This window comes from Budorcas taxicolor, chromosome 12 (genome assembly GCF_023091745.1).
Source record: "Budorcas taxicolor isolate Tak-1 chromosome 12, Takin1.1, whole genome shotgun sequence".
Taxonomy (NCBI): Eukaryota; Metazoa; Chordata; class Mammalia; order Artiodactyla; family Bovidae; genus Budorcas; species Budorcas taxicolor.
Window position 1 is genome coordinate 18,240,182 of NC_068921.1, and position 288,358 is coordinate 18,528,539.

Genomic DNA, 288,358 nt, shown 5'->3' on the forward strand with positions numbered 1-288,358 from the left:
CATATTCAAAGGAAAATTTTATCCACCCCACCCACCTCCACACACACAAAAATAAGCTAGCCAGCCCTTCCATATTCTCATGTCAACTCTTTTCTCAGTTGCTCAAACTAAAAATGTGTCTTCATCCTTGATACCTCTCTTTTTCAGAAACCTCACACCTAATCAAGGAGCAAATCTGGTGTGCTCTATCCTCAAAATACAGACTGTCAGGAAGCCAGCCCCTTCTCACTCTCCCTACTGCTAACATGTAGTCAAAGCCACTGTCAGCTCTTGCTTGGATCAGTGAAACAGCCTCCTAACCAGTCTTGCTGCTTTTGTCTGTGGTCCCTAGAGCCTAGTCCAAATAGGGCAGCTAGAGTGGTCCTTCCCCAGTCTCAGTTACGTCAGTCACCGCAATCCATTTTCATTCAGAGTAAAAGTCAAAGTTTTCACATGTTCTGCAAGGCCGTAAGTAATCCCCTGACCTCCCCTTCACTGGCTTTCTCTCCCCTTTCTCGCTCCTCTCCAGTCACGTGGCTGCCTCCCCTTTCTTTAAACTACCTAGAGCAATCCTGCCTCAGAACTTCAACACTTGCTCTTTCTGGGCCAGGAATTCCACTCTTCCTACCTCCAGCCCCTACATACCGCCCAAGGCTCACTGCCTTACTTTACCCATGTCTCTACTCCGCGCCACTTCATTGGATAGGTCTGGTCTGAGCACCTTTTCTAAAGTGACTCCCACCTCCACCCTCAACACCAGCAATGTCAATTTGTACTGTGTTCTTAGCCCAACCCAGGCCAGCCCACGAAGACTGCTTCAAGTTGAAAGAAGGGCAAACGTGATGACAAGAACTTGACTCAACGCTCTTAAAACAGCTAATAAATAATGTAAAGAAGAAATAAGAAAGTGACTGGGGGGACTTGGTGGTCCAGTGACTAAGACTCTGAGCTCCCAGTGCAGGGAGACTGGGTCAGGGACTAAATCCCACATGCCACAGCTAAGAGCTGGAGCAGCCAAATAAAAATAAATATTAAAAAGGAAAATTTATGTTTTAAAGTGGCTGGGAACACTGTCTACAGCCTCCCCTGTTTTCTCGTGGAAGCTCCTCTGGGATTCGGTGATCCCCTCAGTCCACCTGGAGTGAAATGTCCACTAGAGTCGAGAAGCACAGAACTGTGGGCTTTGCCTTCCTGCCTCCCCTCACCCCCTGGCCTCCAGCAGCTGGAAACCACCTGTCTTATCATTCTGCTGCACAGTGAGACCAATCATCGGGGCCTTGTGCGTGGGTGACTGTGGCTTTGATAATCTCCTTTTATCTCTGCCTGCACTCCACAGGGTCTGAGAGTTTTCTGGTCTGTCTTCTTAGAAGCCATGAATTACCATAATGCCTTACTTTCTTCATGATTCTTATTATCACCCGACCTATTATATCTTTATTTTTTTGCATATTTGTTGCTTGTTTCCCCAAGTAAAATGTTAAGTTCCCTGACAACAGAGACTCGACTCGTTTCGTTCATGCTATATCTCCTCCCCAGTACTTAGAATGGCAGCTGGCACATAGTAAATAATAAAGATTTACTGAATTAATTCTGTTCAATGCATTTAACATCATTCTGTGTAGTCTCTCCCCAAAATTGGTATCATTGTAAGGACTTTAGCCGCTGTTAATGTCAAACCAAACCAAACCTCTCTTTTGGCTTTTTTCTTTCCTTTGAGTTTCAGAATGTCATTTAGGGGTTGGAATGGGCTTCCTTGGCGGTTCAGACGGTAAAGAATCTGCCTGCAATGCAGGATATCCAGGTTTGATTCCTGGGTCCTGGAGAAGGGCATGGCAACCCACTCCAGTATTCTTGCCTGGGGAATCCCATGGACGGAGGAGCCTGGCAGGCTACAGTCCGTGGGGTCGAAAAGAGTCGGACGTGACTGACCGACTAACACTTTCTTTTCATGACCATGGGAATGCAAGCTACATACACCTCAGACTTGGCACTGGTTTTGTTGCCATGTTAGGACAGTGAGCTGGATACTGTGTCTTCAGTAGGCAGAGTATAAGAAAATTTATTTTCTTATTTAATGTCTAAAGTTCAAATTGCCTCTAATCTAGGGATCGCTTGAATGTAATAAGGCTGAATCACATTGGAGAATAAAAGGCTGAAGTTCAGTCCAATTGACCAGTAAAAGGCCTCTTGGAAACAACATTCTGAGAAAGGTCCTGCTTATTCAACACCAAATATTCTGGGGTCTGAATGAGTGTGAGTGGTATGGAGACTCAAAACAAACCGTAACTGCTCATCGATTCATTCCAACAGATAATTTTATCAAGGGTCTAGTATAACAGAGACTTCCTTCAAATATGTAATCCTACTTGTGATCTATTTTTTTACGTCAACATTGCCTCTATAGTAAACTATTTTCTGCTAGATGACCCAGAAAATCCAAATCCCTGGTGGAAAATAAGTACATTCATGAGCACTTTCGTGTGCAGATTACAGCACTAAGCTCTGACCTAAAGGAGTCTGCAATTTCTGTCTGCCTGGAGGTAGTGGTTGAAAGAAGCACGATAAGCTTCCCTCTCCCTAAAAGTCTCATTGTTTCCAGCAGAAGAAAAGATGTTGACTAATAAAGCTGTTTTATAGATCACCTCTTTTTGTATTTCGGAAACAGCTAAACTTTGTTTTGCAGATTTTGATAGGATCTATGAGAGTGACCAGAGAAGGCAATGGCACCCCACTCCAGTATTCTTGCTTGGAAAATCCCATGGATGGAAGAGCCTGGTGGGCTGCAGTCCGTGGGATCGAGAAGTCAGACACGACTGAGCACCTTCACTTTCACTTTTCACTCTCATGCACTGGAGAAGGAAATGGCAACCCACTCCGGTATTCTTGCCTGGAGAATCCCAGGGACAGAAGAGCCTGGTGGGCTGCCATCTCTGGGGTTGCACAGAGTTGGACACGACTGAAGCGACTTAGTGGCAGCGGCAGCAGCATGAGAGTGATACAGCCTTGACGTCCTCCTTTTCCTATTCGGAACCAGTCTGTTGTTCCATGTCCAGTTCTAACTGTTGCTTCCTGACCTGCATACAGATTTCTCAAGAGGCAGGTCAGGTGGTCTGGTATTCCCATCTCTTTCAGAATTTTCCACAGTTGATTGTGATCCACATAGTCAAAGGCTTTGGCACAGTCAATAAAGCAGAAATAGATGGTTTCAGATATGAAAAGGAGTACGTCAAGGCTGTATATTGTCACCCTGCTTATTTAACTTCTATGCAGAGTACATCATGAGAAACACTGGGCTGGAAGAAGCACAAGCTGGAATCCAGATTGCCAGGAGAAATATCAATAACCTCAGATATGCAGATGACACCACCCTTATGGCAGAAAGTGAAGAGGAACTGAAAAGCCTCTTGATGAAAGTGAAAGAGGAGAGTGAAAAAGTTGGCTTAAAGCGCAACATTCAGAAAACGAAGATATTGGCATCCGGTCCCATCACTTCATGGGAAATAGATGGGGAAACAGTGGAAACAGTGTCAGACTTTATTTTTTTGGGTTCCAAAATCCCTGCCAATGGTGACTGCAGCCATGAAATTAAAAGACGCTTACTCCTTGGAAGGAAAGTTATGACCAACCTAGATAGCATATTCAAAAGCAGAGACATTACTTTGCCGACTAAGGTCCGTCTAGTCAAGGCTATGGTTTTTCCTGTGGTCATGTATGGATGTGAGAGTTGGACTGTGAAGAAGGCTGAACGCCGAAGAATTGAGGCTTTTGAACTGTGGTGTTGGAGAAGACTCTTGAGAGTCCCTTGGACTGCAAGGAGATCCAACCAGTCCATTCTGAAGGAGATCAGCCCTGGGATTTTTTTCGAAGGACTGATGCTCAAGCTGAAACTCCAGTACTCTGGCCACGTCATGCAAAGAGTTAACTCATTGGAAAAGACTCTGATGCTGGGAGGGATTGGGGGCAGGAGGAAAAGGGGACAACCGAGGATGAAATGGCTGTATGGCATCACCGACTCAATGGACGTGAGTCTGAGTGAACTCCGGGAGTTGGTGATGGACAGGGAGGCCTGGCGTGCTGCGATTCATGGGGTTGCAAAGAGTTGGACATGACTGAGCGACTAAACTGAACTGAACTGATGAGAGTGATATAATATCACTTTGATAGTGTATCAGCTCAGTTTGGAGCCAAGGGTGGATCTTGTGGCTGGGAGGGTAGTGAATCTTCTATACCTGCCTCATCTTCCCCAGATACTCAGAGACCGTGGCTTTTGTAAGAAAAGGGCATGCCACACCAAATTCTGATCAGAAATAATAAATATGGAAAACAGAGTAATCGGCTTTTTAAGAAGCCATGTACATATAAAAACTGAAAGTGCAAAGTCAAATATTTATGTGGTTTCTGTGAAGGACTTTGCTAAATTAAACAAGTCTGGAATAGATTAACTCTAGGCAGAGGGGTCTGGCCAAGAATTAAGAGTGCTGGCTCTATTTGGTCACAGAGACACACAAACAAGGCATTGCAGGTAGAGAGAATTTAAACCAGGGCAGAAAAATCACAGGGTGAAAGAGTTCAGACCAGAAAAACCCTAAACAACAAAACATATAATTAAACAAACAAAAACCCACGGGGAAAACACAAGCTAATTGGTATAAACTTCCTTGTTTCAAAGTTGATGACTGTCAATGCAATTCACTTAGAAAGATGAGCCTGAGACCAGGTATGACTTGTTGACAAAGAATCAATCTTTAGAAAATGGAAGGTCCTTTTCTCTGTAACTCATACCTTTACCCAGAAGTCACAGGCTTCCTGGAATGACTTAAAAATCTAAGATCTCTTGGAAATGACTTTGAAACTCAGTTTTCAATATTATTGACCCAGCCAGCCCTTCTTAGACATACAGATTGTATGGCCACATCTATGTGACTGGAACAGAAGACCAAGCAGAGAGAACAGCAAGGAATGAGCAGGAACAGAAGAGACATTTTGCTGTTGACCATTACTTTTTTGTCTTTTAAATATCACATCTTTGACTGTTTTTTGGCTGTGCTGGGTCTTAGTTGCAGCACGCAGGATCTTTAATTTTCATTGAGGCATGCCGGATCTTCAGTTGTAGCATGTGGGATCTAGTGCCGTGACCAGGGATTGAACCCGGACCCCCTACGTTGGGAATTTGGAGTCTTGGCCACTGGACCACCAGGGAAGTCTTCATCTTTGACTTTTAGTTATGGAAAATTTCTAATACAGATACAAAGATAGAAACAAAAGTATAATAAATTCTCATGAGCTTATCACTGAGCTTTTAGTTCAGTTCAGTTGCTCAGTCGTGTCAGACTCTTTGCGACCCCATGAATCACAGCACGCCAGGCCTCTCTGTCTCCATCACCAACTCCTGGAGTTCACCCAAACTCATGTGCATCGAGTCAGGGATGCCATCCGGCCATGTCATCCTATGTCGTCCCCTTCTCCTCCTGCCCCCAATCCCTCCCAGCATCAGGGTCTTTTCCATTGAGTCAACTCTTCGCATGAGGTAGCCAAAGTATTGGAGTTTCAGCCTCAGCATCAGTCCTTCCAATGAACACCCAGGACTGGTCTCCTTTAGGATAGACTTGTTGGATCTCCTTGCAGTCCAAGGGACTTGAAAGAGTCTTCTCCAACACCACCTGTTAGCAATATTTTCTTTATTATTTCGTATATCCCTCCCTTGTTTTACTTTTATTTCTGTTGGCATATTTTAGTAACTCTCAAACAAGTATCATTTCACCCATCAAATACTATCTTTTTCTCTTTTTAGCAAAAATCACAAGACTGTTATCCTCATCCTCAACAAAATTAATATTATTTTTTAATCAACTAATGTATATCTAAATCTATGTTCAGATTTATTCAACTGGCTTTTGATAGTTGGTTTGTTTGAACTGGGATTTAAGCAAGGTCCATACTTTGCATTTAATTGGTATATCCTTTTTAACATTTTTTGATTGGAGGATAATTGCTTTACAATGTTGTGCTGGTTTCTGCTGTGTGATAACTGTTATGTCTTTTACATCTCTTTTAATATATGATTTCATCTTCCCTTCTCCACCCTCCTAACATTCATTGACTGAAAAGTTGGGTCAAGTGTCCTCTGGTATTTCTTAAATTTTGGACTTTTCTGATTGCATTTCCATGAAATCATTTATAATTCTCCTGTGTCTCTTGTATTTTTTGTAAACTGAGTTAGATTTGGATGAGGAATTAAATTCAGGTTACTTATTTTGGCAAGAGCATTTCATTGGCTGTGCTGTAATCTTCCTATAACATCATGTCAATAGGAAGTGATGATCAGCTTGATTGATGGGTTCAGGTAGATTTTTACTTAAAATCTTGTTTTATTTAAAATTCTTTATTTAAAATAAAATTCTATTTTAAAATTCTTAATTATGATATGATACATTCCCTGTGGAACAATTAGAAAATACAGATGGCAATAAATACAAAAATAAAAAGTAAGTGCATTCCCACAGTCTAAAGAAGACTACCATTTACATTTGGCATATGTCTTTCTAGGTTTTTACTGTTTTGATTGATCAATCTTGAAGGTTTTTCCCTTCTTTCCCTATTAGTCTTATGCTGCCTTTTAAAATATCATCCAATAAATTCTTCAGTTAACAAATATTTTGGGGTACCTATTATTATTATTGTGAATGATACTAGAAAGAAGAAAGGAAGGCAGGAAGAGTGTAGTCTGAGCACCTGCTATGTAGCAGTGCTTTTACATTAATTTTTTATTGAAGGATAATTGCTTTACAGAATTTTGTTGTTTTGTGTCAAACCTCAACATGAATCAGCCATAGGTATACATATATCCCCTCCCTTTTGAACCTCCCTCCCATCTTCGCCCCATCCCATCCCTCTAGATTGATACAGAGCCCCTATTTGAGTTTCCTGAGCCATACAGCAAATTCCTGTTGGCTATCTAATTTACATATGGTAATATAAGTTTCCATGTTACTCTTTCCATACATCTCACCATCTCCTCCCCTCTCCCCATGTCCATAGGTCTGTTCTCTATGTCTGTTTCTCCATTGCTGCCCTGTAAATAAATTCTTCAGTAGCATTTTTCTAGATTCCATATATAGGCATTAGAATTTGATATTTATCCTCCTCTTTCTGATTCACTTCACTCTGTATAATAGGTATTAGGTTCATCCACCTCATCAGAACTGACTCTAATATGTTCCTTTTTATGGCTGAGTAATATTCCATTGTGTATAGGTACCACAGCTTCTTTCGGAGAAGGAAATGGCAACCCACTCCAGTACTCTTGCCTGGAAAATTCCACGGACGGAGGAGGCTGGTAGGCTACAGTCCATGGGGTCACAAAGAGTCGGACACGACTGAGCGACTTCAATTCACTAACTTCACTCACTTCATACTTTCTCACTGGAGAAGGAAATGGCAACCCACTCCAGTATTCTTGCCTGGAGAATCCTATGGACAGAGGAGCCTGGAGGGCCATGGTCCATGGGGTCGCAGAGAGTCGGACACAACTGGAGTGACTAAGTAAGCACCACAGCTTCTTTTTCCATTCATCTGTTGATGGGCATATAAGTTGCTTCCATGTTCTAGGTATTGTTAATAGTGCTGCAGTGAACAATGGGATACATGTGTCTTTTTCAGTTTTGGTTTCCTCAGGGTATATGCCTAGGAGTAGGATTGCTGGGTCATATGGTGGTTTTATTCCTAGTTTTTTTTAAGGAATCTCCATACCATCTTCCATGGTGGCTGTATCAATTTACATTCCCACCAACAGTGCAAGAGTGTTCCCTTTTCTCCACACCCTCTCCAGCATTTATTGTTTGTAGACTTTTTATGATGGCCATTCTGGCTGGTGTGAGGTGATATCTCATTGTAGTTTTGATGTGCATTTCTCTAATAATGAGCAATGTTGAGAATCTTTTCATGTTTTTGTTAGTCATCTGTAAGTCTTCTTTGGAGAAATGTCTGTTTAGGTCTTTTCCCCACTTTTTGATTGGGTTGTCTGTTTTTCTGACATTGAGTTGTATGAGCTGCTTGTATATTTTGGAAATTAATCCTTTGTCAGTTGTTTCATTTGCCATTATTTTCTCCCATTCTGAGGGTGGTCTTTTCACCTTACTTATAGTTTCCTTTGCTGTGCAAAAGCTTTTAAGTTGAATCAGGTCCCTCTTGTTTACTTTTGTTTTCATTTCCATTATTTTAGGAGGTGGGTCATAGAGGATCTTGCTTTGATTTATGTCATCGAGTGTTCTGCCTCTGTTTTCCTCCAAGATTTTTATAATTTCTGGTCTTAGATTTAGGTCTTTAATCCATTTTGAGTTTATCTTTGTGCATGGTGTTAGGAAGTGTTCTAATTTCATTCTTTTACATGTAGCTGTCCAGTTTTCCCAGCCTCTTTTATTGAAGAGGCTGTCTTTGCCTCATTGTGTATTCTTGCCTCCTTTGTCAAATATAAGGTACCCATAGGTGCATGGGTTTATGGACTTTCTATCTTGTTCCACTGGTCTATATTTCTGTTTTTGTGCCAGTACCATACTGTCCTGATGACTGTAGCTTTGTAGTATAATCTGAAGTCAGAAAGGTTGACTCCTCCAGCTCCATTCTTCTTTCTCAAGATTGCTTTGGCTATCTGGGGTCTTTTGTATTTCCTTATGAATTGTGAAATTTTTTGTTCTAGTTCTGTGAAAAATGCCATTGGTAATTTGATAGGAATCGCATTGAATCTGTAGATTACATTTGGTAGTATAGTCATTTTCACAATATTGATTCTTCCTACCCAGGAACATGGAATATCCCTCCATCTGTTTATGTCATCTTTGATTTCTTTCATTAGTGTCTTATAATTTTCTGTGTACAGTTCTTTTGTCTCCTTAGGTAAGTTTATTCTGAGATATTTGATTCTTTTTGTTGCAATGGTGAATAGGATTGATTCCTTAATTTTTCTGATTTTTTATCGTTAGTATATAGAAATGCAAGTGATTTCTGTGTATTGATTTTGTATCCTGAAACTTGGCTGAATTCACTGATTAGCTCTAGTAATTTTCTGATACTATCTTTAGGGTTTTCTATGTACGGTATCATGTCATCTGTAAACAGTGAGAGATTTACTTCTTCTTTTCCGATCTGGATTTCTTTTATTTCCTTTTCTTTTCTGATTGTTGTAGCTAGGACTTCCAGAACTATGTTGAATAATACTGGTGAAGGTGGGCACCCTTGTCTTGTTCCTGATGTTAGAAGGAATGCTTTCAGTTTTTCACCATTGAGAATAATGTTTGCTGTAGGCTTATTATATATGGTCTTTACTATGTTCAGGTAGGTTCCTTCTATGCCCATTTTTTGAAGAGTTTTAATCATAAATGGGTGCTGAATTTTGTCAAAGGCTTTTTCTGCATCTATTGAGATGATCATATGGTTTTTATCTTTCAATTTATTAATATGGTGTATCACATTGATTTATTTGCATATACTAAACAGTCCTTGCATTCCTGGAATAAACCCAACTTGATCATGGTGTATGAGCTTTTTGATGCATTGCTGAATTCTGTTCAAGAAAATTTCATTGAGGATTTGTGCATCTATGTTCATCAGTGATACTGGCCTGTGGTTTTCTTTTTCTGTGTTGTCTTTGTTGGTTTTGGTATCAGGATGATGGTGGCCTCCTAGAATGAGTTTGGAGGTATTCCGTCCTCTGCAATTTTTTGAAAGAGTTTTAGAAGGATAGGCATTAACTCTTCTCTAAATGTTTGCTAGAATTCTCCTGTGAAGTCATCTGGTCCTGGGCTTTTGTTTTTGGGAGTTTTTTTTATCATAGCTTCAATTTCAGTGCTTGTAATTGGGTTATTCATAATTTCTATTTCTTCCTCGTTCAGTCTTGAAAGATTGAACTTTTCTAAGAATCTGTCCAATTCTTCCAGGGTATCCATCCTATTGCCATATGGTTGTTCGTAATAGTCTCTAATAATCCTTTATATTTCTGCATTGTCTGTTCTAACCTCTCCTTTTTTATTTCTAGTTTTGCTGATTTCATTCTTCTCTCTTTCTTTCCTGATGAGTCTGGACAAAGGTTTGTCAATTTTGTTTATCTTGTCAAAGAACCAACTTTTAGTCTTATTAATCTTTACTATTGTTTCTTTCATTTCTTTTTCATTTAATTCTTCTCAGATCTTTATGATTTCTTTCCTTCTATGAGTTTTGGGGTTCAATTTGGGGGTTTTTCTTTTTCCAGTTGTTTTAGGTGTAAAGCTGTGTTGACTATTCGATGTTTTTCTTCTTTCTTGAGGTAGGATTGTATTGCTATAAGCTTCCCTCTTAGGACTGCTTTTTCTGCATACCATAGGTTTTTTTTTGTTGTTGTTATTGTTGTTGTTTTGAGTTGTGTTCTCAATGTCATTTGTTTCTGAAATTTTTTGATTTCCCTTTTGATTTCTTCAGTAACCTGTTGGTTATTTAGAAACATGTTGTTTAATCTCCATGTGTTTGTGATTCTTACAGCTTTTTTCTTGTAATTGACATCTAGTCTCATAGTGTTGTGGTTGGAGAAGATGCTTGATATGATTTCAATTTTCTTAAATTTACTGAGGTTTGATCTGTGACCCAAGATATGGTCTATCCTGGAGAATGTTTCCTGTGCGTTTGAGAAGATGTATTCTTCTGCATTTGGATGGAATGCCCTGAAGAAAACAATGAGATCCATCTCATCTAATGTATCATTTAAGACTTGTGTTTTCTTATTAATTTTCTGTTTTGATGATCTGTCCATTGGTGTGAGTGGGGTGTTAAAGTCTCCTACTATTATTGTGTTACTCTCAATTTCTCCTTTTATGTGTAAGTGTTTGTCTTATGTATTGAGGTGCTCCTGTGTTGGGTGCATAGATATTTACAATTGTTATGTCTTTCTCTTGGATTGATCCCTTGATCATTATGTAGGGTCCTTCGTTATCTCTTGTAATCTTCTTTATTTTAAGGTCTATTTTGTCTGATCTGAGGGTTGCTACTCCAGCTTTCTTTTGTTTCCCATTTGCATGGAATATGTTTTTCTTGTAGACAGCATATATATGGGTCTTGTTTTTGTACCCATTCAGCCAGTCTGTGTCTTTTGGTTGGAGCATTTAATCCACTTACATTTAAAGTAATTATTGATATATCTGTTCCTATTGCCATTTTTTTAATGGTTTGGGGTTGATTATGTAGATCTTTTTTCTTTTGTATTTCTTGACTATATAAGTCCTTTTAATATTTGTTGTAAAGCTGGTTTGTGGTACTGAATTCTCTTAACTTTTGCTTGTCTGAAAAGCTTTTTATTTCTCCATCAATTTTGAATGAGATCCCTGCTGGGTACTGTAACTTTGGTTGTAGATTTTTCCCATGCAGTACTTTAAATATATCCTGTCATTCCCTTCTGGCCTGCTGAGTTTCTGCTGAAAGATCAGCTGTTAAGCATATGGGGTTTCCCTCATATGCTACTTGTTGCTTCTCCCTTGCTGCTTTTAATTTTCTTTCTTTGTGTTTAGTCTTTGTTAGTTTGATTAGTATGTGTCTTGGCATGTTTCTCCTTGGGTTTATCCTGTATGGGACTCTTTGCACCTCTTGGACTTGATTGACTATTTCCTTTTTCATGTTGGCCAAATTTTCAACTATAATCTCTTCAAAAATTTTCTCATATGCTTTCTTTCTCTCTTCTTCTTCTGAGACCCCAATAATTTGAATGTTGGTGCACCTGATTTTGTCCCAGTGGTCTCTGAGACTATCTTCAGTTCTTTTCATTCTTTTTACTTTATTCTGCTCTTCAGAAGTTATTTACACCATTTTATCTTCCAGCTCACTGATTCATTCTTCTGCTTCAGATATTCTGTTATTGATTCCTTCTAGAGTATTTTTAATTTCAGTAATTGTGTTGTCTCTGTATGTTTATTCTTTAATTCTTATAGGTCTTTGTTAATTGATTCTTGCATTTTCTCCATTCTGTTTTCAAGGCTTTTGATCATCTTTAGTATCATTATTCTGAATTCTTTTTCAGACATTTTCCCTATTTCCTCTTCATTTATTTGGACTTCTCTGTTTCTAGTTTGTTCCTTCCTTTGTGTAGTATTTCTCTGCCTTTATTTATTTATTTTTTAACTTATGTTTGAGGTCTCCTTTTCCCAGGCTTCAAGGTTGAATTCTTTCTTCCTTTTGGCTCTTGCCCTCCTAAGATTGGTCCAGTGGTTTGTGTAAACTTCCTATAGGGTGAGATTTGTGCTGAGTTTTTGTTTGTTTGTTTTTCCTCTGATGGACATGATTGAGTGCTAATCCTGTCTGCTGGTGATTTGGTTTGTACTTTTGTTTTGTTTGTTGTTTAGATGACACGTCCTGCATGGGGTACTACTGGTGGTTGGGTGATGCCAGGTGTTGTATTACAGTGGTTTCCTTTGTGTGAGTTCTCACTATGTGATACTCCCTAGGATTAGTTCTATGGTAGTCTAGGGTCTTGGAATCAGTGCTCCCACTCCAAAGGCTCGGGGCTTGATCTCTGGTCACGAACGAGGATTCCACAAGTGGTTTATCATGACATTCAGGTCAGTTCAGTTCAGTTGCTCAGTCGTGTCAGACTCTGCGACACCATGAACCACAGCACGCAAGGCCTCCCTGTCCATCACCAACTCCCAGAGTCCACCCAAGTCGGTGATGCCATCCAACCTTCTCATTCTCTGTCATCCCCTTCTCCTTCCCTCAATCTTTCCCAGCATCAGGGTCTTTTCCAATGAGTCAGCTCTTTGCATCAGGTGGCCAAAGTATTGGAGTTTTATCTTCAATATCAGTCCTTCCAATGAACACCCAGGACTGATCTCCTTTAGGATGGACTGGTTGGATCTCCTTGCAGTCCAAGGGACTCTCAAGAGTCTTCTCCAACACCACAGTTCAAAAGCATCAATTCTTCAGCACTCAGCCTTCTTTTTAGTCCAGCTCTCACATCCATACATGACTACTGGAAAAAGCATAGCCTTCATTAGATGGACCTTTGTTGGCAAAGTATGTCTCTGCTTTTGAATATGCTGTCTAGGTTGGTCATCGGAAAAGGTAATGGCACCCCACTCCAGTACTCTAGCCTGGAAAATCCAATGGATGGAGGAGCCTGGTGGGCTGTGGTCCATGGGGTCGCTAAGAGTTGGACACGACTGTGCAACTTCACTTTCACTTTTCACTTTCATGCATTGGAGAAGGAAATGGCAACCCACTCCAGTGTTCTTGCCTGGAGAATCCCAGGGACAGGGGAGCCTGGTGGGCTGCTGTCTATGGGGTCACACAGAGTTGGACAGGACTTAAGCGACTTAGCAGCAGCAGCAGCTCCAGCAGGTTGGTCATAACTTTCCTTCCAAGGAGCAAGCGTCTTTTAATTTCATGGCTGCAATCACCATCTGCAGTGATTTTGGACCCCTCAAAAATAAAGTCAGCCACTGTGTCCACTGTTTCCCCATCTATTTCCCATGGAGTGATGGGACCAGATGCCATGATCTTTGTTTTCTGAATGTTGAGCTTTAAGCCAACTTTTTCACTTTCCTCTTTCACTTTCATTAAGAGGCTCTTTAGTTCTTCTTCACTTTCTGCCATTAGGGTGGTGTCATCTGCATATCTGAGGTTATTGATATTTCTCCTGGCAATCTTGATTCCAGCTTGTGCTTCCTCCAGCCCAGCGTTTCTCATGATGTACTCTGCATATACGTTAAATAAGCAGGGTGACAATATACAGCCTTGACGTACTCCTTTTCCTATTTGGAACCAGTCTGTTGTTCCATGTCCAGTTCTAACTGTTGCTTCCTGACCTGCAAACAGATTTCTCAAGAGGCAGATCAGGTGGTCTGGTATTCCCATCTCTTTCAGAATTTCCCACAGTTTATTGCGATCCACATAGTCAAAGGCTTTGGCATAGTCAGTAAAGCAGAAATAGATGTTTTTCTGGAACTCTCTTGCTTTTTTAATGATCCAGCAGATGTTGGCAATTTGATCTCTGGTTCCTCTGCCTTTTCCCAAACTAGCTTGAACATCTGGAAGTTCACGGTTCATGTATTGCTGAAGCCTGGCTTGGCATTACGTGAGATTAAAACAATAAAAATGAGAAGCCAAAGATGAGCCTCAGACAAATGGCAGTTACAAAATCAGGCAAATAATAATTAAAATAATGGAACATACACTACATATACATATGTAATGTATATGCTTATACACTCATGAGCAAAGTAAAAACAGTGCAACAAAATAAAGTACAGTAGATTGACTCGGCCAACAAAGTAAATCAAAAATTATATTTACCAGTTATGAGCAAAACTAAAGCACAAAGTGGAAAACAAAACTAAAGCAAGGTGCCAAGTGGAGAATAAAGCAATGAAAACAAAACTAATAAATATGTTGAGAGGAAAGGAAAGAAAGAATAGATACGCAAAGTTTAACAGAGGTAGATGAAGAAGATTGACATACATTAAAGATTAACTGCAAGGGGAAAATAACAATAGGAAAGGCAAGCAAGGGAATAAACGTAGAAAAAATATACTAGGTTTAAAAAATTTAAAAATTAAAATTATCAAAAAGAGAAAAAAAAAAAAGATGGAAGAAGAAAGAAAAAGGGAGAAAAAAGGAAAACGCCACAGAACTGCAAAAGCCCAACGTAGAGGCAGAGGTCTATAGCAACAATAAAAAGTGTGACTGAATATACACATAGACATATACACTCATAAGCAAAATCAAAACAGTCCAACAAAAATAAAGTAGTATAGATTGATCAGGCAAACAAAGGAAACCAAAAATTATATCTACCAGGACAAAACTAACTAAGCACAAACTGGAAAACAAAACTAAAGCAAAGTGCCAAGTGGGGAATAAAGCAATGAAAATAAAACTGACAAATATGTTGAGAGGAAAGGAAAGAAAGAATATATATGCAAAGTTACATAGAGGTAGAAAAAGAAGATTTATATATATATATTAGATTAACTGCAAGGGGAAAAGAACAGTAGGAAAAGCAAACAAAGGGATAAATGTAGAAAAAATAATAATAGGTTTAAAAAATTAAAAATTAAAACTAAAGAAAAGAAAGAAAAAAACAACTCCACAGAACTGCAAAAGCTCAACGTAGAGCCAGAGGTTTATAACGACAATAAAAAATGTGACTGAAATAAAAAAGCTCAAAAGCTTAATTAGATTTCATAGACCCAATAACATCAACAACTACAACAGAGGGAGTAAAAAAGGAAAAAAATCCAAAAGAATCTACAGAACAAGTCAAAACAAGAATAATAAACGTTTTTCTTGAGTCACTGCTGTGAGATTCTCTCTCACTGGGAGTCACAGTCCACCTCCCTTCCCTAGGTTGCCCTCCAACACTGCGCTCAAATCTGGACCTTCTGTGGGGGGCAGCTCAGAATCTCATCTGTTCCTACTCCTATGTGTTCTTGCCTCCAATGTCCACAGCTATCAGAAGTAGCGCATTTTCTTTTGTGGGAGCTCTCAATGAAATTTTATATATTCTATAGATACAGAGTTGCCTAGTTGATTGTGTGGATTTAATCTGCAGCTTATACAGCTGGTGGGAAGGTTTTGGGTCTTCTTCCTTAGCCACACTGCCCCTGGGTTTCAATTGTGGTTTTATTTCCACCTCTGTGCATGGGTCGTCCCCTGGGGTCTGCTACTGAGGCTGCCCTGGAGGACTTGGGTTTGCCCCTGTGAGTACCAGGTGTGGAGGTGGTGCAGCTGCTGTCGCAGGGGTTCTGGCAGCACCAGATACTCAGGGGAGTTGGTGGCCAGAGCAGCAGAAGAAGGTGCTCTAGAAGGGTATGGCAACCCGTATTGGCCAATACGCTTCAGTATTCTTGCCTGGAGAACCCCTCCCTGACAGAGAAGCCTGGCAGGCCACAGTCTACAGGGTTGCAAAGAGTCAGACACTACTGAAGCAACCCTGTGTGCATAGATCCAAGACTGTTTTTGCCTGTGGCAGCTGTGCCCCAGTGAGAATTGAGCATGAAGGTGGCGCAGCTGCTTGACTTGCAGGGACCTTAGTGGGCCAAGTGTGCAAGGACACGGACTGCCTCCGCCGCAGGAGTTATGGCCCTATCAGAGTCTTTTTTTCAAGCCTCTTGTAGCTGGCAATCAGAAGGCTTCTTTCCTCGGTCTTTTTCTGTAGCTCCACCTGTTCAGGCACTTAGAGGGCTCCGTTGCCTGGGGTCCTTCTCTGTTGTTCCGCAAGTTCAGGGGTCCTACTCCGTAGTTCAGCGCATCAGGCATTTGATGGGCCAGCCTCTGTTGATCAGCTGCTGATGCTGGCCTGTGTGGAGAGAGGCTATGGTGATGGCTCCACCCCTTACGCGTGACTCAGCAGTATCGCCTTGCTTCCATGGCTGCACAGCTTTCCTCCACAGGCATTTCCCACCACAGTCTCCTCCCTCACTTCCTTTCGATCCGTTTCTCCACAGTCAACAGCAGCCCTCACCCTGGGATGGCTCCACAATCCCCAAACTCTGCGTCCCTGTCCGGGGTAGGTATGGCTGCGGCAAGGACTGCCTGATTCTCATTCTATTTAGGCTGCCACAGATCAGCTGTTTCACTCAGCCTTAAATGTTTCTCCTCTGACCCAAGTGATTGCCGCAATGTGGGGATCAGACCTCTGCTTCAGTTCCCTGACCCACTAAGAGCAGGTACAGTCCTATTAACACTCCTATTTTCCCCCCTAGTTCCTTCGTGCTACCGAGTTTTGCGTGGTTCAATATATTCTTTTCCTCTGGTCAGGCACTCCTGTCCGCTCTCAGCTGGTGTTCTCTACATTATTTTTTACTTATTGTCACAATGACCTTGTGAACAGAGGTATTAATGTTATACTCCCACTTAACAAAAGAGGAGATTGACACTCAGGCTTCCTGGAGTCTTTTAACTCTGAGCCCAGACTCTTGAAGTCTTCTGATTCAAATTCAAAGTCCAAACATTCATTTCCTTCCTGAATTTTGTGATACTGATATCAAACAGGGCCATTCTATCTAGTCAGTTAAATATGTACTTAATGGGCACAATAAAATGTAATCATTGCTTAACATGTTTGAGAGATTTTATCTGATCTTTAGTAAGGCAAAGCCATTTAGGCATACAGAAACAAAGTGCAGAAAGTTTTCCATTTCTCAGAGGTTAAAAAAAAGTTTTACATGTTTTCTGTGTTCTTCATCTTTATTATTTCTCTCTTTTCTTGAGCCTCCCTGGTGGCTCAGATGGTAGAGTCTGCCTGCAATGCTGGAGATCTGGGTTTGATCCCTGGGTTGGGAAGCTCTTTTGGAGGAGGAAATGGCAACCCACTCCAGTATTCTTGCCTGAAGAATCCCATGGACAGAAGAGCCTGGCGAGCCCCAGTCCATGGGGTCGCAAAGAGTTGGACACGACTGAGTAATACTCATCTTTTCTCGTGGTAGTGATAGTTAAGAGTCTTTAACTTAAAGTAGATGAAAAGAATGGAAAAGTGGATAAAAATCTATGATGGGGGAGACTGGGTTTGGGGTCATCTATAAATCTTGTTATATATATATAACCTGTTGCATGGTTTAATTCAAAGCACAGAATTTTAGAACTGGATGGTATTTTAAAGCTCATCTTCTGGAACATTCTTAATATATAACAAAGAGGCCAAAGCCCCAGTGGGTTCAGTGACTTTCCTCGGGTCACTCTGTTACAGGGAAGAAGTGACTCCTTGTTGAATCTGTTTCTTTTACTTTAACCTTTGCTTCTCCTTGCTTTTGTTTACTAAAAGGATATTGTCCATACATAAAGGCCTGCCTCAGGGAACCCTGCTTCTCTACCTGAATGTGAAACCAAAATGCCTTTGTTCAGGACCCTGTCCACTTCTAGACGGCTACAGGAAGAACAAAATTAACACATCCCCTCCCCAAGACTAGCCATTCCAGGAGATATTTGTAAGATTAATGCCCCTTTCTACTTTACCTCCTCACCTCTCCCCCTCTCTGTTCTAGGAAGGATCCTGGCATTCAGACCCTGATAAGATGGTTATTTTGAGACCATTAGTCCTCTATCTTCTCAATCAGCTAGCTTTCTGAATAAATTCATATTCTGTGCCTCAGCACCTTGTCTCTTGGATGTTGTTGGCCTGTGTGGGGCAAATAGAGCAAGCTTGTACTTGGCAAACAATCTCAACTGCTTTGATATCAAGTCATGATTTGAACTCAGATCTTTGACAGTGATCAAGACCATACCCAAGAAAAAGAAATGCAAAAAGGCAAAATGGTTGATCACCATTATGTGAGTTTAACCCATTTTGAAAAATTTTCCCTCTGTGAACTGAAGGAAATGCTTGAACAATCTTTTCATTACACTTAGGGTGGGCACTGGTTTTACCGGATTCTGAAGTGTCCTACAGTTGCAAAAACATGTGCCAAGAATGGCTTCCTACTATTGTGTAAGCTGAGGACCAGGATACAAAGAAGGACTTCAGACAGGGAGAGAAAACGTGTTTAAATAAGGCTATGATTATATATTTTTTCTAGTTTCTTTAATCTTCTGCAAGAAAAGTTTAAATAAATGTGCCTTTTATAGCGATTTTAATTCCCAAATAAAAGTAGAAGAATATGTTTGTAATATTATGTATCATATTCTAGAAATACTGAAATATAGAAAAATATAAAAATATAAAACTCACTAGGGAAAATTGAAGTGAAAATATTTTATTATGCTATACTTTAACATGCAAACATGGAAGTTAAATATAAATGGCAGGAAATAACTAATTGTTCACTCAATAACAAGCTCTTGGGACAATGGTTTGAAGCAGCTAGATGATGTGTTTCATATCCAGTTTCCTACCGTTTTGTATAAACATTGCCTCCCTGTTTCCTTCAGGGATAAATTTAACCTAAAAATCAGTCTCGGCGTCTCCAGTGCTGTCCTGTTTGCAGGGCAATCATCAGTCCACAGGTTTTTGACACTGTGGCTCACATGATACCGTCAGCTGACAGACGTGCATCACTTACCCATTTTCTAATAATATTTCTGGACTGTGAACAGGGACTGATGGTGCCATGCGGTATATAGCTATTTATTCTGGCTTCTAAGCAGTTGGAATGTGGGGAACTATTTAGTTCCACAGCATTAGACAGAAGGGAACAGATTTGCTAGATGAGGTGGAAAACAAGCCTGTCATTGTAGGCAGAGAATAAATTGGCATAAATGTAGTATCCTTCTGATATGTATATCCAGTAGTAAAGAATAATATCAACTACCACCAACATTCAACTCAAAGAAGTATTTTTAAAAAATACATAATGGGGGAGAAGGAACACTGACATACCTATCAACTAACTTCAACAATTATCGACTCTTAGCTGATCTGTTTTGTCCCCAGCTATTCCCTTGCCTTCACTATATTAAAGCATATTCCAGACATCAAATTATTTTATCCATAAATATGTTAGCATCTATCTCTACAAGACAGGAACTCTTTTTTTAAAAAAGCAACCATAATACTATATCTCATCTAAAAATTGGATAATAAAAATTCATTAAAGATACAGTTACTATTGAAATTTTTTTCTTTTTTGGCTGCACAGCTTGTGAGATCTTTTTCATTTTTTTTTTTTTTCATTATGCTTGTGAGATCTTAGTTCCTCCACCAGGGATGGAACCTGGGACCGCAGCAGTGAAAGAGCTGAGTGCTAACCATTGGACAACCAGGGAATCCCTCCTTCTTTGTTTTAAGTTCATACGTATGGAACAGAATCCAAGTAAGGTCCATACATTTCAGTTGGCTGTTTCTTAAACATTTTTAAAATTAAAATTAAAAACATTTTAATTGTGGTAAAACACACGAAACATAAAATTTCCCATCTTAACCATTTTTAAATGTGCAGTTCTGTAGTATTAAGTGTATTCACCTTGTTATACAACCATCATCACCATCCATCTCCAAACGCTTTTCATCTTGCATAACTGAAGCTCTGCATTCATTACACCGGCACTCCCCACTGCCCTATTCCCTCGGCAACCACCATTCTACTTCCGGTCTCTGTGAATTCGACTACTCTAGGTATCTCAAATAAGTGCAATCATACAACATTTGTCTTTTTGATTGCACTTAACATAATGGTCTCAAGGTTCATCCGTGTTGTGGTATGTAGCAGACTTTCATTCCTTTTCAAGGCTCAGTACCATTCTATTGTATGTATATACCGCATTTCATCCATCTGTTCATCTGTTGATGAACTGTAGGGTTGCTTCCACCTCTTTGCTATTGTGAATAATGCTTCCATGAACACGGGTGGGCAGATATCCAGACCTTGCTTTAAATTCTTTTGGCTATATACCCAGAAGAAGAATTATTGGATCTTATGGTAATTCTACTTCTTTTTCTTTTCAGGGACCACCATACCATTTTCCTTAGGGGCCGCACCATTTTACATTCCAGCAATAATGCACAAGGGTTCCAAGTTCTCTACATCTTTGCCAACTCTTGTTATTTTCTGATTTTCATTTTTTTTTAACCGTAGTCATCCTAATGGGCATGAAATTGTAACCCATTGTGGTTTTGATCGATACTTCCATAATGACTAATTGTAAACATCCTTTCATTTGCTTGTTGGCCTTTTGTACATCTTCTTTGAAGAAATATCTATTCAAGTCCTCTGTCCAGTTTTAAAATGTTTGTTTTTTGTGGTTAAGTTGTAGGAGTTCTTTATATATTCTGAATATTAATCCCTTGTCAGATACATGATTTGCAAATATTTCCTCCATTGCATAGGTTAAATTTTCAATTTAATTGTGTCTTTTGATGGCTTCCCTGGTGGCTCAGCTAAAGAATCCACCTACAATGCAGGAGACCTGAGTTCAATCCCTGGGTTGGGAAGATCCCTTGGAGAAGGGAAAGGCTACCCACTTCAGGATTCTGGCCTGGAGAATTCCATGGACTTTGCAAGTCGACACGACTGAGTGACTTTCACTTTTCACTTTGATGTTGTAGAAGTTTAAAATGTTGATGTATTCCAATTTACTTTCACTTTTGTTGCCTGTGCTTTTGGTATCATATCCAAAAAACCATTGCCAAATTCAAGGTCATGAAGCTTTCCCCCTATGTTTTCCTTTATGAGTTTTTTATAGTTTAAGCTCTTACATTTAGGTCTTTGACCCATTTTTAGTTAATTTTTGTATTTGGTGTAAAGTAAGAGTCTTAAAACTCTTTTAATCCATAGATCCTTCACTTTCATCTTTTTCTATCCTTTGCCTATCGCTTTCATTTCCCCTCCTGCAATTTATTTGTTGAAGAAACTGAGTTGTTTGTCCCACAGGCTGGGTTTTGTTGCTAGCACCCTTGTAGTTTCATTTAACAAGTTTCCCTGTTTCTCTTCACTGCATTTCCCTTAAGTTGGTAGCGACTCTAAAGATGTGATTTGATTCTGGTTTCTTTTTTTTTTTTTTTAGCAAGAATACTTCACAGATGATATAAACACATCAGGAGACACATATTATCTGGTGTCTTTTCTGATGTGATGGTAGTCACCACTGAACAATAATTAACAGGATCTATTCATTCAAAAAGGGCTTCCCTGATAGCTCAGTTGGTAAAGAATCCCCCTGAGTCAGGAAGATCCCCTGGAGAAGGGGAAAGGCTAACCACTCCAGTATTCTGGCCTGGAGAAGACTGTACAGTTCACGGGGGTGCAAAGAGTCAGACACGACTGAGCAACTTTCACTTTCACTCATTCATAAAGGTTACCCCAAAAGTGATATTTTAACTCTCTCACTCCCTTTTCTTATCTATCGGAAAAATTCTGTTTAGAGAAACTTATCATCATCAACTAATTAACTACCTTAGAGTTCATATAAGAAGTGGGATAAATATTTGATTCTTTGCCTTAATTTAACAATTTTCAAAATGACTTACTTCCTTAGTAACCTCAATGGTGAAAAATGTGTTTTCTTTTTTGTTTTACTGTAAGCACGTCATGAAAATGAAAGTGAAAATGTTAGTCGCTCAGTTATGTCCAACTCTTTGCGACCCCATGGACTGTAGCCCGCCAGACTCCTCTGTCCATGGAATTCTCCAGGCAAGAATACTGGAGTGGGTTGCCATTTCTTCCTTCAGGGAATCTTCCCAACCCAGGGACTGAATCTGGGTTTCCTGCATTGCAGATGGATTCCTTACCTTCTGAGGCACCAGGGAAGTCCAAGGACATCATGAATTCAATGGGAAAATGTGGTTGATGTATCTCAATTCATTTTAGTTATTAATTTTATTTGCGCTCAAGTTGTCACATATTTTCAGTGGGAGACTTCTCAATTTGACTCTTGATTCCTTTTGAAATCGTCTTTGATAGCTTTCTTGCATTCTGGAATGATAAGCTATTCCAGGCTTTTATTAATATTTTCTTCTCCAGATCAAGAATTGGCCAGTTTCTAAGGATCTCTAATTCCTTTTACTGAGAAATTTGGAGATGAAAATTTGGGGTACAAAACATGCTTATTGCTACTGAATTGGGCATTATTTCTAGCTTGTGGGGTCTGAGTCCCTCAAACCCATGGAGTCTTAAACACTGGACCACCAGGGAGATCCTTCAAAGTATTTTCTAGTTTTTCTTGTGATTTCCTCTTTTACTGGTAATATAGGAGTACACTGTTAATTTTCACATAATTTTTAGTATCCCAAATTTCTTTCCATATTGATATCTATTTTCATTCCACTGTGGTTAGAAAACATACTTTGTGTGATTTCAATCATTTTAATTTTACTGAGTTTGTATTATGGCCTAGCAGATGTCTGTTCTGAAGAACGTTCCATGTGTACTTAAGAAGAATGTATTTTCTGTTTTTGTTGGGTAGAGTTGATCTATAGGTGCGTTAGGACTAGTTGGTTTACAAAGTCCGTCAAGTCTTCTATTTTCATGCTGACCTTCAATCTAGTTGTTTTATCCATATTGAAAGGGGATATTAAATTCTCCAACTACTTATTGTTGAATTGACTATTTCTCCCTTCCATTCTGTCAGGTTTTGCTTCATGCATTTTGGGGCTCTGTTGTTAAGAAGCATACATGTTTAAAATGATTACATCTTCCTAATATATTAACACTTTAATTATCATAAAACTCTTTATCAATAGCAAATAATTTTAAAGTTTCTTTTGCCTGATATTAATATAGCTGCTCCAGCTTTCTTATGCTTATTTACATGATATATCTTTTTCAATACTTTTACTTTCAACTTCTTTGTATCTTGAATCAGAAGTGCCTTGTAAATAGTATATAGTTGAATCTTGATTTGTGGTCACATCTGCTCAGAGTGAAGTTCTTTATACTGAACTGGAGAGGGGCAAAGAGGGGAGTGGGTTGTGACACAAGTACCATAGATTCTGACTGTTCTTACTGAGGTTTAGTAGATTTTCTTGAGTAAACATTTCATTTGCTGTATGATTTTAGGACAATTTACAGAGATTTTAAATGTTTTTCTTTAATATATATATAATTTTTTTTACCATTTAGGGTTGTTTCACTAGAGAGTAGGTCTGTAGAACTCCTCACCCTGACATTCAGATCATCTCCTTATTTAAGTTCTGATTGTAAAAGATTTCAAACATATGAAAAGGAAAGAAAACACTATAATAAACCTTCATAAATTAAATATTCATTTTAAACAATTATGAAACATGTAATCATGTCTTATCTTTTTCTCCTTCTTCCTATAGATTATTTTGAAGCAAATCTTTAGTATCATATAATTTCTTCTATAAACACTGCTTTTTGAAGTTAGTTAGTCTCTTCCCCCGACTCTCTCCCTCTCTCCTCTCTCTCTCTCTCACACACACATACCCTTCTCTCCCTCCCTGCTCTGCAGTCCCATCTCTGTCACATATCAAATATCCTTACGTTTGGATTATTTCTGGGCTCTCTATTCTGTTTCATTTGTCCTTTTATTCATTCCTGTGCCAACACCACACTGTTATAGTTATTTTAACTTTGTAATCTTTAACACCTAGCAGATGGTGATTGCAGCCATGAAATTAAAAGACACTTACTCCTTGGAAGGAAAGTTATGACCAACCTAGATAGCATATTCAAAAGCAGAGACATTACTTTGCCAACAAAGGTCCGTCTAGTCAAGGCTATGGTTTTTCCAGTGGTCATGTATGGATGTGAGAGTTGGACTGTGAAGAAAGCTGAGCACTGAAGAATTGATGCTTTTGAACTGTGGTGTTGGAGAAGACTCTTGAGAGTCCCTTGGACTGCAAGGAAATCCAACCAGTCCATCCTAAAGGAGATCAGTCCTGGGTGTTCATTGGAAGGACTGATGGTGAAGCTGAAACTCCAATACTTTGGCCACCTCATGAGAAGAGTTGATTCATTGGAAAAACCCCTGATGCTGGGAGGGATTGAGGGCAGGAGGAGAAGGGGATGACAGAGGATGAGTTGGCTGGATGGCATCACCGACTTGATGGACATGAATTTGGGTGAACTCTGGGAGTTGGTGATGGACAGGGAGGACTGACGTGCTGTGATTCATGGGGTCACAAAGAGTCGGACACGACTGCATGACTGAGCTGAACTGAACTGAACCAAGCACCTAGTAAATCAAGTCTTTCCACCATTGCCTTCTTCAAAAATATCTGAACAAGTCTTGGCCCTTTTCATTTCCATATAAAACTTTTTTAAATTTAAATTTATTTATTTTAATTGGAGGCTAATTACTTTACAATATTGTATTGGTTTTGCCATACATCAACATGAATCCACCACGGTTGTACACATGTTCCCCATCCTGAACCGCCCTCCCACCTCCCTCCCCGTACCATCCCTCTGGGTCATTCCATTGCACCAGCCCCAAGCATCCTGTATCCAGCATCGAACCTGGACTGGTGATTCATTCTTATATATTATACATGTTTCAATACCATTCTCCCAAGTCATCCCACCCTCTCCCTCGCCCTCTCCCACAGAGTCCAAAAGACTGTTCTATACATCTGTGTCTCTTTTGCTGTCTCGCATACAGGGTCATCATTACCATCTTTCTAAATTCCATATATATGTGTTAGTATACTGTATTGGTGTTTTTCTTTCTGGCTTACTTCACTCTGTATAATAGGCTCCGGTTTCATCCACTTCATTAGAACTGATTCAAATGTATTCTTTTTAATGGCTGAGTAATACTCCATTGTGTATATGTACCACAGCTTTCTTATCCATCCATCTGCTGATGGACATGTTGCTTCCATGTCCTGGCTATTATAAACAGTGCTGTGATGAACACTGGGGTACACGTGTCTCTTTCAATTCTGGTTTCCTCGGTGTGTATGCCCAGCAGTGGGATTGCTGGGTCATAAGGCAGTTCTATTTCCAGTTTTTTAAGGAATCTCCACACTGTTCTCCATAGTGGCTGAACTAGTTTGCATTCCCACCAAAGTGTAAGAGGGTTCCCTTTTCTCCACACCCTCTCCAGCATTTATTGCTTGTAGACTTTTGGATCGCTGCCATTCTGACTGGCGTGAAATGGTACCTCATTGTGGTTTTGATTTGCATTTCTCTGATAATGAGTAATGTTGAGCATCTTTTCATGTGTTTGTTAGCCATCTGTATGTCTTCTTTGGAGAAATGTCTGTTTAGTTCTTTGGCCTATTTTTTTGATTGGGTTGTTTATTTTTCTGGAATTGAGCTGTAGGAGTTGCTTGTATATTTAATTTTATAAACAGCTTGTCATATTGCTTTGAAGATTTAGGAAAAATTTGGCTAACTTTTATCAAATTCAAAAACAATAGCATGTATGCTATTATTTTAATACTGCTAAGATTATTCTAAATAACAGATGTGTAATATAAAAATTAAACACATAAATATAGACTTAATAAATGTCCATTACTATATATAGTACATATATATGCTATTTGTTAGACAGTCACTGAAATCAGAATGCACATAGCTGCAAGTCAATCTATGCTCTTTGTGGAAGGGAAAATTGAAAGGTGCTTTATCTCCCTCTAGCCTCTAATTAAAAATCTGCAGGCTAGACATTTGCCACAAAAAGCAATTAGAATCTTAAAATTTAGCATTGACTTATGGGATAGCTGAGGGCTTCCCAGGTGGTGCTAGTGGTAAAGAACCTGCGTGCCAATGCAGAAGATGTAAGATCCACGGGTTCAATCAGGGAATGGCAACCCACTCCAGTATCCTTGCCTGCAGAATCCCGTGGACAGAGGAGCCTAGCAGCTATAGTCCGTAGGGTGGCAAAGTCCCACATGACTGAAGCGACTTAGCATGTATGCATGCAGGGGATAGCTGAATGAAGGGCCATATAAATACATAAATATAGAAGCTGATTCAAATGTGGTATGCATGAAGGGGTACTAAAGAACCTTGAAGGAGCCCAGAGAAGGATAGTGGAAATAAGAGTTCATTGCCTTATCTATTCCATCCCCTTTTCTTTGTTTTAAATCTGATTGAGTCCCCAGTAACAAGTGAGATGTTCAGTTCAGTTCAGTTCAGTGGCTCAGTCGTGTCCGACTCTTTGTGACCCCATGGACTGCAGCACACCAGGCTTCCCTGCCCATCACCAACTTCCGGAATTTACCCAAACTCATTCCATTGAGTTGGTGATGCCATCCAGCCATTTCATCCTCTGTTGTTCCCTCTCCTCCTGCCTTCAATCTTTCCCAGCATCAGGGTCTTTTCAAATGAGTCAACTCTTCACATCAGGTGGCCAAAGTATTGGAGTTCAGCTTCAACATCAGTCCTTCCAATGAATATTCAGGACTGATTTCCTTAAAATGGACTCCTTGGATCTCCTTGCAGTCCAAGGGACTCTCAAGAGTCTTCTCCAACAACACAGTTCAAAAGCATCAATTCCTCAGCACTTAGCTTTCTTTATAGTCCAACTCTCAAATCCATACATGACTACTGGAAAAGGCATAGCTTTGACTAGACAGACCTTTATCAGCAAAATGTCTCTTGTTTTTAATATGTGGCCTAGGTTGGTCATAGCTTTTCTTCCAAGGAGCAAGCGTCTTTTAATTTCATGGCTGTAGTCACCATCTGCAGTGATTTTGGAGCCCCCAAAAATAAAGTCTCTCACTGTTTCCACTATTTCCCCATCTCTTTGCTATCAAGTGATGGGACTAGATGTCATGATCTTAGTTTTCTGAATGTTGAGCTTTAAGCCAACTTCTTCACTCTCCTCTTTCACTTTCATCAAGAGGCTCTTTAGTTCTTCGCTTTCTGCCATAGGGTGGTGTCATCTGCATATCTGAGGTTATTGATATTTATCCTGGCAATCTTGATTCCAGCTTGTGCTTCTTCCAGCCCAGCATTTCACATGATGTACTCTGCATATAAGTTAAATAAGAAGGGTGACAATATACAGCCTTGATGTATTCCTTTCCTGGTTTTGGAACCTGTCTGTTGTTCCATGTCCAATTCTAACTGTCGCTTCCTGACCTGCGTACACATTTCTCTGGAGGCAGGTCAGGTGGTCTGGTATTCCCATTTCTTGAAGAATTTTCCACAGTCTGTTGTGATCCACACAGTCAAAGGCTTTGGCGTAGTCAATAAAGCAGAAGTAGATGTTTTTCTGGAACTCTGTTTCTGCTTCAGTGATCCAACAGATGTTGGCAATTTGATCTCTGGTTCCTCTGCCTTTTCTAAATCCATCTTGAACATCAGGAAGTTCATGGTTCACGTATTGCTGAAGCCTGGCTTGGAGAATTTTGAGCATTACTCTGCTAGTGTGTGAGATGAGTGCAATTGTGCAGTAATTTGAACATTCTTTGGCATTGTCTTTCTTTGGGATTGGAATGAAAACTGACCTTTTCCAGTCCTGTGGCCACTGCTGACTTTTCCAAATTTGCTGGCATATTGAGTGCAGCACTTTCATAGCATCATCTTTTAGGATTTGAAATAACTCAACTGGAATTCCATCACCTCCACTAACTTTGTTCCTAGTGATGCTTCCTAAGGCCCACTTGACTTTGCATTCCAGCTTTCATTCCAATCCCAAAGAAAGGCAATGCCAAAAAATGTTCAAACTACCACACAATTGCACTCCTCTCACATGCTAGCAAAGTAATACTAGTGTGTAGGATATTAGAAAGGTTTTGATCTCTTGTCTAGATTTTGAGTTTTATCTAAATACCCACTAAAAGGATCTGTTCTATTTTTAAAATTTTTACTTACTTATTATTTATTTGGCTGGGTCAGGTCTTAGTTGCACCATGCGGGATTTTTTGCTGAGGATCTTCTGGACTCCTTAGGTGTGGAGTGCAGGCTCCAGAGCTGCAGGTTCTACTGTTAGGCTTAGTTGCTCCACAGCATGTAGGATCTTATTTCTCCAATCAGGGATGAAACTGTGTCCTCACATTGCCAGCAGGAGTCTAAACCACTGGACCACCAGGGAGGCCCTGATATGTTTTATTTTTCAAAATGCCTACTGTTAAAGTGCTTAATTCGGTTGAACTTGGAATGACTGGAAAATTGGAATAGCTCTGTGTTGATTATTGACCTTTGCCCAGAGCGTTCCGCAGTACTTATCTCCTCTGCTTCTTGGACAATAGAGTGAACTTGCTACTTGCCTCTGTCTGTGATACTTGCCTTCCGTGCTGCCAGCTCCTGCTTCTTCCTAGGACTTACGTTGTCTGCCAACTCCTAGGTCTCTCCCCGCTAAAATAACAGAGAAGCTAATCACGTATCTAGCCACTGTACAGGCTGGAAAAATTCCACGTTGGCACAAATAAAATACTTGTCCGCAGGCCCCACAGTTCTGATGCAAGACTTCTTGGCTGTTCTGCCATCAGCCAAACCTTATGTAGAGTCTTGAGCAGTTTGCCACTCCCAGATTCCTTTATTTAGCTGACAGGTGGCCCTGCATCCTACAGCTGTGGCCAAAGTCTCACAATCAGCCTTTTGTTGGAGTGAAATGAAGACGGTTGGTTTCCTATGAAATAACTAGAGTTCCCGACAGAGCCCTTTACATAGGGTTTTCGGGAGTTTAGTGATCCACCAGAGCTGCTAAACATTCCATGGTTCCATTCACCACAGTTCTATAACTTTCATCTCCCAGATGCAAAAAGAGATTACCACAAACTTTACTATGTGAGTGCTTTCAAGATTAATTCATGATAGCTGATCCACGTTGTTGAACAGCAGAAACTAAAACAACACTGTAAAACAATACTTCTCCAATTAAAATAATACTAAAAAAGAAAGGCAAAGGAGTGATTCATGGATCTCACCCACAGCAGTGGCAGCAAGTTCCCTAATTGAACCAGGCAATAAAGCCAACTGCAGTGAAAGCCTGACATCAGTTCAAGTTTCCTTTATCCAGATCTCAAGTACTCAAGCCTGACATCCCTACCTCTCCGTCTCTGAGGATTCTTTCCCCTAAACCTGACACCCAGGAGTGAGTGAATGCAGCCCAGTGCCATTCATCCAGAGGAGGCTCAGTCTGTCTCTATCAAATGGCCTCAGCCCCAAAGGCAGAGCTCCCTGTCTCTCTTACCTCGAACCATTCTGTTTTTGGCACTGCGTTTCCTGCAATCCATTTGCAGAACTCTTGCCCCACACAGATCATCAAAGGTTTGGGTGCACTAGGGGACTTCACTGTCTTGAAAGACTTGTGGACAAGGACTGACCTGGGGATGGAAGGATCTTCTGAAAGGCTTCTCCTCTTTCATTCAGACCTTGAGCTTGGAGGCCCAGACAGAAGAACAGTAGGATGCTCTTATCACATAAGGCACTAATGCAATGACTTCCTAAATGACCTCCTCCTGTCCGTTATTTTCCTCTTTCAAGTCTCCACCCAGCAGTCAGGAAATTTGACTGTGTCCTTCCTTTATTTAAAATCCCTTCCTGTCTCCCACACTGTGGCCTGCAAAGGCCCTGTACACCCGTGCCAACCTCTCCAATTCTATCCCATGCCACCTTCTTTCTGTGCTGTGCTCCAATTTTCTTTTAGTTCTTCATATGCCACGCTCCCTTCTGCCTTGAGGGCTTTCCACATGCCATTCTCTTTGACTCTTTAATTTATTGATTCCCACTCATTTTTCAGAGCTCAGTTCCAATGTGACTTTCTCAGGGAAGCTGCCCTTGAGTCCCCCAATGAATTCCCTCATTTTACCTTTTACCCTACATCCCATTCCTTCCTAGTCTGTAATTATAAATCTGATTAATTTTTAATGTCTTCCTCCCAATCAGCTTGTAAGATTCATGAAGGCAGAATCTCGGCCTATAAAGGCTCCCCCCCGCTGAGTATCCACATGGTAGGGGCTGGGTAAATATTTACTGACTGGATGAATAAATTAACAAAAAAAATATGGGCAAGTTACTATTGAAGGCCTCACCAGCTGGTGAATACACAGTTCTATCACATTTGTGACGAATTTTTTCTTCCATATGACATGCAGATACTAGACAGCTGCAGGAGTGGGTGCCTGGCTTCTCCTCCAGTTCTTTCTCTTAAGTCTCTCTCTTTTCCCCTCTGGCCCACTGAAAATACCAAGGCAAGTGTGGACACACACACACACACACACATACACATGTATTCATACGCAGAGCATACAGAGGTCAAAGGTAGGTTTAGAACTTTGGCTTCTTGAAATATACAAAAATACTTTTCCCTCCTTATTTCTTTATTTAGTGAGACATGTTAACTAGGCCCTTCTGTTAAAAAATAGCATCAATCAAAAAATAATGTAGCCCTTCTTTAAGAGTTGTAAATTTCTCAAAAGTCTAATTCCTAGAGATTCTAATAAAAACTCAGACAACTTGGAACAATCTTCTAAAGTCACGTTTTTCACTCATACCCTTCTCTTGCTATTTAACTTTCACTTGTGTCTGGATTTCGCTTTATTAAAAGATCATAAGCTGCTTGAGGAGAGTGTTTATAGGTTTTCTGCTTTATATTCTTCCCATACCTGTGCATAAAGAGGGACTTAACAAATTTTTTCTCAATTGCTTTCAGAAACAGAAGTTAAATTGAAAAGGGAAAGAAAATGAACTAACCCTTAGGAGAAGTTATTACAAAACTGTACATTCTAAAATTATATTTCTTGACATGACAAAGGAAAACGAAGGCTGTAACAAGAAGGTAAACCGGTACACTAGCTAGTAGAAATAAAAGCAATGCTAACTGTGACTAAATAGAATAATAAAGTAAATAAAAGTTTCTTTTCAGAACGGAAAGATGACAGATTCAGGAAGCACCTTTTTAATGGAAAATTATTTTCAAAAGCTTCTCTGGATTAGAAAGTCCGTGAGGGAGTACTTCCCAGTAGTTAGGACTCTGCGCATCCACTGCCAAGGAGCACAAGTCAGCTCCTGGGCCATGAAGTAAGATCCCAGGTGCTGCTCAGGGCAGCCAAAATAAAGTGATACAAATTTTAAAAAATTAACATTAGTTTTAAAAAGTCCATGTGACTTAACCTTCTATTATGGCCAATTTTAACTCATTAAAAAAAAAAAAAAACTTGTTTGGCTGCACTGGGTCTTAGCTGTGGTACTTGGGCTCTGCTCTGCCACACGCGGGATCTTCCCTGTGGCATGTGGAATCTTTCAGGGGTGAATGTGGGATCTAGTTCCCTGCCCAGGCTTTGAACCCAGGCCTCCTACACTGGGAGTGCAGCGTCTTAGCCGCTGAACCGCCAGGGAAGTCCCAACTCATTTTCCCAATTAACACTTTTTTACTTATCTCATGGAATCTTCATAAACCCTGAGAGGAGGACTCAGGGCATAAGCAATTAAGTAGAAGAAGATAATGAATCAGAGAAAATTAAAGATCGTTTAGGTTGAGGGGAAAGGGGAAAGTCTAGACGGCAAATAGAACAAGAGGAGGACCTGCTCTATGGGTCACTGAAGACAGACTGATCCTGCTCCCAGTGGGGAGGAGCAAAATGACAGAAACATCAGATAAGTCTGTGGGATCCAAAAGGAGAGGCAATCTACATATGTTCTTAGAAAGAGGCCCAAGGAGACCCAAGATTTCAGAGGCTGAAGGGCTGTGTGACAAGTCTAAAGTGTGGGACAGCTTAGAGAGTCCCATGTGATGCAGTGTGGTAGGTGGATGGTACCATGGCCTGAGAATGCCACAGGAGTGGATGGGGTTTCAGGGAGCACCCCACAGTTTCCATGACTCAGCCTGGCAGTGGAATGAGTTTTTTTGCACCCCAGAGTCTGTTCAGTTCAGTTCAGTTCAGTTCAGTCACTCAGTCGTGTCCGACTTTTTGCGACCCCATGAGTCACAGCACGCCAGGCCTCCCTATCCATCACCATCTTCTGGAGTTCACTCAGACTCACATCCATCGAGTCCGTGATGCCATCCAGCCATCTCATCCTGGGTCGTCCCCTTCTCCTCCTGCCCCCAATCTCTCCCAGCATCAGAGTCTTTTCCAATGAGTCAACTCTTCACATCAGGTGGCCAAAGTACTGGAGCTTCAGCTTTAGCATCATTCCTTCCAAAGAAATCCCAGGGCTGATCTCCTTCAGAATGGGCTGGTTGGATCTCCTTGCAGTCCAAGGGACTCTCAAGAGTCTTCTCCAACACCACAGTTCAAAAGCATCAATTCTTTGGCGCTCAGCCTTCTTCATAGTCCAACTCTCACATCCATACATGACCACTGGAAAAACCATAGCCTTGACTAGATGGACCTTAGTCGTGTATAGAAGTTGAAAGAATAATTGTCAAACCTGCAGGGGCCTTTTTAATGGGCACGTGGGGATGATGCAGTGATCGCCTTGTATGTCCAGTAAACAAAGATGAAACCAGATGACAGATGGCTAAATGGAAGCCAAGCCACAGATGTCACAACACCCAATGCTTTGACACTCCACATGCACTCCAGAAATTAGATATATGTCTTGGATGTATGTTGACTAAATTTAAATTTTTGCCACTTAGAGGGTGGGGACTCTAAGTAGAAAATAGTTCAGAGGAAAATAAAGTTACTGTTTCTAACACAGTTGGGTTTGGGAGCTAAAAGTGAAACCATTACTTTTATTAATAGTATCGCCTAACCTAGTTTTGCAGTTGAGAAGCAGATCTGAGTGAGATGTGGGTCTCTACTGAACTAGCAGGAGAATGAAAGGTGTTTGGAGGAAGAAAAAAGAAAATAGGAAAGAAGGGTTGAGAAATCCTCTTTCTAACTGGAAGAGAGAGTCAAGAGGAAAAAGAAAGAAAATAGATGAATATCCAACATCTCTTTTGTTTTTATTATGATATTCATACTGACTCCATGGGATTTCCTGTTTTTCTAGCATATGCAGGAGGGACACTTTAACCTAAACCACTGAAACTGGAATTTTATCTGAGGTGAGAAAACAAGAATGTTAGACATGAAATCACAATCCAGGTTGAATTTCTGGCTTTGCCATAAATAGATATGTGACCCTGGACAACCTCTTAACCTCTTCAAATTCAGTTTCAAATCAACTGTAAGTGTTAGTCACTCAGTCGTGTCTGACTCTTTGCAACCCATGGACTGTAGCCCACCAGGCTCCTCTGTCCATGGCATTCTCTAGGCAAGAGTACTATAGTGAAAGTGAAGCCGCTCAGTCGTGTCCAACTCTTTGCGACCCCATGGACTATAGCCTACCAAGCTCCTCTGTCCATGGGATTTTCCAGGCAAGAGTACTGGAGTGGATTGCCATTTCCTTCTCCAGAGGATCTTCCCAACCCAGGGATCGAACCTGGGTCACCTGTATTGCAGGCAGTTTTTTGAGCCACCAGGGGAGCCCTCAAATCAACTGTAAAAAGGGTTTAATAAAACACATAGCGTTGAATTATTGAGAGAAGGGAGTCACTATACATGAAAGAGCTTTGTGGGGCTTCCCTGGTGGTCCAGTGGCTAGGACTCTGCACTACCAATGCAGGGGGCCCAGGGTCGATCCCTCCAAGGGGAACTAGATCCCACATGCTGCAACTAAGAGTTCAGATGATGCAACTGAAGATCCTGCCTGAAGCAGCTAAAACCTGGGCAAGCAAGCAAACAAACAAACAAAAATAAAACATTTTAAAAAGAGCTTTGTAAGTGGTAAAAACTGGACCCCATGGGGTATGATTTTGCAGGGGAGGTGACAATGGGGAAAGAAGTGTACAGGTGTAGACGGCACATGGAGGTGAACAGTACTATTTTGGAGTCTCTGAACAGATAGTTCAACACAAAGAAATCAGGTTTACTGGAAAAACATGGTCCAGAAGAGGAGAAAAAAGGAGAGGAGTTATATGGGCATCAGAGGCAAACCCAGGTATTCTGACTTAAAGTTCAGTAATTACATCAAACTCTTTACTTAGGAGTACCTGTCAAGAGTCTCTTGCCCATTCATTTTTCAGATCTACTGACATTTAATATATGGTACATTGCCCTATCTTATAGTTTTGGAATAGGACAATCACTTCTCAAGCTTTCAGTGTAAGAAATTTAACAGGAATTGGGGCTTTAGAAACCAAGAGTTAATCTTTTCAACCACTGGAAATCCTTCTTAGTTATAGTCTTTAGCATGAAAGCCCCTGCTATTAGCTCAACTAGTTGTTCTTCCTTTGAGACATCTCTGGAAGCTCAGCACTTACATGTGAAAACTTTTGTTCTTAATCTGAAAGCTGAACATGAGGTTGGATGACATGCCGTAAGTTTAGAAACAGATGCAGTCTTCCTAATTTGGTGCAATGTTGGAATCCTCCAGTTGCGACATGAGATGAAAATTCCATTCCCCAGATATCTTTCAAAGTAGCACTTGGTGGGACTATTTCATTGTGCTACCTGGGGTAGGGAAGACAGCTCAAAAACACATGCCCAGTTGCACACGATGGTTGCTAGACTGTCTTTTTGGGAAGGTAAGCCTTATCAACTAGAGACCCCTAGGTTTCACTGGAAATTGCGATGGGTTTAGGATTGTGAATTTGAGAATAGAAGCCAAGCAGAGGTAAGTAAGAGGAGACATATTTGAAGTGGGAGGGAGAAAGAAATCTTGGATAAAACACGAGAGCCATCAAAAGGATAGGGCAGGACGGGGGAAAGAGTATGCAAGAGAGATCCATTGTAGTGGGGAGCCAAGTGTGGATTTTGGAGAACAGATATATTAAAGGAGATTCCCACCAATGTTTTATTTTGAAAAAGACCAAATTTTAGAAAAGTTGCAAAAATAGTACAATGTAGTATATCCACTGCATCTATGCGTATAGAGACAAAGAGTACATTTTATAAATGTATGTATTCACAAATTTTGTATATAGTTAGATAAAAAGTAGATACAGAGAGAAATATATATATATGTATATACTTTTCTGAAACATTTGAAAGTTATAGGTAGACATCATGAAACTTCACCAGGAAATACTTCTGTATGTGTCTCCTAAGAACGAAACCATTCTCCTATATGACCGCAGTATAATTATTCCACTCGGGAATTTAAACTTGATACAATAAAATATCTACTATTCAGTACACACTAACACTTCCCCCATTTTCCCAAAAACATCCTTCTAAATCTCCAATTTAAAGGGGATTAAAAATTGTTTGCTGTGTTCAGCATAAATGCCTTCTCCATTTTCCCTATGAAATCACCAAAAACAACCACATTTCTTGTTAATATTTTTATGCCAGTAATTTATTTGGGGGAACTTGCAGATGTTGCATATTCAGATTGGCAGGGGATAAAAACAGAAATCACAGCAGGTGCCAGAGAAGAGGCTGGTTGACGCTGACTACAACTGAAGAAACAATTTGGAGGAAAGGAAATATAAGACTCAAAACCACTGTTCTATTCCTGGGGTGCTATCCCATTGCTCTGACCCCATGTCTTCTAATCTTCTGTATGTGATCAGTCTCTTACAGTGCTTGTTTCCCAGATCCTATCATGATACAAAACTTCATTCTCATGGTTTTTTCTTGTTAATAGATTTTATTTTTTAGTGCAGTTTTATATTTACAGAAAAATTGAGAAACTAGCACAGAGAGATCCCATATAGCCTTTCACCCCTACACACAGTTTCTCTAATTTAACATCTTGTACTAGTACATTTTTTACAATCAATGAACCAATATTGACAGATTACTATTAATGAAGTCCATACTTTATTTAGACTTCTTTGGTTTTTAACCTGACGTCCTTTTTTCTGTTCTAAGATCCCATCTGGGATATGAATTTATATTTAGTTGTTATTTCTCCTTAGGCTCCTTAGATGATGCCAGATTCTCAGACTTCTCTTGTTTTTCACATCCTTGACAGGTTTTTGCTTCTAGGTCTTTTGATAACTTAATCTCTGTATATAGCTTGGCAGAGGACCACAATAAATATTATTTTGAATTGAGTATTACCTTTGATACTGGGTGAAAGTCAGATCCTGTCTGAAGTAACCACATGATAAGGATGGATAAAGTTATTTCAGGAGACTTGTTTGTGTATAGATCATCTTACGAGTACTCATTGATTATATCAGAGAAGGCAATGGCAAACCACTCCACTACTCTTGCCTAGAAAATCCCATGGACAGAGGAGCCTGGTAGACTGCAGTCCGTGGGGTCACTATGAGTCGGACACGACTGAGCGAGTTCACTTTCACTTTCCACTTTCCACTTTCACGAATTGTGGAAGGAAATGGCAACCCACTCCAGTGTTCTTGCCTGGAGAATTCCATGGACAGAGGAGCCTGGTGGGCTACAGTCCACCGGGTCACAAAAAGTCGGACACTACTGAGTGGCTAACACTTGAAAAAGAAAAAAAAAGTTTACTCTGTTTTTTTCCTTTATTGCACTTACCAAGGAGAAGGCAATGGCAGCTCACTCCAGTACTCTTGTCTGGAGAATCCCATGGATGGAGCAGCGTGGTAGGCAGCAGTCCATGGGGTCACGAAGAGTCAGACCTGATGGAGCGACTTCACTTTCACTTTTCACTTTCCTGCATTGGAGAAGGAAATGGCAACCCACTTCAGTGTTCTTGCCTGGGGACTCCCAGGGACGGGTGAGCCTGGTGGGCTGCCGTCTAGGGGGTTGCACAGAGTCGGACACAACTGAAGCGACGCAGCAGCAGCGGCAGCGTTGATTATATATGGGCTGTAGAGTTCATGGCATTCATTGGGTGGGATGGTATTCTTTGGGTGGTTTGAGTCAATGAAGCTCCAGACAAAAATATCAACTGAGAAGACAGAACCAATCAGCAGGTGCCTTTTCCTCTGAAAGCCTATGTTCTTACAGACTATACATGGCAGATGGTCTATATTTTTCTCTTTATCTTTGGGGTAATTTGTTGCCATGTGCACTATCTTTACTAAACAAGTATTTCCATTTTCCTTTTTTTTTTTTTTACTTTTTTCAAATTAAAGTATAATTTACATATAGTGATAAGCACAGATCTTATGTATACAGTTCAAAATGTTTTGACAAATGCATGCTGTGCTATGCTTAGTTGCTCAGTCATGTCCAACTATTTGTGACCCCATGAACTGTAGCCCACCAGGCTCCTCTGTCCATGTGTATTCTCCAGGCAAGAATACTGGAGTGGGTTGCTGTGCCCTCCTCCAGGGGATTTCCCAGTCCAGGGATCGAACCCAGGTCCCCTGCATTGCAGGCAGCTTCTTTACCATCTGAGCAACCAGGGATGCCCATGAATACTGGAGTGGGTAGTCTATCTCTTGGGGATCTTCCCAACCCAGGAATCGAACCAGGCTTGCCTGCATTGCAGGCGGATGCTTCATCAGCTGAGCTACCACGGAAGCCTAATCCATCAAGACAGCCAGTATGGCCATCAGAAGATGATCTCATGCCCTTTCCAAGTCAATGCCTGCCCTTGAACCCCCAGAGACAATCATTGGTTCAGTTGCTTTTACCATGATTAGATTTTCCTGTCTAGCACTTCATATAAACAGAATCTGACAGTTTATACTCATTTGTGTCTTGTTTCTTTAGCTTAGCACAATATTTTTGAGATTCATTCATGTTTTATGTCCATCAAAAGTTTATTTCATTTTATTGCTGAGTAGTATTCATTGTATTGTATCAATACACACAATTTCTTTATCTACTTTTGTATGGGTGGAAATTTGTTTTTCCTGAATTTTAGCTATTATGAATAAAGTTATGAATATTTTATATGGGTCTTTTTTGAGGGCTTATGATCTTTCTCTTGATTGTAGAATATGTGCATTTTATGGTGGGTTTCTGTTTAATGTTATAAGAAAATACCAATCCATTTCCCAAAGTGGCTGTGCCATTTTGTAGTCTGTATTAGTTATCTATTATTGCTTAATAATATTACCATGAACATAACAGCTTAAAGCAAAACACAGTTATTATCTCCCAGTTTCCATGAGTCAGGAATTACAGCTTAGCTGATCATTTGCAAGGAAGGCTGCAATCAAGGTGTTGAACAAGACTAGTTTCTCATATGGTGGCTCAACTGGAAAAGGACCTGCTTCCAGATTCATGTGGCTGTCAGTAGAATTCATGTCCTTTTGGTTGCAGGATTGAGGGCTTCATTTTCTTCCTGGCTCTTAGCTGCAGGTTGCCCTCAGCTTCTAGAGGCTGCATGCAGTTCCTTATGTGGGGTTCCTTAAATGGTCAGCTGCTTCCTCAAGGCCAACTAAGGAGGAAGAGACCTCAGCAAGATGAGTGCTACAATCTTATACTATGTAATCAAGTAATCAAATACATTTAACCACATCTATCCCATCTCCTTTGCCACATTCTATATTCTATCCATATTCCATTACAAGTTCCACTCACCTTCAAGAGGAGGGGGGCACACAGGGCAGGGATACTAAGGGGTAGGGATCACAGAGGGCCACCTTAAGAGTGTGTGGACTTCATTCTCCCACCATAAATGAATGAGAGTTTCGGTGGCTTCCTATCTTTGTCAGCATTTGGTGTTGCCTTCTTTTAAATTCGAAGCATTTTAATTGTTGGAGAGTATGGTTTTGAGTTTCCCTAATGTCTAATATACTGAGCATTTCTCTATGTGCTCATTGGCCACTCATATATCTTCCTTTGGCAAATGTCTTTTCAAGTATTTTGCCCATTTAAAAAGTTGGGTTGTTTGTCTTTTGGAGTATTGAGTTGGAAGAGTTCTTTATACATTCTGTTCACAAAGATTCTCACAAATAGTATTGAAATGACTGAGCCTTTATATGGAAAAAATGAGCCATCACTCCTACATCACACTATATAAAAATTAAGCTAATTGATATTTAGACTATTGTACCCATCAATGGCAACCCACTCCAGTATTCTTGCTTGGAGAATCTCATGGATGGAGGAGCCTGGTTGGCTACAGTCCATGGGGTTGCAAACAGTAGGACACGACTGAGCGACTTCACTTTCACTTTCACTTTTCACCCATCAACTACAGAATACACATCTTTTAAAAGACACATAGAAGATTTTCCAAGACAGACCACAGGTTTGGCCATAATACAAGTCTGAATAAATCTCAAATGACTGAAATCAAACAGTATGTTTTTTGAGCTTCAGTTCAGTTCAGTTCAGTCACCAGTAATGTCCGACTCTTTGTGACCCCATGAATCGCAGCACGCCAGGCCTCCCTGTCCATCACCAACTCCTGGAGTTCACTCAGACTCACGTCCATTGAGTTGGTGATGCCATCCAGCCATCTCATCCTCTGTCCTCCCCTTCTCCTCCTGCCTCCAATCCCTCCTAGTATCAGAGTCTTTTCCAATGAGTCAACTCTTCGCACAAGGTGGCCAAAGTACTGGAGTTTCAGCTTTAGCAGATTCAAATTAGAGATCAATACAAAAAAATCTAGAAAATGCTCCATTATTTTTGTGTACTTGTTTTTATCAATTCCTGTGAAGTAAGTGCTATGATCACTAACTACAATTAGAGATTTGTCTATTTCTCCTTAAGTTCTGTCCATTCTTACATCATGAATTTGAAGTTATATTTGACATATGCATATTTAAAAGTATTATATCTTCTTGAGTGATTCTTTTATCAATATGAAATATCCTTTTCATCTCTGATAAAACTCCTTGTTCTGAAGCCTACCTCCTTTTTTTTATTTCGCTACACCAAGTCTTAGTTGTGGCACGCAGGATCTTTACTTACAGTGTGCGGACTCTTAGTTGCATGTGGGACCTAGTTCCCTGACCAGGGATTGAACCCAGGCCCCCTGCATTAGTAGCGCAGAGTCGTAGCCCCTGGACCGTCAGGAAGTCCCAGTCTACTTTCTTTTATATTAAAATAGAAGCTCTAACTTATGATTAATATTTTCATGGCATATTTATGTCCATCACTTAACCTAGTCACATCTTTGTATTTAAAGTAAATCTCTTATATTACTTCCCTTGTGGCTCAGCTGGTAAAGAATCCACCTGCAATGCGGGACACCTGAGTTCGATCCCTGGGTTGGGAAGACCCCCTGAAGAAGGGAAAGGCTACCCACTTCAGTATTCTGGCCTGGAGAATCCCATGGACTGTACAGTCCACAGGATTGCAAAGAGTCAGACACGACTGAGTAACTTTCACTTTCTTATATTAATAAAAAGCATATTGTCATGTCGTGCTTTTGTATCCTGCTTTTTAATTGGAGTGTATTTCTTTTTCAGTTATGTCTTTTTTTTCATTTTTTTGGATATTGATTGCTCTGCGATTAAAATATGTACTCTGATGAACTAATATTATACAACTTTACATATAATGCAAGAATCTCACAATAATGATTGTATAGATTCGTAAATTAAAACTATAGTTTTTTCTTATCATAGAACATCATACATAGGATTGCACAAGTCTAAACTTATTGTATAAAAATAAAGTGAATGAAGAGAGATAACCTGTGTCTACACATTATTGTTCATCCTACAGGTATTAATATATGCACCTTATTGTCTCTTCTATGAACTGGACATTGTGTGAGTGTTTGTGCTCAGTTGCTAAGTCACGTCTGACTGTTCAATCCCATAGACTGTAGTCTGCCAGGCTCCTCTGTCTGTGGGATTTCCCAGGCAAGAATACTGGAGTGGGTTGCCATTTCCTTTTACAGGGATCAAACCTTTGTTTCCTGCACTGGCAGGTGGATTCTTCATCACTGAGCCACCAGGGAAGCCTGAACTTGACATCACTGAGTATTAAGCACAACTGTTAATAACTGCTCAGTCTTATGAAAGCATCTTTCAAAAGACAATATCAATGACCCTAATCTCAGAACAAACTTCTGGGAAAAAGAAGACAAAGAATTTATGTTAGGGATTTCCCTGGCAATCCAGTGGTTGACACTCCATACTTCCAATGCAGGGTGCACAGGTTTGCTCACTGGTCAGGGAACTAAGAACCCACATGTTTCTTGGTGTGGTCAAAAGATAAAAAAGAAAAAAAAAATCTGTTAACCCCCCTTGTTTTTTCCCTGGTTTGATACATAAGATAGAAAAAGAAGAGAGAAGATTTTTCTTCTCAGACATTGAATCTCCCACATTTCTGGGTTATGCACGTATAGGTGTTGTCTGGCCCCTCAGCATCTCATTCCTCATTGCCAACTGAAAAACTCTGGGACCAGAACTTGCTGGGCAGTCCAAAGGTTAAGACCCTGCTCTTCCAATGCAGGGTCATGGGTTCCATCCCTGCTTGGGGAACGAAGATCAGGGACTACAGATGTCATAGGCGAGGCAACTCCCATTTGCTTGAGGACAATCCCCAGTCAACACTCACATTAGCTGGGGGATGAGTGCCAATAGAGAAAGGAGATTTAAGCGAAGCACCAACAGCATCCATCCACCTCACCCCATGGACTGTAGCCCACCAGGCTCCTCTGTCCTTAGAATTCTCTAGGCAAGGATACTGGAGTGGGTAGCCATTCTCTTCTCCAGGGGATCATCCCAACCCAGGGATCAAACCTTGGTCTCTTGCATTGCAGGCAGATTCTTTACCATCTGAGCCACCAGGGAAGCCCCATTCATCCACCACAAGGGGCTAATTCTATCTCCATTCTTTATTTCTTGTACCCTTATATTAGTTGTTGGGGGCCACAGCATCATAAATGAGCAGTCGGTTTGGTGCTTATACTGTATTTTGCCGGGAGGTTCCTGCAGTCTGGAATGTGCTAAGTCTGGAGTGTTCTGTTAATGCAGTAAGATCTATCTAATACAGACGTGTCCCACAGTAAAACCAGAGGGGCCCCTGGTCATGTGTTCATTGTTTCTCCTCTTTTGTCATAAAATGGCTTCTTTGATCTGAGCCATTATTATGAAAGAAATCATGTCAATATATTGTTGTTCTTCAGTTGCTAAGTTGTGTCTGACTCTGTGACCCCATGAAGTACAGCATGCCAGGCTCCTCTGTCCTCCAGTGTTCCCTGGACTTTGCTTAAATTCCTGTCCACTGGGACGGTGATACCCAACCATCTCATCCTCTGCCTCCCCCCTTCTCTCCATGCCTTCAATCTTTCCCAGCATCAGGGTCTTTTCCAGTGAGTCAGTTCTTCACATCAGGTGGCCAAAGAATTGGAGTTTTAGCTTCACCATCAGTCCTTCCAATGAATATTTGGGGTTGATTTCCTTTAGGATCGACTGGTCAGCATATTAGGCTTCCATAAATTGAGCTGTGGTGCTGGCAGAGGCACTGAGGGCCAGGAAGCAAGCTCATAACCACATTAGTTACCAGTTCTGATAAAGATGAATCACTGCCTCCTTTAGGGATGAATCACTATCTCCTCCTTCTTAGTGTAATCAATCTGCCATCAAGTGGCAGACAGTCTTCTCAAAGAGTAATGCCTCATCAAAGGCTCAGTTTTGGTCTCCGCAAATAGCAAGTTGGGAGTTCAGCAATGGCACCAGCTAGTAATCTAGCTAGAACAGAATTGGTAAGGAGTCCATATTTTTGGACCCATGCAAGACTTTCATCCCTGCCACCATGACCTTTCTATCACAGGATCTAGCTGATACCACAAATTATCTTGTTCACCTGGTGCCTGAGGACCTCTGCTGTGGTAGATGCTCTTTGGTGAAAATGAACATGAGATACAAAGATAGAAATGCTTTCCTCTCATTCCCTTAGATCCATCCACATTCTGTTTCCAGTGACTTAACCACAGAATGTGGTGTTGAGTCAAAACCCCATTGGCCCCCATTCTAACTGGAGTTTAGCTTGATGCCAAGTCTTTTAGCTTGGATTCTCTAAAAAACAGAGCCTGTCTTTTAGCTTGAATTCTCTAGAAAACAGAGCCTGAGGGCCATTTGAAAGAAAAAGGAGTGAAGACAAGGGAGTGGGCAGGGGAGGAGGGGAAACTAATACTGGGTTGCCAAAAAGTTTGTTTGGAAGATCTTATGGAAAACCTGAACAAACTTTTTGGTCAACTCAGTATAACAGTGTAGTACTAAACTGGCTATCCAACTGACTGTTCAGTGTTGTGGGCACATGCTAGGCATGGGGATATGCTAGTTAGCAGAACAGACATCGATCTACCCTTATGGACAGACCTGGCTTTTTGGGCATGTAGACCATGCAGTTCTGTAACACTCCACATTAGAAGGGCCTGATTTAAAGCTCTGTTGTCACCATCTTGGAAGTCTCAATAATTTTCGAACAATAGGCTGTACATTTTCATTTGACACTGCGCTCCATGAATTATCTTATCTGATCCCGTTAATATAAATTATGGTTTAGTAGGGGAATTGATCACGTTTTCTCTCCTGAAGAGTGTGAATTGGTGGCATGGAGAGAAGGTTCTTGTGGCAGGAGAACAGAACAAAGAGATGAAGAATAGCAGCGTTCACAGTGCCTGCTGCTGGATGGGTGGCAAAATACACGGATGCAGCAGCAGGGAATCTTTTTTTGGTCTTCTGCACTTTCCCCCTAAACTAATCATCAGTTCAGTTCAGTCGCTCAGTCGTGTCCAGCTCTTTGCGACCCCATGAATCGTAGCACACCAGGCCTCCCTGTCCGTCACCAACTCCTGGAGTTTACCCAAACTCATGTGCATCGAGTCGGTGATGCCATCCAGCCATCTCATCCTCTGTCGTCCCCTTTTCCTCCTGCCCCCAATCCCTCCCAGCATGAGGGTCTTTTCCAATGAGTCAACTCTTCACATGAGGTGGCCAAAGTATTGGAGTTTCAGCTTCAGCATCAGTCCTTTCAATGAACACCCAGGACTGATCTTCAGAATGGACTGGTTGGATCTCCTTGCAGTCCAAGGGACTCTCAACAGTTTTCTCCAGCACCACAGGTCAAAAAATTCTTTGGCGCTCAGCTTTCCTTATAGTCCAACTCTCACATCCATACATGACTACTGGAAAAACCATAGCCTTGACTAGATGGATCTTTGTTGGCTAAGTAATGTCTCTGCTTTTTCTTTCCTTCCAAGGAGTAAGCGTCTTTTAATTTCATGGCTGCAATCACCATCTGCAGTGATATTGGAGCCCAGAAAAATAAAGTCAGCCACTGTGTCCATTGTTTCCCCATCTCTTTGCCATGAAGTGATGGGACCAGATGCTATGATGTTCATTTTCTGAATGTTGAGCTTTAAGCCAACTTTTTCACTCTCCTCTTTCACTTTCATCAAGAGGCTCTTTAGTTCCTCTTCACTTTCTGCCATAAGGGTGGTGTCATCTGTATATCTGAGGTTATTGAGATTTCTCTCAGCAATCTTGATTCCAGCTTGTGCCTCATCCAGCCCAGTGTTTCTCATGATGTACTCTGCATATAAGTTAAATAAGCAGGGTGACAATATACAGCCTTGACGTACTCCTTTTCCTACTTGGAACCAGTCTGTTGTTCCATGTCCAGTTCTCACTGTTGCTTCCTGAGCTGCATACAGATTTCTCAAGAGGCAGGTCAGGTGGTCTGGTATTCCCATCTCTTTCAGAATTTCCCACAGTTTATTGTGATCAAAGGCTTTGGCATAGTCAATAAAGCAGAAATAGATGTTTTTCTGGAACTCTCTTGCCTTTTTGATGATCCAACGGATGTTGGCAATTTGATCTCTGGTTCCTCTGCCTTTTCTAAAACCAGCTTGAACATCTGGAAGTTCACGGTTCATGTATTCCTGAAGCCTGGCTTGGACAATTTTGAGCATTACTTTACTAGCATGTGAGAAGAGTACAATTGTGCGGTAGTTTGAGCATTCTTTGGCATTGCCTTTCTAAACCCTGAATAATTCAGGTAAACTGAGTAGGTTTCTATTTCTTGAAATCAGAAAGAATCTAAGCACACACATGTGGGAGGTGACTTAAATCATGGGAAAGAAATAGAGCAAGAAAAGAAGAGAGATGAATATCTTCTAGGCCAGGGCTATCTCACAGTACCCATAAAGGAATGAACTTTGTAATTTTAATTTTTTGTGAAAAATAAAGTTTTGGAAAGTAAAATATGGAAAAGCACTAGAAAAATGAAATGAAAACAAAAATGGCACACCAAACACAAGCTCACTCACACTTTCAAGTATTTCAAACAGACATAAAACTGCATTTCAAAAAACAGAATTAAAACAAAAAACATAAAAGGAAAAAACTATAACAACTGCACTTTGTTCACTGAAAGTGTACAGATAGGTGATCAATATAGAGAATAGCTAATACACCCTTCATTTTCCATCATTCCACGGTCTAAACAAAAGGTTGGCAGTAAAGTGACAATTTCCTATATTAAATACTATAACAATATTTAATATTTTAAGTCTATTAACATTTAAAGTTTTTAAGATGATAAATGGATGTTTTTCTTCCTTGTTAAGTCCTCTAATGTAGCTTGGTTGCTGACAATGCCACTAGCATAATGTATATTTTAATTGTTTCTATTTTGTTGTTGTTGTTGTTGTTGCTATTTTCCGTTGTTTTTTATTTTTTGGCCACACTGTGGAGCAGTTGGGATCTTAGTTCCCTGATCAGGGATCAAACTCACACCCACTGCAGTGGAAGCGAGGAGTCTTAACTGCTGGATCACCACAGAAGTCCCTAAACAGTTCCTGCGCTGTATTTAAGAACAGTAATAGCAGAGCAATCAGTCTCTTAAAGGTATGTTTAAGGAAACAGAAGAAAAGACTTTACTTTTTTTTTTTTGCCACAAGGCTTGTGGGATATTAGTTCCCCAAGGAGGGATAGAAACTGTGCCCTGGAAACAAAAGTGCTGGGTCCTAACCACTGAGATTTTAAAGCAAATTCAGTAAGCTCAGATATTCATTCTTAACTTTTATTCCAAATGAAGCAAATGCTGCTTTATTTTAAAAATTCATTTTCAATTTTTCATTAGTAGCCTGTTCCAAAGATTTATCCTATTATATTAATAGTCATATTTAAATTATCTTTCAATGAAAGAAATAGATTCTGGATTCATGAATTCCCTATGTATGTTTATTTTCATAGAAAATAAAAATTCAAAATGTTTTCTCAAATTCATAGTTTTTTTATATTTTATGTATAAATGCCATGTATGATGGCCTTCTTGCTTCATCAGTCAGTTCATACTTTTAGTACTTTGCTATGAGATATGGCTGTGAACTCAGTAGATGGGGAATTACACTTCTGAGCAAAGTTAATACAAACACTCAGATATTTAATTCTTTGGAATTACTTCTCTGGTTATTATTCAGTTTACTACTATCATTACTAACCCACTACTGATGTGTCTTTTCTTGACAAGACAGAAAAGGCTTATTTCACCATCTGTAATTTAGGGTTAAAAATAAATGACACAAATTTTACTTCCCAACTTTAGCTGTGAATTTCAAAAACAGGCTTGATTAAAAAGGAAAATGGCTGCAAAATAAAATGACTGTAAAAATAACTAGTTATAAATGGAAAAATTTACATTTCCACATATTTTTATTCACTTTTGGCTTACAGCTGACAAACCTTAAAAATTTCACTCTTTCACTAATGTGGTCCTATAGCACATGACAAGGACACAGAGCTACAGTTTGTGCCACTGACCTACTACTTGTTACGCAAGTTGGAGAAATTTGAACCACTCTATACTCTGTTTAACCACAGGTGTCCAACAATCACATGCTTGGATACTGCTGAAATGTTAAACTCCTATAAATGCTGTGAAACATTTACTCTTTTTTTTTTCATGTTTATAGAATGCTAATTATATTTTTCTGTAGTCCACCAGGCTCCTCTGTCCATGGAATTTTCCAGGCAAGAATACCGGAGTGGGTAGCCTTTCCCTTCTCCAGGGGATTGTCCCAACCCAGGGATCGAACCCAGGTCTCCTGCTTTGCAGGCGGATTCTTTACTGTCTTAGCCAGCAGGGAAGCCTGAAACGTTTACTCTTAACTTCTGTCCTTATCTCCTTGTGTACTAAACACAAGTAGTTTGCAAACTGGCACTGGTCCAAGAACCAGCACTGCTAGGAGAAGAACCAGTAGAGGAGTTTGTGAAGTAATAGAAGAGAGGAGGGGAACAAGGAGACCACGAATTTGTGGAAGACTATGGAAGCTTTAAGAGGAAGTAGTTCACTGTGTTAACTGCAATAAAGGTCAAGTAGGTTGAGACCAAAAGGAAGCCATGAATTGACAATTAGGACACTGGTGACCTTTGAAAGAGTGGTTTCAGTGGAGTCCTGGAGGCAACACTAGCAGGCTGAGGAGTTGCTAAAGAAGCGCAAATGGGGACTACCCTTTCAAGAAGCTAGATGGGAAAGAAATGGAGACAGTGTGGTAGTTTACAAAGAGGTTGAGGGGCTTCCCTGATGGGCCAGCGTGGTTAAGAATCTTAACCTTCCAATGCAGGGAACAGGGTTTGATCCCTGGTCCTGGAACTAAGATCCCACATGCCACCAGGCAGCTGCCCTGTGTCCTGCAACTACTAAGCCCTCCAACTCTAGAGCTGGTGCTCTGCAACCAGAGAAGGCTCACGCACCACAATGAAGAGGCTGTGCACCAGGACAAAGAACCAGCACAGCCAAAGAAAAAAAAAATCAAAGAAAAAAGTCAAAGGCAGACCTCTTAGACTAGGGAAGACTTAAAAAAAAGTCTGATATCACTGAAGGGGCCTCAAACTGAAGAGAGTTCTGTTTCCAGGTAGAAAATCTAAGATATAATTTTTTTTTTTTTTTTGGTTTTACAGTAATCTTAAAACTACTATGAAGGTGCAGAGAGATCAGGGGAAACTTCCTTGGAGAATCTGCAGACTTTCTAACACTTTTTGGCAATGCAACAGAAAGCTGTGGGAGGAATACAAGGATTTTAATTGACTCAATTTCTCCTGAGTTTTGTATAAAGACTTGATTTTGCCTGCACCAAACAGTGTGCATGACCTTAGTTCCCCAACCAAGGCTTGAACCCGTGCCCCCTGCTTTGGAAACGCAGCCTTATCCACTGGATTTAATGCTCAGAGACTTAACCACTGGGAATTCCCAGGACTTTAAATGTATCCATGGTAAGATACACATCCTTTTGTAAACTGAGAAATCTCTGAGCTATCATAGTTACGGTAAACTCGGGTATTGACAAAATGGGTTTAATAAAGCAAGTCATATCTATATATGAAGAGAGTTTACTTCAGTTTCTAGACTTTCCTCTGCTTTCACTCCATCCTGAGTTTTAGCAAAGAAGCATTTACCGTGTGCCCAACACTGTGCTAGGTACTAAGGCTACATTAATGACTGGTCTCTATATGGAAGGAGTTCACTGGAGCAAAATTATTGGTTTTGATGCTTTTTGGTGGAAACAACTGAAAACCCCAGCTCCATCAAGGTCAGCTCCAGGGCCAGTCAAATCAGAGGCTCAGTCATGTCACCAAAGACCCAGATTTTCTGATATTACTACTGAGCCATCTTTAGTATTTCTGCCTCATCCTCAGGTCAGCTTGTCTTAAGTCACTATGGCTGCAGCAATTGCAAGTGACACATTCTCAAAATAGTTAAGGGGTAGAACTATGTCATCTGTATCTCATTTTAGAGGCACCCAGCAGACTATCTTTGATCTTGCAAAAACCAAAACTGCATCTTACAAAAGCCAAAACTGTGTCCTGTGTTCCTGACTACTCTACTCGAATCCTGGGAAAGATGAGTGGAATTACCGCTGTAATGGTATTTGCCCTCTGAAATTGGGTCTGGGCATGGACCCTCACTCCTGATAAACTTTGAGTCCCCAAGAGAGAGTTTCTGAACTTAGGCAGAACTTGTTGTTGAGTAGGCCAATAACGGCTAACCCCTTTTCACATTCTGGCATACACCATAATATACACAGAAAATGATAATCCATTGTATGGCCCACAGGGATAAACCCAAGAGCTACCACTTGCCTGAAGGCGTTGGCTGCCTCAGCCCTGCTCAGCTGTTCCAAGGATGAGGGAATTCACATCAGAACACAGCTGTATTTTGTTCATAGCACCTCAGTTGGGAAGGTCCTAGCGGGCAACCCACAGCATCTGCCAGTGAGACAAAAGCAGATACTCAAACTAGGCAATCTATTAGCATAAGTAAATATCAAGAGACAGGAGACACAGTTTCTAAGTCAATGTTTGACCATAGTAATTCCTGCAAACTCTTTTCTGGTGTCTTTGTGCCTTGCACATGCTATTTCTCTCTTCTTGGTGTTTTCTTTAACACAACGTATTGGCTCAGACGGTAAAGCGTCTGTCTACAATGCGGGAGACCTGGGTTCGATCTCTGGGTTGGGAAGATCCTCTGGAAAAGGAAATGGCAATCCACTCCAGTACTATTGCCTGGAAAATCCCATGGACAGAGGAGCCTGGTAGGCTACAGTCCATGGGGTTGCAAAGAGTCGGACACGACTGAGCGACTTCACTAATGGATAAGTAGAGTCACATATATCTCGGTTCAAAACCTCTACCACCCATCGGCTGTGTGTGTGTGTGTGTGTGTGTGTGTGTGTGTGTGTGTAAGTAACTCAGTCGTATCTGATTCTTTGCGACCCCATGGACTGTAGCCTGTCAGTCCATGGAATTCTCCAGGCCAGAAAATACTGCAGTACTGGGCAAATGAATTAACTCCTCTGAGCGTGTCATCCCTATCCAAAGTGTAATAGGACTACAACTCATTTTAAAGGGCTGTTTCTGAGGATTCGGTAAGATAATGAGATAAAATGGCCAGAACAATCCCCTGTGCACATAGTAAGTACTCCTTAGATGTGAAGTCCGTCTGGCAAACTTCTACTCAAATGCCCCTGCTCCTCTGAAGATGTCCTTTAGGCGTTTCGATGGTGCTTCCTGGTTTTACGCTACTATTAAAACCGCGCAGCACCTTGTCATCAGTTCTTTGCCCGCAGCCCCCACCCCTCTTCCCTCAAAGAACTCTCAAAAGGCCAGTTTCGTCGTCCCGTACTTGGTCTCCGCTAGTAGTGGGCAAAATCCAGCTCCTCATAGGTGTCCCAGAGGGAGTTTGTTTTTGTTTTGGCTGACTTCGCTTAACGGATTGGGCGGGAGGAGCGCGGGCGAGCGGGAGGGCGCCGCCCACGGAGGAGAGGGGCGTGCCCGCCCCGGGTGCGCTCGCCCGATACTCCCCGGCGGGGGCCTCGGCCGCAGCCCCGGATCCACCCGGCTATAGCGAGGGAGCCCGCGCGCACCCACCGGGCCGGGTAGCGCCCTTACCCGGCCACCCACGCCCGCAGGGGCGAGTTTCGAGGCGAGGCAGGCTGAGGCGGCGGCGGCGGCCGCTGCCTCCGGGCGGGCGCCTGGGTTGCAGGCCCGGGGCTGCCCGCCCGCCCGGCGCGCGCCTCGCCTCGCCTCGCCTCGCCCAGCACCCGGGTGCCCTCCCGACGCCGGCGGGCCCGCGAGCCTCGCGGACGTGACGCCGCGGGCGGAAGTGACGTTTTCCCGCGGTTGGACGCGGCGCTCGGTTGCCGGGCGGGGGAGGGCCGGCCCGGTTTTTTTCTCAGGGGAACGTTCAAATTATTTTTGTAACGGGAGTCGGCCGAGGACGGGGCGTGCCCGAGGTGCGCGCGTCCTCTCCCTTCTCCGGCCCCACTCCAGCACCCGCCGGCGCCTGCCCTGCGAGCGCGTCATGCCGCCCAAAACCCCCCGGAGAGCAGCCGCCGCCGCCGCCGCCGCCGCGGAGCCCCCGCCGCCGCCGCCGCCCCCTGAGGAGGACCCCGAGCAGGACAGCGGCTCCGAGGACCTGCCTCTGGCCAGGTGAGCGGGCCGAGCCACCGGCGGCGGGCGGCGAGCGGGGAGGGCGCCCCGAGGCTGCGTCGGCGGGAGCCGCGGCGTCTAGGCGGGGGCGCGTCCCCGCGGGGCGCCGGTCCCGGCGGGAGGACGGTCCCCCCTCTACCACCCCTCGCGGCGGAGCGCCGGGAGGGAGCTGACAGGGGTCTGGGTGCGGGCGCCGCCTGCGAAGGGCGGCCGGGAGGGGGTCTCGGCTCCAGCTTGACAGGTGTCGGGCGGGTGGGGCTCGGGTCGCTGAGCGAAGTGACAGGTGCCGCCTTTGCTCCGCGAGACGGCCCTGCGCATCCGGCGGGTGTTTCGAGACCCCATCACACGCAAAAGAGAAAAAAAAGAAAATAACTAACTGGTGTTTGCTGGATAGGTTTTTCTCCCGGTTGAGATTTGTAGTCCTCCAGTGGTCTTTTGACTTTCTCTTTTGGTCTCTAGCGATGCAACAGTTGGAAGTGCCCCCCCTCCCCCCACCGCCCCCGGGCGCGCAGCTGTATCTGAAGCCGAGTCCTGGGAGAGACAGTCAGAAAAGCCTTGGATGCAGCGGCAGAGATGCCCGCGGACGGGAAGGGCAGGGTCTTGGGTGTCAGTTACCCCCCAGGAAGCTCGGCTGAGGCGCCTTGTGGCGTTCTCTTAGAAGGGGCTTTTCGGTCTTGGGGATTCATGGCCGTAGGTAGTGACTGGTGGAACGTAACTCTTTAGAAAGAACTCGTACCTGGGCAAAAATATTGTGAGACGTTTAGCCCAAGAGCTTAAAAGTTCCTAAACTTTTCTCTTGTTTTCTAGAACTCTTCTTGCGTATTTTCGTTGGCTTCAGCGTGCCTCGTTATTTCTTCCATTTTGCCTTTCGGCTTTGAGCCAGCAAGGATCATGGTGTCCTTGTTTTTTTTTTTTTGTTTGTTTCGTTTGTTGGAGTACAAAACGAGTGTTTTTGTGCTCACGTGGAATTATTTTTCTTCTCGTAAGTGGATTCTAAATTTTAAGCAAGTCTACGATAATGCAGTGGAACTTGACAGGGAGATAATGTATTGCAACATCTTATTTTTCTTGATTGTGATGCTTTATGGTTAGAACCAAAAATTGAACGAGTATAATTATCCATTATTATTGTCAGAGTTGGCCCTGCTTTGAGACTGCACATAAATTAGAGGAAAATGGGACTCCTTTCTGTCTCCCTCCCACAGTCCTAGCCCATCAGCAGGCCCTATTTCTCTCACCTCCCCCTGCGCTAAGAGAATTCGGGACAAATTGTTAAAGATTGGGAAAAGCTTTTGGAAATGGCTTGTGAAAGGCTATTAGAAATTCATATATGACTATCTTATCAATTAAAAATCATTCTCACTAGTGGGGGAAAAAAAAAAGAAAGCCCAGGGATGTTCTAGGAGAAGGCATTAGTTTCTGATTAAACTCTGATATGTCCAGTATTTTCCAGTTTCCTTTTGGTAAGAGCAGTGAAGTCTACTTCAAAGAACCCTATGTTATCCACAGAGCTTGGAAGCATTCTTGAATATTGTAGAGTAACCAGAAATACTGAAGTTCTGGCCAGCACCTGGGAAAAGAAAGTCTTTTTTCCTTCTATTTTCCAACACTTCATTTTATATACTTTTAAATGATGAAACTATCACAAATTCTTTAAGTCAGAACCATGCAAGATAAAGTCTGTTCTTGATCTATCCTTACCCATAAAATGTGTCCTTATGGGCTATCAAACTACTGGTTAACTACTTAACAAAGATAGAACCACTGCCTGGCAGTCTGAAGCTGAGAACTTTACCTGGGGTGGGTTCAGGGCCCAGTCCAATTGCATTTCCAGTGATGGAGCCCATGTCTACTTTGAGAGTTGAGAGTTTACTTAAGGGAAACAGCACACCATCTTCATTCTTGAGATAACCAAAAGTTAATTATGTTTCAGAGAAGGGTTGGCAGTCTGGAATAGTGCTCAAGGGCAAGGATTATAGAGTTAGATTATTGGGTTTCTATCAGGGTTTCTGACATACTGTTTGTGATTTAGTGAGTGCTTTAACTTCTCTGATTTGGTATTTGTCTGTAAAACAGGGTAAGAGGACTTACCTAATAGGCTGATGTGGGGGTTCAATCTACCTTCATCTAAGGTACTTTGTGTGGGATCATAATAAATACTAAAAGATTATTAGCGATTCCTTGTACTATTATTATTAGAGGTCAAGTAGACATTAACTGATTGAAAAAGAATTAGCCAAGAAGAGTTTTTTGACTGCCTGTCTTGGTTAAGGAAAATCAGAAAGAAAGGCTGAATTTAATCATCATCTAAAAACTACTAGTAAGTAGATTAAATAAAACACTGTGAAGGGTAGACTGCATTTTAGCAAAAGTTAATGATATTGAATTGGTTTTGTAATATTATTTATTGCTTTCCTCTTGCTGTTAACCAACCCAACTTTCCCAGTTTTAGCTCTTGTACTTACTTTAAGCTACTTTGCTGCTCTGAAGTATGTGATTCACCAGACCAGCAAACATTTTTCACTGTGTGGTATTACCATTCTGGAAAGACTAAAAAAGATAAATATATGTTTAAATTCTAAGTGTAATTTTTTTCAAAGATAAATAAGATTCTAAAGTATTTAGTGATGCTGTCTTTCAGGATAGTGCTGTTCTATGCAAACTATTGAAACAAATATTTATCTAATTAATTTGATTGTAAATATGTGCCTATTATATATTTTTTCATTTGGTAGGCTTGAGTTTGAAGAAACTGAAGAACCTGATTTTACTGCATTATGTCAGAAATTAAAGATACCAGATCATGTCAAAGAAAGAGCTTGGTTAACTTGGGAAAAAGTTTCATCTGTGGATGGAGTATTGGTAAGGAATGTCAAAAAATTTTGAAAACATTTTCTTAATTTCAGAAGTAATTTTTAATCACCATAGAAAATTTGGAAAGTGGAAAATTATAAAGCAAAGCTACTAATAATCCTATTACCCAGAGGTAATTTATTTCTGATAACATTAAAAATTAAAACCCAACTCTCCATGTAAGCCCCTCACCAAAGTATTTTAAAGCAAATCTTAGGTTTCATATTTTATTCATAAATAGTTCATTATGCTATAAAGACTTCTTAAAAAACAAAAAATGACTCATAAAATAATTTTTAATATCATAATATATAATCAGTATTGAAATTTCCCGATTGCCTTATACTTATTTAGAATTCGGAATCTTGATAATATTTTGATATTCTATTTTTTTCTTGAATACATATGCATATATATTAACATCTATGTATATAATAATATCACTAGCAAATAATTATTGACACTTTATATGTACTGGAGAATATTATAAGCATTTTGCAAGTAACTCATCTGACAAGCCTTTAAGATGTGAAGTATAAAATCCTTATTTTACATGTAAAATGTAAAATCTTCATTTTATAAATGAAGATACTGGAGCTGAGTGAGATTGAGTAACTTAACTAAGGATCCTGACTAATAAGATCTAAAACACAGATTTGGGATCATACATATAATTATATATGTAATTACATGTAGTTTTGTATCTTAAAAAATGTTTTTTTCTAAACATGAGCATTTTATGTTGTTAAATATTTTTTGATATATTTGATAATGTCATTTCCAGTGGTGTTATAATATTTTATCCATTAGATGTATTCTGATTTGTTAGCTTTCTGTTACTTGACATTTCCCCCCCAACTTTTTGGAGCTGTAAAATAATGTGATAAACATCCTTATTCATAAGAGTGATACCTGGTGCAAATTAAGTCTTCAATTATTTGTTAAATGGATTAATGAATGAATCTCTGATTATTAGGATAAATTCTTACAATTTGAATTACTGAGTCAAAAGCTATGAGCATTTATAAAACTATTGGTAATTTTTGCTAAACTGCACTCATCACTTTTAATGAGTTTACATTTTCATTCAGCACTGGATTAGAATACACTGCTGACTTGTTTTTTTACTGATCTGATCAACGCAGCAATATATGTTTATATACATCCCATGAAAATACTGTTTATAACTGTTAAAAAAAGCTCTAGTGTTTTAGTGTGTTTGGACTATTAAAATAAATACCTTAGACTGGATGGCTTATAAATAATAGAAATTTATTTCTCACTGTTCTGGAGCTGGGAAGTCCAACATCATGGTGCAGGCAGATTCTGGGTCTCGTAAAGGCATACTTCTTTATTCACAGGGAATTCACAGATAGTGCCTTGTCACTGGCCTTGGTTGGCAGAGCTGGTGGGAGCTTTTGCTGGCCTCTTTCAGAAGGGCACCGATTCCATTCATGAGGGCCCTTCCCTCCTGACCTAATCACTCCTGAAGGCTCTACTTCCTGATACCATCTTGTTGGGCATCAGGTTTTCAGCATCTGAATTTGAGGGGGACACAAGCATTCGGTCTATCAGTTCAGTCGCTCAGTCGTGTCCGACTCTTTGCAACCCCATGAATCGCAGCACACCAGGCCTCCCTGTCCATCACCAACTTCCAGAGTTCACTCAAACTCATGCCCATCGAGTCAGTGATGCCATCCAGCCGTCTCATCCTCTGTTGTCCCCTTTTCCTCCTGCCCCCAATCCCTCCTAGCATCAGGGTCTTTTCCAATGAGTCAACTCTTCGCATGAGGGGGCCAAAGTATTGGAGTTTCAGCTTCAGCATCTGGTAATAAAGAAAAGAGAAACCTCACAATTTCCAAAGATCTGAACATACTCTAGAACTACATACTAAAAAGGCATTCTTCCAGTATCTTGGATGAATGACTTTGGTATTATCATCCCAAAGCACCTAATATATATTCCACTGATTTGGGTACATCATGTACAAAGCTGTTTCTTTGCATGTGCTGTTAAAGAGAGTCATCACTCCTTCACTTCTCTCTCTCCCATAAATACTAGGCTTTTAGTTTTCAGAAAGTTGAGAAGGGGTAGTTGATTATAGACAGTAATGGTAAGTGCAGATAGTTGCCAGTTTTTAAGTGAGTTGTGTTCCAGATCTCTTGAAAGTGGAAGTCACTCAGTTTTATGGAACTCTGATCCGTGGAATTCTCCAGGCCAGAATACTGGAGTGGGTGGCCTTTCCCTTCTCCAGGGGATCTTCCGAAACCAGGTCTCCCACATTACAGGTGGATTTTTAACCAGCTGAGCCACAAGGGAAGCCCAAGAATACTGGAGTGGGTAGCCTATCCCTTCTCCAGCGGATCTTCCTGACCCAGGAATCCAGATCTCTTAGTAAGTATAATAAGGTAGTTAGATTTGCAGGCTAGTTCACAGGAAACTTTTTTAAAAAGACTGAATTCTAGCAGTAATAGTTTTGGGCTTCAGCTTTCATATATACATATATAAATAAATAAATGTTACTGGTTTTTATCCTACCCTTTTCTTTCTCCTGGCTTTGTCCCTATCTTCCATGGGAACTGGCATAGTTTAAAACTCATCTCCTGATGATGTTCTTGATGGGGACTAGGAGATGAGAAGTCATTCCTGGTTGCGTGCTGAGGAAAATAAGAAAGGAATTTCATGTTACATTTGGAACTTGGGGCATCTTTTCGTTGGGTGCAACAGGATGATGTTGTATTTTTCTGTTACAGTTCACCAGACTCTTCCATAGAAATGTTATTTTCAGTGATAGTTAAGTTTTTGAGAGTTGGTTTGATAATTTAATCTTCCTTTATACAGTAATTTCTAAGGGAGAATGTGACACAGTGAGTGCTGAGAAGCCAGAGAGTGACAAAATGAACCTGTTTCTGATGCAGCCATTCTAGTTGCACTTGGCTATCTTCTTTGAAACAAGAAGAATGTGGTAACTCAGGGTAATTTTTGGCAACTGAAAATAGATAATGTTTATTGAAACAAAGGATGGGTTAAGAGCAAGAATTTGTCATGAGACTGGACTGACTCAAGTTTCAAATCTACCATCTACTGCCTCTGTGATCTTGAAAAGGTACCTGAAATCTCCCAAGTCTCAATTATCTTATTTGTAAATGGAACTAACAATAATTTCTGGGTCTTGGAGTTATTTGGTAGATTAAATTCATGCATATAAAGCATTTATTAGTGTAAATGAGTGCTTATATTTGGTCATGCAAGTAGAATATTTTTACTAATGAGCTACTGCAGAAAATCTTATATTAGTATTTTTTTTTAAAGAATTTAAGGATCAGTTAAAATGGTTGAAGTTTTAAATGGATGTATAGTGATTCTGACGTGGCACTTTCATTAAAATGCATATTTTTAGGTTCTTGAGAGTAAAAAAAGGTCGTTTATACATGCAGGAAAGCATATATTAATCCTTTTAAAGGAAAGGTTTGTGGTATTTTGTCTAGAAATTTCTCCTTTTTGTATAAATGTGTAGTAAGTGTGTAATATGTGGTTGCTGTCATATGATTAAATTGTGTTCATGCTGCTTACAGCATATGAATAAAATAAGAAATTGGTCAGATGTACTTCTCATACTGTGACTTATGGTAAATCAGTTGTTGGAATATTGGTTTTCTTTCTGCATCTTGAATCACAGTGTGGCAGAGAAGAAATAAACCTTGGGCCTCAGGGCAAAAAACTCTTATTGTAGTTGTAATATAGCTATATGATTTTAAGCAAATTGGTTAATCCCAATTAACCAGTTCTCAGTGTGCTCATAAGCAGAAATGATGTCTGAATATCAGCCTTTTAGGCTTTTGCATAGGGGGTTGTGTGTGTATTTGTATGTTTGTATGTTTATTTGTGTGTGTATATATTCAAGGGCTTTGAAATATATTACCCTTGATAGAAGCATTTTAGAGGTAATTACATTTAGAAAGATAATTGAAGAGAATAGTTTGGAATTAGAGTAAAACTAGGCATTCTATTTAAGCTGTGCTACAAAAATATGAAGAGGTTTCTTAATAACCTTAGTAGAATATATATTTTAAAATAATGTGTAATGAAAAATTTCTTTACCTGTAATTTTTTAGTCCTTAGTTATATATACACCCTATCTATTTGAAGATGGTGCTTATATTCTGATTGCTTGTGGGTTTTGCTGAGCAAAATACATTTAAGAACATGTTTGTGTGTGTGTCGTCAGTCGTATCTGACTCTCTGCGACCCCACGGACTGTAAACTGCTAAAGAACATGGATGTGAATGTTACATTTGTATTACAGATGTAGGATGTCTGCAGGTTCTTTTATTTCTGATTCTACTTCTAAGATTAATTTCTAAAGACATTTTATTTTGGAGAGTTTCAGATATTTATATAAGTAGGTTAAAGAAAATAGTATGAACTCTCACATACCTCTTAACCAGCTTCAGTAGTTATCAAGTCATGGCCAAACTCTCTTTCTCCCTGACTCCAGATTATTTTAAAGTAAATCCAAGATATGATGTTTCATCTATACATATTTCAGTATGTATGGGGGAAAAAAAAAGAACTCTTTAAAACAATGACCACAAGATATTTCCTGGTGTTCCTCTGATCAGGATTCCACACTTCCACTGTAGGGGTCATGGACTGAATCCCTGATTTGGAGACTAAGATCCTACAAGCTGCACCAGAAGACAATCCCCTCCAAACAACAGAAGCACCACAGTTCATCACACCTGATAAAATTAATGAAAATTCCTTAATATCAAATATCCATTGTTTGAATTATCTTGTTTCATAAATTCTTTTTTTCAGTAAGTTCAGGATTTAAATAAGGCCTACACAGTGTGATTGGTTGATCTGTGTCTTAAAATCTCTTTCAGTCTGTAGATTTTACCTTTTCCTTTCCTCCCCCTTTTCCTTTCTTTTCTTATTTTTTTTTCACTGTATTTGTGAAGAAACTGGAGTTTTTATCCTGTGAGATTTTTTACTGTGTGCATTTTACAGATTATACCTCCTTCGTTGTTTAACATATTTCCTAATTCTGTGTTTTTTAGAAATGATTCTAGAGGCCTGATCAGATCCTGGGTTGATATTTTTCAGAAGAAATGCTTCAGAGATGTTGTTGTGTATGCCTATTGGTAGACACATAATGTCTTGTTCTCTCTCTTTTAATGTAAGCTATTATTGATGACCGTTGACTAGAGCCATTAGAGGAACTAATCTTTCCCTTTTCAATTAATAGTTGTAATTCTTCTGTAAATAGAAACTTTGCTCCATCAACTGTGTTTATTCTGAAGTATAGATCATTCAGGAAAGGTAGGATAAGTGCTTTATTCTTTTTGTTTATTGACTAGTTTTCAAGCTGATGAGTTTGTCACGTAACATTCCCCAAAAGTGACCAATGATTATAATCATCTTTTCAAGTATTAATATTATCTTATAATACCAATAGACCAGTTTGACTATACATAGACATTTAATAAGATCTTTACTCAAAGATAACATTCAGGTGATCCTTGAATAGTGTTGGGGTTAGGGGCAGCAAACCTCCACACAGTCGACAATCTGTATTACTTATGGTTGACCCTCTGTATACACAGTTTCTTCATATACATGGTTCCTCCATTTCTGTAGTTTCACATCTGAGAGTTTAGCCAATCTCAGCTCATGTAGTACTATAATATTTACTATTGGAAAAAAAAAATGCCTATAGTGTAGTACTATAGTCTTGCAAGAGCTGACTCACTGGAAAAATCCTTGATGCTGAAAAAGATCAAAGGCAAGGTGGGGTGGGCGGCAGCAGAGGATAAGATGGTTAGATAGCATCACCAACTCAATGGACATGAATTTGAGCAAATTCTAGGGGATAGTGAAGGACAGGGAAGCCTGGCGTGCTGCAGTCCATGGGGTCACAAAGAGTTGGACACAACTTAGTGACTGGAAAACAACAGTAGTCTTTACTAATTGAAAATATATATATAACACACAGTTTGCAGCCATGTTCTTCAAGAGTCAGCTGTATTTTGTAATTTCAAGAATGAAATGGAAATAAGATCATGCAGTATTTAACCTTAGGGATTGTCTTTTTTTTCACTAAGCATAATTCCCTGGAGACACACTGATGTTAAATGTCATTATATTTGTTTGCTAAGGGTGCCATAAAAAAATACCACAGACTGAGTGGCTCAGACAACAGAAATGTGTTTTCTCCCAGTTCTGGAGGCTGGAAGTCCGAGATAAACTATGGGCAAGTTTGGTTTCTTCTGCGGCCGCCCTCCTTGGTTTGCAGAAGGCTGCCTTCTTGTCTTCTGGAATGGTTTTCCTGTGCACAAATCCCTGGTGCCCTTTTGGGTGTCCAGACTGCCTGTTCACGTAAGGATGCTAGTCAGATTCAATTAGCTTTACACTTCTGTCCTCATTTTAACTTATGTACCACTTGAGACCCTATCTCCAAACACAGTTATGTTCTCAGATACTTAGGGCTCCAGCTTCAACATAGGAGTTTTGTGGAGGGAACTCAATCCAGCTCGTTGAAAATAGTTCGTTTCTTCGTTATTTTTTGGTAGTATTCCATGGTATGGCTGGACCACAGTTTGTTTAACCATTCACTTATTGAAAGGTGGCTGTGTTGTTTGTAGGTTTTAGCTGCTATGAATGAAGCTTCTATATCTGTATCATTTGTTACAGATTTTTATTGTGGACATGAGTTTTCCACTCTTTAAACACCAAGGAGTGTTGTTGTTGGATCCTATTGCAGAGATCCTATGGTAAAAGTATGTTCATTTTTGTAGGAAACTTCCAAATTGTGTCCAGAGTGGTGGTACCATTCAAGAAAGCGCTGCTGCTTTCATATTTTTGCGAGCATTTGGTATTGTCACTGTCTTGCATTTTGGCCATTCTAATAGGTGTGATATCTCACTGTTTTAATTTATAGTTCTCTTAACGGTGTATGATGCTGAACATCTTTTCATATGCTTATTTGCCATCTGTACATCTTCTTTGGAGAGGTGTTGACACCTTGTGCCAATTTTTTAATCTGTTGTTTATTTACTCATTGTTGAGTTTTAGGAGGAGTTTGTGTGTTTTAGAAAACAGTCCTCTTTAGATATTCCTTTTGCCAGTATTTTCTCCCATGCTGTGGCTTAACTTCTCATTCTCTTGACAGGGTCTTTCGTTGAGCAGAAATAATTTTAATAAAGTCCAGGTTATAAATTCTTTTATGAATCATGCCTTTGGTATTGTATCATTATCACTGCCATCACACTTCCCTGATTTCAAACTATTACACAGCTGTAGTCATCAGAATAGAATGGGATTTAGTATTCAGACAGACACATAGATCAAGAGAAAAGAGAGCCCAGAAATAAACCCCTACACATATATGGTCAGTTAATTTTTGACAGAAGAAGCCAAGAATATTCAATAGTGATAAGACCATCTTTTCAGTAAAGGGTTCTGGGAAAACTAGACCACTGTCTCAGACTATAGATAAAAATTAACTCATATTGGATTAAGAGACTTGATAAACATAAGAAGCCAGAAATTCCTAGAAGAAAACATAGGTGCAGGCTCCTTGACCACCGTCTTGGCGATGATTTTTTGACACCCAAAGCAGAGCAAACAAAAGCAAAAATAAACAAGTAGAACTACATCAAAATAAAAAGCTTCTGATAGGAAACATTGACAAAATAAAAAGGCAGCCTACCAGTTGGGAGAAAATATTTGCAAATCTTGTATCTAATAAGGAGTTACTATCCAAAATACTTAAAGAACAAACAATCCAGTTTAAAACAAATGGGCTGAGGGACTGAATAGGTATTTTTCCGTGGAAGACACACAGATGGCTAACAAGTACATGGTGCTTAACCTCTAATCACCAGGGAAATGCACATCAAAACCACAGTAAAATACCACTCCCATCTGTTAGAATGGTTATTATCAAAAAGACAAGAAGTAACAAGCGTTGGTGGCAATATAGAGAAAAGGGAACGGTACATTGTTGGTAAGAATGTACATTGGTGTGTGCATTGTGAAAAACCGCACCTGGGGAGGAGAGATCACGATGGAGTAGACCTTCACTCACCAGCACGGCACAACCACAGCTACAAATAGAGCGGTGCTTGGTAAAACTGATTTGGGAACTAGCCAGATGGCTCTCTCACAGCCAAGGCTGTAAGGGAAGAACTACACAAAGGCTGGCAGGAAGGGAGGAGAAGCAGTCTGGTCTGGTCAGGACTTGCACCCGCTAGTGGAGGGCACAGAAGGGGAGGGAGATGGCACAGGCTTGGGGATTTTCCCTGGGGGAGTGAGGGATTTGAGCCACGTATTAGGCAACCTAGCCCACGGGTCCAACACTGGGAAGACGACCCCTTGAGCTGGTTTGGAAACTACTGGGGCTTACCAGAGGGCTCTAAGAAACCAAGTCTCGGCCCTTGAAGGACATGCACAGACTTGCCTCCTCCCGGTCACAGCACAGAGTCAGCAGATGGAAAACTTCCTTGGGCCCTGGCCGGCTTACCAGGACCATCCCAGTGTATCCCGCAGCCTGCTCAGGGCTCCTGCTCCAGCGCAGCGCCTCTTGCCCTGGCGCTGCACCCACTGAGGCACGGGGTGCTCCTGAGAGTGTGCACACTAGGAGGGCTGCGAGCCTGCTTGCACCCTGCCCCGACTCTGACCAGTGTGGAGGCAGACCTTGCCAGCCTGGGTGTCAGTGTATCCCAGGCAGAGAATGTTGTCACTTGGTAGGCCGACCTTGCACACACTTGAGGGGGAGTAAAACTAGCTCTAGGGTGGGGCCTGCCATCGCAGGCTTGTGTGTCCCTGCGCGCATCTGGAGGGGAGTGAAACCGGGCCAGTGAGCGCAGGCGCCTGCTCAAGTCCTGACCCGGCCTCTAAGCAAGGAATGCATGCCAGGGGTTGGGGAGGGAGAGAAACCAGCACAGAAGTTCAGCCCCGTGTCCTCAGCCCTGGACGCGCCCCATACCTAGACAGGGTCTCCTGTCAGAAACCCACTTGCCTCAGTACACTTCGTTCCAGCCGCTGGAGCCCCGCCCCCACCCCTTATAGGGTGGAGACTGCCCTTGAGCAGAGAAGCCCCAGTTCGGACTGTAGCTGCTCCAACTTCAGGCCACCAGAATGATGGCTGCCCGCCCAGCCCAGGGGAAGACAGCCTGCGTTCGCTCGCTTGTGATCCAGCAGCTCGCAGACCAGAGCCACTGGGCACAGGCAAACCGCATTGGGACACCCCCACACGAGGCCATACCTCCAAGACTGGGATAGGTAACTGTCTCACCTAATTTCATGGTGACAGAAGGCTGAACAAAATGAGAAGACTGAGGACTGTATTTCAAATGAAAGGGCAGGAACCCCTGAAAAAAATCTCTGATGAAACGAGGTAAATACCTTACAAAGAATCCAATAGAATGCTAACTGAACTGGGGAAAAGAATAGATGAACACAGAATTTTAACAAGGGATTAGAAAACACATAAAAAAAGAACCAGTCAGAGCTAGAAAACAGGATTACTGAAATGAAAAACACTAGAGAAAATTAACAGCAGGTTAGGTGATACAGAAGAGTGCATAAGGTATCTGATAGAATAATTGAAATCACCTGGTCCCAACAGCAAAAAGAAAAAAAAATTTTAATGAGAATTGTTTAAGAGACTTTGGGTGCAACATTAGGTGTACTAAAAATCACATTAATAGGGGTCCCAGAAAGAGAAGAGAGGGAGAAAGAGGTAGAAAATTTATCTCATGAAATTATGGCCGAAAACTTCCCAAACAGAGACAGGGAACAGACATCCAGGTGCAGGAAACACAAAGTCACAGACAGTATGAACCCAAGGCACATCATAATTAAAATGGCAACAGTTAAAGAGAGAATTCAAAAGACAGCAAGGAAAAAAGTCACATACATTTCTATTATTATAATGTGTCTTCTTTTTCACTCTCTTTTTAAAAGTTAATCTGGCTGTAGGCTTTTTTATTTTATTGATCTTTTTAAAGTATCAGCTTTTGATTTCCTTGGATTTTCTGTTGATTTTCTATTTTCAGTGATTCTTTTGTATTTAGCTGACCTTTTGTATTGAAATGTTTAAATTCCTTTCTTATTTCCTTCTGTGTATATTCTTTGTTTTCTTTGTCATTACCATGGGGATTGCATTTAGCATCTTAAAGTTTTATACTCTAATTTGAATTTTTTCAAGCTTAACTTCAATAATATAGAAAATTATACTTCATTAGCCCTGTCCACACTCCTTTCAGTTATTGATGTCACAAAAGTATGCCTTTTTATATCGAGAGTCCCAAAACATAAACTAATGATTTTTAATGCATCACTCTCTTAAATTATATAGAAACAAAATTACTACTACTGTTATTGTAGTAGTAATATCTTTTCTATCTTTTCTTCATCAATTTTTCAGCACTCAACTTTCTTTATAGTCCAACTCTCACATCCATACATGACCACTGGAAAAACCATAGCCTTGACTAGACGGACCTTTGTTGACAAAGTAATGTCTTTACTTTTTAATATGCTATCTAGGTTGGTCATAGCTTTTCTTCCAAGGAGTAAGGGTCTTAATTTCATGGCTGCAGTCACCATCTGCATTGGTATTGGAGCCCCCAAAAATAAAGTCAGCCACTGTTTCCCCATCTATTTGCCATGAAGTGATGGGACCAGATGTCATGATCCTAGTTTCCTGAATGTTGAACTGTAAGCCAACTTTTTCATTCTCCTCTTTCACTTTCATCAAGAGGCTCTTTAGTTCTTCTTCACTTTCTGCCATAAGGGTGGTGTCATCTGCATATCTGAGGTTATTGATATTTCTCCCGGCAATCTTGATTCCAGCTTGTGCTTCTTCCAGCCCAGCGTTTCTCATGATGTACTCTGCATAGAAATTAAATAAGCAGGGTGACAATATACAGCCTTGACGTACTCCTTTTCCTAGTTGGAACCAGTCTGTTGTTCCATGTCCAGTTCTAACTGTTGCTTCCTGACCTGCATAGAGGTTTCTCAAGAGGCAGGTCAGGTGGTCTGGTATTCCCATCTCTTTCAGTATTTCCCACAGTTTCTTGTGATCCACACAGTGAAAGGCTTTGGCATAGTCAATAAAGCAGAAATAGATGTTTTTCTGGAACTCTCTTGCTTTTTCAATGATCCAGGAGATGTTGGCAATTTGATCTCTGGTTCTTCTGCCTTTTCTAAAACCAGCTTGAACATCTGGATGTTCACGGTTCACGTATTGCTGAAGCCTGGCTTGGAGAATTTTGAGCATTACTTTACTAGCATGTGAGATGAGTGCAATTGTGTGGTAGTTTGAGCACTCTTTGGCATTGCCTTTCTTTGGGATTGAGATGGATGCCCTTTATTTCTTTTTCTTAGCAGATTGCCCTGGCTAGAACCTCCAATACATTGTTACCTTTTTCCTGAACTTAGTGGGAGAACATTCAGTCTTACTGTTACCTATGATGTGGGCTTTCTGGAGATGCCTTTGTCAGGTTGAGGAACTTCTTTTTTGTTCCAATTGTGTTGAGTATTTTGTCAAATGGTTTGGGATTTTGTCAAATGATTTTTTTCTGCATCTATTGAGACAACTGTATGTTTTTTCTCCTTGTTAAAATGTATTGTATTCTTCTGAGATTTTAAACCAACATTGTGTTTCTAGGAAAAGTTTCACTTGTTTATGGTACGTAATTATTCTTATATATATACACATATATTTACATTTTGTTTCCTTGTATTTTGTTCAGCATTTTTATGCATTTGTTCATAAGAGATTTTGATCTCTATTTTCTTTCCTTACAGTGTCTTGTCTGATTTTAGTGTCAGGGTAGTACTGACTGCTGAAGGAGATGGGAAATGTTTCCTTCTCTTCAGCTTTTATGGAGCATTTTGGTTAATTGATGGGCTTCCCTGGTGGCTCAGATGGTAAAGCATCTGTCTGCAGTGCAGGAGACCAGGGTTTGATCCCTGGGTTGGGAAGATCCCCTGGAGAAGGAAATGGCAACCCACTCCAGTACTCTTGCCTAGAAAATCCCATGGACGGAGGAGCCTGGCAGGCTACAGTCTATGGGGTCTTGAAGAGTTGGACACAACTGAGTGACTTCACTTTCACTTGGTGGTGGTGCTCCTGCTAAGTCACTTCAGTCGTGTCTGACTCTTTGCAACCCCCTAGACGGTAGGCCACCAGGCTCCCCTGTCCCTGGGATTCTCCAGACAAGAACACTGGAGTGGGTTGCCATTTCCTTCTCCAATGCATGAAAGTGAAAAGTGAAAGTGAAGTCGCTCAGTCGTGTCCAACTCTTCTTGACCCCATGACTGCAGCCTACCAGGCTCCTCCGTCCATAGGATTTTCCAGGCAAGAGTACTGGAGTTGGGTGTTCACTTGGTGAATTGATACTAATTCTGCTTTAGATGTTTGAATTCATCAATGAAACCAGCTGAGCCTGGACTTTTCTCTGTGGAGAGGTTTTACAATTACTAGCCTAGTCTCGTAACTTTGTTACAGGTCTTTTCAAATTGTCAGTTTCTTTTTGTGTTGGTTTGGTCATCTCTGTCTTTTTAGAAGTTTGTCCATTTAATCTAAATTATCTGATTTGTCAGCAGGCAGTGGCTTATAGCATTCCTGTTATGATTCTTTTTAAAATTTCTATAAGGTTGGTCTTAATATCCTTATGTCATTTCTAATTTTAACTAATTTGAATCTTTTTTCTTGACCAATCTTTTTTTCAAAAAACCAATTTTTGGTTTTGTTGATTTTTCTGTACTTTTTATACTCTCTAAATTTGATCAAACCATTTCTTCCCTCTTCACCATTTAGTGTCTTAATATATATGTCGGATAGCATTATTAAAGTTCATCATGAGCTTTCATCATGAACTACTCAGATATATCTAACATGTAATTATAGATAATTGTTATAATAATATATAATTTGACTGCTATTTTTATTGCAGCATATATTGTTTTTTCTGAGGACCCATGGAAGGAATTTTACTCTCATCTCTGAATGAAGACTAGCTAGGCTTCTTCTGAGAAGAAATTTTATTTTATTTTGTGGTCATTATGACTCTTGTAACTGTTAACAGATTTGAATGCCAACTTTCAAGGCATAGCATGTAGTTTTTCTCACTAACATCTTTCTTGTCATTTTTTTTCCACTTTTCTATATTTCCCTTTCAGTATTTCAAAGAAATATATATTTCTATATGAACATGCATATATAAATGTATATTTATATATAAACACACATATATATTCGAAACTCATAGTATTAAAGTGAGAAGTGAATATCCATTGCTCTCTTTGTATTCCCACCTTTATAGAAATAACCACTGATAAATTTTTATTCATTCTGCCCCTCTAACCCTTCCTCATTTCCCCCTTCACACACACACACACACACACACACACACACACAGAGGATTTTTTTTTTTTCCACTGAGGTTTTATTATTTATTTATACTTTTTAACCAATTTAAGTAATTATTGATGCTTTTGGAATAGGCAATAGATTCAGATGGTTTAAGATTCAAAAGAAATAAAAATGTAAGCAATGAAAACCTCTCTCATTCTTTCCCCTAAGTTACCCACTTCTCCTCCATAGGCAGCTAATAAAAGTTTCTAGTTTTTGTGTTTTTCTGTACCTTGCTTTTTTCATGTAGTGAAGAGTACCTCTCCTTCTGTGTTTAGCTTAATCTTTTTAGCGGATGTATTTTCCATTGTATGGACGTGTAATTTATTTATATATTCCCCTATTAACAAACATTTAGTTTATTTTTGAACATTTGATACTACAAACTGCTGCAGTGAATAGCTTTATATATACATTTAGTGCACAAATAAGAGTACTTTTGTAATGTTGGTTCCTAGAAGTGAAACCACTGGGTCAGAAGACATTTCACATTTACAAAATTTAATAGATTATGTCTTTGCTCATAGGATAGTATCTTGCTGATATCTCACTTTTCCAATAAGGCCTAGCACTGTTTAATACTATGCTCTGCCCTAGTTCTCCCTTAGATTTTCTCTTCACTTTACCCTGCTTTTTGTTTTTAATTGAAGTTTACAGTGTTGTATTGGTTTCTGGTGTACAGGAAAGTGATTCAGTTCTGTGTGCGTGTATTCTTTTTCAAATTCTTTTCCATTATGGGTTATAACAAGATATTGAATATCTTGTTTCTCCCAAGCTCTTTCCCTTTTGGTAACCCATAAGTTTGTATGCTATGTCTGTGAGTCTTGTTCTGTTTTGTCTGTGAATTCATTTGTATCGGTTTTTAGATTCCACACATAAGTGATATCATATGAGATTTGTCTTTGACTTGACTTAACTTTGTATGATTAGGTCCGTCCATGTTGCTGCAAATGGCATTAATGATTTCCTTCTCTTACATGGCTGAGTGACATTTAGTTGGTTATATATACACCACATCTTCTTTATTCATTCACCTCTCTTTATTCTGCATGTTAGAAGTAGATACCAGAAGAATGGTAGCTACCAGAAGAATATATCACTTCTATATAGCACCTTTTCCCCTTAGGATTGAAATGACTTTGGAGAGTTACAGGCTTCCAGGTTTGCTAGGGTATCTTCAACCTCAATTTAATAGGACCATTTGTTTTTCTGTACTTTAAACATCTTTATGCCCTATATAATTTAGATACAACAGGTGTTGTTTTGAAAGAAGTGATTATAAATACTCTCTCAGTGAATCAGTTTTTTTCCTTATGTACATTATAATTTTAAAGGCCTGATATTCATAATTATTGATGTTCAGATTGGTAATTATTTCTATCACATGTTCAGCTATAAACAAGTAGTCAAGTTTATATGAGACCTAGATATTTAGGAGAGTTTTGAAGTGAGTTATTTTGTCAAAAATGCCTGTCCCTTTTCTGTTTTACCTCTTTTCAGTATGTGCCTTGATTTTTCTCATTCTGCAAACCATTTTTAAGATAAGTTGAATCAGATTTATATTGCAGTCAGAAACCACCAAACTTTCCCCCACCTTAGATCTCTTTTAGAAAGTGTACCAAACTTTATTAAGTAATAATTTTTCCTAATTTTATTCAAGCCTGACAGCCCTTGCTTTTTATCAGTATAAAGGTAAATTGTGTTACCTTGCTGCATTGAATTCTAGCAAAAGTGAAACACTTGCTACTTTAGTTACTGAGGCATTAGTGAAAGTAAACATATGGGTTCGCTTAAGTTTTTAAAAATTTAAGCAAATTTGCCAAAGATTATCATTTTATGATTTGAACCCTAGAGACTCCCAGACCACAGGACTTCAGTGATCAATGATCTCTTTCATTTTCCCTTCCAACTAAGATTCTTTTATTCTAATGCCAACTCATTTATTCAGTAGTTATGTTTTCATTTTTTCAAATGATATTGGTGGAATGAATGGACATGCTAACTTTGAAAAATACCATTTATACACATAATTAAATCTGAGGTGTAGTAATTGACTTCCTCACTGTTTTTCATCTTTGTTTCTAAGAGGGCTGGACATCAGTTAATGAGTAGTTGTCTTACTATGGTGGCTGTTTTCACTGCTCTATGGCTCCATCTTCTTGGGTGGATCATTTTTTGGGCCTTTGACTCAGTAAAGCAGAGAGCTTGACTAGAAACTAAATTCCAGGTCAGTTGTGTATTACAAGTTTAGGAAGTGAAGACTGTAATTCATTTCTTTGTGTGAATTAATCCTGCTGATCCTCAGTAGCTGATCAATGTGTGATCAGGAGATAAAGAAATTGTGGTAGGACCAATATTCTCACCTTAAAACTTTTTACTAGGGGGAAAAATGAGAAAGTCAAAAAGTCAAAAGTCATTCTATCCTATGCTGGGTTATGACTATTGATGCTGCTTTTTAAAAATATATACATTTAATGTTAAATTAGTGCTGGCCATTGTACTAGGTTCTTGGGGGTTCAGCAGTGTACTTAGTGTGATTATGCCTTCAAAATCTTACAAACTAGTTGAGATAGGGACAATTGAACAATCTAGTAAACTGAACTTGAGTTTAGTTAGGTGCTTAAATAGTCCTAACCACTGAATTCTGTAGAAGTTCTTAGCTCCAAGTACTCATCTCTTGGGCAGAAGACTAGAGGAATCTGAATTTGCCAAGAACATATTTTTCTGGGAGTAGAGTCAACTCTTTCCCCACAAAGGCACTGTGTAACTGGATGGCTAATTCAGTTGGTGTTTACCTCTGCATGTTGAATCACAAATATGATCGAGCACAAGTGAAGTTCGCTTTTGTATTCTTCTTGGCTCTGCTACTCTTGCCTTCTGATTCTTGTGAGCACATCAAGAATTTCGTTAGCACTCACTGCTGTCAGCTGATAGTATGCAAGCGAGAGGGAGGATTTTCTGGCATATTAGCATGTTATTTCTTTTGTTCTTACATATAACGCTGGTAAGGAAATCCAGGAGGGGAAGATATAAAGGCAGGCCTTAGCCTCTCTACTTCTGTAATACATTTAACTTGTAACTTTATTGCTAATCACTCATTACAGTCTCATGAATCTGGTGTAAGGATGTATCCTTTTGACCCTGAGATAAAGAGCGTGTTTACTATGGCTTATTTCCATCATTTTCATGGTTGATATATTAAAAAGTAAAGATAAGAGAGAGTAGTGTTTTTAACTTTTAAAATTTCAGGTTAAATTCCTGCTAGTTATGTTAACCTACTTTTCAGTAAGATAACCTACTTTTCAGATGTTTCTAAGATGATTTATGTTACCACTTGGGGGAGCTCTTTTATAAGTTAGTGCATCGTAAAAGAGCAAGTGTTGGATTGGCCAGAAACTTTGTTCGGTATTTTCCATAAACTATCATGGGGAAAAAGACTCAACAAACTTTTTGGTTAACCCAGTAGAAGTCATATCACTAACTCAGGGTTACCAGTTGGGTGGTTTAAGTAAACTAAACTAAATGATAGCTTAAATGAGTAGTCTCTTAAGTGTTGATTATAGATTTTCATTTAAACCGTAGTATATGTAATTAAAGTTTTACTATTTTAAAAAAGATTTTTCTCAAGAATATTCATAATTTTCCCTCTCACCTGTTTTATATAACTTTAGTACTTTTTAATTGACTTGCTTTCCCCTCTATTTTATAATTGTAGGTAATTTAGAAAATATACCTAGGATTAATGAAAACCATTTGTAATCCTACCACCTAGAGATAATAGTTAACATTTTGATATATTTTTGCCTATCCTTTCTTTTAAAATTTTTCAACAAATTGGAGTCAAAATAAACACAGAATTTTGTATTCTGATGTTTTTTTTCTTTTAATGTGTCTGTTTTTTTTTCCATGTCCTTATAATCTTTGAAATGTTTTCTAAGAGTCTTATGTAGCTCCTGATACAGCTCTATCATAATTTATTTAACTGTTCTATTTAAAGATATTTAAATGTTTCCCACTATTTTTGCTGTTGTAAGTAATTCTTTGAACATTTATTATACTAAATCTTAGTAATTATTTTCATTGGATAAATTCATAGAGATAAAACTGAACTCTTAAGGCTCTTGATGCAAATTAGCAAAATGTCCTTCAATTAACACTCTTCTGAGGTTCTTATATTCAAAATATGTTTATTGAAAATTACTGTCTTTTTCTTTTGCAAAATGCTTTTTCTTATCCTTTCCTCATTTTTTTCCTTCTTTCATTTATTTTTTTGTGATTCTTTTGGCTGAGTAAAACTTGCTTTTCCTCTGTTTTAATGGTTTCAAAGGTGCTATTCCTAGGCCATTACATAATTCTCAACTAAATTTTTGAGGAAACAATTCAGTTACAAATTTTGGGTTGTAATTGCCTTTGGAAAATAGGGCCTATATCTTGAGACAGCAGTGAGGGCCGGAAAGCAGGATGAGTCACGTGAAACATCTGTATCGAGGAGTTGGGGCTGCTGTAGAAGTGGATGAAGCTACAGACGGCAGAAGGAAAAAGGTGATGGGGAAAAGTCTTTGGAATTAGGAAACTCGGAAGAAGTTGATAGAGATAAAAAAGAGAATGAGGATGTTAATTGTGTTTGAAAAGCTAAGGAGGAAAGTTCCATTACAGTGGTATCAGATGTCGTATAGAGGTCTTTGTAGATGAAACCAAAGAAAAGTCTATATTCAGTTTAGAGAGAGATCTCTTGAGACTTAGACAATAGCCTCAGTAGAATAGCGCTTATATAGTAGAAGTATGTGTTCAGTGGATGCAGTAGGTGTGTACTGGGAGAGTGTATCTGGTGAGTGTGTGTGTGAATAGTGAGAGGTGTGTATGTGTGGTTCATGTGGTTCTAACAGTAGCTTGATAAAGTCCAGGGATAGAAGGATAGCTTTTTAAAAATTTTTTAAGTGATGTAAGCTTGTTTGTGGGGCTTCCCTGGTAGCTTGACTGGTAAAGAATCTGACTGCAATGCAGGAGACCTCGGTTCAATTCCTGGGTCGGAAAGATCCCTGGGGAAGGGATAGGCTAGCCACTCCAGTATTCTTGGGTTTCCCTGGTGGCTCAGATGGTAAAGAATCTGTCTGCAATGCAGGAGCTACCTGGGTTGGGAAGATCCCCTGGAGGAGGGCATGGCAACCCACTCTAGTATTCTTGCTTGCAGAATTCCCATGGACAGAGGAGGCTGGCGGGCTACAGTCCATGGGATCCCAAAGAGTCGGACACAACTGAGTGACCTAGCACAGCACAGCACAAGCTTGTTTGTAGCTAAACAGAAGCACGTGTTTCGAAAGAACTGTAAGATAAATTATGTAAGACAAACTAGGTCTTGAAGGAGGTGATCCAAAGTGGGAAGAAGTGAGGGAGTACATTTACTGATTTAAGAGTGGAGGAGGATGTTCATTTGTCAAAGTCAGAAGAGAAGAGAGACCTGAAGCTAGATGCAGGGACATTGGGAGTACATGGTAATTAGAAATTATTTGATGTGGAGAAACATATTGAGGCCTTTGGAATTGTGATTTTCTAACCTTCTCAACAAAATAGAAATGAAGAGTACAAAACTTTTAGTGGGGTGGTGATATTAAGAATTTCAATAGTGAAAATGTTAGGAAATCAATGTAGAAATGTAGTAAGGAAATATTCTTAAATAAAGGGAAGAAGACTAATTTGAGTGTTAGGAAACTTGGGTTTTATAGGCCTGTGGCATTGATAGGCTGCGTTGGGCAAGTCTTCACGGTCTAATCTTCAATTTCTTAATCTGCACAATGAGAACTGAATCAAATGTCATTTTACGGATTTAAAAGTCTTGAATCAAACTGAACTAAAAAAAGAAGAAAACATAGCTGTAGTAATCAAGTCATTGTAGTATTGGTGGAAAGAAAGACAACTGGGTCAGTGGAACAGGACAGAGAATCAGAAAATAGAATTCACACATATGTGTCAGTGTTTGCACACAGAGGTGCTAAGGTAGTTCAATGGAGAAAAGAATTCCTCTCAACAAATGATACTGGAGCAGTTCGACATCCATATGCAAAAAATGAACTTTAGTCCCTATGTTGCACCAATCATAAAAATTAATTCAAATGAAGCATAGATATAAACTTCCAGAAGATGACCAAGGAGAAAATCTTTGTGACCTTGGATTAAACAAAGATTTCATGGATAGTACCAGCAAGGGCATGATCTATAAAACAAAATAATAAATTGAGCTCCATCAAAATTAAAAACTTATGCCCTTTGAAATATGCTATTTAAGAAAATGGAAAGCTGCAGATCAGTTGAAGATTTTTGCAAAACACATACCTGTTAAGGAATTTGAATCCAGAATGTTTAAGTAACTCTTAACAACTTTGTAAGACAAACAACTGAATAGAAAATTGACAGAAGAAGAGATCCAGATGCTAAGTGAGATTTGAAAAAGTACTCAGTGTTATTAGTCCTTGGGAAAATGTGCCGCTACACACCTACTAGGATGACTGGAAAACAAACAGAAACTAAGTGCTGGTGAGGATGTGAAGAAACGTGAACTCTCATTTGTAGCTGGCGGGGGCGCAAAGCATTACAGCCACCTGGGAAAACAGTTTACCAGTTTCTTACAAACTTAAGCTTACATTTAATATAGAACTTAGCTTTCCCCAGTGAGGCATTCACCCGAGGTAGATGAAAATACGCATCCACTTAAAGATCTGTAGGTGAATATTTAAGGCTCAAGGTTAACAGCCTTATTCATAGCAGTGTATCCAGCTATTGGAATAGATAAACAAAGTGTGATATATTCATACAATGGAGTGCTACTCAACAAATAAAAGGGATAAATACTAATAGGTACAACAATATGGATGACTTCTCAGAAGCATTATGCCAAGTGAAAGAAGCCAGACAAAAAAGGCTACAGCCTGTATAATTCCATTTGTATGACATTCTAGAGAAGGAATTGAAATCAGATCAGTGATTGCCAGGGACTAGAAGTCAATACAAATGATTTCTTACACACAAAACTCCAGTAGTCCTCAGCATTCCCAGGGATGAATATTTTTGGTGTGGAGAAGATTGGGTTGTGGGCAGTTTCTGAGACAGATATGATGTAGAGGAATGAGTGCTAGATTCGCTGATAATAGTGCTGCTGCTGTTTATTACTGAGTGAGTATAATGCCTGGCCCTGTGCCGATTACTTAAGAGCATCCTCACTGTTAGATTTCATAGTGACCCAGATAGGATACTATTATCATTTCTAGTTTAGTAAAAACTGAGGTTTAATTAGGTTTAATCAGTTGCTTGCTGCTGCTGCTGAGTCGCTTCAGTCGTTTCTGACTCTCTGCGACCCCAGAGATGGCAGCCCACCAGGCTCCCCCGTCCCTGGGATTCTCCAGGCAAGAACACTGGAGTGGGTTGCCATTTCCTTCTCCGATGCATGAAAGTGAAAAGTGAAAGTGAAGTCGCTCAGTCGTGTCTGACTCCTAGCAACCCCATGGACTGTAGCCTACCAGGCTTCTCTGTCCATGGGATTCTCCAGGCAAGAGTACTGGAGTGGGTTGCCATTGCCTTCTCCGAATCAGTTGCTTACTGTTATACAACTAGAGTATGTGTTCAAAGTCTTGAATGTTTGACACAAAAATTCATGTTTTTAACTTAAATAGAAGTGTAACTCCCGGGGAGACAGGGAATTTTTTTGTTTGTTCTGTTTTCATCACTGTATCCCCAAAGTGACAAAACTGTGTTAGTTGCATAACAATCATTTCTTTAAAAATTATTCAGTTCAGTTCAGTCACTCAGTTGTGTCTGACCCCATGGACCACAGCATGCCAGGCCTCTCTGTCCATCACCAACTCCCGGAGTTTACCCAAACTCATGTCCATTGAGTCGGTGATCTAAAATATTAGATACGTCAAATTTTAGAAGATACTAAAAAAACAAATTGGAAGAGATAAAACTGTATGAAGATAAAGATATGATTTTTAAAATTAAGGAAAAGTTTAGAGTTGGATAGTGATAAGCTTTGTATTATCCCTAAAATTTGATAATCTAGAATAATTCTTTTTCCTAAAACTTTTATATAATTGAGATTTCAAAATGATATAAAATTGCATCATATACTTTTCAGCCCCATTGTACTCTACAATTAAGAGAAAGCAAGTAGTTGCAACTGTTTGATAGAACATTAGATAATTTGTTATTTCTTTTGTTTTTAATTTAATATAATCCAGTTTTACCTATAAAACACATAATTTAAATAAAGATACATTTTTAGGGGAAAAAGTATTCTAATGATAACGAAAAAATATTCTAATGATAATGATAGCTGTCATTCACTGAGTACAAATTAAATGCTAGGCATTGTGTTAAGGGCTTTCTATAAAGTCTCATTTAGTTCTGACGAAGTGAGGTAAGTATTATTATTTCCATTTTACAAGGAAGGCAGTTAGAGCACTGAGAGATATAAATTTCATAAGGTTAAAAAATACTTGAATCAACAGATTGGTAAAAGAACAAGTGAATTAGAGCAAAAGGAGGATAATCAAGTGAGAAACTGGGCTTTTTTTAAAAAACAATTTATGTTATGAAGTAAAATCTTTCACCTTGGCTTGGATGATGTTATGTTATTGAGAACTGAAAATGTTTACCTCAGAGAACTGACTGGCTTCTAGATTGCTTATAGAAAGTTGTAGTTTAACTTTTTGACCTATCTGGTAATTTTTTTTGCTTTACAATATAAAATTTAGTTACTAATTTTGTAACTAGTTTGTACTAGCCTAGAATTACTCTCATAAAGACTTAGGAACAAATTTATTTTGTTATGCTCAATAAGAAAAAACTTGCTTAGTATTTTGTGTGTAAATGATTTAACAAATTACTTGAAACCTTTTGTTTTGTTTTGTTTGCAGGAAGGTTATGTTCAAAAGAAAAAGGAACTGTGGGGAATCTGTATCTTTATTGCAGCAGTTGACTTAGATGAGATGCCATTCACTTTCACTGAGCTACAGAAAAATATTGAAACCAGGTAAAATTTCTTGCATTAATATAGGCCTCTGCCATTAAAAAAAAAAAAAAAAACTATTCCTGAACTATCATTTTAATAGACTTCAGGGAATTGGTGGGAAATGCCAAAATTAACTAAAACATGGAGAACTTGGGTCAACTAGTGAACTCTCCTACTCTGCTGGGGCCCTTAATGTCTTTATGCTGCACTTTCTTTAAAATGTAGCAGTCTGTGTCTGGGAAAATCTTCATTGTATCTCTCACTGTGTTAACTTTCTTAATTGTAGCTGTTGATAAAGTGGACAAAATAGGCAGATTTATTAAAACCTTTGTAAAAGTAGTGTGAGCCCATCTTCAAGGAATTTGATTTATTGAAGTTTAAGACTTTTAATATAATAGATATTGTAATTGTATATGTTTTGAGACTGTGTATTCAGTTAAGTATCTATTATAATACTTGCCCCTGTAATTACTTAATGTCTGTATTGAGTTTATAAGCCTAATGAGAGTTTACTAATTGTTTCCAACAACTCAAGAGAAGCCTTCTGGTCATTTCTTCTAGTCATTTCTTTTGCAGTATGTTTACAATATCTAACAGTAAATAATTTGCCAAAAAGATAGTAGTATGTTTCTTCTTGGATAAAGCCATCTAGAGTTAAACATAATTGGTGTTTTGTGTAAATGAGATAAATATTTCACATTTTAGTAATTTTCTTACTACCTCTAAATAAAATGTGGAAACAAAGACCTTCTATGTACATAATTTAACTGATTAAATTAGAAGTTGTTTACCTCTCAGAGATTTCAAAGTTTAACTTTATTAAATAAAATCACTAAACCAAAATAGGTTTTATATAGCCAAAAACAATCTGAATATAGAGGTAAATTTTTACATCAGCAAATGTTTTAGTGACCTCAGAGGATTGGAAAGAGAATCAATATTTGGATTAAGATAGACTGGGTATATTTTACAAGATATATGACTTGAAATAGATTGCTTATCCTTATTAAGTCTCGGGTTCCTTTCCTTTCCTGTGAAATAAAAATTATTAGTGTTAGTTGCTCAGTCATGTTCTACTCTTTGCGACCCCATGGACTGTAGGCCTGCCAAGCTCCTCTGTCCATGGGATTTCCCAGGTAAGAACACTGGAGTGGATTGCCATTCCTTTCTCCAGGGAATCTTCCCAATCCAGGAATCAAACCCAGGTCTCCCGGATTGTAGGCAAATTCTTTACCATCTGAGCTCCCAGCTATTTCCTTTTTCCTTCCCCTAAAACCATTGGTGGGGTACAGAGAGAAGGTGTGTGCATCTGTGGTGAGGGAGAGCCATGGCTCCCTGAGAAGGGTGTTAGAGCCAAAGTGGGATGAGGAGGTCATCCCCCAAGGGTGTAGGGGGCTTCCTGACACGGGCTGCTTGGTGTGCAAGGGCAGACCAAGCAGGTGTGTGGAGAGCTGGTGTAGGGAGTCACAGCACGTGTGAGGTAAGAGCTGTCTGGGATGAGCGGTCAGATGCCTATATGGAGGGGTGAGGGCAGTTCAGGGTGGTGGAGTCAGTCCGAGCAGGAGAGGAGGGTGCCAACTTGGAGGAGTTGGTAGCTTGGTCGTTACAGGGGGATTGATTAAATGAGTGAGTTAGAGATAGGTGGATCCCAGGTTTCTCACTGTCAAAGGAGAGTTATAATATGTAAAGGAAAACATTGGAACAAAACAGGTAGTTTTTGTGTTGGATGAATGGATGTGAACTTAGGATCTTTAAAACATATAGCTAGATATAGAACTAAATATTTGTATGTCTGTAATAACCCTTATTTTTTCTGTGTTCTTGGCTTAGGTGTATAGATACAAGGATATGGGTTGAAGACTAGTTGATTTCTTTTTTTCCCTTTAAATTCTAGTAAAATGCAAAAACTAATTCCTTCCAAAGGGTATAATAGTGATTTGTTATAGAGCTAACAGGCCTTTTGAATTGAAATGTCTATGCTTTGAAAATGAAAAAATGAATTTCTAAAACTGTGGATTCACTTTTTTTTATTCTTTACCTTGCAGTGTCTATAAATTCTTTGATTTACTAAAAGAAATCGATACTAGCACCAAAGTTGATAATGCTATGTCAAGACTGTTGAAGAAGTATAATGTGTTATGTGCACTCTACAGCAAATTAGAAAGGTAACGTAAAAATTTTATTAGGATTGCACCCTGCTTTTTCATGTCACTGTTCATATTAGATTCCATCTGGGAACTGTTACATACTTAGTAAAGTTGTTATGGATTGCAGCTTAGATTTGTTCCCTTAATAGTCTTGACTTTCTTATTTGTCCAGTCATATACATTCTGAATGTTTCTTCCAAAATTATTTGTTTTATTCATGTTTTACTTGTTTTAATGAACTTCGTTTCCACTTTAGCCTTCTCTGCCAGAAGACTTGTAGTTCTGAATGGAAGAGTCATCTAAATTTAAGATTCTTCCTAGTGGTGACCTTACTCCAGAGAGAATGAAGAGACGGAACCAAAGCAAAAACAACACCCAGTTGTGGATGTGACTGGTGATGGAAGCAAGGTCTGATGCTATAAAGAGCAATATTGCATAGGAACCTGGAATGTTAGCTCCATGAATCAGTGCAAATTGGAAGTGATCAAACACGAGATGGCAAGAGTGAACGTCGACATTTTAGGAATCAGGGAACTAAAATTGACTGGAATGGGTGAATTTAGCTCAGATGACCATTATATCTACTCCTGTGGGCCAAGAATCCCTTAGAAGAAATGAGTAGTCAACCAAAGAGTCAACCATCATAGTCAACCAAAGAGTCTGAAATGCAGTACTTGCATGCAATTTCAAAACTGACACAATGATCTCTGTTCGTTTCCAAGGCAAACCATTCAATATTATGGTAATCCACATCTATGTCCTGACCAGTAATGCTGAAGAATCTGAAGCTGAACGGTTCTATGGAGACCTATAAGACCTTCTAGAACTAACACCCAATAAAGATGTCCTTTTCATTATAGGGGACTGGAATGCAAAAGTAGGAAGTTAAGAAACACCTGGAGTAACAGGCAAATTTGGCCTTGGAGTACAGAATGAAGCAGGGCAAAGGCTAATAGAGTCCTGCCAAGAGAATGCACTGGTCATAGCAAACACCCTCTTCCAACAACACAAGAGAAGACTCTACACGTGGACATCACCAGATGGTCAACACTGAAATCAAATTGATTATATTCTCTGCAGCCAAAGATGGAGAAGCTCTATACAGTCAGCAAAAACAAGACCAGGAGCTGACTGTGGCTCAGATCATGAACTCCTTATTGCCAAATGCAAACTTAAATTGAAGAAAGTAGGGAAAACCACTGGACCATTCAGGTATGGCCTAAATCAAATCCCTTATGATTATACACTGGACATGAGAAATAGATTTAAGGGACTAGATCTGATAGAGTGTCTGATGCACTATGGACGGAGGTTCATGATGCTGTATAGGAGACAGGGAGCAAGACCATCCCCAAGAAAAAGAAATACAAAAAAAGCAAAATGGCTGTCTGAGGAGGCCTTACAAATAGCTGTGAAAAGAAGAGAAGTGAAAAGCAAAGGAGAAAAGGAAAGATATAACCATTTGAATGCAGAGTTCCAAAGAATAGCAAGGAGAGATAAGAAAGCCTTCCTCAGTGATTAGTGCAAAGAAATAGTGGAAAACAATAGAATGGGAAAGACTAGACATCTCTTCAAGAAAATTAAAGATACCAAGGGAACATTTCATGCAAAGATGGGCTCAATAAAGGACAGAAATGGTATGGACCTAACAGAAGCAGAAGATATTAAGAAGAGGTGGCAAGAATACACAGAAGAACTGTACAAAAAAGATATTGACAACCCAGATAATCATGATGGTGTGATCACTCACCTAGAGCCAGACATTCTGGAATGTGAAGTCAAGTGGGCCTTAGGAAGCATCACTATGAACAAAGCTAGTGGAGGTGATGGAATTCTAGTTGAGCTGTTTCAAATCCTAAGATGATGATGCTGTGAAAGAGCTTCACTCAATATGCCAGCAAATTTGGAAAGCTCAGCAGTGGCCACAGGACTGGAAACGGTCAGTTTTTGTTCTAATCCCAAAGAAAGGCAATGCCAAAGAATGCTCCAACTACTGCACAATTACACTCATCTCACATGCTAGTAAAGTAATGCTCAAAATTCTCCAAGCCAGGCTTCAGCAATACGTGAACCGTGAACTTCCTGATGTTCAAGCTAGTTTTGGAAAAGGCAGAGGAACCAGAGGTCAAATTGTCAACATCCGCTGGATCATAGAAAAAGCAAGAGAGTTCCAGAAAAACATCTATTTCTGCTTTATTGACTATGCCAAAGCCTTTGACTATGTGGATCACAACAAACTGTGGAAAATTGTTCAAGAGGTGGGAATACCAGACCACCTGACCTGCCTCTTCAGAAATCTGTATGCAGGTCAGGAAGCAACAGTGAGAACTGGACGTGGAACAACAGACTGGTTCCAAATTGGGAAAGGAGTACATCAGGCTGTATATTGTCACCCAGCTTATTTAACTTACATGCAGAGTACATCATGAGAAACGCTGGGCTGGATGAAGCACAAACTGGAATCAAGATTGCTGAGAGAAATGTCAATAACCTCAGATATGCAGATGACACCACCCCTATGGCAGAAAGCGAAGAAGAACTAAAGAGCCTCTTGATGAAAGTGAAAGAGGAGAGTGAAAAAGTTGGCTTAAAGCTCAACATTCAGAAAACTAAGATCATGGCATCCGGTCCCATCACTTCATGGGAAATAGATGGGGAAACAGGGGAAATAGATGGGGAAACAGTGGAAATAGTAGCAGACTTTATTTTTTTGGGCTCTAAAATCACTGCAGATGGTGACTATAGCCATGAAATTAAAAGACGCTTACTCCTTCGAAGGAAAGTTATGACCAACATAGACAACATATTCAAAAGCAGAGACATTACTTTGCCAACAAAGGTCCATCTAGTCAAGGCCCTGGTTTTTCCAGTGGTCGTGTATGGGTGTGAGAGTTGGAGTGTAATGAAAGCTGAGCACCGGAGAATTGATGCTTTTGACCTGTGGTGTTGGAGAAGACTCTTGAGAGTCCCTTGGACTGCAAGGAGATCCAACCAGTCCATCCTAAAGGAGATCCGTCCTGGGTGTTCATTGGAAGGACTGATGTTGAAGCTGAAACTCCAGTACGTTGGCCACCTGATATGAAGAGCTGACTCGTTTGAAAGACCCTGATGCTGGGAGAGATTGAAGGCGAGAGCAGAAAGGGATGACAGAGGATGAGATGATTGGGTGGCATCACCGACTCAATGGACATGAATTTGAGTAAACTCCATGAGTTGGTGATGGACAGGGAGGCCTGGCATGCTGCAGTCCATGGGGTCACGAAGAGTTGGACACAACTGAGCAACTGAATTGAACTGAACTGAGTGGTGACCTTACTGCCAAGTTATGACTTGTATATTAATGGTGGTTTAGAGGAAGTAGTTTTTTTGGTGGAATATCCTTTAAGAAACTTTAGGCTATCAGCTGTTTTAGCACATATAAATTAAGAAACTACACAGGCATTAATGAAATGACTATTGGTAACCGCTATGTGTTAGATGCTCGTAATATGAAATCATATGATAACTGTGATCATCAAGAAGTTTACAGTAAATAAGTAAATTATATATTTTAATAAAATTACATGCAGTAATTGTTTGATGTCCTATTGTAGAGGGTTGTTTGTAAGAAGCAGAAATTATGTAGTGGGTAACAATACTGTGTATTTTTAAGGTAATAAGAAGAATTATGGGGTGAAAAAACTGTAGAAGAAGGCAGTGTCTGAGTAGAGTTAAAGGATAATTAGAAACTCACCAAGCAAAATATGTGGAGACTGGGACTGAGCATCCTAGGCAGAGTGATCAGCATGTGTACAAAGCCAAAGCAGTACCATAAAGTACTTTGGATATCGCTAATGGCTAAAAGGTAGGAGGGGATGAGATTGATAGTGAGCTTGAACTTTGCCCAGAAGGCTATGGAGTCATTGATTTTAAGCCGGCAAGTGACAGAGTCTGATTTGGTCTGTAAAAGATCACTCAGGCCTTTGTTAAAGGGATTTGGAATTCTTATTGACTAGTTTATGAGATAATTTAATGTTTATTCGTCTTGAAGTGAATCAGGATTTTTTTTTTCCCTATCTTATGTGTACCTTCTTCTGAAGAACTGTTGGGAAAATTAGCTGTGATACCAAAAGTGAAAGTCACTCAGTTTTGTCTGACTCATGGACACATGGAGAAATAAACAGGCCTGCCAAAGCCTGTTTATTTCTGGGTTCACTATATGTATGTATATGGCAGTGTGCTGTAGTGATTAGGATAAGTTTTAAAAAGCTAAACAGATCTAGATATGAATATTAATTTTATCATTTACTGACTTTGTAAGCTAGAGAAAGATACTTAACATCTTTAAACCTCAATTTCAATCTGTAAGGTAGAGCTAATAATGCTCTCCTTGCAGAGTAATTGTAACAATTAAGTAAGACAGTATTATTCGTTACTTCACCTCCTAGCACATACTAAATGCTTAATAAACAGTTGCTTTTAAAGCTATTACTAACTATATTAGTGCTGTTACATAGAAATGTAAAAATGCAAGCCGTATATTTTAAATAGTAGCTGCATGACAAGTATAAACAAGTGAAATTAATTTTAGTGTTTTATTTAACTCATATATCCCAAAACATCAAATTTTGACATGCATCATCCATCCATAACTTGTGTACAGGTATTTATGGCTGTGTTATTTGTGTTAGCCGAAAAATGGAAACACCCCAAATATCCATCAGCGGACAGAAGGGTAAACAAAATGTGAACTATCCATACGGTTAGAGGGCTTCCCTGGCGGCTCAGATGGTAAAGAATCTGCCTGCAACGTAGGAGACCTGGGTTCGATCCTTGGGCTGGGAAGATCTCCTGGAGAAGGAAATGGCAATTCACTCCAGTACTCTTGCCTGGAGGAGCCTGTTAGGCTACAGTCCTTGGCATTGCAAAGAGTCAGACACAACTGAGCAACTGACACACACATCCATATGGTAGAATACTCTTCAGCCATAAAAGGGAATAAAGTACTGATATATACTACAGTGTGGATGAACCTTGAAAACATTAAGCTAAGTGAAAGATACCAGATACAAAAGGCCACATACTTTTATTATATGATATGTCCAGGACAGGCATATCTATGACATGGAAGGCACTATTTCAGTGAAGTCTTCTCTCCCAGTATGTTACCTCTGATTTGCTCCTCAGTGTAGCCTTGGACAGGTGCACAGTCACTGAGCTGACAGCAGTTTTTTTCTCTTTAACCATCTTTCCCCCTGTTGTTAAGCTAACTGCCCCTGTTAATATCACACTTAATTGTTACCTCTCATTTATTGCTGATTACTTTCTTGTTTTTGACAACGTTCTGAGTCACAAAGTGCTTCACAGTTTAATCCAATTAAATTTGGCTGCCTTTGCAGGAGTAGTCTTTGATGTCAGGAGAGTTATTCCTAGCTGTTTCTTTCCCTGGTTCTCCTTTTAGTGATCTAGGATTTAGCTTTTTGCTCTCATAAGATCTGTTGGTTTTCTCTTTTATTGGCTTTTACCAAAATCTGCATTGCCTTCAACCGTGCTGTTATTCTTGAACTCCCCCACACCATTCTGGGGGAAGTTAATTCCCCTAGGGAGAGCTCAGGGCTCTGTGTTCTTGAGACCTGCTTCTCCCCAGGCTGCCACTTCTGTGCCGTTGGTTGGGAGAACAAGCTGACAGTGGTCTCGTCTCTTGCAGCGACGCCTCTGCTTTAAGAGCAGGGCACTGAGGAGAGACAGTAGCCCTAGTCTTCCCAGGTCACCTCTCTTGGCTGGAACCTCTGTCCCGTGAGCCAGCCGAGATAAGACAAATCAGTATTTTGATGTGTTGTGTGCCTGGCATAAAACTTTACCCTATGAGTGGGTGCGAAGTGAAGGACAGGAGCCCCGTGCTGCTCAGCTCCTCTTGCCTGGGCTAGACCTTCTGCAACATAGACCTGTGGGAGATGAGAAGCACTGATAGCCTGCTCTCCCCAGAGAGAGCTCCAGGTTGAGAGCTGGAGAGAGAGGAGCCCCGTGTCTTGGTTTCACCTGTCAGGCATAGAGCTTCCTTATGCTGAACTGGAGAGGAGGAAGAAATGAGTTTTGCATTGAATTCCTCAGACTCATTGTTCTCATCAAGATTTGTTAGATTTTCTTGAAGATATGTTCCCTTTTTTGTTGTATGCCCTTAGAAAAATTTCCAGAGACTTTACATGGTTTTTCAGAAATAGTTTTTTACCAATTATAGTTATTATTTTAGGGAACAGGTCTGTAAAGATCCTTACTCTACCCACCATTCCGGAAGTCACTGCCCTAAATAAGTAGGTTTCCATTAAGTAGTACTTTTCAGTTGTGTTATTTCAGCAAGACTTTATTAAATAAGCTTTTATGAGCTGGTGTGAGATTGTAACCAGATCAAGATTCAGTTACAGAATGTATTCCAAGTTACAGATGCACACATGGAGTCGAGTTGTTTTGTAACTAGATATTATAGGGATGTATGGAATGTCATAAATTGGAAACATCTACTTTAACTTTGTTCTGTAATGCTGTACTTAAAACACGTATCCTTCTTAAAATAGGATGAATAAAGCAGTATAAAATTGACTTCTAAATTATGAAAAAATGTTAAAAGTAACTTTTAAAAAAGCCATGATGTTAACATAATTATTTCTTCCTTTCAGGACATGTGAGCTTATATATTTGACACAACCCAGCAGTTCGTAAGTACCTCAGAGCATGTTATTTTTCACTTTTTGGGTTTTTTAATATATGAAACAATCCCAAACACATTGATAATTTCAGGGTTGATTTGATTGCTTATTTCACACTACTTCATAAATTAAGGTCATAGATTTAAGCCCTGTGCAGATTATTTATCTTTTCACAAAGAAAGTGGTATGAGATACTTGCCTTTTACTGTAAGGGAGAACTAGTTGGAAACTAAAGGGAGAAGTTGATTCAGAGCAGTTTTTTTTACCAACTCTGAGAAAAATGCTAATTCATTGACAGAATCTTTATTGAGGGTGTATTACAGACATTTTATTAACTAAGACTTAAAGCATAATTTTTGTGTAAGAATAAACATGAATGTCTATATTTAAATTTCCAAATAGTCTTTTTAAATATATGATACATATTCCAGCAGTATACCATTGTAAGAGCTCTACAGTTTTGTTTTGTTTTTTTTTGTTTTTTCAGAAAAAACTGAGAAAAACATAATGAGTAATACATGAGATTTTCTGCCCCGCAGAAATAATGATACTGAAGACAATTGATACAAACAGAAATTGTATATTTGTTAATTAACTCTATTAATCTAATTCCACTTGTTAACTCCAACAAGTGAAGGATTTAAAGTTTATGAGGAAAGAAAGAAACTGAAGTCGCTCAGTCGTGTCCGACTCTTTGCGACCCCACGGACTGTAGCCTACCAGGCTCCTCTGTCCATGGGATTTTCCAGGCAAGAGTACTGGAGTGGATTGCCATTTCCTTCTCCAGGGGATCTTCCCGACCCAGTGATTGAACCTGAGTCTCCCACATTGTAGACAGACGCTTAACCGTCTGAGCCACCAGGGAAGTCCTAAAGTTTATGAGGGCATGGTGTTAAACTGGTAAACTAGAGTCACCCAAACCTGTGTATTTTCTGCTCACATAAAATTGATTTTAATTAGAAAACAGCAGAAAAGAATTAATTGGAAACCAAGTATGTCATATTATTACCACTTCCTCAGCGTATTTTTAGATTGCAATAGAAGTTATTCAGTATTTTCTTTAGAAAAGGTATACTACTCCATGGGAAAATATAAATAACTTGGTAAAAACACAAACTAAATTGAGACAAAATTGAATTCATGTGTAAATTGTGCATTTAAAATGGACTGTATTCTATTATGCAGTCAACTGTAGTCTGTAATTGTAAAACATGGGGAAAAAGGTATATTTGGAAAACTAATTTTTTTTTCCTGTTTACTAGGATATCCACTGAAATAAATTCTATGTTGGTGCTAAAAGTTTCTTGGATCACATTTTTATTAGCTAAAGGTAAAGTCATTGTTACATGCTAATGTTTCAAATGTAATAATTGATCCTTCTTTTGAGTAAGCTCAAAATTTTAATTCAGTTCAGTGTTGCTCCTCCTTACCTCCAGTTCTTGTCATTTTTTAACTGTTAGCAAATTCATAATTCTGGTACTGGAAGCAACCTTGAAAATGTCTCATTTCACTTCTTTTTCTAATATTTTTTCATTCTTTCCTACTTTTCTATTTTTAAGAGTAATGTTACTGTTTTTATAAAAATGATGTATACTCGTGATAAAGAATTCAATAATACAGTGAAATGCAAAGAAAATTAGAAAAATTACCCAGAACCCACCTAAAATAATAATCAAAATTATGTGTATGCACAAAATACATCTGAAATGACATGCTGATTAAAATAGATGGGTGGATGAGTGCATTCACAAGGAGATATAATTTTCTAAAAATAAGATCATAGTATTGTGCTATTTAAAATGTAAAAATTAATTGTACTCAAATTTTATAGAAGAAAATAAACAGAAAAGGAAGGAATTGCTTAAATTTATCTGAATGTCTTATCACTTAAGCAATATTTTCTAAAATATTTCTCAAGCATTATGAAAATATTTAAGAGGTTGGAATCTCTTTTATATAACTTTGTGTTATAAGTTAAAGCGATATATATTAGTCTGCTCTGAAGAAAAAGAATCCTCTCCATGTCACCTTCCTGTTTCCTCCTTTCTGCTTTGCTTATTTTTTATTATCATTGCATTATCCAAGGTTATATTCTGTTCTGTAATTATAGTTATCAGATTAATTTTATCTCATTTATGTGTTTAAATGAATTACTAGCTTTTTGTCACTCCTATATCATAGCTTCTCCATTTCTGAGTTCTTTATTTTGATCTATCCTTAGCTGTCTAGATTTTACCATTTTTGAGTTTTTCAAAAAAGCTTTTTGGTGCCCTGTTTTCTATGTTTGGCCTGTTTATGAATCATGTCCTGAAGATTCTGCTCTTCATGTCATAGAAATCTTAGCATGCTACATTTTAAGATATTATTCTGTTAAATTTTGAGAACACCCACTGTCTTACCTTAGATTGGTTTTGTCCTCCCTATTTATTGTCTTCTGTAATGTTATTTTAACCTTTGGTCTTTTTCTTATGTACTATTTTCATTTCAAACTTTACTTCTATGTTTGTAATTGTTGCTTGGTCTTGAGTTTTTCCTTACCTTATCTAGCTCCTTGTTTTATGTAATTCGTGTTCTTTTGAGTTCTCTGTGCAAGGACTCGGGACATTTTCTTCTTTCTTTCTATCTTCAAGATGGGGTTCTCTACCCAGTTTTCCCCCCTTCTTATATCGTGATTCTATTTTTTAATTTTCTTTTTTCTTTTCTCTAGTATGTTTGCATAACTACTGTGCCTCCCACTCTCTTTCCATCCACCTTGTTGCTAGGACTTTATTTGGGCCTCTCTGACCTGATGTTCTGTTTTCTTTGATGTAGTGTGAATGCATTTCCCTTCACTCACTTTGCACTTTATCTGTGACTTGTTGTGTTCTCCAAAGAGCTATTGTATGAAAGCAGTCTTTTTTTAAAAAAAATTATACTTACTTTTAAAGGATGAGGGAGAAAGTCAGGACCTCATCTGGAATGATATGAGTCATTGTTCTGAGGTTTTTGTTAGAATGACCTGTAAAACAGGCACTTGTCCTGTTTGCATAAAAGGAGTGTGTTAGGATTCAGATTGTCCCCTAATTCAGCATATTATACTGGAGTCTTTGTGTTTGTCAGAGTTGGTGTAGCTGTTTACTTCCTCCATTTTCCCCTCTCTCATCAGTGATACCTATTCCCTCTAAGTAAAAAGAGGGGAAAGATAAGGATGCTCTGAGTATTGTTATTGGAACTTAACCAGTACCTATTTTTCTTTTCATTTTGTTAGGTATTGGAAGAGAGATTTTTTGATCTGACCTCACGCTACTATTTTTAACTAGAGGTTCTTGATATTCTTTACCTCTATGGCATTTCTTAACAACTTCTAAGTGTATTATAAACAAATTTTTGCACCATACCTAGGGATATAGAAAATGATTTTTAACATGCTCCTAGTGATTGTTGAATCATGAGTATATGGATACACCCATGTCCACAATTTTTCCTGACTTAATATCTCAATCTCTACCTTAAAATGTGGACCATTTTTGTTTTCAGGACAAGTATTACAAATGGAAGATGATCTGGTGATCTCATTTCAATTAATGCTGTGTGTCCTTGACTATTTTATCAAACTCTCACCTCCTGCATTGCTCAAAGAACCATATAGTGAGTATTTTAATTTATACCCCTCCTACTTCATCATTCAAAGTTGTTTATTGACTTCTCCTAGATCCAAAACATAGTTCTAGAGCCAAAGGAATAATAAAAAAGTCAGACATAGCCTCTCCTCTTAAGTAGCATAAGATATGGAAGAAGAGATCAGACAAGTAAGCAAGTTTTTAGAGTATATGGTTGAAACTGGTCTGGGCCAAAATACAGCAAATACTATGGGAGTTTAGGAGATGAGAGAGTCTTCCCAGCTGAGAAAGACCAAGGAAGGCCATTTGAAGTGGTAGCATTTGAGTTGAGTGTTGAAGTGGTAGTTGGGGTTTGAGGGTTGTGGTAAGTTCGGGGAGGGCATACCCAGTAAAGAGAAAATCAATAGGCAAGGAACAGATATGAACTAAACTGTATAGGAAAGGGTGGCCCATCCTACAGGAACAGATTAACTACATTTTTTTATTGGATGCCATAATGATTATGTGACTGATTTTTGTTTTCTGGCATGTGAACTGTAATTGATCCACTTCAGAGGGTAATGAGATGGAAAGTGTAGTTAAATAATAACTATTACTGAAATAATTAGATAGCATTAAGCAAAGATAAGTATACTCCTCTTAGAATGAAATTGCTTCTTTTGGTGGCATATAGAGTAGGATTTAAAAAAACACTTGTTATACTACAGAAAAATGTGAACTTAAAGCTTAACTGAGTCCTTGCTCCTAAAATGATAAAATATTAATAATACTAAAAATAATAGAGGACAGATCAAAACATGTAAGTCTCAAAGTATCGAAGTGATTGAAAAGCTGAAGCCTAATTAATCTACATGAGCGATAACTTCATAGAAAAATGAAGTCTGGAGCAGAATTTTGAAAATGTGTTGAACATGATTTGACAGAAAAGGCAGGTCATTTAGCAGAAACCACTTGCAAAATGAAAAAAATACAAAACAATATATTCAAAAACTTCCCGAATCTTTAAAAATTTCCTTTGTATGCCTTTTCCTCACTTTTAAAATATGTTATAACTGTAATAAGTTGATGAAGAATGTAATTTTAGGTTGACAGCTTTTGTGCTTTTGGATAATTTGGATATTCAGTTAATTCTCCAAGTGCCATGTTAAAGGAGAAACCAGGATAAGGTATCAAACTGAAGTCTATGGTAAACTTTTAATTAGCTTTTTATTAAGAAGAATTTCTGTGAACATAATTAAATCATATAGTAAGCCCCCCTGTGATTATCACCTGCCCTCAGTGTATAACTTTGATCAACTCATAGTCCTATCTACTGCCTAGTTCTACCGGCAATATTATTTTGAAGCACATTTTTGCATACCATTTCATCCTTATAAATTTCAATATATATCCCTGAAAGATAAAGTCTTTTTGAAAAGCATAATGACAATACCATTCTCATACCTAAAAACCAGTTAATATAGTGATTCCTTAATTCCACCAAATATCTAGTAGGTGCCCATGTTTTCAGTTGTTTTATAAAAGTAATTAAAAATGTTTATAGGTTGACTAAATCAGAATCTAAATAACATCTATACTTTGTGATTGATTGATACGACTTTAAGACTTAAAATATTCCTCCTCCATCTATCTTTCTCTTTTTTTTCTTGTAATTTATTTATTAAATAATCAGGTGGCCTTTTCTCTTGACTTTTCCATGGTTTAATTTTTACTGATTGCATCCTATGGTATAGTCTAACATGTTCCTCTGTCCTCTCAGTTTCTTTTTGGGCCTAGAGGCAGTTAATATTTTTTATACTTAGTCATCTATAATCTCTTTAATAGCTCAATCCATATTCAGTTTGAATTGAAAATGCTCAAATTAATCCAGGGGATTTTTTTTCTGAAATCACAATTTAGTGTCACATTATTATATTTGTATGCTTATGTTTTTTAATCATCATAATTTATATGGCATTTGCTAAAATTTTTAAAACTTATTTTTATACTTTACCTTGAAAGTGAATCCATAAATAATGCTTAACATTCTTAAGATTCTTTTAAGATAGGAAACATTTTTCCCCCCTTACCAACTGAGTAGAATACACTTAAAATTAGTTTATAAGTTGGCTATTTCCCTTGCCTTTTTCATATTTGTCTATGGAGTTTTAGGTTTCGTTTTGGACCAGCTGGGGGCAGAAGAGAATAGGGATGGCAAAAACTATTACCAGTATATAATTTATAATAGATATTCAGTAAATAGATGAAGCTGTTAGCTTTTTCATGAAGCCTAATAAGTAAAAGTAGCAGAATGTTACCAAGATTATTTCCAACCTTCCAAGTTATAATTAGAATACTTCATTATTTTATACAGTGGAATGTGCAATTGTTCTTATCTAATTTACCATTTTTACAGAAACAGCTGTAATACCTATTAATGGTTCACCTCGAACACCAAGGCGAGGTCAGAACAGGAGTGCACGGATAGCAAAACAACTAGAAAATGATACAAGAATTATTGAAGTTCTCTGTAAAGAACATGAATGTAATATAGATGAGGTAATTTAACTTCATGATTTCTTTAAAATAGTTACAGTAGATTTAGATGTAAGTTCTTCCTAACAGTATATGATTCTTTCATGATGAGCTTGCTTTTTTGTAATTAGTGCCAACTCTTTTGCAGTAGCAAAATATTTAGAAAAAGCTTAATTTTCATTTTCAGTTACTTTGATTTTAAAGAGAATAGCTCCCTTATTCTGGAATCACTGAAATGTACATGATTAAGGCAGTAGTTTTCAAATATATTTGTTCTTTAATTCTTCTGTGGTTATTGATACTCCTAATGTTTTAGAGTAAGCTACTAAGAAAACCCTATTGTTTTGATTTTAGTGATAAGTGATACCAAGGTTAAATTTCTGTTTGTTGTTAAGTCGCTAAGTTGTATCCAACTCTTTGCAACCCTGTGGACTGTAGTGCACTAGGCTCCTCTGTCCATGGGATTCTCCAGGCAAGAATACTGGAGTGGGTTGCCATTCCCTTCTTCAGGGATCTTCCCAACTTAGGGATCAAACCTGCGTCTCCTGCACTGGCAGGCAGATTCTTTATTGTTAGCCACCAGGGAAGCCCAGACTTCTGTTCAGTCTTGATTAATTACTCTGTTTCTAAGTATCACACCATATGTTAATGACTGGTAGAGGATACATTGAACACCCAGGAATTGCTTATCTTGTTAATAAAATCTGGAATGTTAGAACTGGAAGGAATCTTGGAATTAATGTACTTGGCCTCCTTTTACTAATGAGCAGACAAGCTTCTAGAGACTGATAGCTGATTACTAACAAAGTGTGTGCTTCGGAACATCTGCCACCAGTGCTGCTTTCACTGTGCCACGCTCTTTCTCTCATAGATTATTATATTGTCCACAATTCACTGTATGAAATGTCGCATCTTTGAAATTTCTCTGTCAACTCTGGGAAAGAATGGGGGTATGATATCAAAATCTAGTTTAATAAGTATTGGAGTGATTTATCAAGTCTGAATTTTGGCACTATGAGTTTTGTTAATTTCATCAAATATATAGGTATAGACATGTAGATGTATCAACTTTACACATAATAATATACTCTTACTTTTCTAGAATAACATATTATCTTCACTAATAAGGTGACAAATGTAGTTGAAATTTTTTCTTTTTAACTCCAGTCTGCTGCTTAGTCCTTCAAGATAAAGAATATAAATAAAGGCAGCTTTCTAATTCCTGGTGGTTAAACCTGTGGATTTCAGAACTCCTTATATAATTGCTTGCCAAAAATCAGGAATAAATCATGTTTTCCTTTTAAATAATTCTTTCATAATTTATGATGTAACAGTGACTTATAAAGTGTAGGTGATCAATAGCTTTGGTAATTTATATCAATTAATTTGATACTTTATACATTAAAATAGGTAATATTATTTGTGTATAGCATTTATGATTATATAACTGTTGGTTAGTTATATTTATGGTCATATCATTATTGGTTAGTCATACTAATTGGTTAAATAGAACTACCCATATTATAATTATTCCAGTTAAGTGGGAATTAATTGGAAAACAATACTAAGTATTATAGAAGCTTAATTCTTATAGCTTATTTGTGAAGTAGAAAATAGGAACTGATTAATAGGCACATATTAAATTATTTCTACCTTAACAAATGCAGACTCCAAAGTTGGTAAAGGAAGTTATATGAAGAAAAGTAAGTTGCTTACAATTCTATGACAGTTTGTCAGTATAGAATAGTCAGAGATATAATTCCAGGTTTTCCAAATATGGTCTTTATTATCCATGTTAAATGTAGGGGGGGAGGTTTGTATGAAACTGCGTAAGTCCCAAACAAAGCATTTTCATTCAGTTTTGAAGAGGTATGCTGCTACTGCTAAGTCGCTTCAGTCGTGTCCGACTCTGTGCGACCCCATAGACGGTAGCCCACCAGGCTCCCCCGTCCCTGGGAGTCTCCAGGCAAGAACACTGGAGTGGGTTGCCATTTCCTTCTCCAGTGCATGAAAGTGAAGAGTGAAAGTGAAGTCGCTCAGTCGTGTCCGACTCTTCGCGACCCCATGGACTGCAGCCTACCAGGCTCCTCCGTCCATGGGATTTTCCAGGCAAGAGTTACTGGAGTGGGGTGCCATTGCCTTCTCCAATATTTACTTAGCACACTGTAATTTAAAATGTAGAGAAATGCAGTGTTTTGTTTCTTTGTGAGAAACTTCTTTAGAGAAGTGTGAGCAGTGACTGGTTTCTTCCCATGGCATAGCTGACAACAGGGTCTGAGCATCTGTTTTATGCTTTGTAAATTGTCATCCTAAGTTTGGATCAGGTATATGTATGTGAAATTATTTTCTTATAAAAGCAGGTCCTTTTCCTAAATTTGTGCTAAAATAATTGACTCAGTATACATTAAGTTTTATGATATGTGTATGAAATGGCCCAAAAATACTCTCTGAGGAGAAATCAGAGGCAGTGTAGCGAAGTTAAAGAGCCTGGCTTTGATGCTAGGCAGATTGGGTTTCAATTCCAGCTCTGTCGCTTCCTAGCTTTGTAACTTTGCTCAGGTTGCTTAATTTTTTTGAGCCTCTGATCTTTTCACCACTTGTTAAATATGGGATTTTGAAGTTGGTTTCAATGGATTTTCTTCTTCATTTCATTAACAACTGGCCCCTGCACCTCCATTTTAGGACCTGAAATCTGCCTCACATAAATTAAAAGTGAATAATTGTATTAATCATAAATAAACATCACACCGAGTTGAATGTAACTTATTGATCAAAATGTCAGTTCACTCATTCCAGTATTAATAGCGACAGTCAAAAAACCAGTCAAAAGCAGTTAAAAAATCAGTTTTTAAAAATTTCAATGGTCATGTTGTAACTTTATCTTTTTCAGGTGAAAAATGTTTATTTCAAAAATTTTATACCTTTTATGAATTCTCTTGGAATTGTAGCTTCTAATGGACTTCCAGAGGTAATCTGAACGAAAATGTAATAAAAAGTTAATATGTTTCGGGATTTTGGGGAGGGAAGAAGAGTTGTCTAAATTTCATATTACTTTACTATGTATTAAATATTTTTCACTCAAGGAAAGAATCTAAGTAGAATTGTGGCGAATCAATTTTATATAGTAACAGAAAAGCCCTTTGTAATATATGCTCAAATGTATATATAAACAACATTTTAACATTTGCACTAGACATTGATTTGTACTGAAATTTTTCAAAAATCAAAATGTAGGCTTTTGAACTTCTAAATGCCTTAAATATTTAAATTTCTGCAATGTAATTTATTCTGATTTTCTTTATTATGCTTCTTTAAGCATAGAAGCCTTGATTAATGCCATCAACATTATTGGCATTACTGAATTTTGGAACATCCTTTTGAGTATTTTTTTTTTCTTGGCTGTACCATGCAGCTTGTGGGATCTTAGTTCCCCAGCTAGGGGTCAGATCTGGGCCCCAGTGGTGAAAGTACCAAGTCTTAACTACTGGACTGCCAGGGAATTTCCTCTTTTGGCTACTTAATTGGAAATAGCTTTGGTTGAAATGACTGTGATTATATTGTAGACATGTTTTAACATAGTGATATGCCATCCATCTATTTCTTTTCACATTTTGCCTCAAATGTCTTGCTCTTCAGTGAGAACAGAACAGCTGAGAACTTTATGTGGTAACTTGTGGGGAAAAGGATGCCTAAATGATGAAGAGCAAGTTCTCAATGGTGAAGCAGTGTTTTAGACACACCTAGCATCAGTCACCTGCAGACAGGTTTCTCAAGAGGCAGATCAGGTGGTCTGGTATTCCCATCTCTTTCAGAATTTTCCACAGTTGATTGTGATCCACACAGTCAAAGGCTTTGGCATAGTCAATAAAGCAGAAATAGATGTTTTTCTGGAACTCTCTTGCTTTTTCCATGATCCAGCAGATGTTGGCAATTTGATCTCTGGTTCCTCTGCTTTTTCGAAAACCAGCTTGAACATCAGGAAGTTCACGGTTCACGTATTGCTGAAGCCTGGCATGAAGAATTTTGAGCATTACTTTACTAGCATGTGAGATGAGTGCAATTGTGTGGTAGTTTGAGCCTTCTTTGGCATTGCCTTTCTTTGGGATTGGAATGAAAACTGACCTTTTCCAGTCCTGTGACCACTGCTGAGTTTTCCAAATTTGCTGAGTGCATCATGAGAAATGCTGGGCTGGAAGAAGCACAAGCTGGAGTCAAGATTGAAGTGAAGTGAAGTGAAGTGAAGTCACTCAGTCATGTCCGACTCTTTGCGACCCCATGGACTGTAGCCTAACAGGCTCCTCTGTCCATGGGATTTTCCAGGCAATAGTACTGGAGTGGATTGCCATTTCCTTCTCCAGGGGATCATCCTGACCCAGGGATTGAACCCGGTCTCCCGCATTGTAGACAGACGCTTTACCGTCTGAGCCAGCAGGGAAGTCCAGATTACCGGGAGAAATATCAGTAACCTCAGATATGCAGATGACACCACCCTTATGGCAGAGAGTGAAGAGGAACTAAAAAGCCTCTTGATAAAAGTGAAAGAGGAGAGTGAAAAAGTTGGCTTAAAGCTCAACATTCAGAAAACTAAGATCATGGCATCTGGTCCCATCACTTCATGGGAAATAGATGGGGAAACAGTGGAAACAGTGTCAGACTTTATTTTTGGGGGCTCCAAAATCACTGCAGATGGTGACTACAGCCATGAAATTAAAAGAAGCTTACTCCTTGGAAGAAAAGTTATGATTAACCTAGATAGCATATTAAAAAGCAGAGACATTACTTTGCCAACAAAGGTCCATCTAGTCAAGGCTATGGTTTTTCCAGTAGTCATGTATGGATGTGAGAGTTGGACTGTGAAGAAGGCTGAGCGCTGAAGAATTGATGCTTTTGAACTGTGGTGTTGGAGAAGACTCTTGAGAGTCCCTTGGACTGCAAGGAGATCCAACCAGTCCATTCTGAAGGAGATCAGCCCTGGGATTTCTTTGGAAGGAATGATGCTGAAGCTGAAACTCCAATACTTTGGCCACCTCATGTGAAGAGTTGACTCATTGGAAAAGACTCTGATGCTGGGAGGGATTGGGGGCAGGAGGAGAAGGGGACGACAGAGGATGAGATGGCTGGATGGCGTCACCGACTCAATGGACGTGAGTTTGAGTGAACTCCAGGAGTTGGTGATAGACTGGGAGGCCTGGCGTGCTGCGATTCATGGGGTCCAAAGAGTTGGACACGACTGAGTGACTGAACTGAACTGACTGAGCATCAGTCACCAAGACCAAAAGACATGAAATCAGAGAGCTAGATTGCTGATTCTGTGACCTGAGTTGGTAGCTAGTCCTTGAATTAACTAATTTATTCATCAGTTACTCAGTGAGTGCTTAACATGTGCCAGGCGTCGTGCTACATGTTGTCATTGTAGAGATTTAACTCACAGTCATTGTCCTTATGATGCTAGTGGAAGAGAGAGACATACGTAGAACATTACTAATAGAAGTCTACAAGAGTTTAATAGATGTGTACACAGGGTGTGGTGACGTCTCAGAGGAGGGGTACCTAATTCAAATCGGGCCAGGTAGATTTTGCACGAAATTCTTTGGAGATGATGTGATTTCTGAGTGGAGTAAGATTTATGAGAAGTAGCATTTCCAGGAGTTGGAAATTATAGATTCAAGGGCACGGTGATATGTGATAGTATCATCTGTTCAGTGAACTCCAGCTAACTCCTTAAAGTTGGGATACAGAGCAGGGACTGGTAAGACATGGCACTAAAGAAGCCAGAACGGGCCGGATGGTGTATTACTGAGTCCTGGTACCAACTTACATATCAAAAAATACGGTATTTACAACTCTAAAGGATCTTAGGCATTTGTAATTTTTTTCCCTTTGAAAGGATTACAAGGTTAGAAAATTCAAGATAAACTTTACATTATGTAGCACTAACGGCTACTAGTCAATAACCTGTTGATATTGAGTGCCTCACTGAGACAGGGCAGAAACATTGATTAAACAAATAGGAATGCCTGCTTTCCCTAAAAAACTTATGCAGGCAAGCACAAAGTTTACATTTAAATGAATTTCTTCCTACTACTCCTTTTAGAATGCAGTTTTAGCATTCTCAGATTAGAAAGTCACAGAAGAAGGCATGTTAAATAATTTTCTACGAGGCATTAGTTTTTACATTATGATTGGAAAATTATGAACCCAGGACTGATAAAAGAATTATTGATTCTAGCATTTGGAAAAGTATCTGAGATTGGAAATAAATTGTGCAAGTATGTTAATTAGGCTAATTAATTGAGATTATATGCCCAAGATATGTTACTAAAGAAAGCATGAGTAAACCAAAGGATTTAGAAAAGATAGGTAAGATTTGTTAGTGTTTGAAAAATTATTTTATATTGGTAAGTAGAGTAGAAGATTAAAAGTGAAAGATGTATAGAATGGAGAATCTTGGCAATTAAGTGATTATATATCTTTTTTTGTCTACATTTCCATCTCAGTATTGTTTTGTAGTGTTGGTGATTCTTGTCTAGATAAAGTATGGGATATATCCGTAAAACAAGATTTAAAATTAGAATTGAAAAAAGCGTGCTATTTTTGCACTAAAATACTCCACTTTTAGATATATGCCTTTGTTTATATTGCATGTGAAGTCTATGTAATGTAGAACTAGGTGATATTCTAGGTACAAAAATTGTTTAAATATGTATACTGAGATATAATGGCATGAAAAGGATAATCATCAATATTTTTTGGTTTTTGAGGTGGAAAATCTCTCTAAACAATATGAAGAAATTTACCTTAAAAACAAAGATCTAGATGCAAGATTATTTCTGGATCATGATAAAACTCTTCAGGCTGATCCTACAGACAGGTATTACACATGATATATTATTATTTGTTGATATGCTGGTTCATCTTTTAAAAACTTAATAATACCAAAGTATATTCTCTTGAATTGTTGTATAGAATCCTAAAATAGGAATGGTTAAGATAACTGCAGACAAACCTGTGAGATATTATGGGTTCCATTCTACATCATTGCAATAAAGCAAATACCATAATAAAGCAAGTCACACAAATATTTTTAGTTTCCCAGTGCATGTAAGAGTTACACTTACATTGTACTATAGTCTGTTAAATGTGCAATAGATTTATATCCAAAAAAATGAGGTACATACCTTAATTTAAGAACACCGTATTGCTAAAAATGGTAACTGTCATCTGACAATGCAGGATTACAAGCCTTCAATGTTTTAAAAAATAAATTCTGCGAATCACAGTAAAGCAAAGTGCAGTAAAATGAGATATGCTTGTACAAAAATTTTGAATGATTGTATGATTACTTTTATGTCGTTAAGCATGAAATCGTTTAATATTAGCTAAAATACATATATGTATATATAATTTGGAAAATTAAACACAGGTAAAGTGTTTCTAATTTTATTTAAGCCAAAGTAAATTTTGGAAGGCATAATGATTGAAAAACTTGAGCACTGATGTTTTTTAATACTGAACAACTTGGCTAGTAATATCATTAACATCTAACATTCTAGAGAAAACAAGCATCTAACTTTCACTTTCAGAAAAATTCTTAATGATTGCACACCTGTTTGTCTGTAAACCTAGTGGAAAGAAACCTAACTTTAAAAAGATGATGAAAAAAAGAAATTTTATTTGTGTAAGCAGCTTTTGGATCATCTATTTCCTTTAACTTCTGTTATTTACTTAACCATTTTGTATGATGTCATGAGGCAACAGAAGGTATTATACTGCTTTTTTGACTCATAAAGCCCAAGTTGTGAATTTTCAGTCTGAATTACTTTGCTTATCACTATTTAGTTTTGAAATGCAAAGAACACCACGGAAAAGTAACCCTGATGAAGAGGTGAATATGATTCTTCCACAGACTCCAGTTAGGTATGACTTTTCTTACTTTTGATTTTCATTATAATTATTTAATCAGTGCTTTATAGTGCTTCAGGTTTAATCATTTGTGAGGAAAAGACATTAAAAATGGTTCTAGTCCTTCTGGGATATATACAGAGCAAATGATAACACTTTTCTCTTTTTTATTTACTAAAATGGAACACATTCTCATTCTAGGTTATACTCCTTAAGGGCAGACAGACCTATGTTTAATAATAATATCATTGGCAATTAGTAGTACATCTGGCACACAAAGAGCACTCAATATATACCTGTTACATGTATATACAAATATATAATGCAGATGTCTTTCTCTCTGAAATTATTATTTTTCACAGCATCCCGTTCTTCCCTTCATAGTGTGTATCACAATTTATAGTTATGAATTCATCTGTGTATTTACTTGTTTCTGTCAATACCCATAATAACCTTTAAGTTTATACTGCAGTGTACCATGACTTTTTTGTTCCCCGTTAAATTAAATAATTAGGACCTAAGATAATACTTCATACAGAGTTACCAATCATTAATTTTTTCAAATGACTGCATACACGTATAAAAATGCATTCTTGTTTGAATGCAGTAATAGACTTAGACTTGGCACAGAAGGGACTTTATGAAGTGATGTTTGAACTGAATTTTGAAACGTGTAAGTTTGTGTCACGGAAGACCAACAGCATGTGCAGAGGAATGGACATATGAAACAGCCCAATGTGTCAGGGGAACTGTAAGCAACTTTGTACTGACGGAGTAAATGGGAAGATGAAATGGCAGAGGAGGAGGGTGGGTACTAGGTCATGAAGGGCCTTATTATTATTCCATACTCAGAAGTTTGGACTTCAGCTTGTGCAGGATATAGTCTGTTGCTATACATGGGTTAAGCAGGGGTAGGATAAAATCAGACTTGGTTTTTGAAAATTTACATGATAGTCACCTGTGAAGAGAGGGACTGAGGAGGGTGTGGTGAGAAATAGAGAGACCTATCAGTCTGGTTCTTAACCATGGGTGCAAATTAGATAACCTGAGGAGTTTTTTTTTTTCCCCCAAAGTACATATGCCTTGATCCTGCTGCCATAGACATGGTGAGTCAAAATCCCTGTCAAAATCGTGCATTGCAGTAATTCGCTTGAGAGATGCTGAAGATCTAGACCAAAAGATAGGTAGTAGGAATGAAAGAACAAGAAGAGATTGGATAAACAGCCGATGAATTCAGATTTAGAATATTATTCTTAAGGAGTTTATGGGACATGAAGAAGATAATGTAATAAGCAATAGGATATAAGGATCTTACATAACAGATTTGAGAATCAGCAGGGAGAGTTAAAACCGGAAAAACAGATGAGGTTTTCTGAAGTGAGGGTTATAATAGCAAGGATGGATGACTAAGGACTGAACACTGAGAGTGCTGGAATTTAAGGACTAGATAGAAGTTAGATTAAAAAGAATGAGAGGTGTGACTGGGGAGGCCAGAGAGTGGAGCCAAAGAAGCCAGGGAGGGAGGGAGTTTCAGAAAAGAGCAAGTGTTTTAGCGTGGGAGATGTCTCAAGAAAACCAAGTATCAGACCGAATAAGAAAGATCTTTTGGTTTTAGCAGTTGGTCACTTAGGACTTTAGTCATTGTGGCTTAAGGAATTAGTACAACATGTCATAGAAACGTTATTTTCAAAAGTCGAGGAATTGTAGCTGTCAGTTTCGAGAGGCTTGACTGAGAACCAAACATGGATTATTAAATAATGTTTAAGGAGCCTTTCGGCCATAAACATTCACCAGCTTTTTGCATCTTTAAACAGTGCATAGGGAGCAGCAAAGTACTTCTACTCCAAAATTGGATTATTAATACTTACCATGCACCCCCAATACACACCAAATTATAAGAGGTTGACTACATTCACATTTTAGTAATGATGACTTCTAGAATCAGGTATGCCTTCATCTTGACGATCTCTGTAAAAGAGAGTCACTTGGTTCTTTACTTGAGTTATTAAGTATCTTAGTCTTTATTTGACTAGTTTTAATATTTAATTGTAATGTTTGCTTAAAATACTACCATTTTGATGCCCTTTTGTCCTTAAAACAATGTCATTACTTTTATCAATTGTTTTATTGATATATAGTTTTATTAGTAAATAAGCATATCTGTTTTTAAATTATAAGTGTATTATGAACATATCAATTCTTACAGGTCTAACTAAAACGTTAATTCCTTATAAGCAGCAGTACACTAAGGGATTTGTAAAGTCTTATTTCGGAGAACTTCTTAAAGATTAACAAGAGACAGTGAGATTGAAGATAAGTGTAACTTATGACATAGATACAAGTCATTTGTTCTTTTTGTTACTTCATTTCTTAACATTTCTTCATATTTTTTCCTAGGACTGTTATGAATACTATCCAACAATTAATGATGATCTTAAACTCAGCGAGTGATCAACCATCGGAAAATCTGATTTCCTATTTTAATGTAAGCCATATGTGAAACACTTTATTATGATATCTTGGCAAACAAATTTGAAATTAGAAGTTAAAATACTGTTTTTTTAAACACCCATTTCCCAATAAGTTGTCTATTATCTTATTTCTTGCTTTTCTTTTTAATTCCAAATTAGATATTAGTAGTAGTATTGTTTTATTTGGACAGTGTTATTTTCAGATTTTCTCCTGTGTACTGTTTGTCTTGCTCACCATTCTTTCTTGCAGCTTAGACCTCTCTTCCATTTTTATTTTCTTCTTTCTTCAGATACATCTTTTTTTTTAATTGGAGGGTAATTGCTTTACAATGTTGTGTAGATTTCTGCCGAACAACAATGTGAGTCAGTTATAACTATATCGCCTCCCTCTTGAGTTTCCATGCCCCTATACATCTTTTAATAATTCCTTTAGTGAGAGTTAGTTTGATATGAGTTTACAAGCTTTGTGTTTTATTTCTTGCTTAAAATAACTTTATTCTTATTTTTGGTGAGGCGGTTTACCTGGATCTTCTATTTTAGGTTGACCTTTACTTTCCCTTAGTAGTTTGAAGGTATTACTTTACTACTTCCTGACTCTCATTGTTGCTAGTAAGACATTTTCTGTCAATTCAGATGTTGTTTCTTTACAGTTAATCTGTCTTTTCCCTCTGGCTGCTGTTAAGATACTTCCTTTGAATGTGACATTAGATAGGATTTAATATTTGTCATATCTCTGCAGTCTTTTTTATTTAGTCCATTTTCATTTATTTTTACTGTATGGCCCTGTGTGCATTACAGTATATACTCCTGATAGACCCTGAGTTTGATATCTGAAAGGCACCTGCTATCCTCCCTCCCCTTAAAAAAGGGAGTGAGAAAGAAAGAGAATGAAGGCTAGTGTCTGTATTGCATGCTTGTTCTTTTCCTCCTTTAAAATTAGATGAGGCTTGGGACTGACTGAAAGGCTCCTCTGTGGAAGCTGGATGAGGCTTGAAGACTTATTAAAGTTTGGCTTATCCAGTAACTGTGTGCTTTGTTTGGTTAACATTCTATTTAATATCATAAGCTGCCTGTGGTTTTGTCGTTGTCTTTGTTGTCTTCTTGCTTATATTCCCCCCCAGGGATTAACAAAGTATTTTTCTGTCATCATATTCATAACTGTGTTGGCTCAGAACTGATTTTCTTTGTCCAATTTGCATAAAGTTGTTTTTATTTCTGGGTAATTTGTAGCACAAGAATAGTTCCCAAACATAGGTACTCAGTTACTTAGAACTTTTAGAAGGGATAATGATATAAGTAAAAAGAATGATAATCTGTTTCCTTAAATATTGTTTTTGCTATTTCCTCCAGCATTTAAAGTATGTAGGACCTCCTTTTTATTTTAAACTATTTCTATTGAGCAGAAAATTCTGCCTCAGAGATATTTTCCAGAACTTAGTTTAAAGTTTAACATTGAATGGAGTGCAACAGTTTGGCTGCAAAGTTTTGCATACACTACAAATTGCCTGTCTCAGAGGGGGCATGTCTTGAAAATCATTAAGTTTTTCTCTGAATTTGTTTCTTAGTTTCTTCATTTTAAAAATCAGTGCCATCTTTCCTTACTTGTGTAAGTAAAATATTAGAAGCTATAGACATTTTTTCTTACCAGTTTTATTGAGATATGATTGGCATATTGCTCTGTATAAGTTTACACATATAGCATAGTGATTTGACTTACATACATCATGAAACGATGCCCTCAGTAAGTTTAGTTAACATCCATCGTCTCATTTGGATACAAAATAAAAGAAACTGAAGAAAATTCTTTTCCTTGTAACGAGAACTCTTGGATTTACTCTCTTAACAACTTTCATGTATAACATACAGCAGTGTTAATTATATTTATCATATTGTGTGTTACATCCCTACTGCTTATTTATCTTATAACTGGAAATTTGTACCTTTTGTCTGCCTTCATCCAGTTCCCTTTTCCACCGTCCCCTGCCTCTAGTAACTACAAATGTGATCTTTTTTCTATGAGTTTGTTTGTCTTTGAAGTATAATTGACCTGCAAGTCTTGGTTAGTTTCTGGTACACAGTATAGTGATTCAGTATTTCTGTACATCTCAGAATGATCACCACAGTAAATCTAGTTACCTTTTGTCTCCATACAAAGATATTACATAATTATCGTATACCCCACACTGTACATTTCATACCCATAACTCATGTATTTTGTAACTCGAAGTTTGTGCCTCTTAGTCGTCCTCACCTGTTTCTCTCTTTACCCACACCCTCCCTTCTGTTTGTTCTCTATGTCTATGATTGTTTCTGTTTTGTTACATTTGTTCATTTGTTTTGTTTTTAGATTTCATATATAAGTGAAATCATATAATACTTGCTTTCTTTGTCTGATCTACTTCATTTAGCATATTTTCTACATCCATACTTGTTGTCACAAATGGCAAGATTTCTTTTTTCTTTATGGCCACATAATATCCCCTCATAGGGAATGGGTCATCCCTCATAGCTCAGTCGGTAAAGAATCTGCCTGCAATATAGGAGACCCGGGTTTGATTTCTGGGTGAGGAAGATCCCCTGGAGAAGGAAATGGCAACCCACTCCAGTATTCTTGCATGGAGAATCCATGGACAGAAGAACCTGGGAGGCTACAGTCCATGGGGTTGCAAGAGTTGGACACAACTTAGTGACTAAACTGCCACCAAATAATATTCCATTGTATATATATATATATACTTAAATGTGCTGTGCTATGCTTAGTTGCTCAGTCATGTCTGACTCTTTATGACCCCATGGACTGTAGCCCGCCAGACTCCTCTATCCAAGGGGATTCTCCAGCAGGCAGATTCTTTACCATCTGAGCCACCAGGGAAGTCCAAGTATACTGAATTGGGTAGCCTATCACTTCTCCAGGGGATCTTCCCCATCCAGGAATCGAACCGGGGTCTCCTGTATTACAGGTGGGTTCTTTTACCAGCTGAGCTACCAGGGAAGCCCATACACCTGTATCAGTCCAGTTCAGTTCAGTTGCTCAGTTGTGTCTGATACTTTGCAACCCCATGGACTGCAGCATGCCAGGCTTCACTGTCCTTCACCAACTCCCAGAGCTTACTCAAACTCACGTTCATCAAGTCAGTGATGCCGTCCAACCATCTCATCCTCTGTCACCCCCTTGTCCTGCCTTCAATCTTTCCCAGCATCAGGGTCTTTTCCATTGAGTCAGTTCTTCACATCAGGTGGCCAGAGTATTGGAGTTCAGCTTCAGCATCAGCCCTTCCAATGAATATTTAGGACTGATTTCCGTTAGGATGGACTGGTTGGATCTCCTTGCAGTCCATGGGACTCTCAAGAGTCTTCTCTAACACCACAGTTCAAAAGCGTCAGTTCTTCGGTGGCGATGGCACCCCACTCCAGTACTCTTGCCTGGAAAATCCCATGGACAGAGGAGCCTGGTAGGCTGCGGTCCATGGGGTCGCGAAGTCGGACACGACTGAGCAACTTCCCCTTTAACTTTTCACTTTCGTGCATTGGAGAAGGAAATGGCAACCCAGTCCAGTGTTCTTACCTAGAGAATCCCAGGGACAGGGGAGCCTGGTGGGCTGCCATCTACGGGGTCACACAGAGTCGGACACGACTGAAGTGACTTAGCAGCAGCAGCAGCAGCAGCTTTCTTTATAGTCCAACTCTCACATCCATGCATGACTAATGGAAAAACCACATTTTTGACTAGACAGACCTTTGTTGGCAAAGTAATGTCTCTGCTTTTTAACGTGCTGTTTAGTTTGGTCGTAACTTTTCTTCCAAGTAAGAAGCGTCTTTTAATTTCATGGCTGCAGTCACCATCTGCAGTGATTTTCAAGCCCCCCAAAATAAAGTCTGTCACTGTTTCTCCTGTTTCCCCATCTATTTGCCATGAAGTGATGGGACTGGATGCCATGATCTTTGTTTTCTGAATGTTGAGCTTTAAGCCAACTTTTTCACTCTTCTCTTTCACTTTCATCAACAGGCTCTTTCTTTGCTTTCTGTCATAAGGTTGGTGTCATCTGCATATCTGAGGTTATTGATATATCTCCTGGCAATCTTGATTCCAGCTTGTGCTTCATCCAGCCCAGCATTTTTCATGATGTACTCTGCATATAAGTTAAATAAGCAGGGTGACAATATACAGCCTTGACGCACTCCTTTCCCAATTTGGAACACCTGTATACCACATCTTTATCTATTCATCTATTGATGGGCACTTAGGTTGCTTTCATTCTTGGTTATTGTAAATAATGCTGCAGTGAACACAAGGGTACATAATATTTTTTCAAATTAGTGTTTTCATTTTCTTCATATAAATACCCAGAAGTGAAGTTGCTGGATTTTATGGTATTTCTGTTTTTAATTTTTTGATGAGTCTCCAAAGTGTTTTCTATAGTGGTTGCACCAATTTAGATTTCCACCAGTAGTGTACAAGGGTTACCTGTTCTCTACATCCTCACCAACACTTATTTGTTCTCTTTTCGGTAATAACCATTAAACAGGTGTGAGGCGATATCCCATTATGGTTTTGATTTGCATTTCTCTGATGATTAGCCATTTCTCTTTGAGACCCCATGGACTGTAGCCCTCCAGGCTCCTGTGTCCATGATATTCTCCAGGCACAAATACTGGAGTGGGTTACCATGCCCTCCTCCAGGGAATGATTAGAGTTGTTAAGCATCTTCTCTTGTGATTGTTGGCCATTTGTATATCTTCTTTGGAAAGATGTATATTCAGTTCTCTGCCACTTTTTTAATCAGCTAGTTTTTTGTTTTGTTTGTTTGGTATTGAGTTGTATCAGTTCTTTTTATGTTTGGCTATTAACCGTTTATCAGATATATCATTTGCAAATATCTTCTCTTATCCTGTAGGTGGCCTTTTCTTTTTGTTGATAGTTTCCTTTCCTTTACAGAGCTTTTTGCTTTGAAATAGTTCCACTTGTTTATTTTGCTTTTGTTACCTTTTTTGGGGGAGTCAATTCCAAAATATCTCCAAGACTAATGACAGGGAGTTTACCATCCATGTTTTCTTCCAAGAGTTTCATGATTTCAGGTCTTATGTTCAAGTCTTTAATCCATTTTGTGTTAATTTTTGTGTGTAGAGTAAGATAGTGGTATAATTTCAGTTTTTTGAAACTGGTTATCCAGTTTTAGCAGCACAGTTATTAAAGAAATTGTCCCATTCCTTACTTAATATTTTGTATTATTGACTCTTTTGTGGTAATTAATTGATCATATGCATGGGTTTATTTTGGAGCTCTCGGTTCTCTTCTGTTGATCTATGTTTTTATACCAAAGCAAACTGTTTTGATTACTGCTTTGCAGTATAGTTTGATGCCTCCAGCTTTGTTCTTCTTTCTCAAGATTGCTTTGGCTGTTTGGGGTCTTCTGTGGTTCTACATACAGCTGCTCTACTCTGTTAAATACCTTGAAATTTTGACAGGGATTTTTTGAATATGTAGATTGCTTTGAGTAGTATGAATATTTTAACTATTAATTTTCTTGAGCATGCAGTACTTTCATTTGTGTCTTTTATGAATAACTCTTTTTCTTTGGTATCAGTTGTAAAATCTATGAGGCTGTTTTTTGATGGCTAGGGGAAGGGCTAACAAATCTTTCCTAAATTGCCAGCAGAAAATTTAGATAATAGGGGTTTTTTAGTTGTAGTCTAGTAGTTTCTGGTCCCTATCTTCCCAGAATGGAATGCTTTATATTTCTCATATTTTCAGTAGTTGTATTTACTTATTTATTGTGAAGTGTTTTCAAAGTATAAACAATTGAAATTAATAAGTCATGCTATTATAGAACAGAAAGTGTTAATTCTCTGGTTAGACAGTATCCTCTATCTTAATTTCTATTTTTCCTTCTTAAAGAATTGTACAGTGAATCCAAAGGAAAGTATCCTGAAAAGAGTGAAGGATATTGGGGACATCTTTAAAGAGAAATTTGCTAAAGCTGTGGGACAAGGATGTATGGAAATTGGATCACAGGTAACTTGAACTCATTTTGATGAGTACCACTGTATAGTAAATAATTTCAAATGCAGCATCTGTCCAAGCTGTGTAAATGCTACCTAATAATATAAAATTTTGGCAGCTACCATATACCATATCCTAGTCGGCTGTGTATGATGCTATTTGGAAAAAACTTTATGGGCTAGCTCTCCTTACTCTATTACAGAAACCAAAAAGAAACATGTAGAAAATTTTAGAAAACTTATGCAAATTTTAGAAAGTACAAGTGAAAAAAAAATCAAAATCTTGTTGATAATTAAGTTTTTGGTGTATATTCTTTTAACTTTTACACATGTGAAATATTATGTATGCACATACGTAAATGAATGGAATATTATACATGCCATTTATTAGTGGTATTATTGAATGATGTTACTTTTACTATTGCTGTTATTATTTCAGAAAATCTAAAACTAATATTTGGCAAGAGAATGGGCTCTGGATCTGAGCCCTGGTTTCGTATCTGGCTCTTTCATATGTGAACTGTCAGGTTTCTATATTTGCTTTACTTTGTGGCATTACTGAGGTAATATATAAAATATATTTGAAAACTGTAATCTACTATACACATTTACTTTAGTGTAATGAGGTTATATTTTGATATCATCTGTATTTTAAACAATTATATTTAAAAGTTCTTTTGGTCATAATTTGGAATGAAGGATTATGGTGTATATTTGTGTTTATTTAAAACTGGACTGTTTTTTAAACTAATGGAAACTAGTTATTTGATTAAAACTTTTTGCTGATAAGACCCTTTAGATCTGATTTTTGCCTTTGCCAGCTTTATGGAAAGGTACTATTCTCTTAATCCTGGAGAGCTATCTTAACTACATGTACTAGGTCACAGAAGTGTTGCATTCATGTGTAAAATGGTTAGAACAGTACTAGGTTCCCCACTGGCTCAGATGGTAAAGAATCAGTGTGCAATACAGTGGACCCAGGTTCAGTCCCTGGGTTGGGAAGATCCCCTCGAGAAGGGAATGGCTACCCACTACAGTATTCTTGCCTGTAGAATCCCATGGACAGAGGAGCCTGGTGGGCTACAGTCCATGGGGTCGTAGAGAGTTGGACATGACTGAGCAACTAACACTAACATATAATATATTCTTAGTACATATATATCTGTTACGATGTAGACTGAAGTAGGAATGTAGGAAAACCATATACTGGACCCCTCCTCTTGAATATTTATCAGGAATGTGAAAACCGTCATTTTATATGGGGTCGCAGAGAGTCGGACTCAACTGAGTGACCAGCATTTTCAGTTTCCTCAGTTTTAGACAAGCTAGCTTTTGTGCTCTCTTGGTAGCCATATTTCTAAGAAGGGTCAGAGATGTGTCTCAGGGCAAAACTTTTTAAAAATTAGTAATTGTTATGTTTTCTAAAATAGTGGGATCTGATTTTTTTTTATTTCTTTGTAGCGATACAAACTTGGAGTCCGATTGTATTACCGAGTAATGGAATCCATGCTTAAATCAGTAAGTTTAAAAGAATATAATAGAAAAAAAATTAATTGCTAATGCAAAGAAGGCTTCAGTTAATTTTTTAAATCTGTTTTAGGAAGAAGAACGATTATCCATTCAAAATTTTAGGTAAATTTTTGTTTTAGTAAAACAATTTCTTCTTTTTTTTTTTTTTTATAAAAGTTAATGTTACAAAAATCTTTCTTTTTTTCCTTTAGCAAACTCCTGAATGACAACATCTTTCATATGTCTTTGTTGGCATGCGCTCTTGAGGTTGTAATGGCTACCTATAGCAGTAAGTTAAATTTTAGTAAATAAACATTCTAGTTCAATTTAAAGTTTTAAAAAACTTATCTGAGGTGTTGTGTGGGTTTTTTTAGGAGGGTAGGAGATGGAGAAGTTAAGGAGAAGAAATGCATATTTAAATCATCATATACGAAAGAATGTAATTGGTCACCTTGGATTATTTCAAATCATCTTGGGAATACTTTCACGAGGTCTCTATTTTGGTGTATACTGAATCCAGGAAATGTACCTATTAACCCCCTTTTAAAGACTTAGGAGATTGTAAAATCCCTGAGAAGTACTATTGAGCAGCTTCCACTGATAAGGAAGCACTGCCACATATATATATTCAGTGGTTATGAGACCAAAGGTTGGAACTGAAATCTGCCAGATAAATGGAAGAGAGGCACCAATAGTGGTTTTTTAAAATACAATTTTCAACATGTATTATTACTTTGCAAATAATCTTGGGACTGTCAAAAAAGTTTTGTTTGTAAAAAACAAAAGAAAAAAATTTGTCTAAGGATACACATATATTACATAACTAATATAACCAAGAAATGCACAATTGAAACAGATTTTTCTAACCAAATTATCAAAATCTAAACAATCACTTCCCCTCTTTATCAACGATTAATGAGACAGTTAAATGGATATGCCAGTGCATTACTGGTTGGATGTTAAGCCTGTCCCTGATACAAATTTAGAATATTTAAATCTTTGAAAATTTGATATAAGCTATGAGCCTTCTGTCTAAAAGAGACATACATCATATGCCCTCAGACTTGGGAAGCCTATTTCCTAGGAGTCTGTGGACTCCAGAATAAAAAATTCTGTTTTAAATAAATTTTTTTTGTTTAGCCTTTCTAGTGTGTTTTAATTTTTTGTTTAATAAAACCTTTGAACTGAAAAATAATGTAATTCAAGACTTTCTGTTTCATTCCTAAGTTATGTTTTTCTTTCATTTTTAGGAAGTATGTCTCAGAGCCTGGATACTGGGACAGATCTATCCTTCCCATGGATTCTGAATGTATTTAACTTAAAAGCTTTTGATTTTTACAAAGTGATTGAAAGTTTCATCAAAGCAGAAGCCAACCTGACCAGAGAAATGATTAAACATTTAGAACGATGTGAACATCGGATCATGGAGTCCCTTGCATGGCTCTCAGTAAGTAACTAGCTGAAATAGTTAAAGATGTTCATATGCATATGGATAACAGTTATCTGTTAGTGAGAAGTATTTGTTAAAATTTACCTTGAGCAAATATGCGATTTAATGATTTCCAAGTAGAGCCCAAGAATCAAGTGAAATATTATCAACAGAATGGTGTCTTTGAGCTCTCCAGACTGTCTCATATAGGAATTTATTATGAATTGCTTTTCTTAAAGCTTGGCACTTCAAAACAAAGCAGAATTCTTTAACGTATTTGGGAACTTTATTTAAAGTAGGAGTGTCATGTTTGAAAATTTAAATGTCTGGTCTTAAATTTCAACAGAATAATTAAAAAAAACTTGACAGGCTATTGAGATGATTTAAAAGTACAAATTTTTATTTCAATTTAATTTGATTTTTTTTGTCCCTTTGTTAAACATAATCTAAAATCTACACAGGTGTAGTTATTGCTTACAGCACTGTATGGGCAAAAAGAATATTCTAGGTTGTCTATTTATAGCATATAAGCTATTGATAAAGCTTTATTTAAAGAAAGGTTATATTTCCTATGTAGTAATAAAAAAACATTTATATGAAGTACTTCTGTTATGCTCTTTAAATCTTCATAGTTCGGCAATACTTTGTTAATCATCAGGTTTGTAGATTGATATACAGTTGGTTTCTTTTGAAACTGTTGCGTGCTAAGCTTACATCTTTTCATTTCTATCAGCATATAGAAATGACAGTGAAAAAATTAAGGCTTTAGTTATATTAGAATCTTAATCTTCATGTAAACGTAGTTTTAAATTTTTTATATTTTAAAAATGTAATGGCTAAGAGATAACTTGTTTCTTCGTGCTTTTCTTGTATTGCTGTATAGACAGAGAGGATAGAAAAGGAGAGAAGTAGGGGAAGTTGATAGACATTGTATTGCTATGATTGAATTGGGTAAGTCTTTTATACAAAAGCTTCTGCTTTGTAAAAAAAAAGGAGTAGTTAGGAGAAAACTCTCAGAATCTGGGGGTTCAGTGAAAGTAGCAAAAATAAATACATAGATCAATAAACGGAATAAACAGAGTGCTTTTCAGAGGGCGCCATGCCCGCTTTTCCTAGAAACTGAGATCAAGACATTACTGTATCATCTGAAAGTGACTATTCTTATTTCTTTTAGAGAACTTTATTTCTGTCGATGCACATCTGCTATATGCCTTGCATTGAGGTAGATATTGTGAGGATATAGAAAAGACACGCGCTCTGAAAATTATAGAGGAAGTAGTAGAAATTTACTGTTGAAAATTGCTTGTGTTCAAGCCTGTTGAGTTCAGTTACTGGTATTCTAGGATTCTAAACAATATTCCTTTATTTTTGAGAATTTTTGGAGGAAAAGTAACATGCACAAAGTCTGGTCAAGGGTACAGTTTTTTAATAATAGAGTAGTGTGGACTTCATAAGCCTCTGAATTTAAATTCTAACTTTGGTATTTCTAGGGGATGAGATTATAGACTACTTTTAGTGTTTGAATTTTTAAAAAATCAATACATACTGCTGTTTTAATCATAAACAGAACAGAGTGGTGGTGGGTAACTATGAACACAAGTCATGCCACACAACATAATATGTGAGTCTTTCCTGTGAGAATAATTAACACTTCAGAGAGTGGGCATACCATAGATAAGTTTGAGCTTTCACAGACTGTAGGATTTTTTTCTTTATTGAAGTATAACGTATATACAGAAAAGCATATATCACAAGTTGTACTAAAAAGGATTTTTTACAAATAGAATGTACCCACATTGCTAACATATAGATCAAGAATCAGAGCAATTCAGCATACCTATGATACCAAAATCCAGATCAAGAATCAGAGCAAACCTGCTTGGTTTTTTGTTTCTGTATTACAGTCAGAATCTGTCACTGAACTGAGGATATTTATGAGAACATATTCACAGGGAAACATCAAGTGAGATACTACTTACTTTACTCATTGGTAATTTAATGAGAGAAAGAACATAATTTTACTTTTAATGGTTACATGGGAAAAGGGTTGAGTACCTTTACTGCACAGTCTTGAGAAATACTAAATCAAGAACAGAATAACTTTAAGAAGGCATAAGCAAGCGTCTGGTTTTTTTTTCATCCCGGAGAGATTAACAGGCAATGTATGAATATAAAATGCTAAATAATCTATTGAAAAACATAGTGAAATCTTGTCCTCTGGAAATCTGGAAGATTAGGGGTGGTTTAAAATGAACCATGCCTAAGCATTGGGCCAAATGACTTACAGATGTTTCAGCCTCTTAAATCTGTTAAGCAGTTTATCATGCCAGTAGATGATGAGGTGAGATTTGGATATTTTATTTTCAGTATATTCAGACTGTGTTAGATTTTTTCAGTTAAATCTTTGTAAACTGAAATAGACCAGGTAGTTTATTCTCAAAATGGTCTTTTTTGTGGACTTCTGTGGATTTTTCCTCTTGATCTACACACATGTGTGGCTACCTTAACACTGTTTCTCTCACAGCCACCAGAGAAATTTTTTATAAATGCAGAACAACTCTCATGATTCTAATTCCTCAGATGAAAAATCTTTTGTAAGGAATCTGTACCTCTGGTAATATGGAGGGAGACCATACCATATGACTCCTCACAAAAAAATACAACTATAAAACCTGTGCACACTCAGTTGTGCCTGACTCTTTGAGACCCCATGGACTTTTGAGACCCCATGGACTGTAGCCCACCAGGCTCCTCTGTCCATTAGATTTTCCAGACAAAAATACTGGATGGATTGCCATTTCCTTCTTCAAGGGATCTTCCTGACCCAGGGGTGGAACCCACAGCTTCTGTGTCTCCTGATTTGCAGGCAGATTCTCTTCCACTGAGTCACTGACCTTTTAGAGCAGACAGCTGAGTTAAGAAATGGAGTAAGGGTGCTGTGGGTTAAGAAATGGAGTAAGGGTGTTGTGGGCCTGGGTAGGAAGCTTTTAGCCTGGGGCTGGGAGGTATAGGGGGAAGCAAAATGGCTGTCTGGGAGGCCTTACAAATAGCTGTGAAAAGAAGAGACATAAAGCAAGGAGAAAAGGAAATATACCCATTTGAATGCAGAGTTCCAAAGAATAGCAAGGAGAGATAAGAAAGCCTTCCTCAGCGATCAGTGCAAAGAAATAGAGGAAAACAACAGAATGGGAAAGACTTGAGATCTCTTCAAGAAAATTAGAGATACCAAGGGAACATTTCATGCAAAGATGAGCTCAATAAAGGACAGAAATGGTGTGGACCTAACAGAAGCAGAAGATATCAAGAAGAGGTGGCAAAAATACACAGAAGAACTGTACAAAAGGGATCTTCACGACCCAGATAATCACAAAGAAGTGATCACTCACACTTACCTACAGCCGGGCATCCTGGAATGTGAAATCAGGTGGGCCTTAGGAAGCATCACTACGAACAAAGCTAGTGGAAGTGATGGAATTCCAGTTGAGCTATTTCAAATCTTAAAAGATGATGCTGTGAAAGTGCTATACTCAGTATGTCAGCAAATTTGGAAAGCTCAGCAGTGGCCACAGGACTGGAAACGGTCAGTTTTCGTTCCAATCCCAAAGAAAGGCAATGCCAAAGAATGCTCAAACTACCGCACAATTGCACTTATCTCATATGCTAGTAAAGTAATGCTCACAATTCTCCAAGCCAGGCTTCAACAATACATGAACCCTGAACCTCCAGATGTTCAAGCTGGTTTTAGAAAAGGCAGAGGAACCAGAGATCAAATTGCCAATGTCTGCTGGATTGTTGAAAAAGCAAGAGAGTTCCAGAAAAGCATTTATTTCTGCTTTATTGACTGCCAAAGCCTTTGACTATGTGGATCATAACAAACTGTGGAAAATTCTGAAAGATATGGGAATACCAGATCACCTGACCTGCCTCTTGAGAAACCTATATGCAGGTCAGGAAGCAACAGTTAGAACTGGACACGGAACAACAGACTGGTTCCAAATAGGAAAAGGAGTACGTCAAGGCTATGTTTTGTCACCCTGCTTATTTAGCGTATATGCAGAGTACATCATGAAAAACGCTGGGCTGGAAGAAGCACAAGCTGGAATAAAGATTGCCAGGAGGAATATCAATAACTCAGATATGCAGATGATACCACCCTTATGGCAGAAAGTGAAGAAGAACTAAAGAGCCTCTTGATGAAAGTGAAAGAGGAGAGTGAAAAAGTTGGCTTAAAGCTCAACATTCAGAAAATGAAGATCATGGCATCCGGTTCCATTACTTCATGGGAAATAGATGGGGAATCAGTGGAAACAGTGGCTGACTTTATTTTGGGGAGGCTCCAAAATCACTGTGGATGGTGACTGCATCCATGAAATTAAAAGACGTTTGCTCCTTGGAAGAAAAGTTATGACGAAACTAGACAGCATATTGAAAAGCAGAGACATTACTTTGCCAACAAAGGTCCATCTAGTCAAGGCTATGGTTTTTCCAGTAGTCATGTATGGATGGGAGAGTTGGACTGTAATGAAAGCTGAGCACTGAAGAATTGATGCTTTTGACCTGTGGTGTTCGAGAAGACTCTTGAGAGTCCCTTGGACTGCAAGGAGATCCAACCAGTCCATCCTGGGTGTTCATTGGAGGGACTGATGCTGAAGCTGAAACTCCAGTACTTTGGCCACCTGATGCGGAAAGCTGACTCATTTGAAAAGGCCCTGATGCTGGGAGGAATTGGGGGCAGGAGGATAAGGAGATGACAGAGGATGAGATGGTTGGATGGCATCACCGACACAATGGACATAGGTTTGGGTGGACTCCGGGAGTTGGTGATGGACAGGGAGGCCTGGCGTGCTGCGATTCATGGGGTCACAAAGAGTCAGACAGGACTGAGTGACTGAACTGAACTGACTTGAGTGCCAGTGGGAAAGTCTCAGGCTTTCTGACTAGGGAAACTGGAAAATTGAAACAACCATGGACTGTTGCCTGCTAGGCTCCTCTGTCCATGGAATTCTCCAGGCAAAGTTACTGGGTGGGTTGCCCCTTCTCTCTGGGGGATCTTCCTGACACAGAGATTGAACCCTGCTATCCTGAATTGCAGGCAGATTCTTTACTGACTGAGCCACCAGCAAAGCCTGTCTCAAAGTGGCTTTCAGTTCAGTTCAGTTCAGTCGCTCAGTCGTGTCCAACTCTTTGCGACCCCATGAATTGCAGCACGCCAGGCCTCCCTGTCCATCACCAACTCCCAGAGTTCACTCAGAATCATGTCCATCGAGTCCGTGATGCCATCCAGCCATCTCATCCTCTGTCGTCCCCTTCTCCTCCTGCCCCCAATCTCTCCCAACATCAGAGTCTTTTCCAGTGAGTCAACTCTTTGCATGAGGTGGCCAAAGTACTGGAGTTTCAGCTTTAGCATCATTCCTTCCAAAGAAATCCCAGGGCTGATCTCCTTCAGAATGGGCTGGTTGGATCTCCTTGCAGTCCAAGGGACTCTCAAGAGTCTTCTCCAACACCACAGTTCAGAAGTATCGATTCTTTGGCGCTCAGCCTTCCTCACAGTCCAATTCCCACATCCATACATGACCACTGGAAAAACCATAGCCTTGACTAGACAGACCTTAGTCGGCAAAGTAATGTCTCTGCTTTTCAATGTGCTATCTAGGTTGGTCATAACTTTTCTTCCAAGGAGTAAGCATGTTTTAATTTCATGGCTGCAATCACCATATACAGTGATTTAGAGCCCTCCCCCACCCAAAAATAAAGTCTGACACTGTTTCCAGTGTTTCCCCATCTATTTCCCATGAAGTGATGGGACCGGATGCCATGATCTTCGTTTTCTGAATGTTGAGCTTTAAGCCAACTTTTTCACTCTCCTCTTTCACTTTCATCAAGAGGCTTTTTAGTTCCTCTTCACTTTCTGCCATAAGGGTGGTGTCATCTGCATATCTGAGGTTATTGATATTTCTCCCGGCAATCTTGATTCCAGCTTGTGCTTCTTCCAGTCCAGCGTTTCTCATGATGTACTCTGCATATACGTTAAATAAGCAGGGTGACAATATACAGCCTTGACGCACTCCTTTTCCTATTTGGAACCAGTCTGTTGTTCCATGTCCAGTTCTAACTTGCTTCCTGACCTGCATACAGGTTTCTCAAGAGGCAGGTCAGGTGGTCTGGTATTCTCATCTCTCTCAGAATTTTCCACAGTTTCTTGTCATCCACACAGTCAAAGGCTTTGGCATAGTCAATAAAGCAGAAATAGATGTTTTTCTGGAACTCTCTTGCTTTTTGATGATCCAGCGGATGTTGGCAATTTGATCTCTGGTTCCTCTGCCTTTTCTAAAACCAGCTTGAGGCAAAAGATGTGACTTGAAACAGAAGCTGCTGGTGAATAAACAGTTTACAACTCAAGTTCAGTAAAAATAATTACCTGCTTTAAGACAAAGAAACAAAAAATACTCATTTGAGAAAAATAGCAGAATCCAGAATCTTTACAACTTAAACATTTATGGTGTTCAGGATACAGTTCTATAATTACCCAGCTTACAGAGAGGGTCAAAGGAATCAAATGTATGTTTTTAGTGTGGGAATTTTAAGTAACTATTTGATGATTGCAAGGCTTCTTTTAGAAGCTTTGTCCCTTCCTTTTTTTATCAGCTGTTTAAAGTATGGTCTGTGATCCCCTGGTGATCCCAGAAAACATTTTAGGGGAGTTGCAGTGTGAAAGCTATTTTCATATTACTGTTAAGATGTTATTTCTTTTTTTCACTCTGGTGACATTTATGCCAATGACATTTATTCCAAAACTTTTGGAACCTTTGCACCGCATTAGAGCAGTAGCATCAAAGCATTTGTGGGTTTTGTTTTCTTTTTTTCAGCTTTTTATTTTGTGTTTGGGTATAGGTGATTAACAATGTTATGGTAGTTTCTGGTGAACAGCGAAGGGGTTCTGGTGATCAGCCACATATATACTTGTATGCGTTCTGCCCCTAAGTCCCCTCCCCTCCAGGTTTGTGGTCAGTGTATTCTTCACCACCACAAACTTTCAGTTAAAAAAGAAACAACGTAAAACATGCCTGTTGTCATTTAATAACATCATTGATGAGCCAGTTAAAAGTATTTATTTTATATAATCTGTATTCTCAAGTACAGTGTGGTTGAAAGCAACTAATGATAAACGTTGCCAGTGATAAGTTTTGAGTTCTCAAGGGAAAATTAGAATTTTGATAATCTTGTATTCACTGTAAGCAGAATAGCTTCCCAATACATCAAAGACTTTTCTGATGAATTCAGTGGTAGTGTTAGTAAATGTGATTGTTCAACATTACATAAAGAGATTCATCAGCATTGTAAGATCTATGCATCATGCTATAAAATCATACATGAGTAAGAAGTTTATTTGGAGTTTAAGGTCTTTGATAGATAGATCAATGGTTTTTAAGGTCTCAGCATGTGAAGTTTAACTCATGAATTAAACTTCATGAAAATTAAGATTAAAAATTCAATGAAAATTAAAATTCATGAAAATTACTTCCAATTTCACATTGCAATTAACCTTTAAGAAACTACTGCTTGTTGAGTTTTAGGGTAGTGTCAAAAAAGAATATCCTTTATTATCTGAAAAGTCTATTAAAATACTCCTTCTTTTTTCAACTACATGTTGTGTGAGGCCAGATATTCTTATACTTCAAACAGACAACACATTTCAATGAAGGAGATACAGAAGCAGATATGAGAATTCAGGTCTATTGTATAGGCTAGATATTAAAAGGATTTGCAGGATTGTAAAGCTCTGCCACTGTTTTAATTTTTTGTTTATTTAGGGAAATAGAGTTAGGCTCCATGAAAATGTTAGCTCTGTTAACATGTAGCAAGCTTCAGTTCACTTCAGGTCAGTCGCTCAGGCACGTCCGATTCTTTGCAGCGCTGGACTGCAGCACGCCAGGCCTCCCTGTCCATCACCAACTCCTAGAGCTTACTCAAACTCATGTCCATAGCAAGCTTATTTTGGTTATTTCAGATAAATTGTATTCTTAAATTTTTTTCAGTTTTAATTATACTTGAGTTCAGTTCGGTCACTCAGTTGTATCCGACTCTTTGCGACCCCATGAACTGCAGCACGCCAGGCCTCCCTGTCCATCACCAACTCCCAGAGTTCACTCAAACTCATGTCCGTCGAGTCAGTGATGCCATTCAGCCATCTCATCCTCTGTCGTCCCCTTCTCCTCCTGCCCCCAATTCCTCCCAGCATCAGGGTCTTTTCCAATGAGTTAACTCTTCACACGAGGTGGCCAAGTTATTGGAGTTTCAGCTTCAGCATCAGTCCTTCCAATGAACACCCAGGACGGATCTCCTTTAGGATGGACTGGTTGGATCTCCTTGCAGTCCAAGGGACTCTCAAGAGTCTTCTCCAACACCACAGTTCAAAAGCATCAATTCTTTGGCACTCAGCTTTCTTCACAGTCCAATTCTCACATCCATACATGACCACTGAAAAAACCATAGCCTTGACTAGATGGACCTTTGTTGGCAAAGTAATGTCTCTGCTTTTTAATGTGCTGTCTAGGTTGGTCACAGCTTTTCTTCCAAGGAGCAAGTGTCTTTTAATTTCATGGCTGCAGTCAACTATCTACAGTGATTTTAGAGCCCCCCAAAAGAAAGTCTGACACTGTTTCCTCTGCTTCCCCGTCTATTTCCCATGAAGTGATGGGACCAGATGCCATAATCTTAGTTTTCTTAATTAACTTTAAATTAAGTTTAATTATTAACACAGTAATATTGCATGCGTACTAAGTCATTTCAGTCATGTCCAACATTTTGTGACTCTATGGACTGTAACCCGCCAGGGTCTTCTGTCCAAGGGGCTCTCAAATGTTGATAGACACACTCACTTGAACAAAAACTTCTGGGTCCTCAGAAATTTAAGAATGTTAAAAGATGCTAAGTCCAAAATATTTTGAGAATACTTTCCTTATATTCTGTTCTCGATTCAGACGTCTCTGTTTACTGTTACTCACACATCCATGTTTGTCTGTGCCTGTCTCTGAGTCTTTGTTCACTTCATAAGCTCCACCTGAAATACTTTCCCCTTTTTATTTACCAGATTTTCAGGTCTGCTTCCACTTTGCCTTTTGAGACCATCCTAAGTCTATAGTCATTCTTTCCTCCTTTGCAGTCTTACAGTGTTGATCAATACTACTTCCTGGTCATTTATAAACTTTGTATCTTATTACATGTGTGTGTTCCATTTTAAATGGGTTAATGTATGGGAAAAGCACTTGGAGCAGCGTCTCTGGCTTTGTATTATAAGATATGGCAGTTAATTACACGAGTGAGAATGAAGGACAGAGAAAGGGTCAACTTATGACATTAAGGTAGTGTCATTCATTAAAGATAGCTGGAATTGAATGAGATTTCCTTGGAGGTGAAATTTGATTATGTTGAGCTTGAATTGCTTGTAGATCATCAAGTAAAGGTGTCAAGAGGCAGTTAGGTATGTGTGTCTGGAGTTTAGGAAGGAAATTCTAGGCCAGGAACAGAAACCTGAGAGCTGCTGGCACATATATAGTAACAGAAATTACCACCTTTTATTGACGGTTTATCTTGTGTCACCCACACTATGGTGAGTATTTATCTCATTTGACTTTTATAATAATCCATGAGGTATTATTATTCTAAATGAGGGAAATAATGCTTAGAGAAGTTTTATAACTTACCCTAAATCATATAAGCTAAACAGCAGAGCTTATGGCTCAAACACAGGTCTCTCTGGCTCCAAAACTATAAATCCCTGTGTTTTACCAAATGACTAAAGTTTAGGAAATAGATTAAAGTCACTTAACAGGAGAGTGTAGCACAAAAAGAGAATGTAATTTAGGACAGAATCCTAAGGAGCACCAACAGTTAAGGGGTAGACAGAAAACAGAAGCCTACAAAAGAGATCAAATCAAGGAATCCTCCTGTCACTAAGGAGAAATATCAGCAGTGGTGTCAGAAAGAGAGAATGAAAAGGTCCGAGTGCTTGCTGTTTCAGATACTGTGGGGGAAGTCAGTAGCAACTGATGAGTGGCTATTAGTTTCGGCAACAAGGAAGCCGCTGGTGAAGGTAGCAAGGACTGTCGGAAGTGATATGGGAGCAGAAGTAGATCTCAGTGGAATTTGGCTGAGTTATGAGTGAGAAATAACGTGGAGACAGTGGTTATAAATAGTTTCTACCAGTTTTATCTGTAAAGGGAAGTAAAGGTATAGCTGGAGGTACGTGAGGCAGCAGGATAATTATTTTTCAAGATGGGAAAGGAAGGATTAAATGTTGATATAAACGAGTTATCTATTGCTGAATGGCACATTAGTGGCTTAAAACAATCATTTTATTTTGCTTATGATTCTGTGGGTCAGGAATCTGGGAAGAGCTAGACTGGACCGTTCCTCCCAGACCATGCGGTGTCAGCTGGGGTCTGGGGCAAGATTCACTTCTAAAATGTTTCTTAGAAGTCTGGTACCTTGCTCCTGCCTGGTATGTGCTGACCTCTCCCTCCCTTTGTTTTTTTTCCCTCTCCTCATCTTATCCTCCTGAGTTCTCATATGAGAAACTGTGCATCTCATAGCATTCGACTGAAGCGACTTAGCAGCAACAGCAGCAGCATAGCATTTTTGGTTTTATAGTAGTTGCCCTTCTTACAGAGCAGCTCTTTATCTCTAGTTTTAAGCAATTTGATTAAGATGTGCCTTAATTCAGTTTTTTTCCTGTTTCTCTTGCTTGGCGTTCTACTTCGAAATGTGGGCTTATAGATTGCATCAAATCTGGGGCCGTTATTTTCTCAAAATGTTTTTGTTGACTCCTCTCACCCCTTCCTGCAGGGATTCTGGTCACACATGTATTAGGTCACTTAAAATTGTCCTACTGCTCCCTGATGCTCTGGTTGCTGTCCCAGATGTTTTTGTTTCTGTTTCACTTGATATTGTTTCTATTACACCTGCCTTCAAGTTCATTAATTTTTTTCTTCTGAAATGTCTTATTTGCTATTAATTCCATCTACTGTGCTTTTAATCTTAGGTATTAGATTTTTCATCTCTAGAATCTGATTTGAATCCTTTTCTAAATCATTCATATCTCTCTTCAGCATGTCTGTGCTTTCCTTTACATTCAACATCTGGAATATAGTTATAATAATTATTTTAAAGTCCCTGTCCACTAATTCTAATATCTATATCTTTTTAGTACTGTCTATTGACTGATACTTCTCTTTTGAAGGGTCTTTTTTTGGGGGGGGTTGCTGCTTGGTAACTTTTTATTGGATGCCAGGCCTTGTGAATTTTACCTTAGTGGTCCTGGATATTTTCATATTCCTTTCACTATTCTTGTGTCTTGGGACACAGTTTAGTTACTTGGAAGCGTTTGATCCTTTAAAGGCTTTTCTTTTTTCTAGACAAAGCCAGTCTTTAATCTTATGACTAATTTTCCCCCACTCTTGAGGCAATCCCCTTCTAGGTGCTCTACCTGGTGTCTCATACATTACAAGGTTTTTCCAGACTGGCTGGTGGAAATCAGAACTCTTTTTGGCCCTGTTACAGCTCCTGGAATGGTTCTGCTTCTTCTCATGCTTCTTTTTTTGGCCTCCAGTAGTTTGCAGGCGGTGATCAGGACTGGGGTAAAGACCAAGAGTAACTCTCTGCAGACTCCTGGAGCGCTCTCTTTGCAACTCTCTCTTTTCTGTGTAAGTCTCTCCTCTGCTACTCTGTCCTGCTAGTTTTCCTAATTTCTCTGTCTTGAATTCTCAATTCTGTTTCTTCAACCAGGGAGACCACTGAGGTCTATTTCAGTTTCTCCTCCCTGACTCGTAACCTGGGAAGTCTCCAGGCAAAGGTGGAGCTTAAGCATTTGCTTTTTTTCCCCCCAGGAATTACTGTCTTATACTGCTTGTCCTATTACTAGCCTGTACTCAGTGTCTAAAAACTATTATTTATGTTGTTTGATTTTGTAGTTAAGACAAATCTGGTCTCTGTTTCTTTATCACAGCCAAAAGAGTTATGTATAGTATTTAGTGATTGATAAAGATTTTTGAATATGTATACTTAAAGAATATTTAGGGTTTCATTTCTATTTTCCTGTATTAAATGCATCATATCTTCTGAATAATAGTATTTTGGAGGATACTTATTATATGGAGAATGTAGAAGTATTAGTAATTAATTGTTGTATTAAATTTTAATAAATCATAAGAAAGCTGAGCCTCCTCTAAATGCTATCAAATATAGCTGACTCATTAAATTGGATTCTGTTGTGTGGTGGTTTTTTTTTTGTAGTCACTACACATCAGCAAGTTTCTTCATTCAGTTGCAAAAATATTGGACCAGAGCACTTCTATATAAGAAAAGATTAAAAATGTTTCCTTTTTTTACTATTTTTCCAAAATTTAAATGAAGGCCTCTTTTGTACATCAGTACAGTTGTAATGAATAGCTTTTATTTTTAGAGTCCTGATTTAATGACACACTTGTAAACAAATTTTTAAGCTTCTTTGGTATTCTTTTGAAATGTCAAACTTGACAGGAAATGAACACAAAAGGGAGAAAAGCCTGTGGCTCTGAAAAAGCCAGAAAGGATATCTGTTGTGTGTTTGGATGGTAGATCATTAACCTCTGGTGCACTTTGCACAATGGTTTTAGTATTTACCATTAGATGTTAGCTTTTTTCAAAAGTTATATTTTACAAAGAGCAATGTCTCAGGAAGGCAAATGAATTGTAAGATAATGATTAAGCTGTATTTAACACTTAAAAAAATAAGGATGGTGAGGTAATATGATGTCATATACTATATTTATACAGCAACCATGCTACTATAATGAAAAATGCTTTATGCTGGGTTTTTTTAAAGCTCCTCATGAGTTTTTTTTTTTTGAGTTTTTTTTAAGTAGCATATATTTATCTTTTTTCCAGCAAAACATTTTAGTTTTTAAAAATCTGATTCTTTCTGAAAACATCACTGTGGTTTTATAATGTTTCTCATTCTGACCCAGGATACTCCTAATTTCTTGCTCTTAATTCCCATGGTTAAGTAGGCGCTTTCAAGTGATTTAGAATATTTGACTTTACCTTTCAAAGCTAAAAGTATTTTATTTTGTTCTACATACACCTTTGCTTCCCAATATTTGTATTTTTACATTTTACTTTTCAAGTCATCAGGGCTTGAATACCGAACATTTTTTCTTCTTTTTCTCTGTAGTTTTATAGAGTCTTGCAATATAAAATGTTGTTGTTCAGTCGCCAAGTCGTGTGCAACTCTTTGCGACTCCATGGACTGCAGCACGTCAGGCTTTCCTCACCGTCTCTTGGAGTTTGCCCAAGTTCATGTCCATTTAATCAGTGATACCATCCAACCATCTCATTGTCTGTTGCCCTGTTCTCCTTCTGCCTTCAGTTTTTCCCAGCATCAGAGTCTTTTCCAGTGAGTCAACTGTTTACATCAGGTGGCCAGAGTATTGGAGCTTTAGCTTCGGCATCTGCCCTTCCACGAGATTATTCACGGTTGGTTTCCTTTAGGATTGGCTGGTTTGGTCTTGCTTTCCAAGGGGCTCTCAAGAGTCTTCTCTAAGAGGTTCTCTAACCACAGTTCAAAAGCATCAGTTAAAGTTGATCAGTAATTATAAATACAGAAACCAAAAAAAATTACCACGTGTCATATTTATTTGGTATGTTAGACATCTATTGTCATTTACATTTTCCTAGATCATATCATTACCTTCTTACCTTGAACATACCATTATAGACTCCTGCCTGGTCTCCCAGCTTTGGTACTACCCTGCATTCTATAGTTGGGTGCTGAGTGAATATTCTTAAATGCTTTTTCATGCAATGTTCCTGTTCAGAAACCCACAGTAGCTCCCATTGCCATTAGATAAGTGCAGCCTTTTTACTCTGGTTGTGATAATTGGACCCTGCCTTACCTTTCTAGCCTTCTGCTATTCTTCAAGCACTCCCTATGTTTATTGTTGTTTTGGTTTGTTTTTCTTAATTTTTTTAATTGGAGTATCCTTCCTTTGCAACATGGTGAAACACTGTGTTCAGAGTGTTCTTTGATCTCTGGAGCACACCACATTGACATAGTGAGAGTGAGTATGGCCTAATGTGGGAATCAGAAGACCTGACATTTAGAGCCTGCCTCTTCCACTTATAAGTTAATGTCTCTGTCTTAGTTTCTTGCTTTGTAAATTGAGACAGACCAAAAAGATTTTAGTATTTCTAGCTCAAATATTTTATGATTCTACAAAACTATTTAAATGTTGAGAATTATTTGCCACTGCTGAAGGTGTGCCGCTGCTGAAGGTGTGCCACTACTATAGATTGCTTCACAATGTATAAAATGTTGAAGAAACATATTTCAAAAAAGGATAACAGAGAGGTCTCATTTCCCTGCTCTCCTTTACCTCAGTTTTTCCCAATTCTCTTTGGATTGTATCTGATATTTATATTATCAGTTATTTGAAAGGAATTGTACTTGCCCCAGCGAGGTATCTAATGACATGGGAAATAGCGCCTACCCTTAAAGAGGCTTGGAACCTATAGGAAAGTAAATCATTGTGATATACTGTGAAATAAGATAAGCCATGAGGGTCAAAGGAGGGAGTGATCAATTGTAAGTGGATGGGAAAAAACTTAAACTGGCTGTGGAAATGTGGAAAGATATTTGGGGGAAAATTATGGACCACATTGGCAATGGTACATGAGTCCTGATTTAAGACTAGTAAATTAGTCTCAAAAGTCTGTTTTTAATCTCTTTAAAAGTGAAGAGCTAGCTCTCTTGGTAAATGAGATATTGTACAAAAGTGAATGTACAAGATAATTTTGTTGTTGTTATTCAGTCGCTAAGTTGTGTCTGACTCTTTGCAACCCCATGGACTGCGGCACACCAAGCTTCCCTGTCCTTCACTATCTCCTGGAGTTTGCACAGATTCATGTCCATTGAGTCAGTGATGTCATCCAACCATCTCATCCTCTGTCGCTCCCTTCTCCTTATGCCCTCAATCTTTCCCAGCATCAGGGTCTTTTCCAGTGAGTCAGTTCTTCCAATCATTAGGTGGCCGAAGTAGAGTTCAACTTTAGCATTAGTCCTTCCAATGAATATTCAGGGTTGAATTTTTTTTATGCACTACTTAAAAATAAAATATATGTGTGTATATGTGTGCGTGTGTGTAAACACACAGGTTTTTTGAGGGAAATAATTTTGAAAGAGAATATATATGCTTTCTTGTCTTCTTCGGCAGAGTGTATTTAAAGTAATTTTACTTTTTGAGCTAGGGACATCATTATAGACATTACTGTATTATTCATGGGTGAGAGTACCCATTTGCTTCTGGAAAATATTGTGCTCTTTACCCAGTGTTTTCATTTTTTTTCCTGCCTTCCCCCTCCCTTTCCTTGTGAATTATTCTGTATTTCTCACAATTTCAGATCCTGTCAGTCCGTGATGCCTGTTTTCTCCAACTTACTTTCCTGAGCTAATTAAATCAGTATGTTCTATTGTAAATGCCCTTTGTACTTTTGGGTTTTTGGCAAAGTTGATATTGATAATGTTCTTTTCTTCCGTCTAGGCAGAGGATTATTTTCTTAGTAGTATTTTTCAAACTTTACTATGCATGGAGATCTTATTAAAATAAATTTTCTTATCACGTGGTTCTAGGGCAGGACTTGAGATTGAGCATTTCTTACAGGCCCCCAGGTGCTTCTGATGTTGCTAGCCCATGGACCACTCTTTAGAGTGGCCAAATCCTAGATGACTTTACATGATTTTGACTTTAAAGTGAAGTACTCTCTTAATTCTTTACACTGACTCCACAAAGTAGGTATAGGCGTGAATCTAATTTCCCATATGAGGAGGAACCTAGGAATCTGTGTCCCAGCTGGCAGCTCATTAGCCATAGATGGATGGCAGCTAATACTCCTTGACTAGTTGCAGTGTGCTGTGCACCAAAAGTATTTGTCTAATTTAATTTTCATAATCATCCTGTGATGTTGTTAATACTATTTTCGTTTTTCAAAAGTGGAAGCAGGCTCAGGAAGGTTAAGCAGTTTGTCTAGAGTCACCCACTTGGCATTTGAACCCAGACTGGTTTGATTCCAGACTTCGTGTTAGTCTAGGAAAGTTCTCCTTTCATTGTACCACATTATTTCTGTTTATTCATTCACACTGTTTTTATTACCACTGTAGCATGTAGTCCCGCATAGAAGACAGTATAAAATGTTATTCTAAATGAAAATAATAGCATGTATGTTTTTTATCTTGAGTAACAAGATGACTGTTTTGCCCTGGAGCTGGTTGGTACTGGAAACAGGAGAAAATGCAGCCCTTTGTGAGGCACTCCTTTGTGTGGTGTACTGTCACCGTTGATCTACTAGATTCCTCAGGAAGAAAAGATTAGAAGACTTTATGAAGGGAGAAAACTAGATTTTAAAAGAAGTTACTGTGCATCTGTATGTTCCGTTTATGTATCTCTCTGAATGATATTTTAATATAGTAATATAAGTATTTTTTTCAATCTGTATATAGTTTAGGGTTGAGAAAATTAAATATTTGAGTCAACTCTCAGGGAGATTGAAGGGAAGGGTGAGAGTGAGGTGAAATGGAAAATTAGTTCTCTTTATAGATTGAAATGTTAAAACTGAGTTCTTTCTGAGTTTTAAATGAAAAATTTCAGGTATGCCTAACATCTTCTGTAAGAATGAAAAAATGTAAAGTCCAAGAATGAAAAATGAAGGAAGGCAATATCTTAGAAATAAAATTTTTGATAGGGACCTTGTGTTCTACTAGTGAAGTAGTCTAGAAAGAAGTTAAAAAAAAATACAGATATACAGAAAAAGAACAAAAATAAGGATAGTAACTTAGTTCATATGAACAATTATCCACTGAAATGCAAATAAGTGATTGCTTTATAAAGCTCTAAGTAAGCTCAATTTAATAAAGTAACTTTTCTTCATTATTGAACCATTGAAGAAGCAGTGAGGCATTAAGTGGTTTTTTATGTGGTTCTTCATATTTTAAAAAACTATGAACAGAAAACCCAAAGAAACTGAGATAGATAACTGTTATAAATTGTTCCACATCTTCTCCTGTATTGAATGTTTATGTGAACCTGAGTTCTTGATCCAGATCTGTTTATGGTTTTAAACATAAAATTTTTTCCATCTCTAGACCTTTGTTCAAGTGCCATCTTGTCTTGAGCCCGGGGCTTGACTCCTCAGTGCGTTCTTTTCTCTATGCTCTTGTCTCTTTTTTTAATCTTTGGAACACCCTGACACACATGAGAAATTGCTCGAGTTCACTGTGGAGGGAAAGTATTCATGACTTGTCCATTCATGTCTCCCTTCCCCTCCCCTATCATCCATATGACACATTCTCCTTGTTCATGAATTGGCACAAAGGACTAAAGAAATTCAGGAACATAAAAATCTCAAACTCAGAAATGTCCCTTAGGTGGCTCATAGAAACTTGCTTTAGGAAGCAGTGCCTGTGAGCAGCTCATCACTAGGTTCTTCGGAATCTGGTCGTCATGCAGACCTACATCAGAATGACCCTCACTTATGCATGTTACATTCCAGTGTAGAAGCGACAGTAGGTAACATGGTGTTCACTCAGTGACTTCGGACAAATGTATGAAGATAGATACTCTCGTTACCACCGCTTCACGGATGAAACATCAGAGGCACAGAGAAATTAAGATCGTTTCCCCTATCCACAAAACTAAGTTGATAGCAGAGCTAGAATTTTGACTCAAACTGGTTTGGTCCCAGAGACGGTACTTTCAACCTTTGTGCTGCCTCGTGGTGTATATTAATTTACCACCAGGTGTATGCACTATTGGGATTTGTTTCTTTATTCGTGTTTTATCTGTGTTTGTGTCACTGTGCTATAGCAGATCCTTCTGTCTGGATTTTGGCGTCACCATATCCCATTTAATCTTCCCAGAAGATAAACATTGCTGTTCCTGTTTTACAGACAAGGAAAATCTGAGGTTCATTCAGAGATGCCATGTAACTTGCTTGGTGTGATCCTCAGCAAGTTATGTGTCTGTAGCTCAGACTGTATTTTCCTCATCTGTAAAATGGGCATGATAATACTTATCAGGGTTGCCATGAGGAATAAATGTACATTTATGAGAATGGTACCTTTTAGAAACATCACAATTAATCATTAGTGTCCTTTAGTTCATTGTCTCTACTATACAGTGATTTCCTAAGAACAGAGGACTGAGAACACAGTTAAACAGTATTGGATCTGTTTGTCCTGGCTTACAAGTATGTAGAAATTTTCTCTTCTGACATACCTCTGTCTCTCTCACTGCCTTCTCAGAATGGAATAAGTTCAGGGGAAGAGAGGTGTAACTGAACTCCAGCATTGTTAAATGTGAGCAGCGTTCTCTGTTATACTGCCGTTGGAATTTGTTGTGGTGCTTTAGTTGTGAATCATGTCACTAATTACCCTGAGGTCAGTGTTCATTAGTCAAGTACAAACAAGAGAAATGGCAATTGTAAAAGAATAGCTTGGAAATATCCTCTTTACCTAACCTATTGAAATGGAGGCACTTGTACTCTTGTTCAGAGAGTGTCTTCTATAAGGCCATGATGTTAGAAAATTACCTGAATATAGTCCAAGAATTTTCAGTCTCTAAACTAGTGTCATGTCATATCCTAACTGTAATAGTGAGGAAGGACTCTGGAATCTGGACGTGCAGGGAACAAAAAAAAGAAGTATCTTATGAGATCTCAGTTCTATTTAATGTAGTTTCTGAATTCCTCCAGCAAAATCAGAAGCTGTTGTTAATAGTGAGTTTAATAAAATTTTCGAACCACTCTAGGGCAATTGTTCTTAAACACTGTAAGTTCAGTTACTTTTAATTGTAAAATAGAACCAACTTTTTGACATCTGTCTTTTCCAGATTTTTATGTCATGTTTTAAAAACTAAACTGTCACAACCTAGTCTGTTTTAAAATGCATTCAAGTGGCCTTTGCATATGTGGCTTTATTAATTTGCATATTGGTTCTTAATATTTTCTGCTACCGTCAGAAATAGACAAATATCAAAGGTATTTTTGGTGTCTTCCTGCACATGCTAGATTTAGAACATGATAAGAAAACTTAGAATAGGAAACAGCTGTATTTTGTTTCTCACTGTTTCCAAAAAAAAATTTTTTTTTATTGTGTTTGCTTAGTTTCAGCCTCCATTAAGTTACAACAGATAATTTCTCTTTAAGATTTTTATTATACTCTTTAAGAATTCTCAAAGACTAACATACTGCACTGTAAATATGTGTATATGTGTTGTAATTTATTCAACCAGTTTTCTGCGCTTGGACATCTAGGGGATTGTCAGTGTTTTCCGGTTTCAAGCAAGACTAAGTCCTGTACACATATGTGTTTTTATATTATTGAAAGTGTGTCTTCAAGGTAAATACCTAGAGATCAGAACACTGGGGTAGAGGATAGGAGTGAGCGACTGTGTGTGTGTGCGTGTGCGTGTGTGTGCACCAAATTCCCACCCATTAGCGTTACACCATTTTGTTTCCCACCAGCAGTATATGAATGTTATCAATTTCTCCACAGGGCTGCTAACTTAATTTTCCCAAGTAACACACATTAAAATAGTCTTCCTACTCATCATCACCATCATTTCAAAAAGAAAGCATTTTAATAAGGGGGAAAGGACATAACCAAAATGAAGGAGAAGAGAATCTCTTTAAATTTAAATGAAATAAATATAGCTCCTATTGTGACTGTTTTTTTTCTTTTTCCTGAAGTTAAATGCATCTCTTCACTATAATCAGAGGGATGGGGGTTTTTCGAAATGCACGCTCGTGCCTTTCCTTCTACTTGGAATCCTTCAGCGCGCCCCCCACCTCAGAGCTTGCCGTGGCTGTATCATGGCTTATGAGGGATCTCAGCCCTCCCATCTCCAGACCCTGTGGATTTGGTTTAATCTTTTCAACATACCAGGTTCTCTCCAAGGAGGCCTTTGCATCTGCTACTCCTTTACCACCATTAAAGGAGTAGACAAGTAAAAAAAAAAAAAAAAAATTACCTGACTCTACCTTAACTTGTTATGTGACCTTATGAAGTTACTTGGCCTTTTACGTCTTCCGTTTCTTCTACCTAAGATGAAGAATTTGTATAAATGACCCCTGGACTCTTTCAGTTTTAAATTATGAATTTCCCAGCAGTCATTTTGATAGGAAGATAATGAAACTCAACACATTCACCCTATGACTAATAACTGTAACTTGGCCATAAAAGCACGTATTTGTTTCTCATTGTATTTCATTTCCATAGGTTATTCCTATTTTTATTTAGGTAAAATTGGTATATAACATTATATAAATTTCATGTGTGTACCACTGCAGTCTGACAGCTGTATACACTACGAAGAGATCATCACCAAAAACCATTGATCACCATGCAATAGATGCCCTTCACCAATTCACCTACCCCTCAGCCCTTTGGTTCTAGTAATCACTATCTGTTCTCAGTATCTACACGTTTTTGTTTTTTTAATTCGTTTTGTTTTTTAGATTCTACACAAGTGAAATCATTTGGTATTTATCTTTTTTTCATCTGACTTATTTCATTTAGCATAATGCCTCCTGGATCTATCTATCCATGTTGTTGAAAATGGCAAGGTTTTTTTAACAGATATATAACAGACTCTTTATTCATTCATCTGATGATGGGCTGTTAGGTGGTTTCCATATCTTGGCTATTAAAAATAATGGTACAATGACCATAGGAATGTGTGTATCTTTTCTAGTTAATGTTTTCATATTCTTCAAATAAATACTCAGAAGCGAAACAGCTAGATCATATGGTGGTTCTATTCATAATTTTTTGAGGCATCTCATGCTGCTTCCCATAGCTGTACCAAGCTACATTCCCACCAGCACTGTGGGAGGGTTCTCTTTTCTTCTTATACTCACCAACACTGTTAGTCCTTCTCTTCTTGAGAATAGTCCTTCTAACAGGTATGAAGTAATATCTCATTGTTGTTTTAATTAGTGATGTGGAATATATTTTCACATTCCTGCTGGCCACAAATATTCCAATTATTTTCAAAAAGTATTGGTTGAATCTATATAAGTAAAGCAAATGTTGAGTTTGAAAACCATTCATTAAATTTGTGAATTATCTCTACTTCTGGGGTCCTGTATCTTGAATTCTGTTTTGGCCACTGCTTTTAGCACTGGTAATTTTGTTCCCCTTTAAGGAGTTACTGAAATAAATCTTTTTAAGAGATGGAAGGAGAAAGACTTGTTAGAAAAGTTTGCCTGGAGTTAATTTCATATTCTTTTATTATCCTGGATTATTGCCCTGTTTAGGTGATATTCTTTGTACTTTTATAAAATTGACTGTCAAAAAAATTGGTAGCAGACGTCATGAAAAAAATGAAGAAAGAGATAAAAGAAATTTAAGAACTAGTGATTTTAGGATAGTGTAATGTTGACCTCTGGAAAATGTTGCTATTTAAGGAATATTGTTGATCATTAAATACTCTGGTTGATTTAAGTATGTTCTGTGTCTTTACATTTATCCATTCATTCTTTTAATCTTGGAGTTTATTTTTTAGAAGTCTTATTATAAATGGATTATTTGGTTTTCAGGACAGCTCAAAAGAACTTCTAAAAAATAATTTCCCTTAGGATTTCCTTAAGATTCATCTACTAGTAGGCACTATTTATAAAATGTTATATATATAAGGGTCATATCTTCCCTCATTTGTGATATCTGGGGTTGGATGTGGCATGCAGGTATTAAAAAGTTCTTGAGTGTTGGGAGATAGTAAAGATCAGTCCGCAGGGCAGGAGTAACTTAGTACAGTGACGGAAGACTGGGTACCTTGTTCATCAGAGGTCTAAAATTGCAGTTGCCTCAGTTTCTTGCTAGCTGCATACCAGTTATAAGTTAAATGTTTCTCAGTTGGGTTTATGAAATTTGCTGATGTTCCATTTTCTATTCCTCAAATGAGTCACTAATTCTTTAAATGCCAATCCCATAATTAAGGTTTATACGTCAGGTTGACTCTCGGGATTTTAAATGTAGGATATGAAGATAAAACTCCTTGATAAAGTAATGCCTTAAGTTCCTTTTAATTTTCTGTGGATATAATACATATATTTTCATACATTCTTTTGGTAAACTAGCTACTTGGTTGATTTTCTTAGAAAAGATCACTTCTAAGTTCGAAATCCTTAGGATGCTGGAAAGTGGTTTTACACACTTGAAAACTTTTCATCTTACTTCTTTTACTATAATACAGAAAGGAAGATTAGGTAAATCATCTACTCTTTTATAAAGATGTAAAAAACAGTGGGCAGTTTTGGGGGAGGGAGGGGCTAGTATTGTCATTCTAAGGAAACAAAAAGTAAATTCTGAGTTTTCTTAATACAGATTTTCTGGGTAAAAGGGAAAGAGATAACCCTCTGAATGTATAATTTACTTAAAAATGCAAAACCAGCAGAGAAAAATAACTTTTGTACCCTCTTTGTCCCTGTAGTTAAGATTTACCTAGGATTTGAAGTTGTAGTTGAGGAAAACTAATGTTTGCCTGTTATGTATTCAAGAAGAATCTTATAAATTTTTTGATTCATCTTCCTGTTGACAAGCAGGCAACAAAAATTTCTCCAGTAGTAACAACTATCTGATGACTATTTTTGCTTATATTTTAAAGTAATATCCATGCTTTTGAATTCTTGCTCAGATACTTAATCCAAGAAAACTTCTTTGAAATCTGTTACAAACTCTACACCTTTCTTCTGTATTATTAAATTGTTAGTTGCTTTCCAGCTCAAAAATATATGTTTAGAGTGCTAAATATATATATATATATATATATATATATATATATATATATTTTTTTTTTTTTTTCCTGAAGAATGGTATCAAATAAAGGCACTTCAGGGTCAATTGAAGAAAACATCTTTACAACATATATACTTCTCTTGGGATATAAAGAGCTATGTTTAATTTCTTCACTAGTTTCCTTTTTAAAGGATTTATTTTGTGTTAGGTTCATTTAAAGGAGACTATCACTTACTAGCAAGAAAATCCTCCACTGTTATTTTTTTTGAAATGAGTTTTGAAATGAGCTTACTTCTGTGATTTATTTGAAACCATTGCAGCTCAAACCCAGAGAACAGCAAAATTCAAACTTAAACCTTAAAACAAAGAGTGTTTTGTTTATCCAAATTTGTATTCAGGACTTGAAAGATTGAAAATGTGAAAGTCAGATAGATTGAATGCTAATAAATAATTTTTTTAGTTAACTTTGGAAAACTGCTTGAATTTGGGGAATAAAAGATATGTTGGAAAATGAAAGCGTTTCAGTGTAGATAGTGCTTCATATCTAAATTTTAGCTTAACGCGATACCTTATTTATGTTTAGTAAAATGAAAATGTAATTGTACTTAGTTATTTGACCCTCTAGTTTTGCTGCTTTTTATGGAAGGACCTGTGTCCTTACTTCACAAGTTATTTTGACATACAATAACATCTTGTCTACCTGCAGTAATATTGTTCAGCTATTCAATATTTGACTTAACAGCCTTGCAATTTAAAGAAAGATGGATCAAGGCCTCAAAAGTTCAGAAAGATAATGATTGTAAACCTAAAATTCTATATGGAAAAAAGTACTAATTGACTATAAAGGGAAAATACAAATTTCTAGATATTTAAAAATTTGTTTGGCTTAAATAATCAAAACATATGTACTGATCACTAAGTGTCAAGTATTATATGTTATTTCTCTGATCTAAAATACTTGAAAAACAAGTTACTTATTGTGACATAAATATGCCTTTAAAATATACCTGTAGTAGTATTTTTTTAAATTTACTTAGCAAAATAACATTTTGTTAGTTTCCACAACATACATTGTTTTTAAATTGAGTGCTGTTAAATGCAGAAAATGAACCAAAAGTGTAATTTTAAAGTATACTATTCTATATATACAGTCTCTGCTTTTTACAAATTGCATACCAAGACAAAATCCTAAATATTATCTGTAAGTGTAACTGCTCGACGTCCTCAAATAGTGTCAGTATGTCATTCTACAGAAGACATTTTTACTGTCTTTTTGAAAAATACTCTAAAGACACTTATGGATTCTTTAAATAACTCGTTCTCATTTATGTTATTATAGTTTAAGAAACATGATTAGAGATTCAATTAAGACTGAAATCAAAATTAGATGTATACTGAATAAAGGTATTAAACACTTAAATGAAAATTTTAATATTTGTTAAATATTTAGTATAAAATCACTGATATTCAAAGACCATACAGATGGTTATCACATGACTTAAATCATGATTACTTTTATATTTTGAACAACTTTTCTAGAGGTTTTTTTTTCTAATGAAGAGAAAGGTACAAATCAAAGTGGCTCAGAAAAATAAAACTGAGTGTATACAAGAACAGAATACATTTTAATGCTTAACACGTCAAATACTTTTTCAATACTAAAAACTTTTAAATGTCCACATGTTTATTTTCTTTCTGAGGTGGAAAAATTGTTGTCCAGGAAAACAGTTTTCACAGTTGAAGGACCTTGGGGGTTCTGTCCCAGTAAAGTCCTGGTGTTCTTATTTCAGACAGCTTATATTGTAGATTCATTGTCAGATATCTTATTTTTCAACATCTGTAGGTTATGTTGAATAAAGTTTTCTGTGCCTTGAACTTCAGAGAATCTGGAGTCACTTCTCCTGCTGGACCAGTTTTTCATTTTTATCGAATTTTGAATCGTGTCCGACGTGAAGTAGTAAATGATAGGGTCAAAGCAACAGTTTAAAACAGCAATGCAGAGAGTGATTGGGTACATGGTCCTTACTGCTATTGCCGCTGAGCAATTGACAAACGTCTGTGTTCTCATAAGAGAATATAAAATAAGGTTGATATTGTAAGGCACGAAGCAGAAACAGAATATAACCAAATGTACAAATATCATTCTTAAAACCTTAGTTTTATTTATTTTACTTCTACTTAATGTTACAGGTTTATTTAAAGTTCTCAGCACCATACTAGAACAAGTTACGTTTAAAATGAGAGGAATAAAAAACCCCACTATTTCTATGAAGATTACAATCCTTGAGAGAAAGGTTTTCCATGTAGCTGCTGGAAAATTTTCAAAGCAGGTTGCTGAAGTATTGTTACCCGGAGATGGAACAAAAACTGCTGGTGCACTTCCTCCCATCACAGTTAACCACACAGCAATACAAACGATTTTTGCATTTCGTTTGGTTCTCAGCGTCTTCGACTTAAATGGGTAGACGATGGCCAGAAACCGATCAGCACTAATACAGGTTAAGAACAGAATGCTTCCATACATGTTGGTATAAAAGAACATCACTGAAATCTTACAAAGTAAATCCCCAAAGGGCCAGTTCCTTGTTGCAAAGTAAAATATCCTGAAGGGTAAAGTAAAAACGAAAAGCAAGTCTGACATTGCCAAGTTAATCATGTATGTTGTTGTTTCATTCCGCACTTTGAGAGTACAGATGAAAATATATATGGCGACACAGTTGGATATTAACCCAAGCACAAACACCATACTGAACATGCACCCATACAAGGTGTACTTAAAGGAGTCATTATATATGCAGTCAGAGCTGTTATTGCTTACCATTCTAAAGGCACGTCCAGTTTACAGTGTTGAAGTCCTTTGGTCAGCAACAGTCTCCTTTGATATTCAGATCGTGGTTACTTTGTAACCTCCAGTGTATTTGCAAATCCTTTGGATCTTTGCAAGATTTTACAAATATTTCTTTTTCTTCCAAAAGAAACATGAAGTTTGTTGCCATAAAGTTTCCACTTGATTCTTCAATAAGAAAAGATTTTCATTTTCAAGTCTCCAGAAGATCTGTGATCCCAGGGCTTCGTATTAAAAACACTATGAAGCCAATCCATTGGATTATAAAGTTTAAATAAAAACTGTGTTCTGACATGGAGTAAAACTCCTCATCCTGTAAACTTCGATTTCCGTGGTCAAGATGAATATTCCAAAATGAAAGTTTCTTTATGCTGCAGAGTGTTTAAGCTGAAGTTAGCAATCACATTTTGCTTTTCAGTGCAAAGTTTCTGAGACTTAAACATTCCCAGTTCAATCTCACTTATTTCTTACATCTTTTAAATGAAGTTTTCCTTTTCGGTATTCCTGCAGTGGATCCCAGATAGGGGTAAGCAGAGGAGTCTTTCAAAGGTTCCGAAATAAATTCCTAAGCGTGTTCGCTCCTGCTGACTCGGAGGCCTTTCCTCAGTTGCCAGCTGTGTCGTGAGACGAGCTTTCTCTGAAGAGAAAAAGAGAGGCTTGCTTGATTTGTAATATGACATCACAGGAAGAAGAGGCTGGGCTTGAACAAAGAAAGGTTTCAGCCCAGTTTGTTTGCAGTTCCTTTAATCTGATACCATATCTGCTGGGGATATACCTAGGAGGCTTGCAAAGGGCCTCTGACTGTTTAATTGAGCAGTCTGCCCTTTAACTCCTTTTTTGCGGAAATGCCTTCTGGAATGTTGGCTACCCTCTCGAGGAGGTTTTTTTTTTTTTTAATTCTTTCTTTCTTTTTGGTAGTAATCAAGAGAGAGGGAAAAAATCTGTATGTGATTCCTCCTGTGTTTGGGATTAGACTTTTTGGGGGCTGAGGGGAACTAAAATGTGTAGGTATATTTATAAATTGAAACTGTTGGTGGTAACTTAATATAACGTTAAAAAATCTATTGGCTGTAAAAGAGAAATTTCATCTTTAGTCGTAAAAAGGATTTGAATTGAGAGACCCAAATTTTGCCACCCTTGGCTTCTGTTTTCCGTAATTGCTCCTCAGGATTTAATTTAATTGCCATGGTTGTGAATGGCTCCAATCCTGAATCTCTTTACTTTTTCATAAACAATTTTCTTACATTCTTTCCTCTTTTCTATAAAATTAAATTAATATTTTATAGCACTTCCATTTTTTTTTAATAATCACTTTTACTGAAGAATAAATTTAAAAATGTTTCTGTTTGGTGTAGTAGTATTAATCTTACAGAACAAAATTGCATCTTTGTAAACAAATATATTTTTTCCCTATATTGCTTGAAAAAAATTTTGGAAAATAAAAGTTACACTACTTGGCTAAATTTTAGGTTCAGAATTTTATTTTAAGCACTTGCCCCCCCACCCCCACCAGCCCTCCCTCTACCCCATTTATTATGACATTAACTATATATTGGGCTATGGGTCAGATTTTGTTTTCATTTGAAAGCTCTTGTGAGTGTTTTCTCACTATATATTTAAAGTGTACTCATTTTTAAAGCCCAAAGAAATCAGAAGAAAGTATATGTGGGAAAGAGGTAGTTGAATATAGATGTCACTTCCTCAAGGAGTGATGATATCTCCACCTATGGATACATTTTCTTATTTTACATTACCATTTTTCAGAGAAGGCTACATCTAGTTGTATTATATTGGTATTGTTTTCTAGTTTGGTTCCATTTGGGCTGAAGTTCTTCCTTTAGGGTATGAGTGAAGGACATTTAAGAGCAGTTTATGTTTCTTTCATGAATTATGTAGCTAACTTAAAACTGATGTTTTGCGGTATGTTTTATGCTGACTTTTAACCTTTTTAATTTGGACTGCACTCTCACCAAGATCAGCAACTCTTGTTGTTTGTTGATGAATACCCCCTGAATTATAGTCTGTTTTCGTTGTTTTGACGAGGTAATTTATAATCAAGTGACACACAAAATGTTACTTGCACTCAATAAACTTAAAACTTTAGAAGGCTGAATTTCTTTGTATCACATTGGTATGGAAGAGAGGCAGTATGTGTTCATAAAAGAAGACAGGTGGAAACTTAGAGTGAACAGTAATAAGGAGAGTAGTTAATAAGTTTGTATTTTCATTGGGGAAGAATTTCTGTTAGAGTTTCTCAGTAATCTACTTTCAAATTGACAATCTCTTTAGGTATATCATTAAATAATGAAATATAATCAGTTATATGCCCTGATCTTGTTTACTTTTACTTTCATTTTGAATATGGCATTGTCCCATAAAATAAACTAATGAGACATTGGAATATTCTTCCACGTATTGATGTTATTCACTTGACTTAATATTCAGTTAACTGTTCATTTGTAGTTTTTTCATGTTTCATTTGCTTAAAAATGGATAGATCACTATTCATTGAAATAAACTTTCTGTTATTATCAGTATATTAGTATATGTTTGTATTTCCAAGTTTTACACAGTGGTTGGCCCTTAGTAGATACTCACATGTTTACCAAAGCATGAATTATACTGATAAACTGGTACTTATTGAGAATTGTTTCTACTGAGGAAGAGCAACAGCAGAATGACTGTTTGAATGGGAAAATCATTGAATGCTAGATGTTTCAAAATATTTAATTTGACTTCTAGTTAAGGAACCAAAGTGAAATTAGATAACTTTAAATTTCCTTAGATTAAGATATGAAAATTGTGAAATAACTACTTACAAAGGCAGTTAAATAAATCTAAGTACTCAAGTATATTTAATAGATGCTTTTGTATTTGATACAGTTTATTATGAGATCTGTATACTTCTGAAGGGAGGCCTGGTGTGCTGCAGTCCGTGGCGTAGCAAAGAGTTGGGCACAACTGGGCAACTGAACAACAACATACTTCTCAAAGTTAAATCTGGGAATATATCGGTTTCTTATATGGGTTTTTTAAGAGCTGATTTGAAATTTTATGAATCTTATTACCTTTCACTTTTCTCGTCACTTTTCAAATTTTTATTTTATGAATAAGTCAGGTCAGTAGCTAGCCTTCAAAGTATATATTTTATTTATCACTCTAGTAATGATATAGTTGTGTTTTAGTTGTATAACTATTTTTTGGTTATCAGTTTGAGGGAATTCTATTAACTTATAAGTGTAAGGATTTGAGTAACTTTTGAGTTCTTTACTGAATTTCTGCTATAACTGTGGCTGTGAGAAGGCAAGAAATCTGACTTTTTCATGTTGTTGTTTAGTTGCTAAGTCATATCTGACTCTTTTGTGACCCTGTGGACTATATGTAGCCCGCTAGGCTCCTCTGTCTATGGGATTTCCCAGGCTAGAATTCTGGAGTGGGTTGCCCTTTCCTTCTCCAGGGGGTCTTCTACTTTTTCATGCCTGATTCAAAATAGGCTTTCTTGAACACCGCTATAAACATACAATGTGTAAAGCAGGCTCCTCAGCTATTCTTCCTTTCTGTTTTTTCATATTGGTTATTTCTAGCCTTGATAGTAATATAAGTTTTATCTTGTACCTTCTTTATTCTCACTGCTGTCTTCTTAAACTGACCACGCTGCTCTTATCTATATGGTTGTTGTAGTGTCTTACTCGTCTTATTTCCAGTCCTACCAGTTTACCCTGCCAGGTAGTCATAGACCAAGTTATGAATGAATCAACTAATTATTTATTCATTTATACCTTTCATTTCATCCAGAAAGGACTTAAAGCAGGTTATAATTTTAAAACTGTCAAAACTGATGGAACTAAATATTTAGGATTTTTATTTTATGTAAATTATACCTACATTTTAAAAGTTTAAAAAGGGAGTTGGTGTGGCACAGTTAAAAGTTTTTAAATGTGAGAAATGTGAGAGAAATTATTCTGAATATTAGTCATATCCATTATTCTAAAAATTATTCCTTTTGAATGCAATAAATGTTTGCAAAAAGCAAAAAATAAAAATATTAAAACATAAATTTTTGAACACATTAGTAGAACAATAAAAAAGAATACACCATGGGAAAGAGAAGAATGGGAAGGGCAGAAAAATCTAGGCAAGGGGGAGCTGCTGCATTTGGCACAAGGGAGAAAAGGAAAATAAAGTAGATTGCGTAGTTTTCATTAAGTGAAAGAAAACATTCCAGGGTGTCAAAGAAAGAAATTTGCTTTATCTCAGAAATACATTGTGAATCTTTACACATGAACCACTTCAAATCATGATCTAATGGTAGAAGGTATGCCATTTCTTGTTGGCTCTCAATTTGGGAAAACCGCCCAATGTCAAATTTTGGTTTTGGGAAAATATATTATTTGTTGGAAGATTAAGATAGTCCAAATATATGCAAAAAATTGAATGAGAAAGTATGTGAAATAAATATATTCAAGTTTAAAAGAGAGTGTGAAACAGTGAAGTTTTTAAATGTAAGAAAAACATTCTAAATTTATTTTATTCATTTGAATACAAGAAATGTTTGCCTTGATGAGAAGTGATTCGTCAGGGTCCTTTTCCATCTCAAATTTACACCTATGAAAAAGCCAAAGTTTTCTCATTTTAGATTTTTCCGCGATAAAGTTTCTATTTAGATTTAGAAGCAAAACTTCCTCACTTTGAAAAAAGAACATTTATAACATATGTTGATAGAATATGTTTGTTTTATATAAAAAATATTTTCACCTAACAGGGACATTTATTAAATTTGTGATAATTGATATCATTTGAAAATGATTTACCTTTCTGTTATTACTGCAGACACAGAACACTTTATGTTACTCTTTACTGGAGCGAGAGTCATCTACACAAGTTCAGACGGTGCAACCAGCTTGTAGGGATGGGTGGGATTAGAAGAAAGATTTAAAAGCTAATGGATGGTGATTTATAACAAAGTAAAAGTGTAAAGAATGATGGTTGTAGCAGGTTCAAGCAAAGAGATGAAGTAAAGAGAAGCAAGAATGTGGTGTAAGACTTTACTTGAGTGAGCATGTTTATCACTGTTAACACTTGAGTTGTTCCCTTCCTCGTTTTTTCCTATCTTCCTGCTCCCCATTCCTTCCCCATTCCTTCATCTGCCCCTCTTAAAACTTTATCCTGTTTTTCTGTGGAGACCTTTTGATCTCATCAATTCCTCTTCTGTACTTCCATGATACTTAAAGTGTCTCACTTTTAAAATATATTCATATAACTGAATTAGGTTTAAAAAAACACGGAAATACTTGTAATATAGAGTATAACGGCAGCTTTTGTATGCAATACAAAAGCAATATGGAGACGAGAGTCAATCAAGCCAGTTAAAGGGCCTCCAGAGCAGATGCTGTCTAGAGAAGGCTAGCCTTTAAAGCTGAATGAGCTTCAAATTTCAGGACTTGATGACTAGAGCCAGGTCCGGTAATAATGTCTGCGTGTAGTCCATGGGGTCGCAAGAGAGTGGGATGTGACTTAGTGACTAGAGCAACAAGAACAGCAGTAGTCTCACTAGTATGGTCACGTCTTTCTCAACCAAAAACACAGAAGATATTTTGAGTGATTGTCTCCTCAGTTCTCTGAAGGATGCCTCATAACTAGTTTCATTCTAAATTCCTAGAAGGGCAATGAGTATATACATTTCATTTCTTTCTTTCCTTTTTTTAACGAATGACATACTTTTAAGATCTAATACTGTGAACACGATTGCAAATACATTTAAAAGCAGAAATACCTTTGACTTTAAGCATTGATGTAGATGTTTTGCTTTTAACCTAGCCTAACCAAGCCAAAATTCAAAGGAAAAGATTTTCTCTTTAACATATATTAAATGCAAAGGCACATGGAAGAATTAATCACTAAGATTCTAAGCCACTAGTAATCCATTCCCAGAACAAAATTGTCATGGTCACTTCTTTTTATTGGTTTGCCAGTATGTTCATTTTAATCAACTGATTTCACATTCTTGGGAATTTTGAGGACTTCCTGTCAATACCAGCTGTTACCAGTGCTGCCTCAGAAAGGTTACAAACAAAAGACCGGAAGGACTGACTACAAAAGGGCCCCCTTTAAAGCCAAACCTTTTGTTTTTGTTGTTGTTTTCAGTTAGACAAAAACGAACTGCTGCAGGCTGATCAAAACAAGAGAAAGATTGCTGGATTGTTGTCCTGGTTATATGGATAGGGAAAGGATAAGCACATTTAAATTGTTTTTCCTGGTTATGCTATCTTTATCTCTGGTATGCTGTATTTATTTGTTTATTCAGGAACAGATATTTACTGGGTGCAAACTGTGTGCCAAGAGCTCTTCTAGGTGTTGGGAGTATAGCAGCAAATGAAAGAGAATTCCTGGGCTTATATTTTACTGTGGGAATACAGGCAATCAATAAGCAAACAGTTGTATGGTTGGACATATGGTAATAAGTTCTCTGGGAAAAAAAAACCTACATTTATTAGGAAAAAGGAGGTTCTAGTAGAGAATTATAGGAAGGGTAGGACATATGGTGATAAGTTGTCTGAAAAAAAAATACATTTATTAGGAAAAAGGAGGTTCTATGTAGAGAGTTTTTAGGAAGCACTCATTGATGAGGGGGGCACTTGAAGGAAAACTTGAAAGAAGTGAAGAATAAATCACATAGCTGTCTTAGAGAATTACCCTTTAATTATTATACAGTGTCTTTTTAAAATTTATTTTTAACTGGAAGATTTAAACTGCTTTACAATGCTGTGTTGGAGGGACAATTAAGAGAAACAATCTTATAAAAAGCTCTCCTCAGTCTCTATTTCCCAGCTTTATCTTCCATGACTTTACTCACCAAGTTCCTGTCCCCAAGATTTTCGTGGCAATTGGATATCTCTAGATAGTGTTTAAATTTGACGAAATTCTGTGTGTCTGCTTCTGATTTTTGTTTGGCATGGCACATCATAAACCGGGAGCTCTATATTGTTTTGGTTTTGGCTACTTGAAAGTGTTCTTCAAGCTAAATGCTTCTAGGAGACTTAACTGTCAGAAGAGCCCCCGGTCAGTAGTTCCGTTTCAGGTCAGATATACCCTGACTTCTGTGTCCCTGTGCAGTTGTTATTGTATCTTTTTCCCTTGGTGCTTTGGCTAGTACCCTATTACCTCAAGGGACTGAATTTTCTTCCGCTGAGTTCAGGTTTCCAATAAAGCAGTGCCATTTGACAACCTGTATTGACTTGTTGATACAAATGCCAACTAAAAAACGCCTCTTGCCACCAGTTTCTGCAAGAATTGAGTCCTTGGTCAGTGCGGTCACTGACCTTTAGCACCCCCTGAAAGGAGCTCAGGGCAGAATGTGCTCTGGGAAAACTGGCAGAAGAGGCCTTCCTATAGGCATTTTCAGGAGAAATTGTTTATGAACCTGGATTCTTGCATCTCTCCATGCTTAGAAAAGCACTGACACCATTAACCTTCTACCCAGATGGGTGCTTGGTTGCAAGATTCACCTTCACCGAATGCACATATATACCGACCTCCTCTGTTACCTCTTCCAGCCTGCAGTCCTCAGTAAGATATTAAATAAGTTTGACTCAACTTTAACGTTGTGCTTTTGTTTGTTTGTATGTTTTGAAGTAGGCACAACTAGGTCAGCTTTCTTGACTTCTGTTAATTATCCTATGTATGGTTGAATGAGCATCTGGGATCTTAAAGGTAGTTCTATCCCACTTGTCTTTTTTTACTTGATAACATAGTACCCTAAGTTTGAATCTACCTTCAGATTCTGGTTACCATGTCTGTCCTTTACAGTCAAGTCTTGGCCTTACTGTCATTTTCTGACATATGACCATTATCCATCCCTACTTGTACCTGGAATCATGACTTCAGTTTTCTCTGACTAAACTCTGCTACTTTCTAAACACATGTGATATCATTCTGTGAGGTTTAAGGTTTTTTTAGGAATACATTTTTTATTTATAATGTAGGAAAGATATTATTAAGGTTCTTAGCAATAATAAGAGAAATAGAAAAAGCTTAAAAGTGAACAGATGATATAACTCTACTATTCTAATTATCTGTTTATAATTTTCCAGGTTAAAAAATGTTTTTTAATTGAGATGCAGTTGACCTATCAGTATATTAGTTTCAGGTATCTAACGTAATGATTCAATATTTGTATATATTGTGAAATGGTCACCACAGTAAGTCACTCATCACCAAATGTAGTTAGAATTTTTTTCTTGTGATAAGAACTTTTAAGATTTACTCTGTTAGCAACTTTCAAATATGCACTGTAGTGTTATTAACTATACTCACCCTGCTGTATCTTCTATCATGACTATTTTATAACTAGAAGTTTTTACTTTTTGACCCTCTTCCCCCTTTTTGCCCACCCCCTGCCTCTGGCAACCCTCAGTCTGTTCTCTGTGTCTATGAGCTCTTTTTTTAGTCCACGTATAAGTGAGATTGTACTGTAGAGTCGACCCTTGTTGTCTGCAAGGGATTGGCTTCAGCACTCCTGCAGATACCAAAATCTGTGGATGCTCAAGTCCCTTATATAAAACGGCATAGCCCTATCAGCCATCTATATCCGCAGGTTCCACATCCCCTGATATGGAAGACTGACTGTATTTGTCTTTGTCTGACTTATTTCACTAACCATAATGCCCTCAACTAAGAGTTACCTGGCAGCCTGTCTGGGGACAATGTGCTGATTCACATAATCACCCTCACAGACAAGAAACTGAACACTTCCATCACTCAAGGAACTATATGCATATTTCTCCAGCCTGACCACACCTGCCCTAACTCCTGGCCATTATTAATCTGTCCTTTATTTCTAAAATTTTTCTTATTTCAAAATGTTATATAAATGAAATAAAATAGGATTATCTTTCTTCTCAGCCAGATTCTCTGGAGATTCATTTAGGATATTATATATATCAATAGTTCATACTTTTTATTGCTGATATTTCATAGTATGTACTGCAGTTTCTTTAACTGTACACATATTAGAGAATATCTGGGCTGATTCTGCTTTTGGACTATTACAAGTAAGGCTGCCATAAACATTTGTGTACAGGTTTTATATAAACATGAGTTTTCACTGTTTTGGATAAATACTCAAAGAGTGCAACTGCAAAGTCATGTAATTACTGTGTTGTATGGACTCCCAGATATTTTCCAGAGCAGTTGTACCATTTTGAATCACCATCAACAATGCATGGGTGATCCAGTTTCTTTGCATCCTTGCCATTTTTTGGTATTGTCTCAGTTTTCTTTTAGCCATTCTGATCATGTAAGGATAGCTCATTGACATTATAATTTACATTGCCCATCAGGATGATGGCTAATAGTGTTGAATATCTTTTTCTGTTTACTTGTAATCTGTGTTTTCTCTCTGGCGAAGTATCTCTTCAGGTCTTTGCCCATTTTCTAATTGACTTGTTTGTGGGTTTGTTTGTTTGTTTGTTTACCATTGAGAGTTCTTTATATATTCTAGATTCTAGTCTTTTGTTGGATATGTGGCTTATAAATAATTCCTTAAAGTTTCTGTAGACTCTTCTCTTCATGTGGTCTTTCTCAAGGCAAAAATTTTAAATTTTGATGAAAGTGCTGTTTATCAGTTTTTAATTTTGTGGATCATGCTTTTGTTGTCAAGTCTTAAGAACTCTAGATTGCCACAGTTTTCCCTTATGCTTTAAAAGTTTGATAGCTTCACATTTAATATTTAGGTCATCCATTTCCAGTTTATTTTTACAAATTTGAGATTTAGGTCAAGATTCATCCGTTTTCCATTGATTTGCTTTTGCACATTTGTCCAAAGGCAATAAAGAACAGATGGGACAAATAGATATAGAATTTAAACTAACCATGTCAATGACTACATTAAATGTAAATAGTCCAAACTCCAATTAAAAGGCAGAGATTCTCAGAATGGATAAAAAACAAAACCCAGCTCTTTGCTGTCTATAAGAAACCAGTTTTAAATATGAAAGTGTAAATATATTAAAATTAACAGCATGAATCAAAAGGATAAGTGCAGGGTAATTCTAAGACTTGTTCTGTGGGCAGTTAGGTGGTTGCTAACAGTTAACCAAAGAGGATATTGAAGAAGTCTTAGCTGATTGGTGGTGAAGGTAATACATTCATGTTAATATTTGAACATGTTAGCATTTGAGATACTTGCCACATATATATGCGGAGATCTGAGGAGTTTAGTTGGAAGCGCTGGATCTGGAATTTGAAAGAGTAGTTATAGTCAGAAATGTATTAATAGGTTTAGGAGTAAGCAGAGAGAGAACTAAAGTCATGATCATGGCTCAGCCAGCATATATATTAGCGAAAGAATCCTGAAAAATTTCGGTGTTAAAGAAGTAGTGAAGTTAAATGGGAAAGAACTGTCAGGTTAAGGCCTGCCCATAATTTTGTGTTTTGTATTCTAATTTCCTTTTGCAGGGTAAAATGGTCTTATAATGATTTGGCTTAGGATAGTACAAAAACATTTCCTGTAATGTAGGGCCAATAATGTTTCTTAAAATGCCCAGAAAACAATAGCAATTCCTGTCTTCCACTTCCCCTATTGTTAACTTTTCTACTAGCACTGGAGACCTTGTACTTACTTGGATAATCAGAATCTCTTTTAGGAGTACCTTGACCTGACAGCCTTGAAGTCCTTTACTCTCTGGGGACATTCGCTCTTGCTTTAGATGCATGTTAGTATGAAAGATCAGGTAGAACAGACTCACAACTTCTACTTTTTCTATCTGTCTTACTTATTAAGTGGGATTTATACGAATCTTGCTGACAGGGAGAATCTGGTTTCCTTCACATGATTAAGTGGCAAAATGGAGTGAAATGTCCAGAGAGTGATTATGCTAAGAGTTAGTTTAAGTAGGTTAGCAGTGACATAAAACAGCTTGCCTGAAGCCCAAGAGTAAACTTCTGAGTCCTGAATGCAAGCAGTGCTATAAATACAAATACATAAATTTTCAAAACTTAAATATTCCATTAAATATTTTCTTTAGATTAAAAAAGTCAGATTCTGTATTAGTTATCCATTGCTGTGTAAGAAATTACCCCACAGCTTAACAGTTTAATAAAAGAGCTAATGATTCACTTTGCACGTAATTTCTGAAAGTCAGGAATCTGGAAGTGGTTTAGCTATGTAGTTTTGGCTCCAGTTCTTTCAGGAGAGCTGTTCAAGTTATCAACCAAGGCTGCCGTCAGGTTTGGTCTTTCTTAGAGTTGGAGTATCCACCCCCAAGTTCACTCACGTGGTTGTTAGTAGCCCTCCTTCCTTTGCTTGTTGTTGGCTAGAGGCTTCGTTTGTTTGCCGTGTAGACTTCCCTGTAGGGTTGCTTGGTCCATGGCAGCTGCTTTCCCCTAGAGCACACAGAGATCCGTGAGAGAGAACCTAAGATAGAAACTGCAGGTTTTTTATAAGCTAATCTCAGACCTGGCATGCCATCACTTCTGCTGTATGCCATGGGCCACACAGACTAACCCAGGTACAGTGTACAAGTGTACAAGGGTGTAAATACCCAGTAGGAGAAATTAATTGGGTTATCTTGGAAGCCAGCTGCTACAGTTGATATTTACTTATCAATTAGTAAGCAAGTCCTATCATCCACTTTCGTCTTTGTGCTTTGCTGTATTTAATTAAACCCATGATAGGGTTTTGTCATATAACATTCTAGAAATTTTTATTGAGTGTCCAGTATATGCTTGGCATTGGAATTTTAAGAACTCTCTAAAAGTCCCACCTGGAGAAGAAGTTAGACTTGGGATATATTTTGAAGTTTGAGCCAATATAACTTTCGTGGATTGGATTCCAGTGGAGAGTGAGAGAAAGAATAATGCAGGTGATTTCTTTTTGCTTTGGACAACTGTATATAAGTGATAATGATATGGGGAAAACTGGATAGGAGTGGAAGGTTTTTGTGGTAGAAGATGATTAAAGTTTATTTCAGATGAACATGTTGAGTAAGGCGAAAGAGGACAGATGCTTCTGAAGGGACTCTTATCAGTAGCTGACAACTGGAGGATTGCTTACTGTTATGTTCCTACTTCCTAATATAGCACCTGATACAGAGTAGACATATGGAAAACAGTGGGTGGATGGATGCATGATAACTGGACATTACTGTCATTAGTATCTCCACAGTACAGAAAAGAGAATCGTAACAAGGTAAAGCGACTCCCTCCAAGGTCAGGCAGCCAGTACGTGGTCAAGACTTGAACACCTGTGGTGTGACTCCAGAGTCGGTGCTCTGTGCATTGCGCCATACTTAATATTATTCTCATGGTATACTTCATTCTCTGTATCTATACACTGCTGTATCAGTTGGGTTGGGAGAGATGGAGTTATAAAAGTGATACTTGGGTGAAAGATGAAGACTGTTGGTGAGTAGAATGGCACCTGCATTCTTAGAAGAATTCACTTTGGTATAATCCTATTGTGATAATTCAACCAGGTAAACCATCTATGGGTTTAAACCATATTTGAAGAGAAAGTAAAATGCCCATCAGCCACATACTTAGGTCCTATTAAAGGCTCAAGTTTACCTGCATATCTCTGAGTCTCGAGGTCTTCTGAAAGGTCTTTGTTTGAGAAAAGAATGGGATAAGGCCACTCCTGCTGAATATATGTAGATTCATCCCATATGAAAAGATATTCAGTTTATCAATGACTAGAAAATGTAAAACACTGACTATGACATACATGCATTAGCTGGTTTTCATTGTTAGCCTTACTTTACTCAGCTGCAAGCCGTTATTGAGATTGCACTTCAGGGTGCCCCTAACGAATATAGGAAAGAATGACTTGACAGTAGGAGTTAGTACAATGCATTATGGTGGCTGTAGAGTGAATCAGTATTGTTTACTTCTTAAAGATTTTGTTTAACTTAGTTTATTGCTGTTTTAGTCACACAGAGGTTTTCAGGCTTTATGTAGTCCAGTTGTTTTCTGTTTTTCTTTACGACTTCTGGGTTTTGGTCAAACCTAGAAAGGCCTTTCCTTATCAAGAAGTTATAAAGAAGGAGAGGAAGGGATGCAAAGAGAACAGAAGGTAACTCTGTGAGGTAATGAATGCTGACTAGCTTGATTGTGGTGATTATTTCACAATGTGTGTTTCTATGAAACCATCACATAGTATACCTTAAATATATATGGTTTTTGTCAATTATACTTCAATAAAGGTGAAAAAAGATTTTAAAAAAGAAGTTATAAAGATATTCTTTTGTATTTCTAATACTTCGTCAGTTTTGTTTTTTAATGTAATTGAATTTTTATATATTGTGAAAGTGTAATAGCCTTTTTTTCAATTTGTTAGCTAATTTTTCAAACACATTTTATTGAATAGACATCTTCAAATTTTCACAAAATCTACATTCTACAGTGTTTTGTATTTTTATTTACAGATGCACCACTTTTCCTTTTTATATAAATCTAGCATCTTGGCAATTTGTCTCTCTTTCTTTCTGTCTTAGTTTAAGCACTAAGAGAGTGAAATAAGTATGTCCCCAGGTTTTATGGTCTTGCAAGGTGTCACCTCCAGAAAGTTACAATTTTTGAATCAATTATTTTAATGATTCTTACTTCTGGTCTTACATTTCTATAAATGATTTTTAAATTATGTGTTTTAAACTTGCTTGATATATAGAAATATATTTTGTATTGGTTTTACAGCAGTATTGAGACCTTGCCAATCTCTCTCATTCTAATAATTTCTCTGTAGATCCTTTTGAGTTTTCTTTGTTGTATCCAACTCTTTCCCGACCCTATGGACTGTAGCCTGCCAGGTTCCTCTGTCCATGGGATTCTCCAGGCAAGAATACTAGAGTGGGTTGCCATTTCCTCCTCCAGGGGATCTTCCTGGCTCAGGGATTGAACCCGCATCTACTGCAGTGGCAGGCGGATTCTTTACCCCTGAGCCACCTTATTGACATAAATCATTTGCAAATAATGGTATTTTTATTCTTTTTTCCTTCCTGGTCTTTTGATCTTTAATTTCTTTTCTTATCTTTTGAACTGACTGGAACCTCAAGTATAATACTGAATAGAAAGCGTGATAATGGGACATCCTTCTCTTATCTCCGATTTTTTAAGGGGAATGCTTTTAATGTTTCACCATTACACATGATGTTTGCTGTGGGTTTTTTGTTTATTTGTAGATGCCATTTATCAAATTAGGAGTACCCTTCTGTTCCTGACTTATTAAGACTTTTCTTTTTTTAACATAATAAATGGGTTTTTAAATGAGAGCTTTTTCTGCATTGATTTTGACAATATTTTTCCCTTTAGATTTATTAGTAAGGTGAATTGCATTATAGATTTTCTAACATTGAACTAATCTTGCAACCTGGATAAACTCATCTTGGTAAATGACATACTCTGTTTTTAACACTGCTGATTTGGATTGCTAATTTTAGAATTTTTATATCTCTGTTTATGAGTGAGAATGGGCTATAATTTTTCTTTTTGTAATGTCCTTAACAGTTTTTAGTATCAGTGTTGTACTAGCCTCAAAAATCAGAGAGAGAATGTTCTTACTTTTTCTATTCTCAGAAGAGTTGAAGTAGAAGTCGAATTTTCTATTCCTTGAATATTTAGTAGAATTTACTGATAAAACCAGAGGTACTTGAATGTTTTCTTTGTGGGGAGACTTTTAATTACCACTTCAAATTCTTTAATACTTGAGAGAACTATTGAAGTTTATTTCTTATTGAGTTTTGTTAATTTTTATTTTTGTGGAATTTTCCACTTGGTCTACATTTTCCAGTTTATTGACATAAAATTATTTATAACTGTCCCCTATTATCTTTCTGATCTTTGTAATGGTGGGCCTATTTTTGTTCCTAATATTATTTATCTGTCTCTTCCTTTCTCAGTCTGACTGGAGGTTTGTTTAATTTTATTAGTTCTTTCAAAGAAGCAGTTACTAGCTTTGTTTATCAGACCATGTATTTTATCTTTGTTTTCAATTTCATTAACTCCTGCTCATGTCTCTATTATTTTCTTCCTTCTACTTTCTTTGGATCTTTTCTGTATCTCTTTCTCTAACTTTTAATTTCTTTTCTAATATAAGCATTTGAAGTTATACATATTCCTAATTCTTTATTTTGTGCATAGTACAAAAATTGGCAATCATTTTCAAAATGGAAACAAGAACCTTATTCTGACTTCAGAATTGCCATTGTCAATTACGACTATATTAATAATGCTCACTATGTCAAACACTATGATTTTGATACATACATAAGAAGGTCACGCTTACCAGTGTTGTTTTAATGTCGTCTTGTTTCACGTAGGATTCACCTTTATTTGATCTTATTAAACAAGCAAAGGACCGAGAAGGACCAGTTGATCACTTTGAACCTGCCTGTACTCTCAACCTTCCTCTCCAGAATAATCACACTGCAGCAGATATGTGAGTGAAATCTGTTGTCCATCCAGCTCACAGAGTGATTCTGAGCATAGTGTGATACAAGCTGTTATGCAAAAGCTGCAGGGAATAGAATTTTGCATAAGACATTGTTCCTGCTTTCAAGAATCAGGAATATAAGATACATAACCCAAATAAAGGTCATATGGAGTGGTACAGAGTGCCACTGAAATCACTCCAGTTTAGTGTCAGGAGGACAGTTTTCATGCAGGGATGGCTATTTAGATAGTCCTCAAAGGTAGACTAGGATTTCAACATGGAAACCAGAGAGGAGGGAGAGGACCGAGGAGACAGAAAGAGCATGAATCTCAAAGTAGAACAGCCAGGAAAGCAGGAAACATTCTTCCAGAAGTGCAGCTCAGCGCCTTCGTAGCGCAGCATAGGATGGGCTGGGGAGATCCCCGCAGAAGGAACTGGCAGCCCACTCCAGTATTCATGCCTGGGAAACCCCATGGACAGAGGAGACTGCCGGGCTACAATCCACGGGGTCGCAAAGAGTCGGACATGACTGAGCGACTAAAACCACCATAGGGTGGGCATAGGGAGTACCCAGTGCGAACAGGAGACTAAAATGGTTGATGAGTGCCTGATGACGTGCTAGAAGAAGAATGCAATCACTAACCTTAATTTATCACTCAGTGCTGGAGAATTACCAAACAGTCCTGTAAGGTAATAGACACTGTAGCAGCCTTCATTATCTATGAAAAAGGAATTAGAGAAATAAGGTAACTTACCAAAAGCCAACAGAAATCAGATCCAAGCAGTCTGACCCCAAAGCCCATGCTCTGAAACATTCCAGCTACATTGCCTTTCACAGGAGTGTGTGTAATGTTATGTTTCTGTTTAGTTCTGTGTAAGAATTGACATTACAAAGCTCTGTGACGAGTGCAGGAGCTGTTTTCCAGAGGTGCCATTTCCATGCTCATTTGTATCCAGAGTATTTCTAGTGTGTGGAACCTCTGCCTTCATGTATAACTTAGCTTGCTAGGTAATACGTTAATATAAATATGTCAAGCCTTATCTTTTTCTTTAATTCAATAAGCAGTTGACTGTTGGGTGCCAGGAAGCGTTTTAGGCACTGGGAATACAGAGGCAAGTAAGATAGATTAGGTCCTTCCCTTCACAGAACTTACATGCTGAAGAAAGGAAATAAACAGTGAACAAGGAAACTAATATATAAGGTGATCTTAGAGTATAATAAGTTCTGTAATGGAAATAAACAGAATGAAGTGAAAGAGAGGAGCTGAGAAAGTGATAGAATGTTCAGGGAAGCTTTCTCTATTGAAATGATGCTTGACCTGAGACTTGAAGAACAAATGGATGCTGGCCTGCCACAGTCTGTATGGTGTGCATTCCAGGCAGAGCAAACAGTGGGTGCAGTGTCCCTGGGTGATCAAACATACCTGGTCTTAGGAGCAGAAAGAAATCCCAAAGCAAACAAGAGGAGAGCGGTACAAGATGAGGCTGGAAAGGCAGACTGCAGCTACAGCTTGTAGAGTCTCATCAGAGAGGAGACTTACAGAGAGGAGTTCAGATTTTAAAAGGCTGTGGGAGAACATTAAGGTTGTAAGCAGAGGGCCAGCTTGCTATAATTTGTATTTTTAAAGGGCCACTTTCTGGCTGCCATTTGAAGTACAGACGGGGTAGGAGGAGAGAAAAGAACAGGGCAGGGAAGGAAGTAGAAAGACCCAGTTTGGAGACAATTTCAACAGTCCAAATGAGAGACATAAATAAATGAGTTGGTCTAAGATATGTCAGTAGAGATACAAAGAAATGGAAAATATCTGGGGTATGTTTCTAGAGGGAGAGCTTTCTTTTCCATTGGGTTTGAAGATTGGGAAAAGAAAAAAAATTTAAATATCTCCTAAGTTTTTGACTTAAGAAACTGGTTGTAATACGGAACCATTTCTTGAGATTGGAAAAACGGAGAAATGAAGAGCTCCACTTTGGCCTTCTTAAGTCTGAGATTCAGGAAGCAAAGTAAGTATTATCCTGCTTCGATTATAATTATTACCTATTATCCAGTAGGATACTTTTTATTCACCTGGAATTCGAGGGAGACTAACTTCTACCCAATTTAAGTCAGTATTGCTAGTGAATTGAAGGGAAATTCGAGGGTGATAGACTAGACCCTGGTACTTACAAAATTGTGATACTGGTTCCCTTTTTCTGGTGTTCTAGTTAATATATTACATGTAGTAGAAACATCCATAGTAAGGTAGAAATCCTACTTTCTGCTCAGAATTATTTCTCAGCTGTACTGAGTCACTCAGTCATGTCTGACTCTTTGCGACCCCATGGACTGTAGCCTGCCAGACTCCTCTGTCCATGGGGTTCTCCAGGCAAGAATACTGAAGTGGGTTGCCATGCCCTCCTCCCGGGGATCTTCCCAATCCAGGGGTCGAACCCAGGTCTCCCACATTGCGGGTGGATTCTTTTACCATCTGATGCTAAAACAGAATTAGAAGGTAGGCCTGGACTACCCTCTGAAATAAAGGGCAGCACAGAGTGGTGATAGGTCAGAAACTGGAGTTCATACGCACTAATATCTCTGTCTCGATGTGTGCCTTACATGTTTAGTATATGGGTGTAGACCTGCATTGAGAATGCTCCCTGAAATATTAATTCATATAATTCTGTACTATATAATTTAGGAAGATGTATGTGTGTGTAACTTAAGTCTTATGTAAATGAACCGTAGTTATCAGTGAAACATTTTTAAGAGAATAATCAGAGAAATTGATATTTTAATATCAATGGCTTGTTCTTTTAAGCTGGAGTCATTTTTATTATCTCCATCTCACTTTAATTATTAAAATCAAACATATAAAGATATATAGCTATTTTTTCAATAAGGCAGTAATTTCTAGGAAAGGCCATTTATTAAAATAGGGTTAGAAATGATAACAGCAAGCCTAGTTTTCCTCATAAGCTCTCTTTTCCAACTTGTATTTAAATAGGACTTTGGTGTAAAACAGTGGATTAAATAGACAAGATGTGTTTGGATGCATGTGTACAGCTGTGTGTGTTTGTGTATCTGTGAAAGAGAGAGATTCTGAGAAAACTTCACATGAAGACTTTTCCTTTGAATATATCTAGGTACCTTTCTCCTGTAAGATCCCCAAAGAAAAAAGCGTCAACTCCACGTGCAAATTCTACTCCAAATTCAGAGGCACAAGCAACCTCAGCCTTCCAGACTCAAAAGCCATTGAAATCTACCTCCCTTTCACTCTTCTACAAAAAAGGTTAGTAGATGATTACTTTGAAGATTGTGGACTCTGAAATGAGGCTGACTGGATTCAAATCTTTGCTCTTCGGCTTACTAGGTATGACTTTGGGCAAGTCACTTTAAAAGCTCTGTGCCTCAGTTTCCTCATCCGTAAAATGGAAATAATAATAACCTACCTTATTTGGGTTTTGAGATAATTAAGTGAATAAATACATAAAATGCTTCCAAGAGTGTCTAGCACATAGTAAGCACTCAAAAAGTGTCAGATGTTGTTATTGTTGCTGCTTACTGTTATGCTTTCAAATTTATGCTCGGAAATATTTGCCCCTAACATTACTTCCTCTGTTGAGATGTGTAAGTTGAGATTATACAATGGGCTGTGGCCTAATGCAGTTGCATTTCCTGGTGACCAGGTTGTACAGCATTTTCTGATTGTGTGTGTGTGATGGGGTGGGGAGGTCATTTGGGTGTCTGTGCATGTACATGCAAGTGCACACCCACTTGAAACTCTTTGAAGAAAGGTAGAAGGCCAGATTCCTCTGTGATAAATCTTATTTCTGACTTGAGTAAAGCAAATATACTGAGCTTTATAGGCATGTTATAAGTCCTTGAATTAAAGCAGTGGTTCCAAAGTGTGGTCCCCAACCAGCAGAATCCACCTGACTCGATAAGTTGCAGAAAGGAGAATTTTTGTTTGAGCCCCTAATGCTAGAACTACTCAATCAGAGACTCCAGTAGGATGAGGAAAAAATCCTTGTTTTAACAAGTCCTCAGTGCAAGTCTGATGTAAGCCAAAGTTGAAGACCAGTGGGATAAATTATTAACTAAAAAATTCTGATTACTTTATGCAAGTCTTTGACAGGTGCATTTAAACCAGATGGAGGAAAATTCAGTTTTGTGGATTACTTTTCTCCAACCTGTGTTCCAGTAGTATTTTTAAATAAGCTTGCACAATATATTTAATATCACAGTCATATTACCACTTAGGTAATCTACAAGTCTAGCATTTTTATAGAGAAATACACTGTTTGTTTTTTGTTTTCAGGATTGAAAAAATTAAGGAAGGGAGTTCAGAAATTCTGTTATTTTAAAAAATAATTACTCTCTTGAATATTGATAAAGTATTCAACATCTGTGATGAGTGATTACCAGTGAAACTGAAACAAACAGTATTTGGGTTGTCTAATTTCACAATATCTTAGGATCTTTCTTCCTCTGATTTTCATTTCTGCTTCAACTTTATGCTATAATAATTCAGCAAAAGAATTATTTTTGCTGAATAGTATTTTCAGCAAAATATTGTTTTGCCTTCTGTGTATGTAGAACAGTCCTAAGACTAGAAATCATAAGGAAAATAGTGGGAGAAATGAAGTTAATGGTAAATGCTATTTAACAGCATTTCATTATAACAGTTTAATATTTTGAAAATATCTACCTGTGATACAAAATTAAGAGTAAATATGATTAATTCCCCTTATTTTTCCAGTGTATCGACTAGCATATCTTCGACTGAACACCCTGTGTGCACGCCTTCTGTCTGACCACCCAGAACTAGAGCATATCATATGGACCCTTTTCCAGCACACACTGCAAAATGAGTATGAACTCATGAGAGACAGGCATTTGGACCAGGTAAGGAAATTATGCACTTCTCTTTTCTTCTCCTGCTTACTTGTTAGCTATGTACTAACTTCTTAAGAAAAGTTTGGATTCAAATGAGAAGCTGCATCAATTTAGTTAACATATATTTGCTTACTGGCTACCCTTTATATTTTTGCTGTATTTTTTACAAATGAGAGCTTTAGAGTTTGAGAATATTTCAGTATTTACTTATTTCATGACATGAAAGCTCTTGTTGCAGAAACCACTGAAGAAACTTTATCATAGGCGTTTTCTGTGTTGTTGTAAACTAGAATTCATTAGGTGTGGAAAAAGCATGAGACGTAAGAATAGTTGATCTAAAACAGTGCCAAATGAGCTCAGGACAGGAAAAGATAATTCTGTGGGAGATTAAATTTCCCTTTTTTTTTTAACTGAAAGAAAGATAACAGCGTGTTTTAGACCACAGTTCAGTTCAGTCGCTCAGTCGCTCAGTCGTATCCGACTCTTTGCCACCCATGGACTACAGCACGCCAGGCCTCCCTGTCCATCAGCAACTCCCGGAGTTCACTCAGACTCATCATATCCATTGAGTCGGTGATGCCATCCAGCCATCTCATTCTCTGAGCACAACCATGTAACAAAACCCTGACTGCTTTTGTATCAAATTTATTTACTAGATTATGATGTGTTCCATGTATGGCATATGCAAAGTGAAGAATATAGACCTTAAATTCAAAATCATTGTCACAGCGTACAAAGATCTTCCTCATGCTGTTCAGGAGGTAGGTAATTTTCCATGATAAGAGTTTTCAAAAATATCCATTATCTATAATATGGATAACTTTAGTCATTAATTGTACCATATGTTCTGACTTATTTGTATAAATTTACATATCCACTTTTAATTTTCATATTATTAGTTAATTATTTGTAGTTAAAATGTAATTGGGAAGCTGCTGCTGCTGCGGCTAAGTCACTTTAGTCGTGTCCGACTCTGTGCGACCCCATAGACAGCAGCCCACCAGGCTCCCCCGTCCCTGGGATTCTCCAGGCAAGAACACTGGAGTGGGTTGCCATTTCCTTCTCCAATTGGGAAGCTAACACTTTAATATTCAAATTCATATTATAAAATAAATAGGGAACACTGTATTATGCCAATAAGCAGAATATTTGTAATAAACATATATATATATAAAACACATACAGTATATATGTATGACTGTTCACTTCCAGTAGAACAGCTATAATCCAAGCCTAAAATGGCTTCTTTAGATTGTTTTTTCCTATAAAGTAATGCATCTTTTTACTGTTAAAAAGTATCATGAACTATTAAAATAGAAACTCTAAAGAGATAAATTCCCAAATTCATTTAACAAGTAGTTTTGTTCTTCTTCCTCAGACATTCAAACGTGTTTTGATCAGAGAAGAGGAGTATGATTCCATTATCGTATTCTATAATTCAGTCTTCATGCAGAGACTGAAAACAAATATTCTGCAGTATGCTTCCACCAGGGTATGTTGAAGGCATCCTTTATTTGGGCAAATCTGCTTATAAACCAGTGGATCTCACTGAAGTGTTAAGTAACCTCCTGCTTTTGTTTTTGCTGTAGCCCCCTACCTTGTCACCGATTCCTCACATTCCTCGAAGCCCTTACAAGTTTTCTAGTTCACCTTTACGGATTCCTGGGGGGAACATCTATATATCACCCCTAAAGAACCCATATAAAATTTCAGAAGGTCTGCCTACACCAACAAAAATGACTCCAAGATCAAGGTTTGTGTTTTCTTTTTAGGAAAGCGGTAAAGAATGAGAGGGGTTTTTTTTCTTTTTTAATCCAAGCATAAAACCATAAAGCTTTCTTTATTTAGCTAGTCCCTAATTTCCTAATTTATATTAAGTGCTATGATAAAAATAAAAATGGGAGGTGTTGGGGGCGAGATAATTTGTTTACTTAGATGGGTTTGCAAATTTAGTCATCAACTTTCCTGGCTTTTTGGGTCTTTTGTAAACAATCTGAGTACTAGTTTGATCCTAAGTTTCAGATCACTCTCAGAGTTTTTTAAGTAGCCACTCTGCTAAACAAAGTAGATTCCTTTTGCTAAGAGTTTTTATTCTAGAATTTATTGAATGTCCTGTGAACTCTTTCTGTGGATCTGTTCATCTTGCTTATGAAAATGTAGATGACTGATTAAATGTAGATGATGGTAAATGAAGTCTTTTGAAGTCCATCCCTACTTCTGCCTGCGGCCTCCTTGTATTACCTTGGGCAGGTCTCTGCTTCAGAAGGCTGCTGTGGCTCAGGTAAATGATGAGTGTGAAGCTGTTTTAAATTCTTAGATGAAAGGCTCTGTGCACCTACAAATCATTATGTTATCTTCCGCATTCAACAGTGGGTGCTCTCTGGCTTTGAAGTGCTTCAGCTGACTTATTATATGCCATCATGGGCTATTTGAATCTGACTTTATTTGAATAGTGGAGGCAGATTAATTAGTAAAGTTAATGTAGTCTCATCTCAGAAATTGTTAGCCCATATAGTTGCACTTAATGGGCAAGAAAAACAAACAAGAAGAAGGGGATATATTAATCCTGTGAAAACATTAGTGTAGTGTGTTTACTTATATAAGCAATGCACACTCATAAAAATTTCAAACTGTACAGTAAAGAAAAAAGTAGAAAATAACTGGCAAATGATATAAATGCTCTCATGTGCCCCTGTGTTATTTTCTATATATTTAGTGTTTTTATGGTTGAGTATCTATGTACTGATATCTACAATTTACATTTTAAGCTGCTGAGGTGCATACCATGTCTAATTTATACATTGCTACAGGAAAATGTATACTTAGGTAAATTTTTCATGATGATAATTAACCCATATTATGCTGATAATGATAGCTACTTGCTGATCTTAGTTAATTCACTTCTGGGTTGGAGTCCTTTAGCAAAAAAGTCACATTCTGAAAATCCTGATCAGCTATTAAGAGAGCATCTTAACACTCTCTGTATTCGCCATATTTTGGTAAATCATATAGAATGATGGCTACTTATCAAAGAATTGGAGAACAATAAAATCCATATATCTGTTGATTCCATGTGCATATGATCACATCTTTGTCATATCAGGCTAATGTTCTTCAGCTTTATTATCAAATGCATAAATTATATGTTTCAAACAGGGACAAACTAAGAGATTTCTGATTCTAAGATATGTGTTAAATGTTGTTTTAGTTGCTAAGTCATGTCCGACTGTTTTGTGACGCCGTGGACTATAGCTCACCAGGCTCCTCTGTCCATGGGATTTCCTAGACAAGCATACTATAGTGGATTGCCGTTTCCTTCACCAGATCTTCCCAGCCCAGGGATGGAACCTGCGTCTCCTGATTGGCAGACGGATTCTTTGTCATAGAGACACCTGGGAAGCCCACATGTTAAACCTTTACCATATATCAGTATAGATCCTAAATAGAATTCAGATTATCATTTATATCAAATATAACTTGGTTTTACCAAATATAACTTGAATTTTTAATGAGAAAATGTGAAATAAATTTGAATTGTTTCCTTACTCATTGATTTATGAAGAGTTAAGTATGAGTAAACTTAAAATTTTCTTTTACCCTCTTTCCTTGTGAGCAATGGCAAAATATATTCTTGTAGACATGCAGTTCTTGCTTTAAAAATCTAAGGAATGAGCTTAGTGTGTGACTAGACTAGCACTACCAAAATTAGCCTTTAATAAGTATAATCTGTCAGTGGTTCTAGGGGTAGAAGAAACCTTTGATTTGGTCTTCCTGTGAGTTCAGAATGACGTGTGTATGTTCATCTCTGCATAGTTGTATATGATTTGCATTACTAATTTGTATTTTATATTAACTTGACAGAATCTTAGTATCAATCGGTGAATCATTTGGGGTGAGTATTTTTCCTGTGAATTACTATAGCATGATACCATAATTATAAAAGAATTTGAAATTTTCTGTAATTGAATTTATAAATGCTGCTATTCAAGTACCTCATTCAAGCATGTTGCATAAAATTTAGAAGATACATATATATATATATATCAGATTTATTTTCAAATCAGGTTTAATTTTAAATCATATTCATAATTGGTATATTTCAAAACTGCTTTCTAAACACCTTTGAGATTATATGTGTATATACATTAATGTATATACATACAAATATGTATGTGCATTATATAGTCTCAAAGGAATGTTTTAAAAAACAGCTTTGAATTTCACTAATTGGGAGTATGATTTAAAATACTCTAAAATGTAGCCACCACGCCCACTTGTCCCCTTCTATACATATACACATTTTTGCTTTTCCTTCCTCTCCAACTTCTAGGATATTCTTCCCTGGTAAATTGATTAGGAATTGGTTACATGCCCCAGTGTAAGTGACAGGCTATGTGGTGGTCTTTGTTGCAGAGGAATCTAGGGGAAAGTTAAGCTTTGAAATGGTTATTCTAGTCTGGGAGCCCACTACTCTTAGCTGGCCTTTCCTTACCATCACTAATTCACAGTCCTATATTCAGTGAGCATTACTGAATGTTTCATCCCACCACCCCCACCTATATTTGTTATTTATTGCTGCATAACAAACCACCCCCAGACTTAGGCATTTAAACCTTTTGAAATCTCATTCATTGTGGCTCATTGAGCAGGCCTGGCTCAGCCGGGTCCAGGGTCTATCTGTACGAGGCTGCAGTCAGCATGTCAGCTGGATCTGCAGTTATCTCCAGGTTCACCTGGAGGACCACCTTTCTCAGTCAGACTCACTTGTATGGCTGTTGGCCGATCCTTGATGGCTGTTGGCTCAAGCCAACATCAGTTCCTTGGCACCCGGGCTTCTCCCTCGGGTGGCTGGCTACTCACAACAGAGAGGAGGGAGGGGAAGAGGGAGAAAAGCAAAATTGAAGTCAGTCTTCTTGTCATATTGGAAGTGACTTGCCATCACTTTTGCTGCATTATTTTATCAGAAGCAGGACAACACTAGGTCCAGCCCCACATTCAAGGAGACAATTAGTGAGAACCATTTTGGTGTCTGCCTACGCACTGCCCCTCCAGTGAAATAACCAGAGAAAGATACGTGTTGTATACTAAAAGACCAAATGTTAACATGTGTGTTACAAATAGTAAATGTGATGACATTTAGCTCAACACAGGCTACAGCTGTCAGGCTTCACAAAGGTGATGTAGACCACATAAATAGGGTTGGATCCAGATTAAGTATAGAGTGAAAGAAAGAAAGTCAAGTTGCTCAGTTGTGTCCGGCTCTTTGCGACCCCATGGACTGTAGCCTACCACACTCCTCCGTCCATGGGATTTTCCAGGCAAGAGTACTGGAGCAGGTTGCCATTTCCTTCTCCAGGGGATCTTCGTGACCCAGGACTCGAACCCGGGTCTTCCGCATTGTAGGCAGATGCTTTACCATCTGAGCCACCAGGGAAGTCAGATATAGAGTAGTGGTCTTCAAACTGTTTTGCTTGTGATAAACTCTGAAAGAGTTGAAAGAAGGTTATACATACTTCCATATTTTAAAGCTTATAACTGGAAATCCATTTAATAGGTGTACAGAATTTCATTTCTATCATATTATACATGTGCTCTAAATATATTTTCCATCAAAATCTGGTTTTGCATTTAATTTTTGGAAACTTAGTTCATTTAATTTTTGGTAAATTAGCTAATGAAAGTTAATTATGCAAAGCTAATCCTCAGTGTCAAATCAGTCAAATCAGATTTAACTTCTATTGGAAAGTCTGATTTCATTCTAGAATCCAAAAAAACATGTTAATACACATCATGGAGATAATCACCTCACTCTGGTTCTAAAATAGATAAGACACAGTTTTTCCATGAGTTTGTCCTTTGGATAAAATGAGGTATTGTGCCCTCTTTAGCATTTTTAACCAAAGTTTTCTTAACTGTGAAAGGATTCTTCCTCAGGAGATATATAAATCAAATTATCTCTAATAGTACTTGGAAGGACTCAAATACTTTGAGTTTTTCAGATATTTAATATTTTATTTTAAACCTTTAAGAGTTAGGAATATCAACAAATACTATAAATCAATGATGATTTCAAATTTATAAGCTGTATGACTTATCAGCATGATATTCATAAAGTGAGTCCAAAATTATTCTTCACTAGACACCTCTTATTGAATTCTTGTAACATTTGCTCCAGTTATGCTGTGCTTTAAAAAAAAACAACAAGGTTCCAGAAAGCTCTTCCAGCTTTGCATGCTTCTGAGAAATAGCCCTGGTTTTGTGCTTGAGTAAATTCTGAAAATGAAGAACCAGGACTTTTGGAGTAGTAGTCAGAGTTGTTGGGAAGACACAGGAGGGTATGAGAAGAGCAGGTATTTACTGGGGCAGAGTTAGACGTGAAGTGAAGTGAAGTCACTCAGTCGTGTCTGACTCTTTGTGACCCCTTGGACTGTAGCCCACCAGGCTCCTCAGTCCATGGGATTGTCCAGGCAGGAATACTGAAGTGGGTTGCCATTTCCTTCTCCAGGAGATCTTCCCGACCCAGAGATTGAACCGAGGTCTTCTGCATTGTAGGCAGACACTTTTCCATCTGAGCCACCAGGGAAGTTGGGTGTAGTTAGTCTGATTTTAACATTTTTCATATCTCCCGTTTGGTCCAAAGAAGCAGGAAGTTAAACGCAGGTATTACCTCTGCCTGATTTTTGACCCACCACAAACCTACAGTTCGGGGTTCCTGACTACAACATGATCTAAAATAAAGAATTCCATAATTTGTAGACTTCAGAGAAGTTCCAGAAAATAAATCAAATGGTGTGTAACAGCGACCGTGTGCTCAAAAGAAGTGCTGAAGGAAGCAACCCTCCTAAACCACTGAAAAAACTGCGCTTTGACATCGAAGGATCCGACGAAGCAGATGGAAGGTAGGGACGGTGTTAGCACGTGTGTCAGGAGCTGAGCTGGTCGTCGGGAGAAACCCAGAGTGGCCGCTCTGGTCCTGGCTCCTGCCAGTCTCTCTCATGCCAGTAATATTTTGGAAACTGTGAGGCTTGCTCAAAATAGAAGATGTGACTGCATCCCGCAGTTAATAAAGCACCACGTAAATCTACTGAAATTCATTAAAAATATCAGATGTTTACAAATCTAATCAGCCTTTACAGTGCCATGGATAGAATTTTGTTAGTTTTAATTAACATTAGATTTTAAAATGCTCACTCTTGAAAAACGCTACCCTATTTTATAAGAACCACTGATAAAATATCTAGGCTCATAAATTTATGACATTTGTATTTTAGATGTTTGATTTATAATCCTTTGACAATAAAAGCTATTTACTAAAGAGCATAAATAGTCATTGAAAATGCCATAGTTTTTGGAAATTTCAGTTTTTCATTTATACATATACATATGAAATATTTTGAATTTTTAAATCTGCAGTAAACATCTCCCAGGGGAATCCAAATTTCAACAGAAACTGGCAGAAATGAGTAAGTATTTATTTGAGTAAGTAAGTAAATGAACAGTTGTTTACATTGCAGAAAGCCTTTTCATTATAAAAGGATAAATTTATAGAATCCCTTTAATTAACAGACTTTTATGCATTTAAAATATAATTCACTCAACAATATGTTATTTACAAGTATCTGTGGATTAAATGTATGATGCAAAGTGCAGGTCATCTTCATCCATCCCAACATCTACTGTGCAGCAGGAAGACCGAGAAGTGAAACCACATCTTCATTACAGATGGCTGTGGCTAGAAAATATTTTAGGATAGCAGAACTATAATGAGGAACTCTCTGAGTGCTGGATATATGGAGGATGTTAGAAACTTAGCATATATAAATATCATCACCCTTACATAAAGAATAATCTTTTATTCTGCTATTACTGAACTTTCCTAATTTGCAAGTTTTAGAACTGGGTTTCAAACAAAAGTTTTCCATTACTAGAAATCAGAATTTTGATAAAGAATACTAAATCATTTCCAAGTTAGATGTTAGTTCAATTCAGTCACTCAGTCGTGTCTGACTCTTGTGTGACCCCATGGACTGCAGCATGCCAGGCTTCCCTGTTCATCACCAACTCCCGAAGCTTGCTCAAACTCATGTCCATCAAGTCAGTGATGCCATCCAACCATCTCATCCTCTGTCGTCCCCTTCTCCTCCCATCTTCAGTCTTTCCCAGCATCAGGGTCTTTTCCATGTCTTCACATCAGGTGGCCAAAGTATTGCAGTTTCAGCTTCAGCATCCGTCCTTCCAGTGACTATTCAGGACTGATTTCCTTTAGGATGGACTAGTTGGATCTCCTTGCAGTCCAAGGGACTCTCAAGAGTCTTCTCCAACATCACAGTTCAAAAGCATCAATTCTTCGGCGCTCAGCTTTCTTTATAGTCCAACTCTCACATACATACATGACTACTGGAAAAACCATAGCTTTGACTAGACAGACCTTTGTTGGCAAAGTAATGTCTCTGCTTTTTAATATGCTGTCTAGGTTTGTCATAACTTTTCTTCCAAGGAGTAAGCGTCTTTTAATTTCATGGCTGCAGCCACCATCTGCAGTGATTTTGGAGCCCCCCAAAATAAAGTCTGTCACTGTTTCCATTGGAATGTTAAGGCAAATGGAATGCTCTCCTAAACTAATCTGAGATTGTGAAGGATTAGCGCAAGTAGAGTTAGATGGAAAGGACATTAAGAAAAAGATCAGGGGACTGCTCTGGTGGTCCCGTGACTGAGACCGCACCTTCCAGTGCAGGGGGTGTGGAAGCTAAGATCCCACATGCCTCACAGCCAAAAAACCAAAACATAAAACAGAAGCAATAACAAATCCAATAAAGACTTTTAAAACTGGTCCACGTTAAAAAAAAAAAGGAAAAAGATGAGTGTGCATGAATTGTAGTTGTTTAGTTGCCAAGTCATGTCTGACTCTTTGAGCCCACCAGGCTCCTCTGTCCACGGAATTCTCCAGGCAAGAATACTGGAGTGGGTTGCCATTTCCTCCTCCAGGGAATCTTCCCAACCAAGGGATCGAACCCAGGTCTCCTGCACTGGCAGATGGGTTCTTGACCACTGAGCCACCAGGAAAGCACAGACTGTTACTGGACTGTCTTAGAGAGGTAGGTAGCCATGAAATGCCACCAGGAAAAGGGGACATTTCCTGATAATCTGGTGCCAGATCCATTAACAGGAAACAGAGCCAGGTCTTGGAAAGAAGACAAATATTTAAGAGATAATAAGAATTAAAACCGTCATCCTTAGGTCATAGGACATATCGATAAGACCAGTACCAATTAAAATGTGACTTCTTAAAAAGAAGCGTTCTCTCAGTACATCTCTGTGTATACTAACTTTGAGATACAAAGTTTTTAAAATTACTTTTGATTTTAAACCATTTTTCTATGTATATTATTTGAAGATACTATTGAAACTAAATGTAACAGGTTTAAGTTCTTTGCTTATAAATGAATCTCTTTTTGGATTTTACATCAATTAATATACTACTGTTTTTTGTAGCTTTTCCTCCCCAGTGCATGAAAATAGACATGAAGCTTATAACCAAAATCAGGCCTTAAAAACATGTGGAAGCCTTTTGGAGCCCACAAGTAAAAGGAGTAGAAAGATGTAAAAATATGTGTATTTTCTTACAGAGGAGCTCAGTTGCTGTAGTCAGTCCATTTCACACTGACACACTTAGCAGTGACTGAATTCCCTCTGCCAGGCTGAAGTTCAGGGCCTTCGTACAGCTAGAAAATGGAGAAGTGGCAGGAGTCTTAAGCCATAAGGGTAGGGAATTCTCCAGGTTGCTCCTCAGGTTTCCTCAGAAACAGACCATCACACAGTGCTGGATTGCTCAGGGCGGAGGAGCCAGAAGAGGAGACTGAGAGCCGCTCCTTCTGCCCTTAGTGTGAATGTTCTCTGTGCTTGTTTATAAAAAACTCTTGCCTGCCTCTAAAATCAAGTTAAGAACTTTGAAATAATTTAAAAGAAGCTTTCTGTTTTTGTCTATGTTGTAATTAATAATGTTTTTTAAAATGTCCACGTCCAAATTAAATGAGCTGTAAGCTGGACTTCCCTGGTGGTCTGGCCGTTAAGAGTCTGCCTGCCAATGCAGGGGACGTAGGTGTGATCCCTGGTCTGAGAAGATCCCACATGCTGAGGAGCAAGGAATCCTGCGCCCCGCAACTGCTGAGCCCGTGCTCTAGAGACCGCGCACCGCAACTTGCAGCCCAGGCACCTCTGCTCTGCCCCACGGGGGCCACCGCAGTGAGAAGCCTGCGCGCTGCAGCTAGAGCAGCCCCCGCTCACCGAAACTGCAGAAAGCCTCGCAGCAATAAGACCCAGTGCAGCCCAATTATTTAAAAAATAATAAATCAGCCGTGAGCTGATGTGTTTGCAGTACTTGCAGTGCATCGCCAAACACAAGGGAATTCTGAACTTCATGAAGAATAACACTCACTCCAGCAGATTCTGGACCAGACCACGATTCTGGTTTGCTCAGATGCCAGACTTAACCACATCACCTCTAGAGCAGTGGTCTACAAAGTTGGGCACACTTGAGTGTGTATAAGATCACCTTGTGGGGGTACATAAGACAATATTAGAATGCTTATTTATCTTTATCTCATTGAGTTTTAATGTTTGGGGTATATGTGTTTTATAACATAAATACATACATACTTTAATGGTACATATTTTGGGGGAAAGCTGGCTGATAGGGGTATGTGATTTAAAAAATTGGAAACCACAGCTTGTGAGGTCCTGGGCTCCATCAGTTTGGTGTGAGCATAACAAATTGGGTAGGCCTTTACCAACTTACCCCACACCATCAGTGCTGTTAACATTTCTTCATCCTTTTTTTAGCATCTACTCGAACACGAATGCAAAAGCAGAAAATGACTGAGAGCATGGATACCTCAAACAGGGAAGAAAAGTGAGGACCCCACGACCTTGGTGGGCACCCTATACGCGTCCGGCTTCATTGTCTTTGTCTCCTACAGATCTGATTGTAGGACTCTCCCAGGTTCTGTTTACAGCCACAGTTAGTGAAGAAGATAATACATATCTTTTTGTGGATAGCACAGTTGAGTATTTGTGCAGGGGATTCCTAAGCCACTGGCAACATTGTACTCACTAGAACATGCATTATTATTGTACAAGATTGAAAATCTTGTGTCTGTCGATCAAATCTTATGTCGATCCTGCCATTGAAAAAGCTGTACCAGATGTTTCTATTTCCAAAGTACAGTAACGCCCCTACATACAAACCTTCAAGATGTGAACTTTCAAAGATGTGAACAACTGAATCCAGTGAGGAACCAGAACCTGTGCCGTCAGTATCAGGCACAAAGTTGCAGCTTGCCTTCTGTCTCCTGTTGCTGACAGCCCTTCAGCTCTGCCGTCTCCCTCCGCCTGTCCCTTCGCCATCGGTAACTCTTCTTGCCGTTCACTCAGTGCCAGCCTGTGTGCCAGCTGTTGTACTGTACTACTGTAGTTTTCAAGGTACTGTACTGTAAGACTGAAAATGTTTTATTTTTATGTTTTTTAATGTATTATTTGTGTGAAAAGTATTATAAGCCTACTATAGTACAGTACTATATAGCCAATGTGTTCATTGGGTACCTAGGCTAACTTTGTTGGACTTATGAACAAATTGGACTTAAGAACGTGCTCTTGGAATGGAACTTGTTGATACATAGGGGTCTTACTTAATAATTGTTCTGCTTTACAAATGGTGGCAGGATCCCCCAGGAGTGAGTCTCACAACCTGTGCCTATCCGAGTACTTTGTCTTCTCTTGTGGCACGTATGTGATGTTTGCTGTTATTTTTATTAATTTATATTTATTTTTTTAATTTAACATGAATACCCTTAGAAAAGGCGTCTTGTCTTCCAAATGCAATTTGGCTGACTGCCCCCATTCACCCAAATGACCCTGAACTCTTGCGCTAAAACAGATGCTAGAAACTTAGGAGAAAATGACTGATTTTTTTACACATTAGAGTTTACTAATGGAAACTAAATGGGTGTACTGTGTGTTTGTTTTATAAATTTTAGTTTTAAAATGCAAACAGAAAACAAAAGTATAAACCTATGAGATACTGTCATACTACTGATACAGGTTTCATACCTCAGGACTTTTAAGAGTTTATTGATCCTTTTCTTTATCCAACTCATGCTTTAAAAATAGAGTTATTAATAGTACTCTTGGTTTTTATACCATTCAGATCACTGAATTCATTAAGTACCTGTCTAGTACTTGGAAAATAAAGTGTTCAACTAGAGCTTTGCTGTCGAGGACCCGGATCCAGTACATCCCAAGGACACTTTCTGATGTTTCTGGGTCCCAAAGAATCAAGATACAAAGTAATTTTACTCTGCAAACCAACTGTTAACTATAGGAGCCTTAATTTTTTTTCTTACAGAGTTTCCTAATTGCATCTCACCAGTGATTCTCCTCTCCTGAATTTGGGAAGAGGGCTTCAGCATGGTCTTACACTGGCACATTCAAAGCCACATTATTTCTAGGCCACAGTGCAGGTGATGAAAGGTCTTTGGGTTAGGCATTAATGTTTCTCTCTCTGATTTTGTGCAGAAGCTTCAAATTAAAATAGCTACAGTAGAAAAAGAGGCGCTTTTCCCCTCCCCCAACACCTAAAGGTGTAATTTAAACTATCTTGTGTGATTAACTTATTTAGAGATGGTATAATTTAAAATAGGTGGTATTTAAGGTAGCATCTACTAGCTTTTAGAAAATTACTTGGTTTAAACTGAGAGTTCTTTTTAAAAAGAAATCTGGTCTTATTTGTTAGAAAGCAAAATTTTATTTTGTGCTCAATTAAGTTGAAACTCATTTTTTTTTGACAGTTATCTTGGTAACACAGGCACTAGAAAGCTTTATCTCATGTCCTCATTCATTTTTGCATGAATATCATACAAATCAGTTAGCTTTTAGGTCAAGGGCTTACCACATTACTGGGTCTTTTGCTAATAAGTTCATGTTAGAATTAGTGTCAGAATTTAAGGAACTTCAGAGATCGTGTATTGAGATTTCTTACGTAAGATTTCAGATACTGCTTTATTGCTTTTTGTATTGGTTAAAACTGTACATTTGAAATTGCTACATTACTATTTTCTACAATTAACAATAGTTTGTCTATTTTTCAATAAATTAGTTAAGAGTCTCAGTGGTCCGATGTGGTCTTTGTATTAAGTGCAGTAACAGTCTCTTCTGTATCTAAATTCTCTGCTAGTAGTTTGTCCATTCTTAGCATTTAATGGGCTTTGTAAGCTGATGAATCCCATATTTATTTCTCCAGCCCTGACCTCTTCATGGAAGTCAGAGCTCTCACAGCCAAAAGAACTCAATTCCTACCCCACCCAGCTTCTCAAAATATAAACCAGAATCAAACAAACAAACACATCTTGTTTCTACCCTGGTCTTTCTCCATTTTACTGAACACATACTTGCTCAAGATAAAAACCTATCTTCTGATAGCTCATATCTAGACCACTGTTAAGAGACTTCTAATTGGTCTCTGCCTCCCTCTTCACCTTTCTACTCCTTGCAGAGTGAAAGTGATCCTTTAAAAGTGTAAATGGATTGGCTGCGCTCCTCTCCTAGGGGTACTCACACTGTGGATTACTGCCTCCTCCTCGTGCTCACTCTGCTTTACCCACACTGGCCTTTTTGTCTTGTGATGCCAAGCCCGTCCCTGCTGTGGGCTTTGACATTTGCTGTTCCTTCTGTCCATAAGTGATCTTCCCCCACAATTTTGTTTAGCTTGCTTCTTATCTCTGGGCTCTCAGCTCAGAGGTCTTCCTTGACACCCAAGCTAAAAATCCTTCCTCTGTACTGCCGCTCTCCTTTGAAAGTGTAACAGCATCATCGCCATCAGAAATGACCTTACTCAGCTTGCCTACTGCCTGTTTACCCATCCTGGGATCAGCCTGACTGGTCTCACCCACGACTGTAGTTCTAGCATCCAGAAGTCCATATGTGGGGGGTGGGGGGGTCTGCACAGAAGGTATGTTTCCCAAGTATATGGAAACAAATCATATTCTCTCCCTCTCTGGAGGAAATCTAGCTAGAACTCCATCCACCCCTTCTTACTAACATGTACTCTGGCAGAGTGGTGACCCACTATGGAGCCTTGTGAAGGGTAATCCATTTTTCATCCCTAAATAAACTTACCTGTTTTTCTGGGTGGTCCCATGTTTCCATGAAATGAGTTCATAAAAGAAAAAGGCACTGAGGAACTTCAGAAGACTGCCCGAAAAGGGCAAGAAAGAGGAAGAGAAGGTTCGGGAAGACATTGTAAAATACAAAGGCTTTTGGTCAGTGACAGCAAGCATAGCAGGGTGAGGAGAAGTCGGAAGTGAATGAAGCCTGTGGACATCTGACTGTGAGAACTGAAGCTGGCTGGTAACACCCAAGCCTCGATGTTTCTTTGCTGGAGAGAACAATAAACCTACCAGAACATTCAGACACATGGGGTGAGGCTGTTTTAAAATAACCCAAACTGTGTAGTTCCAAAAATGGGATTCTGACTTAGAGACATCTGGACTCCTTGGCCTCTACCAGACCAGGTCTGCAAAAACAGATCAACAAAAACAAGGATTCAAGTGACCTCACCAGTAAAGACCATTCACTTGTAGGTAAGTGGATGAATAGTAATTAAACTGTTTAGAAGTCATCTATGTTTTAGGGTAGGCTTTGCTATGATGCCTTATCTGAGTGACTGCTTTAAAAAATTAGCTTATATGAAACAATCCATGTGTATCTGAGAGACATAAGGTTGGTAGAATCTTGCTGCTTCTGATGAATTAAAAAAACACACACATTTGTTCTGTTACCTACAAATGAGCACTTTATTATCAAACAGTTCAGCATCAGAACAAGGTTTCTAATTCCAAAAGAGGTTTCTTCGCATAGTAGTATCCTGTTGTGAAATACACATTAGGAGCCTGACGCTGCAGCCTACATCCTGTTTCAGTTTCTCATTCGCAGCTGGGTAACTTGATTGAAAAAGTATAAATTTACCTCATTCTTGCTAGTGCTGCCCATGAAATGTAAGTATTAGTTCCTTTTTGGCTGCTACTTTTATCATCACACTGGGCCAAGTTAAAAGACCTGTTTTGTGGTGACATAAAAATCAACTACAAGAGAAAACCATTTTTACTTATGGAGGCAAATCTCTTAACACAAAAGTAAAAGGACATTATGCAATTATGTAAGGCAAATGAGCCCAGGGATAACACTCACTCAAAGTATTTCATACTCTGATTTCATATGAGAAATAATGACTCAGAGTAAAACAGAGAATTAAAATTAGCCCTTGGGTCTTCAACAATTTAATTGCCAAGGCCTTTTGTGAATTCTAATTAACGCTCTAAATTAGCCACTATTCCTCAGAACAATGTACCATAAGAATAGGAAACTCAGTTGTTTTAAATTTGTTTTACCTAAGTTATTCCTTCATCCAGTGTCCCATAAATAAAAAGCTGTTCAGGCATGATTAAAACTGATAATAAGTTGAGTGCCTACTATATGCAAGGCACTGTGCTGAATGCTGAAAGTGAGCTAGTGACAGCATTCCTGGTCAAGCTATCCGTGTGGTACCAGCCTGTTGAATATGCAAATTTGGCCAGAATAGCATACACTTAGACCCCTGTACCAAAAGTCTCCAACTTAAGTGACTCGTAAGAGGAAATGGTAAATACAGTAAGACATTTCAATTTTTTCCCCTTGAGCTTAGTTCCATCTGAACAGAGCACTTAATGCCTTCTCTTGCAGACAGTGGATTTCAGAAGGTGGGGAAGACTCACCACCATCCCCTTGTTTTGACAGAACATTTTCAGCCCAAATGTAGCTCATCATCAACACTAGTAAGGAGAAGTTATTCTCTGGCTGTTGCAGGGAGAGTGGAAACTCTAGAAATTCTTTCCTGCAGGTGAGGGTCAGTTTTTAAAGGCTCCAACTCTGCTTGCTTTGCTGATAAAGTTCTTCAAGAGATCATGGTCCATTTCTGCAAAGCCCGAAGTCTGTGTTACTACAGTCAAATGGTTTATGCAAAACCTGAAGCAGAATTCTTCTAAGTCCTAGGGACGACAACAGAAACGTTTTAGCAAATTCGCATACCTTGATGCGATGCAACATAGCACAAAAATTCCTAAAACACACAGGTGAGGAAAGATTTGATGGCCAACAGAAAGAATTGCTGGGACAGCGGTACCTAAAGAATAGCTGTAAAACTGTACAGCTGATATGAGTCTATGCTTGTAAAAATGTAAATAACAGGAAAGCATTCAAGTTCATCCACAGTAACCAATGCAAAAAAGTGAGACTTTTTCTTCCCAGAGATAGGCACTGATGGGCATTGTTCATTCCTCTTTCACTACTTATTCAGAGTACAACACTCTTTTTTGTTTGTGTAATAAATATTTCTTTATTGTGTGAATGCATAGAGTAAATTGATTAAGAGATTTTCTTTATGTTGAGCCCAACACTCCTCTTTTATATTCTTATGGGGCTTAAATAGTTCTACCTGTAAAGAATTTGTGAGGAAAGCTTATGCTATGAAAGATCATCTGGGGAACTGCTTCTCTGAAGTCATGAACAGACCACTGCTCTCTTCTTCACAAGAAGACAAGGCTGGGATGGTTAGGCTTCATCGGATCATACAGAGCTTCAGTACTCTGAAGTGGGAAAGTGCTTGGAAGAAATCACAACTTTCTGCTGAGAGAAACTCCAGTTTGGTGATTTCTGGCTTACTGTAATGTACGCCAGGCCAAAAAAAAAAAAAAAAGTCCCATAGTGATTCCCTTGATAAGATCTGCAAACTTGAGACTCAGAAATCAGGTGGCTGGACACACTTCTGGCCCCAGAGAACTGAGAGTGAAAGGCAGGCCGGCCTGTGGAGACCCAGGGCCTTGGGCCCTGGCCTGCACGGCCTACCGTGTCTCCTTCATGGCTGTGCTCAGCTCTCCTTGGTGAGAACTCCCTTCCTTCCTCAACCACAATTGAAACCTTCAGATTTCATCTCAGTCTGGCCTCCTCCCACTGCCCTTCCCCAACTTTTTTATATCACTTATCACCACCTAACAGAACACATACTGTATTAGTTTATCTACTGCCCTCACCACCAGAAAGTTCCATGAGGGCAGAGATTTTGGTCTGTTTTGTTCACTTCTTGTACCCTCAAGTGCCTAGAATGGTGTCAGGCATTTAATGGGCACTCGGTGGACATCTGCTGAGCCAGTGCATAAACACTGCTAATTTTAAAATATGGAGACAATAGAGAATTGTGGTAGAACGTGTGCTTTTGAAACTGGTCCAATCTGGGAATGCATTTCAGCTTTAAAATTATTATTAATAGCTTACTAAGAATTTAATCTCTCAGATTCAAGCTTCCTCACTTGTAAATTAGAATAATAATAATACCTATATTCTTATCGGGTTCTTTTGAGAATTAAGCACGATGTGAACTGTACTTTGAATAATCCCTGGCTTGTATTAATTATGTATTAAGTGTAGTCAACCATGAGGGATAATTTGCTGAAAAGCTCCATTTCTTTTTTGTCCATTTCTTGCTTATTAGAGTCAGCAAGTAAGAATACTCGTCACATCAAATGCACTGTTCTTTCTAAGAACTTTTTGTGACGTATGCACTGAGTCAATTTTATTTGTGGGCTGTTGTACTAATTTAGGGCACATCAGTTAGTTAGTCTACCTCTAAAGGCAAAGTTGGACGTTCATGAAACAAACATTTAGCGAGCACCTACTATGTGTCGGACACTATCCCTAGGCACTAGGGGTCTGGCAGAACGAAGTCCTTGCCGTTCCTCAAGGAGCTTACTTTCTAGAACACAGAGGGCTGGATGGTAAGCATTCAAATAATTCACATAAATAGGAAATGTGAAGAAGTCTTGCAAATTAAGCCTAGTTCAGAGGAAAACAGTCTATGCCTGCCATCTCATCATTTGATGCAGTCCAGAAGAGTCCTGTATTATCGCTGTGACTGTAACAAACTCTTGAAACCAAGCACATAGCTACTATTTGGCCATGAAGCATTCTGCGTGTTGTAAGTGCCCAATGTATTATTACCTTGATGAAAGACAAATATTCACTATGCTTTTAAATGTCCATGCTTCAAGGCAGGGAAGATTTTTTTTTTAATGCTAAGTGAAAAAAACCTAGTATTTAGAGATATACACATAACCTAGGGAAAAAATCAGAAGGAGCTGTATGAAATGTTTGTGTCCTCTGGTTGATGAGGCATTTCCTTCCTCACACTTTTGTATTTTCTGAATTTTCTTTAATAAGCATATTATTACTTATATAAGCAGAAAAGAAGTTATAGGCTTTTTTTCTGCTCACTGCTAAAATGTCCCTGTTCTTGGACAAAGGAAAGGATATCCTTAAGGAAATTGACTCCAAGGAGTCTGGCCTGCTTCCTCAAGATTTAACTCTAAGACAGGTTTTCTTTATTATCAAAACAATACATGGTGACTATAGAAAATTCAGGAAAAACTAGCAAAGATAACAAATTAAAAATCATCTACAATCCCACCAATTCAAAGATAACTACTGACTATATTTTTCAGTCTTTTATTCTATGTAGATAATAAATTTTAGTCATTTTCAATTTAGCTATTTATACTTAAATTTTAAAAATATTTTTATTTAACAAATATACTTATTAAAAAATAGGACCACAGTTTTTCAGTCAGTGATATATCTTGAATAGTATTAACGTTGTTGTTGTTCAGTTCAGTTCAGTTCAGTCACTCAGTCGTGTCTGACTCTGCAACCCCAAGGACTGCAGCATGCCAGGAGTCATCACCAACTCCTGGAGTTTACTCAAACTCATGTCCATTGAGTCGCTAATGCCATCCAACTGTCTCATCCTCTGTTGTCCCCTTCTCCTCCTGCCTTCAATCTTTCCCAGCATCAGGGTCTTTTCAAATGAGTCAGCTCTTCGCATCAGGTGGCCAAGTACTGGAGTTTCAGCTTCAGCATCAGTCCTTCCAAAGAAATCCCAGGGTTGATCTCCTTTAGGATGGACTGGTTGGATCTCCTCGCAGTCCATGGGACTCTCAAGAGTCTTCTCCAACACCACAGTTCAAAAGCATCAATTCTGCGGTGCTCAGCTTTCTTTGTAGTCCAACTCTCACATCCGTACATGACTACTGGAAAAATCATAGCCTTGACTAGACAGACCTTTGTTGGCAAAGTAATATCTGTTTTTTAATATGCTGTCTAGGTTGGTCATAACTTTTCTTCCAAGGAGTAAGCCTCTTTTAATTTCATGGCTGCAGTCACCATCTGCAGTGATTTTGAAGCCCCCAAAAATACAGTCTGCCACTGTTTCCACTGTTTCCCTATCTATTTCCCATGAAGTGATGGGACCAGATGCCATGATCTTAGTTTTCTGAATGTTGAGCTTTAAGCCAACTTTTTCACTCTCCTCTTTCACTTTAATCAACAGGCTCTTTAGTTCTTCACTTTCTGCCATAGGGTGGTGTCATCTGTATATCTGAGGTTGTTGTTCAGTTGCTAAGTTGTGTCCAACTCTTTGTGACCCCAAAGACTATACCATTTTTCAAACAATTTTCTCCTACCTTTATGCTGTGTTTATGGTGTTGGAGAAGACTCTTTTGGACTGCAAGGATATCAAACCAGTCAGTCCTAAAGGAAATCAGTCCTGAATATTCATTGGAAGGACTGATGCTGAAGCTGAAGCTCCAACCCTTTGGCCACCTGATGTGAAGACTTGACTCATGTGAAAAGACCCTGATGCTGGGAAAGATTGAAGGCAGGAGGAGAAGGGGACAACAGAGGATGAGATGGTTGGATGGCAACACCGACTTGATGGACATGAGTTTAAGTAAGCCAGGAGTTGGTGATGAACAGGGAGGCCTAGCGTGCTGCAGTCCATGGCGTCACAAAGAGTCAGAAATGACCGAGTGACTGAACTGAGAACAGATACATATGTGCTGAACTTTTTTAATTTTTTAAAATTATAAACAACGCTGCAGGGAAATGTCCTTGATGCTAAATCTTTGAATCCATGATTACTTTCTTAAGACAACTTTCTACAAGTGAATTCCTTAAAGAATTAAAATTTTAAAGCTTTTATTACATATTATGCCAAACTGCCCCAACTGATTACACTAATTTGCGTTCTCCTCAGCAGTTTAGGAGAATACCCATTATCCTGAGCCTGTACTATTTCTAAAAATAGATTTCCCTATTGACAACTGAAAAATTATACTTTATTTTCATTCTTAGTTTTCATTTGTTCATAAATCCATTAGGTCCATTTTTTTTCCATCAAACTGCTCATATTATCATTTTTAAAAAGAATTATATATTAACTATGGCAGAAAGTGAAGAGGAACTAAAAAGCCTCTTGATGAAAAGTGAAAGTGGAGAATGAAAAAGTTGGCTTAAAGTTCAACATTCAGAAAACAAAGATCATGGCATCTGGTCCCATCACTTCTTGGGAAATAGATGGAGAAACAGTGGAAACAGTGTCAGACTTTATTTTTTTGGGCTCCAAAATCACTGCAGATGGTGGCTGCAGCCATGAAATTAAAAGACGCTTACTCCTTGGAAGAAAAGTTATGACCAATCTAGATAGCATATTAAAAAGCAGAGATATTACTTTGCCAACAAAGGTCCATCTAGGCAAGGCTATGGTTTTTCCAGTGGTCATGTATGGATGTGAGCTGGACTGTGAAGAAAGCTGAGTGCTGAAGAATTGATGCTTTTGAACTGTGGTGTTGGAGAAGACTCTTGAGAGTCCCTTGGACTGCAAGGAGATCCAACCAGTCCATCCTAAAGGAGATCAGTCCTGGGTGTTCATTGGAAGGACTGATGCTAAAGCTGAAGCTCCAGTACTTTGGCCACCTGATGTGAAGAGTTGACTCATTGGAAAAGACCCTGATGCTGGGAGGGATTGGGGGCAAGAGGAGAAGGGGACGACAGAGGATAAGATGACTGGATGGCATCACCAACTCGATGCACATGAGTTTGGGTGAACTCTGGGAGTTGGTGATGGACAGGGAGGCCTGGCGTGCTGCGATTCGGGGGGGTCACAAAGAGTCAGACATGACTGAGCGACTGAACTGAACTGATGGTAAACTTGCTTCTCTGTGTTAAAGATATTTTTTCCAGAGTGTCATTTACTTTCTATTTGTGTGTGTGTATGCGTGTGTGTGTAAACATTTTACTTTTTTGAAATCAGATCTATCAATCCTTTCCTTCATGGTTTCTGCCCTTGAAGTTCATCCTAACTTTATATAAACATTCCCTTATATATTTTTTCTTTTAGTACTTTATTCAAATTAAATCTTTAAGCAGACTTTCTTTCAGCATAAGGCGTGAAGTAGACAGCTATTTCTTCCAGAAGGTGAGCTTGTTGAAAGGATGCTTTTCTTACCTGAGCTTCATACTTCACAGCAGCCGACAGCAGCGCGATGGCATTCTCCTCGCAGATTCCCTGCTTGATAGTTTGTTGGCAGAGTTTTTTCAAACGATTTTCTCTATAAAATGTAGCCAAATCAAGCAACCCTGGTAGAAAGAGATGTTTATTAGGGGAGTGATCTCAAGTATCCTGATTTAAGCTCACTCAACCCATCAGAGATTATTTTAACTACTGTGTTGGCCAGAACTTTCTGTTCAGATTTGTCTGTAACATCACATGGAAAACCCCAAACGAACTTTTTGGCCAACCCAATACAATATTAGCGAAGGGGTGTGAGAACTGAAGCTTAGGCTGACTTACACACTCTGAGTGTGTGGCTCGATCTAAGAACACAGCTGCCCTGAGCAAACGCAGCACACAAACAAGCAGCTGTGGGGAAAGGAGCAGCAAGGGAAAATGGCTCCAGTCTTCTTCCATCCGTCCCTCCCGCTGAAGCATCAGCAGCTTCTCCAGCAGCATTCACACGTGCTGTGAGAGCACCCAGCTTCTTCAAACACGTGCTCAGGTCTTCTTCACCTTCAGAAGTTACTCCTCAGTCTCGTGGCTGGACCATTTTTCCTGACTTCTGAGTACTCGATTGCCCCAGAGTTCAATATTCAGACTCTTACTTCACTTGTTTCCCTAAATGATTTCCAGCTGCACAGTTTTAATACTGCCTGGTGAAAACCTGATGATTCTTGTTACAGATATTATCTGTCATCTACTTTCAAATAATACAACATAGAGTGATTTAGATGTTTAAGTTGATTTTTAAGCTACTCCAAGGGATACTGTTGGAGAAGGAAATGGCAACCCACTCCAGTATTCTTGCCTGAAATCCCATGGACAGAGGAGCCTGGCGGGCCACGGCCCACAGGGTCGCAAAGAGTTGTACACGACTGAGCGACTGAACATGCACACAAGGGATACTACGAAAAGCACTCTAATCAAGAATGGTCAGTCAGGGGATTTCCCTGGTGACCCAGTGCCTAAGGCTCCAAGCTTCCACTGCAGCGGGCAAGGGTCCAATTCCAAGTCAGGGAACAAAGATCCAACATGCTGTGCAATGCAGCCAAAAAAAAAAAAAAAAAAGAATGGTCAGTCAGTATTCGAAAGGCCTTCTTGTCAAATAGCTTCCATTATGGTTATTCAAGTCTCCGTTTGCAGATTTGTTAATTAGCATAACGTGTGTCACTGGCGCAGTGAGTGGCACCCGAGTTATCACTCGGCTGGAGATACTGTGAGAGTCCCCTCCACCCCTGCGTGAATGGGATCCACACGAGGGGCTCAGCAGTCCTACACCCTGGGAAGAGTGGAACACTTGCTAGGTCCAATTCAGTCCTGGCTGCCACCTGATCAAAAGCCAGCTGAATCCTGACTCTAGACTGTTGTCAAGTTTACAAGATAACCTTTTCACGGAAGGTACTGCATAGAGGGCCCAAAGGACACAGAGCCAGGATTTCTTCAACCTTACAGGAAGTTTTACACAACGTGGTAGATTTTAGTTGGAAACTTGCTTTCGTTGTAACCTGACAAATATTATCATAGAAGAAAGGCCTATGGCCCACTGGGGAAACAAACTGAAATCTTTTGAAATCTTGAGAGCTGCGAATGGCCTGATTGTTTCTAGTCGGTTCTCAACAACTCTCAGATTCACATCGACAGCTCCCCACACCCCAGGCACCAGACTCACATATGCGTGTGCTCACAGGTACTGCCTGGATCCTCCGCTCAGGAGGGCCCAGCTCTGCACCTGCTCCAGGCAGCCCCTCCCCACAGTGGCCAGGGAGCCACGTGCCTGCTCCTAGACCACACTTCGTGCACCCAGGACTCTGGCAAAGTGTGAAAGTGCTAGTCGCTCAGTCATGTCCAACTCTGCGCTCCTGTGGACTGTAGCCCGCCAGGCTCCTCTGTCCATGGAATTCTCCAGGCAAGAATACTAGAGTGGGTAGCCATTGCCTGCTCCAGTGGATCTTCCTGACCCAGGGATCGAACCCGGGTCTCCTGCATTGCAAGTGGATTCTTTACCGTCTGAGCCCCCAGGGACCCTGGGACTCCCTGCCTAATCAGCCCTGAGGTCACACACGCAAGTGTTTCCTCCCCTCAACCCTGTCACCAAGGTACAGACCCCCAGGGCCAGGGGTGGCCAGGGCGGGATGGACAGAGCACGGAGATGCAGGCTGCGTGCCCACGTACCTCTTGTGGTGCAGGAGGTAGCTGGGAAACAAAGACAGCAGACCCCAAGCTGGAGGCCAGGGGCCTGACCTTCCTGTGCAATGGTGTCCTAGCACGGAATTCCAAGAGACCTACCACTCTAAATTCCAGATGAAATGCCACCCTGGCCTCTCAGTTCTTAATGAAGGTGTATTTTTCAAGGTATGAGGATTTAACACATTTTATCTGAAGCTTTTAGCTTGACACATAACTTTAAATTTTTAGACATGTGGTATGCAGGCCTCCTTTAGACTCTTGCCCAGGGGCCTATAGAAAACCTGCTACACAGATGCTCAAACTCCTTTGAGTTTTCAAACTCGAGAGCAAAACCTGGTGCTCTCCACACTCGGGCCAAACACCCCATCCTTCTCTTTCCCTCACACCCCACAACCAACCACCAACAGATTCTGTCAGCTTGCTATGTAAGATGTGTCCAGACCCTGATCTCTTTCAACACCTCCACGCTAGACCACCTTAACCCAGGGCACCACCACCTGACATCTCAACCATTACAGTGCCTGATCTTTTCACCCCTGGAGTTGAAGCTGTGGGTGCCTCCTCCCTCCATAAATGAATACACAAACCCATCCTCCTTTTCTCCCCAAATCCTAGACTATGTGGCTGAGCCATGGCCATCTAGAAGTGACCACTCCCTGCAACTTCCTATGCAGCTAATTAAGGCCTTGGTCATCTCTGGTCCCTGTTTTAAAAGAAGTGGGACTTCCTCAACAGACACCGGGGTCTGCCCCTGGCGCCTCGCCACTGTCCCTTCCTCCACCCTGCTGTCTGCAGTGCAGATGTGGCCATGGGCGTGAATCCAGGGGCCACACCTAAGGATGCCTTGCACTGTGTCCCTGGGTGACAGACAGAGAAACCACTTCGTTTAAGCCACTTCCTTTTTCCATTTTACCATTAAAGCAAAAACTAAATACGCAACCCCCATTGTCAAAATCTTCCAAGGCTGTTTATCACATCAAGACTAAAACTTGAGCCCTTCATCGTGACCTCCAAGGTGGCATCTGGTCTTGGCCAGACCCAGCTGCCTGGCCTCAGTTACCTCCACTGCCATCTCTGTCTCTCTCTCCCCTCTCCTCCTCCTCTTCCACACGCTCTCCATGCTCCTCAGACCTTTACACTATCTCTCGTTTAGCACGCTCTTCGCCTGGGTGTCTGCTTGCTTTCTCCCCGCTCTCTGCTCAGCACACTTCCTCACGGAGGCCTTCCTGACCTCCTGACTGACCGCTTTGGTTTCTTGTTAAGGGCTGGCCTCCCTTCCCTGAGCACCACCTCCACAGGGCAGGGCTCGGTCTGTCTCCCTCACGGGTGCCGAGGGGAGCGTGGCACACCACGGGCCCTGGCCCTCCAGCACTGTGGGAGAAAGGAAGGAAAACCAGAAAGCTTCAGAAATCAGACTTCTGTTCACCCGAGGAAAATTAAACGCTCATCTGGTAGAAAGTGCTACTGGCTTGACAAATGTAAAACGAATACCGAATTTAAAAATTTGAGGGTTAAACTCTTTCTTTGGTTCCTTACAGAGGCAATTCTTTCATTCTTCTGTCCCACTAGCCAATGATACTGACAGATACTGAAACTGAGTAGGTTTTTCACCCTGTGCCCAAATGGATGCCCTGTGTTGCTTTCTTACCGTCAGTAACCCTGAAGTGCCGTGAGGCACTGGACCATGGCAATCTGTCCCAAAGAGACAGTCACAGTTATGGAGGCCAGCAGGGCTCCTTATTACATGCATCTTACCGTTTTTATAATGTAAATATCTTGAAAGACAGCAGGTTGTGGAAACTAAAAAGTTGTGTACGTTGTCTAGCAATTCAGGAGAAATGGCACCCACCCCACAGTGCTGACGGGTTGATAATTCACCCACCTCTCATTTTATCCATCAAGCCAACCTTTGTATGAGGTGGGAAGAAGGAAAAGAGAGTTTGGGTTCAGCACACAAAAACAGAACTAGTTTTGTGACTACCCTCACAGAGACTTCCTTTCAGGCTCTACACAAACCACCTTTTTGCCAAACTCTTGGTCAAATCCGGTGCGAATTACCTACTGCCTCCTCGGGGGACAGGCTGATGCTGTCCGTGTACAGGTACTCCAGGAAGGCTCGGTAAACAGGATACGAAAATTCACTCATTTCTACAATATCATCCTCATTGTCCTCCAATGAAGAGCGAAAATGCTCACACCTGAAGGAAGAAAGATGTCAGGTCCTGGCTTCTGGGCAAGAGGCGATAACCTTCCCGAGGAGCACGTGCTCGAAGTGGTTAAAGAGGAAACAACTACCATATAGAGAGGAAACACGCACGCCACACACCTTCATGTCCTGGCCTGGCCCCTCGCTTCCTCTGCTGGCCAGAAGTCTGCAAACAGTGGTTTACTGGAGGAGGCTGCAAATGGTAGCCTGCTCTGGGGCGGCCGCCTCTGTGGCCACAGACGGGTCCCTCCCACCCCATGTCCACAGAGCAGCATTTATAGAAATCAGGTGGCTTTATTTTTTAAAATTCTGAGTATTTTTGTTTCTTCTCCTCCTGTTATGGGTTGAATTGAATCCCCAAATTCACAGACTGAAGTCCTAACCCCAGAATATGACTGTATTTAGAGAAGGGATCAAATTAAAAGGAGGTCATTAGGGTGGGCCCTAAACTGACATGACTGGTGTCCTTATAAAAAGAGGGGTTTGGACACAGGGAGAAAGCCATGTTAAGGCTGGAGTTATGCTGCCATAAGCCAAGGAGGGCAAAAAACTGGCAGCAAACCACCAGAAGGGGGGACGGAGGATGGAACAACCTGATTCATTCAACAAGATCTTGAATTTCCAGCCTCCAAAACCATAAGAGAATAAATTTCTGTTATTGAAACCAATCAGTCTACAGAACTTTGTTACAACAGCCCTAACAAACCACAACCTCCTCATTTTTATGAAAGTTTATGGACAACAGTAGAAGTGAGAAAATATTGCACAGCCTGGCCTTACTAAGAAGTGAACTTGAGACTGAAATACTATACTGTGTTTGTGATTCACTGCAGGAGGATTTGGACATCTGTTACACAACAACAAAATGAATTTCAAAATCATTAGGCTAGAAGAAAGAAGCCGGGCAGAGAAGAATACATACTGTATCATTACATTTACATCAACTTCTAGAAAATGCTAACTAATCTATACTGACAGAAAGAAGATCAGGGCTTGCCCCAGGGCTAGGGCCTGAGGGATCTTTGAGGGGGGCAATGCCAATATTCTGTATCCTGGTGTGGAATGGTGGTTTCCAGAGAATATACAAATGTCAAAATGCCTCAGGTTGCACATTTTAAATGGATGCTCAAAAATTATCCATTAATAAAAGTGAATTTTTTAAAGTCTGCCTGTTAGTTTTACCCCAAACCTTGCTGCTCTTGTCTTCTTTCAAGGTCTAAACCTGCAGTATCCCATAGCTGATTAAGGAGAGTGACTCTCATGGGCTGCACTCAGCTCCTGGGCAGGGAGGTTCACTGAGGTCAAGCAGCCCCAACAAGGCTCCATAGATGTTCACCGCTGGCTGGATGGCTGCTCTCCAGCGCCAAGGCGAACAAGCTGTCTACGGAGTCTCTGAGGAAGCCAACTGTGTATGCCCTGCACCCCAGCCCACCCGCTGCACAACTACGGCTTCTATGATTCCTTGTCTCACATATAATGTGTTTCCCCTGCTGTACTGTCTGCTCATAAGGGCGAAAAGAGCCTTACATTTTTTCAGAATCACTGAAGTGACACAGGTCTTTGCAACTAGAAAATAATAAACATATTTATTTCAATTCTCAAATGATGCCTTACCTGATTTTGAGAAGGACTTTATGCACATAAATGTACTTTCCATCCACCAGAAATTTCAGGTCCGCGGTGTTGGGGTTGTCAAATTCCCTCTTCAGGGACTCGGCCACTGTGAGGTGGTCGTCGGGTTCTAAGGGAATGACACCAGTGTTTTCCAATGAAAATGCAGGCCAAATATAGCATCGCTGTGCTCACACTCATGAAAATACCAATTTCCCAAAATAACTGACCAACTGAGCAGTGTGCTTTTTTCCCTAAATACAGATTTCCCGCTGCTGCAATCGTTCTAAGAACCTCAGGCACATCTGCTTGTAAATCTGGCAAAATAACTAAAGCCCCAAGCACCTCACTAAATAAACATGTTGAAAGCTTGAGTAAATATACCCGCTAAAAATAAAAGCCACGGTTTCCCAGTCACGTCAAGAAGCCATCCGAAGTTCTCCGAATTTTAGTATGAGATTTCTAATACTTTTAAGGAAAATGAATCAGTCTGGTGAGTTCTCTTTCACAGGAACCTGTGAGAGGGAAATGAACTGCCTGATCCTGCATTTAACAAAAGTCCCCACTATTAAGAAGCAACAGCACCAGTCTTCTTCCTAGCTCTCAGGCCACCACCCGACAGACAGCAGTCACTCACCCACAGACAGGAGGCGCCACGTGACGGCGGGCGTGGCGAAGCAGGCGAACACGTCGTCGGTGGAGGAGAAGTGCGTGAGGTGCGGCAGGGTCACCGACTGGCCGCGGCACTGGCCCCACATGTACACGTGGCCGCCCTGTGTCTTGGCGGCCGACGTGTGCGCCGAGTGGCAGGCCGCAATCTCTATAATTCTAGGTTCACAAACACACACCAAGTAAACAGTCAACAGGAGAAGAAACAAGTCATTTTTCCTTCCCTTAGCATTAACTGATTAATAAAAAAACAAACGAACTCTTCATTCAGCCTAAGCTTGTACATTTTCAGGCACCAAACCGTTATCTACATTTAAGCAATGTCTCGTTTAAGCACTTATACATCATGAAGGTCTTCTTGTTACCACTTCTAGCCAGTAGGCCGATAAAAATATGGCACCCATTTTGAAACTGAAGTACAAGCCAGGAGAACAGACTAAAAGACCAAAAAAAAAAAAAGGTGATTTAATTTTTTCTTAAAACATTGCTTACTAAAGTAAATCAAAAAGATGTGGGGCATTTCCACCTAGGGTCAATAAATATTTTTATCAAAACTTCACCAATTTTAGGGTTCCATGGAGCATTCTATGGGGCACCCCAACTCACTCTGCAAGCAGTTAAGTGCAGTAGTTCTGATCACTGAATGATATCATCTAGAACCCCAGAGAGCAGTTTTCTGGGACCAAACATTATGTTAGACCTCACTTCAGTAAGTTCATGGCTGACAGGCAGATAGTTCTCAGAACACTTCCTAATGGAAACCACTGTTTTGTTGACTTCAAACTAATCGTCTTCTCTAAGACCAAGCCACCACACAGACTTAAAATAATATTTTACCCCAAGTGAGGTGCCATTTTGATTCTGCCCTGGGCAATGGTACCAGCATTCCCAGAACTTTAGGGTCATCTCTAACTTCTCCTCCCTCCTCACTTAGCACTTTCTTCAGAATATCCAGTTGGCAAAATAACAACAAATTCTTTGTTTGTAATATCTCCCACTTGTCAGAGCCTTATCAAGCATACCCCATACCCAGACCACTCTCCCTGTCTTAGACTTTCTCTCTCTTCGGACCTAAATCGCACAATGCTGTCAAGTTAATGATTCTCTTGAAAAACCATTCTTATCATGTAAGAAACGAATCGCCAGTCTATGTCCGATGCAGGATACAGGATGCTTGGGGCTGGTGCACGGGGATGACCCAGAGAGATGTTATGGGGAGGGAGGTGGGAGGGGGGTTCATGTTTGGGAACGCATGTACACCCGTGGTGGATTCATGTCAATGTATGGCAAAACCAATGCGGTATTGTAAAGTAAAATAAAAAAAAAAAAAGAAAAACCATTCTCATGACTCCTTTCAAACCTATCACTGACTTCCCACAAGACAAAAATTCAGACATGTGTCCTTAAGGCCTACTATAATTTGCCTACCGTCTATGGCCAGCTTTCTTTCATATCATCTTTGCCCACACGCCCTCTGTTTGAACAAACAGAAAGTACTCACTGCCTCTCAATGTCACTATGCACAAAGTCCTCGGTCAGGAATGTTCTTTGATGGACCTCTTTATGGACCTCTCTTTTCCCTGATAACAAACGTGCCATGAAAAATGTAACTGGACTGGAACACAATCGTGAACTTCTGTGCTAAACTACCCAACACCACAAAACCAAAATAACTTCATTCCTACATTCACTTTGGAAATGTTTACCATGGCCCTCCAAGAATGGGGAGCAGCCCCTGCCATTCATTCGAGGAGGCAGGATGCTGCTTCCACAGCCAGGGGTTAAAGATACAGAGAAGCTGGGAAGGCTGGCCCTCCCTGAGCACGGCTAGGGCGTTTACCTGGAACACCCAGTGCCACTAGGGAAGTCAGGGGTGGGGCTTGGGCTTGGCGGACAGCACCAGCTGCTACAGCAACGAGAAGGGAGGAAGTTTAGGGGAACCTTCAGGTCTGGGCTTGGGACTCCAGCACCTGCCAAAGTGCCCTGCCTTTGTCTAAGGTCATCTGTCCTTCGTCTGAAGGACATATGCTTCTTGCTTCATACCAAGAAGCAAACATGGAAGTTCAAACTGTCCAGTCATACATGCAGCAGACGATAAACTGAGCTAAGGTTTACTGTCAGGAGGTCTGGCACTGTTGTTGTTTGGTCGCTAAGTCGTGTCTGACACTTCTGTGACCCCACAGACTAGCGTGCCACGCTCCTCTGTCCATGGGATTTTCCAGGCGAGAATACTGGAGTAGGTTGCCGTTTCCTTCTCCAGGGCAATCTTCCTGACCTAGGGATAAAAGCCGTGTGTCCTGCGCTGGCAGCTGAATTCTCTACTGCTGAACCTAGGAGGCCCAGGAGGCCTGGCGTACTGCATACTTAATTTTGTAGCCAGCCATTTTTACTGGAAAAAAAAAATCCTGTATGTTGAAAACCAATGGATTTGGTGTCACTTCAATAAAACTAGATCCACCACAACGGCACGGCGTAATGGCTAAGAGGTACTAGAACTGAAACGGCAGAGAGTGAGAAAGAGTGCAAAACAGAAAACCGTGAAGAGCGAAAATAAGGTAACTTGTGAAGAAGAAGAGCAGAGAAGTCATGCCCATTACAAGATGCAGAGCAGTGTTTCTCGATTCTGGTTCTGTGAGGCCAACACACTACTAATTATTAACACCTCCAAAAGCTACAAAATTAACAAAAATGCAAGGCAAAGTGAGTTTTGAAATCAATTTAACTCAAAATATGTTTTTTTATGGAACTTTAAATGCTGGTAAATCAAAGTATTGAAAATTCAGAAAGGCTGGGAATGACTAAGTTAAAGAGAATCATTTTAACTATTAAAATCACTTCTCTGTGAACATAAAATGTTAGCATTCTTCATCATAAATAGGCTTCTGTGAAAAAAAATTTTTTTAACCAGGTTTTTCTTGGGTTGTTATTTGAGCAAATAAACCACGTAACCAGATTTTCACTTTCCGCTTCTGGGAACACGCAACCAAGATCTGATGATCCATCCCGGCCCGAGTTCAACCCTGTTCTTTCTAATTAGCTCAGCCTCCCCACAATGAGCCCCAAGAGTCAGGAGTTCCTGAGAGGTAAGTCATAATGTTCCTGCAAAGCTTCAGTCACTGAAAAGGGTGGGGAGGTGCAGAACAAGTCCTAGCAAACCTAGAGGTTCCTCCCTTGCAATATTCATGCGACAGAGAGCCCACAAGCTCAAAATCACCGCACGAAATTCAAGCACGGGAAACTGAGAAAAGCAGGAGCATCTCATTCAAAACACTCATCCTTGATATTCTAGCCAAAATCATGTTTAGGTGGACAACATCAAGTATGGATGTGTTTAGCAATTTCTACTTTGACCTATCTAATTTAAAAAAACAAATGTTTTTAAGTTGTGAAGATTTTTAAAAAAGAAAGGAACAGGTAACTCTCCAGTGCCAGGTGTCTGGGCACTCACGTAACCCCCATGCCTGCGCCTCCCGCTCTTTGGCTTTCTCCCACTGAGTCGCCCTGTATTCTGTCCATCCCAGCGTGACTACAGTGGGAAGACCCGACACTCGCTCTGAGCCCATCAGGACCAGTGGCACGAGGTGGGGCAAACCGCTGGTGGGCACATGGCAGCCGATTCCATGAGTCCAAGGACAGAGGAGTGCAAGTTTATATGAAGTGAGGCAGCATGAGAAAAATGGTGAAGCGCCATGCAGATATAGCTTGTTTTTATACCCATGCTAAATCTGGCCCTGTCACACTTCTGCGCCGTGCTGTCTAAATACTAAATGTCCCGAGTGACTGGATTTGCTGGCCTGAGGCACTTTTGTGATTATTCAAAGCCTCAAGACTGTCTCTTTTCTTTTTACTGAGCGGCTCTGAACTACCTTTAAGAGAAATAAAAATGACATGGCTGCTTGCATCTGCTGTGTGCCTGTCAGCACAGGACCTTCATTATCTTCCCTCCTCCCCAGTTCTTTTTTGTTTTTTTTCCTGCTTGAGTGGTTCACTGCAACAACGGGAAACCAGCACCTGGTCCTGGGCAGGCATGGGGCAGGGGGAGATCCCGATCACCTCCCGTGGACCCCCTCCCTGGTGTGATGCCTGGTATACTTCTGAGCTCACCAGCACCCTGCCAGTGGCCCTCTAGGGCCCCTCAGCCATCAGGCTGCAGGAGGCCGACGCAGATGCAGGACAGGGGTGCCTGCTGTGATCCTGGGTGCCCACATACACGCCCCTCGGCCCTCGTCTGCCGCCAGTCTCTGTCTCTCTGTGTTGGTTAGTCACCAGGTCTAGTTTGACTCTTTTTGCAACCCTTACCCACCAGGCTCTTCTGTCCAGGGGATTGCCCAAGCAACAACACTGGAGTGGCCTGCCATTTCCTTCTCCATCCTCCCCAGTTCTTAAGGAGTCTAGGGTCTTACTATAAGATCAGCGGGGGGCGGGGGGGGAGTAGGGGGGTGGGGGGGCAGGGGGCGGGGTGGGGGCGGGGAGGTCAATACTTAAAAATCAAGGGACTGAAAATGACTGGTTCTTCATTTTCACTGTTAAATATTCCAACGAAATACAGAAAAGAACTGCATACAAATGCAAAATAACTTATCCATATATTTAAAAATCAGATATCATAGAAATTTATATGTACACTAAAAATGAAAGTAGCAATATTGATTTCTACAACGATTTCAACCCTGGTTTAATAGAAAAGATAATAAAATGTTCATGTTCCATGCTTCTGTGTCAAGAAATGAAGAGTGAAAAGGCAGTGATAAGGCCATGTCTGAGAAGTTCAAGAGACCTTCAAAAATAGCAGGATAATTTGGAAAAAAAAAACTCTGGGGTTATGTTAATCACTTATCACAACCTTGCAGTTCGATTCCTGGGTTGGTGGATCCTCTGTAGAAGGGACAGGCCACCCACTCCAGTATTCTTGGGCTTCCCGGGTGGCTCGGGTGGTAACAAATCCACCTGCAATGCAGGAAACCTGGGTTTGATTCCTGGGTTGGGAAGATCCCCTGGAGCAGGGAACAGCTATCCACACTAGTATTCTGGCCTGGAGAATTCCATGGACAGAGAGGCCTGGCAGGCTACAGTCCCATGGGGTTGCAAAGAGTCAGACACGCCTGAGCGACTTTCACTTCACTAACACCACCGTGCACACAAGTGCACAAGACCAAGTTTCCATTTTATAACCACTCTGCTCTTCCCCATAGTGACAGCCTAGGAGTTGAGGTCATGAGAACAGCTCTATCCTTTCCAACTGGCAAATCTGATAAGCAGCTGGGTGAATGGTATTATACTCCCATCGGAGGTACTCTCATCTTCCTAAACCATAGAAGACAGACCTCAAATGTTATCAACTCCTTAAGAATGTGAATAGAGAACAATGGGAATGGGAGGAAAGGAAATTTCTGAGTGAGAAGAATAATGCCAAAGAGCTGTTGGAGGTTCAGTCATTGTAGTTTGTACAGAGTAACTATTACAGGTATAGATGACATATGGGTGATGAAAATAGAATATTTGACATACACTCAACCTTCCCCCAAATTCTAAAGCTAATTTTAAAAAGGATTGAATGGTTCTTATTCAGGAATATTCTAATACTAGCAATAAATTGCCCATAATTCTGTATCATGCCTCAGTTTTGTTTAATCACTGAAGAACACTGAATTCATTTTGAAAATACGCATATTACCTGTCCTTTTCCACGACGACAGGGGTAGGGTAGGACTGGTTACTTTTATTGCCAGTGCCCAACTGGCCATAAGAATTTGCGCCCCAAGCATACACTTGACCTTCATCTGTTAATACTAACGTGTGTGCATAGCCACAGGCAACCTGGAAAGAGAAAAACCAAACCCATTTAGGCCGCAAACAGAGCGAAACATGCTTTCCACAAGACAGGTTAAGAATCAAAAATGAAAAAGGGGAGACGGCAGCCAGAGAGGCAGGCACTGAAGTTAGCCAACACCCCCCAAGATGCAGCTTAGGTTCCCCGTGTGGTGAAAACTGCACTGAGATCAACATGAGTCCTGCAGTGCCAAGAGCCCAGTCTAGCCACCTTTGCCGTGGCACTCCTCATGCTCAGAGATCAAGGCGCGCAAAAGGAATAAGAAGCAGATTCTTCTCTGTTTCAGGAATTACTGTCTCTTTTTATTATGAAAGTAAACATAAATTCAATGTGAAAAAGATACAAAAAATATAATTATGAAAGTCATCTCAAGGTCAAGATTGTTTATTTATAAAAATATAGAGAGATATTATGCATGAAAGCTTTTTTTAAAGTGATCATACTGTATAAGGAGTCCTGTATCTTTTACTTAACAGTGCATATAGCACTATTAAAATTCTTTGTAAGCATCATTTCTGTTAATATAGATTTAGTATCACTTATTTAACCATTAACTTACCGTCTGATTGGATAAATCATGCTACATCTATTATTTACCATTGTTTGCTTTTTCTCTCATTCTTTTTTTGTTTTGTCTGCTCTAAGAACTATACCTTCTATAAGTCACTTTCTCCTTGGTGCCTTAGGATATATGCCCTAAGAGCGGAATTACAGATCAAAGGGGGTGAATATTTTTAAGGCTCTTGATACATACTGCCAAAGTTTCCTTGGAAAAGACAATAAAAGTTTACATTCCAAGAGCTACATGTGAGAGTACATTGGAGATAAAAATTTTCTGATAAACATTACAACTAAATTCAGGAAAAGAACTTTAATCTCTACTTCAACTTTTCATCCTGCTAAGACGACTGCTTTTTTTTAGTACACTGGTATGTCTGCCACGGTAGGTTTAAAAACAGGCACACGTAAACCCAAGGGGACGTACCCGCTGGACACGAATGCCTTGGAGAGCTGCTACCCTGCAGGGGGTTGGCTGGTTGCCGCTGCTGCCGAGTCCCAGCTGCCCATTTCCATTGTAGCCCCAGACAAAGACCTGAGAGAAAACGAGAGACACAATGCCCACAAAAGCCGAAAAACAGTCACGGTCTCTGTCGTGAGGTCAGCAGGACACTGAGAAGGTAGACGGGCTTTTTGAAGCGACCTGTGAAATGCCTTTCTTACCTCCCCGGTGTTCACCACTGCCATCGAGCACATCTGCCCGCAGGCTATGTTCACAACCACTTTATTCTGTAAGCAGCCGGTGACTCTTCTCGGGATCGGCTGATTGGCTGTTGATCCAGACCCTACCTGCCCGGAGTTATTATAACCCCACGCAAATACCTATTTGAAAGAAGAGATCAGTAAATGAAACACGCTAATATACAGAGTGTCTCAAGTGGCACTTCTGGCCTCATCTTTGCCCTCTACTTGCTTGATATCCATAAATTCTCACAACATAGGCAAGGAAGTTTTCACAGGATGCATTCTCATAAAATATATTACTTTATAAAATTAGGTTATTGGCATTATCTGCACAAACAGCAATAATTATAATCAAATGTCATATAATTCTTATAAAATATCTACTTTGCCTCAGCCATATTTTCTAGCATTTGGGGAATTTTTCTTTTTGCAAATAACCCCCTTGAGTATAGCAATAGAGAAGTAACAATACATCCTTCAACATTTTGCAGCTACACAAATCCTTACCACATACAGGTACACATCATGATATAAACACCATGACTATGACCTCCTAACAAGAGAAAGATGAATGTGAGGTTGGTGGTTATTTTAATTAAATGATCATATTTCCATGTCTGCTATAGGAATCTATATAATCTTATTGAAACCTTATGATCAGTGAGATTTAGGCTGACTATTCTCACCTCTCCATCAGATGTTAGCACCAAAGAATGGTAAGACCCACAGGCCACTTCAATGACTTGCTTGTTTGACAGATTAGTAGAGATATGATAGGGAACTAGACCAGCATTAGTTGTCCCGTTGCCCAACTGACTGTAAGCATTATGACCCCAGGTAAAGACTTCTCCTTCTGAAAATAAAAACAAACATAACCGACTTTCAAAACAACTACTCATTATATGAAAGTATATATATTACACACTTCCACAAACGGAAACTAAAAATTCACATGCCAAAGTTAATCAACTTCCCTATTCACCAAAACTCATTTTATAAAAGAAAACATTTGGAAAGTTAAACTACATTCTGCCTCAAAGCAACAAGATGAAATTTAAATGGATACAATTAAAATAACTGGAAGATAGGTTTTTGATAAATAACAGAAAAAAGGCTACTAAGAGAGGAAAAAAAAACAAACCCCAGATTAAAATTCAAAAGACTATGAGTCTCTGAATCTTAATTTCCTGATTTATAAATGGTTACCAAGTTAATTTTTAAAATCTTTATTATACTACTTATTGCACAGTACAATACATATTCAGGGCTTTGGGGGTAATCATAAGATTGTATTTCTTGATCTGGGTGGCAGAACATGGACGCATACTTTGTAATTATTTATAAAACTGTGTATATATATTTTATGAACTGTTTTGAATAAGGTATGTTTTAAAGACAATGTCTTATCAGTCTGAATGCATGAAAAAGCCATGAGAATATTTAAGTCCTTATACTACTGACACCAACTAGAGCCAGCAGTCATTGTTTAATATCAGAGTCACAGAATGTTAAGAGTTAGAGGGGATCTTAGAATCTAGCTTTAATCTCTCTGTTTGTAGATCAAGAATCTCCAGTTCAGAATGTCCAGAGTAAGGTTCGGCATTCTAACGCAAAATAATTACACTCCTAAAGCAGGCTTATAGCGTGTCATTCTGGCAACCAAAGTGCCAGTAACTGCTAGGCTCCGTCGGCTACCTTTTCTTATTCTGATCTCCAGGTATGTTCATATTTCATACAGTCCAAAGCATAGACAAGTTCACAGGGTAGAGGCAGAAAGTCTTGCCCAATCAAAGAGTATGTTCTCAGTGTAAGGGGTGGTCCCAGTCTTGCTCCTCAACAAATGAAGCAACGGCTAAAATTCTACCCTGTGTTCCTAGGTTACCTGTTGTTGCAAGGACAATGTGTGGCCCACTCCCATAGCTGAGGCAGGCGATTTTTTTGCCAGTTAAAGAATCCAGTCTCCGAGGTTCAATGGTGCTCTGGACATCACCTAATCCCAAACAACCACAGCAGTTTGTGCCAAGCACAAAAATCTGTGGGGAAAAACCACTGTTAGCTCAAGCAGTTCTATTTCCGACAAACCTGTAATTACATTCAAAGCAGACATAGTCCCCTTACAGGAAAACTGCTTCATTATTTAATAAATAAGGATCTACTCTGTGCATTTTTTAAAATCTTAATTCCTAAGTTCCCCCAAGATCTTCAATTTAGCAGATCTATTACTAAAAATGTAAGTGGCTGAATTTTTTTCTTCAACATTACCTCATCATTTACCGTAGTATACAGAAGCTCATTGCTGGCACTGCCAAAGACACAGGCCTGGCGAACTAACTGCAGTTCTGCCTCAGAACAAAGGGAGAAAATTGGCCACTTTCCCACATCTAACATCTTCAAAGACGACAGAGTAGCCTGGACTGGCTGAAAAAGAATTTTTTAAAAATTATTTTTAAAATGATTCATAGAAAACACATTTTCTCTGCCCCCTTCTGTTTAAGAGTGCGCACTGGTGTGAGGAGAAACAAACCCTATCTATTTTGGGGAATTGTCTTTACAGGTTCGACCACTTCAGACCGTTATCACCATAACCAAGAGCCAGAGGCCCAGGATAGAATCAGATCTCACCTATTAATTTTCCTCAAAGACACTGGAACCATCCAAGGCTGAACTCTGGGGAGCTGAATGCCTGGCAAGCACTTTCAGTGGCAGTTACGTCTTAAACGTAGCTTTGGAAAATAGGCTGGGGGTAAAAGTAGGAAAGAAGAGGGAAGACTGCGGTTTCATCAGCTGCCTGAGTCTCAGCAAAAGCCCTTGGGAAAGGACAATGCCAAAGGTGACACCAAGGAAAACGTCCAGAAGTTTCAGTTCACGGGTCAGTTCTGACCATTCAGCTGGAGCAGCTGGTGGGTTCCCTCAGGCCCCCACTCAGATCTGGGGGCTGGTAGGAAGAAACACCCAGGAAGCATGTGCATATGCTTGCTATGACTGCTGTAACAAAGAACCACGAACTGAGGGGCTTAAACAACAGAACTTTATTTTCTCACAGTTCTGGAGGCTAAATTCAAAGTCAAGGTATCAGCTGGCTTGGTTCCTTCTAAGGGCTGTGAGGGGAAGATCTATCAGGCCTCTCCCCCAGGCCTGCAGAGGGCTGACTCTTCCAATGTTTTCACATCATCTTCCCCAAGTCTTTCTCTCTCTGTGTCTAAATATCCCCCCTTTCAGAAAGACACCAGTCATACTGGGTTGGGTCACCCTCATGACCTCCTCTTAACTAAATGATTTGCATCTGCAGTGACCCCATTTCCAAATAAGGTCACCTTCCAGAATAATGAGGTGTCTTAGTTCCTTTGGGCTGCTAAACCAAAATATCATAGAATGAGTGGCTTATAAACAACAAAAATTTGTATTTTACTGTTCTGGAGACTGGGAAGTCTGAGATCAAGGCACCAGCATGATTGTGTTCTGATGAAAGTGCCCTTCCTGGTTCAGAGCCCGTGTATTCTATGTCCTCATGTGGTGGAAGGGGCTGGGGGTCTCTCTGGAGCCCCTTTTATAAAGCATTAATTCCATTCATGAGGTTTCGCCCCTCATGACTTAAGCAAATTCTAAAGGCCCCACCTTCTAATATTAAAACCATTACCTTTGGGGGTTAGGATTTTAGCATATGAATTTGGGGGGGATAAAATCAAACTCAGCACAGTATCCATTAAGGTTACAAGCAGCCACACTCCCCTAAGAGCATTCAATGTGGACACGATAAAGCTTCCTTAAAGAGAGCTTTTACGTATTTGCTATGCGGTAAGTCACTTCAGTCATGTCCGACACTGTGCGAGCCCATGGACTGTGGTCCTCCAGGCTCCTCTGTCCATGGGATTCCCCAGGCAAGAACACTGGAGTGGGTTGTCATGCCTTCTCTACTTGTTATACTGGAAATATATACACTTACACACTTTTCAACTTCCAAAAATGTTTATTATAGCAAAATTACATAATGGCCAACAGGCCTATCAAATGGCATTTCCCTTAATAATCACCATGTCCTGTGCTGTGCTTAGTCACTCAATCACGTCTGACTCTTTGCGACCCTATGGACTGTAGCCCACCAGGCTCCTCTGTCCATGGGGATTCTCCAGGCAAGAATACTGGAGTGGGCTGCCAGGCCCTCCTCCAAGGGATTTTCCCAACCCAGGGATCAAACCCAGTCTCCCACATTGCAGGCGGATTCTTTACTGTCTGAGTCACCAGGGAAGCCCAAGAATACTGGAGTGGGTAGCCTATCCCTTCTCCAGGGCAACTTCCTGATCCAGGTATCGAACGACGGTCACCTGCACTGCAGGAGGATTCTTTACCAGCTGAGCCACCCAGGAAGCCCCAATAATCACCATACTCTACCTTTAAAGGGATAAAGAATTTTCTAAGGCCTGTTTTTTCCATCAGATATTAAGTCCATCTTACCAGATATATGTTCTAGTATAGAGAAGATCAGACTAGCTAATGGAGTCAGGGGAAATTATTTAATTTATTTATTATAAGGACTTGGCTCACAAGATTATGGAGGTGCAGAAGTCCTATATCTGCATTTGCAAACTGAAGACCCAGGAAAGCTGATGACACAATTCAATCTAAGTCCAAAAGCCTGAGAACCAGAGGAGACAATGATGTAAACCCCAGCCCGAAGGCAGAGGATGAAATGAGATCTCCCAGATAAATCAAAGAGGCAGGGAAAAAAGGACCAATTCTTCCTTCCTCTGCCTTCTGTTCCATTCAGGTTCTCAACACACTGGAGGAAACTCACCCACACTGAGAAGGGCAACCCATTTACTAAGTCTGCCAATTCGAGTGCTTTCTCATCTGGAAACATCCTCACAGACACACCCAGAGATGATGTTTAACCTGGGCACTAGGGAGCCACTCAAGTTGACATGTAAAGTTAGCTTCGTGAAGACACAAAGTGACGAAGGCCATGTGAAGACAGAGGCAGAGACCAGAGTGATACAGCTACGGTCCTGGAACACCAAGGAGCGCCAGGAGCCAGCAGAAGGTGGGAGGAGGCTGGAGGACTTCTTCCCTCGAGACGTCAGAGAGCGTGGCCCTGCCGACACCATGATTTCAGACTTCAAGTCCCCAGGACTGTCAGAGAATAGATTTCTGCTGTTTTAAACCACCTGAATTGTGGTGCTTTGTCAGGACGGAAACTAATGTGAAGAAACCAACACAGAGGGGAAGCAGTTTGTCAATGCTAGCAGCATCGCTCTCACGAGTGGCGGAGCCTCCCCTGGTGCCAAATCTCCCCACTATGCCACTCAAACTGCAAAATCCTGTCCGGACAGTGATGTCTTCTATTATCTTTGGGGCCCCTGTGGCGCTAATGATAGAACCTTGTTATGTCAGCTTTGAGTCTAAGCTTCTAAATTACCCACCTCGTTATACTAGGACGGAATCTTATTTACTATGAGCGGTTCATTTTAATGCTTTTTCCTTTTTAAGTCTTTAAGTTTCAGAAAGAACATTGTTTGGGATATGGCATGAAACATTTCATGGAGACATGCTAATGTGCTAGTTAAAGGGGTTCTTACATATTCTTGTTATTTCTCATCTTCACAAGTGAAGGACACACATAGTGCTGTCCTCATTTTACCTGGGAGGAGGCTGAGGGTCAGAGGGACTAAGAAGTCCTCCAACATCACTCGCTTCTGAGTAGATGGACCAGATTTCTTTCCACACATCATCTGTTGCTGAGTAAAAAGTTCACATAAAAAGTGACACTCCTGGCAGACCCAGTGTTTGCTCACATCTGTAGGGTCTGGGCTGCTGTGCTCATGAAGTCTTTAGTGAACAAGCCAATGCCCACCACAGGCTGTCTTTCCCAGAACAGGACAGATGGCGACATACAACAAGAACATAAGAAGCATACAGTGATTGACTGCTACCTCATTTTTCCCTTTCAAGCAGATTTTGGATTTTGATCGCTACAAAATCAAGTGGTTTCTTAGATGCCTAGACAGCATATTAAAAGGCAGAGACAAAGGTCCGTCTAGTCAAGGCTACGGTTTTTCCAGTAGTCATGTATGGATGTGAGAGTTGGACTATGAAGAAAGCTGAGCACTGAAGAATTGATGCTTCTGAACTGTGGTGTTGGAGAAGACTCTTGAGAGTCCCTTGGACTGTAAGGAGATACAACCAATCCATCCCAAAGGATCAGTCCTGGGTGTTCACTGGAAGGACTGATGTTGAAGCTGAAACGCCAAATACTTTGGCCACCTCATGCGAAGAGCTGACTCATTTGAAAAGACCATCATGCTGGGAAAGATTGAGGACAGGAGGAGAAGGGGATGACAGAGGACGAGATGGTTGGATGGCATCACCGACTCAATGGACATGGGTTTGGGTAGACTCCGGGAGTTGGTGATGGACAGGGAGGCCTGGCGTGCTGCGGATCTTGGGGTCGCAAAGTCGGACACGACTGAGCGACTGAACTGAACTGAACTAGATGCCTAGAATCTGGCTGTTAATCCAGCCAAGTCCTTAACACTTATCTACAAATCATTAGTTCTGAGCTTTCCTCCTGGCCCACTTCTACAAAACCTATGGTACCCAACCCATAACTCTACTGACCAGTGGGATTCCAGTGTGTGGGTCTGTGACATCACCTGCAGTGGTACATTTGGTAAAGAAGGCTACTGGGTGAGAGAACATTGGGTCTGATGGTATCAATGAACATTACCAACTATCAGATACCAAGACAAAAGTAATACATAGTTACTGCTTTCATGGAGCTCACAATTTAATAGAAAACAAATAATTACAATATAACCTAAACACAACACAAGTGTGAATATTGCTTTTTAAATCTCTGCCAGAAGGCTGGCTGCTGGAAGTGAGTCACCAGAAATTCATTTTTTTCTAATTCTATGGGGAAACTTTTTCACAGAAAACTGATGACTTCATTTATAAAATGCACTTTTTAAATATTCTTTTCTGAAGTAAATGTTTAACATCACTCTCAAGGAATTGAGCATCTTTGTTCCTTCAAGAAAAATACATTCTTCTGTCTGGCATAATCATGAGCATATATAGTTACATACGTTGTATATATTGTATACATATACAGCATATATGTATACCCTGTGTGTATAAATATACACACACACACATACTTCAGGCTGCAGCCCATAGGGTCGCACAGAGTCGGACACAACTAAAGTGACTTAGCACACATGCACGCGTACACTGTATACAGTAAGAGTGTACGTAAGGATCCACACACTTTAGGAGCCTCAATCACACGATGGCCAACCTGCATGACAGCAGGCATCTCTGCAGAAGGCACCCACCCACCTCTGGGCCCAACTGTTAAGACAGGGATTGGCTGAGCAGGAGTCAAGAGCGGGCAATTAAAAAATCTGTAGGGATGGGGAGGGAGGTGGGAGGGGGGTTCATGTTTGGGAACGCATGTACACCCGTGATGGATTCATGTCAATGTATGGCAAAACCAATACAGTATTGTAAAGTAAAATAAAGTAAAAAAAAAAAAAAATCTGTAGGGAAAAATACACTACGAGGGCATGAAAGCTTGACATTTACATCATTAAGGTCATGTCCCCGGAATCTGCATCCTGGCCTGGACCCTCCTTTTCCCACACAACTCACCAACACAGGTGAGAATTAACCCTAGGCCAGCTCACCTTCACTACTTTGCTCACATCCAGGTCACCTCTCTCATCTTTCACAGGCATCTGTTTGGAAAGGCAGAGTGGTGAAATTTTAATATTAGTTCAAGGAGAACATAATTAACGAAATATATCTCCATAAAGTTAGATACCAAAATGCATTTTATTATCCTTTGAGTGTGCGCTCTCCGTGTTAACTCTGCTCCTGCACGCATACGAAGAACCAAGTGGATTATGATACTTAACTATGGACAATTAGTAAGTCGTCACAATTCAATGTACAATACAGCATATAAAAACAGAATTAAGATTACATAGCAGGCATGCATAGTCAAAAAAAAAAAAAAACCTTCAAAAATAACAGCAGATACCTCACCCATTAAGGATTTCCTGGCAGCATAACACCATGTAATAAAGTAATTTCGTTGCTAATGCTGTGAGCCTGTTATTTCACCAAATCTGTTCCCAGAAAACAAGAAAGAAATCTTCTATGAATATTCTGTAAGACTTTCGGGTTCTACAGACTGCTTTTCAAGCTACTCTGCTACAGGAGCTCACAAACCAGCACTTCAAGTCAGCGCACAGCAGTACTGTGGCTCGGGTTGCTGGCTATGGGTCACAGTGCTGTCTTGTACACTATGCGGGCTGTGATAATGATTTATGTCTTTTATGGCATTTTGACTATATTTTATTTTCTAAAAAGTGGAAAACAGAAAAGTGAAAGTTAACATTAAGCTGTTAACACTGAAAAGGTATTTCATAAATTTACTAAAATCAGCATAAGATGGAGATGGATGTGCCTGCTGAAAGATGTGAAACTTTCAACGTCAGCTGGGACACTAACCAGAGTTAAGCTGGTTGACGGTAACGTCTGGATGTGACAGAAATGAAATGAAGAATATCTGCGATGAATTAAGGATATGTCATCGAAGATTAACTATTTTGAATCTTTTTTTTTTTTTAATCTCTGGCAGTGGAGCAAACATTGTTCAACCCAGACCCTTCTGTAGGACAGCATTATCTGTGGAGAGTTTCCCTGGTGATTCAGCAGTAAAGAATTTACCTGTCAATGCAGGAGATGCGAGTTCGATCCCTGTGTCAGAAACATCCCCTAAAGAAGGACATGGCAACCTACTCCAGGAGAACTTGTCTGGAGAATCCCATGGACAGAGGAGCCTGGTGGGCTACAGTCCGTGGGGTTATAAACAGTCGGAGTAGACTGAGCGACTAAACGGCATTATCTGTGGAAGTAGGGGTGGCCTCCTCCTCATCCAGCTCAAACGTCACCACATCCGGGAACCCCTCCTCTAACCCTCAGACAATCCCCACACCCCCTGCTGGCCCCCAGGCATTCTCTACACCCACAGCAGTGACCTGCCAGCATCTTGGCCACTACACTGTGAGCCCCACAAAGAAAGACACTATCTCATTGATCTTCCTATTGAATGACCAATAGGTGTTTGACAAAGTTTCTTTTACATGACAGAAAATACATGCTCCACGGGCATGATTTCTCTGTCCTTGCCACTTTTTCCATAGAGAGCACAGAGAAGGAAAAATTCCTCTTCCAAATAGTCTTCCATGCTTCTGTGTAGTCCCTGAGGAAAAAGTATGTAGTAAAATCAGGATACCATGTGTCGAGTGAAACTGGGCAGGTTAAAATAATTTTACTTCCAATTTACGCTTCCCTGATAGTTCAGTTGGTAAAGAATCCGCCTGCAATGCAGGAGACCCTGGTTCTATTCCTGGGTCGGGAAGATCTGCTGGAGAAGGGATAGGCTACCTACTCCAGTATTCTTGGGCTTCCCCTGTGGCTCAGCTGGTAAAGAATCCCCCTGCAACGTGGGAGACCTGGGTTCAATCCCTGGGTTGGGAAGATCCCCTGGAGAAGGGAAAGGCTACCCACTTCAGTATTCTGGCCTGGAGAATTTCATTGATGACTGACTTTCACTTTTCACTTTTCTAGTTAACAGAGAAAAGAAGCTAAGTTCAAATATGGTGAAGGGAATTAAGTTCGGGGCATGGGCGTTAACAGCTATAAAACATAAAAAATGTTTTAACTGTTGTTCTCTGATAAGAATCCTTCAGCAGAGGTGTGAAAAATAATCCCAGGATAAACGTATATTCCCTAGTAGAAGATAAACATTTACGAGGGAATGAGTAGAAAATTTTTATTTCAGAGTTTACTTCCTAGAGACAAGAAAAAATAAATTTTGGACCTTGGTCAAACTGCCTCTGGGACTGGAAAGTTCCAAATCACTGTGAAGAGCAGACTTATCACTTCTCAGCTTCACTGAAGAATATATGATTTGCTAAGTGGGGGAAAAAAATGAATGAATGAAAAGGACGAAAGGATGAATGAACAAATGTGACTGTGCTACCTTAGACCTTAACAAAAAATCTGAAAAAACAGCCACCAAGCAGGTAGCCATCGCACTGAATGTTCCTGCCTGAACTGTCTCCACAACGACTACCTTCTACCACATAAAAGTGACAGCAGAAGCAGCCCTGTCACAAAATATGCAGGATGTCTGGAATCTGGTTACATCGTTACACAGTTATCACTAAAAATAAATGGGAATAAATATTCTCTCTCCCCCCTCAAAAGCAATTTAATGTAATCATGTCAAACCATGTTGATACTCTGATTTACTAGGTTGACTTCTATTTACTCAAATAAAACCCAGAATTCAAGTGCTAACATCGGGAACATCTTACTCGATGTTTGTTACCTACAAGCAGTTAGAGCCTAGCAATAGATAAAAGCGATCATCAAAATAAGAGTAACTCTTAACAGTGGACTTATCGATGTTTTATATTCACTTGAGGATACTGGTAAAATTCTGTTTTCTTCAGCTGTAAAAAGGTCCCTTAGCATATACGGAATAATAAATGATACCTTCAGAATAATAGTTACTCAAACTATGGCAATAATACAAATCATTACTTCTAATGTTTGGAAAAAAATACAGCTGTTGAGAAAAAGATCACTTAGACTTTCCTCACTTATAAATTTCTAAGATTTGATCTGGCTGCCAATATGGAAAAAATCATTTCATGTGGCAGTTATTCCTATATCATCTGTCTTCTCTGTTAATCTGCAAGCTCTTTCAGAGAGGGGACCATGAGCCCACACACTGCAACTAGAGAGTAGTCCCTGCTCTCTGCAACTAGAGAAGAGCCTGTGCAGCAACGAAGATCCAGCACAGCCAAAGATAAATAGGTAAGTTATAACAAAATAGCAAAAAAGGGAGGGGATCATGACCCAGTCACTGCTATTACCACCACAACACACGGCTCAGAAGAAAACGTAAGGTATTTGTTGAAAGCATCTTTTGAATACAGCCTTTTGTTGACTGCAGACAGTCTATACTGGAGTTTCTTCTCTTTTTGCCTCATCCTAACTGGAAAGATCTTTTCCATAGCTGCCCCCAGTTTATTGGAATAAAAGATAAAAAGACAGGTGAGGGAAGAGAAGACAAAGGAGAAGAGCAGAGGAAGGGAATTCAAAGGCAAAAAAAAAAGAAACAAGAGAAAGAAACGGGATCTAATTAGAGAAGTGACTGCCTCTTGCTGGACGTCGGGACATCTTTGTTCCCAGTAGAAGGAAATCCTGCTAATATGCTGAGATCGCGCCACAGTAATCCAGGGGTTTGTTTTGTTTCCCCACCACATCCCTCCACCACTGCAGATAATTAATTTCACTGGTTTCTGGTTTGTTTCTGTTTCTTTTTGCAAAATAAGTATATATATATATTTATATGTTTTTATTTCCCAATTCCTCCTTATATAAAAAATAGCATACTTCACATACTCTTTTGCAATCTTTTTTTTTTTACCTAACAATGTATCCTGGAAAGTACTCTATATCAGCTAATAGAAATTTTTAAGCACCAGCATATCCTGGGTGCTCAAGGAAACAAAAAAATAGCTCTTCTCAGTGTCTTTGATTAATTGCAATTATCTTAACTCTTTTAAAATTGGAATGGTATAAAACAGGTCATTCCATCTATTTGACTAATCAGGTTAAGACATAACTACATGTATGGCAGATGAAAATCACCATACTCAAAGAAATCACATTCAGTAAGATTCAATTAACACTAAATATAATATTAACATCACTTCATTTTTGTCAGAATGTCTTTGAAGATTTAAAAATGGTTCACAATTACTTACTGTTATGCAGTACCATGAAACAAATGTCAAAACCTGTAGCACTGTAGAAAATGTATTTTGTCTTTCTTTTTTCTGGTCTTGTTGCATATTACAGCATCTTAGTTCTCTACTCAGGGACTGGACCCACACCCAAGGCAGTGTGTGGAGTCGCAACCACTGGACCCCCAGGAAATTCCCTGGTTGGTTTTGTAACATTATGCCAATGTGATACCAATATAATAGAGAAAACACGCTTCCCCTGTCTACACTACTTGAAGAAGACAGTTTGTGGAATATAGGTGAGGATTATAATCATCTCATCCTGTTATCTATTTGATTTTACCTGGCCATTACTAATAACAATGTTATAGTAATATATCAACATATACATCTTAGAATTCATTAATACACATATAGAGTACCACATCAATGTGATAAACATGGATTCTAAATAACAGGAATAATAATAATAGCTAAAATAAATAGTTACCCAAACTATTGCCAAACACTAAGTGCCTTATCTCATTTAATCTTTATAATAGCCAGAAGAAACAGGTATCATCATTGCCTCTGTTTAACAGACATATTTCAATACTTTGACCAACAGTCACCAGCCAGTCAGGGTTGGAGCCAGGATTCACTTCAATGCCCTTGATCTTGGGACTTTCCCCTGTACTGCAGGGATATTTTAAGTTTTCCTGTGTACATTACAGATGGTTTCATTTTGTACTGACTGGTTGGGAATATTCTCTCCAAAAATGTTTGTACCTGGTTGTTTTAAATTTCTGGAGCCCAGTATTCAGTCATCTTTAATCCCCTTCCTTCTAGATCTTTGTGAAGTTGTCTTCTAGAGTAAGGTTAATGTGACTGAAAACAAAAAATACATAAATAAATTCTATTACAGAAAAATAGAAAAGAAAAAGAACATACCACCTTGCATAGAACATACCACTGGCTTCAAAAAGTCAGTATTTATCTGAGAAAAATATAGTTTAAAAATTGTATCAGTTAAATTTACTATTAGAACGTCAGCAGTAGAGGTGCTCAATTATAAAAAGAATTAATATTATAAAACATAACTTTCAGACATTATAAGTTTGGGGAAAAGGCTTCAACAATATGGACACTGAAACTTACCAAAAGACACTTAAAGTTTAATCTATAGTATTTCAACATAAAAAGTGCAAGGGAAACCATCTGGAAAAGGAAAAAAAGCAAAATTTTCAATTTTGGAAGAAGGTATAGAAAATATCTTTACGACCTCAGGGCAGGGAAAGATTTCTTAACTGAGACACAAAAGCACAAACCACAAAGAAAAGACTGGTAAATTTTACCATACTAAAGCTTAAAACTTTGGCATTATAAAAGACAAAATGAACAAAAGGAAAAACATGCCCACAGAGTGGAAAAACATATTTTCAACATATATAACTGATAGCTGGCAGATAATTTATATCCATAATATATAAAGAATACCTAAAGCAGAAAAAGAAAGACAAACAACCCAATTTAGAAATGGAAAAAGGACAGAGGCAATTCACAGAAGAAGAAATTAACAAACATACCCACAGAAAGTATCATGGAAATGTACACAATGAGGTAGAACTCACCAATCAGATCTGTAAAATTAAAGGGGATAATACAAAGTGTTTGTGAGGATAAAGATCAAAAGGCACATTTTACTCATATTACTAGAGGGAATGTAAACTGGTACAATCACTTTTAGAGCAACTCAACAATATTTAGACTAGAACAGTATCTTTCAAGCTTTTTTGATACCTATCTGTACCTGAAACAAAAGTTTCACAAAATCATTCTTGCTACATGAGATACTAAAGGATAACCTCTTTCCTATTTTTTTCTATTTTACATCATTCTAGTCTACAATGATGATTTTACATCATTCTAGTCTAGTGAAGGGCTCCAGCAGACAGTAAAGGACAGGGAAGTCTGGCATGCTACAGTTCACGGGGTCACAGAGTTGGTTACAACTCAGCGACTGGACAACAATTCTACTCCTACCCTAATTTATCCTTTTCTATTTAATGTTTCAATGTTGGTTTCAGCCCACTAAGATAACTTCACAGAGTTGGACTGTGAAGAAGGCTGAGCGCCGAAGAATTGAGGCTTTTGAACTGTGGTGTTGGAGAAGACTCTTGAGAGTCCCCTGGACTACAAGGAGATCCAACCAGTCCATTCTGAAGGAGATCAGCCCTGGGATTTCTTTGGAAGGAATGATGCTAAAGCTGAAACTCTAGTACTTTGGCCACCTCATGCGAAGAGTTGACTCATTGGAAAAGACTCTGATGCTGGGAGGGATTGGGGGCAGGAGGAGAAGGGGACGACAGAGGATGAGATGGCTGGATGGCATCACTGACTCGATGGACGTGAGTCTGAGTGAACTCCGGGAGTTGGTGATGGACAGGAGGCCTGGCGTGCTGCGATTCATGGGGTCGCAAAGAGTCGGACACGACTGAGCAACTGAAATGAACTGAACTGAAGATAACTTCAAGATCATTAATAAGTCACGTCTTGGAAAACATTAGCCTAGATGAAACTCTAGAGAAGGCAATGGAGAAGGCAATGGCAACCTACTCCAGTATTCTTGCCTAGAGAATTCCATGGACAAAGGAGCCTGGTGGGCTACAGTCCATGGGGTCACAAAGAGTCGGATATGACTTTGCCTGTGTGTACTGAACTGTAACTTCCTCCAATTTTAAAGGAAAACTGGAGAAGGTAATGGCAACCCACTCCAGTATTCTTGCCTGGAGAATCCCAGGGACGGGGGAGCCTGGTGGGCTGCCATCTATGGGGTCGCACGGAGTTGGACACGACTGAAGCGACTTAGTAGTAGTAGGTGAAACTCTAGAGCATATACAAAATTGTTTGCAATAGGAAAACATTAGAAACAGCGCATAGAACTGATCAACAGGCTCCATCGACAAAATCTACAAATCATGCATACTGCAAAACAATTAAAATAAATTACCTAGAATCAACACAGGTAAGTCTCCAAAACAATTCTGATCAAGAATCACTGTCATAGAATGATGCACATGATACAATATTTGATAAAGTTTTAAAACATGCAGAAAACAATACTACTTTAATGTGTAATGGATACTGACATACCCAGGGCTGGACTTTGATGGAAATGTTTTCATAAGAAAGTTCAGACCAGAGGTAATGCCAAAGGCAAAATTTGCCATGTAATTCTATCAATGAACTAGTGTAATTTGGTTTTTCCAATTGACAAGAGAATTTTCAAGATTTTAAGCTTAAGTTAAATTAATCATCTGATATGAAGGAAGGATACAGTTAACCAATAGTAAGGGAAACAAAATTGTAGAATCAGAATAAACCATTCTAATACTGTCTTTACCAGGAACATAAGAATTCAATAAAGGCTTGATACTGACAATTCATAAACCACAATTTCTCTCATCATCAGTGAGATAAAAGTCTACCAACAGCACAGGAAGATATTAACTCAATAACACAGAAAAAGGAGAGTATCTTAAACGCCAGGGAAGAAGGATCTGAAATAGAAAAAAAGTGCATTAGAATGTGATTTTACTTCTGGTCTCACTCTGCTTACAAATTTCCCCCTTTTCTGAACAGGAGGGAGACCCAGGGCAGAGGCTGGCGTTTGCATTGGGAAGCTCTTCTTCACAGTGACAGTGTCGTGGCATAAGATCATCCCATGTGATACCCACAATATATGCTGCTTTACTGTTTTTCCCTTACGTCAATTTTGGGATATATAACTTGGCTCATGTATTTTACTCAATTACTCAAATTAAAAAGTGCCTTGTGCTTTGAAAAATAGTTTTTATGCATTTCCTCACTTTGTTGAAATGTAATGAAAGAACAATGTTATTATGGAATTTTAACATACTGATATTTTGCCTTGCAATATAAAAAGAAATAGAATAGTACTTTTTCCAGCCAGAAGCTCCTGCCACTGACATCTGCCTTCACAGGCTCCAAACAAGACATTCAAGAGCCAATGTTCCAAGTTTTTGTAAGAGTAATTTTCTTTTTTTCCACCAAACCACATGGCATGTGGGGTCTTAGCTCCCTGACCAGGAATCAAACCTGTGGCCCCTGCAGTGGAAGCACAGAGTCCTAACCACTGGACCACCGGAGAATTCCCACAAGAGTAACTTCCAAAACCAGATATATATCAACTTAGGTAATCTTTTGCATGACATTTCCTACTTTGGCTGTTTCTCTAAACTTGTAGAGTTCAATAATTTATTTCTAAACTATCCCTGTTTGGGACAGATTAACTTCTTTCTGTACATACTGTATTTTGAGAGTTTTATCTGTACTTTTAATAATAACACAGTTAAAGATCAGTGGACAGGACAACAGTCCTTCAGTAAAACTGAACACAATAAACATACCCATTCCTAATCCTCTTGAAGAACAGATCAAATAATTCATTTATCTGTACAAAGCATATAATAAGCAATCTCTACATGTTATTACTGGTAACCAGTATTATTCAGTGTTTGTTAATATGGCAATGTATCATATTACTTGATAATACCTCTGACCTAATTAGTTAAACTGATAAATGGGCATTCATTTGCCTAATTCATTCAAAAGATATTGATTTAGTGCCTGCAGTAGGCACTAAATTGAAAGCAAATATGTAAAAAAATAAAAATAACATGGAGCAAAAGGATATCCAGCTCATAGCTGCCTGTGTCACTATTACCCCAGCCCAGTAGTAAGCATGGGCCTCAAGCACTAATAAACTGGACACACCATCTATCAGAGAATGCATTTTCCATGGAAATTGTTATTGTGCCGTTAATTAGAAGCTCCTAAATGCTGGTATCTGTTCTCTAGAAGTGATCCCAGAAGAAAAATGAAAAATAAGAAAATTATTTTTTTGCAGAGAAAGCCTCAAAGCTCAGTTGGTAAAGAATCCGCCGGCAATGCAGGAGACCCTGGTTCGATTCCTGGGTTGGGAAGATCCCCTGGAGAAGGGAAAGGCTACCCACTCCAGTATTCTGGCCTGGAGAATTCCATGGAGAAGTCCATGGGGTCACAAAGAGTCAGACATGACTGAGAATAAGCCCAGTGTCATATATTTTCAAAATTCAACTTGACAGTATGAAATCAACTCTAAAGCTATGCTTGAGAAACTTAATACATAAAAAAATTTTCTTGCAATACAACGCTCAATGCTTTTTTAACAAATTTGCCTATCTGGGCAACACAGCTGATGATGCTTTTATAATCGAAGAAACAGGGCATGAAGGAAAACCAACGTCTTTTAAGACACCAGCATACAGCTGACAGTATCAGTGTGTCGATGAGCTCCAGACCAAGTAAATGTCAATGCAGTAATGATGCTGCCGACCCGCATGCTGACCTGAGCCCTTAAATGGCATGTCATCTGAAACTTAGAAATAATATAAGCGTGTATAAATGTAATATAAGGTAATTAAACATGATCCCAATGATCCCTTGCCAAAAAGAATGGTAGGCATAACTTACCTCCACTTGAATGAGGTGTCATAAATCAATGACAAATGACAGTAAGATCCCTCCCTATAAAACTGCCAACTAAAGTGGGTCAATTATAGACAGGATGGACAAGACTGAAAAACTAAAAGCCCAACTAAAACCAAAGCACAACTTCAAAGGGAATGGTATTGCCACGTGTTTATGAAAAACAGCAAAATAACTTATGAAACATAGAAACATAGTTGCCATTTTAATGATTTCATTGTAGTTTCCAAATTTCACTAAGAGTGATGAAGCAGACCTTCAATCCAAAGCAAACCTGCATTTAGTTAGAAGAGATTACCAAGCTCATCAGCATTGATCTTTTCAGAGAAGCACAGCAAAGTGCCACTTTCAAATATGAAAAATCATCAACATAAACTATACAAATATGTTTAGATTGTGGCTCAAGATGGTAAAGAATCTGCCCACAATGCAGGAGACCTGGGTTTGATCTCTGGGTCAGGAAGACCTCCTGGAGAAGGGAACGGCTACCACTCCAGTATTCTTGCTTGGAGAATTCCATGGAAAGAGGAGCCAGACTCGGACACGACTGAGCAACTAACACTTTCACTTTCACACACTAGCTAAAATGAACAGGTACTTGAGACATTTGTAAATCCATTTGAAGTTTAGATCCTTATAGATCTAATATAATTTTTTTAAGCTCTTAACACAGCTATTAAATAGCATTTTGTTAAAAAATCTCTGCCCCACAATGTAACTTCAACATGGTAGCCCCTTGGCCTTCACTCATTTCCATTTGCAATTCACACTGTTCAGTCAAATACACTCAGCATAACACAGAATATATTGCAATGTGATCACAATTCATGATTTATTCACATACTATCATCCACTGGTACATGTCAGCTCAGAATGTCTTCCATGGGGACATATACATACTAGATATGAGTTCAGGTTACATCAGCAAGGCTGAGATATATAAAAGGTACACTCTAATGTCAGATTAATGCTGAAAAAAACTATTATGTCTTAAATTCCCTGGAGACTTTCACGTTAAGATGAGCTCGCCAAGTGAATCACACAAATGTCCCTTCTGAATAATGAAAGCAAGGAGGATCCTACCAGCCTTCTATTGAAGGACACTATGAATATCCCTTCAGAGAAGGAAGTTTATCTGCTCCTTTTAAGTAAATATCCTCATTTAGGGCTTTCCTGGTGGCCCAGTGGTTAAGAATCCACTTGCCAATGCAGCGGACACAGGTTCGATCCCTGGTCCGGAAAGATCCCACATGCCAAGGGGCAACTCAGCCTGTGTGTCACAACTACTGAAGCCTGTGTGCCTAGTAAGAGAAACCGCTATGGGAAGCCTGAGCACTGTAACAAAGAATAGCCATTGCACAACAGTGAAGACCTGTGCAGCCAAAAACAAACAAGCAAACATATTTTAAAAAAAGAAAAAAAACCTCATTCAGCCCTCCATGTTCAGCTTTGAACAGGAGTCCCTGATGTCACACTACAACCCTGATCATTGCATTCCATAATTCCATTCCCTAATTCCATTCCCTTTCAAAGAGATTCTCAAATCTTTCCTGGTCAGTTCTGATTTACAGGAAGTCAATTTCAGTAAACCTCAAAGGTAACAGCATCCTCAGTTCAGTTCAGTGGCTCAGTTGTGTCCGACTCTTTGTGACCCCATGAATTGCAGCACGCCAGGCCTCCCTGTCCATCACCAACTCCCGGAGTTCACTCAGAGTCTTTTCCAATGAGTCAACTCTTCTCATGAGGTGGCCAAAGTACTGGAGTTTCAGTTTTAGCATCATTCCTTCCAAAGAAATCCCAAGGTTGATCTCTTTCAGAATGGACTGGTTGGATCTCCTTGCAGTCCAAGGGACTCTCAAGAGTCTTCTCCAACACCACAGTTCAAAAGCATCAATTCTTCGGCGTTCAGCCTTCTTCACAGTCCAACTCTCACATCCATACATGACTACTGGAAAAACCATAGCCTCGACTAGACGGACCTTAGTCGGCCAAGTAATGTCTCTGCTTTTGAATATGCTATCTAGGTTGGTCATAACTTTTCTTCCAAGGAGTAAGCATCTTTTAATTTCATGGCTACAGTCACCATCTGCAGTGATTTTTGGAGCCCAAAAAAATAAAGTCTGACACTGTTTCCCCATCTATTTCCCATGAAGTGATGGGACCGGATGCCATGATCTTCGTTTTCTGAATGTTGAGCTTTAAGCCAACTTTTTCACTCTCCTCTTTCACTTTCATCAAGAGGCTTTTTAGTTCCTCTTCACTTTCTGCTATAAGGGTGGTGTCATCTGCATATCTGCGGCATATCTAGGGGCATTTTAATTTCACTTTAGCCATGTGATAAATCCAAAATTAAATATGACAAACTCCTAGAGTCATCAGCAAATCCCCTGGGTACTCTACATTTATAGTTTTAGATTAATAGCTTTTGATGTTTAAACACAGTGTTTGTAATCCACTTAAGTAAAGGACTCAAAGGGAAAAACACTTCACTTTCTAAAACTGTTCCTCTCCATCAGCCTCTTTCTCTAAGCATCCTTTAATTATATACTGCAATTTGGCCAGGCTTGTCTGGTTCATTGAGAAACCTCTAAGAGCAATAATTTAGTACCTTAAAGCATGACGTCATATCAGGTGACTCTTCAACACAGTTTCAAATAAAGAAAATCAATGACTACTCATACAAAACAACTTCACCTGGTCATCCATAGTCAGAGGGACATCAAGAAACAATTGCAAAGTGCAGTGAAATGTGAAGAGAATACACATTTTTCCTCCACCCATCTGTAGTATTTGTTTGGCTCATCTTATCCATTCAAGAGCCCAGTCTCTTCATCTGATGTGCTGCATTAAACTGTAAAACTATGAAATATTGTGAAGTTTTTGGAAAAGATATTTTTTCACCTATCACAAAGGAAAGTTACATTAGCCACAATGGACATGCTGTGGGGTCCCATGAAACACACAGTAGAGAATGGTGGGGAGAAAAAGTTTTCCCAGAAAGATAATTCAATTCTAAAAACCAGTTTTCCACCATGAACGTCACCTTCAGTTTATCCTTCAGACTTACCATAACCACGCTGTTTAAAATTGCAACCCACATCTAAATTCTCACTTCCCTTTCTCTGCTCTCCTTTTTTTCATTTTTTTATAGCACTTACAATTTTCTAACACAATAAATAATTAAATATGTTTGTTGTTAATCATTCTCTGCTAGAATTTAAGCTCCAGAGGAAGGAGATCTTTGTCTATTTTCTTCACTGACATACTCTAAACACCTAAGACAATCTTATACAAACTAGTCACTCAGAAAATGTTTTTTGAATGAATGAATGAATCCACATTGCGACTTTAGTATAAAAATATTCTAGAGCTAAATACCAATTTCATGTGCACAGTTAACAAAATCTACTGGGACTTCCCTAGTGGTCCAGTGGCTAAGACTCCATGCTCTCAATGAAGGGGGCCCATGTTCCATCCTTTGTCAGGGAACTAGATCTCACGCATCTCCACTAATAGATCACATTCTGCAACAAAGATCTCACATGCAGCAACAAAGACAGACGATTCCAAGTGACACAACCAAGACCCAGGGCAGACAAACTAATAAATAAATGTTGAAAAAAAAAAAAAAAAAAGACAGTGATAAGTGCTACAAAGCCAAATAGAGGATTAAAGAAAAAAAAGCCTAAGGCGATGGAGAGTGAGAGAAGTGCCTTTTTAGATGAGGTAGTCACCTTTGAAGTGATGGCAATTAATTTGAGATCCAATTAATGAAGTTCAGTGCCATGCAGATTTGGGTAGAGGGGTTAAGTGAACTTTGAACATGGAGGAAATGCACACTGCTGAGGGTGGAGGCAGGCTTCGTAAGTCCAGAAACAACAGTAAGGCCTGTGCAAAATGAGTGGAGTGTGCAAGAATGTGGTATCCATTCCTTTTGCGTGCATGGGTGCTACGTCCCTTCAGTCCTGTCAGACTCTGCGCCCCTAAGGACCGTAGCGAGCCAGGCTCCTCCTTCCATGGGATTCTCCAGGCAAGAATCCTGGAGTGGACTGCCATTTCCTTTTCCTTCCCCACCCAGGTATGGAACCAGGGTCTCTGGGTCTCCTGCACTGGCACATGGATTCTTTACCACCAGCGCCACATGGGACGCCCCCTATTGCTTTTACCCACACTTAATAACGTGTATATCGCCTAACACCCTGGAAAAGAGAGATTACATTTCACCTAGAGTACTCGGATTCTCTGATAGTAAATGCTTCTATTCCAGCCTCCGAATAGCTGTATCAGCACATCATATCAGATTACAAGGCACACGGCAATACTGTTAAAAATCATTCCAAGAACAGCCACAGGAGTCACGAAACTGACCTAAGTACCACTGACCAGGAAGGTGCAAAGTCAAGTAGGAACGTAGTACTAGAAAGGTGCAAAGCTAGGAGCCTCAATAAACATCAAACAGTGACTGTCACTTCCTAGTCTGGGGGAAAGATCTTCGTGGCAAAGCACTGTTTGAGAACGCTACACCCTTTTACTCGGCTCTGACAAAGATTAAGTCGCCAAGCGCAGTACCAGTCAGTTCTTCCACATGTGTTTTGTTACAGTCCTGGGCTCGAACTGCTCAGACCTATTATATAATTTCCCAAAGAGCAAAAAGCAAAAAGTTCCCTTTGAACTCGCCTTTCAACTCAGGCAGGAAGTTCTTTCTCCACCTGGGTGGAGCACTTGGAAAGTTTTCAGGGTCTCAAAAAATCTCTGCTTCCAGGGCAAGTATCTTCCAGCTTAAAATAAAGACTGAAGGCTATTTCTCCCCATCCCCCCACAGCAGTTCCCAAACAGCTTGGCCTAGCTTTTAGTCAGACTTCCTGCACTATCCCTCGACATCAGGACCAAATGCTGGCAAAGTGAGTTTAGCGCACCGGTTCGGGCCCGGAAGCTGCGGGAAAGAGATGCACAGGACGGGAACCCAGGATTGAGGTGACGCAAACGAAAACCGCAGCTTCAAGGAGGTGCGGAGAGCGGGAAAGGAAGGCGAAGCCCCGAGGCAGTTGCCTCACCCGCGCTGGCCTAAGGAGGAGAAGCCTCCAGGCGGGTGACGGGCCCTGGCGAGACGCCACACGCGACCCTCGCGAGGCCGCGCCACTTCCGCCAGCGACTCACGCATGCGCACCTCACGCCGCCTCGGTCCGAGACCTGGGTCGGGGTACTATCCCTGGGCCGCGCGCCCTGCCGCCGCCCGCGGCTGTGCGCACGCGCGCCGACACCTGGGCCCCAGTACCGGGCAGGAGTGTCGCCCCCGAGCCCCGCGCCCAGGCCTCGCCGGAGGACGTGCGCACGCGCAGAGACGCCTAAGCAAGCGGCCCCGGGCGGGGCTCTCGCCCCAGGGGCTACTCTCGCAGCTGCCGCGCCCCGAGGTCGGGCGGGGGGGGGGCGGGGAGAGGTGGCTTCCCGCTGGGGGGGATCTGCGAGGGGCCGGATTCGAGCCCGGCGCCCCCTTCTGACTTCCTGCGCCATCCCCTCTGCCCTTACCTCAACGCAGGCCCGAACCACATCCGCTCAGCCTCCCGGGTCGCCGTTACTGCTTGGTCGGGGGACCGGCGCAACGACCAGCTGGCGCCTCCCCCAGAAGCAGCCGGGCCTCGGCGGGATGCGCCCGGATGCCCGATCGCCGAGGGAAGAGGAGGGGAGCGAACCCGAGGGGAGGGGAGGGGGCCGGGCGATGGCGCCTCGCCCCTCCTCCCCGCTGCCCCCCTGCCGCCCCCGCCCCCTTTCTCGCCTGTGAACGGACCCCTAGGACGGGGCACCGGCCATCCCGCTGTGTGCACCTCTGCCCTTTCCTCAGGGATTCCCCTGTGGACGCACCCCACCTTCTCCAGGCTTCTGGTCCCCAAAGTCTTGGGAATTCGGAGATGCCTGACCCGGAAGGATGAGGCGCACAAAAGATGCTGGGGCAACCTCTTGTACAGTCCCACTCCCCAAACCAGTGCTGGCTTTTCGACTGGTGGTCCCTCCAATCAGGGAGTTCAGATCACTTCCACACACGGTTTCCCTGTTTCCCTTCACTGCTGTGGAGCTGAAGTCCTGTACCTTTCTAATCCAAAGGCCGAAATAATGAGTGATGGGAGCTGAGGCGGTGACCTGGGTTACAGGTTACGTTGGGTCCTTTGGAACAACCGCGATCTCCGTTTATTGATCTGCAGTCATGTCTTGTATTACACTGCCCTTCTATTGGTCTTCGTAGATTTTCGCAAAATGCATCACAGCTTTATGTGTGTGTTGTTAGTCGCTCAGTCGTTTCCGACTCTGCCACCCCATGGACTGCAGCCGGCCAGGTTCTTCTGTCCATGGGATTCTCCAAGGCAAGAATACTGGGGTGGGTTGCCATTCCCTTCTCCAGGGGGTCTTCCCCACCCAGGGATTGAACCCAGGTCTCCTGCACTGCAGGCAGATTCACAGCTTTGTAATCACAGCTTTATAATGTGCAATAATTTCTTCCACCTTGCTACAGTGACGTTGGGCCTAAGTGGGTTTTGGTATTGATAAAATGCGCTGTAACTGATATTGTTAAGCTGTTCCTATGAAGTAAACTAATTTCTTTTACACTGGTTTTTTAACACAGATTTTGAGGTAGGAGATAGATGGGCTCCACGTTGAAAATGTACAATCAGTCACGCTTCTGCTTGCAGTTTTTGAGATAAGAGATAGATGGGCTCCAGTTGAGGAATTTACAGCCAACAAAAACAGGATACATAGCCAGTCTTTGTCTCTCACCTCAGGGGAATAATCATGGCAAGGACAAAGAAAGGAAAAAAAAAACACCCAAACCCTGTCTGATAAGGGAGCCCTATCTGATAAGGGAGACAACTGCACATATGCAGAAAGGCTCCTTGGAGTCAAAAGTCAGAGGCTAAGTTCCAGGCCATAATGAGTCTTGCTTCTCCCAGAAGCCTTCACTTCAGAAATCCATCTTGGCTAGGGTGTGCATGGGCACCCCAGGGGAGGGTCCTGAGACAAATTAACTAGAGGGGACAGAGCAAGGTGACTGGCCTGAGGGAAGATGAAGACCCGGAAAACTGCCCCTTTATGAAGGATTTAAGCTTCCAAAAGGCGTGATTCTTTCTCTCAGCTCCCCATGTACCTTTCCGAATGTATTTTTCTTTTCAATAAACTTTTAACTTTACTCTTTACCTTCTGCCTCCTCATCTGAATTTGTTCTTGACTAGGCAGGCAAGACTAGGGACTTTTAGCCCTAACTCCTGGCTCCTGTGGTCCAGTGATTAGGACTCCCGGTTTGGGAAACTAAGACCTTGCTTCCAGCCATCGCTCACTGCTGTTTGCTTGCAAGCTGCCACTTACTGCTACACGCATCTGAAATGTTTGACACAGGTTCGAAGTTCAAATGATTTACCAAAAGCAGCATAGCCGCATGGAGTAACTGAGATTTCAATTCAGAATGACCATGTCAGTCTTTTGTGTGGTTTGGCTTTTGTCATATCATTGAAGAAGCATCATTCTGGAACATCTAGCCACTTTTATGGCAGGCGCTATAGTTGGCAGGCATTATGTCTATCATCGGATCATAGTCCTCTGAGCCCCACGGGTCTTGCATTTATTTGATGTTATGGGATATGAGCTGAGCAGAAGCCTTACATGCATGATGACATTGCATAAGACAAAGTCCCCCCACCCCACCCCACCAAACAACTAGTTATCCTTTGGCTTGCTTTTTTTGGCTGCACTGCTCAGCTTGTGGTATTTTAGTTCCCTGACCAGAGGTTGAACCCAGGCCCTGGCAGTGAGAGCCCAACATCCTAACCACATTCCATGCCCTGGAATGCTGGGGAATTCCCCCTTTTGGCCTTTTGATATAAACTAATAAAACTGTAAGTGAAAGTTCAGCTTGGAATTTTGATTTGAAAAGGATAATCAAAAGGAACTCCTTCAAGAGTGTTTATCTAACAGGGAGGGTGGTCAGATGAGGTGGGGTTATCACTTAAACTTACCTTCCATATACAATTACTTGTGATGTTTCTATCTCACTAGATTGCGAAACTCTTGAGGGCATAAGAAAGAAAGTGAAGTCGCTCAGTTGTGTCCAGCTCTTTGCAACCCCATGGACTGTAGCCCACCAAGCTCCTCCATCCATGGAATTTTCCAGGCAAGAGTACTGGAGCGAATTGACATTTCCTTCTCCAGGGGATCATCCTGACTTAGGGATCGAACCCAGGTTTCCTGCACTGCAGGCAGACGCTTTACCCTCTGAGCCACCAGAGAAACACCCTTGAGGGCATAGATCTTGCCTTATTATGTATGTGTCACAAAATGCTTAAGAATTGTTTGTGGAATCAAATTAACCTTGATTATGTGCCTTTTACTTCTCTGTAGCTCAAACGGTCAGAGAAGGCAATGGCACCCCACTCCAGTACTCTTGTCTGGAAAATCCTGCGGACAGAGGAGCCTCATAGGCTACAGTCCATGGGGTCGCTAAGAGTTGGATATGACTGAGCAACTTCACTTTCACTTTTCACTTTCATGCATTGGAGAAGGAAATGGCAACCCACTCCAGCGTTCTTGCCTGGAGAATCCCAGGGACGGGGGAGCCTGGTGGGCTGCCATCTATGGGGTCGCACAGAGTCAGACATGACTGAAGTGACTTAGCAGCAGCAGCAGCTCAAATGGTCAAGAATCTGCCTGAGAGGCAAGAGACCAGGATTTGATCCCTGAGTTGGAAAGTTCCTCTGGAGAAGGGAATGGCAATCCACTCCAGTATTCTTGCCTGGAGAATTCCATGGATGGAGAAGCCTGGCAGGCTACAGTTCATGGGGTCCCAAAGAGTCAGACACGACTGAGTGACTAACACAGTATGTGCCATTGGGTCCTCAAATATGCTTTGCTACTACATGAAAAGACCTAAGCATAAACATGAATCCATAGTCTACTTTCATTTGGGATGGTTTGTGCCAGTTCTCCTGGACCTGATAGCCTGGTTAGACACACCTCTTAAGTGTTCTGTTCAGTTCAGTTGCTCAGTCGTGTCCAACTTTTTGCGACCCCATGGACTGCAGCAAACCAGGCTTCCCTGTCCATCACCAACTCCCGGAGTTCACCCAAACCCATGTCCATTGAGTCGGTGATTCCATCCAACCATCTCATCCTGTTGTCCCCTTCTTCTCCTGCCTTCAATCTTTCCCAGCATCAGGGTCTTTTCCAATGAGTCAGTTCTTCCATCAGGTGGCCAAAGTATTAGAGTTTCAGCTTCAGCATCAGTCCTTCCAATGAATATTCAGGACTGATTTCCTTTACTATTGATTGGTTGGATCTCCTTGCAGTCCAAAGGACTCTCAAGAGTCTTCTCCAACACCACAGTTCAAAAGCATCAATTCTTCGGTGCTCAGCTTTGTTTATAGTCCAACTCTCACATCCATATATGACTACTGGAAAAACCATAGCCTTGACTAGATGGACCTTTGTTGGCAAGGTTATGTCTTTGCTTTTTAGTATGCTGTCTAGGTTGGTCATAGCTTTTCTTCCAAGGAGCAATTGTCTTTTAATTTCATGGCTGCAGTCACCATCTGCAATGATTTTGGAGCCCAAAAATCTAAAGTCTCTCACTGTTTCCGTTATTTCCCCATCTATTTGCCATGAAGTGTTGGGACTGGATGCAATGATCTTAGTTTTCCGAATGTTGAGTTTTAAAGCAACTTTTTCACTCTACTCTTTCACGTTCATCAAGAGGCTATTTGGTTCTTCTTTGCTTTCTGCCATAAGGGTGGTATCATCTGTATATCTGAGGTTATTGATATTTCTCCCAGCAATCTTGATTCCAGCTTGTGTTTCATCTAGCCTGGCATTTCGCATGATGTACTCTGCATATAAGTTAAATAAGCAGGGTGACAATATTCAGCCTTGATGTACTCCTTTCCCAATTTGGAACCAGTCGTTGTTCCATGTCCAGTTCTAACTGTTGTTTCTTGACCTGCATACAGATTTCTCAGGAGGCAGGTCAGATGGTCTGGTATTCCCATCTCTTGAAGAATTTTCCACAGTTTGTTGTGATCCACGCAGTCAAAGGCTTTGGCATAGTCTTAAGTGTGGTTGATACTAATCCGAAAATGCTTTAAGTCATGGTGTTTTTTTTTTTTAATACCTGATCAACCAGTTTTCTCCCTCCTGCTTTCCTTGTCGCATAATAGCATAACACTGAGTCTTCATTAAAAATCACTTATTTTTCTGTTCAGGAAAGGACTTTTCCTTTGATTACCACCAAAGCTAAAATTCATCATTAAACAAATTTAGAGTTGACTCACGAAACAGGAATTCTTTCTTACTCAAACACTCACTGTTTCCTGCCTCTTTTTCCCTGTATCCAGAGTATATTTAAGTCATTTTAAGGGATTCAGGGACTTCCCAGGTGGCACTAATGGTAAAGAACCACCTGCTAGTGCAGTAGACTTGATTACCAGCAGGTTCGATCCCTGGGTGGGAAAGATCCCCTGGAGGAGGGCTCGGCAACCACTCCAGTATTCTTGCCTGGAGAATCCCCACGGACAGAGGAGCCTGGCGGGCTATACAGTCCATAGGGAGGCAAAGAGTCGGACATGACTGAAGCAACTTAGAACACGTGCAAGGGATTTGAGTCACTGTTTAGAAAGCAAAATTATATTAAAAAAAAAAAAAAAACAACTTTCATATGGACTGTCATACAGAATTTACAAATCAACCTATGTAACAATCCTTTCTCTGCAGAAATAATACTGCTGACAAATTAGTAATTAATTTTTAAAAGGGTATTTTTAAAATAAGATAGATATGTCTTTAAAGTCTTGAAGATTTTAGTCCTGAGATTATTCCTAAATGATGAAAAAATAAAAGACAGTTTATAGTAGAGACTGTCTGTGATTTCAGGCACTGAAATATATTGCTAATGGGGAATTTGATGTTAAGATGAGATTACTGCAAGAATGATTAGAACAGAGGATTCAATAAGTGTTGGCGATAGAATATACTCCTAGAATATAAAGTAGGAAATTTCCTGCAACAAATCTGACACCTAGAGCAGTTGGATTGTGGAAAGAAATTGTTAGAATACCTCTATTTTTGTCTCAATTAAGAAATCAAACTTTACTAGTATTTAACAGGGAGATTGATAACAGTGCCTATTTTTGGTGGTCCTAGTACATGATCAAAAACGTGTAGAGGGCTTCCTTGGTGGCTCAGTGGTGAAGAATCTATCTTCCAATGCAGAAGACACAGCTTCAATCCCTGATCTGGGAAAATCCCACATCCAGCAGAACAACTAAACCCACGTGCCACACTACTGAAGCCTGTGCACCCTAGACCCCGTGTCCACAACAAGATAAGCCACCACAAAGAGAAGCCTGCACTCTGCAACTGCAGAGTAGCTCCTGCTTGCTGCAAGTAGAGAAAAGCCCAAAAGAAGACCCAACACAGCCAGAATTAAAGAAATAAAATTATTAAATATGTAGAGACCAACTTCCTTAGAGTACCATTAGCTCTGTAGGCAGGCATCTGATTTCACCACATGTTTTGAATCTGCGTCATATTTTAAATGGGCTTCCTAAGTGGCACAATGGTAAAGAATCTGCCTGTCAATGCAGGAGACACAAGAGATGCACGTTCGATACCTGGATCAGGAAGATCCCCCAGAGAAGGGAATGACAAACCACTCCAGTATTCTTGGCTGGAGAACACCATGGCAGAGGAGCCTGGTAGGCTAGAGTCCATGGAGTCGCAAAGAGTTGGACATGACTGAGTAACTAACACTTTCTCTTTCTCAGAACTTTAGGTTTTTCCAGCAGTCTGGTTAGAAGAGTTGAACTCAGTGTGACAGTGGGGTGGGCTTAAAGGGAGAAGAAAAGATGAATTTGAGAAGATTTTGAGAAAAGATTGGTTAACATATTTCTCTATAATAATAGGTCAAAAGACTGCAGTATAGTGTAAACATGGCTTTTTTGTGCACTGGGAAACCATGGAATGCATGTGACTCACTTTATTGCAAATTTTGTTTTATTGTGATGATCTGGGACCTAACTTCCAAGGAATGCCTGGGTGGGTTGCATGTTTTTTGGTTTCTCATTGCATATAAGGGTTGTGTTTGTACCATACTGTTGTCTATTAAGCATGCAATAGTATTATGTCTAAAAATGTACATACCTTAAATTAAAAAGGACAAAAACTCCTAAATCTCATCTGAGCCTTCAGTGAGTCATAATCTCTTCCTCGTGGAGGGTTTGAAATATTGTGCGAATTACCAAAATGTGACACAGAGGCACAAAATGAGCAAATGCTGCTGGAAAAAAAAGTGGTGCCAAAAGAGTTGCTCAACATAGAGTTGCCACAAACCTTCAATTTATTAAAAAAAAAAAACAAAAAAAACAAGATATCTGCAAAAGCACCATAAAGGTGTAGTGTGATTTTAAAAACAGGCCAAAGGAATGGGGTATGTTTATATCTTTGATATAATTCAATCATTATATTCATTTTTGATAAAAAGAAATTTTAGTAAAAGGCTACATGCACACACTGAAAACTAACTTTATGTTTAATGGTGAAATCCTAATAGCATGTCTGTTAAATATAGTAATAAAGCAATGGTTACAATTAGATAAGAAAGTAAAGTAAGGAACTGAAGCATGAAAAGTGACCTCATGGACTGTAGCACGCCAGGATCCTCTGTCTTTCACTATGTCCTGGAGTTTGCTCAAATTTACATCCGTTGAGTCGATGACGCTATTTAACCATCTCATCCTTTCAGTTCAGTTCAGTCGCTCAGTCGTGTCCGACTCCTTGCGATCCCATGAATCACAGCACGCCAGGCCTCCCTGTCCATCACCAACTCCCGGAGTTCATTCAGATTCACATCCATCGAGTCAGTGATGCCATCCAGCCATCTCATCCTCTGTCGTCCCCTTCTCCTCCTGCCCCCAATCCCTCCCAGCATCAAAGTCTTTTCCAATGAGTCAATTCTTCATATGAGGTGGCCAAAGTATTGGAGTTTCAGCTTTAGCATCATACCTTCAAAAGAAATCCCAGGGCTGGTCTCCTTCAAATGGACTGGTTGGGTCTCCTTGCAGTCCAGGGGACTCTCAAGAGTCTTCTCCAACACCACAGTTCAAAAGCCTCAATTCTTCAGCGCTCAGCCTTCTTCACAGTCCAACTCTCACATCCATACATGACCACTGGAAAAAGCATAGCCTTGACTAGACGGACCTTAGTTGGCCAAGTAATGTCTCTGCTTTTGAATATGCTATCCAGGTTGGTCATAACTTTTCTTCCAAAGAGTAAGCATCTTTTAATTTCATGGCTGCAGTCACCATCTGCAGTGATTTTGGAGCCCCCCAAAATAAAATCTCACACTGTTCCCACTGTTTCCCCATCTATTTCCCATGAAGTGATGGGACTGGATGCCATGATCGTCGTTTTCTGAATGTTGAGCTTTAAGCCAACTTTCACTCTCCTCTTTCACTTTCATCAAGAGGCTTTTTAGTTCCTCTGCACTTTCTGCCATAAGGGTGGTGTCATCTGCTTATCTGAGGTTATTGATATTTCTCCTGGCCATCTTGATTCCAGCTTGTGTTTCTTCCAGCCCAGTGTTTCTCATGATGTACTCTGCATATAAGTTAAATAAGCAGGGTGACAAAATACAGCCCTGACGTACTCCTTTTCCTATTTGGAACCAGTCTGTTGTTCCATGTCCAGTTCTAACTGTTGCTTCCTGACCTGCATACAGATTTCTCAAGAGGCAGGTCAGGTGGTCTGGTATTCCCATCTCTTTCAGAATTTCCACAGTTTATTGTGATCCACATGGTCAAAGGCTTTGGCATAGTCAATAAAGCAGAAATAGATGTTTTTCTGGAACTCTCTTGCTTTTTCCATGATCCATTGAATGTTGGCAATTTGACCTCTGGTTCCTCTGCCTTTTCTAAAACCAGCTTGAACATCAGAAAGTTCACAGTTCACATATTGCTGAAGCCTGGCTTGGAGAATTTTGAGCATTACTTTACTAGCGTGTGAGATGAGTGAAATTGTGTGGTAGTTTGAGCATTTTTTGGCTTTGCCTTTCTTTGGGATTGGAATGAAAACTGACCTTTTCCAGTCCTGTGGCCACTGCTGAGTTTTCCAAATTTGCTGGCATATTGAGTGCAGCACTTTCCCAGCATCATCTTTCAGGATTTGAAATAGCTCAACTGGAATGCCATCACCTCCACTAGCTTTGCATTCCAGGATGTCTGGCTCTAGATGAGTGATCATACCATCGTGATTATCCAGGTCGTGAAGATCTTTTTTGTACAGTTCTTCTGTGTATTCTTGCCACCTCTTCTTAATATCTTCTGCTTCTGTTAGGTCCATACCATTTCTGTCCTTTATCAAGCCCATCTTTGCATGAAATATTCCCTTGGTATCTCTAGTATTCTTGAAGAGATCTCTAGTCTTTCCCATTCTGTTCTTTTCCTCTATTTCTTTGCATTGATCACTGAAGAAGGCTTTCTTACCTCTTCTTGCTATTCTCTGGAACTCTGCATTCAGATGCTTATATCTTTCCTTTTCTCCTTTGCTTTTCGCTTCTCTTCTTTTCACAGCTATTTGTAAGGCCTCCCCAGACTGCCCTCTTTTCCTTTTGCCTTCAGTCTTTCTCAGCATCAGGGTCTTTTCCCAATGAGTCAGCTCTTTGCATCACGTGGCCAAAGTGTTGGAGCTTCAGCTTCAGCATCAGTCCTTCCAATGAATAGTCAAGGTTGACTTCCTTCAGGACTGACTGGTTTGATCTTCTTGCAGTCCAAGGACTTCCCAGGTAGCTCAGTGGTAAAGAATCTTTCTGTCAGTGCAGGAGACCCAGGAAACATGGGTTCGATCCCTGGGTCAGGAAGATCCCCTGGAGGAGGAAATGGCAACCTACTCCAGTATTCTTGCCTGGAAAATTCCATGGACAGAGGAGCCTGGAGGGCTGCAGTCCATGGGGTCAAATAGAGTTGTACATGACTGAGTGACTAAGCATTCACACACTTGGAATTATGTTCATTTAAATATTGAGGTAAATATTAAGAGTGGTTATCTCTGAGTGGTGAGATGGTGAATTTCCAATTTACTCCTTATATATTTCTGTGAGGTTTGAGGTTTAGATTTGGATGTGAATAATAAACTTTTTACAAAAGTGTGATTCTGAGCAACTCTCATTTATCTCATGTTATTTGTAATGATTTTGCTTCAAATAAACATATTTCATCAGAAAAATTCTTTTTATAAGACCCCATAACTGGTATCACATGATTTTTCTCCATGCCATAATCATTGGACAGGAAATGTTTTGATTCTGGAATAACATTTCCTGATAAACATTTGTTGGAGACTTTTAAGCATTTCCTGATCTTTTTTTTTTCCTTTGTGTATCTTATCATTATAATTAACAATACTCTGTAGCCCAGGGGGACATAGTTATCCTGCTGGAGAAAAAAAAAAAAAACTGAGAAAAACATGCGTTTTATTAGAGAGACATTTCGCAGTCACCAAGAGAATAAAATTGGCACAATTTTCACTTAGTGGTAAAAATAATGAGTAGCCTACATGTAAGAAATTTGTATTCGTTTGGCACCTTTAATTCTCCCAAGAAATTACATTAAAGCCGAAAAGATGTTAAAATCTTTTTGGTTTTAAGAATATTCTTGCCCTCCAGAGTAAAATGGAAGAAGAGCCTTTTTCCTTTCCACCGGGCCTTCAACACAGGGAGCCAGGGCCATGCTGACTATGACAGTGGACAAAGGAATTGAATCCACATGTATCTATGACCCACGTGCTGTGCTCTCTGTGTTACCATAGATGTTGTGGCAAATTCAGTGAACAAGATAACCTTGCTCTCACAGGCCTCATGAGCTAGTGCAGACACCACGAAGGCATGCGGGGGGACAAGCTGGAGGCGAATCTAGAAAGGCAGTTCCTTGAGGTCACGGGTGAATTTTTAACAGAGATCAGATATGGTCTGGGGGATGGCATGAAGGGGCAGATAAATGTAGGGGGATGGATTGAGAAGCGCCCCTGGAGTCTAGAGGAGACAATGTAAGCGTGAATTTGAGAGGTCATTTGGGGATGGAGAGGAGAAAAGAGGGATTAAGCAAACACTTACATTCTATGGTCTCTGGGGTCATTTCTCCCTTGTTCTCTCTTGACACCATGGAGCCTTTGGTAGAGCTGAATTTACTTCATCTGTGGGAAGGGTAACAGAGAGCAAGCATTTTCCCATCCATCCTCAGGTCGGAGCTCTAAAGGAGAAGCAGCTTGCTCCTGGCAGGCAGCATGGAAGTGGTGAAACTCTGAGCCAGGTTATCTGCAGATATCTGCAATAGATCCACCTCATCATCTGATGATTCACAGTAGAAATCACCTCCCCGCAGACACAGGGATGTGGCCCTGACCCCAGGACAAATACAGCAGGCCATCTATCCAAGGACCATATTATAGCCTTGGTGTCTTCTCCCTGTCCTGCCCTGAGTCTCCAGTGAGGTGATGTTGCTCATACCCTCCCCTGGGAGCATTCTTATAGCTTCATGATGGGCCTGGTCGTCTGGGGTCTTCCTATACCACTGGCTCTTCACTCAAATTGCCTTTTAGGGGACAGGCTGTTCTGAAATCTGGTCAGAGGTTAGACAAGGCCTCCCTAAGTCTTTTCTGGGCTTCCCTGGTGACTCACCGGTAAAAAAAAATCCACCTGCCAATAGAGGAGACACCAGTTGGATCCCTGGGTAGGAAAGATCCCCTGGAGAAGGAAATGGCAACCCACTCCAGTATTCTTGCCTGGAGAATCCCATGGACAGAGGAGTCTGGTGGGCTACAGTCCATGGGGTCACAAAAGAGTCAGACACGACTGAGAGACTAAAACAACAAACAAGGCTTCAACAGCAGGGACTCGAAACTGACATTACCACAGCAGTCAGAGTCAGCACGCCCCTGGAGAAAATACTGTAGCAGATTTGGAAGAAAGGCTGAGATTGTCTTCTACTTTGGGTCAAGAATGCCATCCCCTCCGGTAAAAACACAAGGCTTGGGTCAGTGGTGGGAGAGTTTAAGAGTCCCACCTAGAAGTAAGGTTGTGGAGCCTGTATTATTTAGTACCAGTGTCGATTTAACCCTCTTCCCTTCTGAGATTTCTATCTAGTGAGCTAGTTCCTAGCTCAGGTTTAGGACCTCAGATCCACGTCACTAGAGAAAACGTGGAAACCAATTCATGATCTCATTTTGCAGGGTCTGGTGTGATATTTCCAAGGCTTGGTAGCATAGTCTGACCTGATGGTCTCAAATATATCATAGTGAAATGAAGAACACAATGAAATTTCTAACTTTTTTTTTTTAGCTTTTTTAAAAATTGAAAATACGTAATATTCCATTACGTAAGTCTCAGGTGTACACCACTGTGATTATATTCTGTATCCACAACAGAGAGATCACTACCAAAGGTCTACTTTCCATCCATCACCATACAACTGACCCCCTTCACCCATTTTCTGACTCTTTTTGCACATTGAAATAAAATTACCCATGTAATGGGCTGTGATAAGGCCACCTTCAGGGTTCCTAAAATTAAAATTAGGAGAGAGGTTTGTAGGAAAATTCTGGCGCTGTTCTCTGGATCTGCTCAGTCTGGGTTATGGATGAATTTCTGAACCCTTGTCTCAACATCACCAAACCGAATGGCTATCTGTCCCTTCCCCAGTGGATTCCTGCAGTGCGGGAGATCCGGGTTCAATCTCTGGGTCGGGAAGATCCTCTGGAGAAGGGAATGGCAACCCACTCCAGTATTCTTGCCTGGGAAATCCCATGGACAGAGAAGCCTGGCAGGCTCCAGTCCCTGGGGTTGCAAAGAGTCAGACACGACTGAGTGACTGACACACACAAAAGGAGAAATGAACAATGAAGCTTTAGGCAAATTAGGAGTCAGTAGTTAGTCAGAGGTTAACAACAGGGTGCAAAAGAAGCAGGAGATACATCAAGAAACTAGGAATTTGTGGCGCCATGCTGCCTGCCTCTGGCTTTGCCTGGTGATCTCGGGAACTCCCTTCTCACCTCAACCCACTTCTAACTCCGATCTCTTCTGCTCTTCTCTCTAATTAGGATTTGACAGTAGCTCTTCTCTGGCTCAGCTCTGGGCTCCAGTGTCCTTTTGGTCTCTCAACACTCATTTCTGACAGCAGTGCTGACTCTTGTGACCTCCATCTGTGACCAAGCTCTGTCACCTACTAAATTCATCAGAATGTCAGGCCCTGGTTTAACCAGTCTTCCTGGTTCTCTTGACCTCAAATCCTCCTTCCCTTTCCTTTCCACATTTGGGGCCACTCAAACTAGCTCACAGCTCAGACATGCCTCCCGCGTCGCCCTAAAAGCTCAGAGAAATTGCTGCCCCAAATAGACAATCCTGAGAAAGCCCACCGCTTCCCTATTTTGGTTTGAAGATGATTGTTCTGATGGGCTTCCATGGTGGTGGTAGTGGTAAAGAATCTGCCTGCCAGTGCAGGAGACATAGAGATATGGGTTCAATCCCTGGGTCAACACAGCTGAAGTGACTTACCACGCACAGGCACATATGGTAGGGAACACATAGTGAGTTTTAGATATAAAGAAATAAAATTAATTCACATTTGTGGTATTGTTGCACTTTCTCTTTATATCACTAAGAACCAGGTGACATTTTTAAAATCTCATGTATGCATCGCTAACCTCGTGAGTGAAGAAAAGAAGGGGAACAATAAAAGTGAATTTGCCAATCTTAATCTTTACTGAAAATAAGCTTAGGATTGATATGATATACATAGGAATTTCTAGAAACAAGTGGAGAATGTTGTAACAAAGATTTTCAGTTAATGGTGGCGGTTGGTGGTTTAGTCCCTAAGTCGTGTCCGACTCTGCGATCTCATGGACTGTAGCCCACCAGTCTCCTTGGCCCATGGGATTTCCCAGGCAAGAATACTGGAGTGGGTTGCCATTTCCTTCTCCGTTTCAATTAATAACATCTATTTCTTTTCTACCTCTGGAGATTTTTCGGTCTTCTACATAGAATTATTTACTCTCTTCTCTTTGGATTAATATCCAGTAACGGATCACCTAGTAAATATGAAATAAACTGAAATAAGTAAGGGACTAGAATAGTACAGTGAATATTTGTAACTTGGGGCCACACAGAGCCTATTTTCTTGTCTAATAATGCTCCGGTTTCCTTCAGAGGAACCACTACTTTCAGTATGAGCATGAACCATACAGTTCTCAATGAATCCTTTCACCATCTTCAAAAATCTCTGAATTTTTGAAACACTTCTAGTTATTTTTATGCATAGATCCTCGATCTGAAAGATGAAGATTTTCACCTGAATGTGTTTGTGATCATACCATAAATACTATAGCATGGGCTTTTCACTTAATATTTTATTTTAGGGGTTTATCCATGGTGAATCATATTGGTTTAGTTCACTCATTTTAGCTCCTGTATAATATTTTAATACTTAGTTTCATGTGCTTCAACTAGATATCACAACTATCTATTTTCCAATGATGAATATTTAAATTATTTTCAACATTGCATTACTACAAACAATGATGTGATGAAAATCCATTTAAATGCCTCCCTAAATACTGTGCAAAATTTTCTCATGGTTATGTACTAAAAATTAGGATTGATGGATTTAGGGTATGTGAAAGAAATGAAGTGAAAGTGTTAGTTGCTCAGTCGTGTCCATCTCTGTCTTTTTTGCAACCGCATGGGCTGTAGCCCTCCAGGCTCCTCTGTCCATGGAATTCTCTAGGCAAGAATACTGGAGTGGGTTGCCATTTCCTTCTCCAGGTGATTTTCCTGACCTAGGAATCAAGCCCAGGTCTCTTGCACTACAGACGGATTCTTCACCATCTGAGCCACCAGGGAAGACCGTTATGGTATGTGAAGTGAAGTGAAGTTGCTCAGTCGTGTCCAACTCTTTGCAACCCTGTGGACTGTAGCCTACCACGCTTCTCCGTCCATGGGATTCTCCAGGCAAGAATACTGGAGTGGGTTACCATTTCCTTCTCCAGGGGATCTTCCCAACCCAGGGATTAAAACCTGGGTCTCCCGCATTGCAGGCAGACGCTTTAACCTCTGAGCCACCAGGGAAACAACTGTAATTTATCAGATAATGCAAAATTATTTTTCAAAGTGTTTGCGTCAGTTTCTCATCAGTTTGACAAGACTATATGAAATGTCCTCATCTTGACCAGCACTTGGTATTGTGAAAATTCTTGCCAATCTGACAGGCCTAAAAAGATATTTCCTTGTTCTAATATGCATTTCCTTGATTAGTGATCAGTTGGAACATCTTTTTGTATTTATGTTAATGCATTTCTTTGAATTTACTCTTTTAGCATCCCCAATTATCCAACTGTTATTTGACTTTTCCTCTTGATTTTTAGAAATTCTTCATATAGTTTGACTGTTGAATCATTGTTAGACATGGATTTTAAGTGTCTTCTCCAAATCTCTGACCTTTCAATGTGTTACATTTAAATTTAAATATTCAAATTTAATTTAAATGTATTTTAAAATTTAAATATCTTGTTTTAAATTTGAAAATACTCAGATTTAATTATAATTCCCTTATGATTTGTGGTTTCTGAGTCTTTTATAGAAATACATTCTACCTTGTGGTCACAAAGATGTTCTCTTAATTAATCTTCTGTAAGTTTTAGAGCTTTGCTTTGCATATTAGAGTCTTTCAGTTCAGTTCAGTGGCTCAGTCATATCTGACTTTCCATGACCCCATGGACTGCAGCTCACCAGGCCTCCCTGTCCATCACCAACTTCTGGAGCTTACTCAGACTCATGTCCCTCAAGTCAATGATGTCATCCAACCTTCTCATCCTCTGTTTTCCCTTTCTCCTCCTCTGTTTTCCCCTTCTCCTCCCACCTTCAATCTTTTCCAGCATCAGGGTCTTTTCTAAGGAGTCAGTTCTTCGCATCAGGTAGCCAAAGTATTGGAGTTTCAGCTTCAGCGTCTGTCCTTCCAATGAATATTTAGGACTGATTTCCTTTACGATTGATTGGTTGGATCTCCTTGCAGTCCAAAGGACTCTCAAGAGTCTTCTCCAACACCACAGTTCAAAAGCATCAGTTCTTCGGTGCTCAGCTTTGTTTATAGTCCAACTCTCACATCCACACATGACTACTGGAAAAGCCATAGCTTTGACTAGATGGACCTTTGTTGGCAAAGTAACGTCTCTGCTTTTTAGTATGCTGTCTAGGTTGGTCATAGCTTTTCTTCCAAGGAGCAAGCGTCGTTTAATTTCATGGCTGCAGTCACCATCTGCAATGATTTTGGAGCCCCCAAAAAATAAAGTCTCTCACTGTTTCCATTATTTCCCCATCTATTTGCCATGAAGTGTTGGGACTGGATGCCATGATCTTAGTTTTCTGAATGTTGAGTTTTAAACCAACTTTTTCACTCTCCTCTTTCACTTTCATCAAGAAACTCTAGTTTTTCTTCTCTTTCTGCCATAAGGGTGGTATCATCTGCTTATCTGAGGTTATTGATATTTCTCCTGGCCATCTTGATTCCAGCTTGTGCTTCATCCAGCCCTGCACTTCACGTGATGTACTTTGCAAATAAGTTAAATAAGCAGGGTGATAATATACAGCCTTGACGTACTCTTGTCCCGATTTGGAACCAGTTTGTTGTTCCATGTCCAGTTCTAACTGTTGCTTCTTGACCTGCATACAAATTTCTCAGGAGGCAGGTCAGGTGGTTTGGTATTCCCATCTCTTGAAGAATTTTCCACAGTTTGTTGTGATCCACACAGTCAAAGGCTTTGGTGTATTTAATCTGTCCATAATTGAGCATGTGTACAAAATGAGATGAAGTTCTAAATGTTTCCCTCCCTACAGTAACATATTGTTCCTGCATCCTTTATTAGTCATCTTGTCTACACTGAGTTGTAATGCTTCCTCTGTTAGCTATCAAATTTCCACACTTGCCAAGCTTTTTTTCTGGACATTTTTTTTTTTCTGATTAACTGGCCTATTTTTCTGCCCCTTTGTCAATGGTACATTGTTTCCCTTTCTATAGTTTTATAATAAATGTTGATATCTGAAAAGGTGATATCTTTTCACATATTTTTATCCTTTCGTCTACTTTTTCCTTCAAAATTTTTTTAGCTGTCCTGAAGAGCCTTGTTTTGTGGCTCAGATGGTAAAGAATCTGCCCATAATATGGGAGACCTGGACTTGATCCCTGACGTTTAGGCTCAACTTGTCAAAGCCCAAGATAAAGCATTAAATCTGTAGATTAATTTGGGGGAAAAACTGACATCACTGTGGTGAGTCTTCCAAATCATGAGCATGGTCTATCTCCCCATTTATTTAGGTCTTTTATGTTACTAGGTAATACATTATAAGGTTTTTTATATATTTCATGTTAGTTGTATTCCTATTGCATTTTATAAATGGACATTAAAAAAATTATAATCTGATTGGTCATTGCTAGTGTCCTGGAATGCCACTGACTTTTTAATACTGCTTTTGTAACATACCATCTTATTAGCTTGAAAAATTTGTAGATTCTCTTGGATGCACTGTTTGAACAATCAAGTTCTTTGGAACTGATTTTTTCCCCCTTCCATTTTATTTCTTTTTCTTTTTTTTAGCTCTGACTAAGACTTCTAGAACTGAGTTGAATGGAAACAGTAATGGTGATATCTTTGTGATTTTCCTGACTTTAAACAGAATGTTTCTAATGTTTCACTAAGTATGATAATTGTGGCAGATTTCTTATAATTACCCTTTATCACTTGAAGAAATTTTCTTTCTGTTCCTAAAGTATTCTTTTTGATTATTTAAATATCATAGATAAATGTCTAATCTTATTGAATTGGAGGAGAACATATATAGAGATTATCCCTTATTTTAAACTGTATTAAGGTGGAAAATTATCTTAATAGGGTTTCATGTCTTAAACCATTCTTGTATTCCTGGAATAAACCCTCGTCAGTCATGATAATTTTTGTAAGAGCCATGAAGACACTTTTATTGAAGAGGTCATACAGTTGGCAAATAAATATATAGGTGTTCATCATCATTTGCCATTCAAGAAATCCACATTAAGACCATGATGGGATATCACTGTACACCCACAATAATGGCTAAAATTAAAAATACTGACAACACCAGGTGCTGACAAGAATGCAGAGAAGCTGGATCACTGATACATTGTTGCTGGATCACTGAATTACAAATGGTACAGCCACTTGGAAAACAATTTGATGTTTTCTTATAAGTCTAAATATGCAGTAACCATCTGATCTAACAATTGCACTCTGGGACAAACATAATGAACACCTGTTTGTGAATGTACATAGCAGTGTTCTGTAATAGTTAAAAACTGGAAACAGCCCAAATGTCCTTCAACAGGTGAGTGGTTAAACAAACTATGGTTCATACGTACCATGACATACTACTTTGCAATCAAAAGAAATGAACTATTGATACAAGTAGTAACTTGGATATATCTCCAGGGAATTATGCTCTGTGAAAAGAGCCAATCTCAAAAGGTAATTCTGTATGATTCCTTTAGACAGTAATTTTAAAATGACAACATTTTAGAAATAGGTCATGGATTAGTGGTTGCCAGGGGTTATTAACAGGGTGAGAGGAAAGTTGGATATTGCTAATAAAAAGCAACAGGAGAGAGCCTTGTGATGATGGAATGTTCTATATGTTGACTGTGGTGATAGATACATGGATCTACATGTAATGAAATTGTATAAGATTAAGTACACATCAATGTATACATGTTAAGCTAGGAAAATATGAATAGTGTCAGTGGATTGTATCAATGTCAATATCCTGGTTGTGATATTATACTAGAGTTTTGCAAAGTGTTGAGGGAAACTGAGTTGAAGTTATAATTGTATGTGTATCTATAATTATTTCAATAAAAATTCAATGAAAAATGGTTTAGTAATATAAATTTCTTTAGTTTTTCTACTAAAGTTGCTTTCTTTATTCTTCACCTGATTTATCTTGCACATAGTTGCAAGATAAGCAAATAATTATGCACAATAGCAAGATAAATTATTTGTAAGTATTTTGATTACTTCTTAAAGATGAAAGAAAACAGGAAGATGGATACACATGCTCCCCACTAACGATAACTGAACATTCTTGGATGTAGTGTTTTTTCAAGTGAGTCAGTAACATTAAGGATCATCTTCTTTAATTAAGAGTAGAGTTGCAAAGAAGACAGGTGTTTGGATGTGGTCAGGCAGCACTTATCTCTGATAATGAAGTACATAAGCCCTTTTGTTCTTAGAATTCATAAACCACACAGCCTTGTTCAGCTCTATCTGTTCCATCATCCTACCACTGTGGAATTGTTCTGTATGCTGCACTCATAATAAATGATGATTACTATGATTAATATTAATAACCCCAACAACATTATACACTATAATGTCTCTAGTGATTATACTGAGAACTTTGATAGGAATTATTTTCCTGAGCTCATCCTAAAATTTCTTCTTGCTCAGTATTATCTTGTTATTTCTATTTATTTCTCCCCTAAAATACCCTCCCCATTACTTCCCTTGTAAATAAGCTCACTAAAGTGAGGTATTTTCATTTTGCTTTCCTCTCCACTGCCTGAAGCATTGTGGGCTCTCAGTAAATGTTCCACTTTTGATGTTGACATCTTCAAACGGAGACAGGTGGCTTCACAAGCTAAGACAGTCATTGCATCAACCAAGATTAATTAGATAATTTGCTTCAAGCTCATTATAATTTTGGCTATCCTTCAAGCACCCTGAGTTTTAAAAGATTACTGCTGATAACCCGAGCTTTTCATTCCTCTCAGATTTGAAAAATCTGACCCAAAATGTTCAGGAATTTTTTATGGTTCCATTGTTTACAGTGATACTTAATTTAAATATATATATAAGGTTGACTTCAGTCAGTTAAACATTGATAAATATTAATATACTATTTTCAGATTTAATTAAATAACACAGATCCATAGCAGCTTAGCATATGAACTGATTAGTTTACAAATTCATAAGCAGAAGAATAATGTGCATAAAAAAATTTACTAAGCAGCTATTGCACCACTTATTGCTCTGATGTTTTAAAAAACTGAGAAATGAAAGATAAAATGAGCAAACTATAGGAAATACATCTAAATTACAATAATATGGCAAGTTAAATAAATTAGATTTTATTGCCTGAAGAGACCATGTTTTCTACAGTGCCTGTCAGAACAGTAAGCTCAATGAAGGTGTTTAGTGAGTGTCATTGAAATGGAGTTAATGACCCACTGGATATATGAATCTGCTGTTGAAAGCAAATCCGTAATTATCCTGATGCTGAAGATGATAAATCAGAAGCCAAATCCAATGCAAGAGGCATTTATATTGACCAGTGTGTCTTGTTTGCTGAATGTGACCTGTAAAGCAAAAAGAATGATATACTCTGACATGAGATGTTTAGTGCCTTATCTACAGGAAGCACCACTAACCTGAGAGAAAAACAAAGGGAAAACATACATGAGAGAGATTCAATCAGAGGCAGTGAGAACTAGGTGTGGACCACAGAAGTGGTTACTCACAAGGAGTGTGGCTTCACATTTAGACTACCTGGAGAAGTTCCAGGTGTGGGTTTCCATTCTGCAATGTGGTCAACTGGTCTACTTCATGGTTACAAATTGGCGGACCCAAACTTGGTACAATTTCTCCAAATCAACTAAATAATTGATAACAAAAGTAAAACACAAATGAAGAGCTTCTTATATGCCCAAATTTTGACAAAGTATGGGAGAACACCAAAATAATTATCTTTGGCTGCACCATGTGGCTTACCAGATCATAGTTCCCCAACCAGGAATGAACTGGGTCCCTACCAGTGAAAGCACCAAGTCTTAGCTATTGCACCAAAAAGAAATTCCCTCAAATGATTTTTTAATTGTTCCATTTACTTGGATAACAGGAGAAGCCTGATGATGGTAGTATTAATATAATAATTAATATATTAATATAACACAAAAGAAGACAGGTAAGGTTAATATACAGAGGGTGCAGAATGTGGGCTCCTGACCACAGTTCCTGGCCTTGCCAGTGGCTTAGATATTAGGAAATATCATTTTCCATCCCTATCCAGAATGGTTGACCTCTTAACCATAATGATCTCCCTGCCTTCAATTCTTCCCATAGATCCCATTTTCAGTGGTATCTCAAGATGGCTGAAACTAAGAGCAACTGGCAGAAAACATTTAGTTCCCAGCAATACCTGACTGTCTCCGCTGTTGGCCAAGGGGCTTCCCAGGTGGTGCTAGTGGTAAAGAAGTGAAGTGAGGTGAAGTGAAAGTATCTCAGTCATGTCAGACTCTCTGTGACCCCACAGACTATATAGTCCGTAGAATTCTCCAGGCCAGAATACTGGAGTGGGTAGCCTTTCCCTTCTCCAGGGGATCTTCCCAACCCAGGGATTGAACCCAGGTCTTGCGCATTACAGGTGGATTCTTTACCAGCTGAGCTATAGTGGTAAAGAATCCTTCTACAAATGAAAAGAGGCAGTTTCAATCCCTGGGTCAGGAAGATCCCTTGCAGTAGGAAACGGCAACCCACTCCAGTGAACTTGCCTGGAAAATTCCATGGACAAAGAACCCTGGCGGGCTACAGTCCATGGGGCCACAAAGAGTTGGACACGACTGAACACACACACACATCTGGTAACCAAAACAGTTTCTATCGCTGCCTATTTTTCAAAGAAATTAGAAAATGTCAACTATGATTTCTTCTGAATCCTTTACTGAACTTGAAGGCACTTAAATATTCCCAGAAATCAGTGTTTAAGGCCTAGAGCCATATGCCCTTTGGTTACATCTTTCTAGAGACCTTTATGATATTCAGCACTATGATTATAATAAGCATGCAATTTAATTAACAAACATATTTCTTTCTTGTCTAAAAGCCCAGAAATAATACAAATCCACGATTTAATGGAGAAACACTGGGTCAAATTTGTTTTGTCCAGCAGCTAATTGCTAGCCTTCAATAAGGCATCAGAACTCCCTGGCCCCCAGCCTCCTCATCTATAAAATTAAATCAAATTAAATTAAAATGAACAACCCCCCAAAGTCCCTTCCTGCTCTAACACTCCCCAATTCTGTAGAGAACTGAGAGAGAGTAATCTTTTCCCTGATTATTTTGTAAGGTTTCCGATGGTCAGTTCCATTCTTCTGGTTCCTTTGTATCCAAACCCAAATTGCTTGAATTGTTTAAGGATAATTATCATATTAAACATGTGCTTGAACTACCAGGGATAGTGGCCAAAAGAATTTTAACATAAAGACATGCGTGCCTTCACTTAATTAAAAAAACTTCCTCTGTGTTTCATCAACTATTAAGTCAGCTGCACTTACACTGGCCTTGAAATGCTTTTAATAAACTGTGTGACTCACCAGGAAGACAAAAGTAATAGATTCTCTCAGTGTTGCTGGTAAAAGCGTCCAAGGGAGGACCTGATACGTGGTGCCAAGCAGTATCTTGGAAAGAGATTGAAAATGGTTGTGACAAGAAAGGCAGAAAGTAGAAAGAGTGATAAATAAGTGCTATTCTTCTTCTGGGCTAATTGGTGATAACAATTCACGAAAAAATATTCATGCTATTCCAGCAAAGAAAAGTAATGATAATAAGAGGGCACAACAAATAAATAAGGATGTTTATGCCGGTTTAAGAAGATCATCTTTCTTCCTCTGTGTTTTACTTCCTTTTCAGGCTGCTGACCTAGTCTATTTTGATAGTGATAAGAGTCACTTTGAGAGGTTTTACAAATACTGACTCTGCACAAGTTTGCAGTTATCTGTAAGCTTGTCCCCATGCTTCTTACAGAGGCAAAAAAAAAAAGAGAGAAAGAAAGAAAACAAATGGTGCGACGCAGAGTTTGCCTTGGAATTGAGTATTCAGGGAAGAAAAGAGGGAAACGTATGTGTGTGTGTAAATGTGAGTAAGGGTGTGTGTGGGGGCGCCCTAGATGAGGCACGCTGGTGAGGAAGTTATTCTTCAGAGGACCATGAGATTTAGCCCAGGAGCAGTGTGAGGCTTGAATTTCTGTAGGCTTCAGGTGATATTCCACCTCTACATCTTCTGTAGACACCTTTACAGCTGGGACCATGAAAGATGGGCTCATTCGATGGGCCTCATTTGACTTTGTCACAGTAAATAAAAATGTCCCCTTCTCGGAGGCATTACAGGTGGGTTCTAGATTTCTGAATAGGTGCGAGCAGAGTGACAGCCTTATCAATAATATTCTGGCCTTTCATGCCCCAGGGTCTGTAACATATAGGTCCCTTATGTTTTATGAGACTTTCTTTGCAGCAGTGGGGTAGGACATGGTGGAGAGGGAAATTCTGTTTTTAATTCAGTTGCACTTGTTATTAAACTTCATTCAGTCTATTTACAATGCAGTATGAAACTTCCCCTGGTGACTCAGATCGTAAAGAATCTGCCTGCCATGCAGGAGACCCAGGTTCGACCCCTGGGTCGGGAAGATCCCCTGGAAAAGGGCATGGCAACCCACTCCAGTATTCTTGCCTGGAGAATCCCATGGACAGAGGAACCTGGTAGGCTACAGTCCATGGGGTTGCAAAGAGTCAGACATGACTGAGCGAATAACACTTTCTCTTTTCCATGGAACCTAAGGTGATGTCTGAATCAAATGAATCAGTCTATTAAACAAATTGCAGTATTTATTGAAACTTTATTATACTCTTTCTCCCAAGATATTGCCTACGTGCATTTATAAACCCTACACATCAACACTTGCGGTTTTCAGTTCTTCCTATATATTCTACAATATATACATGTGTAAGTATATTGTATGTTCTTTCCTTTTAGAAAACTCTATACAGTAAAATCTGAAGTTGGAAAACAGATAAGTCTCAAAGTGATTTTTTTTGTGTTGTAAAAAAAATCCGTTACTTTTCAGAATAGTTTCCCTGCGTTTCACCTAATCAGTCAATCTTGTTCCCCACCCTAGATTGTTCTGTTTAGCCTCTCTATAGCTTTGCATTTTTCAGATTACATAATGTAATTATACAGTATTTATGCAGCATGTAGCCTCTTCAGACCAACTTCTTTCACTGACCAATATGCATTTAAGACTTATGAATGTCTTTGTATGATCTTGTCTTTTTTATTTTTTTTTAAAATTTCTCAGCCAAGCTGTGTCGCATGAGTCATCTTAGTTCCCTGAACAGGGATCAAACCTGTGCCCCATGCAGTGAAAGCGTGGAGTCTTAACCACTGGACTGCCAGGGAAATCCCTGCATGACATTTTTTCTGAATACGTGTAAGTCTTTGCTTTTCTACTTCCTGGCATATCATAGGTTTATCTTGTATTCCCTTCCCCAGCCCTGAAACTGTTCCTTTTCATGACAAATCCAGGGGAATGGCATTTAGAAACCAATATCTGGGCACATGGTGTGTTTATTGTTACTGAGGAATCATTGTTTCTAGGGCCCTTCAGTAGGGAAAATTATAATATATGTTTATTTAAGTCATGACTGAATCACACTGACTCCTCTCTTCCTATTCCAGAACCACCTGGTTCTTCCTTTGATGGAAAAGCATTCTACATTCATTCATTCAATTCAGTACCATCTAGTCAGAGGTACTTCTTGTTTTGCATTCAAGTTTGGAACCATTTATTTCTTATTCTGCTCTGAGCCTGGCTCAGTAAGAGGAAAGCTGATCTGAAAACTGATTAGCTTTTAGGGTGACCACTTTTCCCAAGCAGAATACAATAGTTTCCACTCCTCTTGCCTGGCTCTGAAGGTGTAATCTGTCATTTCTTTCAGCATCAATTTTAACAAAAAAAAAAAATATTTGAAAATACAAAATACTTCACATGTCTCTAAGGTTCTGAGAACAGCCCAAATTGTATAGCTTTCTCCAAGGAAGGCAGAGGAGAGGGAACAGAAATGACATGAACTGACCATCTAGTGATCCCTTACAGCCTACATTTGTATTTCTTAGTATTTGGAGTCCTGAGACCAGGAGAATTTATTTCTGTTACCAAATAATTCAGATATGGTATCTTAACTACCCTTCAATTCTGTGGCCCGTCAAGGGTGTGCTGTGCAGAATATTGCCAAACTATTTATCTTCATTGGCTTCAAAAGGCTGTCCTTTTTCAACAGAAGAAACTTGCTTTTCATGACAAAGCTGGCTTAATTTTCAAGTGTCATGGCCTAATTAAAGTGACTAACTATGGCAGAAATGCAAGTTTCAGGAGGAAACGATATAAAATGCAAACAAGCAAACGGAAGATTTCTTTGTTTCAGGTTCCAAATTCAACAGGCAACTAATGTGAGGAGGGCGAGGCAAGTTTTCCAACAGCCACAGGCAGGATCAAGAGCAACTTGCTCGTTTGCCAATTCCACCTCTGAAAAAAACATGAAACAGGCCCTGAAACTTCTTAGTCCCTGGATGTGAGGCTGAATACACAGTGCAGAGAGGGTTGTGCTTGGGCAAACCTCAACTTGCAGCTGGTTTTACCGCAGTGGCTTTCAGCAAAGTGCGTTTCACCCAGAGCCGGTTTCCTTCTCTGCAAAAAGAGAAGAAAAAGTCACCACCTTGCTTACCTCATAAGGGCGTCTGAGGCTCAAATTAAATGCAACAATGTCAAAAAGCTTTGTGAACGCAAAAGAGCTATAAATATAAGGTGTTATTAGAAGTGATTGGAAGGGAATGATGAGACAGCTTAATTTAAGTAATTTCAAATCCCCTGGGGTGGAGAAGAGCTGTGTGAGGGTTGTTGTTTAGTCGCTCAGTTGTGTCTGACTCTTTGTGACCCTGTGGACTGTAGCCCGCCAGGCTCCCTCTGTCCATGGGATTCTCCAGGCAAGAATACTGGAGTGCGTTGCTGTGCCCTCCTCCAGGGGATCTGCCCAAATCAAACCCAGAGATCAATCCCTAGTCTCCCGTGTCTCCTGCACTGGCAGGTGGATTCTTTACCACTGAGCCACCTGGGAAGCCCTATGTAAGGGTTGTTGTCGCTCTATGGTAAGGTGGGGGAGGGAGTGTGGAGTATGGATGAGTGAGGGAGAGCGCAGGGCTGGCAAGGGGAAGAGGGTGATTTCTCCTCCTGGGAAGCAGGGCAGGCTGAATCCCTTTTAGAAGAAGACAACAAATATCACGGGGGGTTTGAGCTGACTACTATGATGATAAACCAGGATTTAACTGACTGGAGACAGAAAGATGGTAAGAGGGGTGACATGTGCTCCAGAAATACCAGAAGTGGGTCAAAAGGTGGTGGAGGGTGGTGCCTAGAAATGGAAAGAAAAGAGAGGAAGTCAAAACTAATGAGGAGGGAGAGCTGCTCAAGGCACTCAGGGGAAGCCATGCAACTGAGCTGAGGTGAGAAGGCATTTCCAGGCTCAGGACCAGAGGACCTGGGGCATCAGCGTTAGCAAACCCAGGGCCCAACCCAGGAGACTCAGCTGGAAAGGGGCTCCATATCCTAGATTAGCGCTTTGCAGACTCACAGAGGTTTACTTATTTACAAGTGTCCACTGAGTGCCAAGGGATTCCCAAGTGGGATAGTGATAAAGGATCTTCCTGCCAGTGCAGGAGATGCAAGAGTCTTGGGTTTGATCCCTGGGTCAGGAAGATCCTCTGGAGTAGGAAATGGCAACCCACCCCAGTTTTCTTACCTGCGAAATTCCATGGACAGAGGCGTCTGGCAGGCTACAGTCCAAGGGGTTGCAAAGAATTGGACACAGTGAGCAACTGAGTACACTGAGTGCCAGGCCTTGGAAGGGAGACACTGCTTTTAAACAAAATACTATGCAGAACTCCACTATGTGAAACAGAAAAAAAAAGATGAAGCTGCTTTTTTTTTTTTTTAATTATGATTTATTCTCTACAATACTTTGTTAAAGAGTTCAATGATTTGCACTCAGATGTTATCTAACCAAGAGGTAACCAAGTGTAATACAAAGAATTGGTCTAAAGTCTTCGCACTGATGGCCATAGAGTCTCTTGTGAAGCTGCTCTGTTGAAGTGAGGCTCGGAGAAGCCAGGGCCTCCCAGCTTCCCTCTGAACCCTGTTGGCAGCTCCCAAGTCACCTCTGTAGTACATAGGTTTCTATCGAGAAATGGAGATAAGTCCTCTCAACCTTGTTTTAGCTTTGGTGCCCAGCACCTGAAAGTTACTGGTGCATGCATCCTCAGTTGTTAAGTCATGTCAACTCTGTGAGCTCATAGGCTGTAGCCTGCCAGGTTCCTCTGTCCATGGGATTTTCCAGGCAAGAATACTGGAGTGGGTTGCCATTTCCTCTTCCAAGGGATCTTGCTGACACTGGGATCAAACCTGTGTCTCTTATGTCTCCTGAATTGGCAGGTGGACTCCTTACCACTGAGCCACCAGGGAAGCCCCTGAGAGGGTACTCAGTATTTCTCAAATGAATGAACATGATAGAGGATAGGTGGTCTGCAGGAGAAAACTCAGATAGGGGGTTCAGGGAACTCTGTAACTGTCATGAAGCTGTAACTTATTATGCACAGGTACACATGAAAGTTTCTCAAGCTTTAGACATGGGATGTGGCTGACTCGTCAGGGGGTGTGGGAGCCCCCTAGTTAGGGATGTGTGTCTAACCACAGGAGCCAAAGTTGTAGCAGATAAGACAAGCCAGAACCAGAAGACACATCTATGGAAACAGTCTTGGTTATTTTGTGAGGAAGTGGGGTCTGGCTGCTCAACACTCAAAAGCCTTCCCAGGTTGGTGGGAAGGAAAGTTTGTTTATTTTGGCTGCTGGCAACCAAGGAGATAGGGGAGGGTAGACTTCTGTCCAAAGGCCAATTCCCTACCCTGAGAATCAGGGGGCAAAAGCTTTTACAGGCTCAGGGAGGGGGTTACATGAAGAAACAGTACAGTCAGCTCTGACAGTCATCTTCAAATTGGTCATCGGTGGTCTGACCAGTGTCATCTTGATTGTTTTAAGTACAGTTAGTCTTCAGTTCCAGTGTTGGTTTGTTCCCATTTCCTTGAGGCCAGTTCTCAGAACTGCGGCAACTTACGTCAAGGCTTATAGTCTGGTCATCACGTAGTGAACTTCTTTGACCTGGTGTGGGTTTCAGTAATATCTACAAGACAGCTCACAGGACATAGCTCAGAATCTTATCTATAGCCTTTGAGGAGGAACCAAAGGTCCTTGACTTTGCTTAATGATCAAACTATTATTATTATTTAGTCTTGTTGGACTGTTTTCCTTTGCTTCTGCATTTTTCTCGCTTCTCTGATTAAACTTATTCTTTGGCTAGAGTTTTTCCACAGACAAAGGGCAGGCTGAGGATGTGGAGAACAGGGCCCATAGGGTCCTGCTCTGTTTCAACTTCATCATGAAAACACAGCCACTCCACTGCTCTGCTCCTATAAAACAGGATAAAAACACCTAACATTTATCGAGTGTTGACTACTTGCCAGGCACAGTGATAACTCCCTAATGCCATGTGGTGGCCAAAATTCGCCCCCTAAAGATGCTTGTGTCCCAGTCCCTGGAGTCTGTGATTATGTTACATTAGACAGCAAAGGAAGAATTAAGGTTAGATGGAATTAAGGTTACTAATCAGTTGACAGTGAGATGGGTTGATTGTTTTGAATTTTCTGGTACGTAATCACAGGAGTCCTTATAAGTGAAAACAGGAGGCAACAGGCAATGTCAGAGAAGGAGCTATAGTAGCAGAAGCAGTGGGTGGAATGATGTGGTGTGAGGGCTTGACTAACTATTGCTGAGATTGAAGGTGGAGGGAGCCATGGCTCAAGGCGTGTGGGTAACCTCTAGAAGCTGGAAGCACAAGAAAACAGATTCACCTCTGAGCTTCCTTGCCCTGCTGACACCTTGGTTTTGGCCCAATGACACCCATTTCAGGCTTCTGATCTCTAGAACTGTAAGTTAAAAGTGTTTTTTCCTTGAAGCCACTAACTTCGGGATAACTTATTACAGCAGCAACAGGAAAAAAATACAGATTTTTTTCATCCATCCCCCTCTCTACAATAGCCCCATCAGATGGGTACTTAATATTGCTATTTTGCAAATGAGTAAACTAAGGACTTCCCCGGTGGTTCAATGTTAAATAATCTGCCTGCCAATGCAGGAGAAATAGGAGATGTGGGTTCAATCCGTGGGTTGGGAAGATCCCCTGGGGTAGGAAATGGCAACCCACTCCAGCCTTCTTGCCTGAGAAATCCAATGGACAGAGGAGCCTGGAGGGCTACACCCCATGGAGTTGCAAAGAGTCAGACTTGACTGAGCGACTGAGCACAGACTAAGGCTTGGGGGGTGGGGGTTGACTCGTTTGACCCAGAGGTGAGTGGTTGGCCTGACTCTGGAGCCACCTGAGGATGGTTTTACTTCTTCATTTCACAAATGAGAAAACTGAGGCCCGGAGGTATGTCCTGACCTGCCCCAGGTCATATGTGAGTTGGTGACAAGGCTCAGCTGTACCCTCATGAAAATGTGTAGACCAGCCCTTTACAGACACACATGCCCACAAGTCACCAAGGGTCCTGTTAGGATGCAGACTCCATCCAGCAGGTCAGGGCTAGGTCCCAGGATGCTGCACTTCTGGCCAGCCCCCAGGTGAGGTCAATATTGCTAGCCAGGGAATAGCAGAGCTGTGCCCCACTTTTGGGGTTCTGAGCAACCCAGAGCCATCAGAAAGTTCTGGGGCATTGAGTGGGATGAGGGGGCCCTAGCAAGGGAGACTTAGGAGCAGATGCCTCACCGTTATGTGGCAAATGAGATTTAGGGACTCAGAGGGAACGGTCAGAGTTAAAGACAGGGCCATCATTCATTGGGCTCCCCTAGAGAAAGATGTCTCCAAACATGACGATCATTTTTTAAGATAGTTTTCTGTGTTACTTTAAAATTTTTACTTATTTATTTCTTCTTTTTGGCCATGCTGTGCAGCAGAAAGAATCTTAGCTCTCCAACCAGGATGGAACCCACATCCCCTACAGTGGAAGCATGGAGCCTTAATCACTGGACTACTAGGGAAGTCCCTGTGATGATTACTGTTGTCATTTGGAAAATCCCAGCGCTGGTGCTGTGTGACAACCTGGAGGGATGGAGTGGGGTGGGAGGTGGGTGAGGGGCTCTGGAGGGAGGGAACACAAGTATGCCTGTGGCTGATTCATGCTGATATGTAGCAAAAAAAAAAAAAAAAAATCACAATATTGTCAAGTAATTATCCTCCAATTAAATTAATTAATTTCTTAAAAAGTCATTCGAGGTTTGCCAGCATGAATCTGGCATCATGATTGCTTCTACTCTTTTGTGGGACAAGGCATACAGGTCAAGGACCTCTTCTTGCCATGGAGACTGAAATAGCTCATGTGATTGTGTGGGAAAAAGCAACAGTCTCCATTGCCTGACATATGTTTTATACATACATACATATATATATACATATATATATTTAGAAAAAGAAGACAATCTGCTTATTCTTCCAGAAATGTCTCTAAAGCTTTGGTGTAATCAAAGGACTCACTCTCCTGGCCCCCTCCTCTCTCAGCCCCCAAACCACTTGTCCAGTGAATCACAAAGTCAGGACAGGAAGGTAGTTCAGTCTGTAACCGCAGTCGTGCTTCTCTGAGTCTACATTTTGTGCTTCACTAAAAAATATGTATAAACATGCATACACAGCAGATCTGTGTGTGGGACCTAGTGGGAGTTTCCCCTAACCTCTTCACTGTGGTTGCAGAATTGCCAGCTGTCTGTGGCTACTAGTGCTGCCTGAAGGCTGAGAATCTTCCGGTTTCCTTTTGAAACAACAACCAGGCACGCAAGCAAGAAATATCAGCTTTTGTTTCAGACACCAGAACTCAGAGAAGGAAGCCAGTGTTTGGTTGACAGTTTCCCAGGATATAGAGTGAAACTATGTCTCTATAATATTTACAATAGTTTCAAAATGAAAGGATTAAAAAAAAAACTCATCCAACTCAGCATTATTAACCTTCGAGGCTCCCTAATCTGTGACCTGAAAATGAAATTTTTAACTGTTTCTATTAATAAAAGAAGTTTTCTACAACCTTTCTTAGTTCTAGGGCTTGCTTCTGAGGATAGGGGTGATTCTTCAGGGAAAAGAATAAAATCTATCCTTAGTTGTCAGGATCAGTCCGCAAGCTCTGAGCAGCCCTGTAAAGGACAAGATAGGTTCTTTGCTTTGGTCAGGGTCCAGATGCTCAGAGCATGAAAGGCCTGGACACCAAGCCCTTCAGTGGGGAGAATACTGACCAGCCCGAGGACATGATGTTATGGGTGGTTTTCGGTGATCAGTGTGAGGTGGTGGAAAAACACAGCCTGGGGGTCAGACAACCTTTGTGTTATCTTGTTCAGACCCCGAACCTTTTAATTTTACTCTGGGCTTGTGTCCTTCTCTGCAAAATACAACTAATAGCACCTCCTCTCAGGATTATTGTGAGATTAAAGGAGATAATACAAATGGCACAAAGTAAACCTCTAAAAATGTTTGTTCCTCCAAGTGCACATTCAGTCATTAATTTGTGCCTGACTTTTTGCAATCCCATGGACTGTAGCCCACCAGGCTCTTTCATCCATGGGATTTCCAACAAGAATACCAGAGTAGGTTACCACTTACCTTCTCCAGGGGATCTTCCTGACCCAGGGATTGAACCCACGTCTCCTGCACTGGCAGGCAGATTCTTTACCACTGAGCCATCAGGGAAGCCCCTTGTTCCTCCAAGAGCCAGAAATAAACAGACTTTTAAGAATAATATCTGTTTGACTGTAGAATATATTACCTTCTGTCTGAAATCATCTTCTTCATTATATTTTCCTTGGTCTACCAGTAATGTCCTTTTATATTTCTTTTGCACGTACAACTGATGACAGGAGAGACAGATCCAAAGTACAATTGATGGCAAGCTGTTGTTGTCACAGTCCACAGAATGAACACATTCAGCCAAATACAGGAGACATGCGTTGTCTGCAGATGACATGATCCTGTACGTAGAAAACCCCAAGGACTCCACCAGAAAATTACTAGAGCTAATCAATGAATATAGTAAAGTTGCAGGATATAAAATTAACACATAGAAATCCCTTCCATTCCTATACACTAACAATGAGAAAACAGACAGAGAAATTAGGGAAACAATTCCATTTCCCATTGCATTGAAAAGGATAAAATACTTAGGAATAAATCTACCTAAAGAGACAAAAGACCTATGTATTGAAAACTATAAAACACTGATGAAAGAAATCAAAGATGACACAAGTAGATGGAGAAATATACCATGTTCATGGATCAGAAGAATCAATATAGTAAAAATGAGTATACTACCCAAAGCAATCTATAGATTCAATGCAATCCCTATCAAGCTACCAACGGTATTTTTCAGAGAACTAGAACAACTAATTTCATGATTTGTATGGAAATACAAAAAACCTCAAATAGCCAAAGCAATCTTGAGGAAAAATGGAACTGGAGGAATCAACTTGCCTGACTTCAGACTATACTACAAAGCTATAGTCATCAAGACAGTAATGTACTGGCACAAAGACAGTAACATAGATCAATGGAACAAAATAGAAAGCCCAAAGATGAATCCACACACCTATAGACACCTTATCTTTGACAAAGGAAGCAAGAATATACAATGGAAAAATATACAATCTCTTTAACAAGTGGTGCTGGGAAAGCTGGTCAGCCACTTGTAAAAGAATGAAACTAGAACACTTTCTAACACCATACACAAAAATAAACTCAAAATGGATTAAAAAGCTAAATGTAAGACCAGAAACTATAACAACTCCTAAAAAAACATAGGCAAAACACTCTCCGACATAAATCACAGCAGGATCCTCTATGACCTACCTCCCAGAGTAATAGAAATAAAAGCAAAAATAAACAAATGGGACCTAATAAAACTTAAAAGCTTTTGCACAATGAAGGAAACTATAAACAATGTGAAAAGACAGCCTTCAGAATGGGAAAAAATAATGGCAAATGAAACAACTGATGAAGAATTAATCTCAAAAATATACAAGCAGCTCTGGCAGCTCAATTCCAGAAAAATAAATGATCCAATCAAAAAATGGTCCAAAGAACTAATCAGACATTTTTCCAAAGAAGACATACAGATGACTAAAAAACACAGGAAAAGATGCTCAACATCACTCATTATCAGAGAAATGCAAATCAAAACCACAATGAGGAACAATCTCATGCCAGTCAGAATGGCTGCTATCAAAAAGTCTACAAGCAATAAATACTGGAGAGGGTGTGGAGAAAAGGGAACCCTCTTACACTGTTAGTGGGAATGCAAACTAGTACAGCCACTATGGAGAACAGTGTGGAGATTCCTTAAAAAACTGGAAATAGGACTGCCATATGACCCAGCAATCCCACTGCTGGGCATACACACCAAGAAAACCAGAACTGAAAGAGACACATGTACCTCAATGTTCATTGCAGCACTGTTTACAATAGTCAGCACATGGAAGCAACCTAGGTGTCCATCAGCAGATGAATGGATAAGAAAGCTGTGGTACGTATACACAATGGAATATTACTCACCTATTAGAAAGAATGCATTTGAATCAGTTCTAAGGAGGTGGATGAAACTGGAGCCTATTATAGAGTAAAGTAAGTCAGAAAGAAAAATAACAATACAGCATATTAACACATATACATGACATTTAGAAAGATGGTAATGATGACCCTATATACAAGATAGCAAAAGAGACACAGATGTAAAGAACAGAATTTTGGACTCTGTGGGAGAAGGCAAGTGTGGGATGATTTGAGAGAATAGCACTGAAACATGTATATTATCATATGTTAAATAGATCACCAGTCCAGGTTTGATGCATGAGACAGGGTGCTCAGAGCTGGTGCGCTGGGATGACTCTGAGGGATGGAATGGTGAGGGAGGTGAAAGGGGGGTTCAGGATGAGGAACACATGCACACCCATGGCTGATTCATGTCAATGTATGGCAAAAACCACTACAATATTGTAAAGTAATTAGCCTCCAATTAAAATAAATATGGCAACCCACTCCAGTATTCTTGCCTAGAAAATCCCATGGATGGTGGAACCTGGTAGACTACAGTCCATGAGTAGCAAAGAGTCACACATGACTGAGCAACTTCACTCACTAAAATAAATAAATAAATTTTAAAGATATTATAAAATATTTTTTAAAAATGTTCTACCCCTTAAAGAGTAATTCAAGGGGCATGAACAATAAATATAGTTAAATATATTGTTTCAAAAAAAAAAAAAAAACAAATACAGGAAAGATGGCTGTCTTCAGAAAAAATGGTAATAATCAATGAATTGATTATCCTGGTGATGTGAATCAAAGATCCAATGCCAGAAGAGACTTTCTCTGGTGCCTGCTAGTAATTGTTGGGGACCAGGTTTTCCTTTCTTTCTTGCCTTCCCTCAACACTCCCCACCCTGCCTCCTCCCCTGCCAGCTGGCAGAGAAAGTGCTTCCAGGGTGAACTCCTTTGTCCTCTGCTCACATCCCTTAAGCCACACAACCAGGGTCAACTCAGGTGAGCCAGGCATGAGCCCTACCCCTTCACCTGCCCCAAGTCCAAACCTCCCCACCCCTGGCCTTAGCTGTGATATTTCACATCAGGGCAGAAGGACTGGAGTGCTGGCCATTTTCCTGCCTAATTGCCAGTCAGAGGGAGTGAAGCTTAAACTACAGGGCATTTCTTTTGCACTGGGCCTTCTAAGGCTCTAGAAATAGAGCCTCATGGTCATATTTTTTTAAAAAAAAATATAATTTGCAAGGCATATTTTAACCAGTCAGTAAAGACCCTGTTTCTTTTCTCATTTCCTTTCCATCATTCTTTCCCATCTGGTGGGGACATTGTGGCTTTCCTTGGGCTTTGTGGAGGAAGTTGGGCTGGAGATACATGTAGTTTGGGTTTAGTGATATATATTGTTGAATGCTGTGGTCTCTGCCGAGTATGTCTAAGGGCTACTCCTATTGTTCACTGGCTGGGAGTCGTGACAGTAAGATGCAGGGAACAGAGGCCATCTCATGACATGGAAAGTCCTGTGGCATTTGGCACTGAAAGCATGAGAACAGTGAAGGAGAAACAAGATTTGAAAGGTTGGAACTGAAAAACATCTTTCAGTTGGGAAGATGTAGAATGTGGAACATTCTTCCAATCTTCAGTAAATGCAAGATTCAGCTCTCAAACAAGTTTGGTCAAAATGCATGTTCTTTCTTGTCAGGAATATACTTGAAAATGCAGTGTAGACAATTACGATACACTCTGTGTGTGTGTGTGTGTGTGTGTGTGTGTGTGTGTGTGCATGCGCTATGCGCACTAAGTCACTCAGTCATGTCTGACTCTTTGCCCATCAGGCACCTCTGTCCATGGGGATTCTCCAGGCAGGAATACTTCAGTGGGTTGCTATGCCCTCCTCCATGGGACCTTCCAAACCCAGGTTTCCTGCATTGCAGGCAGTCTTCACTGAGCCACCAGGGAAGCCCAAGAATACTGGAGTGGGTACCCTATCCCTTCTCCAGAGGATCTTCCACACCCAGGAATTGAACCAGGGTTTCCTGCATTGCAGGTGGATTCTTTACCAGCTGAGTTACCAGGGAAGCCCATATATATATATATATATATATATTTTTTTTTTTTCCTTTCATGTATTGATGGAAATTGCATGCAACAACATTTATCAGAATTCCTGTGTTTGCAGGCAACAAGTCTGAAGTAATACCACAAAAGCAAGGTGTCTGAAGTAGTTCATAAATTAAAAAAACAAAAAAGATATTTCAATATTCAAGACAACAATGTTAAACATGTACATGCCTTTACCAATAATGATTTAGATACCAGAGAAAACATTTTCTAGGCAACCAATTGTAAAAAAAAGAAAAAAAAAAGATTTCAATCAACCTTGCTAGACAGAAGGCTGAATTATGTTTCTATTCTCTCCTTAAAAATATGATAAAATTTTGTTATAGGGAGCAAAGATTATGCATCCAAAACAATATAGGAAAAAATTATTTTAAGGGTGTGTCAGGGAGCTAATTAATAAATGTAACATCACTTCTCTGGATTTTTAGCCTTTGGGTATTCAACAGCTTTAAACATTTTGAATTGTGATATTGTCTCATTCTAAATAGTAATAAGTAAGTATTCCTTGTATTATTTTTCTTAGCGAGGATCTCCAAAGTCATATAAATTTTAGGTCCCATAAAATGTGGATCTGTCCCTCTTGCTAAGGTATGATTGCAGTATTTTCAAACCTGCGAAGAATTCACAGTCAGAGAGGCAGAGAGCATAGAATCAAAGACCAAAAATGATGTTGCTGATGTACCAAAATGAGCCTACTACTCGACCCTGGACACAGTCTGGGTTCTGTGTCCCAAAGAAGGAATTTGAGATAGACAGGTCACCTGTACACTGCCTCTCCATCCTCATACAATCAGCAGGCAACCCAAAGGACCCTGCTTGAGTCCTTAAAAAAAAAAAGTTTACTTTATATTAGGTCCGTGTAGTTAAAGCTATGGTTTTTCCAGTAGTCATGTATGGGTGTGAGAACTGGACCGTAAAGAAGGCTGGAGCACCAAAGAATTGATGCTTTTGAACTGTGGTGTTGGAGAAGGGACTCTTGAGAGTCCCTTGGATTGCAAGGAGATCAACCAGTCAATCATAAAGGAAGTCAGTCCTGAATATTCATTGGAAGGACCGATGCTGAAGCTGAAGGTCTGATACTTTGGCCACCTGATGCAAAGACCTGACTCACTGGAAAAAACCTGATGTTGGGAAGGAGCAAAGGCAGGAGGAGAAGGGGGACAAAGGGACAAGATGGTTGGATGGCATCACTGACTCAATGGACATGAGTCTGAGCAAGCTCTGGGAGATGGTGAAGGGCAGGAAGGCCTGGTGTGCTAGAGTCCATAGAGTCGCAAAGAGTAACCGAACGAAACTGAGTGACTGAACTAACTCAGAGTATAGCCAATTAGCAATGTTGTCATAGTTTTGGGTAGATAACAAAGGGACTCAGCCATACATATACATGTATCCATTTCTCCCCTAAACTCTCCTCCCATCCAGGCTGCCACACAATCTTCAGCAGAGTTCCCTGTGCTGTACAGTAGGTCCTGGTTGGTTATCCATTTTAAGTATCTGCTTGAGTCCTTTTGGAGTTACTAATACAACTTTTCTTCCTCTTCTTTTTTTTTTTAACTGAGTTTGTGTTTTGAAGATATAACACATGTCATAGCTTCAAAAGACAAAGAACACTATATTTCTTTCTAATGAGAGACAGCTTCCCTGTCCAGAGGCCTCCTCTCTACAGGAAACTGATGGCGTTTTCAAAGTAATAACCTCCATACTTTAACCAAATAGGCTGTGTTGCTTTTTTATCAGTTTTTCAATCATAAACATTACATGTTGACTTTTTACTATAGAATGAGAGAAGGCAATGGCAACACACTCCAGTACTCTTGCCTGGAAAATTCCATGGATGGAGGAGCCTGGTGGGCTGCAGTCCATGCTAAGGGTCAGACACGACTGAGCGAGTTCACTTTCACTTTTCACTTTCCTGCATTGGAGAAAGAAATGGCAACCCACTCCAGTGTTCTTGCCTGGAGAATCCCAGGGATGGGAGAGCCTGGTGGGCTGCCGTCTATGGAGTCACACAGAGTCGGACATGACTGAAGCGACTTAGCAGCAGAAGCAGCAGCAGAGAGACTTCAGTTCAGTTCCACCTTCCCACTTTCACTCTCTACCTCCCTATATGGGCATTTCTAAAATTGGGGTTAAATCAACATTTGGTATTTACATGACCATGAATATGTACATATATTCACTTAGAAAAAGATAGAGATCCCTCTGTCCTGGCTCCGATTGGGACTGGCTGCTCACTGGGTCTGCTCTGCAGTTGTGACTCGACTTCTCTTCGTCAGCACCTGGGGAATTTCCTTTGTCCACACTCTGTGTTGAAGCCTCTGTTGCCTAGAATCTGTGCCTTCCTCTTTCATAGTTTAATTCCTTCCTTTGGTGGAGTACATCCTTCTGGAACTTTCTGAAAAGGAGGTACTCTTTGCCACTGCATGGACTGTAGACTGTCAGCCTCCTCTCTCATGGGATTATCCAAGCAAGAATACTGGAGTGAGTTGTCATTTCCTTCTCCAGGGGATCTTCTTCACCAGCAGATCAAACCCACATCTCCTGCGTGCAGGCGGATTCTTTACTGCTGAGCCACCAGGGAAGCTCCCGAGGAGTTGATGGAGGGAAATTTTGAAGCCCTTGCTGGTGTGAAAAAGACTTTATTTTATCTTCATATTCAATTGATATTTCAACAAGGCAGAGAATTCTAGGTTGAAGATTTCCCTCAAAATTTGGAAGACATTGCTCCATTCTCATTTAGATTTTGGTGTTGTCGAGAAACCCAATGCTAATCTTAGTCCTTTCTGTAAACTTTCAGGATCTTCCTTATTATGGATGTTCTGAAGTGGCAGGTAACATGCTTTGTTGGCCCTCTGATCCCTCATTTTTCTGTTTCAGAGGATACTTCAGTTCTGAGAAATGTATTATTTCTTTAATAAATTTGTCCTCTCCATTTTCTCTGCTTTTTCTTTCTGGAGTACCTAGCATTGTTTATATATTTTAATATTTTAATTTAAAATATTAAATATATTTTATATAGCATTGTTTTATACCTAGCTCTGGTATACCAGAATCAGTTCTAGGCTCTTGGGACATAACAATGAACCAAAGGGATAAAATCTCTCCCCATGCTGAACTTGCATCCTTATAATGGTGGGCCAGATGTTGAATTTTCTGAATTAATTGTTCAATTTTCTCATCATTTGTATTTCGCCTTTTTTATAATTACAACTCCCCCCACTTTTTTTTTTGGACCGCACAACAAGGCACTCCTCACCAGGGATCGAACCTGTGTCCCCTGCAGTGGAAGCACAGAGTCCTAATCACCAGGGAATTCCCAAGACTTTACTTCTTAAAAAACATTCATTATTTTATTTATTTATTTATTTATATTTTTGGCTGTGCTGAGTCTTTGTTGCTGCACGAGATTTTCTCTAGCTGTGGTGAGTGGGGGCTACTCTCTAGATGTGTGCAGGTTTCTTATTGTGGTTGGTGGCTTTTCTCTGTTGTGGAGCACAGGCCCTAGGCACATGGGCTTCAGTAGCTGTAGCACACAAGCTTAGTTGCTCAGCAGTGTGTGGATCTTCCTGGACCAGAGATTGAACCAGTGTCCCCTGCTTGCCAAGGCTGACTCTTAACTACTGGACCACCAGGGAAGCCTGACTTTACTTTTTAAAGCAATTGTAGTTAACTGAAAAAGCAAGCAGATTGTATAAAGTGTTCCCATATGCACCCCTCTTACCTGTTCCTCTCTGTTTCACTTTCCTCTATAGTTAATAGTTCTCAGTAGTGTGAAACATTTATTATAATTGATGAACCAATATGATAACTAGAGTCCATAGCTTTCATTTGAGTTCATTCTTTGTGTAGTACAGGCCTGTGAGTTTTGACAAATACGTATCATATACCCACCATTATCATATCATACAGAATAGTTTGCCTAAAAATCACCTGTGCTCCATTTATATCCCTCTCTCCCTTCATGTGGAAAATTCTGAAAGAGATGGGAATACCAGACCACCTAACCTGCCTCCTGAGAGACCTGTGTGCAGGTCAGGGAGCAACAGTTAGAACTGGACATGGAACAACAGACTGGTTCCAAATAGGAAAAGGAGTACGTCAAGGCTGTATATTGTCACCCTGCTTATTTACCTTGTATGCAGAGTACATCATGAGAAATGCTGGGCTGGAAGAAGCACAAGCTGGAATCAAGATTGCCGGGAGAAATATCAATAACCTCAGATATGCAGATGACACCACCCTTATGGCAGAAAGTGAAGAGGAACTCAAAAGCCTCTTGATGAACGTGAAAGAGGAGAGTGAAAAAGTTGGCTTAAAGCTCAACATTCAGAAAACGAAGATCATGGCATCTGGTCCCATCACTTCATGGGAAGTAGATGGGGAAACAGTGGAAACAGTGTCAGACTTTCTTTTTCTGGGCTCCAAAATCACTGCAGATGGTGACTGCAGCCATGAAATTAAAAGACGCTTACTCCTTGGAAGGAAAGTTATGACCAACCTAGATAGCATACTCAAAAGCAGAGACATTTCTTTGCCGACTAAGGTCCGTCTAGTCAAGGCTATGGTTTTTCCAGTGGTCATGTATGGATGTGAGAGTTGGACTGTGAAGAAGGCTGAGCACCGAAGAATTGATGCTTTTGAACTGTGGTGTTGGAGAAGACTCTTGAGAGTCCCTTGGACTGCAAGGAGATCCAACCAATCCATTCTGAAGGAGATCAGCCCTGGGATTTCTTTGGAAGGAATGATGCTCAAGCTGAAACTCCAGTACTTTGGCCACCTCATGCAAAGAGCTGACTCACTGGAAAAGACTCTGATGCTGGGAGGGATTGGGGGCAGGAGGAGAAGGGGACGACAGAGGATGAGATGGCTGGATGGCATCACTGACTGGATGGGCGTGAGTCTGAGTGAACTCCGGGAGTTGGTGATGGACAGGGTGGCCTGGCATGCTGCGATTCATGGGGTCGCAAAGAGTCGGACACAACTGAGGGAATGAACTGAACTGAACTGAACTGATGACTCATCTGGGGTTAATTTTTGCCAAAAGTGTAAAATCTGCACTTAGATTAGGAGAAGGCAATGGCAACCCACTCCAGTACTCTTGCCTGGAGCATCCCATGGACGGAGGAGCCCGGTAGGCTGCAGTCCATGGGGTCACGAAGAGTCGGACACGACTGAGCGACTTCACTTTCAATTTTCACTTTCATGCATTAGAGAAGGAAATGGCGACCCACTCCAGTGTTCTTGCCTGGAGAATCCCAGGGACGGGGGAGCCTGGTAGGGTGCCATCTATGGGTCGCACAGAGTCAGACACGACTGAAGCGACTTACCAGCAGCAGCACGCTTAAATTAATTTGGGGTGTTTTTTTTTTTTTTGCCTGTGGATCTCCAGTTATTCCAGCACCATTTGTTAAAAGGTCCTCTTGTCTCTTCTACTTTCTGAGAGATTTTCTCATCGGCAACAGATATCTGCATCTTGGTTTAGAGTGTTTTTTTGTTTTGTTTTGTTTTTAGTCAAAAAAAAAACCAAACCCAAACCCTGTCTTGGCCATGGTAGGACTGGACCCATGCCCTCAGTACCCTCCTTTCACCCTCAGCGTGTGTTTCTATCTGTACCACGTGGTCACTAGGTAGCATCCATTCTGCTGGGCTCTGCCTTTTCCCTCCTTTGTGGTTGATCATACTGGGTTGGCCAAAAGAATCAAACATTTTGGCCAACCCAGTATTTGCAGGTCTTCTGTAGGTATGAAAATTCCAATTTGCGGAAAAAAACAGATCGTTTAAATTCAGTCCAGGAATAGGGACTGACTTCCTAATGCAGAGAAATGCTACACAACACAGAAAAGAACACTCATAGAGTCATTGTCGGAGAAGGAAATGGCAACCCACTCCAGTATTCTTGCCTAGAGACTCCTGTGGACAGAGGGGCCTGGTGTGCTGCCGTCTATGGGGTCGCACAGAGGCGGACACGACTGAAGCGACTAAGCACGCATGCATGCATTAGAGAAGGAAATGGCAACCCACTCCGGTATTCTTGCCTGGAGAATCCCGGGGACAGAGGAGCCTGGTGGACTGCTGTCTATGGGGTCGCACAGAATCAAACATGACTGAAGCGACTTAGCAGGAGCAGCAGCAGCAGAGTCACTGTCGTTAAGGGGTTCCGAGTATAGATAGCTTGGGTTCAAAGACTGGCTCTGCCTCTGCCTGGCCTTGAAAGGTTGCGTAAGACAGTTCAACCCTTTCTGCCTCTGTTTCCTTATCTCTAAAGTAGGGGTAATAATAGAAATTGCTTCCTAGGGTGGTTTAAATGACTTCTTTCATGCCAAGGACGGGTAGAACAATGCCTAGCACACGGGAAAAGGCATAAACATATTTGCTACGCTCATTACTGCCTGACGAAGCATATGAGTCACCAAGAACTTAGAATTAAAACTTTAATCCCCTTGTACAACTTGTCACTGGAAACAAGGCAAGCTGGGGCTGGAATCACAGGGGTAGCTGACTCATTCCAGCTCTTCCAATCCCGACCAGCTTTCACATTTCAGGGCTCATTTAGAATGAGGAAGTGCCAGCACCGATGATAAGTGGAAGGGTTTACACTGCTTTAGCAAACTATTTTATTGGCGACCCAGAAATATCAAGAGCCCAATTAATCTAGTTCTGGGAACTGGGACTGTGTATAAGTCCCCATTGGGTTATGCCAACTCAGTACTGGCTCAGGAACACTACATTTAGGTACCAAGGAAACTTCAGGATCTCCTCTGATAACCTGACCCTATTTTCTTGGTGCTGCTCCTATCACTTCATCATCCATACCACCTCTGCTTCTAGCTCCCACTTCCAAAAGTAGGATGTTGTCCAAAGCCTTGTCAATCTCCCTGGAAGGACTCCAGTTTTCACTTCAGAGTTTGACCTTTTACTGAGTTCAGAGACAGACAAGCTCCCTAGAACTTGGGATCCAGCCCATGGTACTAAGTTCAAAGGAAATAATTGTGCCTCTGCATGCGTGCCCAGTCATGTCTGGTTCTTTGCAACCCCGTGAACTGTAGCTTATCAGCCTTCTCTGTCATGGGTTTATCCAGGCAAGAATACTGGAGTGGGTTGCCATGCCCTCCTCCAGGGGATCTTCCCGACCCAGGGATTGAGCCTGCCTCTCCTGCATTGCCAGGAAGATTCTTTACCACTGAGCTACCTGGAAGAAAGGAAATAATACCTATAATGTAAATAGAAAAGTAAATAGAAAAGGTCAATATATATAGTTAGATATCCTGGGAGAAAAAAAATGAAATAATTTTTTGAAGAGTTCCGAGATGTTTTAAAAAGTTTCTTTAAGTGTTTTCCCTTCCCTTGTCTTCTGATCTATCTCTTACATCTGGATTCGGGGAGTGGTTGAAATGGTATAGTCTTGATTGCTGGGAGAAAGTCATCGTCAAGTTGGGGTGTGTGAAACACAGGTCTCTAAGAAATGATGACTAGCTCTCATTTTCTCAGTCCTTGACAGCAAGGTCAGAAAGAGGGGGAAAGTGGGTCAGTTCTTTTTAAAAGTGTAGAGGATTAGATTGAAAGGTTAGAAAGGTCAAGTCTCCTGGAAACTTTGTGTGGGAATTCCATCGCTTTATCTTCAGGACCCAAGGTAATAATGGTCATGATGATGATGGTGATGATGTTTACATGAAAGCCTTTCATCTATAGACAAAAAGCGCAACACAACCACTAATTAATTCTGAGGGCAAGGTAGGCAAACATCATTATCTCCAATTTACAGGTTAGGAATCCAGGCAAGAGTAAATTAAACCCTTTACCCAAGGCCAGAAATGAAGAGTGCCCGCCTCCTTGCTTCTCACTGGCTGCCCTAAAGGTGGCTTCAGAAGGCCTTTAGTTTATGCCGCAAAACAAGCTAGCTCCTTGTCAAGTCTGACTCTTCTCTTTACAGAACTTGATGAGGACAGGAAAGATATCTGGTAGAATGATGTCTCTACCGGAGAATGATTTTGAGGGTGGCTACATCTCTACCTAACCATGGAAGTGGAAGTGTAGAAGGTGTACACGAAAACTGTAATCTGCTTGAAGGCGAGAACTGTATAACTTACATTTTTGTGTCACCTGCAATACCCAGCATAGAGTCCAGCCACAGATCTTCACCAATTCTGGTTACTTTTTGAGTGATTGGTTCTTTGGCAAGGAGAAATTTCCTTTTTATCTAGAGCCTATTGAGTTAGTTTAATTTTCTTATTCCAAGAACAGTTTAGGGAGTGTGGCAGAGAAAGCAGAGCCCACCATCAAGGAATCATGTTCCTTCCCATATAGAGTTGCTTGGAGGAAGAGTGTGCCCAACTGGGAAATATATTTCCAAGAAATTTTGCATCTGTGTGACTAGTGTTGGCCAATGGAAAGTGCAAAGAAATGGTGTGTGCTTTCCAGGTTGAAGCAGTCAATTTTCTGATATGCTTCCTATCTTTCTACCTCTTGGTGAAAAGGACTTGGGTTCCTGAGGAGGGGAATCACCACGTAATAGCTGCATTAGACTTAAGTCAAGTGACAGGCCGTGTGTGTGTGTGCCCAGTTGCTCAGTCGTGTCTCACTCTGTAACCCCGTGGACTGTAGCCTACCAGTCTCCTCTGTCTATGGGATTTCCCAGGCAAGAATACTGGGGGGTGTTGCCATTTCCTTTTCCGGGGGATCTTCAGTACCCAGGGATCAAACCCATGCCTCCTATGTCTCCTTGCATTGTCAGGTGGATTCTTTACCACTAAGCCACCTGTGAAGCCCAAGTCAGAGGTCATCCTCTCTTACTGCTTTGAGGTTTGGGGAGTCATTTGTGATTTTAGTAGGCCTACGCTGACCTTTAGAATATATCCAATGTGATCAACAACAACTAAGAGATGAAGCAATTAGGGCAAAAAGGAAGCAAGGGTAGGAAAACAGGACGAACACAAGTGCAAAGAGTGTACAGACAAATACATGCCCTGTGGGAGTGTGCAAGTTGTGGGAAGTAGGCAACCTATTTAGCTTCGGATTTCCCAACATCCAACGTAAAGAGGGAAATTCTGTAAGTTACCAGATTCATAATGCCCGGAGAAGAAAACAGGCTCACATTCAGGAGAAATACACATTTTTCTGGTTATTCAAACCCAGAGGAACCTCTCTTAAGAGGCCTGAAAAAGGGGATCAATGCTGTCAGCTGGATTGGGCCACATCCTTAGTAGCACCAGCTTCCCAGGTGGTATTGGTGGTAAAGCACCTGTCTGCCGATGTAGGAGACATAAGAGACAGGAGTTTGATCCCTGAGTCAGGAAGGCCGCCTCAAGGAAGAAATGGCAACCCACTCCCGTACTTGTACCTGGAGAATCTCACGGGCAGAGGAGGCTGGTGGGCTACAGTCCATAAGGCTACAAAGAGTGGGACGCGACTGAACCAATTTAGCGCTTAGTGGTATCACAGAGATGGTCCTACATCTGGCATAGTGTTCACTAATGCAAAAGGGGGCCCTTTTAGGAGAGGCTAAGAAAATACAGTGCACAAAGGCGGCTGTCTGATTGTCTGGCTTAATCCAACGTCCAAGAACCCAACGGGGTGGCTTCCTTGCTCTAGCACAGGCTCTGGGAGTATCACGAGAGAATCAGAACCATCTGGGACTTCCCTGGTAGTCCAGTGGTTAAGAATCCGACTTCCAATGCAAGGGGCATGAGTCTGATTCCTGGTCTGGAAAGATCTCACATGTCTCAAGGCAACTGAGCCGCAACTAGAGAAGCCCACAGGCTGGAACAAAGACCTGGAACAGCCTAAATAAATACATAAATACCATCTGCTTCCGGATGAGCCACAAAATAGAAGCCCCACCACACCATCCTGTAAGAAAACAGCCTGACCCACTGCCTGGATGGTCTTGTCCTTTGATCAGATGTACCAGGAGGCGGCCCAACACCTGATTTGCTGACCATAAAGCAAGGAAGTTCTCCACCCTGACCCGTTTGCTTGAGCGGATGGTCCCAGTGCGGATTTTCATTCAGTTCCCACATCTCAGGGGTGGTGGTGGGAAGGAAGTCAAGGCTGCACCTACTGAGGTCACCCTAGGTTTCCTAAGGTCTGCAGGTGTGGATGACAAACATCCAGCCAGGAAGCCGGTCCCTGCCATAAGGAAAGAGGAAGGATCCTTGGCGTCATTCTGGCTGGCATTCAAATCCTTGGGGCTTATGGAGCAAGGAACGGCCTTCTAAAGGCTGCCCCGCCCAGGTCTTTAGGATGAACTGGATTACATCTCCGAATGTCTCATCCTTCCTGAAGCCAGGTGCTTCACCCTGCCAGCAGGAATCACACGCCTCCCTCTGAAGGAGGTAACCAGTTGTTCTCGGGGAGTGATGTGCCGTGGAGAATGACTTTTCTCCCAGAAAGTGTGCTCTCCACTTGCCTAGTGGGACAAAGAGTAGACTCGTCAAAGATTTCAAAGCTACTTTAACTCTTGTCCTCCCCTCTCCGTTTTCCTTCTCCCATTCCCTTCCTCCCTTTAAGACACAGTTGGAGGGACTTCCCTAGTGGTCCAGTGGCTAAGACTCTGTGCTCTCAATGCAGGGGGCCTGGGTTTGATCCCTGGTCAGGGAATTAGATCCCATGTGCCCCAACCAACACCCAGTACAGCCAAACTAATTAATTAAAGAAAAAAAATTTTAAGACACAAATGGAAACAATGTTAACTATAAACCATGGATATTGTATTTACCAGTGATAGTAAGTAAGTGTTAGTCACTCAGTCGTGTCTGGCTCTTTGCAACCCCATGCACTGTAGCCCACTAGGCTCCTCTGTCCGTGGAATTCTCCAGGCAAGAATATTGGAGTGGATTGCCATTTCCTTTCCCAGGGGATCTTCCCAACCCAGAGATTGAACCTGGGTCACCTGCATTGCAGGCAGATTCTTTACCATCTGAGCCACAAGGGAAGCTCTGGTAAGTACCAGTGATACTTACAAAGGCTGATACCAATCAGATGCAATAGCCTTCTATTCTTTCTGAAGATCTTCATGAAACCTTTCTTTTTGCCACTTTGAGTATGACCAGGAAGTTGGTGGAACAGAGTCAGCTGAGAATACTGGCTTCTGGCTCATCAGATCTAGATTTGATCCCACCTGCTTTCATCAGCTGCCAGATCTTGGCAAACCCCCCGTTTCCTCATGTGATTGTCTAGGAGGTTTAAGGGAGGTGATGTTACAAAATGCCTAGCAGGAATAACTGGGATCCTGCTTATTAGTATCCTTTCTCTTCAGGCTAGACAGATACAGATACATATTGTTGTTGCTGTTTAGATGCTCAGTCCTATGCGACTCTTTGCTACCCCATGGGGTATAGTCTGCCAGACTTCTCTGTCCATGGGATTTCCCAGGCAAGAATATTGGAGTGAATTGCCATTTCCTTCTCCAGGGGATCATTCCAACCCAGGGATCAAACCTGGATCTCCTGCATTGCAGGTGGACTCTCTAAAATCTGAGCCACCAGTGAAGCCCAGATATAGCTATAGACATACACTATATATAATACATATAAAAACTGGTACATGGTATTTAATGAATTCAGTCATTTTATTATTGCTATTTTGTGTAGAAAGATCCTTCCCTACCTTCTTCTGAAAATGTTGTCAGACATACAGTAATTTTTCTAAGTTAAATTGGATTTATTTTAAGAATTTGGGTGAATTTCAGACTCCCTCTGAGACTGTAAAGGAAGCCGTGACTATTTGAAAAAAAATAAGAATCAAAACACTAAGCTAAAGCTCTGTGTCTGGTCATTGTATTCTTTAGAGACCTTTCTAAGACCTTTCGTTCTTTGGGGTGGTGGGGAGGGGTGTGTGGGACTGACGTCTTTCCTCTTTAACTAATTTTTCACAACTTCAAAGCCATTATCACACCCAAGGGTCACCAAATGTGCTAGGATCTGAGTCACCGAGGAAGTGCTTGGGAGGGTGGACTCCTGGGTTCCTGGGGCAAGCAATTTTTGTTCCAAAAGTTAAAAAGTGTTAATTGATCAGTTGTGTTCAACTCTTTGTGACCCCATGGACTATAGCCCTCTAGGTTCCTCTGTCCATGGAATTCTCCAGGCAAGAATACAGGCATGGGCTGCCATGCCCTTCTCCAGGGGATCTTCCTGACGCAGGGATCAAACCCAAGTGTCCTGCATTGCAGGTGGGTTCTTTACCATCTGAACCACCAGGGAAGCCCCCACTTCTTCCTAGGGGTATGTGTTATCCTGGGTAGAGCCTGGCCTGATGCTGCTGAGGTTTAGAATGTGGTTTTTAACCTTGAAATTTCCCTCTTAAGAGTCAAAGATGCTGTCTCCCTGGCACCTCTGGGGTTAATCCCCTGGAATAGTCTTATTGAGGGTGAAGAAATGCAAGTAAGACTCTCCGGGAACTGGGCTATAATGTCTTTTGTTCCCTCCTTCCCCTTGCCCTCTTGACTTAGAGACCACTCTGGCAATAGCTCTATTTAAGGTGGGCTAGGACTGAGTTTTCCAGTTAATGGTAAACTAGAAGCAATTTTCCAGTAGACTTACAGTTCACCAGTTTCCTGGGTCCCTTTCTTCAGTACCCAGATGACAATACTAGTTTCTGGGACCCTCAAGCCTATGCATAATAAACATGGCCTTTACCTTGGGTCTTAGTCTGTTCAAGCTGTTATAACAAAAATACCTTAGACTGCATGACTTAAACAACAGAAATGTGTCTTTTACAGTTCTGGAGTCTGGGAAGTCCAAGATCAAGGTCCTGGCAGACCTGAGGTCCAGCAATGGCTCACTGGAGAAGGTGATAGCATCCCACTCCAGTACTCTAGCCTGGAAAATCCCATGGATGGAGGAGCCTGGTAGGCTGCAGTCCATGGGGTCGCTAAGAGTTGGACACGACTGAGAGATTTCACTTTCACTTTTCACTTTCATGCATTGGAGAAGGAAATGGCAACCCACTCCAGTGTTCTTGCCTGGAGAATCCCAGGGACGGGGGAGCCTTTTGGGCTGCCGTCTATGAGGTTGCACAGAGTCAGACACGACTGAAAAGGCTTAGCAGCAGCAGCAGCAGCAGCAGCAATGGCTCACTTCCTATTCATAGATGGCAAACTTCTTGCTGTGTCTTCACATGGTAGAAGGGGTGAGGCAGCTCCCAGGGGTCTCTTTCATAAGCCTCCTAATCTCCTTCCCGAGGACTCCACTCTCATAACCTTTCAAGAAAAATGCCATCTCTCAAAGGTCCCACTTCCTAATACCAACACCTTGAGGGTTAGAATTTCAACACAAGAATTTCTGGAGAGCGTAAATATTCATTCCACTGTATTTGATGTTGCCATCTGGAAATAGGAAGCCAGTGGTTTAGTCTGCAATAAGCCAGAACCTGAATAAGCCAGCTTACCAGTAAATCTGGATCATCACCTTCTCAGGTGGCTTGGTGGTAAAGAATCTGCCTGCCAATGCAAGAGATTCAGGAGACACTGGTTTGATTCCTGGGTCGGGAAGACCCCCCTGGAGAAGGGAATGGCAATCCACTCCAGTATTTTTGCCTGGGAAATTCTATGGATAAAGGAGCCTGGTGGGCTACAGTCCATGGAATTGCAAAGAGTTGGACACGACTGAGCAACTGAGCATACACACACATCTGGAAACAGGAAAACAGTGGTTCAGTTTGGAATAAGCCAAGACCTGAATAAGTCAGGTTAGCAGTTAACCAAGATCTTAAGTAGTATGTATTAAATGAAGAAACAGGGCCCAGCCAAGGCCAGGATGTCATGCAGTCCGGATGCTTGTCTCTGTGTTGATCAACTCCTGGCCCTTGTTAATTTCTGTCTGCCTCTCCCTCTGTGGAAGGGCCCACACTGGTATTTAACACAATGGTAAACTCAGGGAGAGCTGCAGGGGGTTTTGTATGCTCAGGAAAATGCCATGTGAACATGGGCATTTAATAACTGTTTGCCGTTGGTGGTGGTGATGACAGAGTCCCTCCTGGTAGGATATACAGTTCCTGATAAAGCAAGCATTATAGTTTTGAGTTAATTGTGTGCTTAAATATATGTATACCCAATATATCGTATATAGTATTGCTATGATATTTATGCGTGTGTATATATACACACAGGGGTTTCTAGGTGGCTCACTGGTAAAGAGGCTGCCTGCCAATGTAGGAGCCACAGGAGCCGCAGGTTCAGTCCCTGGTCTGGGAAGAGCCTCTGGAGGAGAAAATGGCAACCCACTCCAATATTCTTGCCTGGAGAATTTCATGGACAGAGGAGCCTGGCGGGCTGCAGTTCATGGCATTGCAAAACGGACCTGACATGACTTCAGTGACTGAGCATGCACGCACATATACACACATACATATATATACACATATATATACACACAGACACAGGCACGCATATCTTGTGCCTTTGGTTTTGTGGTTTGATTGTTGTAGATTATATTAGAAACTTTCAGTGCCTTGAAAGCATTGGATCCCTTGACCTGACATTCTGTTTTGGCGGTGCCAAGGTGCTGATGAGATGTCCGAAGGGCTGCGTGGAGGGCTTCTGAGGGCTCCTTTCACACCTGCCCAGCCATCTTAGTAACAGAACTTACTCTCTGGAAAAGCTACCTCCCACACCTGTCTCTGATGCTGGAGTTCCTTCTACTCGGAGCAAAATCATCTATTTCAGTTCCATTTAATACTCAAATACCCTACTGGAGGCAACCAACACTCACAAGTTAAAACTTGCCACAAGGCAGTTTTTACATCTAGAACGAGAAGTGTGTAGCCACTTAGCTGGGAGTGGATGCATCAGCAGAAAAAGGAATTGAGAAGAAACCAACACAACACTGCAAAGCAATTATCCTCCAATTAAAAATAAAAAAATTAAAAAAAAGAGGAATTGAGAGTCTGAGAGTCAGAACTCATTACTTCACGCTCTTTCTTCCAACTTCATCTTGCTTCCCCGTCTCATCTTTGAAGAAGTTTCCGTTTCCTGACAGGGTAGTGTTCGATGTGAGCCATGGATTATCTGTCTACATGCTTTATCTGTGCTTTCACTGTAAATTTTTGACCATCATTTATTCAAGACCTGGCAATAATTAACTCCCCATAAGGAAACCACATGATTTTCTTAGTGAAATGACATCAGAACACAATTTCCTGGAGACATTGAGAACTGTAAACAGCTATCATCACATTTAGGCCATTGCATGTCAGCCAGTGCCAAAGTCCTCTTTAATTACACACCGTGTCTGACCTCTCTGGGCACTGCTAGGCTCAAGCAATCTGAGTGAGGTGGGCTTTCAGGGGACGTGGGTGAGCCTTGCCTGGGAGTCATGTTGACACAAAATTATCCTGCGTGTTTAACCAAAATCTTCCCTGGAGTTGGAGGTAGCATGACTGTCCAAGTATCAAACACTTTTTTGAGCTGTGCTCTGCTTATTCACTCAGTTGTGTCCAACTCTGCAACCCCATGGACTGTAGCCCGCCAGGTTCTTCTGTCCATGGGGATTGTCCAGGCAAGAATACTGGAGTGGGTTGCCATGCCCTCCTCCAGGGGATCTTCCCTACACAAAGATTGAACCCAGGTCTCCTACATTGCAGGTGGATCACTGCAGGTTCTGAGCCACCAGGGAAGCCCAAGAATACTGGAGTGAACAGCCCAACCCTTCTTCAGGGGATCTTCCTGACCCAGGAATCGAACTGGGGTCTCTTGCATTGCAGGCAGTTTCTTTAGCAGCTGAACTACCAGGGAAGCACTTTTTTGAGCACCTATTTGCTATTGGAACTCTAGAAATTTTTTTTATTAAGCAAACAAATAATAATACTGTTTCAGTCTTGAAAAAATGTGCTTGACACAGATGCCTTTCTGTTCTGAAAAGACAGCTACTCTCTCCTCAAGCTTTCAAATGCTAAAGGTCATTCTTATTTGAAGTAAAATTATCTGAAAGCAAATAAGGAGAGTTAGCTTCAGTTCAGTTCAACTCAGCCGCTCAGTCATGTGCAACTCTTTGTAACCCCATGGACTGCAGCACACCAGGCTTCCCTGTCCATCACCAACTCCTGGAGTTTACTTAAACTCATGTCCATGGAGTCGGTGATGCCATCCAGCCATCTCATCCTCTGTCGTCCCCTTCTTCTCCTGCCCTCAATCTTTCCCAGCATCAGGGTCTTTTCAAATGAGTCAGTTCTTCGCCTCAGGTGGCCAAAGTATTGGAGTTTCAGCTTCAACATCAGTCCTTCCAACGAACACTCAGGACTGATCTCCATTATGATGAATTAGCTTAGAGAGAACCATTGCTGCTGCTGCTGCTGCTGCTAAGTCGCTTCAGTCGTGTCCGACTCTGTGCGACCCCAGAGACAGCAGCCCACCAGGCTCCCCCGTCCCTGGGATTCTCCAAGCAAGAACACTGGAGTGGGTTGCCATTGCCTTCTCCAATACATGAAAGTGAAAAGTGAAAGTGAAGTCGCTCAGTCCTGTCTGACTCTTAGCGACCCCGCGAACTGCAGCCCACCAGGCTCCTCCGTCCATGGAATTTTCCAGGCAAGAGTACTGGAGTGGGGTGCCATTGCCTTCTCCAAGAGAACCATTAGGAAAAGTATTTTTTCAGCTCTGTAACATTTTAGCAATGCTGCCCTCTTCAGGATAAAACTAGAATTTCAGCTCCCCAGTTTATGTTAATATATTTCCCAACGCTGTTTAGTTTGAAGAGAACTTGAAGGTCTAGGGATCTTTATCTGTAGAAATCCCTAAGAGGATTTTTATCCATTTTATTTTACTTTACCATTTTATTTCATTTCATTCATTTTTATTATTTCAATTTTTTTTTTTTTAATTTTTGCCACACTGCACAGCATGTGGGATCTTAGTTCTTTGGCCAGGGTTGGACCCATGCCAGCTGCAGCGGCAGTATAGAGGCTAAACAGCTAGACCAACAGGGAAGCCCCTAGATGTCAACTTTAAAATGTGCAGGGGGCACAGAATAGCTCACAACTATTTGAGGGGCCTTAGGAAGGAAGCTTGAGGATCCCTGTGTTAGTCCCTCAGTTATATCTGATTCTTTTTGACCCCATGGAGTGTAGCCCGCCAGGCTCCTCTGTCCATGGAATTCCCCAGGCCATAATACTGGAGTGGGTAGCCATTCCCTTCTCCAGGGGATCTTCCCCACCCAGGGATCGAACCCTGGTCTCCTGCATTGTGCAGATTCTTTACCATCCGAGCCACCAGGGGAGATCCTGAAGACCCCTCAGTTCAGTTCAGTCGCTTGGTTATGTCTGACTCTCTGTGACCCCGTGGACTGCAGCATGCCAGGCTTCCCTCCATCTTGGAGCAGCTCTGGGAATTGGCAATGGATGGGGAGGCCTGGCATGCTGCAGTCCATGGGGTCACAAAGAGTCAGACACGACTGAGGGACTAACACAGGGATCCTCAAGCTTCCTTCCTATGTCCCCTAAAATAGTTGTGAGCTATTCTGTGCCCCCTTGCATGTTTTAAAGTTGACATCTAGGGGCTTCCCTGTTGGTCCAGCCGTTTAGCCTCTACACTTCCGCTGCAGGTGGCATGGGTTCCAACCCTGGCCAGGAAACTAAGATCCCATGCAGGGTGGCAAAAATTAAAAATATATATATATATTGAAATAACAAAAATGAATGAAATGAAATACAATAGTAAAGTAAAATAAAATGGAGAAAAAAATGCCCCCTGAATCTCCTCATGGGCAAAGGCAGCCCCCACTGTCAAGCCAGTGGACAAATTAAAATTGCATTCTCACAGGGGAAAAAAAAAGTTTTTACTCAATCGTTTTCCATTCAAGAAACTGTTTTGTGGTGGCAACCATGGTATTCTTCTCTTGGATACCGAGGCAGGTGAGCGGCTAGGGCAGGGCAGGCTGATGGCTGCTCTGCCCTGCTAGGATTTCCTTCCAGAAAGCTCCTTCTGCTTTGCTCTCATGGGACTTTCCTCTCTCAGATCTGAAGTTTCCTTTTGCTGGGTTGTTTGGTGCATGCTTTCACACACTGGGACCGTGTATGTGGTAAGACGTGTGGGACGGTCGGAGGTGTCTCTCTCTCTTTTGTTAAGTGGGAGAAGGGTGACGAGGAGGCGTAAACAAGAGTGAGGGCACAGGCTGAGTTCCCACAGCTACTTCTGGGGCAGTACAACAGAGATGTTGAGGATGTGGGAAATAGTTTCTGTGGCCTGGCCAAGGGGTAACGTCCTCCAATGTGCAGACAGTTGACCTAAATCCCCTGAGGAGCAGTCACTGGAAAGCCACACTCTGACCACAGCCAGGCTCTAAGAAGTCACTCGTATTCAAGCGGCTTCTCTTCTCCCTCCACTCTTGCTCTTGCCTTTACAGGCAATGGCTTTCCTTCGGGGTCACCTGGGGGGCAAGCTTGTGATGTGCCTCTGTCATTGTGTAAAAGCTGTTGTCGTTGTTCAGCTGCTCAGTCGTGTCTGACTCTTTGTGACCCCATGGACTGCAGCACGCCAGGCTTCCCTGTCCATCACCATTTCCCAGAGCTTGCCCAAACTCATGTCCCTCGAGTCACCACTCAGCCTTCTTTACAAGCCAACTCTCATTATCCGTCTGTGACTACTGGAAAAACCATAGCTTTGACTAGATGGAGCTTTGTTGGCAGACTGATGTCTCTGTTTTAAGATTGTGTTTTTAGAAAGGACTCTCTTCTCTGTCTCTCTTGAAGATTTGATGATAACTTTTGGTCTCTAGCTACTTGGCAAAAATTAATGCCACCGTCCAGCACCTCTCTGCACATATGTACGGGACAGGAGCCTAGGATGGATATAGATGATGAAGCCAGAGGGCCTGGGTGAATGTGGGGATGTGAGGATGATCTACCCTCTGCCTCAGGGAACTTGAACACCAGACTAAGCCATTCCAGGCCCGGCACTACCTGACCCCAGCCTACCTTTCTAGGCTCAGCTCTTACTGTCCTCTGCATCCTACTGGTAAGACCGAAATGTGCTTCCTCACACACCCTATACTGTCCCCTATTAGAGTCTAGCTTGCTTGGATCCTCGTCTTGTCATCAAAAGCCACTTTCAAGGCTAAAATACTGTTTTCTGATTATTCCCCAGTACAGTCCTCTCTCCTTCCTCCTTAAAAAAATTATTTATGTATTTTAATATTTATTTATTTTTTATCTTATTTGGCTGCACCAACTCCAGTATTCTGGCCTGGAGAATTCCATGGACAGAGGAGCCTGGCAGGCTATGGTCCATCGGTGCTGCAAAGAGTCAGACTCAACTGAGCAACTTTCACTTTTGTTTTAGGTCCTTGTTGGGGCATGCAAGATCTATTTCTCTGACCAGGGATTGAACCTAGAGCCCCTGTATCGGGAGCACAGAGTTGTAGCCACTGGACCACCAGGGCAGTCCCTCTCCTTCCTCTTAGTAATATGATATTCTGTGCTTTTTTACGACATGCCTTGTATTTTGCCTTGTGCTATAATTAGTCAACTACATGTCTCACGGTCCTTTGAGAAGAGAGAGACAAATTCATCTTTCTATTTCCCAGCTGTCTAGCTCAATATCTGGTATGGAGCATGGGCTCCGAAAGTATTTCCAGTCTCAGGGCCATCCCACACCACTGCTGTGTGAGTTTATAAAATACACCTTCCACGTAAATGCCCAATTCTGTTTTCTCAGATCCAAGCAAGCACTTCTTCTCATCACACATTTCAAGGATGACATAATTTCTGAAACTTGGTAGTTTCTTCTGGAATTCCAGCCAAAGGCATCTGTGAGGTAAAGTAGTTGTGAGTGCGATCAGGGATTTTGTCATGGATGATGATGACACCCTCTGGGTGACATTTGTGAGGCCCTGCCTGCTGCTTCTAGGTCAGTAGACCTGAGTTGAGTGATGGGAGGCTGTGCATTAAGGGAAAACCAGGAAGCTGAGTCTGATTCATCTTTTTTTCCTCTCCTGTAAGAGATACTTGGAAGAAAAGCAATGACAAACCTAGACAGCGTATTAAAAAGCAGACATTACTTTGCCTACAAAGGTCTGTATAGTCAAAGCTATGGTTTTTCCAGTAGTCATGTACGGATGTGAGACCTGGACAACAAAAAGAGCTGAGCACCAAAGAATTGATGCATTCAAACTGTGGTGCTGGAGAAGACTCTTGAGACTCCTTTGGACTGCAAGGAGATCAAACCAGTCAATCCTAAAGGAAATCAAACCCGAATATTCATTGGAAAAACTGATGCTGAAGCTGAAGCTCCAACACTTTGGCCACCTGATGTGAAGAGCTGACTGATTTGAAAAGACCCTGATGCTGGGAAAGGTTGAAGGCAGAAGGAGAAGGGGGCAACAGAGGATGAGATGGCTGGATGGCATCAGTGACTCAATGGACATGAGTTTGAGCAAACTCTGGAAGATGGTGAAGGACAGGGAAGCCTGGTGTGCTGCAATCCAAGGGGTTTCAAAGATTTGGACACGACTAAGTGACTGAACAGCAAGGAGATACTCTGCTCAAAACTCAGACTCATTTGTTGATGTAGATTTTGAAACATACTAAGTACCCAAAAATGGATGTTTTCTGGGAATGCTTCTAAATTTTATCAAAGTCACAGAAACATAATAAAATAAATAAAATCAAATAAATAAGTTAATTAAATGAAATAAATAAAATCAAACTTCAGGGTAATTCCCTAAGTATATTCTAACTCCCAACTAAATGTGTGAATTAGATTTAAATGATGGTCATGTACCATCACTTAATGGAGTTTGGATACATGGAAGATGGAAGAAGCGATACAAATTTCCACCTAAATCATATCTAAATTGGCAGGGACCAAGCTCATTTAAATATTCATAAATCTGCAGATAAAAGGAGTAGCTGGAACGGTTCCATCGTGTGATGGTTTTCCAAAATAAATCAACCCAAACAAACCAAAAATTGAGAAAATGGAGGCTGTGTAAATTGTCTTACACATGATGGGTAAAGAACAATGCCTATGGAAAAGTGTGGTTTTATTTGACCCTGTGAGGATTAAAAATCTTAGCTATCAAGTAAGAAAGCAAACTGTTGAATGGAAACATGTGCCAAGGCATATGGTATGGCATGATAGTTTCTTCTTCTCGTCCCAGCTCTGCCACTAAGCTGCTGAGTGACCTTGTCTGGAGATCTGCCCATTTTTATACTTAAAAAACTGAACATTGGCCAATGAATGCAGACAGAAACATTTTGGATGGCTAATTAGTCTTACTAAACAATCATCAAGGAGGAAATGATGGGCTACCCAGATGGTGATAGTGGTAGAGAATCCTCCTACCAATGCAGGAGATACAAGAGCCAAGGGTTGGATCCCTGGGTTGGGACGATCCCCTGGAGGAGGAAATGGTAACCCCCTCCAGCATTCTTGCCAGGAAAATTCCAAGGACAGAGGAACCTGGTGGGCTGCAGTCCACGGAGCTGCAAAGAATCGGACACGACTGAGCATGCTCACACAGGAGGACAGAACAGGGTGGAGTGGGAGGAACCGGGAGACTGGAACTGGTATGTATACACTATCAAAATACACATACTTTGTACAAAATACACGGCTGTTGGGAACATATTGTGTAGCAGAGAGAACTCTACTTAAGGCACTGTGGCATCCCCCAGTGGGTTGTTGTTAGTGGCTAAATCATATCTGACTCTATTGAGACCTCATGGACTGTATGTAGCCTGTCAGGCTCCTCTGTCCATGGGATTTCCCAGCAAAAATACTAGACTGGGTTGCCATTTCCTTCTCCAGGGGATCTTCCTGATTCAGAGATCAAACCTGCATCTCCTGCATTGGCAGGCGGATTCTTTACTGCTGAGCCGCCTGGGAAGCCCATCCAAAGTAGAAGGGCAATCCCAAAGGGAGGGGATATTTGTACATGTATGGCTGATTCATTTTGCTCTGCAGCAGGTGCTAATACAGCAGCAATTATACTACAATAAAGCTTAATTATTTTTTAAAAAGTCAGCCACTTTTCTGATGCTAAAGTTGAGAGAATTCATCTACCAGCTCTCTCACCCAACCTCCCCTTCTTCCTGAACATCTACTATAAGCAATGCATGCCAGGCACTTAAGTACTGGGCAGCCAGGGTGTTCCCATGGAAACCAGTTCTAATCCGAGAGAGTTTTCCAATCAGGCTATAAACTGGGGTTACTGAGGGCAGCCTTCATCCTGCCAAGAAATAGAACCAGCCTTTCATAGGAGCAAGAAGCTCGCGGTTTACCGGGTGTTTATTCAACATCCTGAATAAAAGCTCTTTGTGGTGTTTCCCGGATGACCTCTTGCTGACCTTTCTCTTATATTCTAAACACCATTCTCATGCCAAGCTTATTGAGAGTTTTCATTCTTAATGCAAGAGCAGGGTTGTCAGATTTAACAGATGAAAATACAGGATATCTGGTTACATTTTAATTTTGGATAAACAACAAAAAATTTTTTAATATACAATATTTTGGATATACTTACACACAAAAAAACTATTCCTTATTTTTCTGAAGGTGAATATAATGAGGTATCTTGTTGACAGCCCTTTATGGGGATTCAACCGTCCTCATTTTCATAACCACTGGAACGTTTTTTTCTTCTGTTTCTGTCATAGCAGGAAACAAGGCTACATAACCCCAACTACTTTACTTATCTAAAAAGAACATGTGCTCTCCCTCCATCAGAAGTTATCAAAAACACATGATAGACACACTTTTCATTAGTGACAATCCTGAAGTGTGTGTATTCTCTTCTCTCATAATTCCTCTAATGATTGCCTTTCTCTCTTAACCCCACTTCCGTCTCTGTCACCAATTGTCTCACTTTCTTAAATAAAAAAATTAAAAATCCTTTATTTCAGCCATGGGATGTGAAGGACACTGGTTCTCAAACCCTTTATCTGTGTGAGCTATGGCATGCCATGAGGTCTGAATCCAATAATAGAACAGCCACTTGGTACTGACTCTAGCTAAGTGGTGCTTGTATGAAGTAAAGGTGGCCCTCACATTTATTTTTTATGTTTTTTAATATGACACAATAATGCTATCAGTTTGCTTTGTTTTAATATGAAATGTTTATATAATTTTTTTTTCTTCCAAACATTCTGTAATTACATATTTGATTTCTCCTTGATCTAAGATTTAGGAGAGAGAGTTTCAGTTTCCAAGCAGCTGAATTTTTGTATTGTTTTGTGTTTTTGTAGCTTATACTCTGGCTGTTTATTGTTGGTGTTATGTAATATCGGCTCTGGGGTCAGTTGGCACGCAGCATCTGAGGTCCCTGACCAGGGATTGAACCCATACTCCCTGCGGTAGAAGCTCAGAGTCTTAACCACTGAAGAGCCAGGGAAATCCCAGCCCTCACCTTTTAAGCATTTGGAGAAGGCAATTCATTTTTCTTTTCTTTACTTAACATAGTTATCTGGGGCATGGTTTTGGAATCAGAGATAACCAAAGTCTTCACGGCTGGCTTCTGCCCTAACTGTTGTCAAGCATTCCTGCCCACAGGAAGGCTGCATGCGGTCCCCCCTCAAGAGTTCGGCGAATGGCCAGCCTCTGTCTGCAGCAGAATCTGTGTTGGAGCCTGCTGACCGACTCTGGGTTAGCTGGCCTAACACCAGCTGGGGTCTCACTCTGCGAGGCAACAGGGAGCTAATCACAAGGAAACAGAACCAGCAGAATGGGCCACTGTCAAAGGCCACCAGTTAGCTGCGTGGGGAGACACAACAGGAAGTGTTCGTACCATCAGAGACGAGCGTGTATCAGTGAGGTGGATAAGCGTACTTAGACTTCTTAAATGAAATTAGCTATTTATAACTTGGCCATGCACGATGTTCCAAAACAACCACGAGTAAACAACAATCGGAGAAGGTAATGGCACCCCACTCCAGTACTCTTGCCTGCCAAATCCCATGGACGGAGGAGCCTGGGAGGCTGTAGTCCATGGGGTCACTGAGTCGGACATGACTGAGCGATTTCACTTTGACTTTTCACTCTCATGCACTGGAGAAGGAAATGGCAACCCACTCCAGTGTTCTTGCTTGGAGAATCCCAGGCACAGAGGAGCCTGGTGGGCTGCCGTCTCTGGGGTCGCACGGTGTCAGACACGACTGAAGCGACTTAGCAGCAGCAGCAGCAGACAACGATCAGGAAGTGATTAGGGTTACGTACTGGGGCAGAAGGCGTGAAGGATGAAGGGTGAAGGAGGCAGAATTCCCCCCTGCCCACCCACTCAGGGGAGTACTAGAAGCAAGCTAGGTAGAAAGAACAGTTGAGAAGCACTTAGGAACAGGACATCAGTCACACAGACCTCCCCGGATTGGTTCATGACTCACACACAGGGAGAGGGGACGCCCTCACAGGATCGAGTCTCAGAGACCAACTCCAACGTTCAATGTCCACATGGCCCAGCACCAACCTCATGTCCCATCCTGTCCCCCACATTTCTCTTACTTGCAGAGGAGCAGGGTCAGCCAGGAGGTCACAGGGCATTGAATCTGTCTTCACTGGGGCTTCTGCTAACCCGGATCACTTATTGTATCCTCCACCCAGCCAGCCAGTGTGGTCCTCTTGCATTCTCAGACCACTCCTGGCGCTTTTTCCTCCCATGCCCCTAGTAGGAAAGCCCTCTCCTTTCCAGCTCTTTCTGCATGGCCCCTCCCTCATCCACCCCATCTTGTCTGCCTCATCCAAGCCTCTATTCTTATTAGCTTGAATCTAAGTGTGGCAGGTGGGTGAGTATGTGTGGGCCTCCCCACTGAGCCTCAGACCCCTAAAGGAAGAAGGTGCCTCTTAACCTATTTTTCTACCTCCAACTGCTGGAGAATACAGACCCTGGGACAGAGTAGGTCCTTAGTAAATGTTTGTTGAACTAGATAAGCGGATGGATGGGTAGATAAATAGGTAGATGAGTGGGTAGGTGGATGGATGGACGGATCAATGGGTGGGTGGATGGATGGATAAGTTGATGGATGGATCGGAGGGTAGGTAAACGGGATGAATTTGTGGATAGTGTCTGAGTGGCAGCAATCCACAGTGACCAGGAAATCACCCCCAAGTTTTCCCTGGGCTAGAGAAGCCACAGAGAAGGGGAAAGGGCATGCACGGAAGGCAGAGATGAGAGTCCTCACCTTAGCTTCTCCATCACTGGCCGTGTAATCTTGGGTGAGTCACTGCACCTCTCCAGCCCCAGGTACCATTCACTTACAATCAGTGACAAGAACGCATGTCTGTCTGATGTTAGGGAGTTGTCCCAGATGGTGTCTCTTGAAGTCTTTTTCAGCTGTTTCTCAGCCATTATTCTTTCCACAGCACCTCCCGAGACAAGCCACAATAAGGAGGATTTCTATCACAGAGCTTCTGGAATGGTATGTAGACCTGAGGAAGCAGCCTCAGGACGTTTTACTGAGTGATGGTCCACAGAGCCTGACATTTTCCGGCATCCTTGATGCTAGAATACTAATAATGCTTGTTAGAACTTTTTAACCTCTATGCCAGCAATACCTCAAAACACAACCTATGAATTTTTGCCCAGCTTTTACTCTTTCTCCTGGACTGAACATGTTGAGCACAGTCTGGCTTGTTCCTGTCCATCTTGGAAGGCAGAGCCTTCGTTTATGAGAAGTTTCCCCTTTAACAGATGAGAAGAATGTGTCCTGACAGCTTGAATGTGCTGCTCAGTCTGTTCTCCTTACACAAGGGGGAGGATTAAATAATCAACTTGGTTTAACACCAAGAACCAACATATCAAGGCCTGGGGAACACAGTTTTCCAGAGCAGCAAAGAGTATAATAAAAATTCCAGTGATGCCTGCAACACTGGTCGTTAGCGTGACGAGGAATGGTGCAAGTCATTTCCCCATGGAGCTCTAGGGTCTAAGTCTGCAGGGTGCCCCCACCCCCACCCCACTGCAGACTTTCTCCCCACCCCCATCTCTCTTCCCATAAACGCTCTCTTCTACCTCTCTTCAGGAGGCAGCCAGATGTGGGGTGGTTCTTAGCCTGTGTGGATGGATGGCTGGGGGTGCGCGCTGCGTGCTCAGCCACTCAGTCGTGTCTGACTTTTTGTGACCCTATGGACTGTAGCCCCTCCTGTCTCCATTCATGGCATTTTCCCAGCAAGAACACTGGAGAGGGTTGCCATTTCCTCCTCCAGGGTATCTTCCTGACCCAAGGATCGAACCTGGGTCTCCTGTGTTATCCTGCACTGCAGGCGGATTCTTTACCCCTGAGCCATCGGGGAAGCTGAGGGGTGAGAATGGAAGGAAAAGGGCAACCTGGGGCTTAATGCGGAGAAGGCAATGGCACCCCAAATCCCATGGATGGAGGAGCCTGGTAGGCTGCAGTCCATGGGGTCGCTAAGAGTCGGGCACAACTGAGCGACTTCACTTTCACTTTTCACTTTCATGCATTGGAGAAGGAAATGGCAACCCACTCCAGTGTTCTTGCCTGGAGAATGCCAGGGATGGGGGAGCCTGGTGGGCTACCATCTATGGGGTCGCACGGAGTTGGACACGACTGAAGCGACTTAGCAGCAGCAGCAGGGGCTTAATGGCAACTTTGCTTGGACCCTTGGAATTCAGAGAGAACCCTCTCTCAGCAGGATATTTTGGTGGCTGAATTTTGCTTCTAGGCAACACCCTTTCCTTCGCCCCAAGCACCATGCCCCCTCCTTGTGTATCTTTGACGCTCCCATTCTGACCTCTCAGTCACCTCACTCTGGGCCCTAATGAAGGTGTCGGGGATGTTTCCACATTCGCCTCTACCAGTGAGTGTGTGTGCACGCCTGTGTAGGTGATGTGTCCGTGGGTCTGTCAGCTTTGTCCTGGCTACTGGTTGACAGGTCGCCTGGATCTCATGTCTGCTAGGCAGCTCCTCAAGGCTGGGGACCCTCACATTGCCTGGACACAGCCTGAAGGAAAATCCTTGGCAAATTGTGTTTGGGGACATAGCATGTTCCATCCTCCATAGACTTAGGGGGGTTAGTGATAAGGGGCTATGTGAAAAGACACCCTGTACTTTCTTCACTTATCACCTGCTGGAATCTTCCTGTGGTAAACCTGGCGGAGAAGTATCAGAATTCTGCATTTTTCACATGAAGACTCTGAGAAGCACAAAGCTGAACGATGAATTCAAGTCCTTGTCTCCAGCTTCTCTGCTCTTACCTTTTTTTTTTTTGGCCTGGAGGCCTCCCATGGCTATCATTTAATTTATTTCATTTCTATTATGCTGAAAGTGAAAGTCACTCAGTCATGTCCGACTCTTTGCGACCCTGTGGACTGTACAGTCTGTGGAATTCTCCAGGCCAGAATACAGCAGTGGGTAGCCCTTACCTTCTCCTAACCCAGGGATCAAACCCAATTCTCCCGAACCCAGGCGGATTCTTTACCAGCTGAACTACCAGGGAAGCCAAGCCGAAAGGTATCAAACCAATACATGCTCTTTGTTTAACAAATATTTCAAACCTCCAGAAGAATATGAAGTGATTTCTGCAACCCCAATGGCCTCCCTCTCAGAACTATTTCTCTGAGGTAAACCCTCAGTGAACAGTCTGGGGCTCAACCCCAATATTCATCACAGCAATTCAGTTCTTGAAGTTTTCTGTCTCTTACCAAGGTTCTGCCTCGGGCCTGCCGTTCCTTCACTTGGTCATTTCCTCACAGCTTTCCGCTGCATGTCGTGGCAGCTGGCGTCACGCTGGCTTTCTGTGACTCAACCTGCCCTCTTGTGGTTTCTCATTTACTTTAGGAAAAATCTCTCTTTTTCCCGCTTTAAAATAATTTTTAAGATTTATTTATTGGCTGTGCATGACCTCTGTTGCTGTGCAGGCTTTTCGCTAGTTTCAGGGAGCAGAGGCTACTTTCTAGTTGTGGTGCACGGGTTTCTCATCGCGATGGCCTCTCTTGCTGCTGAACACAGGCTCTAGAGCACAAGCTTAGCTGCTCCATGCCATGTGGGATATTCTCCAGTTAGGGATCAAATCAGTGTCTCTTGCCTTGGCAGGCTGACTCTTTACCAATGAAGCACCAGGGAAGCCCCTTAAGTCTTTATTGAACTTATTACAATGTTGCTTCTATTTTATGCTGTTTTTTGTTGCTGTTGTTCATGAGGCATGTGGGATCTTAGTTCCCTGATCAGGGATTGAATCCTCAGCCCTTACGTTGGAAGGATCACTGAACCACTGGATCACCAGACCACCAGGGAAGTTCCGTTTTTTCCTTTTTAATCATGATTTTTTGCTTAGCGAGTGGGTACAGAGGTAGGTAGGAGGGTAGCCAGAGTGGAAAGGAACATCACCTTGTGGGAATAAATGGACAGGTTTTCCCACAGAGAATGATTTCCTCAGGTTGTGAGGCTCAGGAGTCCCGTGGTGAGATTTTGTGGCAGCGCAAATCGTTCTTTCAAACAAGGTTTAGCTTTCTGACTTTCAGGGAAGGATTTGTCAGGTAGCTAAGTGTTCTGATTAATGAATGCTGGGATTCCATATAAATGCAAATTGTCACATTTCTCACTGAGTCCCTTTCACAGACAGACATGGGTAATGTTGTTGTTCAGTCACTCAGTGGTGTCCGACTCTTTGCGACCCCATGGACTGCAGCATGCCAGCCTTCCCTGTCCTTCACCATATCCTGGAGCTTGCTCAAACTCATGTCCATCGAGTCAGTGATGCCATCCAACCCTCTCATCCTCTGTTGCCCCCTTGTCCTCCTGCCCTCAGTCTTTCCCAGCATCAGGGCCTTTTCTAACAAGTGGGCTCTTCGCATCAGGTGGCCAAAGTGTTGAAGTTTCAGCTTCAGCATCAGTCCTTCCAATGAATATCCAGGTTTGATTTCTTTTAGGATTGACAGCTTTGATCTCCTTGAAGTCCAACAGACCCTCAAGAGTCTTCTCCAACACCACAATTCAAAAGCATCAATTCTTCGGCACTCAGCCTTCCTTATGATCCACCTCTCATATCCATACGTGACTACTGGAAGATCCATAGCTTTGACTATATGGACTTTGGTGGCAAAGTGATGTCTCTGCTTTTTAATATGCTTTCTAGGTTTGTCATAGCTTCTCTTCCATGGGTAAGAGCTGACAAAAATAAGGTGGAGTTGGAATTACTGGCTGGCTGTGACTTCATCTAAAGTCTCTCAGAGTAAGGGGGACCTCTTCTTGTACTCATGCCTTGTCACCATTCAGGTACCACAAAAGGTGACCAACCATCAAGGCCGGCTGATGACACAGACTGAAATGGGAACACAAGGTGCTGATAAGGAATCTTAGATAGAGAGGGGGGAAAAATGTCACCAACATTCTGATCTCTGTAGATACAAAGGATCATGCACTCATGGAGCTTCCTAGTGTATCAGATTCTGGCTTCACTCTCACTGCACACCGATGTTCATTTTTCTTTTCCATGCAAGGTAAAGTGTATGGTGGAGAAAGGAGGACTCAGACAGAGGGTGACAGGAGCAGGTGCATGGCCCCCACCACCCCCACCACACCAGAAAGGTTGAGGGCAAGGTGGGAAGAGGCAGACTTGGTGGTCACACACCCCTGGGCTGCCATTGATGGCGTGGTTGAACTTAAGCACAAAAATCTAACCTCAGGAGCCACTGGGATGTCAATGGACATGGGGCCTACCTCACAGGAAGGCTGAGGGACCTCAAAGATATGTGCCTGCAAATTGCTTAGCACAACACACGTAATAACTTCTTAACAAACACCCGCTTACACTTGACCATGACTTTGTCCCGTTTGATGCTTGTCTTTTATTTCCTTTTGACACTTTTCTCCCAGAACCTGAAGAGGGTGGTAGAGTGCTGAATTCAGCTAATCCCTTCCTGGCATTTCTCAGGACCAGTGAAAATGGTTTTCAATGCTCTTCAAATCAGGGAAAAAAAAAAAAAAAAACCCACATCTTAATGAACACATATAACAATGAATCTAGATTGTTTATATTAACCTTTACACTAGTGTGATAAATAAATAAATAAATAAATATATGTTTTTTTTTAATGGAGGAAGGGGCCACAAAGATGAAGTTCCTTGAGCCCATGAAAGTCATAACCCAGTCCTACAGGTTTTAGAACTCACACAGCCTGACAGTTTTGGATGCTTGGCAAAGACCAGAAGGGCTGAGTCAACAAAATATCCCTTAGGGCTATGTAAGAGACATGCTTCATCAGCTATAGAAAAGTACAAATCTCCTGGAGAAAACCCTTATTGCCTAGATTTGCAGAGCAAACAGTTTGTTCACTGAATAGGTGGAGTGTGAGGGGAGATTCTGTGCTGAGAGCTGAGGGGTGTGGTAACAGTGCTGGGCTCAGCGTTGGGGACGAGGGGCACCGCATGTGGGCATTTTCATTTTTCATATTATCTACTTATTTATTGGCTAGACTGTATGGCATGTGGCTTCTTAGTTCCCTGACCAGGGATCTAATTAGCACCCTTTGAATTGGAAGCTCGGAGTCTTAACCACTGGACCACCAGGGAAGCCCTGAGCGGGCGTTTTTCAAACAGCTGAAGCTTGAATCTTAAATTCTATATGCGTGCTTGCTGACTGCCGCCATTTTCGCAGGAAATTTCTTTATAATGCACCACATTCCCTAGCTATCTCTGTGCCTTTTTTCACTTTTATCCGTGGTATATATACACACATATTAAGTCCAGTAGTACTAAAAGATTAAGACAAATAACAATGGCTCCCTACTTCACATTTCTGTCTTTTTGTCTCTCCATTTCTGCTCCTTGAAGGCCATCACCTTCCACCCTTCCAAGCCCCTTCTAGTTTTCTGCTACTGAACGGAACATGTCTAAGGAATATACACATATAGCTCTTCCCCGACTTGTCAGTTTCTGATGGTAGCTATTGTTGTCCTGTTGCAGCTGATGAGGGTTTAGCTGCTGGGCATCCCTACCTTATTTCTTCCCCTCCCTCCAGCTGTCAATTAGGTTATATCATAAGCCTTTTGTTTAGTTTTTAGTGGCTTTGTTTTAGTTTAGTGGCTCAGTGGATAAAGAAATCACCTGCACTGCAGGAGACATGAGTTCGATCCCTGGGTCAGGAAGATCTCCTGAAGGAGGGCATGGCACTCACTCCAGTATTTTGCCTGGAGAATCCCCTGAACAGAGGAGCCTGGAGGGCTGCAGTCCATGGGGTCACAGAGAGTCAAACACGAATGATGCGACGGAGCACACACATATTTAGAATGTTCTTTATTAGTGCTGTGTAAATGTCCCATGCTGAGCCAACCATTACATTTCCTCTTATACATATTTAGATTGTCCAGAGTTAATCTTTGTCTCCCTTTTATTATTTGGTTATCTTTTTGTGCCACCCTTTAATTCTTCCTAAAGAGGCCAAGTAATCTGTAGAGCATGATCAAAGCCACCAGGCAATGCATCTGTTCCTTTTATTCCTCCGGAGCCCTGCTGGGAGTGGGGTGGTCTCACCCTGTCAGCATCAGGGTCCCCCTCCTGACTGCTCTCCTCTGTGGGATCCTAGTGTTCTGTATCCACGGCCTTGCCCTTTCTTCCTGTATTTACTCTTTCCCTTTCTTCTCACATTTACTCTTTTGATTGGTGGCTTCTTGAGAAAGCAGAAACGAGACACAGAACTACTCAGCATTGTGCATTTGAAAATGCCTCAATTCCACGTATCAATTGATAGACTGAGTTCCTAGAATTTTGAAACATCTAGTGTATCCTAGCTTCTCGGATACACTAGAGAAGTTGTTGAGAAGTCCAAAGTCATTCTAGAACTTCTTTTTGGTTGGAGGCTTTTAGAGTGTTCTCTTAATATCAAGGTTCTTGAAATTTCATGATGCTGTGCTGTGGGGGTGCTTTTTAACTTCTCATGTTGGATATTTAGTGGGCTCCTTTCAGCCCAGAGTCTTATTTCCTTCAGCCTGTTTAAAAGTTCTCATTCTCTTTCCTTAAAATTTCCTTCTCTGTTTTCTCACTTCTCTCTTTCTCCCATGTCCTATTAGTCAGATATTATACCACCAGATACCAAATTTTCTTACCATTTCTCAAATATCTCTTTGTCTTATTATGCACCTTTCTGCGTCATTATATTAAGTTGATCTAAAGTGAAAGTGAAAGTTGCTCAGTCAATTGTTTGACTCTTTGAGACCCCATGGGCTATACAGTCCATGAAATTCTCCAGGCCAGAATCCTGGAGTGGGTAGCCTTTCCCTTCTCTGGGGGATCTTCCCACCCCAGGGATCAAACCCAGGTCTCCCACATTTCAGGGGGGTTCTTTACCAGTTGAGCCACAAGGGAAGCCCAAGTTGATCTAAGTTCTACACAAATAAAAGTCTCTGTATATCCACAATCTTTTAGCATCATATAAAACTAGGTGGCCACCTCATGCTAACAGTTGACTCATTGGAAAAGACTCTGATGCTGGGAGGGATTGAGGGCAAGAGGAGAAGGGGATGATAGAGGATGAGATGGCTGGATGGCATCACCGACTCGATGGACATGAGTCTGAGTGAACTCTGGGAGTTGGTGATGGACAGGGAGGCCTGGCGTGCTGTGATTCATGGGGTTGCAAAGAGTTGGACACGACTGAGCGACTGAACTGAACTGAACTGAACTGAAAACTAGGTTGGCTCTTCTTGTCTATCATTGTTTCCTCTTGGGTTTTCCTGATCCTCATGGATTTATAATTTTTAAATTCCTTGATGATCACTTTGAGGGGATTCTCAGAAGAAGACTGAGGGAGCAGTGCTGATGGGGGTAGGGGCAGAATGGAGGTTTCAGTGCTGTGGACACCTGGTGGTTTAGTTTCTATCTGCTGGTCTCTTTATTCCTTAGGACCTGGACATACCACTGGGTTCAGTCACTACCTTCCCCTCATCCTAATGACATCCTCAGTTTATAGAGGGAGAGGACATAATGGAAGATTGTTAGATTGGGGTGCTACAAAGTTAGCTCAAACTCCACTTCTGTTCTTCAGTAGCAGAGTCAGCTTAGACCAGGTGGTAAAGCTGCTACCATGTCTTCCTCTGTGGAATGGCTCTCCCATCCTGACTGTATCTATGACAGGTGATTATATGAGCATCAGATCAAGAGATAACACGTGTATACAGAGAACAAATGAGTGGTTCCCAGAGGGGAGAGTGGTGGGAGGAGGGGCAAAATCGGGAAAGGATGTTAAGTGGTACAAACTTCTAAGTATCAAGTAAACCAGTTTCAAAGATATAATATACAGTGTAGGGAACATAGTCAGTATTTTATCTTTTATTTTATTCTGGTAAAGTTATTTTATTTATATATTTATTTTTGGCTGTGCTGGGTCTTGGTTGCTCTGTGGGCTTTTCTCTAGTTTTGGCGAGCGTGGGCTGCTATCTAGTTGGGGTGCATGAGCTTCTCACTGTGGTGGCGTCTCTAGGGCACCTGGGGTCTCAGTATTGCGGCATGTGGGCCTCCAGAGCACAGGCTCAGTAGTTCTGGCCCACATGCTTAGTAACTTCGCAGCATGTGGATCTTCCCAGATCAGAGATCGAACCCTTGTCTCCTACATTGGCAGGTGGGTTCTTTACCAATGAGCCACGGGGGGAAGCACTAGCCAATGTTTTATAACTTTGTATGGAGTACACGCTATAAAAATAAAGAATTACTGTGTTTCACACATAAAACTAATATTGTAAGTCAACTGTATTTTTTTCCTTAAAATTAAAAAATTATGGTTGATTTGCAATGTTGTGTTAGTTTCAAGTGTTCAGCAAAGTGATTCAGTTATCCATATACATTGGGTTGGCCAAAATGTTCATTTGAGTTTTTCCATAACATCTTATATATATGATATACATTGATATTGATGAGTGTGTGTGTATATATATATATCAGTGATACTTGAATAATAAAAATGAGAGTGATATCATATATGAGTGTTGTTACACTGTAAGATTTTATGAGCAGGTTAATTATACTTGACAATGAATGGCAGAGCTGACAGCTAGTTGCTCAGGAGAATCTCTTGTTTGGAGGGTTTTTTATTTCCTGGCTAGTCCCATGATTCCCTCTGAATACTTGCTACAGACAATGGCTAGATCACTGGGAGTTTTGAGCTTGGAAACTCAGTTGCCCTTTGTGGAGGAAACAAGGATGAACCAACCTGTTGAAAAGGACTGACTCCCCGCCAAGAGATACAAATGAGCAGTTGGGGAGATTCTAGCAAGCCTCACCCACTTTCAAGTAAGGTAGCCAGGTGCCAAAATGTAGTCACTAGGTGCTTGGGGGGGGGGGTGGTAATCAAGAAAGAGAGAACTGGCTTATACCTTGTCCAAAGAAAGACTCTTACACCCCACAGGCAGATCTGCAGAGTAAAGGGAGGTCAGGGAGCTAGGGCTTATCAGTGTCTTCAATACCCTCAATGAAGATGCCCATGGACACACACCCACTGGGTCTTCTTAGCAGCTGTATTTTCTTAGCAGACATGGCTGTATCTGTCCACATAAGCCTGTTGCTGCCAATAGTGCAATTTTCCTTGTCCTAATTTAGTGTTGATTAAAGAGCTCTTCATTGAGCATGTGCTATGTGATGGACATTCTTTTAGGTGCTTGGCATACACTGATAAGAAAGAAAGGCAAGGATGCCTGCCCTCTTGGAGCTTACTTAACAAGAAGAATAATTTTAAGTGATTAGTCACTGTGCTAGGGGTTGGACTGGGACACACAGTTAGGGGATATGGTTGCCAATTAAATCTTCCCACAGGGAGAGAACGATTGATGAACTAATCCAGATACCTAGTCATTCCTGCACACTAAATACGAATTACCTGCCCTCTGGTCTCTTGTGAGTTTTGTTAGCTTGAGATGGTCCCAAAATTGAGCTTCCAGACACAATGTATGAGGAGAGCCTGGAAAGGCTGACCCCACCCTGTTGATTTTCCTTAGCTATTCCATGCCTGGATGTGCTTTAATTTCTCTCTCATGTCCCTTTCTCTCTTTAACCACACCAGACATGTTTCTTATGTCATCCATAATCACACTGCCTCTTGCAGGGGATATGGAGGAAAAGGTAGTAAGTTTTCTCCTATTTGGTCCTTAGCAACTTCTTGAGATCTATTTTGTACTAGCTATGGTGCCCATCAGATGAATGGGGCAGTTTCTCTCCACAGGCACTCCAACTCTGCAATGACAGGGTGGGTAGCAGAAAGCTCTCTTGATGGACAGAGTTGAATTCTGGTCCTGGATCTGTGGCTGACTTGGGGGAGTGACCTCTGTTTCCTGGGCCTCTGTGATCACTTCTGTGTCGATCGCTTCTGTGGCTGACCCCTGACTTTCTGTGTCGAAGATATGTGTGGGATCCTCTGGAGAGTAACTGCGAGGGAAAACAGGATGTTGTTTGGAAGACAAGCAGAGAGGAGGAGTGGTGCGGGGTATTTCTATTTTTGTATTTTCCCACCACCAGACACTTGGCTTTTTTTCTCAGCTGCCCTGAGGAGTCACTGAGCAGACAGTCAGTCTCAGACGCCTCCTCTCTTCCCCAACAGACACTGGACTCGGGGTTGGATAAACTGGGTGAAGGATAAAGTGAGCAAAGGCGTTAGATCCCTGACTACAGGCCTGGGGAGGAGGAGGAGCACCAGGTGAAACCTGTGAGGGGTTCCTGCCCTTCCTGAGCTGGGCTTTGCTCTCAGCAAACAGATGGAGAAGGAAACAGCTTCTTCCGAATCCATGGTTTCCCTCCACTCCTTTCCCGTGCTCCTCAAATGCCATTTTCTCAAAGGAGGTGCAGAGAGAAGGGTCCTTTTCCTTGACTTGTAGCCACCCAACAATTATACCTCTTCCTGGGCCCTGATCCTCTCAAAACATGCAGACACACATGTAGACACAGACACTGCACACCATAAACATATTTTGCACATACTACACACACACTACACATGACACACACACACAACACACACTATGCACACACACTACACATATTACACACTAAACACACTAACACACAATGCACCACCAACACACACACCACGAACATTATACACACACACACCCGGCCTTTAGCCACAATTTTCACAAAGCATTGTTTTCTCATCATTTGCTCAGTAAATAAGTATTTACTAAGACCCTGCCTCATGGCAGAAAGTGAAGAGCCTCTTGATGAAGGTGAAAGAGGAGAGTGAAAAAGCTGGCTTAAAACTCAACATTCAAAAAACTAAGATCATGGCACCTGGTCCCATCACTTCATGGTAAATAGATGGGATGGAAACAGTGATAGACTTTATTTTCTTGGGCTCCAAAATCACTGTGGATGGTGAATGCAGCCATGAGATTAAAAGACACTTGCTCCTTGGAAGAAAAGCTATGACAAACCTAGACAGCATATTAAAAAGCAGAGATATCACTTTGCCAACAAAGGTTCATCTAGTCAGTTATGGTTTTTCCATTAGTCATGTATGGATGTGAGAGTTGGATCATAAAGAAGGCTGAGTGCCAAAGAATTAATGCTTTCAAATTGTGGTGTTGGAGAAGACTCTTGATAGTTATTTTGTCTGTAAGGAGATCAAACCAGTCAATCCTAAAGGAAATCAAACCTGACTATTCATTGGAAGGACTGATGCTGAAGCTGAAGTTCCAACACTTTGGCCACTTGATGCAAAGAGCTGACTAATTGGAAAAGACCCTGATGCTGGGAAATATTGAGAGCAGGAGGAGAAGGAGGCAACAGAGGATGCGATGGTTGGACGGCATCATCAACTCAATGGACATGAGTTTGAGCAGACTCCAGGAGATGGTGAAGGATAGGGAAGCCTGGTGTGCTACAGTCCATGGGGTCACAAAGAGTCAGACAAGACTGAGTGACTGAACAAGATGACCCTGCGAGGTTCCAGGCCTGTTCTCGATTCTGGGGACCCTTGGTGAACAGAATAAAATAAGACTGGCTTCACGGATCTTGCTCTCTGTGGGAGAAAGACCATGAATATGTAAACAAATAAATGCACAATGTAGCATCCAGTTGTGAGGAATGCTGTGAGATGAAGTAGAGCAAGGTTGGGGAGCAGGGACCAGGGATGGCAGGATGGGGTTCGGAGTGGGGAGAGGATGGCTAAAGGGATGAGGGAAGTCTTTCCCCCACGGATCAGGGGATCCATGTGCAGGGCTCCTGAGGAGTGAATCTTCCCAATTTCCAAACCTTACCTCTTTAAATATCCCCAATTTTTATTCTAACTAGCTTTGACCAAAATTATTTTACAAGCTTTGTACGCCTCTGCTTTATAGCACAGAAACCTGGCATAGTCACATCTTTCTTTAAAAGGTGCAACTATTGGGAACACCTGGTAATGCGCTGGGCTAGTCTCTAGGTTGTTGCTGTTGTTCAGTCACTAAGTCACTTCTGACTCTTTGTGACCTTGTGGACTGCAGCATTCCAGGCTTCCCTGTCTTTCACTATCTCCCAGATTTGCTCAAACTCATGTCAGTAGTCAATAATGCCATCCAACCATCTCACCCTCTGTTACCCCCTTCTCCTCCTGTCCTCAATCTTTCCGAGCATCAGGGTCTTTTCCAGTGAGTCAACCCTTTGCATCAGGTGGCCAAAGTACTGGAGCTTCAGCTTCAGCATCAGTCCTTCCAACGAACACTTAGGTTGGTAGTTCTCAAAGTCTGTCCTGGGACCAGCAGGCTCAGCAACCCCAGAACGCATTAGGAAGGCCCATTCTCAGCTCCCTGAGACCCGCTGAAACTGAAATCCTAGGGGTGGGGTCCAGGAAACTTTTTTTGACCCTCCCCGCCTTTTGAACTGTGGTGCTAGAGAAGACTCTTGAGAGTCCCTTGGACTGCAAGGAGATCCAACCAGTCAATCCTAAAGGAAATCAGTCTAATGAATATTCATTAGAAGGACTGATGCTGAAGCTGAAACTCCAATGCTTTGGCCACCTGATGTGAAGAACCAACTCATTGGAAAAGACCCTGATGCTGGGAACAATTGAAGGCAGGAGGAGAAGGGGACAACAGAGGATGAGATGGTTGGATGGCATCACCGACTCAATGGACATGAATTTGAGCAAACTCTGGGAGATGGTGAAGGATAGGGAAGCCTGATATACTGTGGTCCATGGGGTCACAAAGAGTCAGACACAACTGAGCCACTGAACAACAAGAACTCCCCTAGGTGATTGTGAAGTTCACTCAAGTTTGAGAAAGGCTGCTATAAGGATGCTCTTGGGGCATGGCAGGGTGGAGAGGGGCGGAGCTGCATTCTGCCCTACGTCCAGTGACTGCTTTGCCCTTTGCAAGAGGAGCTCTTCCCGCCTTTCTGCAGCTTCTGTCTCCCACTGAGGCCTGTCACCCCTCATGGCTGTCAGCAGAATACTTCTGTATAATTTGTATCCCTTCTAATTTGCTGCTTCAGTCTGCTCTGTGTTGACAAACCAGATCACCGGTCATAACTCCATTATGCAGAAAGGAGGCATAAATTTCAGGGCTGCTGGAGCCTCTTGTTACTAATTTTCTGTCTTGCCCTCCAGACATCTGGCAGAGTGGAGAGAACACAGATTCTGGAGTCAAACAAATCGAGATTTCAGTGCAGGCTCCCACTCCCATGGGGATTTTCTCAGCTGCTGTGTACATCTATTGCAATTATGCTTCCTCAAAATGAGAT

The 288,358-nt window shown here is 40.2% G+C and overlaps 3 protein-coding genes across 7 annotated transcripts; 1 reads left to right on the top strand and 2 right to left on the bottom strand.

Moving 5' to 3' along the window:
* Positions 1 to 50,875: 50,875 nt before the first annotated feature.
* Positions 50,876 to 169,583, top strand: RB1 (RB transcriptional corepressor 1). 2 transcript variants are annotated; one of them, XM_052649984.1, is made up of 27 exons: positions 50,876 to 51,003; positions 53,739 to 53,865; positions 76,195 to 76,310; positions 78,335 to 78,454; positions 85,090 to 85,128; positions 86,382 to 86,449; positions 88,636 to 88,746; positions 91,114 to 91,256; positions 94,123 to 94,200; positions 97,994 to 98,103; positions 99,072 to 99,149; positions 101,532 to 101,619; positions 107,502 to 107,618; positions 109,067 to 109,123; positions 109,206 to 109,237; positions 109,327 to 109,403; positions 110,365 to 110,561; positions 151,525 to 151,643; positions 154,758 to 154,903; positions 156,374 to 156,519; positions 157,167 to 157,271; positions 157,889 to 158,002; positions 158,100 to 158,263; positions 160,372 to 160,402; positions 163,267 to 163,409; positions 163,924 to 163,973; positions 167,350 to 169,583. In XM_052649984.1, exons 1-27 carry the CDS (start codon positions 50,876 to 50,878, stop codon positions 167,421 to 167,423), a joined length of 2,778 nt encoding a protein of 925 aa, XP_052505944.1. In that variant the 3' UTR covers positions 167,424 to 169,583. The 2 variants fall into 2 exon arrangements, with proteins under 2 accessions (XP_052505944.1, XP_052505945.1); XM_052649985.1 differs by lacking the exons at positions 163,267 to 163,409; positions 163,924 to 163,973.
* On the bottom strand, positions 135,164 to 136,189 carry LPAR6 (lysophosphatidic acid receptor 6). Its single transcript, XM_052649993.1, has one exon. It carries the CDS (start codon positions 136,187 to 136,189, stop codon positions 135,164 to 135,166), a length of 1,026 nt encoding a protein of 341 aa, XP_052505953.1.
* A 1,833-nt stretch (positions 169,584 to 171,416) lies between the features above and the next one.
* Positions 171,417 to 214,731, bottom strand: RCBTB2 (RCC1 and BTB domain containing protein 2). 4 transcript variants are annotated; one of them, XM_052649986.1, is made up of 16 exons: positions 214,605 to 214,731; positions 205,115 to 205,168; positions 204,687 to 204,746; positions 204,318 to 204,416; positions 199,407 to 199,457; positions 193,987 to 194,142; positions 193,607 to 193,757; positions 192,411 to 192,577; positions 191,704 to 191,862; positions 191,468 to 191,575; positions 190,327 to 190,469; positions 184,621 to 184,811; positions 183,987 to 184,113; positions 182,225 to 182,364; positions 177,932 to 178,062; positions 171,417 to 172,586 (listed from the first exon to the last, which is right to left on the bottom strand). In XM_052649986.1, exons 5-16 carry the CDS (start codon positions 199,455 to 199,457, stop codon positions 172,446 to 172,448), a joined length of 1,665 nt encoding a protein of 554 aa, XP_052505946.1. In that variant the 5' UTR covers positions 204,318 to 204,416; positions 204,687 to 204,746; positions 205,115 to 205,168; positions 214,605 to 214,731; the 3' UTR covers positions 171,417 to 172,445. The 4 variants fall into 4 exon arrangements, with proteins under 4 accessions (XP_052505946.1, XP_052505948.1, XP_052505949.1 ...); XM_052649988.1 differs by lacking the exon at positions 214,605 to 214,731 and adding an exon at positions 214,246 to 214,375; XM_052649989.1 differs by lacking the exons at positions 204,318 to 204,416; positions 204,687 to 204,746; positions 205,115 to 205,168.
* Positions 214,732 to 288,358: the final 73,627 nt, after the last annotated feature.

Coding starts and splice junctions, on each gene's coding strand:
- RB1 (XM_052649984.1), top strand. CDS start 50,876: ATGCCGCCCAAAACCCCCCGGAGAGCAGCCGCCGCCGCCGCCGCCGCC. Junction 157,272..157,888: donor TTCCTCATGCTGTTCAGGAG/GTAGGTAATTTT, acceptor CTTCTTCCTCAG/ACATTCAAACGTGTTTTGAT. Junction 163,974..167,349: donor ACAGAAACTGGCAGAAATGA/GTAAGTATTTAT, acceptor TCCTTTTTTTAG/CATCTACTCGAACACGAATG.
- LPAR6 (XM_052649993.1), bottom strand. CDS start 136,189: ATGGTAAGCAATAACAGCTCTGACTGCATATATAATGACTCCTTTAAG.
- RCBTB2 (XM_052649989.1), bottom strand. CDS start 199,457: ATGCCTGTGAAAGATGAGAGAGGTGACCTGGATGTGAGCAAAGTAGTG. Junction 193,758..193,986: donor ATACTACGGTAAATGATGAG/GTAATGTTGAAG, acceptor TTTTCCCCACAG/ATTTTTGTGCTTGGCACAAA. Junction 190,470..191,467: donor AAGGCATTCGTGTCCAGCGG/GTACGTCCCCTT, acceptor TTCTCTTTCCAG/GTTGCCTGTGGCTATGCACA.